The sequence below is a fragment of the Zalophus californianus genome, chromosome 8 (assembly GCF_009762305.2).
Source record: "Zalophus californianus isolate mZalCal1 chromosome 8, mZalCal1.pri.v2, whole genome shotgun sequence".
Classification (NCBI taxonomy): Eukaryota; Metazoa; Chordata; class Mammalia; order Carnivora; family Otariidae; genus Zalophus; species Zalophus californianus.
The window spans coordinates 2,238,521-2,482,313 of NC_045602.1; the positions used below are offsets into that span (position 1 = coordinate 2,238,521).

General features: G+C 50.0%; 2 protein-coding genes across 11 annotated transcripts; one reads left to right on the plus strand and one right to left on the minus strand.

Annotated features, from left to right (window-relative positions):
• Positions 1-5,901: 5,901 nt before the first annotated feature.
• On the minus strand, positions 5,902-136,851 carry EIPR1 (EARP complex and GARP complex interacting protein 1). Of its 8 annotated transcripts, none has more exons than XM_027623495.1 (9): positions 136,632-136,851; positions 125,536-125,619; positions 113,340-113,472; positions 47,877-48,033; positions 25,288-25,387; positions 13,166-13,302; positions 10,336-10,503; positions 8,611-8,778; positions 5,902-6,464 (listed from the first exon to the last, which is right to left on the minus strand). In XM_027623495.1, the coding sequence occupies exons 4-9, from the start codon at positions 47,990-47,992 to the stop codon at positions 6,290-6,292; spliced, it is 864 nt and encodes a 287-aa protein (XP_027479296.1). In that variant the 5' UTR covers positions 47,993-48,033; positions 113,340-113,472; positions 125,536-125,619; positions 136,632-136,851; the 3' UTR covers positions 5,902-6,289. The 8 variants fall into 8 exon arrangements, with proteins under 8 accessions (XP_027479296.1, XP_027479292.1, XP_027479297.1 ...); XM_027623491.2 differs by lacking the exon at positions 136,632-136,851 and adding an exon at positions 136,476-136,625; XM_027623496.2 differs by lacking the exon at positions 136,632-136,851 and adding an exon at positions 135,913-136,356.
• Positions 136,852-139,092: 2,241 nt separating this feature from the next.
• TRAPPC12 (trafficking protein particle complex 12) lies at positions 139,093-235,715 on the plus strand. Of its 3 annotated transcripts, XM_027620885.2 has the most exons (13): positions 139,122-139,234; positions 139,567-139,716; positions 147,351-148,559; positions 158,128-158,244; positions 176,416-176,529; positions 177,096-177,234; positions 205,317-205,429; positions 217,561-217,633; positions 220,311-220,384; positions 224,965-225,063; positions 231,199-231,299; positions 231,937-232,024; positions 232,216-235,715. In XM_027620885.2, the coding sequence occupies exons 3-13, from the start codon at positions 147,357-147,359 to the stop codon at positions 232,456-232,458; spliced, it is 2,364 nt and encodes a 787-aa protein (XP_027476686.1). In that variant the 5' UTR covers positions 139,122-139,234; positions 139,567-139,716; positions 147,351-147,356; the 3' UTR covers positions 232,459-235,715. The 3 variants fall into 3 exon arrangements, with proteins under 3 accessions (XP_027476684.1, XP_027476686.1, XP_027476685.1); XM_027620883.2 differs by lacking the exon at positions 139,567-139,716 and having other exon boundaries at positions 139,093-139,234; XM_027620884.2 differs by lacking the exons at positions 139,122-139,234; positions 139,567-139,716 and adding an exon at positions 139,259-139,519.
• The last annotated feature ends 8,078 nt before the right edge of the window (positions 235,716-243,793 follow it).

Consider the following 243,793-nt stretch of genomic DNA (forward strand, 5'->3'; position numbering starts at 1 on the left):
CCCCAGCCTCTCGGCTCAAAGGCAGTCTGTGCCCTTCGTGGACCGGCCCTCATCTCAGGACTCGGGAGTTTTGAGGAGACCAGAGACGCTTCCTACCTCTCACCCTCCCTCCTGGGTGGGGCTGACACTCCTGCTCAGAGCCCCCATGACTCCCAGCTCCACACAGCCCGCGGTGTGCGCGGCCCCAAGGCTCCTGTGTGTGCTGTGCCCCTGTCACTCTCATCTGGAGGACTGACATCCGCAGCTCCAGGAAACCTGTGTGTGTGTGGGCAGGGTGCTGCACAGTGTGCACACCCTGTGTGACAGCAGGGCCCCCGCCCGTGGCTGAGCCCAGGCCCAGGGGCCCAAAGGAAGGTGGACCAGGGCCCCCATGGTGGGTGCTCGCAGCCCCCAGGCAAACACACAAGGACCCCACACGTTGGAGATGGAATCCAGGTCTGAGCCGAGGGAGAACTCTAGGACTGAGCTCAGCCTATCGGGGCTATGTGACAGGCACCCCGAACAAGATTTGGAGGCGGGTCTGGGTCCCGCCGGGGATGCCCACATGGCGGGATGGTAGCTGCCATGAGGCCTTGGAGGCGGCAGCGCTGCCAACCCCCGCCCTGCACCTGTGGGATGGGGTGTCTCTGCTTGCTGGGCCGAGTGCAGGGGCCCCAGCAGGTACACTTGAGAAAATGCTTTCCAGTCCGCAAAGGGGCAAGAGCGCAGGAAGGGGCTGCTGCACCTCCTTCCAGCCAACGTGATACATCCACCAGGGCGGTGAGCAGCAGGAAACGGGCGCCATTGCCCACACCACCTGCCCACCCACAGCCTGCCAGGAGGGGTGCCCCCTGCCCTGGCCCATGTGCCCTCCCCTGCCCTCCCCACCCCCACCCCGCATCTGCAGAGCAGCCCCCTTAAGACAACCAGCACTGGCTTCTTCGGCTACAACCGTTTTCACGTCTCTGTTTGCTTGCTAGCCTCCCTGGGACGTAGCCACTGCAGACACTCTCCCGACAGGAGCGTCATGCTCCCCTCACCAGGTGTCCGGTACAGCCTGGGTAGCCGCCGTGGCCCCAGCCCAGCCCTTGCATGTGCCCACGTGCCGCTGGAGGCAGGGGCTGCACCCCCGCTGGGCCCCTCATCTCCGTCCCCGGCGCTGGGCCGCACACCACAGCCCCTCAGCACAAGCATGCAGGATTGGAACGACAAGGCTGCAACAGCCTGCCGTGGTATCACGACTCTTTCAACACACGCTGGGCAGAGGCGTGTGAGAAGGGGCATGGGGAGCCCAGCTTCCCTGCGCTGCCGGTACTGCTGGGAGGGCTTAGGGGCTGCTGGCGGCTGGGAGCGCCAAGCCAAGAAATGTGGATCCAACCCGCACGTCTATGAGCCTGGGGGAGCAGCGAGCCCGCCCAGCACCCAAGCATGGGCAGGGGAGCCCGACATCGGCAGGAACAGGGCACCTGGCGCCCTCCTGAGAAGGCTTCAAGGAGCCACGCGGGCCTGACTCTGTGGTCGGTCAGGGAAGTCTCCAGAGGAGGGGACCTTGGAGCCGGTTTTCTGAGAATGAGCAGCATTGTGCCAGGTGGAGGAGGAAAAGCATGTCCGAAGAAGAGGCCATGTAGCCTGACAGCGGCCTGAAGCAGACAGGGGCCAGCAGTGTTCACTCAGAGTGCGCCTTACTGCAGAGACGTGGGACGTGGCTGGACAGGCAGACTGGGCTCAGAGCGCGGGGACGGATGGTCAGTGGATGGACTGCCCGACTGACTGGACAGCCGCTAAGTGCGGTCACACACGGGGCAGCATTTCAGATCAGCCTGCGGGCCGTGTACCTGGGAAACCGCCAGACTCTGTGAACACTAATGCATCACAGTCCTCTCGCCTTTCCTGGGACCACGAGGTGCAGAGCAGTGGCACCGCACAGGGTCGGGGACGAGCTGGGAGCCCCCTCCGAGTTCTGGTGTTACAGAAGAGGACAGCACGGAAGCTAAAGAGGCACATGTCCACCCGGGACTGGAGTGAATGGAATCTGCCTCGACTCGTAGGTACTGCTTTCTCTCTGCACAGCGGCACCATGCCCGAGAACCCGCTCCGTCTCTGCACGGTGGCACCATGCCCGAGAACCCACTCCGTCTCTGCAACGGGCCCAGCTGTGGCTCCAGCACCTGAAAGTAAGTAGGACCTTGCATTTATTTCACGAATTTCATGAAAACTCAGGTTGTATCCTAAGTGGTATTTCAGGTATCCATCCATGTATCCACCAAGTACTTGATCTTGAGACAGACGATCAGCTTTGGGGCATTGACTGGTATTCTCCCCAGAGACGACTATGGCTGAGCCCATTCCAGACTCGGCAGCTCATGTACACCAGCAACCCCCACTGTGCCAGGCTGATGTGCTCTGCCCCCGAGTGCCCAGGTGACACCTGATGGCGGACGGGTCCCCTCCTAAACCCTTGCTTCCCTTGGCTTCCAGAACACCCCACGCACCAGGTCACTCTTACCTCCCCCCTGAGCCCCTGCTCTCTCCCCTGCAGGCCCCTGCCCCCACGGCTTCATGCTGGGGCTCAGCCCTGATCTTCCCAGCACTGACACCGTGGTGCTCAGCCTGGGGCTGCCCATGCCTCCTCTCCCCATGCACCCAGCCCTCTCCCTGGAGCTCAGCTCAAATATCCAAATATACTGGTTGATGTGGCCACTGGGCTGTCTCACAGGCATCTCAAACTCACAGCCCAAACCCGGCTGCTCACCTCCCTGATCCCCCACCCTGCAACCATCCTAGTCACTCTGACCAAGAGCTGGGCCCTCCCCGTTCCTCTCCTTGCCTCCTACCTACTTCTCATCTGTCAGCAGATTCCACAGCCTCACCTGCAGACCCATCCCCAAACCACCCACCTCCAGCATCTCCGCTGTCCGCCGGCCTCTCAGCAGCTCTCAGCTGCTGCCACCTGCATGTCCGCAGTGCACCTGCAGCAAGGAGCCCAGGTGCAGAGAGAGGCAGCCCGAGGACAACCGACGTGGCCGTGAGCCTTTTCACTCATTCCTCCCCCAGCGCCCACTGCTGGACGCAGTGTGGCTTTCCAGTTCTGGCTGAAGAACTTCACACAGTGGAGCATCTCTTGTCGTTTTAGGTAAACAAAGGCTTGTTTCTTCGCATCCCAACAGCCCCCCCCCCCCGGTGATTTTGTGGGGGCAGCAAGGACAGCAGCAGCCACTGGGGGATACAGAATCTGAGACTGGGGAAGGGGCCCTTCCTCTCTGACGGACCAGAGGGTGTGGTCCCTGGCAGGGTCACTGGCTGCAGCCATGTCCTGCCGCCACGGGCCCGGGCCTGGAGGGGTGCAGCAGAGCAGGGGAAGCAAAGCCCCAGTCCGATGGCTATGGCACTGAGGAGGGGAGCACCAGTGGCCCGGACAGCACTGAGGAGTCAGAGAAGGAAGAGCCCGTGAAAGCATCCATCAGGTGGTTTCGGAAATCCCTGGTGACAGACACCGAGACTGATGCCACCGGACAGTCCAGAAAGCGCCCCACACGCGTGGGGCCAGCTGACCTCAGACACGGAGCAAAGCAAGTCAGTGCAGGAAGTCTCCTAACAGAGGGGCCCAAAGACTCGGAGATCTCTGCGGGACAAAAACCTGCAAGCAGAACCTCACACCTTATTTAAAAGAATCAGATCCAAATGTAAAATGTAAAACCAGGAAACTTTCAGAAGAAAAGGAAGGGTGAGCTGGACCTCAACCAAACGCAAAGCCTGGGCTCTGCAGGAGACGCAGCAAAGAGAACAGAAAGATAAAAGCTGGGAGGAGGTGCCTGCCCATCACGTGCCAGACAAGGGACTTGCCCTCGGAGCACAGGAGAGCTCTCAATCTCTAGTCCTTAAGCACACAATAATTAATGGTCAATTTAACTAAAAAAAGTGGGCTAGGGGTGCATCCGACTCTCCATGTCGGCCCGGGTCATGATCTCAGGGTTGTGAGATCCAGTCCTGGGTCAGACTCTGTGCTGGGTGTGAAGCCGCCTGCTCGGGATTCTTTCTCCCTCCCTCTCCATCCCTCCCTCTCCCTCTCTAAAATAAATAAATAAAATCTTAAAAAAAAAAAAAAAAAGATTCTCTCTTCCTCCTCCTGCTCATGCACTCTGTCTCTCCCTCTCTAAAAGAAAAAAAAAAAAATGAGCTTCACCAAAAGGACATGCATATAGATGGTATGTACGCAATCATTCCTCAGCATTAGCCGCCCGGGAAGCACAAGTGAGAGCCACCGCCAGCCACTGCCACACACCTGGGAGAGGCCGCCGTTGCAGGGGCCGGTGGGCATGGTGGACAGAACAAGCAGCCCAGGCCCAGCAGCACACTTGCAAGTGGACGCTAAGGCAGGGGTCGGCACACTCTCTTGGGCAAGGTCAGAGGGTAAACATTCTCGGCTTGGCGACCACACAGACCCTGCTGCAGCTGCTGAGCTCCGCCACCGTGCAAAGCACCCAGGACCATACGTACATGAACGGGTGGCTGTGTGCCAATAAAACTTTATTGACAAAAGCAGGTGGTGGTGGGGATTTTGACTGCAGGTATAGTGTGCCAAGGCCTGCCTGGGAAAACGAAAATTGATGTTTACACAAACACCCAGATGCGAAGACTCACAGCGGCCCCGCTTGTGGCCACCCGCACTGGAGACAACACGCACAGCGATTGGAAGAATCAACAAATCGACGGGCACTGTGCTGAGTGAAAGTGCCCGCCACGGTCGCTTGCTCAGGACACCCTCTGAGAGACTGAGGCTGCCAGGGCTGGGCTGCGGGAGGGGAGGCCACCAAGGAGCAGCTGGGATTTGGGGGTGATGAACTGTTCCGTATGCAGACTGGGAATCTCTGCATGCGCTAAATTCAGACTGTCACCAAAGCAACAAACAGTAACAAAAGCAGAGGCAAAGCCTCCACCATGGTCCCAAGCCACCAGCCCCTGCCTCTGCTCCATGGCTTCTGTCCTCAGTCCTGGGCCGCCCGCTGCCCTCTCTCGCCACTCATCTTACCAGTCTTCTTGTGCTCCCGGTTGGGCCAGGCCCACCGCACCCCAGGGCCTTTGCATACACTCTCCCTTTGCTGCAGCTCTCCCACAGTCACCTTCTCAGACAGGCCCTTCGTTCAGGATCAGATCCCCCCATCCCGCTCCTGCTCCCCACAGCACTTCCTCAGCCCTGCTCTGTACTCCCCTGGCATCAGGCCCACATCTCTACTCCAACAGAACCGATACACAACCTACTGGCAGACAGGGCTTGCCCAGCAGCAGTGTAGACTCCAAGTGGGCACTGACCTGTGCCTTGCTCTCTGCCATGCCTGCGGCCTGGCACATGGGAGGCACGTGGTGAGTTCTCGGCAAACACATCTTCCTCCCTGCCCCAGGTCCACCTGTCCTCCCCTCCCCCCAGGCCCCCCTGTCCCCCCCCCAAACCCCACCTGTCCTCCTCTCCCCCTGGGCCCACAGAGGAAAACCAGGCAAGAGCCCACATGCCCTGTGCTCAGGATCACCAAGGAGTGGGGGTCAGTACCATGACATGGCATTTCACAAGTGCGAGTGTGCACTGACCGAGGGCACGCGTGCAGCTTCCAGGGACGAGGAGTCGCACCTCCCCTGCCATCAGCGTCATGTGAGCAGGACGCAGTACAGAGCAGCACCCGGGGGGCGCCCGAGGCCAACGGGAGACAGCTGGTCACTGTCACGGCCAGCCCCCAGGCCCGTCGCCCAGACGCCACGGTCCGCACACAGCCAGGTCAGGCCTGCACGCAGCCTGGGCCTGGATGCAGGGGTGCGGGGGCCCTTCCACCTGTCGGCCCTCCTTCTGGGCAGGGACAGAGACCATCACAGAGAGCAGGCGAGAAGGCCGCATGGGGTGGAGTTCTTGAAGGAACGAGCCAGGAGCCTGAGTAGCATGGCCTTAGTTATTTTATTTTATATTTAATCTCAAGAGAAAAATGAGTTAATATTATGGAAACAAAGTGGGGTTTTTTTGTTCTTTCTGTTTTTTTAATGAAACTCCCAAAACCCTGACAGAGACTGGGGAAAGCAAACAGTGGCCGTGCAGACAGCCACCTGCAGCAGGACGGCTCACGCCCCAGGGAGGACGACGTCCTCTCACCGGCGGGGGAGACTTCGGGCAGGGTCAGCGGCTGTTGGTGGGAGCTGCTCGTCACGCACAAGGGCTCCGGGGGCAGGCAGCGCCGGCTCTCCCAGACACGAGTCTATCTGGAGAACTAAGTGCCTCCCAGGAGCTGCACGTTTTCGAGAACCCGCCAAAAGACGGATCGGGACGGGGCTAGAGCAATATATGGTATTTCAGCGCCCGGGGCACCCTGTTGATGACGAGCCTCCCGTCGTAACTCAGGGAGGCGAAGAGCCAGGGGTCAGCGGAGGACCAGTCTGCGGCGTACACACTGTCCTCATGCTCCTCATAGGTCGCGATGACGCCATCCCGTGGGGGCTCCTGGCTCCTGCAAGGCACCAGAGACACGCGTGAGCCAGGCGGTGGGGCATCCTGCACGGGGCCGGCGGCCGGGGCCTCGCTCCCCTCATCTGCGAGACGGGAGGGCCGACAGCAGCCAGCCCTGGGTGGCAGACGCCCTCACACGGCCGGGAGGGGCGGAGCTCCTGCAGCGGCGTAGGACGGCCACGCTACCCCCGGGTGACACTTTGTCTTCTCTGGCTGGGGACCAGCAGGTGCCCGCGAGTCGGCCAGGGGCCCTGAGGTTCAGGGGGCGGTGACCGCAAACACCCATGAGGGCTGAAGAAAGGGTGACGAGAAGCAGAAAGGACTCTGGGGGCGGCCAGCGTGGCCCTGCCCTGCGCAGAGCTGTGGAGCTGGCCCGGGCCATGCAGGCCCCACTGGCTCGGCAGGAAAGGGCCCCTGGTCCTGGCCTCAGGCTTCACAGCGCGCTCCGCCAGGGCTCCCGTGTCACCTCCCTTCAAACTGAAGCGACCGTTCTCCTTCTCCAGGAACCCTGACCCGATGGCGCCACCCGTGTGACACCACGTGAGCCGGGAGAGCACAGAACTTGCCTGCCGACTGGGACAGGACATCATGCACCGTCCACTCTGAGTGGCCACACCCCAAGCCCACCCCAAGGGCATGGGCTCCTCTGGCACTTCTCTTCCCATTTCTACACTCCACGCTCCTAGACTCTCTGAGGACGCTCTTCTCCCCAACAAGACAGCCACCCTCTGGGTCCCACCCTGGCCTCCAGTGCTCTGGATCCATCCTCTTCCTGTGACGTGGACCCGCCATGCCCAACTGGGGCTCTGTTACCAACGCCGCATGAAAATCCTCTTGCGGATTCTCTTCTCCTGAGTTTGGTAAGTCACGTGCACAGAGCACGGGAGCAGGACTGTGGGGACACCAATGTCGATGTCGCTGCATCAGCCGGCCTTCCCACCCCGTGAGCCACACGGGCACCAGCTGTGCCCCCACGAGGCTGCATGCAGAGAGGCCGGTGAGGAGTGCCAAAGCCCAGGGCACCGCGGTCGGGAGGTCACTGCACCAAAACCACCAGGACCGTGTTTCCAAACTGTGCACCCACGTGCTTGAACAGAAAACAGACAGCTGTAGAAAAGGCCCCAGTACGGAGAGCTCTTCTCAAAGGTGAAGTTAGGCCGAGCTCAGGTACATGGAGGGAGAATTCAGACAGCAGGACAGTAAAGAACCTCAATCAGAAGGACAAGCCCTGCTGTACCGTTGGGCTTGACTGATCAAGTCAACTGGGGCTTATTCCAGACCGCCCTCCCTGGGATCCAGCAGCCGTGAGCCTCGGCATGCAGCTCCCCCACACGAGAAAAAGTCCACTCGAAACACAAGAAATGTCCCCTTTTAAAGTCCACGTCACTGACAGAAGACACAGGCTCTCCCGACTTCTTTCTCCTGCCCACAGAAGCTGCAACTGCACTCCGCTCACAGCTGGGGGCTCCGACGTGAGCCCTAGACTAGGGCGCCCCTGCTCTGCACTAACCAGGAGTGGGACCCCACTGTTCTTGGGGGCATGAGCCCTGGTTTGAAGAGCTAGCCCCTGAACAGATGCAATTAGGATTGGCGAATTTGCAACCAAGAGGCACGACTGTTGAGACGCCCCCAAGGTTTCCCATGTTCCCTACGGCACCTTAGGGCAAGAGGGCTGGGGAACGCCCATGTTTGGCTCTGACAGTGCTGGCCTGGAGTCTGCACCCCACCACAGTGAGGGCCACCGGCCAACGACTGGACCACACATCTCAAACCCAAGCCTGAGGAGAGGACACTGGTGACAATCTGCCGCCCACAGGGGCTAGCCAAGTCCTCATGACTACCCGAGCAAAGGTTTAAAGACTAGTCCTTAAAATCCCCTGTATGGCGCTTAGCAAGAAAGCAGACAGACATGGACCAGTCCGCGTTTCAGAACCCACACAAGATGGCATGAGCTGACCTAACCCGACTCCCAGGCCCATGTGGCGGGTGCCAGTGTCCTGCAGAACCATGAGCCCCAAGCCGGCAGTGGCAGAGGCTGCCCCGACCACACACCCGGATGCTCCTGACGTGAGCCGCCTTGACTGCAGGGGGAGGGTGGGGGTCCGGGAGAAAGGAGCCCCCACACCACCGAGAGCGTGCGCCCTTACTTCTCCTCTGGACGGCGCTCCTCCTGGTCACTCAGGTCATCGTCGTCCACCAGGTGGCCGAAGGGCTCGGAGGAGATGGACACCATGTTGGACAGGATGACCCTGCTGTCACTGCTGCCCGTGAGGACAAGCTGGTCGTGCGAGTGGTTGTACCGGATGCTCCACACCCTGGGAGGCAAGCAGGCAGTTCTAGCTCTACTCGGACCTTCCTGGACGGGGTAACAGCGGGGTCGCTGGGCCGTGGATTGCAGACTGCATGGTCTGACGTGAGGAGTTCCCAGCAGAGGGCCGGGCTTACTGCGTGTCTCCCTACAACCTTCTCCTATGTCCCGGCCAGCAGAGACGAGGCCAAATGGAAGCGCAAACCTCGGAGGGAAAGGAGGGCTTGCTGCTCACCCTGCCAGCCAGGCTTCCTACGTCCTAATGGCAACAACTGCACAACAACTACTACAAAGGACAGATTACAGATGACCTGGCAATGGAGCCAAACCCCAGGGCAAGGTCCACGAGCAGCGGCCACGGGGCCCAGGGCACACACTCGCAGGGAGCTCAGTGAGCCGAGCGGAGTGCCGGCAGCCCGCACACAGGGTCGGGGATGACAGAAGCCATCACAGCAACTTCCGGAATCTGGCAAAACTGTACTCTAGCATGCCAGGTTTTTAAATGTCCTGATTGCAACCTCTACCTCCAAAACCAATAATATGTTATATGCTAATTAACTGAATTTAAATTTAAAAAAAAAAGAAAAAATAAATAAATGTCCTGACTGCAGAAACATGCCTTCTAGTAAGTAATTCAAAGAATTTAGGAACACAGACCAGAAAAAGTCAACTCTCCTGGAATGTGCCCACCCTGGCCTAAGCAAGGACTCCTGGCAGTAGTTTCTAGACGTTTCTTCCACATACACACACACACACAAGCTTTTGCTGCACATATGCTACCACGAAGAGGTGCACACCCATGTGCAAACATGCACACATCCTCACAAGCACACGTGCACACAAGCAATCACACACACAGGCGTGCACATACCTTCACGAGCACACAGGCACACAATCACACACACACGTGTGCACACACCCTCACGAGCATACCGGCACACAATCACATACTAGCGTGCACACCAGCACACAATCACACACACACGCGTGCACTTACACATACAAATAGACACATGCCTCACTGGAATAGAATTAGCTTATACCAGGCACAGTGGTCTGGAATGGATCTCTCACCTACTTTAGCACTAAATACCTGGCATGCAGTAACCACTAAATAATGTTTCCGGAGCGACAACTGCTCTTGGGCACTGTCCACCCCACACACAGAGCTAGTCTCCTCCTCACCCACAGCACCATCCCCACTGCATGGGCATCACAGACAGACCTAACCCATCCTTATTGATGGGCATTAGGGCAGTTTCCCGCTCCCCAACACGGCAAACAATGCCGCGTGAACATCTGTGCACACTGTTTTTGCATATCTGAACCAGCACTATTTCAGGAGAACACAGAATGCAATGTTTTTCTTCTTTTCCTATGTTTATAAATCACAAACATTCGGATTTGGAATTAAGTGTTTCTTTAGGAAAAATAAAACCGGGTTGATTGAATGATTCACAGCAGCACAAACTAAGCTGGTTTGTGCCTTTCCAAATGGGAAAAGAATTAGCAAAATAAATTACAAACCCCCCTCCCCTGACCCAGCATGCAGAGAAGTCAGTACCAGTGGGAGTGCTCCTCCAGGGTCTTCACAGGCTCAGTGACATTTCGGGTGTCCCAGAACTTCACCTTGCAGTCGTCCCCACAGCTGGCTAGGTAGTACTGCTTGTTGGGGTTGAAGTCCAGGTCCCGCACCAGCTGCCCGTGGGCGTTCTCTATGCAGTATATCTGGCTGGGGAGAAAGTGAGGGGAGCACAAGAGAAGGGAGCGGGTCATGATGACTCCATGCTGCAGACTGACCCCGTCTCCTGTTCCCCATCGAGTGCCAGCCTTGGGGGACCACTCAGCCCGCCACGGCCATGCAAGCTGGGGCTCCCCCGTGCGATGGGACAGCTCGGGTGCTAAGGGGCGGTGATGCTCCCCTCAGGACCTCTCCCAGGGGGGCCCAGGCCGAGGCTTCTCTGGGAGCACATCTGTGATCCCGCAGCTGTGGAGGCGATGCTGGCTCCTAACTGTCCCAAACATGACCTGGCCCCTCGGGAAGAGAGCAAGTCAGCAGGACTGTGACAGCATGAGGAGTGGGGCCAAGGCAGGAGAGCTGACCCAGCTCCAGAAGGACACCGAGAGAGAAAAGCAAACGGTCTGCAGCAGGCTGGGAGGACAATGCTGGTGGAGTCGGAAGACACAGACGGAGGGAGGGAAGAGAAAACCAGAAAAGCAATACAAACCATGAAGGGGACAGTGTGTGTCACTGGGCTGGGCTGTCCTTCATCCTTCTCAGCACCTCGCAGTGCCAACACAACTCCGCCATGGCTCAGTGCAACACGGAGACGCAGGGTGGTTTTACGATCAGTCACTCAGCTGTTTAGGGGGTGTGTGCTCATAAACACACGTGCACACACACACGGATGCACACATCTGCACACACACGTGCACACGAGGCACATGTACACACATCACACATGTGCACACACAGACGCGCGCACAGCCCTAGCTGAACCCTTGACCTCCACTGCTCCGAGCGACTCCTCAAAAGGTGTGAAATTAGAACGTTCGGTCAATTACGTCCTTCTAATGTCAGAAACCCAGAGGAGCAGGTCATCCAGTGAGGCTGGACAATGGCTGGAACCAGAAGTCCCGCGCCCGGTCAGGGAGGCAAGGCCGCTGCTGCTCTGTGCATTTCCTCCCCCGGGTGTGACTCAGCCTCCCCTACAAGCACTCCCTCTCCCTAGGCTTCCTGGCTGCCGTGCGCACAGTGAGCCAGCAATGGCCCAGCTGCCTGTAATCACCCTACGCATCTGACAATCATGCCGAGTGCACGTTCCTCCACCCTCGAGGTGAGTAAACTCACTCCCTTCCATCGTCTCCCATGCTGGCCTTCCTCACCCTAAAGCACTTTATATCTTGAAATGGTGTTTATATCCTGTGCTTTTCCAATATCCTTACCTTTTCCTAAAAGAAGACACCCCAAGCTGGAAGGAAGACCTTCCAAGTGAAATGGGCAACTGTACAGAACTAAAGCCCTGGCAGGTCGTGGGGCGCTGGGCGGATAGTCACACGCGCACAGAGCATCAGCCAAGGGTGTTCTGCGTTCTCTGGGGGCAGTGATTTCAACACAAAAGCACAACACGTTCCAGAACCAACATTAAAAGCACCCTGGCTAAATAAAAACCAAAGCTATTTGCAAAAGGAGAAATAACAGTCAGCAAGGAATCATCCGGGGGAAAGAATCAGGCAAAGGAAGGTGCCGCCACATAGAGGCACGCCTGCTGTCTTTGTGTGGGGGCTGTAACGTCCTGTCTTGAGATACTGAAATTCCTCACATCCTTTAAAGAACAATGCAAACACAGGGAAAGATGGCCCCGGGACTCGCAGAAACGGCTCTCCGGCGGCACATTCCTCGGGCTCGGCGCCCCCTGCTCCCAGCTTCGGGCAGCAAAACCACACACCCCTCGTGCAGACACACACACCCTGAGGAAGTGGCAACTGATTAATTTATTAGCCGCTGAGTTTTCAGAGGGGCCGCAGACCTAAATTTAAAGTTGTGCCCCCCCTTGAAGGCAGCAGACATTACTTGGTGACGTCCGTCTCTGTAGCTCGGTGATAAATTACGGCATGCTGAGGGGTAAACTGTATCTTAAGAGCGATTGCACGGCTCCCGTTGCCATGGCAACAGATGTGCACACCATCACTCCTTTGCCTATCAAACCACACCTGGAACAGAAAAATCGCTCTTATTTGTTCCATTAGAAGAGCTGGCTGCTGAGCATAATGACTTACAGGACAAACTGCGCTTCCCCAAGAGGGGCGGATCTTAAAGGCCCAGAAACTGTCACAGACAAGTCCACAAACTTCACGTGGGGCTGCACCTGCCCACCTGGGCTCGCCAATCCCAGCGACCGAGAGTCCGGCGGTCCCCCTCTCCTGGGTGAGGTGTTTTGAAACCCACTCCTGATTCTCACTACGAACGGCCAGCACTCACTCAAGGGGCAGCCACACGGAGCAGTAAACAAGCCAGTGAGGAATGCTGTCCCCCCACCACGGGGCCGCGGGCTCAAGCCGGGGCAGAGAAACAAAACGCGATGCATGCCTTCCTGCAGAAAAACGAGGTGAAGACAGACAAGCCAGGTGCCCCAGGTACCTCTGAGTCGGAACCGCCCCTCTTGCACAGAGAGGGGCGCCTCTGTGGGGTCCGGACCGCCCATGGAGAGGGGTGCGTCTGGGGGGTGGGAACCGCCCATGGAGAGGGGCGCCTTTGCGGTGTCCGGACCGCCCATGGAGAGGGGCGCCTTTGCGGGGTCGGGCCCGCGCGCTCGCGGACGGAGAGGAACGCCTCTGCGGGGCCGGGACCACCCGTGGAGAGTGGCGCGTCTGCGGTCTCGGCCGTCACTGACCTCATGCTCCGCGTGTCCCACCCTCGGACAGTCGTGTCGCTCGCGGTGGCCACCTGGGTGCCAGCGTGGTGAGGACTCCAACGACCGGAGGTGAACTTCAGCTGCCCCTTCCCTTCCAGGGAGGCCGAACTGGCCAGCTGCAAATTTGATGGGGTTTCAAGGGAAGAAGAAAAACACAGTAATGTGAACCTTTTTTCTGAAAACTTAAGAGGACATCCTGTATTCACAGGATATTATTGAAAATAATTACTGAAAATAATTAAGAAGCTCTGTCTTTGTTTCCTTCCCTTAAAAGGCAAAACTATTTGAACCTTATTTGGAAAAAAACTCTAAAACTGAGCACAGCAAAAAATAGAAAGCGTATTAATAGGCCCTGTATGAAACAGGACTTGCTAGGCTGTGCCTGGATCATCAGCTCCAACCTGAGGGCAGCACCATCCAACACCTCAAGCACCTGGCTTTGCCCCAAGGCACACATGGGGCAGGGGGGTGCATGCGCCTCCCACTCGCGGTGCCAGGACAAATGCTGGTCTCAGGACCCACACCTCCCACTCGCGGTGCCCAGACAGATGCTGGTCTCAGCACCCACGCCTCCCACTCGCGGTGCCCGGACAGATGCTGGTATCAGGACCCACGCCTCCCACTCGCAGGCCTCCAGCTCCTTTCCCTGGAGGTTTGGCCAAGACCTTGTGAGACCCACTGGAGCTGTCTCTGGACCAGCACTTCCACATCCTGAGAGACGAGGGGCTCCTGGCCGTTGAGTGGGGAGAAGAGCTTCCTGCCACGCATGTCCCTGCCCACACGCCCACGGGCCCACGTGGCACTTGATGCACAAAGACGTATCACACTGGCCACATTGTTCTTGTGATCGGGGGTTGACTCTGCCCACACGGTGACTTCTAAAGGCAGGGAGAGCTCTGTGCCACCCATCCCCTGGGGGCATCACCTCATTCATGTTACCTTGAACACCAGCCTCATTCTTCAGAGGAGCCCTGGGCGGGGCCTGTGCGCATCCCCTGTGACTGCCCTGGGTTCTGCGGCCATCTCAGTACTGTATCGGGGCCCCTGCAGCGAGGGTCAGGGTGAGCCCCCAGACTCAAAACGAACAGGTCTGGGGTGGCCCTATAGAGTCTGTCGGCAGTGCAAGGGGATTCAAGGAGACACCTGGGGGAGAGCACCCGTTTCCTCTCCGGGGAGACTGTCCCAGCTAAGAAACGTGATGGAGGACACATCTATAAGATCGCCTTCTCCAAGCGACCCCCTCATTCTAGGAAGCCCTGCAGCGATGGCCACTCACCCGGAACACACTCCCCTGCCCCACCCAGGAGGCACTTCCCCCTTCTCTACAAGGTTTCCTGGCTCGACTTGTCCCAGAAAATCTTTCTCCAAAAAAACACCATTTTCCTGTCTTACTGACGTGGCCTACCATGCAGGGAGGCCGGGGTGTGCCGAGGATGCAGAAAGTCAGAAATGGAAGGCACAGAGGCCGGAGACAGAGGCAGAGGCGAGACACACAACATGGCGGGAGAACAGAGGGCCTTCCCAGGCTGAGCTCAGCATGAAAGCCGCCAGTGCCCGTGAACGCCAGGCCGACACGGGTGCCATGAGATCCTGGCGGGCCACAGAGAGCCACCGTGGGCAGCAGCGTGGGACAGACTGGAGGACAGGGCCGGAGACCAGTTCTGTGGTGGCAAGAAGAGCTGAGGTCAGGCAAGTGGTCACGGGGCAGAGTGGCCGGGGGAATAGAAAAAGGGGCTGCTGAGAGGGCCAGTGGTGCAACGGATAACGCGTCTGACTACGGATCAGAAAAGGGGGCTGCTGGTGAGCCAGGACCCCACAGGCTCTCAGGGCAATGTCAGGAACCATGTGCACTGGGGACTCAGACAACAGGGCCCCCACACCTCACTCATGCACCTGTCCATACCCACTCAAAGTTTCTCTGGCACCCTCTGGACCAGCATCCTCACAGCCCCCAGGCAGGGACAGGGGCACCCAGAGCACCTGACGCCCCACAAACAGACACCCACAGAAGACCAAGCTGACCCTGAGACTCATCACGAAATTCCCAGGGAGGGATGTGGCCTGACTCAGCCTGTCAAGATCCAGCAGGACCAGTCGGCAGCAGCCAACGGGGTGGGGTGACAAGCAACACGCAGACTGCGCAGTAACCGCGCCGGTAGCAACACTGTGCTGATGAAGGATGCGGCTCTGCCCTCTCTTCCTCTCCAGCTATCTCAGCGACCCGGGCACTGGGGCCCGTGGAGAGTGCGAGGCATACGGGTCTGTGGCAGGTGTTCCCACACGGAGCCCACATGGGACCCACCATGCCAGAGCCACCACCACCAAGCCATGGAGGAAAGAGAACTGCCAGCAGGTAATTCATGATAGGAACCCAGACCCTGAGCTACACAAGGATGGTGAGCAAGTGCATCGGGCAGGAGGCGAAGACAAACTGTCCCAAGAGCAGCGACGAGCATGCTTTCCGGAGAAGCAACATGACCTCAGATGCTAAAAACAGCTCTAAAATGTATGTTAGAAACGCGCGGTGAGCTCATGCTTGGCCCTGACTGTTCTAACTCGTTTTAACCTCCACATACACAGTATCAGCTAAGATATGTTTTCATAATCTCCCGTTATGGAAAAAAATTAAGTCAAACTTCCTACAGGTGCAATTTCAGTTTTACGAAGATGGAATTAAGATCAGGGAATATGAAAGGGTTGGATATATTTTCTAACTAATCAGCACTCAGTGCCCTAATTAATCTTCTATTAAAGAAATAGATTCATCAAAACTCTTCAGAAAGATAAAAACATAAGGTCGCACCTTCAGAAGACAGGTCAGGTACGCTTGACAGAGCGCCTTCTCCGCAAGGCCGGCGAGGAACCAGCAGGGAGGACCGGTGAGCCTCGTCACCAAGCTCTCAGCGTCTGTGTCACTCCGGGCCGCACCAGGACTCCCTGGAGACAAGCACTGTCTGCTTCCGGAGCCCACACTGCAGAACCAGGCTCCCGGACGCCAGCTTATGGAAGCAAGTTCCTAACCACTGACCGTCGACCAACCAGCAAGCAGTCGTGCAGCCATGAGCGGCTCCAGCCACACTGAGTACAGCGGAGGGGGAAGCTGGCGGAGGGTCAGTGCCCGGCCCACATCACACCCACCTGCTGCGAGGTGAGCACGCCCCACAAGAGGCAGGGCTCAACTCTGCTGGCAACACCACCTGGTCATCAGCTACTGCGTGGTCCTGTCCCAGCAGAATCGCTGCAGGCACATGAGATACATACTAACAGACCCATTTCACAGATGAGGACACCAAGGCCAGAGATTTAGTAACTGCAAATCAATAGCAGCCAACCTGTGGCGAGGCCACGATAAGAGATAACAAGGGAGGTCCAGACGCACCAGAGAAAACAGAGCTGGTCCGGCTGGAGCAGCCAGAGAAAGGGATCGTGAGGTTTTGGGACCCAGGATGGCCTCTGGTGCTGCACAGAACGTGAATCAGCATTAGACAGCAGTGAGGGATTCCTGCGTAAATGAGGCAGAAATGGGAAACATAACCCCACCGGACTGGGGGTGGTGCTGGGTGTCAGACAGGAAAAACGAGGTGGAGGAGGCAGAGCCCGTGGAAGGTCAACCCAGCAGCACAAGGGCAGGAGGTAGGACAGCCCGTGGCGGGCAGGCAGCTCCCAGGTCCTCACGGCCTACAGGACCCCCTCCCCTGGGTGTCGGGCATCAAACAGCAGAGCCCTCTGTGCTGCGGGCTGTCCTGTGATTACATTATCTGAGGTTCTCCAGCCTCACTGGCTTCGGTGAAGCTGGCTGCCACGCTCAGAGGCCCACGTGCAGGGAAGCGAGGACCCCAAGGCCTCAGGCCAACCACGTCCTGCCACAACCTCATCTGGAGCTTGGGGCAACCCCCTCCCCAGGCGAGTCCTCAGATAAGACCCAGCTGCCGACACCTGCACCACAGTCACATGAGAGACCTGCGGGGCTCCAGGCTTCCAGGTCCCTGACGTCCTCACAGACACCGCCCTGACATGTGGGGGCCAGGGGAAGCAGCCACCTCTGTGGTCCCCTGTTAGAGAGAGATGGATAAGAGACCCAAGTGCCAACCAGGGGAGAGGGGAGACCGCGAGTGAATCTCAACAGCTCCACGACGGGCAAGTCGAGCCCCCTAACTTCACAGCCAGGAAATCTAAGACCCAGAGAGGGTGGGCGACTCACCCTGGGTCACACAGCTGGTGGGGCAGGAACAGGACCTGCCTCCTGCTTCGACCCCTGGGCTCACTCTGGGGCATGATCTGCCCAGGCAATGGAGACTCCATACCCCAGTCCCCTTAATGACACCCCGAAGGAGACCTCGCCATCAGCGTCGGGAGGCTGCTCAGGGCAGCCAGCACGTTGTATGCTCTACCATTACCCAGTAGTGTGCCTTGGTTCCCTGGCGACATGGAGACAGAGCTCAGCAAGAACTCCAGAGTGCACAGCACACAGTGAGCTGGTTTCAACGTTAAAGAGAACTAGTCAGTGCTTCCCACCCCAGAAGGAACGATTAAAGCCACCCCACGAACTTCTCTTCAGAGATGTAACTAACACCAGGACACAGACAAAGGAACACAACTCTAATCAACAAAATGCGGCCTCACACTGTTGTGAGCAGCGCACGTGGCCGTAAGGTTTCCAAAGAAAAAAGCGGTACTCCCTGCAGCCAAGGCCCAGAGCTGATGAGGTGCCAGACTTGCCCGAAGATAATGGAGGAGGAGCTGAGAAATCTAAGTGCCGCTTCTCACCTCCTCGGAAGGAGAGCAGCAAGGCGAAGCCGTAGCAGATCGTGGCTTTCAGAGCATAAGAGATACGAAGCATCCCAAAGAAGCAAATCCCGCCGATGTGCCCGAGTTCCCAGACCGCCGGGCAGGGGCTGTGTGCTTCCATGACAGCCATGACCACTGCCCAAGCCCCTCTGCTCCCGGTCAGGCTCTGAACTGCCACAGGCTCTGCCGCAAGCCCCTTCCCACCCCCAGGAATGTGGGAATGTCCTTCGCCTCTCTCACGCTGGAAATTCCAGCCCCAGCTTTGAACATGAACCCCCTCAGCTGGAGCCCCAGCTCTGCTGCCAAGTGACCGGACACGTGACCTAGCTCGTTTGAGCCTGGCTTCTCTCCTATAACTCACCCAGGAGATGGAGCTATTCAAGAGCCCACCCCACAGGGCCATGAAAATTAAGTGCTACCCTGAAGACCACAAACAACACCCAGAGCTCTGGCCTGTCTTTAGGGGTGGATGGAAGGCACAGGCTGCTGTTGTCTCCTGGGGCACAGAGCGAGGCATCAGAAATGACGGAGCAGTGTGGGAGCAGACTCAGCAGGAGAGCCCCGGCCCGCTGCTGCCCTCGGGGGTGGAAGGAAAAGGGGAGGAAGAGCAAACTGATGGGGAATGGGGATGGCCAGCACACACCTGCCGAGGTGTGTGGACAGGGGCCTGCAGAAGGCACCTGCCGAGGTGTGTGTGGACAGGGGCCTGCAGAAGGCACCTGCCGAGGTGTGTGGACAGGGGCCTGCAGAAGGCACCTGCCGAGGTGTGTGTGGACAGGGGCCTGCAGAAGGCACCTGCCGAGGTGTGTGTGGACAGGGGCCTGCAGAAGGCACCTGCCGAGGTGTGTGTGGACAGGGGCCTGCAGAAGGCACCTGCCGAGGTGTGTGTGGACAGGGGCCTGCAGAAGGCACCTGCCGAGGTGTGTGTGGACAGGGGCCTGCAGAAGGCACCTGCCGAGGTGTGTGTGGACAGGGGCCTGCAGAAGGCACCTGCCGAGGTGTGTGTGGACAGGGGCCTGCAGAAGGCACCTGCCGAGGTGTGTGTGGACAGGGGCCTGCAGAAGGCACCTGCCGAGGTGTGTGTGGACAGGGGCCTGCAGAAGGCACCTGCCGAGGTGTGTGTGGACAGGGGCCTGCAGAAGGCACCTGCCGAGGTGTGTGTGGACAGGGGCCTGCAGAAGGCACCTGCCGAGGTGTGTGTGGACAGGGGCCTGCAGAAGGCACCTGCCGAGGTGTGTGTGGACAGGGGCCTGCAGAAGGCACCTGCCGAGGTGTGTGTGGACAGGGGCCTGCAGAAGGCACCTGCCGAGGTGTGTGTGGACAGGGGCCTGCAGAAGGCACCTGCCGAGGTGTGTGTGGACAGGGGCCTGCAGAAGGCACCTGCCGAGGTGTGTGTGGACAGGGGCCTGCAGAAGGCACCTGCCGAGGTGTGTGTGAACAGGGGCCTGCAGAAGGCACCTGCCGAGGTGTGTGTGGACAGGGGCCTGCAGAAGGCAGGGGTGGGTCCTGCCACCGCCCCCCCCATCCCAAGCTGTCCCAGGTCACAGGAGTGGATGTCCCCGGCTCCTGAGCGTAGCTGCAGACCCCGGCAGGCCTCGCAGCTCCCACACCCCACCAGGGACTCTGTTCCCCAGCCTCCTAGAGCTGGCCTCCTGGAAGCCAGAGCCTTCCTGTCTTCAGAAAATGCACACCGGGCATTAGGTACCAGCACTGGGGAGGGGATTTGAGGTTGTTTTATTTTTAGCTTATTTCAAACAGACTCTATTTGTAGGAAGAACAGAACTAAAAGGGCTTTTCCCCCTTTGCTGCACCAAAACCTAAGCTCTCTTTGCAGAGGAAAAGGTGTATCCCGCACCCATAGCTGCGGGCTTGACCTCGGCTCCATGTGCGAAACAGGAAAGGTCGTGAGTGCAGACTCAAATTTTCTCACCAAGATGGACGAGAATATAGCAGATAGTTCTGTCATATGCCAATTAGACGCTGGGGATCCGTTGGAGGGAGAGATATAATCACAGTTGATTAGCGAGGGAGACATCTTTCATGAAGAATAACACAGGCTTAAAAACCTGGAAGCGCTGTCGTGATGACACGTGTCTTCCTGTGTCGAGCGTGACCCTTTACCTACTGGCTCTGAGGGATGATTTGATTAGGAAGTGCACACAGACTGCTCCTGGGTACCTCGGTTTCTCTCCTCGGTACCTCTGGCCTTTGCACCCGGCTCCCGCCGGCCTGACCCTCACCCCTCGCCCAGCCCTCTCTTCGTGCGCCCTCCCTCCCTCCCTCCGTCAGTCCACCCTTCCACTCCCGTCTTCCTCCGCCCGCCCGCCCGCCATCCGTCCACCTGGCACGTGCAGGCCGCTTGCCACGCACCAGGCACTGTGGGGCAGGCCGCCCCCACGGGACGTCCACTGTGACACTGTCCTACTTTATAGATGTGGAAACCGGTCCCCACTTCCCAGACAAGGACACGGAGGCTTAGACAGGCCACGACGCTTGCCCAAGGTCACCTGGGAGTGAGTGGCAGGAACGGGACCAGATGTTGCAGCTCGGAAGGCTGCCTGGGCTCTCGCCATGGAGCCACGGCCTTCAGCGTCTCGCTGCGACGCCTCGCGCCCACCGCTGCCCCCTCACCTCAGCCGCCGGCCTACACCTGTCCCAGACCATCACGGCAATGCCTGCAAACTGGAACGGACTCGTCTCTAACTGTGGACGCTCACTCTGGGAGGCGAAGCCCAGGAAGGCCGAGGCTGTGTCCCCGCAGTCAGAGTCTGGGCCCACGTACATGACAGCACGCATCTGCTCCCCACAGCAGCTCCTGTGTTCCCTTCAACACACTTGGTTTATCAGACGAATTATTCATTCCATCATCCACCCTTACTAGAAAGTCTTTTGAGAGCTAGGGAAGAAGCGCTTGCCAGACACCAACGCCCAGGCTGATTTGTATTTGATGCCTTTTTCCAAGAGCTGATGGAAGACTAAAGGATCCTAGTTGTGTCTCCGATATTTATAAAATCAGAAGCTATGTGTACAGCTATTATGCAACATTAAGATATGGAACCTGGGAAACTCCTCACTCCATGTTTTCTTGAAGATCACGGCTTTTTTGACGACCACCCTAACGCACCAACTCCAGCAGCTGCTGTCTGAAATGCGTGGTTGACGTCCGCGATGCAGACAGCACTCAAATACTCTGCCATGCCTTTTTATGAGGCTCACCAAAAAACCAGCTTTCAGAGTTCTAGCCTGTTTTCCATGGACCAGTTTCACGATGCTTGGAGTTTGCTCCAAATAAATGTTGACTGTTCCAACGCTCACATCCACCCTCACAGACCAGATGTGACTGTGGCCACTGAAGACAGGCAAGCACCGAGGCTCGGGCCAGCAAGGCACAGCGCAAGTGTGCCGGGGCCGCGACAAGCCCTCCATGGGGCAGAGGGACAGGGTCAGAAGTGCAGTCCCGAATCTGTCCCTCAAACCATGCCACCTCTAGGACATCCCCTGGCTCCCTGGGCCTTACTTTTTCTCAACCGTCAAGTGAGGGAGTTGAATTCTGTGACCCTGAGGTCTGTGTCTTCACATGGACTGCTTTAAAATCAGTGTCTTTCTTAAACGTGGCCTGCTGTAAAATCAGTGGGGGACAAAGATCTGTCAACACACCATATGAGCCCTGTTACAACTGCGAAGGCACACTGTGGGTGTCTGGGGACCTCGCGGGCCCTCCTGCCATGTCCTCAATGCTGGCTGTCCGCACTTGCTGAGTGACCACATGCGCACGGGACGTGCTCCACATGCACCAGGCATCCGGGTGTTCAACTTCCTCTGTCCTCACACAGGGAAAGAGCCGCCAGGGCAGCAGAGACCCCGGACGTCAGACGAGGTAAGGGAGGACAACCCCCATCTGGCAGGCCCATCGAGGGCAGCAAGCGTCCCCTCTGGCGGGAATGCTGACCGTGGGGAGGCTGTGTGCGTGTGAGTCTCGGGGAAGCCTGTTCCCTTCTTTCAACTTTGTTGTGAACCAGGTAAAACCACTCTAAAAAATGAAGTCTATTAAAAAAAAAAAAAAAGATGAAAACCTTTCCTCTGCAAGAGGCCCCGCTGCGAAGATGGGACAGAGAGCAGGGGGCCACAGTGCGGGAAGGCCCTCCGCGTGGCACAGAGCAGCCACGTCCACCCACGCCCGTCTGTGGAGACCCAGCCCGCTGCCCCGGGGGCTGGACACAAGGTCCCTGCGTGGGCCACGTCACCAGAGGGCAGATTTGGGTGAGCCCCCTGCGACACTCCCACCAGCACCGGACCGGGCTTCCGTTCCCCTCGGGGCCATAGCTGGAGAAAAGTGGACCGGGCGTGAGGCGCGGTCATGGTGTGGCAGGCGACAGACAGGCTCCCAGGAGGAAGGGACACATGGGGACCCAGCCTGCTTGTCCTGCTGGCAGCCCCGCTTCTGCCCAGCACTCTCTGCCCCCATGAACAAACGCATGTTTTGTATTTCCAGGCACAGCAGACGTGGACCAAGCTGCTCCGAATGATTTTCCTGCCACCACTAGCTCCCCCCACTGAAGTGCAGTTGGTCCCTGCTGTAGGTTTTAAGCCTCACATTAGAACATTTCTGCAAGAACACTATGTCCTTGAAGCCCATTCTCTCCGTTCCGAGAGGCGTTCCTGAATGTCACTGCCTTCGGGCCCTGTACTGCCAGGCAGGGGATGCCCCAGGTTCATCCTCGGGAAGCCCCCAGGCTGACACGTGGCCAGAGGAAGAGGAGAGCCAACTCTCAAGGCACCGGCTTCCTTTTGCTCTGCACCTGGAAAGCTATTTATCTCCACAGCTCCTGAGAGCTGCCAGGTCCCAGAGATGGATGAGCACACTCCAAAACAGGGAGGCTTCCCCTCTGCCTTCATCGGGGCCGGGACCCCACGCAACCTCCCCCTGCAGACCTCCCCTGGGCTCTGCTAATGATTATAAATGGCAAAGAACCTCCGATTTAATTGCAAAAGGTAATGATGCAGTGAGCATAAGATTAGATTCACCACAGAAGGCAATATCCTCCAACAATAAAAAAAAAAAAAAAAAAAAAACAGAGGCGCTGGGTGTGAAGATGGCCGGAATCGATAGGAAGGTTTTGGTATTAAATACCACGGCAGAGGGTCGCAAAGTGGTATTGACAGAAGTGCTGACGGCAGATAAAAACGAAGGAGAGAAAACTAAATTGGTCTCTGCAGAAAATAAGTTACAGATTAATCACCCTACCATAAAATCATTCTGAGATGGCCGAGGGTCTGGAGAGGCGCCCCCGTCTGCTTCCAGGATGGGCTGTGGGACGCGGCACATGCACAGAGGGCTCGCCTCCTCTCCAGCCTCTCCCGCCAGCAGGGCGCGGCACGGCCCAGCGCTCCGGGGCCCACAGCTCCCCCAGCATCTACGTGACCTGCACGACAGCAGGAAAGTACTCCGCCCTTCCCATGTCTGGTCTTTGGCTACACGGGAGCACCCTCGAGATGCGAGTGGGAGGGAGAGACAAGAGAGGGCTTGCCGCTGACCCAGCCTCCGACTCCGCAGCCGGCCCCTGGGAGGGCACGCACCATCTCCCCCCAGACCCACAGCCCCCAGGGAGCAGCCCCAGGCACCGGGTTACCCTCAAGTTTCCTGTTCCACTCCAAAATCTGGGTGAAATTTGCATTCTACTCTATGATATAGAAATATGTCCTTTTAAAAATTAAAAGTGATTTTTTTCCCTTAAATATTACTTAGACGCTACAAAGACAGACCAGCTCTTAACTTCACACTGAAGGCTATGAGACTCCCTTCTGACCACACAGAATTTTAAAACTTCAACATGGCACTTCATATTCTAAAAAGTCTGACTTCGACGCCACGTACTGATGATGATCAATCACTATTTATGCCATCTCTACTGCCTAGCCAAGAAAGGATTTATCAATACCATAATGTACCATGAGGGAAAAGGGCTAAAGACACGTCATAGGAACAAAGAAACGTAAGAAGGGCCACCACTACAGAAATCTGTCCCACACATGCTGCTCCCGTCCTCCTGCTACGCGCGGCCACATGGTGCCCTCGGTAGCAGTGACACCATAAGCTCTGTCAAGTCTCTAGATTTTTCTCTCTAAGGTTGTTACTTTGATGTAAACAAATGCGATGAAATCAACACAATATAAAAGTCACATCTTAGGGGCGCCTGGGTGGCTCAGTCGTTAAGCGTCTGCCTTCGGCTCAGGTCATGATCCCAGGGTCCTGGGATCGAGCCCCGCATGGGGCTCCCTGCTCAGCGGGGAGCCTGCTTCTCCCTCTCCCACTCCCCCTGCTTGTGTTCCCTCTCTCTCAAATAAATAAATAAAATCTTTTAAAAAATAAAATAAAAAAATAAAAGTCACATTTAAAAGCGGAAATTTTAAGGAATCAAACATGAAATATACTAATCAGTGAAATATTTACTCTGGAAGGACAAAGTATTTGAGGCAATGACTATTTGAAAGCAAAACCGGTTCCCAAGAAAGTCAGTGCTAAACACCGAACAGTGTGAAGATGTGCAGCCCCGTGGGAGCTGTGAGGACCCAGCCACTGCTGTCCTCAGAAACGGAACCCTGAGGGTGACATGTGGGTGGCTGCGGCTCAGGCAGAGAGGTACTCTGTGCTGCCCAGCGGGCCCACGATCACACGCACAGGGTCTGAGGACTGTGACTGCAGAAAGGTGCACACATTCGAGTGAGGGGAAGGTCAGCTGACAGGCCACCGTGGGGGGGAGGGTCATGGGTCATGGTGGGGGTTACAGGCCACAGGGGTTCACAGGTCACGGGGGGATCACAGGCCACCAGGGGTCATAGGCCATGGGGGTGAGGGGTCACGGACCACTGTCATTTTTACAACTCACACAGAAATTCGAAAGAAGCTCATCAGCACCATGAAATTATTATTTTATGACTGCTCGTACCTAAAAGGCGATTTTAACCAGACTTTGAAAAATCTGTTCATTGGAAAGACAATATACTTGAAACAAGAGAATATATATCGGGATATCCCACAGCCTCTTTTGGACAAATTATGGCCAAAGGGTGGGCTTTTGTCAACCTTTGGTTCTGTGTGCTGTCTGCACGGCACATAGGCCCGAACCCCAGGAAGCTTTCACCCGAAGAGCCAGTCATGCAATTCTCCGACTGATGATTCTGCCTGTTCGTTAAGTATTTCATAATTAATGTCAAAATTCTAAGTGTATACAAACCAAGAAGTATATTCTGAATTCAGCCAAAAGGTCCAATTAAAAAACACAAAAAATGAAAACTGTAAGCGTGTCACTCACCACAGCCTGGCCAGAGCTCTCCTGCAGGTCCCACAGCAGGATGTGGTTGTCCGCCAGTGAGATGACCTTCTTCCCGTCCCCCGTGGGCTCCCACGTGACACTGCAAGGAACAGAAGGACCCCCATATGAGTAGGGACGCGGAAGTCCCTGATGTCTCTGCGGCTGAGGCTGTTGCGCATGTCCCTCACGGGCAGCAAGGCCCACCCTAGCACACGGTGACCGCCGGCAGCGTGTACACGTGTGGCACTGCGTCCTCTCCTGCCCAACGTCCGGGTCCTCCCGGCTCAGCTGAGGGCAGGTGGCCGGGAGCTTAGCAGGCCAGGCTGTCGGGGCACTCGGGGTGGGGAGGGCGGCCTGCGACGGGCCCGGCCCACTCATGCTCCCTCCCTGGCCCTCACTGCCTCTCTGACGGTCACTTTCTCTCCCGCCACGTGAGCATACCGTGGGAAGGCAGCCGTCTGTAAGCCAGGAAGAGGGCTCTGGCCAGAACGCCACCATGCTGAGCCCCGACCTCCAGCCCCCAGAACCGGGACAAATAAGGTCTGTTGTTTCAGACCCCAGCCGGCGGTGCTCTCTGGTGGCCACCCGAGCCGACCCGTCTTCCTGAGGACTGAGGAGCGGAGAGCTGACCAACTGCACCAAGCGAACAGGACGCGGCCTGCTGGGGGCCGGGTCTCAAGGAGGCCCAGCACGGACACTGCCATTTGGGGCAGAATGCCCACATCCCTCGTAGCCCAAGGCCTGACGGCAATGGGAGGGCGTCCGCGTCTGCCCTGCCTGTGACATCAGGTCACTCTGTCACGGGCCAGCCGATCCGAAGCCCAGTTTCCTGTGACCTGCAGCCAAAGCCACCGCATCTGATTCAATGCCTATCTGATAACTAGTGGCAGACCACAAATCTCATCAGCTCTGTGGGAAGAGGCTACGGAGAGCAGAAGGTTTCAGTTTGTTTCTGTCTTCGCTGATGAATTCCCAATGTGCTGTGAGGAGAGTCCCTCTCACGTCCTGTAACTGGGAGGGAATGCAGACATCAGCAAAGACCCTGCTGCTGGTCCTCCTGACAGCACCTGGCACTGACTGACGGCGCCCCGCCCTCACACCACCTTCCCAAGACTGCCCTGGAGCGGGTAGTACTTGTAATCACAACATTAATACCCTCCAAAACCACAGCTTCTTTCTCCTTCATAGCTTAAACAAACATACACAAGGTTCACAGCACTATGACCACAGGTGTACCGCTCCTCCATTACATGGAGCTTAGTGCATCTTTTCTGAAAAATGCACAAGATCCAGTACATAAATCTAAAACCCAGTAGCTGGAAGAGAGAGCAAGAAACCCGGTTCTGAAATCTGCTGCTCCTGTTTTGTTAAGATACTGGCTAATCCTAACTTTGAAGACAGCTCTTTACAGCAAGATGATCAAACTTCTCCTGGTGGCCGTTTCCACGGGTAAACTATGCAGAGTTCACACAACGGACAGTGAGGCCAAGAGGAAATGCAAACCAGGAAGGGAGAAGGGCAGCTCACAGGCCTGTCCTGGGGCAGAACGACGCACTGACCTGTGCTCGACCTTCCCCGGCTTAGCTCAGCGGCTGTAACAAATCACCACAGACCGGGCTGCCTCAACAACACACATTTATTCCACACACTCTGCTGGAGGCTGGACACCCAAGATCAGGGGCTAGCGTGGCGGGGTTCTGCTGAGGGGCCTCCCAGCTCGCAGAAGGCTGCCTGCCCCCGTGTCCTCAACACAGCAGCGGGGGAGAGGGAGCCCACGTGCCTCTCTTTCCAGGGCACTGCTCCCATGGTGAGAGCTCCACCCTCAGGCCCTCACTGCCCCCCAGAGGTCCCACCTCCTCACACAAACACACTGGACATCAGCGTTGCAACGTATGAATTTGTGGGCACAAGAAAGTGCAGTCCGTAGCACCATGTATTAGGAGCAGTACGTTTAGGACGCCACAAGGGGCTCCTGAGCAGATCTCGCTCATGACTTACATGTCCCAGCACACACCACACACGCACGCGGAGGTCAGGACAAGGGGAAGCTGCACAGCCATGGGGGTGACCACAGCGACGACGCCTGCCCAATCCGGGGTTTGCAAGACCACAGTCTGAAAGGGGATGACACACATATGTGGACTTTTTAACAGAAACTCCAGAAATCCAGAGATTCCCAGGTGACTCACAAATCACGGGGCAAGAATTAGCCAATTTGATGCCAAAGACTGACTACCTATTTGCCTGTGGTTTCTCCGGCCAGGCTGAAGGCTTCTGGACAGCAGACCCAGTTTGTTAGAGTTCGTTCATACTCCCCGCAGGGAGCAGCAGCGTCGGAGGCACACAGCACACGATGGATGCTTGCTCATGATTCCGAGGGAGAGTGAAGAACCCAGGTAAGCACAGAGATGCCGCGTACAAAAATGAGACCATTTCCAAGTACATTCAGCAAACTGCTAGCACATGAGGGCCGGGAACACAGCCAACAGCCCCCAAATGAGAAAAAGCTATAAAGGCATCTGAACAATCAAAATCCCTCCACTGAAGCTCATGTGCTTATTTTATGTTTTAAATTACAGTGTCCCTTGAGTCCTTACTCAGACCTCCCCTTCCCCTTCCGTCTGCCCACTGTTCTAGCATGGTCGGTGATGGTGGCCAAGGCTACAGAACAAACGCGTGGGCCCTGCGAGAGCGGGCTGTCTGAAGCAGAAATATGGGGAACAGGGCAAGCTGTAAAAACTGATACCCACAACAGAAGGGAGGGTGGAGGGAGGCAGGGAGGGGGCAGGGGAGGAGGGAAGAAGGAGGGGGAGGGGGAGGGGGAGGGGGAGGAGGGAGGGAGGGGAAAGTCGTGTGGAAACTAAGTCACAGGCTTGTTCTAGAGCCCAGATCCGACAGGACGCGGTGAGGAGGCGAGGTGGCAGGCCGCGGAGAAGGTCCTTCCTCCAGATGCAGCCGCGGCACTTACAGCCCTCCTGCGGCCTAGAGTGGTCACCTTGGTCTGGCTCTGCCCCGGGGCTGCAAGGGGAGGCGTGCAGAGCGAGGAGAACGTCCTGCGGAAAGCCGTGGTCTCCACAACCACGCAGCACGGGCCGAGGGGCCCGTCTGTGGGAGTCAGCTTACGTGTGTCAGCAATCTCAGCAGAGCAAACAACCAAATGAATTTCAAGTAGCCACAGAAGTGACTTTTCCTATCTAAAAAGGAAAAATATATAATAATTCAAAATGATGTTTAAAAAAGGCTTAAAGTATACAGGAGGGGGATGACGGCTTGTGTTAGGAAACAGTCTGCCCTCGTGTTCTTACAGGTGGAGGGTTTAAGAAAACCTTCATTTCTTTGGGAACAAAGCTCTTGCCACTTCTGAAGGTCACAGTGAGTATGATCGAGAACAGCAGCAAAGAACACAGGACATGGGGGAAATGAGGTTCAGAGGAGGCGCCCCACCTGAGCTGGGGGGCAGGCCCATGTTGTCTTGCAGACAGAAACCCCAGACCTGGGCTGGGGGTGCGTGGCGGACTTATTCCTGCCAGAGCTCTATGAAACCCACTGCCCAGTAAAGGCCTGCTGAACTTCTAGAAACACAGCTACAGGTGGTTCTATAGCTTCCAAGGAGTAAGGGCAAGTCCCTACACCACCGTGGCTCCGCAGCGCCCCTGTCCCGCCCGTCTCTCGGCAGAGGTGAACTCACGAGAGTCTGAACACAGACCCGAGGCTGCAGGAGGTTCCCCTGCCAGAACCAGGACCCAAGCTGGAAAGAGCAAGTCACTTCAATAAAACAAACTGGTGGCAGATTAGGACAAAGACAGGCCGGCTTCTGGAGGCAGGAGGGGCTCGGATGAAACACCACTTCTTCCGGGGAGCTGGTCTGACCCCTGGAGGCTGCTTGGACTGCCCTTTGTCCTGAAGCCAGAGCAAGCCCCTGGGCATTCATGTCCACTTCCCGGCGAGACAACAAATTCTGCACAAGCCCAGGCTTACCTGGCGGTATGTGCCAAGCGCCCAGCCCAGACTCTGACCTTCGCAGGAGAGGCACTTAATAAAGAGGTGTTGGAAGAAAAGAGGGAACAAAGAATTAATTACACTTCCTCTCAGCCTGTGTCCAGTGCACCTTATAATGCATGAAAGGTAAAATTGGAAAAAGATTCTATTTATCAAGTACACTCAGTGAAGATTGGTCCATCTTGGAGCCCGTTTGAGAGGGTTTGCTATTTAGTCTCGGAAGGACCTCGTCAGGAAGAGGTGTTGCTTGTTCACTGACTCTGTCGTGTTGGAGACACAATAAGCAGAGCAAGCGGAGGAGCCCCACGGTCTCCCTCTCGGACCCACACTCTCCCCGCCCCTCCCACGCACCCTCCCGGTGGTGAACTGCGGGGCACCGCTCCTGGCCGATCAAACCAAAACTGAAATGCCCAGCCTGCCCCCACAGCCCCATGCCAAACCCCATGGGCATCTCTGCCCATGTGTCCATGCCACCCTAATCTCCAAATGTACCAAACAGTATACGCTGCACCCCCATTCTTCTCTAACCCCCGGGTTACAACTCTCCCATGAGCAAAATCTTGGGAGTAATTTTTTTACAACTCTCCTTCCCGAATTCCACATAAAAAAGCAATAAAGTGTGTTAAATTTTATTTGTAATGTCTGACTTCTTGCTTTTACACAAATCTGACCCAGTTTGCCTTTTGCTTCATGAAAATCTTATAGCTCTTGCCTGGAAATGCTATCTCCCTGGCTCCTACTTTCCCTACTAACTCTGCAAAATCACCTGAGGACATGGCCCACCAACAGCCCATGTTTAGTCCAATCTCTGGGCCTGTATTTGGCTTCCCAGCATCAAACTACGGAAACATGACAAGGTCTTGTTCTCACAGAAACACCATCCTGGGGCGCCTGGGTGGCTCAGTAGGTTAAGTGACTGCCTTCTGCTCAGGTCATGATCCTGGGGTCCTGGGATCGAGTCCCGCATCAGGCTCCCTGTGCAGTGGGGAGTCTGCTTCTCCCCCTCCCCCTGCTCATGTTCTCCCTCTTGCTCACTCTCTCTCTCTTTCAAATAAATAAATAAAATCTGGAAGGAAGGAAGGCAGGCAGGCCATCCAGTTTTAGCTCAAGTACCACCATGAATAGAAGATTGGCATCAGCAAAGCTGTACCAGTGACATTTCAAGCACCTGTCACATGCTGAGTTTACATAGAATATTTTTTAGATTTCGGTTCTGAGCTCCTATCTGTCTAACCAGACCATTTCTTTTTTTTTTGTTTTTTTTATTTTATTATGTTATGTTAATCACCATACATTACACCATTAGTTTTTGATGTAATGTTCCATGATTCATTGTTTGTGCATAACACCCAGTGCTCCATGCAGAACGTGCCCTCCTTAATACCCATCACCAGGCTAACCCATCCCCCCACCCCCCTCCCCTCTAGAACCCTCAGTTTGTTTTTCAGAGTCCATCATCTCTCATGGTTCGTCTCCCCCTCCAACTTACTCCCCTTCATTCTTCCCCTCCTGCTAACTTCTTTTTTTTCTTAATATATATTGCATTATTTGTTTCAGAAGTACAGATCTGTGATTCAACAGTCTTGCACAATTCACAGCACTCACCATAGCACATACCCTCCCCAATGTCTATCACCCAGCCACCCCATCCCTCCCACCCCCCACCACTCCAGCAACCCTCAGTTTGTTTCCTGAGATGAAGAATTCCTCATATCAGTGAAGTCATATGATATATGTCTTTCTCTGATTGACTTATTTCACTCACCATAACACCCTCCAGTTCCATCCATGTCATTCCAGCCCGTTTCTAACCACAGTGGTGGAAGGATCTAGGCCCTGCAGACATGGTCACATGACCCACTAAGACAGTCTGCCATGCACAGGACAGGGAAGCATCAACACAACACGAAATCCATCAGCAGCTCCCACCAAGGCCATTCCGCCCACAAAGACTCCACCAGAATGCCTCCTACCACACAGTCCTCCAACTAAGCAAGTGTGGCATCTCCCTAATATAATGCCCCCCCCCCGAAGTCAGTGCAACAGGCCTGCTAAGTCGAGACCCCAGCCTCAGACGCCCTCTATCCTTACCGGCTACGGTACTAGGAGCCTCTTGACCTATCAGAATCTCTATCTTCATCTGGAAGATGGACATGCCTCCTCTGGGGGCTGCCATAAGGGTTACACGACTTACTCAGGAATTCTAGCAAACCTGAGCCCCTCAATCAGGGCTGCAATCCTCTAGTGGCAGAAGGCTCGGGACAGGGTGAAGTGGCACGCATGCCCTAGCACATTTTCAGGGTAAAGACCATTCTGTGAAACTTTCATTATGGTGCATATATATGTATGGGGGAGGAGGGAGTCTGATGTAAAATTACCTCTTTCTCATTTTGAAATTTGGAGAATGCTGCTTCAGACCACTAACACTGGTCTTAATTTTTACTAATTTCAAGCACCTTGAGTAGAATTTCCTCTGAAGTGCATGGCCTTCTTTTTAACTTTCCAGGAGTGCACCAAATACACAGCCTGGCCGAGATGACCCATTCCATGCCCATCCGGCACTGTAGCATGTTCCCATGCCTCTGGGGACAGAGCTGGCACCCCTGAAAGGGCCCTACATCACTGATCTTTATTGGGTTTGCTTTTATGACAGTGGAGTCTGCAATCCTGGCTACTGCACATGTCCTCCCATCACCTGCTTCACACTCCCTTTTAACTGAGCTTGAGCAGCGTACGCACTGACTAACAAGTTTAATATTGAACATTCCTATTGGGTACGGAAACTCTCTCCCCTGAAGAAAATACATGAAGCCATACCCCTGCCTTCCTGAACTCCTGATTTAAGCTGTACTATTTTATATTCTAATTTAAAATCAGCTATGCTCATTAAAAATGTTTAAACTTTGCAGAAGTGAAAGTCTCTTTTATTGCTGCCCAGTGGAAATAACTCCCATCAATAGGGGACGTGTAGCATCCAGGTCTTTGCTATACACAGGCTGATGTGGATAATATGACCTCGGATGTCACTTACAGAAATGCAAACACATTGACACCTTACTGTGTAATGTGTTGCTTTACTTGCAACATGTCCCAGGTAACTTTCCATGTCAAATAAATGTAATTCTTGCCAAAGGCCACACAAAATTCTGTTGTACGGATACCTGCAATTTTTCATCTCTTTGAGCTTTGATTTCCTCATCTGTCCAGTGGGGATAATAGTAGTGTGCGGACGTTATAGGTTTGTGAAGACAAACAAGCCAATATTCAGAACAGCCTGCACAAAGTAGGTGTTCAATGAACCTCGATATGATCGGATGCAGTTAGATCTATGCTTCTTAAACTGGACATGGTGCTACTCTCCAGAGATTTTTGGGAAAGGGTGGAGGGGCATTTCTGGTTTTCCCAAAGACTGGGAGGGAAGAGATACAGGGGTGCCCCATGACCCATAACACGCAAACAGCCTTCAACAGCAAAGACTGTCCCACCCCCAATGCCAACAATGTCAAATGCTCCCTTGGAAACACCATAAAACCCTACTTTGAAATTTGGCTGGAATATTAAAATTACCACCTTTACATGCACCAAAAGAATTCCATCAAGATTTATTTTAAGAAAAAAATCTTCAGAAGAGGTTAGAAACTGAAATCCTTGCCTATTTTGAAAGGCAACAGAGCTCGAGCCTGTTTCGCTGTCCTGCCCACTTCATACCCAGTAGCCTAGGTCCTGAGTCACCCACATCACTTCTGTGGCACCTGGGTTTTCCTCTGATGATCTTCTGTCCAAAAGTCAGCATCATGCCATTTCCCCTTGGGGGTCCGAGAACATTCTGGAGCTCCCAGAGTTACTGTCACATCACCAGAAATTTGACTCAAGAGCTCCAGGACCAGACCCCCACGGAGGCGGCTTCTTGTCCTGTACTGTTTTTACGGTGAATACACAAAGTGGGAAGGCTGCTCCACATCTCCATTCCCTCACTCTCCACATCCTGGCCCCTGGTGAGTGTGCCCTGGAGGACAGCGCAGGCTCCCATGCCGCCCAGAAAATATCCATGTGGGGCCTGGCTGCTTCAGCCTGCCTCCAACCCTAGGGCAGCCTGTGTTCTGGGCGCCAGGCACTGCCCCCCAGGGGCACGCTGGGGGGCGGCGGGAGGGGAAGCCCATCAATGACCGCGGACAACCCAGAGGAGGGACAGGAATTCAAAGTAAACTGGTCGGGAAACGATGAGGGTGAGTGAGAGAGATGCCAACCTGTTCCAAAGCTTGTTCCACTAGTTCTGGATCTCAGTCTCTCTCACACACGCACACACATGCCGCGCACATGCACACGGGAAACACGTGCACAACCCCCCACATCCCTTATACGTGCACACCCCAGATGTGAACACACATCCCATACATGCGCACACACCCTGCACACGCGCGCGCACACACACGTACACCCCGCAAATGCACACTCAGACCACACACACACTGCACACATGCACACACACCACACATACACATACACCCCCCACACTCACACACACACTGCGCACACACACTCCCACACATATACTCTCACACATGCCGCACACACACACACACACACCCCACACACTCCCACGCATATACTCTCACACACGCCGCACACATACACACATACACCCCCCCCACACACACTCTGCACACACACACTCCCACGCATATACTCTCACACACGCCGCACACATACACACATTCACCCCACACACACTCCCACGCATATACTCTCACACACGCCCACACATACACACATACACCCCCACACACACACACTCTGCACACACACACACTCCCACACATATACTCCCACACACACACCACACACACACACACATCAGGTGAGCTGGAGCTCAGGCCTTTACTTGGAGTGTAACACAAGCTACACCTGTGCGCAGAGCCTTTCTGCTCAGCAGCCTCAGTGTTAGGAGGAAGATACAGCCACACTGAAGAATTTTGTTCTGCACAGAAGAAATCCCTCATCTGGAGCGTTGACTCTGAATATCTACAGGACATGCATTGAGGTATGCCTTTGACATTTGCCATTTACTTCTGAGAGGATTTAAATTTGTAATCTCTGAAACACATGACGTGAAAAAGAAAGGGGACAAATCTGCCTTTCACGTGCTGCAAAGTTAATCTCACCATAGGTGTTTGATGACCCAGAGATTCCCAAAGCAGAGCAGGGAAGGAAAGAATAGGAACTTTGGAAAACTTCTACGAACCGGAAACTCGCTAGGAAGAGGGCTAGATGGAGGACAAAGCCGCCAACTGTGCTGGGAGGCGTGGGCCGGCACGCGGGAGGTGTGAGGGCACGGGCGCCACCGGAGGAGAGTGTACAGGTGCTCGGAGAGGAAAGGACAGTGATCGCACCAGCACCACTTCCCAGAGGGGGACACCTTCCCGCTTCCCAGTGCCGCCATGCAGCCTCACTTCCCGCCACAGAGCTGGGAGACATGGCCTGCAAACAGGAGCGGGGACCGGCATCATGCCCTGCTCAGCACATGCGCCTTCCGATCCTGCCATCACAGGTGAGTGGGGGCCGGCTCACTATGAAGAACTGTAAGAAAAATAACCATCAGACAGGAAACAGGACTAGATGATCTGCAAGTAAAAACAGAAAACCTAAGTTCACTTTCTTGGCCACGAAGGGGGTGACGAGATGCCCCGACTCGCCGAGGGCCACACGGGCTTGCTGCTGGTGCCCCCTTCACTACCGCTCCCCCAAGCTCCTCCACCCGCAGCCCTCCTGCATTTGCCTCTTGTCCTCTGCAGCGTCCATCCAAGTAAGCGCTTCAGTGACAACAAAGTCTTGCTGCACCTCTCCGGGGCGGCGAAACTCCCAACACGCAGACAGAGCTCTCAGACCCCTCCCCAGGAACAGGATGTCCAAGGTATTTCCATGAAACAACAGCAAGCAGATGCTCCCACCGCTCGCGGCCGAGCCGAGCCGCTGGGGGGCCGGCTCCCGCCCCTCGTATTTCGTGATCTGTCCTGGGTGATGTAGCAGAAAATACCTGTTGTTGGTGTATGGGGAGCAATCCCCAAAATCATCAGCGTTTGTGCCTAATGACACACACTGTGGGATAACTGGAGCACACAAAGTGCAATAAAGAGAAATTCCATTTTATCATCGATCATCACCATGAAACTGGGGCCATAAACATAAGAAAATAACGTAGAATTTCTGCCATACTTGCTACTCCAAACTAAGACGTTTATTTCTCTGTTCATAAAATCATCCATTTTTCTGCTTTATCACACTGCCAGTGAATTTGAGAGGACATAAAATTACATTAACAAGTCAAGAACAAAGTAGCATATACCTAATATAAGTGTGCAATATCCCTTCATAATCACTGAGAGGAAAACACAAGAAAAGGGCTGTTTCTGTAAATAAACCCAAATAAAAAATCTAAACTTCTGTGAGGCAGTTAACAAGGACCATAATGGCAGGAATGATGGTTCTAATTTGGCAGGTTTCATGCTGATCAAACAAAATACATGCCTCTCTTCTTCAGATTAGTGACTCCAAATGAATGATTCACACTCTGGATTCTGGTACCTGGGGTGAGGACAGCTCAAAGGACACTAGAAATTCTTAAAACAACCTCAACATAAATTTATTAATTTAAATCCACAGCGTTTCCATGCCTCACCTATTCTCTGTGGCCGCTGGGGGTGGGAAGCGGGGTGCCATGAAAGGCTGGCCCCCCAGGACGTGGTATATACAAGGAAGCAACCCCACATGGCTGGAAGACAGACTTTAATCCACAAGGAACGGCCATGTAAAGACTCTCAGTTCCCACTGCATTAGACAACTCATCAGGTTCATTACTTTATGGAAAAGGATAAACCTTAAGAAGGAAACTTGTCTATTAAGTCATTGGTTACGAGTAAAATTTTGAAAAACGCTTTAAAACGATACAGTACATGAGTTCCCCAGCTTATGCATCTCTTTTCAAACAGAGATTTGGCAATCCGGCTAATTTCTTCCTGTTGGAAACCACTTTTCACGGGTGCTGCAGAGATCAGGGAAAGGAGAGTTCTGGAGTCAGACCACCAAGTCAAGAAGCACACTTCGCCCAGCTCTGTGGCCATATGGGTTCTTGGTGGCCGTGTACATGGGGACTTCCGGGGGCAGAGTTGCATCCGTGCACAGCCTGGCACCCTGGCGGGCAAGCCCGTGCCTCTGGCATGGGGTGATGTGGGTAGGAAGAGACTGCTTATTCTGACATCCCTCACCTGAAGAGACTTCAGGTTCATCAGCTAAATAATACGGTTTCAGTCAGACCCAGAGTGAAAGGCAAGAACAGGCTGGGCATGAGGGAGAGGGTATTTTTCTTCTCAGATGCTCCTCTTTCTTGTGGAGGCTTGTTAACAGCTGAAGTCAGTGCTCCGAGCTGTATGTGCCCGGCTCGACAGAAACAAGCACTCCGATGCTGAGGGCCCAGAAATGGAAAGGGGCCCATTACTGAGCGTAGACGCTGGAAAACACAAGCACTAATCCCCTAGCTCTGCACTGCTGAGAAGCCTCCCCCAGCGGAAATGCTCAAGGTCCGCACGCTCCACCTTGGGGTGGATGTGGGTGGACACACCGCCTGGCCCTCCCTGAGTACGGCTCTGTGCTAGATCACCACTATCCCCTCCTTCTGCCCCAAAGAGAGCCACGGGGCACAGCTGGGGCTCTGAGCACCCTCTGCGTAATGGATTCTTGCCAGCCCCAAAGGCCTACTTAACTCACCCCAGAGTTCACAGGTCCATCCCTCCAAGGCCACCCAACGCTGGCCCACAGGGGCCAGTGCCCCCATGACACATCTCCTCCCAGGACTGGGAGAGGAGCGCAAGCCGAACAGCACGGGGATGCTGCCCCCCAACTGGTGCTCAAGCAACAGCAAATCCAAACCCCCTGTGCCCTGGGTCTTCCCAGGAAGTTCAAAGTTAACTTTTAAATAAAAGTGCGTTTGGGGTGCCTGGGTGGCTCAGTCGGTTAAGCGTCTGCCTTCGGCTCAGGTCATGATCCCAGGGTCCTGACATGGAGTCCTGCGTCCATCGGGCTCCCTGCTCCGCTGGGCATCTGCTTCTCCCTCTGCCTCTCCCCACCTCTTATGCCCTTTTTCTCTCTTGTTCTCTATCTCAAACAAATAAACTCTTCAAATAAATAAATAAATAAATAAAAGTACATTTTGAAATAAAACTGTCTACCCAAATTCCAAATAGTGGTTTGGGTGTTTCCTCTTCTTATCGATCTACTTTTCTTTCTTCCTCCCCCATCCCATTTTTCAAACAGTAGAAAATGTTTAAAATTCTTATGCATGGAGTTAGTGCACTTTCAGGTTTGAACTTTTAAAATTATTCAAACCTCATGTAAACAATCACAATAGAACTAAATGCTACCTTCCTCTAAACTTGTCCCTTGGAAACACTGGTGCCTTCTGGGTACGTTCTGGGAGACACTGGCTGGTTTGTAAGAGGGTCGCATGAAACACACCGTGAACCACATATTCACAGAAATGGACTGAAACTGCAGAAAGGGTAAGAATTTATATCGTAATGTACGTAACTAGACTTGGTGCACTGCGTTTCAGACTTCTGCACAGTGAGCTTCTAGTGAGAGCTGCATCTGCACGTCGTGCTTTGCTTGTTTTTCACCACATCCCTAACACGGAATCTAAACAGCATCAGAGGGGGCGAGACAGTCCGGACACGGGACAACCATCCTCGGGGTACGGTGGACACTTGAACAAACTTGAGAGAAGAAGGCATCTTCATGTTGTCCCAGAATACCGTAAGACTGTTCTTTTCCTACACAGAAGAAGGGATGTGGGCCTCATTCTGGGCCTCTGTAAATGCTAAGGGACATTAGTAGTGAGCCAGGAACCAGAGAAGCAACTTATACCTCAGGACACCTAGGCTGGGTAAACCCAAAAAGCAAGGACACAAATCTTACGAACTCCGCAATCATAAAGCATGATCACTGAGAATTCACCATCACTATTGGCTGTAAAACTGTCATAAGATCTCTGAACTTCAAACACACTCTTATTTATCCTCAAAGACAGCTTCTGAATTTACTTTTTTCCACTGTTATATCACGTTGAACTAAAAAATAAATAGGGAAAGGGAGACGAGGCCGAATCCCTTCTTTTCCGGCCAAACTCCCTCAAGAATCAGCGGCCTCACACACACTGCTCTTCCTCTGCTTCCTCCCCCGTCTCAACACCGTGGTTCCCACCCCCCTCCTCCTCCTGAGAGGAGCGCGCACACCCACCGGGCTCAGCCTGCCTGGCGCTTCTGTGTGACACTCACCTCCACCTGCACTCGGCCAGAAGCTGGCTCCGGAAGTGGAGGTCAGCGAGCGGCAGCGCAGTGACGCTCCATCCCGTCTGCCCATCAGGACTCTGGGGGCTGCAGTCACTGCCACTCATCTCCTGGCCAACCCTGGAAAGCTCTGGTTGCTAAGTTGAGTGAGTTCTCCTTTAAAGGAGATTTCTTTTGTCCATGAACCCAGGTGACGGTATGACTACTCCAGATGCACCAACTTGGGAGATGGAGCACACCAAGAATACACCAGACTTTCTGCTGCTTTGACTTGGCTTCCACTCACAGGCAGGGAGCGTCAATCCTCGGCGAGGATGCTGAACTCCTCAGCAGCGGCGGTGGGTGGGGGGCTCTTCATGACCAAGAGGAGGTGGAGAAGCACAGAGTTACCTGTGTGGCTCATCGGCCCCCGAGCCAACAGCGATGACGTTGCAGGGCGGACGCCAGCTCACAAAAGCCCAGCAGGCCCACACACAGGAAAGCCTTCCCCACTTCCCCTTCGTCAGGGCTCCCAAAGACGCTGGTGCGAACAGGACAGGGGACAGTGTGGGACCTGACACCCAGAGGACGTGCTGGGTCTACAGTCACTTCACTGCTGACGTCCGGACTGTGTACACTGACGAAGGCCCCGAGCTGCCAGTCCAGTCCTGATTCATGGAAGAATAACTACATAGCACAGGGGGAGATGTGAAGAGCCCCCCCTTACCTACCTCTAGACAGTAAAAAAAGGGCCAACAACATGCATGGCACAGGGCTTCACTCTTTTAACTCATTTCTTTACCACAATAAGGTGGGTTTTTATTAACTTTACTTAGTTATGTAGGTCTCATCCCGCTCCAGAAAAATACAAGGCAGCTAACACACACAGCCTGAAATATAATGGGGCGAGATACCCTGAAGATGGGGAAAACATCACAATTTGGTAAAAGCATCCCTAAGGGTCTGGTCCAACTGCCCTGCACGCAGCCGGCTGTGGGCTGCACTGACCTCAGCCTGGGGGCACTTCCTCTGAGCGACAGGGAGAGTGGAAAAGGGCTAGGAGTTATTGTCTGACTCACTGAGAAAGAGGTGCATGCCACTCAGTGTGAGACACACAACAGCACCTAACAAGCGCAGAGCTGGAACACTCACCAGAGACCCCCACATAACCACCCCCTCACACAGGAGGGAAGGAAAAACATGCCCACGGGGACGGCGTCAAGTACCTACAGATCCGGAGGTCGTTGCTCCCACACTCACCACACGCTGACCGCAAGAGCAAACCACAGTGGAAGGAGAGAAAGTATGCGAGAAAAGAAGGTGGCTTTGTTATCTGCATATGAGGAATTCCCCTAGAAAGCATAATTTATTTATATTTGTCATCCATAAAGGACTAGTTGGAAGATGTGTGAACATTCTCAAAACTCATTTTGATGGAAATGGAAGGAAAACTTCCAAACTCATTTTATGAGACCACCATTACCTTGATCCCAAAACCAGACAAAGACCCCATCAAAAAGGAGAATTACAGACCAATATCCTTGATGAACATGGATGCAAAAATTCTCACCAAAATACTAGCCAATAGGATCCAACAGTACATTAAAAGGATTATTCACCATGACCAAGTGGGATTTATCCCTGGGCTGCAAGGCTGGTTCAACATCCGCAAATCAATCAACGTGATACTATAAATTAACAAAAGAAAGAACAAGAATTATAGGATCCTCTCAATAGATGCAGAAAAAGCATTTGACAAAGTACAGCATCCGTTCTTGATCAAACTCTTCAGAGTATAGGGATAGAGGGTACATACCTCAATATCATAAAAGCCGTCTATGAAAAACCTACAGCGAATATCATTCTCAATGGGGAAAAGCTGAGAGCTTTTCCCCTAAGGTCAGGAACGCGGCAGCGATGTCCACTATCACCACTGCTATTCAACATAGTATTAGAAGTCCTAGCCACAGCAATCAGACAACAAAAAGAAATCAAAGGCATCCAAATCGGCAAAGAGGAAGTCAAACTCTCACTCTTTGCAGATGATATGATACTGTATGTGGAAAACCCAAAAGACTCCACCCCAAAACTGCTAGAACTCATACAGGAATTCAGTCAAGTGGCAGGATATAAAATCAATGCACAGAAATCAGTGGCATTCCTATACACCAAGAACAAGACAGAAGAGAGACAAATCAAGGAGTCGATCCCATTCACAACTGCATCCAAAACCATAAGATACCTAGGAATAAATGTAAGCAAAGAGGCAAAGGATCTGTACTCAGAACACTATAAAATACTCATGAAAGAAACTGAAGAAGCCACAAAGAAATGGAAAAATGTTCCATGCTCATGGATTGGGAGAACAAACATTGTGAAGATGTCAATGCTACCTAGAGCAATCTACACATTCAATGCAATCCGCATCAAAATACCATCCACTTTTTTCAAAGAAATGGAACAAAAAATCCTAAAATTTGTATGGAACCAGAAGAGACCCTGAATAGCCAGAGTAACATTGAAAAAGAAAAGCAAAGCTGGCGGCATCACAATTCCGGACTTCCAGCTCTATTACAAAGCTGTCATCATCAAGACAGTATGGTACTGGCACAAAAACAGACACATAGATCAATGGAACAGAATCGAGAGCCCAGAAATGGACCCTCAACTCTATGGTCAACTCATCTTTGACAAAGCAGCAAAGAATGTCCAATGGAAAAAAGACAGTCTTTTCAACAAATGGTGTTGGGAAAATTGGACAGCCACATGCAGAAGAATGAAACTGGACCATTTCCTTATACCACACACAAAAATAGACTCCAAATGGTTGAAAGACCTAAATGTGAGACAGGAGTCCATCAAAATCCTAAAGGAGAACACAGGCAGCAACCTCTTCGACCTCAGCCGCAGCAACTTCTTCCTAGAAACATCGCCAAAAGTAAGGGAAGCAAGGGCAAAAATGAACTATTGGGATTTCATCAAGATAAAAAGCTTTTGCACAGCAAAAGAAGTGGTCCACAAAACCAAAAGACAACTGACAGAATGGGAGAAAATATTTGCAAATGACATATCAGATAAAGGGCTAGTATCCAAAATCTATAAAGAACTTATCAAACTCAACCCCCATAGAACAAATAATCCAATCAAGAAATGGGCAGAAGACATCAACAGACATTTTTCCAAAGAAAACATCCAAATGGCCAACAGATACATGAAAAAGTGCTCCACATCGCTCGGCATCAGGGAAATCCAAATCAAAACCTCAATGAGATACCACCTCACACCCGTCAGAATGGCTAAAATTAACAAGTCAGGGAACGACAGATGTTGGCGGGGATGTGGAGAAAGGGGAACCCTCCTACACTGTCGGTGGGAATGCAAGCTGGTGCAACCCCTCTGGAAAACAGTATGGAGGTTCCTCAAACAGTTGAAAATAGAGCTACCATATGATCCAGCAATTGCACTCCTGGGTATTTACCACAAAGATACAAATGTAGGGATCCGAAGGGGTACGTGCACCCCGATGTTTATAGCGGCAATGTCCACAATAACCAAACTGTGGAAAGAGCCAAGATGCCCATCGACAGATGAATGGATAAAGAAGAGGTGGTATATATACACAATGGAATATTATGCAGCCATCAAAAGGAATGAGATCTTGCCATTTGCAACGACGTGGATGGAACTGGAGGGTGTTATGCTGAGTGAAATAAGTCAATCAGAGAAAGACATGTATCATATGACCTCACTGATATGAGGAATTCTTAATCTCAGGAAACAAACTGAGGGTTGCTGGAGTGGTGGGGGGTGGGAGGGATGGGGTGGCTGGGTGATAGGCATTGGGAAGGGTACGTGCTATGGTGAGCGCTGTGAATTGTGCAAGACTGTTGAATCACAGATCTGTACTTCTGAACAAATAATGCAACATATGGTAAGAAAAAAGAAAAAGAAGAAGATAGCAGGAGAGGAAGAATGAAGGGGAGTAAGTCGGAGGGGGAGACGAACCATGAGAGATGATGGACTCCGAAAAACAAACTGAGGGTTCTAGAGGGCAGGGCGTGGGGGGATGGGTTAGCCTGGTGATGGGTATTAAAGAGGGCACATCCTGCGTGGAGCACTGGGTGTTATGCACAAACAATGAATCATGGAACACTACATCAAAAACTAATGATGTAATGTATGGTGATTAACATAACAATAAAAAATAAAAAAAAAAACTCATTCTGATGAAGACGTATTTATACTCCCAGCAATAAAAACAACTTTCAAATCACAGTGTGAGGACCACAAGTTGGCTCCTTTTGTTCATTCATTCAGCAGGGAGGCAGTTCTGGGCAGTGTGTGGTGTCCTGGGGTTGGCCTGCCTGGCTCTGAATCCCAAAAACTGCACTGAGTGGGAAAGGCTGGATGCAGTCACCTTCTCTGCCATGGTCCCTACTTAGAGGGTCATGTGGGCAGGAGGCAGCGCCTGAGGACCTCAGAAGAGCTCAGGGTCCGGGGTCCCTCACACAGAAGAGCGCTGTGGCTGGCGCTGTCCTCGGTGTTGAGGACGCACCTGCTGCTGGACAAGGCCCCTGCCCCCAGGAGGTTCAGGGATGCGGGCGTGAATGCACATGGCAGAGTGCCAGGCGTGGCCATGCCTTTACATGAGATAAAGCTGGGTGCAAGGACAGGAAGATGTGGGTGGGGGTGGAAGAGTGGTTCTTTTAGAGAGGCCCTCTCCGAAGAGGGGTTACTGAACCAGGAGGACAACTCGTTAATCCACACCAGAAGCTACGGGGTGGCCCCTCTAGGCTCAACTTGGGATCTGCAGCCCCGCAATGTGGATCTGAGAAATTAGGAAGAGAATGGATTGTTGGCTTGTTTGTATCATGTATCCTAACAAGTATGGAGGTGCCACACTTCCACAAAGATCCTGCCAGGAAGCCAAGATAACAACTGTGAAGCATTTCCTCCGTTTCAGGAATCTTCATTTGCAATTGAGAGAAAGGGTTGACTTTCCAGCAAGCTACGCAGCCCCGGGGCAGGTGAGCACAAGACACAGGGCGTGCTGCCCCCCAGGCCAGCATTCCATCTACCTCCATGGGTGGGAGCTCGAACCAAACACGCTCAGTCACAAGGCCTTCTAGAATCTTCAATGGCAGGTGGGCCTGCCGGGCACCGCACACCGCTGCGTGTTAGAGGGCTGGGATGGGGGTGTGGGGCCACCTCCGCTGGGGCCCAGCTGCTCCAGAGCAAAGAGAAGCTGAGTGACCCTGAGGACAGGAGCCCACACAGCGCCCCATGGGGCGCAGCAACAACCCTGCAGACTGTGCATTGTGTGCTGTTCCAAGAAGCTCCCTTACGGCCAGCAGCGGGGCCGATGCCCAGGACGTGTCCAGGAGGCCCTCTCCTGGGACTGCTTCAGCCCCAACTTATAAACCAAAAACGAAAGCAAGCAAACAAAACTACCAGTTGCCTCATGTTTGACCCCAAACAGCACCTTCACATTCATGTATTCACCAGACTTAAATTTCCAAAAGCCAAATTCCCTATCAGATAATAAGACGTCACTAAAGGGAGAGCCTGGGTGGCTCAGTTGTTGAACGTCTGCCTTCGGCTCAGGTCATGACCCCGGGGTCCTGGGATCAAGTCCCGCGTCAGGCTCCGTGCTCCGCGGGAAGCCTGCTTCTCCCTCTCCCACTCCCCCGCTTGTGTTCCCTCTCTCACTCTCTCTCTCTGTCAAATAAATAAATAAAATCTTTAAAAAAAAAAAAAAAGACACAGAAAAACCATGCATGACAACCCCAAAGGGCAGTGAGGATGCAGAGACTGGGCCTCACGTGTTGCTCCAGCAGTTTGTACAGGTACCCCACAAACTGCACTCAAGGGCATTCGGCTGAGAGAGATGGAAACCTATGTTCATGTGAGCACCTGTCCATTCCTGTTCAGAGCAGCTTCCTCAGGATGTGCAAACCCCAGTGGAAACCCAGCTGTCCTTCACAGGTGAATGGTCACAGAAGCCACGGTCCCATGGACTACCACTCAGAATAAAGGGGCGGGGCCACTGACAGACACAGGTGACAACAGGAAGGACCCCCAGGGAATCACAGTGCGTGCACAAAGCCATGATCAAAGCTTCCAGAGTGGACGATTCCATTCACAGAACCTTCTCAAAATGACAAGTCTACAGAAGGAGCACAGACTGGTGCTTGCCAGGGATTAAGGATGGCACGTGGGGAGCAGTGGACTAAGGCCATAAACAGGAAGCAGGAGGGCTCCCGATTCTGTATGTTGACTACGGTGCCGGCTGCACCAAGAGACACACGTGATGATACGGCAGAGGACTCAGTGCGCACACGCTGTGGGTGCTATCAACACCCCATCCCCAGGGCTGACTGTGCAGAGGGATTATGCAATGTCACCACCAGGGGAGATGGGAGGACGAGCACACGGGATCTGTCTGTATTGTTCCCACAGCTGCAGGGGGTCACAGCCACTTCGAGGCAAAAAGGTCAACAAACACATAAAGTGACATAAGTGATAACAAAAGGAATTCAAGAGACGCTTGGAACTACGGCAGCAAATTCAGAAGAGGGCAACCTTCCAACGTGAATTTGAGGAAGACCATTTCTCTGGATGTGCTTATGTATCAACAATTACTTCCCAAGAAGTTCTCCTTTCATAGGGGTGTAATTATAGACGGTGTGATCATGGGGTGTGATTACAGGAGTGTGATCACAGGGGTGCAATCACAGAGGTGTGACCACGGGGCTTGATCAAAGGGGTGATCACAGGGGTATAATCACAGGGGTGTGATTGCTGAGGGGGTGCGATCACGGGGGTGTCATCATGGGGGGTGCGCTCATGGGGTTGTGATCACGGGGTATGATCATGGGGATGCAATGACAGGAGTGTGATCACTGGGGGTGATCACGGGGGTGCGCTCATGGGGGTGCAATCACAGGGCTGTGATCATGGAGGGGTGTGACCACAGGGATCTGCTATGGGGGGTACAATCATGGGGGTGCGATCACGAGGGTGTGATCACGGGGATGGGTCCCATCAGGGGGATGCAATCACGGGAGTGTGATCACGGCGAGGGGTGTGCAAACACGGGGATGTGATCACGGGGGTGTGATCACAGGGATGCGATACAGGGGTGAGATCAAGGGGGCGTGGTCATGGTGGTGTGATCACCAGTGGTGTGAGTACTGGAGGTATGATGATAGGAATATGATCAGTGGTGTGACCCTGGGCGTGCAATCATGGGTGTGATCATAGGGGTGTAATCACAGTGGTGCAATCACAGAGCGTGTGATCACCAGGGGTGTGATGATAGGACTGTGATCATGGGTGTGATCACCGGGAGTGTGATGACAGGACTGTGATCATGGGTGTGATCCCCAGGGGTGTGATGACAGGACTGTGATCATGGGTGTGATCCCCAGGGGTGTGATGACAGGACTGTGATCATGGGTGTGATCCCCAGGGGTGTGATGATAGGACTGTGATCATGGGTGTGATCACCGGGAGTGTGATGATAGGGTTGTGATCATGGGTGTGATCACCGGGAGTGTGATGACAGGACTGTGATCATGGGGGCGTGACCCAGACTGAACATTTCACTGACGTTCATTCTCTGACAAGCACACGTAGACAGAGGTGACCACTCCTCCGATGGAACACTGGATGCAGCGTCTGAACCCAGGTGGGAGTTGGGGAAGTGGACCAGCAGCCCCTCCCCTGCTTCTCCGAGCTCAGCCCATCTGTGCGCTCGCTAAAGGCACTGATGCCATCTGATCTCCCCAAAGTCGCTGCCGGCCTGCACTGTGTCTTCCCCGCTCCCCCCATGCCAGTCTATCTCCTGGCACTCACGTACATACCGCACTCATGTGCACACGTGTGCGTCTGTCTGCACACATTCCAGACTCACTCTGCACTCCCGCAACCCCTCATGAGATGCAGGGCTCCTGTGCATCTCCTTTTCCTGCAGACGGGGTCTGACACCTCCGTGTGGAGAACAGCAGCCTGGCACCCGTGAAAACACACCACCCGCAAACAAGCGCACAAAGGCCTCCCAGAGCCACAAACGGCACCGACCCCCAGCTCTGCTCCCTTTGCCGCTCCAAGACCCGCTGCTGCCACGGAAACTGCATTGGTCCCAGCTCCACATGTCAGCTCCTAAGCAAATCCCTCTTCAATTCCACTAGTAAAAATTAATGACTCTTTCCTCGGGGGACCCACGGCACGGAGTTCCTAATGATTGCAGTGCATGCCACAGCCTGCCCTGTGTCACTCAAGATGTTTACACTGGGGGTCTCCCCTGGGAGATCACACATGATTCCTTGAGGCCAGGTCCCTAACCCATCAGATTGGCATCCCTGGAGTCTGGCAGGTGCGTGCAGCAGGTGCTTAATAAATACGTGTTGGATTAAACTTATTTAATTGGTATATTTGGCCCAAACAGAAGTGGGTATACAGAGGATAGAGCTCTTTCTCACACATGCACACTTGTGTGCACACACAGAAGTGTTACTACACTAAGTAAAACAATAATTACCGTTGTAAACACCCATACCAACATTATGTTCCCACAGCCCCTTCTAGAAAGGACAGCCTTTTGAATGTGCCAAGGCTTCAGTGCTCTGAGGAGGCTCCCACCCGGTATGGAGGTGAGTACTGCCAAGCCTCGGCCACAACACATGGGCAGCGATGGGCCAGGCAGCCCTGATGGGCGCTGGTGGCATCTCCACCCCCTGGCACTGCACATGACATACGGAGGAGACAGATGCAAGGATAAAGACGTGGAGGGCTCGGGGTACCACCCGGTGTGCACACAGCGCATCCTTACTCAGTCTACGGAAGAAGAAGTTACAAGCCTTCAGCCTAAAGTAAGAAATCAATTAATTTACACTTAAGATTGCTGAATGGAAGTGTATTTACAAAGTTAAAAAGCAACAGGACACTTAAGTGCTCTCCAGCACCTAACTTCACCCTCATCCTGGCAGGGACCTGGCAGCACAGATTTAGATGGAAAGGACACCTGCACACAGGCTCCTTCACGACGTATGCAACGGAGTTTCCATAATGTACCTAATCTGGAGAAGAACTGAGACTGAGAAACAGGAAAGGAAGGCGGGGGGGGGGGGGGTAAAGCTAGCCATCTATACCATCTTTTCACAAGAAAGCAGGGTTCTGAGTGTGAGCTGCGGCCCCAGGAACAGGAGTGTGCACACAGGCGCGGTCGAGCCTCCAGGCTCGCTGTGGCGTCTGAAACATGCAGAGCCCTACCAGGCCGTGCTGCCGTGGGCCGTGTCGTCCAGGTGACAGAGCAGCTCCAGGCTGTGCGCGGTGCTTGATGAATCGTCAGGGGACTCGTGGCTGCCCGGCTCCAGCTCCTTCGGCATCCTCCACACGGCTGCACACGTCAGGACTTTGCTGTCTGAAGCTGAGCAACAGAGGGTAATGTCAACAGTGTGGTATGTGGCCACAATCCAGACAGCACAGCACATCCACCCAGGCGCAGAGGCAGGGCACACCCACTCTTTAAAATATCTAGCACCGCGGGCCGCCGAGAGCCAGCAGAGCGAGGGGCACTGACCCGGAGCTCGCAAGAACAGGTACGGCTTCCCCACCAGCAGCCGCCTAACCCCTGCCTCCTGTGGTACAAGCATCACTCTGTTTCAGAAGAAAATTTAATTTTCCTCAAAATCGATTTCCTTCCGTCCTTCCTCAACAGTTCTTCAAAACAGGGAGCAAAATGAGGGGGTGGATGTGCTGCAGACACAAACACCATGAGTGCAGCTCGGGGCAAAGGTGGACCCAAGGGCAGGAGGGCCCCGCCCACAGGTACTCAGCACCCGGGGAGGGCGCCGCCAGGAGTGTGTGGGATCCCCCCTCCCCCGCCCGATGGGCACACGCGCTATCCTGCCGCCCCTGGCTCTCCAGACAGACAGCAGCCCAGTGCCCGAAGGCGCGGCACGGACACAGCGTCTCCCACAGACAACGGTGGCTGGTCACCACCCATCTCAGAGTCCCAACGCTTGATTTTCAAGATGCTCCCAGATTCTGTATTTGCAGAGCACCTTCAAATGCCACCGTGTGGATAAGAAAACTAAGCTTAAAAAAAAAGAAACCAAAAAACTAAGCTTAGGTAAGAAAGACCAGGGATACCTGTCTTCAGGGAACGTGCCAGGAGCCAGGTCACTGCCCCTCTACACAATGTTTCAGTAAGACAAAAAGAGAAATAAAACAAAAAAAATCAGATTTAACATTATGTGATAAAAACTTAATCATGAATTCCTAAACACAAATCCTTTCAAACGTGATTTCCATTTAGTTCCAAGCTGTGTATGTGCTACACTTTCTCTTCTAAAGGCTTTTAGTACATGATGGTGAAACAAGGAACAGGTTTCAACACTAAATCACAGCTGACATTGCGTGAGGACCATAAAGGAAATGCAGAACAAGGGAGAACGCTGCACATTTCCCATGTGACGTGAGAACATGAGAGGGCCACATCCACACCGGGAAGTGTCCCACTTTTCAGCTCTGTGGCCCTTCCATCCAAACACCAGCTGAGCAGCCAAGCAATCATCAGTGTACACGACGGGCAGATGCCTGGCTTCATAGGCCATCTGATTACCATCATCACCCATGATCAGAGGAGGGGTGGGGGGCAGGCTTTCCACCGGGGCTCGTGGATCCCACTCTCACAGGCTGCTGGCCAAGCCATATGTATGTACTTCATTAGCCTTCCCGTTTCACTGAGGAAAATGCAGCATGACCTGGCTTTTCTACACAAGAAACTAATTTTCCTGTGGAACCTTCCAGGCCCCCGGTGTTTCTGCAGCCTGTGAGGCCTCAGTGTCACTCCTAAAATACGAGAATATCCACCTGAAAAGAGGGCTGGCAACACAGAGGCAGAAAGAAGAAATGAAGGCTGAAACATCCTCCCTGTACAGGCACAGATGATATGTGTCTCCCTAAATGACACAAAAAAGAACTACCTAATCTGAATAGGAATGGAGCTACCCAGTGTGAGAACTAAGTGCAGCTTCTCTGCAAGGGGAGGTACATACAGCTTGTCTATGGGAGAACGGGCTGGTGGCAGAGTCCCTACAGAACAAACTCCTTCTCTGGGGAACTCTGTTCAGGAAAGTAAGTTTTTCCCTGTAACTTCTTCCTCACGCAGCAAACATAGCAGTTGGGGGTGAGATATTAAATGCTTTCACCTTGAGAACAGTAATTAGACAAGAATGCTTTGCATTGCCGCTTCCAGTTAACACTATAACTAGAGATCCTGACTACTTCGTGTGGTGAGGAAAAAGTAAAGGTGTAAGAATGGGAGAAGAAGAAATTAAAACACCACTACTTGTTAATGACAATGTATGTAGAAAACTTAAGACAATCTATACCGTTAGAAACAAAACAGGGAATTTAGCAAAATCGCTGAACACCAAGGTGATATATAAAAACTAATTGGGTATCTGTTAGATAAGCAAGAAAAATCTAGAAAATTTTAAAAAACATTAATAGTCACATTAAAAAATCAAGTATCCAGGGCACCTGGGTGGCTCAGTCAGTTGAGCGACTGCCTTCGGCTCAGGTCATGATCCTGGAGTCCCAGGATCAAGTTCTGCATTGGGCTCCCTTCTCAGTGGGGAGTCTGCTTCTCCCTCTGACCCTCCCCCCTCTCATGCTCTCTCTCTCACTCTCAAGTAAATAAATAAAATCTTTTAAAAAAATCAAGTATCCAATAAATCTTAAACTAAAGAAGTGCAAGACCTGTACATGGCAGAATGAAGACCACTACTGAGAGAAAGTAAAGGCCTATACATGGAGGAGTATACCATGTTCATAGACAGCTTCACTGCTGTAAAGGGTCCATGAATTTTTTTTTTTAAGATTTTATTTATTTAGGGCGCCTGGGTGGCTCAGTTGGTTAAGCGACTGCCTTCGGCTCAGGTCATGATCCTGGAGTCCCGGGATCGAGTCCCACATCGGGCTTCCTGCTCGGCAGGGAGTCTGCTTCTCCCTCTGACCCTCTTCCCTCTCGTGCTTTCTATCTCTCATTCTCTCTCTCTCTCTCTCAAATAAATAAATAAAATCTTTAAAAAAAAAAAAAAAGATTTTATTTATTTATTTGACAGAGAGAGAGACAGCAAGAGAGGGAACACAAGCAGGGGGAGTGGAGAGGGAGAAGCAGGCTTCCCACCAAGCAGAGAGCCCAGTGTGGGACTCGATCCCAGGACCCTGGGATCATGACCTGAGCCAAAGGCAGATGCTTAACGACTGAGCCACCCAGGCGTCCCATGGGTCCATGAATCTTAATTAAATTTCCAAAAGGCTTTTTGGGTAGAAGCCAACAACCCACTTCTAAAGTTCTAAAATTTACATGGAAATGTGAACCGCCCACATAGTCAACAAAACAGTCATGAAGAAGAACAAAACTGGCTGATTTACAAATCTGTAATTAATTTGGTACTGGATCACAGATAAATAGACCAGAGAAAGAAAATGCAATGTAGAAACAGATCTTACAAGGATGGTCAGCTGACTTATAACAAAAATGCCACTGCACTGAAGTCGACAAAGGATGGTCTTTTCAGTAAAAGATGCTGCATCAATTGTATATTCATGTGAAAAATGAACTTGTATCCTATCTCACAACATACCCAGAAATCAATTCCAAACAGACTGAAGATTAAAATGTAAAAGACAAAATAATACAAATATTTTCTATAATACATACTAGAATATCCTCGCAACCTTGGGATAAGCAAAGATTTCTTAAACAGGGCAGAATAAAACACTAATCATAACAGAAAAGACTGGTAACATAGACCACGTTAAAATTAAGAATGTCTAACTACCAAAAGACACTGAATTTCACAAAATTAAAAACTTGGAAAGACACCATGGAAAAAAATGAAACAAGGCGCGCCTGGGTGTCTCAGTCAGTTAAGTGTCTGCCTTCAGCTCAGGTCATGATCTTAGGGTCCTGGGATGGAGCCCCAGGGCAGGCTCCCTGCTCAGCGGGAGTCTGCTTGTCCGAGACTCTCCCTCTGCTGCTCCCCCTGCTCATTCTCTCTCTCTCTCAAAATAAATAAAATCTTTTTTAAAAAAGAAAAAATAATAAAGCAAAACTGGAATATTCCAATACATATATCTGACAAAGGGCTTATATCCAGAATATATAAAGAACTCTTACAACTTAATAACACAAATAACCCAATTTTTAAAAATGGCAGAAACTGAATCAGACACTTCATAAAAGAAAACATGAATGGTCAGTAATCACCAAAAAGGATGCTCAAGATCAATGGTAACTGGAGAAAGGCAAAATAAAACCAAAATGAGATGTACTACATACCTACTGGAATGGCTAAAATTTAATTTTAAAAGATCAACAATACCAAGTATTGGCAAAGATGTAGAACAATGGGTCTCTTGCAGATTGCTGGACATAGTGTAACACAGTATATTTTGGAAAACGTTTTGGCAGTTGAGCATTCACTTACCAGATAACCCAGTGATTCCTCTCTTAGGAGAGGTTGTCACAAAGTGTGACTTACTGATAACGAGCTTTGTGACCACTCCTGATTTCGGCAGCTAAACCTGGCCCCACAGCAACAGCGGCCTGGAGATGGTATGTGACTGCCAGAAGTCAGGGGTAGCAATTATCATAACGACCAACAAGGCAGCATGCCAGGCACGGAAGGCCAACTGGCCAAGTTGTGGCAACAGATAACAAGAGACAGCATTCCTAGGAGCAAAACAGATGGTCCCTCAACAGAACACTGCCTACCTAATACATGCATGCATATATACATACATACCAATTCAAAGGAAACAGGAATGGATGAGCAGGAGGCTAAGGGAAGTCACCCTATTAAAAGTCATGACCCCTCACCCAACTCTGGTCTGAGAAGATTTCAGACCTAAAAGCCACTGACAGAAAACATGACCAGATCCCCAGGAATTAGGAACCTGTAACACCAGGGCAAGTGTCTACAGTGATGATTAGCCCAGTGTGCACCCAAGAAGACCTACTGCCCCTTAGTTGGTGGTCATACACTGGGCAAAGGGTAATACCCAACAGTTCAAGGCCTACTGAACACAGGGTCTGAGACCTAAAGTGTCCTGTCCGTTAGTAAGGTAGGGACATTAGGGGGCCAGGTAATAAATAAAATCCTAGACAAAGCCTGGTCACAATAGATCTTGTGGGTCTGCAGATCCAGCCAGTGCTCATCTCCATGGTCCATGAGTGTAAAATGGGGCTGACACTGATGCCCCATCCCATCATAAGCAGTGGAGACGTGTGTCTACATTAAGGATCAAGGGCATGGAAGGGCCTTGTTGAATTGGCCATCTGGCCTCTGCACAAAGTCAGTGGGTCCTGGGGAGGGTCTGTGGGCTACTCTAAGCTCAAAAGAGCAGGCACGCTGCTCACAGCTGGAGTGCCAGACCTAAGTCTCTGTTAGAGTAACTCCACCAGCCTCAGGTATGTGACATGTGGACACTGCCCTCCAAATGCCTTTTTTCCTATCCCAATGAAGACAGAGGACTGCAAACCGTCCACAGATCTATGAGAGGAAAACTGCATGTGGTTTTGCTGCAGAGCTGTTAGTGCTCTGGCTTGCTATCATAATATGCTCTAGAGGCATCTGACACCCTGCAGAACCTTGCCTTGAGCCAGGACAGCGATGGCATCACACTGCGTGCAGCAGACCCCAGCAAGTGGGTGGGAGATACCCCACGGAGATTCAGGACCTGGCAACCTGGTGAGGTTTGAGGTCCAGTATTCTGCAGAAGCTGCATCCTACACCCACAAAGGAAGAGGCACAATGCCTGAGGACCTCTTTATCCTAGAGCCGACATGCCCTGCATCTAGGGACACCAGGCCAGCCCAGATGCTTGGCAACATGGCAGGCTGCCGGCTGAGTGGGAATAAGGGCCAAAGGGCTCAGCAGCAGGTCAAGCTGAAGATACATGATTTGGAGGATGTGCTGGTGTGGCAGGTGTCAGTGATAGAGAGGGTACAGCAGGGGCTTCCTGGGAAGAATCTTAGGGTTCCAGAGAATCACATGCATTTTAAAACACTGCTGTGGCCATGCTTCTGGGCCCTGACAGGTGGACCAGGGGACACCAAGGGATCAAGTGTCACTCATTCCAGAGCCCCATCATACCCACCAGGACACAGTTAGCCCCACAAGGCACAGGACAACTCCATAGACCGTGGACTCCTGCTATGTGGTTCTATGTCCCCAACACAAGAACACACAGTCCTGGGGAATGTGTACTTCTACATGATACTGTGTCCCTAACACGAGAACCCACGGCCCTGGGAACCAGGAACAAGAGCAGGGCTGAGTCCACTTGCTCTTCCCCCAGGACCCACAGGCCCCTTGTGTTTCCTGTGCCCCTAACTCTGGGCTGCACAGGGTCAAAGGTCCTAATTCCCATGGTGGGGGGGGGGGGTGCACTTTTCAGGGAACATAGCAGGGATTCCCTCAAGCTACAAGTGACAATGGCCAACATGCCACTGAGATTTTGTGGGTGTTGTTAGGTCGCAATAAGCAGACTTATAAAACCATCTAGCCTCTGGCTATAATCATCTGGGTCTGTGCTTCCACTTAGTAATGAGAAGACAAAGTTGAGTCAGATACAGACGCTGCCCACAAGGACGCCAAACATGATTGAAGGGTGAAATAATATAAGGACAAGATCAGCAAATGCCTTAAGAGAGATCCAGGTGAAGCGCTGCAGGGAAGAGACTGCCTTCCCACGGGGAGGGGATTATTTAGCTGCAGCCCCAAAGGGGACTGGGGCACGTGGAAATTGATACAAGGCTTTCCACAGGTAGGATTAAGGACCCAGTGGCTTTGGAGGATAGAGAAGGCCAAGAGCTCAATTTGGGACATGGTAAAACGAAGGAAAGCCACGGGAAATGAGGCTTGACGCCGTACTGGGATGGACCAGGAAGGGTCCTGAGGACTAGCTGAGGGCTGTGGAGGGTCTGCTCCACAGATAACAGGGTGGAAGGTGACAACTCTGAGTGAGGACACGGTGCCTGGCAGGGAGAGGACACATTCCATCAATGCAAAAGCACCAGGCCCAGCGCCGTGCTGGAGAGCAGACGATCTGGCGTCAGTGTGTAAGAGAGGCCAAATCAGGAAAGAGGCTTGCAGCCAGGACACGGGTCAGGAGCATTACACACTGGCAAGACAGGGTCATGGCCACAAAACCCCCAGGCAGACAGCGGGAAAAGATGACCCTCAGTCTCCGTTCTAGAAGCCCTGGATGCGCACTCCTGCTGTGCGGCTCCCACGCTGGCCGGAAGGCACACAGCCTCCAGAACTGCCATGGCCCAGCACGGGGTCCACAAGGCACAGAGACGCTAAGGGCACAGCGCTTTCAGACCCTGTTCCATTTGCACCGTGCACGGGGCCTGAGGAAATGGTGAGTGAAGGCTCTCCAGGGTGGGCAAACGAGGGAGCTGCCGAACACAACTGGGGACGTGCCATGGGGCGGGGAGGCCAGGGTGGCTCCGACCAGGCAGGTCACACCTGCATAAATAAACAGTGACGGGAATGACAACTTGTCGGCAGCACACAAGTCCATGTAAGACAAAAAGAAAACTGCACTAGGTATGCTTGCAAATTGCAGAGAACCGTACATTTTTCTGAAAATTGGTGAATAAAAGGAAAAAAGTGAGGAAATTTCTAGCATATGGAAAATTTATCTGGATTTTCTGAAAGATTATAAAGTTTTGTTATCAGAACTTACTATGAAAATTTGATGGGTCCAAAGTGAATCCAAAGTTCCTTATTGAGAAACGTAACCCCTAGAAATCACCCTGAGAAAGACCAGAAAGTGACATCGTGTGTACTCTGGGCACCCACCAACATCACCCACCCTAGAAATGCGCAAAGCTGCAAAATCTGCTGCATGAAGAGTGCGCTTTAGGTCCAAGGAACACGGTAGGCATTATCAGAAACTCTCCAAATCCTCAGAAGCAGATGAAATTGAAGGTAAACAGTACTGAGTAAGAAATGCTGGAGTTTGCCCATCGAGACATGCAAATTGGTTCTGAAACTCGGAGGATTTCCATATCTGCATGAGTCTCAACAGAGCATTCAACGCAAATCCAGCAGCTATCAAAGAAACTAAGGTGCTTTTAAGAAGGAAACCCCGATCGTTAGAAGGAAATGCTGTAATAACCAGCAAGGCATTCCACTTTCCTGTCTATGTCTGAGTGCATCCTGAAGGGAGGTCCTGTAGTGCCCGGATCACTTGTAATGACCTCGAGCCCCGGGAGCCCCGGGAGGGCAGGCCCGCCATCTGCAAGAAAGCAAGCTCACGGTGCAAACCACGGAGAACTCAGCCACGTGAGCGAGAAGGGAAGGCCCACGCCACGCGCAAGGAACCTCGCTCCTCCGTTCTGTGAACCAGGAGACTGGGGCCCATGAAGTTAACCGGCTGCCCCACGCTCTCGTGGGTCATCAGTGCCAGAGTCAGACAGGAAACGCGGTGGCCTGACTCGTCAACAGTCCATGGCTTCAGAAGAGAAAATACCACATTGTGTCCTGAAGGCCAACTGGAGGCCACTGTCTGTTTTTCACATGGAGCACGCAAGCTGAAGGCACTTAATGAGATAAAAAGATAATCGGGGCCAATGAATGGAAGAGGCCCGCCTGAGCCTGCCAACTGTGCCCGCGGAGTGTGCTGCCCACTGTAAGGGATTACTGAGTCCAGGCTTAGAGGAATTCAAAGGAGATTAGGGCCTTTGTAAGCCTGAATAGCTGCTCCAGCCAGCTCAGCTAAAGGGCTAACAGTGCGCAGGCTGGGGATATAATCTGATCCCCAGCCGGATGGGGAGGAGGCTTCGGCCGGGCACTGGGAGCAGGATGCAGTGGGCGCATTCGAAATCCGAGGGCTATTTTTAGAGTTCAACCATCTCTGCGTCTGGCACAGGCTGAGAAGAATGAAGAGCAATCCAGCTCCACTAAGCAGTCACCTGGGACAGGGAGAGCTTGGAGCTGTGCCTAAAAAATGCCTTTCTACCTTGGCCTTCACATGCTTTAGGGCACGCCATGTATAAATCATAGACCCCGGTGCACAGGAGGGCAGACTGACGACGGAGCAGGGTCTGGCCTGTTCCTCGTCTCCCAGCACCGGTGTGACAGCTCCTACACCCCGAGGAGCTCTGAGCTCCCTGACCACAAGGACACGGATGGGTCGGGGAGGGGGACTGGCCGTGACCTCCAGAGACAAGGCAGGCACAGGAACCAAGGGCCGATCAGAGCATGTTAGCCCAGGCGGCTCTCTGGCAGTGGGTAAAGGGAAAAGAGACCCAGTCAGGCGCCCCAGTACCCCCTGATCTATGTAACTGGCATGACTTGGCCCTGGGCAGAAACCCGCCTTCAGTCACCAGTGAAGAGCCCCCACCTCCCATGCAGGGCTTAACCTAGGACAGGTTCGCAGACCCATAGCCCCTGCTCTTAGGGGGACCCAGGCCCCCTTGAGGAAGGACCCTATAACACTGCTGCAGAATAGACAAGGTTTTCCTCCAACCCTTCCCTAGGTGTAGGACGGTAGCACCACGGGAAAGGGACGGAAGGCTCCAGACCTGCGAGAGCCCATGATGAGCCCACAACCAGCCCACCATGGACTTGTGGCCCCAATCCGCCTCAAAAAGGGCTGGTGGACCAACCTGCAGCAATCACCAGATTCCCGAACGTATCAAGGGAAAGGGCAGGTAGGGGCGGGCAGGATCCCACCTACAGCAGAGCCAATAATGATGGGAAGCACGAAGGAAGCCCCCGGAAGTCCCCTTCCCTCTCAGAATGGTCACCAAAGGCAACTCTGCAACACCAGTGGGAATGCAGAGCTTGGATCACCATCAAAGTCTTGAAAGATGCTAGCATGCTGATTTTTATCAGATCCCACGGAGTTCCTGCTTGGGCCTGTGCAGCAGGCAGAAGTTCTTGGAGAACGACAGTGGATCATGACAAACTTCATCAGTGACACCAAGTGCTGCCATCTGACGTGCTGGTGCCAGGGACGCACAACAACGCAGCCCCTGGCTTCTGAGACATGGATCAGGGGAGAACATTTTCTCCCAGAACCAGTTTGGAGGGGTCGCCAGCAGACAGGTCCATCAGCAGCCGGGACAACAGTTCCTGCCCTGGCAAGCCCACATCGGCGCTCACAGCTCCCCACCAGAACCTCATCCAGAGTGGGCACACCTTGCCCCAAATCCAGCCCCCACCCCCACCCTGCCCATTTCTATAAGGCCAGGAGCTAAGGATGGTGTGCACTTCAAAGGAGACATGACAGGAAAGGGCAGTCTATGACAGCAGGACTGACTGGCCCACAAAGCCCGCAATCCTTGCGCCCTGGCCCTTCCTGGCTCAGAGCATGCTCACATGTGCCCTTCACACCCTGCTCTGTGATAAACCACGGGGCTCCACTGCAATGGGGTCCCGTGAGCGGTGTGCGGTGAGGGTGTCCAGGGAGCTCAGCCCCCGAACGGGCCCCAGACCCTTGTCTCTCTACAACCCTGCTGCCTCAGCCTGGCAACAACCTTCCTGTGGCGCTGACACAGAACTGGTGCTGAGGCTTCCTGCCCGCACAGCTCGGTGTGTGAGACCTCACGCCCAGGCTGGCATTCTGGTTCCCTCCACAGGCCGCTGCATGGCCCCTCTGCACCCTGCCCACAGCCCCAGGGGTCTCATTCCCTCCACACCCCAGGGTACACCACGCCCTGCTGTGACTGCTGTGACCACCTGACACCAAGGGTGGCCTACTGCCTGCCCAGGACTGCCCCCTGCTGTCCAGCCACGTGCCCAGGACTGCACCCCACTGTCCAGCCACGTGCACCCCCACCGTCCAGTGGCATGCGCCCCCCTTCCCCTACTGCCCTCCCCTGCTGTCCTGCCACGTGCGCCCCCTCCCCTGCCATCCAGCGGCATGTACCACCCCCCCAACGTCTGGCCATGTGCGCCCCCCTTCCCCTACCCCCTCCCGCCATCTGGCCTTAGCACCCCACCTTCCCTGGACGTCCAGCGGCGTGCACCCCCTCCCCTGCCGTCCAGCAGCATGTGCCCCCACTCATGTCCAGCGGTGTGCACCCAGCCCCTCCCCTGATGTCCCGTAGCCTGAGCCATGCCTTCTCCAGCACGGTCTGCACCCACTCCCTCCACTTTCCCTCCTTGGGTCCCCGACTGAGTCCTAGGTGCCAGAGCAAGTCACCTTACACCAGGTATGAGTCAGTCCTTCTACCACAGTTACTCATTCCTCATATCTAACTTCCCTGTTTGCCCTGCTAGCTGGTTTCCCCCTCATGACCCAGATGGCACCCGGTGAGCTCACCCAAACGCTGTGTCGCAGGGAGAGTGAAAGGCAGGTGCACAGGGTGGGGAGAAAGGCTGTGGAACACTCCAGTGCCACCGCCTAAGGGACATTCCCAAGTGTCCAGCCGTCTGGGCCACGTTGCAGTGTCTTCACCACTAGGAGGCCCAACTTTTGGTGGCCCTCTTCAACCTGGGAGGCAATAGATGACATGCTGACTGTGGCGCTCTAACCCAACGACCTGTCCGGCTGACACCTACGTGGAGCTTGAACCAAGAGGCATTCTGCTGGAGGTCCAGGCACGGGGCCCCGCTGGTGCTTGCAGTTTCCAGGCCAAACAAGACCGTAGTATAGAGCCTCCGGTGAGCCCCATGGCAGGGTCCCAGGCCAGACCTAGAATCCTGTGGCCAAGCAGTGCCTGCTTACACGTGGCATCACTCTGCTGTCAGGAAACGGCTCCTGGCTGACTCCTGGACCCTGGTGGGCAGGACTGGACCCTGATCGTGGGAGGCAGATACTGTGCGCCGAGTCCTGCACATCACAGCATGCGTGTCATCTGATCCACCACGCCATCAGGGGGGAGGGCAGACACATCCAACATCAAGTGGGAATTCTGTGCATTCCAAACAAAACTGGGCCCAAGCAGGTCCTGAAAGCAGAGCAGGTTCCTAATCCGGTGGTTGCACTGGCTCTGCTCTGGGGATAATCCTCTGATCGCAAGGGAGGAACACCTGCCCTGAGCTTACAGACAGCCCTGCCCAGACACGGCACCAACAGGAGGTACCCCGTGCAGCAGTATCTGAAAGGAGAGCATACGCCCGCTGGTCCACGCTGCCCAGGTGTGCGGATGGTCAGAGATACAATTGCATCAGCGTCTGGATGGTGGCTTCCATCGTGGCTCCGAGATCAGGCTTGGCAAGAAGACAGCAAAAGCAAAGCAAGGAAGTCTGGACTTCTGAGAGTGGTGGACTGCTGAGAAGCAGCAGAGTGTGAGTGCACCTTCCCCACATGAACACTCGCCATGGCATCTCAACTACGAGGGACCTGCTGCACAAATGCCGGCCATTCCCCCATGCCCAAGCTGCTAGGTTCCTAGAACACCACCACATGCGGGTGCGAGCTGCTCAGGGGAGAAGATCCGTGTCACACCAGCAGCCCCGTTTGGCCTGAACTCCCCATCTGCTGTATGAAATGCCCTCTTTCTGAAACACCTGGTGTGGTCTCTTGATCCTGACGGATAAACTCACCCCGATATCTCTAAGGACGGTGGTATCATTCACTGACGAGTAGTAGAGAAAGAACAGAGTTTTGGATTGTGCTGCTCCTGAGATGCCCAGGAGAGATCTCGGTAACAGGGCCACAATGAGGTCTGATGTCTATATGTGAAGCCCAGGAAAGAAGTGAAGGGTTTAAGATTATTTTTCTCATGGGGACACCAGGGTGGCTCAGTTGGTTAAGCGTCTAACTCTTGCTTTCAGCTCATGCCATAATCTCAGGGTTGTGAGATCGAGCCCCGCATCGGGCTCCACACTCAGCAGGGAATCTGCTTGAGGTTCTCTCTCTCCCTCTGCCCCTCTCACTGTTTGTGCACACTCTCTCTCAAATAAATAAATAAATCTTTTTTCAAAAAGATTATTTTTCTCTTCCACTATGTTTTTCAACAGTTTCTTTCATTTATCAAATTCATAGATTCTGGGACTTCTGATTCTAACAATACGGCTAATTAAGCATCTTGAAAAAAATTATGTTTCTATAAAACATTTATCTCTATTTTTAAATGCACAGTTGTGCTTTCAGGAAAACAAAGCAATATGATCAGAAGCAAAAACTAAAGCCGTTGTTGAAGCCAGAAATGTAAGCTACGGCTGCCCTTTCCGTATTGGTCTCCACTGGGAATCTACAGACCACACAGTGAACGGGAAATAGGCATGAGGCCCACAAAAGGTAGAGCATCGGGACTGGAACCCTTACAAAAGTCTAGACTCCCAAAGGGCCACTTTCTCAGTAAAAGAATGAGCTGATACAGAGACACATCAAGAGCACGTGTTTGTCTCAGCCATGGCTCGGAGCAGACAGCAGTCTACCCGGGAACCTGTATCCTGCTCTGGTCCTCACAGAAGTCTGCGTTTGAATTTACACTGCTGGTACCCTGGACCGGGAAATCCTTGGCCAAGAATTTAACTAGAAGTTCTAGTCGTTGGCAGCCCCAGGCATTTTCCAGAGGAGGCAAACTCTCCAGAAGAATGCACCCCCAGGCCAGGCCCTCAGGATTCCTACAGCTTTGGAGCAGCCTAGTAAGGGGCTTGTCCTAAAACAGGGTGAAATTCACACTGACTGCAGTGCCTCTGAGTGAGAGCCGGCCAGAAGAAGGAACCCCAGAGTGAGAATGCCGATGACTTCAGACATGAGAATCTTTAAATTACCCAAAGAAATGAAAGCTGGAATAAAAAATGATCAAGCCAAAAAAACCACCAAAATTTACCAGGAATGTTTTTAAAAAGAACAAAATAAAATGCCTAGAAATAAAATTTATAACTGTTGAAATAAACATCTCAGTTGGCAATTTTATAGCAGATTAGAAACAACTGGAAGAATTAAGCACTGGGAACGAAGGTGCGAAGGAAGTGCCAGAGGGCGGCAGACAGGTACAGACACGGAGACGTGCCGGGGCATGGAGTCCTGCCCCCGGCCCCGGGGCACAGGGGGAGGCAGAGGCTGTGGGAGAGCTCGGGGGCCGGTCCACACACCCAGAAGGATTCTGTGGTCAGACAGCTTACCAGTGTCTGAGTGCTTTCTTCGATGTATTGAGACTGAAACTGGATATTGCAGATGACATTTTATGGGAATAATTTATGTGAGAAGAGGGTGAGACAGAAGCGGAAGACTCAGCTCAGGGACAATGCCTGGATCCCACGTCGGGGACGGACTCATGAAAACGGTAAGAAGTGAGGGGCGGCTAGAACGTGTAACGAGCACTGTGCACTCACTATGTGCCGATCTCCAAAGTGCTTCCCGAGTACTAACTTGTTTATCCGCCTCAGAGCCTTAAAATGCAGGGACACGGGCGCCTGGGTGGCTCAGTTGGTTAAGCGACTGCCTTCGGCTCAGGTCATGATCCTGGAGTCCCGGGATCGAGTCCCGCATCGGGCTCCCTGCTCGGCGGGGAGTCTGCTTCTCCCTCTGACCCTCTCCCCTCTCGTGCTCTCTATCTCTCATTCTCTCTCTCTCAAATAAATAAATAAAATCTTTAAAAAAAAAAAAAAACGCAGGGACACCCCCACTAACCCAGGCATTTTTATGGTTTCCCCTCTTTTATTTTGTTTTAAACATTTTATTTATTTATTTGAAAGAGAGAGAGAGCATGAGCAGGGGGAGGGGCAGAGGACATCTCAAGCAGACTCCACACTCAGCGCAGAGCCTGATGCAGGGCTCGATCCCACAACCCTGAGATCATGACCTGAGCTGAAACCAGGAGGTGGACAGTCAACCGACTGAGGCATCCAGGCACCCCTGGTTTCCCTTCTTTTTAATCAAGTGACCAAAGTGCATGGGATGGGTAAGGTCCTCCCTGGTGGTCAGAGAAGACACATCACCTGGATCGTGGTATGCGCAGGGTCACCTGGATCGGCAGGCCCTGACCCACGTCTGCACCCGCCTTCTACTGGCTGTGCAACCTTGGAGAAGTAACTCACCTTCCTGCGGGCTGGCACCTCTGTAACCTCAGGGACTGTGGCGAGGAAGCCAGGCGGTTGAAGGAAAGCACGTTTAAAGGGTCGGCTCGGACACAGACAGCAGCACCTCCTCTCTCATTCTGCGTCTGAAAGCAAGTGTCTGAGGCTCCCGACAGGACAGGCCCACCAGGGGGGTGGAGCCACGTAGCACAGACAGGTGAGGTCTCCGTGAACGCCCCTCATCCCAGAGCGCAGCCCAGCACCCTGCCCAGCACCCTGCCCTCCTAGGAGCTCCTGGCATTGTCCTCCCTCACGCTTCCTGAGCATCCCCAGATCATGTGCAAGTGTAGCAGGACTTCCCCCAGCCCCACCACCGTGTCCCCCAGGCCCTGCAGACCCACGTCCTTGGACCCATGGCCCCATGCTGCCCCTGGGCACCAGGGCTGCCGCTCAGAGCCTCATCCAAGGGTCGGCTTCTCAGCAGCTGCCGCAAGGAACACGCCTCCACCCCACACCAGCCCCCAGCGAGGCTGCCCACAGCCATCCCTCCATCCACAGCCCTGCCTAGCAGGACACTTGGCACCAGCACCCTGGCAGGACATAGTCAGGCCCAGCCTACCCTCTCCATCCTGCTCGCCACGCCCGCAGCTAGGCCAGGGCTGCCTCTCTAGGGGGCGCTGGGCTCTGTCCCGGACCTGGGTCATCATCTGGCTACCAGAGAGGTCTGCTCGCCTCAGGAACCCAACTACAGAGACCCGGCTCTCTCCAGCGACTGAGCCCTCGGAAGCTGTGGCTCCACGCCTGTGCCAGTGCCCTGAGGGCTGCCAGGAGGGGGTGCCTGCACAGCACGACCCCAGCCTCACCCCCCGCCTGATGGCCTCATGGCCAACCCCGCGGAGCACCCCGGTGCCTCCAGGAGAACTCTGCGCTGATAGTGCGTTAACTTGCAGTCCACGTGCAGCCACTCATTTCTCAGGACTACAAAAAGGCAACATGACACTTGCTTGGCATCCCAGTGTTTGCTTTCTGGACAGGGACCATCCACATTCCTATTAAAACGGAGAACGCGGTGATTCATCAGCATTAGCTAGAGCAAAAATGGCATGCAGCACCTTCAGCGATGGGTTTCTGAAATCACCATTATAAACTATGCTGGCACCCACTCATGTCAGAAATTAATTAGTACCCCCAAAACACCTTCATACCTTCATTCTTTGATAATGCAATGATTTGCTGATTGATGTGTTTAGTTTTCTACTACATGCCCCAAGCTAAAGCATCAAAAGCTCCCTCCTAAAAATACCAGTGCACACAGCTTCTACATAGAAATACTTAGCGTGTTCAGTAAGTGCTGGGGATGAGTGGGAAGAGTCTAAACGTGTGGAGTGCGCAGGGGGCGGCTCCGAGCCACGGCCTCGGTGCAGCGTGACTGCAGACGGGCGCCAGGGTCCGCTCTCCGGCTCTGAGAGGACCGAGGAGGCGGAAAGTGGAGCATATTCATGACACCCCCATGAAATACGGGGTGCTGCGCGGTAGAGGGAGGGCAGGGAGGACGCAGCGGCCGCAGATCTGCGGACGACGGGCACACACAGCCAACATGACCACAACGGCCGCGCCGTATGCACGCGGCACGGGGACTCCAGAGCTGCCCCACCACACGCCCCGCGGTCTCCTGTCACCGCGCTCCGGGTCCTGGGATCAAAGCGGTGGCAGGACCGGCTCACTGGGGGTCCTAGAGCCACCGTCTGCTAGGAGCTTGCCGTGAGGAGGGGGACAAAGCACAGGGCATCCTGGCTCATGCTCCTCTAGGAGTTACCCTCAAACAGGAAAGGCAAGTGTTGTGCTTCACTCTTCTCTTGGGGCAGCCGGGGAGGGTAACGAGGGAGAATTCGGCCATAATTCCAGTACTTTCTCTTCCCACGTTGTCCCCGGCAAACACTTGGCTACCACGGCATTTGCACAGGCCCTCCTCCCCCACCCCAGGTGTGCCATGGGCCTTTATCACCCACGTCAACCTTGTGTACGGACAAGCAGACACCCCTGCTGCCCACAGGCCGGACAGCCCACCTGCTCCTGTCTCCCCTCCCTGCGCTGCACCAGTTAAGGTCATCCTGCTGCGTGGCTAGGACGAGGAGTCACCAGGCCACCGATGGACGGACACCATCTCCTCACCCATCTGTCCTTATTCACCTGTGGTCGGCTCCCCCGCTGGAATCTGAGCTGCAGGACGGTGGGGCCGTGGCTGTCTGACTCACTGCACCTGCCTGGTAGGCTGGAAAGGTCAGCAGATGCTTGCTGGGGAAGTCAGCTTGCTTTTCCAAGTCAGGGCAAATGTCCCATCTGACTTTACTATTAGCAAGCAAGCCCTTTGGGAAGACCACCTAGCATGGCTCCTTGAATACAACATGGGCTCAGCAGGGTGACTGGATGTGCCTCCTCCAGCCCCTGAGATGAATGCAGCTCAGCTCTGCGCCCAGGGCCAGAGTGCTAAGGTCGCGTGCTCCCTGCTGCCTGCAAGGGCCCTTCTGGCTTCCAGGTCACTGCAGCCCCACTGGGTGCCCCCAAGTCATTCCTAGGAGCCACCTGCATGGTGGGCACTGCCCCCTTTCCTTGGCCCCTTCTTCCTGGTTCATGCACATTCTGTCACTTTTCTCCTGCTCCAGGTGCTGCACACAGCTGTGGGGCTGCTTCCTGCACAAGGAACCCAGCAGAGGGACAGGCAAAGTGTCCCTGCATGTGCCCCTCCACCAGGACACAAACACGCCCCCCACGCAGCAACCCTATGCTGGCCCCAGGACGGGGATCCTCTCCTGTGTGTGTGCATCTGACTCCTCATCTGCAATAGTGGTTGGCTTACAATAATTAGTACAAAAATCCACCCAACTTGAAAACTCGGGAAAGTACATTTGTCTACTGTCCCACAAGTGCCCTCCAGTTGGCGGTGGGCCTGCCCCTGCTCCTGACGTCCTGTCAGCCAGGAGGCCAGGGGGTGTCTACAGACATCACCAGCCCCGGTGGCCGGCCTTGAGGGGTAAGGAGAGGGTAAAGAGCAACTCTAAGAAAAGGAAATCATGAAGCACGAAACAGACTCGCAACTGGTCCCCAGCAAAGTATCTTCTTTATGAAAAAGAAAAATAAAACAAAATGACAACAAAAGGCAAATGGAAGGGAGCAGTTTGAGTGACAAGAAAAAAAATGAGGAAGAGTTCAGAAATCGAGTCCTCTGCTCCAAACAGTCGCTGTGACCCAACCGATACGCACCTACTGTGCGTGCTGTCGACCTCAGGGAGCGTGACCTCATGTGCCTCAAGGACATTCTCATTAGGCGGCCAATTCAAGAACAGAACCTGATTTCATGAAGTCACAACGCTCAGTGCGAAAGGATTCCTATTTTCACCTGTCCGACCGCCCAAATTAAAACCCAATTCCAAAACAAATTACCCTAATTTCCCATATCTTTTCAAAAGTAATTGTGATTACTTCAAAATCCTACAGATGGGCCAGAAAAAGAGAAAAAATAGAAACAGCAAATGCTTTTTACAGAAAAGAAAGATTAAAACCAAAGCCTGTATGAAATGTGCAGAGCCCCCGAATTAAACACCAGAGGATCTTGTACTAATTAAATTCAGTCAGTGTCAGATGGAAAGGCCAAATTCAAACACCAGAATGCTTTCTCAGGTGAAGTGCTTGAAAATGGGAATTTTGTCTTCAAGACTGCAAAAGAGGTGACCGGTGAGGACAGGGGGTCCAGCATCCTTTGAAGCAGGAAATCCCAGAGAAGTCAACTAAGTCAGTTCATGGAAATTCGTGCTCAGGTGAGCCCGCACTGGCCTGGTGTGAGCACTAGAGGCCCCGCACCCACACCGAGAGCCCCCTCTCCACAGAGCCCTCCCGCAGTCCCAGGCCCGCCCTGCAGCAGCTCTGGCCCAGCCCAGCCCAGGACATGGTGACAGCTTCTCCTGGCCACACACCCTTTCACCCTGGGCAAAGCAAGGGAACCCATTCTCTGCGCCTTTTGTCTGGAGCAAACATGAAACCCCTGACAGGCTGGAAATGGCTGAGCATTCCTTCCCTCCCACTCACCTTGCACACACCTACACACACCCTGAACTGTGGTCCCTGACTATTTAGTCCCCTGGTTCATTCCCTCGTGTTTAACCTTGAAACCCGGTTGCAAATGCTCCGACATCAGAGCCTACAGACGGTGGCGGGCACAGCGCCGGCTCCTGGTGGGTGTGCGCTTTGATGGGCTTGGGGGCAGAGCCAGCTGGCTGTGAGACGCCGTTGCCCGGGGAACGGCCACTGAAGTGTGTGCTCGAGTGGGCACGGAGGCTCTCTGCAGCCGCCGTGGCCGCTGCTGTGCGCGGGGAAGCCCAGCTGGTGCCCATTAATGCTCTTGGTGCGGCAGGGACGAGGAGCCAGTTCCAGAAGCCTGACTCTTTCCACTGACAAATAAGCTTATCTCACTGCCTCCCTAATGAACGTACCCGCTGCACCCACCCTAACAAAACGCGGAGCGTACAGAGAAGCATCTCAAGGATGTGCCCTAATTAAACAATACTGGTCGGCTAAACACGAGGGCACAGCCCTGCAGCCCGCGGGATGACCTGCCCTTTTACCTATCGTAAACTCCTCTTTCCTCTCTTTATTTCACTTAAAATGGTTTAAAACGCAGGAAGAGGGTGGCAGTGAATTCTGAATGCAGAGGTAAAAGATGCATTTTAAACATCTATTTGATCACCAATCTTTCTAAAATGCATAAGGCAACTGTTTTTGAAAATCTGGATCTCCCCGTGAAATGCAAAAAACCCAAGTTCCTTGGGGGGCTTAACGATATTTTCCGTACTTACACACTTTTCCTCTGACACTCTCCGAGTGCTCAGGTGTCTACAAATACCGGAGGGGTCTCAGGGTGGTCAAAGTGGGCAGCCTTCTTCACACGATGGCCTGCTGCAGGCTCAGGACAGGGTGCCCGGCACACGGCTGGGGTCGCTCAATCAATGTGTGCTCAGCACATCCCAAAGTAACACCGTCTGCTACACACCTGACCCCGCCGGCCAGCCGACACACAGCCATGGAACGGTTCTCCACGCAAAACTAAAGGATCCTGCGGCGGGGGGCTGGAAGACCCGAGTTTGAAGCCTAGGTCCAACTTAGTTGCTCTGTGACCCTGGGGAAGGGTTTTCCCATCAATGGCATGGGAAAGACATCTCCTCCACGGAGCCCCACCTCTGCCTGCACCTCCCCCACGGCTTTCTGGTTTCTTGGTCTTCCCTCCTGAGTCAGTGGCCAGCTTTAGTACTGCTCATGGGGATATGGTTTTCCTGCCTTCGAGCAGGCTCTGTGGCTGGGGAGCCGCAGGACTCACTGGCTAGGGTGTTGTAAGAGTGATGCATGTCACCTCTGGAGGGGAGCCCCTCCTGAGCTCCAGCCCCCTACTGCAGCTGACACCCTAGGGGGTGGCTTCCCTTGGCCCAGGCAGCAGGCTGTGGAGACAAAAGCAGGACCCAGCCAACCTGCAGGTACATGCAGTCTGAGGACAGCGGGCTGCAGGAGAGGGAGACAGAGGGGCACAGGAGGGCAGGGGCACATGCAACTTAGCCATGAAGAGACCAAGGCACCGGCAAGGCCACCCTAGAAACCCAGTGTGTCTTCCTGGGTGGGGGAACTTCTCCAGAAGAAAAGCTCAGACAAGAGCAAAAGATGTGTATGTACAGATTTCCAGTACAGCTTTGTTTATAAGAGCAAAGTATCAAAAATAAATGTCCGCCAAAGAATCGGTCAAATGCACAGGGACTCTTCATACCACCACCGAAAGCAACCCTGGAAAAGACAACCTCCCATCCAGTTCACCAGCGGTGGTCCCCCTAGGTGGGCATGTCCGTGGCCCCAGGCTGCCGGCCTCCCATCCACTGCACATGTGGTGCCAAACCCCAGCCCAGAAGACCAGGAGAGGGGGTGCAGGAGCAGGCTCCAACCACACCCTGGGCAAGCCTTGGAGTGTGGAGTTCGGGCGGACAGGGGCCAGACGACAGAACCAAAGCCCCCGACACCAGATGGCAGAAGCAGAGTGCCCTCTACCCGCCGACCTTTGCCAGCAAACACCACCCTCAGCCTCCGCCTCAGTCAGGACTCAGGGCCCCCTTGTGCCTGGCCTCAGGGACTCGGTGCTTCAACTTCACCCTTGAGAACTGCTCCAAATGAGCTGCAAGGGTTCTGAGTTCCAAAGGAGAAAGGCCGCTGCTGACCACTCGGGGACAGGTCTGCGGTGCAGGGAAGGCCCAGCTTCTGCTACTACGCAGAAGCCAAGCCACAGCCACGGCTCTAAGAGGCCAGCACTCTTGCTTCTCTCGCTGGGATCCCAGGGTGGCAGCGTGAGGAAGCCGACAGCCATGCGAGAGGCCACATGTGCATGTTCTAGCTACTGCCGCGCAAGCCTTCCCCGCCAACAGCCAGCCTCAACCACGGGAGGAATGAGCCTTCTGAGGACCCCAGCTCCATCCTTCCAGTCCTACCAGCTGCGCCCAGGCATTAGGGAGCAGAGAGGAGCCAATCCTGCTGTGCCCTGCCTGATTCCTGACCCCGGAACCCACGAACTGCATAAAGGATTGCTTTTACTCAACAAAGTCAACCTATTCACAAGGCCAAGGGTGTCTTACAAGCCACCGTTAGGATACCCACACGCACGCTGCTGATACTGGAAGCGCTTCACCGTGACCTGGTTGCCATTAGCCTCCAGTTGGCAGATGCTACATTTCAGAAAGCCCAGGAGAGGCACACTGAAGGAGCAGGGCCATCCAGGAGGCTATCCTGCCTACTCTGTCCCAGAGACATGGGGAGACCTGGGGGGAAGGACACTCTGGTGCTCGGATCTGGAGATGCAAGGGGCAGTCAAGCTCCCGGCGGGCATGCGCCTCTGAGACGGACTGTGTCGTCACCTCAGTGACTTGGGAAGCAGTTCTGTAAGCACACATAAAAGGTGGTACGGCCAAGGGCTAGACTCCCTCGTGACTCACAGAGCACCCTGCAGAGCACAGGCACCAGAACCGCACTGACCACACACCAACAGAACCCCCAGCTACTTTCGTGTCCGTCTGCCTGGCAGCCCCGCAGCTAGGTCCGCGATCCCCCGTGCAGATGGAGGAGTCAAAGCTCAGAGGGCAGCAGCCTGCCCGCAGGCACACCAGCAGTGAGGAGCAGATCCAACCCAGACCTGACCCCAAAACCAAGTTCATGACACCAGGCTCCACTGCCTCCGCTCGGGGCCTGCTCAAGAGCAGGGTGTGGGCACACAGGCCACCGAGGGAGGACGCACTGACCTGCTTCCAGCGAATGTACGCTCTGTGTGGGCAGGGGGTCTCGGTAACGCACCTCCTGTTCTGCCAGCATCGAGACACTTGCCCGGCATACAGCATGTGCCCAATGGGATTGGCTGGGTGGAGGGACAGACGGACACCAACGGACACATGCTCTGGCACCCATCCAGCATGGGATCCACGCTCACTGAGTACCTACCTTCCATCAGGCCCTCCACCTTCCGAAGGGGAAGACGACGCTGAGGGGGCCCCCCCTGCAGGGACCCGAGCGGGGAAGGCGAGCGGGGAGGGCCTGAAGGACTTCCAGCCCTCCCCCATGACCCTGCTCGCCCCAGCTCTATCTTAACCTGCCCCTCCCCTGATGCTCTGCTGCACTCTCTGCATGCCCACACCACTCCTGAGTCTCTTCTTTTTCTTTTCACCGAGAACCGTGCCTGTGAAGTGACCTGGACATGTTGTTGTGTGTGTAGTCACAGACAAGTGTGCGTGAACTCCTAGCAGACTGCTCAGCCGCCATTCCGAGCAAGGCTTTCTGGCAAGAGTGTGAGTCTCCTCTCGAATCCCCAGGCTGGTACGTGTTTGATATGGATTGAGAATCCAGGATAATGAATGCAGACAGTGAGGAGTTGGCGCCCGGGGCGGGGGGAGGCAGCAGAGAGGGGCAGGCCACACGTGACCCTGAAACACTGCTTTTATTTCTGTCTGCCAGTTCCACCCACGGAGAGTGAGGGATGTGATTTTTCAACTTCTACTTCTGCTGACTGGGGACAGAGATCCTCTAAAACACAGATCACTATCTCATTGAAAAACAAAAATTGATCTAACCACTGGACTTTAAGCATCATTTGGGGTCCATTTACTAGTTTCAGAAATTTCATTTAAATTACCTAACTCCTTGGAAAGTTACCACAGGAGAGACAAACATGACTATCAGGTGCCAAATGTCATAGCTAAGGAAGGTTCTTCCGTGATTTGGTCTGCCCGGGGCTTCGGAAAGTTCTTTTGCTCCGTGCCTGGCAGCATCAAGCAAACAGCAGCATCAGTGATGGAGGAATACTACCAGTAAGAAACAGAGAGAATGCACCATCACAAAGCCAGGCCACCACGCGCTCCTGGGAAGAACAGATGCGGGATGGAATCTGTTGCTAAGCAACAGGGCCTGCTGCCCACCCCCCCCACTCCCTGGGCCCTCAGGTGTCTGCGGATGGACCTGTCAGCCAGGGATGGCAGCCACTTGACTCAAGTGCAAATGTGCAGATCCCAGTGGACAAAACCGACCTTGCAACTGTCTCCAAGCCAAGCTGCCGCCCCAAGAGCATGACCAGACTGCAGCATCGTGAGGGCACACATTCACCTCTGTGCCCGACCTCTGCAAACAGATGCGTCGTATGCAAAACACGGAACTAGGGACGATGTGCCTTACTGACAGTCTGCGGGGAGGGGGCTTTCTCAACGAGACTCTGGTCCACGGTCAGTGCTTCCCAGGAGGAGGCTGGGAGGGGCTCCCAGCTGATACTCACAGCCAGAAGTGTCCGTGGTGGCCCCGCCCTCAGGGGAATGTGTCCTCGGCCGCACCACCCTCCCGCCTGCCAGGGCGCGGGCACTTTCCCATTATCTCCTCTGATTACAAGGCAGTGCTTCAAATCCGTGGCTCTCACGCAGCGCCCGGCTTTCTGGAGTCTAATGGCCCACTCTGCTGTCCTCCTTCGCAACACAACTGCTCCATTAGTGTCCCCACCAGCTCTGAACCAGGGAGGCAAGGGACATGCGCATGCCCTGGCAGACCTCCCAATTCTTCCTCACCCGTGACCCCCCCCCCCCGCCCTTCTCAGTGACCCCTCTGTCACTATATTCTTCTATGTGGGTTTTCTTCCAAATTACAGCTCTACAACAAAGAATGCCAGCCTTACAGAGCTCTCTCTCTCTATGCAGACGGGGGCGGGTGACAGGACCCAGAGACCCCAACTGCCTCGCAGCCAACAGCAGGAACTGACAGTGGGGTCAAACAACAGCAAGGCTGGCCAGTCCCACGTGACCCAAGTCCTCCCCTCACCTGCCGGGGGCACTCCTCCTGCTCCCCACTCTGCACTGGCTCCCTCCAGGCCAACCCAGCCCTCTTCTCTGTCCTGTCCCGAGGCGAGCCCCTCAGCCCCGCAGCCCCGGTGGCGCTTCCTGCCCTGAGCCAGGCTCCTGTCACCCCACTGGCCCAGAGGTAGGACGAGCAGTTCACATCTGTGTGTCCCTTCCGCATCCCATCTCTGGAGAGAGCACCACACCTGTGACGCTCCTCACCTGAGTGGACATTCACACGTGCCCAGAGTCCTGCCTGCCCTTGTGGACGCCCCCACCACAGATCCGCGGCCCTGCACCACTCTGCTCTGCCCCCAGCCTGCCTCTCATCTCCCGCCTTCCCCCGAGTGCTTGCTCCCTCCCTGACCCCATGGCACCCATCACCTGCCCCGCAGGCCTCGTTGGCTTCATCTGTGGGCTGGTCCCACCCCACAGGTTGACAAGCCTTTGTTCCATGTGCTCCCACAAGCCTCCGCAGCAACACCCTGGGCAGAAGTAAACTCCACGAGCCCCTGCAATGGACGAACAGATGCACCACCCTCCCCTGTCCACAGCCACACTCGCTACCTCCTGGGGACCAGCGCCCACAGGCCCCTCCAGGATCCAGGCCAACCTCCTGCCTCACACACGAGCCTGGCTCCTTTTGCTCACGGGGCTCTGGCCAGCCCGGCCTCCTTGCTGTCTGCCACCCGAACTCGAACTCGCCTCACACAGCCCAGGCCAGGCCTCACATCAGCTCCTCCTCCTGGGAGGCGATTCCCCTGGACGGTAGCACAGTGCACACACGTGCACACACATACCCTCGCTCGGGCACACACAGCAGATACACACACCCCCACTCGTAGCAGGCGATGCACACCCATCCCCAGACACAAGCAACTCAGGACACACTTTCTCACACACACACTTGGGGCATGCACACACCCTCATCATGTGCACACACTCTCATACACCTGGCACGTGTACACATGCTGCTCTTGCACATACACTTTCTCAATCACACTCAGGTGCGGCACATGCGCAACTCTTATACACGGTGCACACCCTCACACACAGTGAGGGCACACAACTCGTACATACAGGGTGTGCGTGCAAACACCCACACACACTCACTCAGTGCATACGCACACCCACACACTTGCACACACTCTCACAGCATGTGCACACACACTCACAGCATGTGCACACACACGTGGCACGTGCGCTCTCACAGCATGTGCACATTCACACATGTGGCACGTGCACACACCCATACAGCATGTGCATACTCACGTGGCACGAGCACACCCTCACAGCATGTGCACACTCACACTGGGTGCACAGTCACAGCACATGCACACACACACACACACACACACAGCGTGTGCATACTCACACTGTGTGCACACACCCCCAGCATGTGCACACTCACACTGGGTGCACACACTCACAGCACGTGCACACACAGCATGTGCACACACTCAGCATGTGCACACTCACACGGGGTGCACACAGTCATAGCACGTGCGCGCACACACAGCATGTGCACACACCCTCACAGCGTGTGCACACTCACACTGGGTGCACACACAGCACACGCACACACACACGTGGCATGTGCACACACATGCTCTCACTCACATTCCTGTTGTCTCCTCTCCAGGCATATTCCAATTTCACTTCGTCAAACAAGTCAACCCCAATCTATCAAGACCCTGCCCTTGCTCTCTATGCCTTTAACCTGCTTTAGTTTGTCCTCATAACACTTTCTCTACCAGAAACCAAATTTACATTTATGCCTTCGAATGCAGCCCCACAAGGGCACCCGTCTGGTTCACTGCTGTACCCCCAGGTCCACAATGGAGCCTGGCGCGCTGTAAATGTTCAGTGACAGATGCCGAATGAGTAATTATGACATGTCATATAAGGAACACAAAAGACTGTAAGAGATGCAAAATACTTTTTTAAATGCAAAAGGATACAAAATCATGATCCCTTTTTAAAGGTGCTATTTTACCACTAAGATGTGAAGGGAGGTTGGGTACAGAGGGTTATAATTTGGGGAATCAAATGTTCCCAGGAACCAAGTCAAGAGAACATCTTTTCCACTAAGAGTTGGCCACAGCAATCAACCATGGCTTACACTTACTTAGGAATGCTTCCTAAAGGTTATTATTCCCAATTCTGTCTTTGGGCTGAATTTAAGGTGACCCAGGGCTCCCCAGGGATGAAAGTGATGGGGGCTGGGGACAAAGCAGGACAGGGGAAGGGGGAAATGGGAAGAGGAAGACAGAAAGTCCTCAAAAGGCAGGGGCAGGCATGTGTGGGACTCAGAGCAGAAGTCCCTCCAGTGGGAGCGAGCAGATCTGGACGGGGAGAGGCATAGTGAACAGGGGTCGTCAATCATTTGAGGTCCTCCTCTGATCGGCCAGACCAACTGCCATCAAATCACACGTGTTAGCAGGTATAGAAGTGCTTCTGTTTCTGCCTGAACAAAGCAGGAAGGACACAGAGAAAACCTATCGAGTGTCCTATCATGTCTCCTAGTGCTACAGGCAGGCCAGAGAGAGCAGGTGAACTTCTCCACACTCCAGGAGCCAACCCTCTGTTTGCTCATCAGGAAGGGGAACAGGTTTAAACTTCAGTTTCTGCCTAAGTTCCTGAGAGATTCTCCAGTTCTGACATCGATGAGGATACCTGGTCGACCTGAAACCAGCAGAACGCACCTCCGGCCACGTCTGAATGTGAGCCCCCACCTGGGCAGCAGCCCTCATCTGGACATGAAGCCCCCCACCCCAACCTGAGCACCAGCCTCCACCTGGATGGGAGCTCCCCTACCTGAGCACCAGCCCCCACTTGAGTGCCAGTGCCCACAGCAGTGGGGAAAGGCTATAGGGGTGAGGAGACACTGCTCAGAGCTGAATCACAGTCACACCCAGTATTACACAGTCACTTGGAGGTCAAGAATTCAATTTTTTTGTAATTAGGATTCACATCGATGCAAAATGGGATGCCATCTTATGTGAATAGTACACAGTTCATTACATACCTGAATGCCTTCTCTGTATCAAATTCTGCTACTAAATATTCCGCATTGAATATTTATAACTTATAACCTATCTGCTTTCAGAAAGAATCTAGGAAAGATGGCTGTTTGCTAAATGCATTATGATGTAGATCAAAATTATATTATAAAAAATAAGCTATGTCATATTTTTAAAACTAGTCTTATCTAAATACCTGCTAAGACAATCGTTTTAAAAGTAATCAGCACACATCATGTCCAGTAGGTAAAGTATTTAAAATGGATATGGGCTAACACTGAGGGAATGAATGTAAGGAGCTGAACCAGGCACTCTCCAAACCTTCTCTCATTCAATGGACACAACAGCTCTGCGGCGGACTAGGCTTCCATATCACACGGCATCATTTATAAACAGCAGAACCAATGTTTCTGAGTGTCAGCCATGCTCTGGACCTTCCTGCACAGAGTACGGCTGGGTATCACACAGAGGCCCGCAATGTGGCGCAGGTAGCGAGCGGCAGTCACGACACGGGTGGAACTCTGCCGGACTCCAAAGCCTGTCCGCACCCTTGTCTCAGGGCCGTCACAGGGACACCATCCTCGGTCCCCACTGCTGGACAACACGGTGTCCTCGGGCCCATTGTGTCCTGCTCTCTGAAGAGGCTCTTAAGTCAACAGTGTCAGTTCTGACCACCTGCTAAAATCACTCCAGGAGGGTCTAAAACTCCTAAGGCCAGGGCCTTATTGGGAAAGATGGAACTCAAGGTGAGGCCCAGGGATGGGGAACTTCTACAAGGAGCGCCAGTGCAGGTCACGTGCCTAATACGTTCCAGACACCTTGTGTCCACCGCGACGTGATGGTGACCACCACGCTCCGGTTCACCGCTGGCCCGAGATGTGTCTCTCATGCACGAATCTCTTTAATCCCCTAACCATCTTCCCAAGTACGTACTATGACTCCCCTTTAACAAATGGTGACCAGAGGCCTCAGAGAACCTAAGAACTGCCCCGAGGTCACAAAGACTCACGGAGAGCGGGGACTCGCAGCCAGGGGCATCTGATTCTAACGTCTGCGTACCTGCACTTCCTCTCACACCACCCAGCTCCTCAGATGGACAGATAAGGACCTCCCAAAACAGCCTTCAGCTGCGTGCCCACAGCCTGCGCGAGAGGACACTAGCAGGTGGGAGACTACGAGAGCACCTCTCTCCTCATTGTGAGGCGCTGTGGCCCGAACGCACCTGGATGTTGGTGCCCCCGACTAACGTGGGAGACCCTAAGCCCCAGGGGGCAGTGCGAGGAGGTGGGGCATTTGGGAGCAAAGGGCCGCACTCTCACGATGGGGTTAGAGCCTGTGCAGAGGACGGCCTAGGTGCTCCCCAGCCCTTCACCATCGCAGCACAGCCACCTGTGAACCAGGACGCGGCCCTCGCCAGACACTCAGTGGGCCTTGATTTGGACTCCAACCCCCAGAACTTCGAGAAACACACGTCTGCTGTTTGTGGACCCCCGGTCCCTGGTATTTTGTTACAGTGGTCCCAACGGGTTGGGACAAAGATTTGACTCTTACCAAAATAATAAAATATGAGGCAGAGATGGGTAGGATGTTTTATCAAAAACACTAAAACTATATATAAACCTTTGTGGCTCGGTCTAAAAAAAAACTGCCATTAGTTGGGAAACAAAGTGGGACTCACTTTTTCATGTTAAATAAAGCACTCTAAAGCAACAGCATAAACCCCTCAGTTCACACACAGGCCTCCAGGCCAACAGACCCGCTCGGGGCCGTGCGAGCGTTCCCAAGTCCTCAGTGTTCTTCCGTCCCTCATTCCCTCCCAGGCCGTCCTGGAGACACCGTCGGTGGGCACGATCTCCAGGCGGCTGGCACGACCTGCCCGAGGGCTCTGGCTAAGGGCACTCACCGTTAGCTTCAGCCCCAAGACCATTTGGCAGAGCGCGATAAAGGGCGCAGCGAAGGGCGCGGTGGCCTGGGTCATTGGGGCCCTTGGGAGGACCTCTGCCAGGCCTGCTGAAAGGGGCCCTGGCTTCTCGTCCCATGGCAAGGCTGCATGCTCCGGGAGCTGCTGGCACCTGCCGTGCGGTTAGGGTTAGAGATCCGTGTGGGCTCGGGGAAAGGAAGCAGACCAACAGCCTGCCAGAAAGCCTGGTGGGCCAGGAACCGTGTGCACCTCAACTGCATACTGCACTGGGCGCTTCCCACACCCCGCACCCACCGTGGTGACCTGCCAGGGACACACCCTCCTAGAGTGCTCCAGGCAAACCCATCCACCCAAAGGAGAATTGGTTGTCATTTACAGCAGTGATCAAGTCCTCCTCAGCCTCATTATGGGCAACTTTGATTCTGCCCAGAAGCCATCATTTTGATGTCTTAAGATCTGCTTTAGTGTGGTGTGAAGCTAACAGAACCACACAGGCCACTCAATAAGATGCAACATCTCCGAATTTAATTCAGTGAAACAGTGGCTGTTGGAACATCACAGACTCCAGCGCTTGAACAAATACCAACCTTAATAATTCTTTGATGATATCCAGCGCAACTGATGTTTTCACTTCTCCACTTTAAAAATTTAATAAACAGGGGTGCCTGAGTGGCTTAGTCGGTTGAGCGTCCGACTTGATTTCGGCTCAGGTCATGATCTCAGGGTCCTGTGTCTGGCTCGCCACTCAGCAGGGAGTCTGCTTCTCCCTCGCTCTCTGCCCCCCCCACTCCCTCTCTCTCTCTCTCTCTAAGTCTTTTTTTTTAAGATTTTATGTATTTTTTAAGATTTTATGTATTTATTTATTTGAGAGAAGAGAGAGAGAGCATGAGTGGGGAGAGAGGGAGAAGCAGACTCCCCGAGGGGCAGTGAGCCCGACACAGGGCTCCAACCCAGGACCCTGAGATCATGACCTGAGCTGAAGGCAGACGCTTCACCAACTGAGCCACCCGGGTGCCCCTAAATAAAATCTTTTTATATTTAGTAATTACATATAATGAACAGTAAACAAATACTTTTAAAAGTAAAAATGAATTTTATTGTATAATAATGATTTTTTTCCACGGGTCTAGCACCAACCACAGAAATTATTTTAACCATGTGACTGCTTTCAGCCAGCTCAGGTGACCGTGACATAGGTTTGTCCAAGACCTTGATTTGATCCTGCACTCCTCCCCCTGCACACTCGCACCCTCCATCCCGCCCATCCTCCCCCTGCACACGCGCACCCTCGTCCCGCCCATCCTCCCCCTGCACACTCGCACCCTCGTCCCGCCCATCCTCCCCCTGCACACTTGCACCCTCGTCCCGCCCATCCTCCCCCTGCACACGCGCACCCTCGTCCCGCCCATCCTCGCCCTGCACACGCGCACCCTCGTCCCGCCCATCCTCCCCCTGCACACGCGCACCCTCCATCCCGCCCATCCTCCCCCTGCACACGCGCACCCTCGTCCCGCCCATCCTCCCCCTGCACACGCGCACCCTCGTCCCGCCCATCCTCGCCCTGCACACGCGCACCCTCGTCCCGCCCATCCTCCCCCTGCACACGCGCACCCTCCATCCTGCCCATCCTCCCCCTGCACACTCGCACCCTCGTCCCGCCCATCCTCCCCCTGCACACTCGCACCCTCGTCCCGCCCATCCTCCCCCTGCACACGCGCACCCTCGTCCCGCCCATCCTCCCCCTGCACACGCGCACCCTCGTCCCGCCCATCCTCCCCCTGCACACGCGCACCCTCGTCCCGCCCATCCTCCCCCTGCACACGCGCACCCTCCATCCCGCCCGTTCTGGCCACCCTCCCTTTGCATGGGCCCCAGGGCCTTGACCCTTCTCCCATCTCAGCTGTCTGGGTTGGAGCCCTCACAGCCTCTGATTTCCCCTCTTAGGGGGCTTCTCATCTGGGAGCCAACTTTCTCTTACCTCAGACGAAGGCTCAGACCCCAGCACCAGCTGTGGGCAGCCGGTGGCAGTGAGAACACCTCTCTCTCACGCACTCCCGTGTGGTGGTGCAACACCGCTCTTCGCCCATGATCCTGGACATGAGGCACTGGGGGGGGCTCTACTCGTCCCTGTGGCTCCAGCGTCTGGGCCGCTGTGGCCCATGCTGGGAGCTCATCATGCATGTGTGATCGTAAAGGAAAGACCGAGAGAGTCAGCGCGAAGAAACACCGCACCGGACGCGTGGCCAGAACAGGGAAAGTGAATAGAGGTGGGACGGTGACGGCGGAGGAGGCGTTTGAAAAGGCGAGGATGTGCAGAGAGCCGCTGGCCTGAGAGCCAGGTGCACTGAGCTGCAGGCCCTAGACCCACAGCCGAGCAGGGGCACCGAGGGCCACACAGCCCCCCTCTCCTCGTCTGCAAGTGCGGAGATCTCCGTGTATCTGTATCACGCCTCACAGAGATGGGAGTGCAGTACAGAGCCCAGGAAACAGTAAGTGTCTAACAAACAATAAAGGGAAGGATCTACAGTAACTGGCTACTGAAGTCTCTTCTATGTCGGGCAGTCCCCTGTTGTGTGGTGAGTTGAGTTTTGGGCTTTTCAGTACTGAGCTACTGGATCAACCTCCCAGTCCAGCTTCATGCACGAGGAAGCACCAGACTTCCTCCCACATCTTAGTCGGACAGCAAGCTTCTCCCATGAAGGGCCAGACAGTAAATATTTTTGGCTTTGTGGGCCATGTGGTCCCTGTCGCAATGACTCAAATCTGTCATTTCAGCATGAAAACAGCCATGACACTACGTGAGTGTGGCTGTGTGGCAATAAAACTTTATTGACAAAACCGGGCAGTGGGCCACATTTAGCCCATTAGCTGTGTGGTTGGCTGTGGTCCTGGACTATGAATTAGTTTTGGTTTATTTTTAAGTAGATCCAGAGCAAACCCTTCATGTATTTGCTCTTTCACTGAGTTCAACAAACATTTTCTCAGTGCTTACTATGTGCCAGGCCCTTTTGAACGAATGGGGCAGAGTGGTGGGCGACGTAACCTCATCGGCCATTTGAGATGGCAGTGACTCAGGGATAAGTTTCTAGTGTCTCGCTCTATTTGTTGTCCATTCCTCTCATCCCCTAACAGATGCTGTTGGCAGAGATCGGCAGCAGCTCTGGTCTTAGCCATTTCATAGATCAGGGTTTCCTGCAATGTGAGAACATGGGTCTGTGGCTTTAACCAAAACAAAGCTTGGAAATCACTGGTCTGGAGTAGGTGTCACCATTTTACGGATGGCTGGGTGTTTGGCACGGAATCCAGTCTTGCTGACATCAGATTATAGCTACTGCTTCCCCTGGATGGATCCATCAGGCCTATCGCCATGTCACAGATTAACATTAACCTGAAGGGACTTGGGGCTCCCAAGGTCACCCTGGTACTACCCTTGAAACCACAGTCTTCACGGTGTTTGCAAACTGGTTCTGGAATGACAATCCTCCCCCCACTGATGGCCAAAGGCCACGACAAGCACATTGCCAAGTCCTCCACATAACGCTGCAGACTTCTGGATCTGCTCCATCGGGAGCACACTCAGATGTCCCAGTGGCTTGACACAGAGACTGCGTGATGGGGCCACCATGCCGGGATGCTCTCTCTCCCCTACAAACACCCTTCATCCCGCACGGTGACATGGACGGCCCCTGCCCTCTCCCACCAAGGGCATCCCGAGGTCCCTGTGAATGTGTCATGTGCGAAGCAGCGCACTGCTTCGGGGCAGCTTCATTTACAGCCAGGCCTGTCCTCACAGACAAAATCTTCGAGACCGGTGTACCTCGCTCCCCGCTCTGCTGCGCCCCAGCTCTGCCCTCTAGAGTCAGGAGGAGAAAGCCAATCCTCTTGTGAACAGCCTTTCCCTGCAGTGAAACCCACCTTGGCACCACCAGCACCACCACACCTCCCAGCACTGGTGAGGTCCAGACAAACCGATGTCTCAAGGATGGGCTTTCACTGTTCAAGAATGGGATGGCGGGCTGAGTGTGTGCAACCGCCTGGGCCGGAGTCTGGATGCCTGGGCAAGCCCAGGCGGCCGCACTGCACTCGCGTTGGCGCCTTCCCCAGGTTAGGGTCATGGAGTCTTACTGGGTTTGAAAGGACCCTGAATCTTCTCTCTGTGAGCCGCACAAACCTGCCGCCTTCCCGTGTGGCACACAGTCCTGAGCTGGCTCTGGATGGACCGCACTCCAACTATTCTGGGAACCGAAAGCTGCAGACAGATGTGATCTGACCAGGTATTTCCTGTGGTATGTGCAGCTCCTCTTCTCAGAGTGGGGCCCTATGATATGTTAGCTTTCCTTTTAACGGGCAGCTCCTAGGGGCACCCGGGTGGCTCAGTCGTTAAGTGTCTGCCTTCGGCTCAGGTCATGATCTCAGGGTCCTGGGACTGAGCCCCACATCGGGCTCCCTGCTCGTTGGGGAGTCTGCTTCTCCCCTTCCCTCCCCTCCCCAGCTCGTGCTCTCTCTCTCTCATTAAATAAATAAATAAAATCTTAAAAAAAAAAAAAGGGCAGATCCTATTGCTGACTTTTACCATACAGCCAGCTAAAACTACCTTTTTTGTCTGTGCTTACAATTTCAGAAATGAAAATACTCCCCCCAGCCACCCCCCCCACGGGGTGCACCCATGTGTGCGGAAGAGCTCCTCCCTGACGGTGTCTATGAAATTTTAATGTCGCTAAGACACCATTCAAGCAGTACTGCTCACGTGGACGAGCTGCTGCGTTCTGCTCAGCGCCGGCTTCTAGAACAAAGAGAACCTGGGCCCCCACCACAGCCCCAGCACTGTTGGTGATGAGCCCGGCCACCCTCAAACAGGCAGCGCAAGATCAGAGGCCACGGCCTCCACAGCGCCCTTCCTCGGACACCCTTCAACTCACCAGCACTGGAAATATGCAGCGCGGTAGAGTGCAGACATCCGTGCAGGCGAATGTGGCCGGGCCCCTATGTGAACAGCTGGAACCTCGTGAAACTGTCATTTTTTTTTTAGGTCAAAACCATCAAATTTCATAAAGTTCCCCCGAATACCGGGGGAATCTCATGCAAGACTCCTCACCTCTCTGTTTCACTCTGCGAAACAAATGTCCTGGATGATGCTAAAGTAGTTTACAAATGTTAAAATTCCCAAATTCCATCTGGTCTGTTCAAAAGACCACTATCCCTGCGATGCGTGCATTCTTTCTCTGCACCCAGATGGTGGGTGATGCGTGAGAGGGACCGCCTGCCTGAAGGCTGTCCTGCCAGAGACGCCTCCCTTCCCTTCCCGCCACCCGCTTTGGCCAACGGGTCCCCACGGCGGGGCACTTGCCCATGCACTCCCTCAGGCATGCGTACCAGTGTTTCAGCACCGGTTCCTACAGACACACGCCTGGGCGTCGGCGATGGTCTAGGACTGTCCTCCCCTCAGACCCTCCAATGTGTGTGTGTTTTAACTACTTCCCACAGAAGGAGTTCAAATGCACTTTGTATGTCGGCCTAAATACCTTATGGCAGCCATCCTTGCCAATACCAATTTCCATGAAAAATAAATCAGCGAGAAACAAAAACAAGAAGCTATATATCATCCATTTCTTTCGGGACTAAGGCAGAAAGCCCCAATCACGTAAACATCTGACCATCAACAGTATATTTGTAAACCAGTTGTCATCCAGAGCACATTTTCTATAAAAATATGTATGTTGTGGGTTGCAAACAGTGAAAGAGTGAACAAAGCCTATAAACCCCAAAATGCAGTGGCAGTTCCTACAGACTCATCCCGGAACATTCCTCTATATATCCTTCATTTTAAGATCTTGTTCTTCAGGGCACACCTGAGTTTTCAAAAACAGTCAAAACTCTCAGAATCCAGCCTGACAAACGAGACAGGTAACCACACAGGACAGAGTAATGAGGAGCTAGAAACTATTTTATCAAGTCAGGAAAAAGATTTTCTTAGATAGCAATGAAGCTGACTCCTAGAGACATTCCCAAATGGGGTTCCGAAATGTTCTGAGCGCGGCGGTGTCCTGGGACAAGCAGAGGCCAGCGCCCACTGGGAGCATGGGATCTACTCTCTCTGTTTAAGATGATACAACTTTAAAGCACCCTGTGGGATTAGCGAGCTCCCAGCGAGATTAGAGGAGGGCGTGGGAGACAGGCTTCTTCCTCAACAAGCACAGGGGCGGGCGTTCTGCCCCAAGGAGAACTGCCCAAGAGGACGGCCCCTCGGATGTCGAACGTCAGGGACCCTCCTAGGGCAGGCTGCTCAGTCAGAGGACACACTTATTCCTTCCAGCTGAGCCGACAGTACGTGGCCCACATACTGCGCCACCCATAATTACCCGGCAACTCACGACAGCCAGTGCTATCCAAAGCAACTTTGGGGGAAGTATTTCTGGTCTAATAACATTGCATTGATGATTCAAATCTCTTACTTTCAACTCAAAGACTGACCAAATGTAAGCTTGGAGCGACAAAATGAGGTGGCTGGATAAAAATAAACTTACAAGTGACAAAGTATGATTAATCACCTTCGAAATCTCTGGATACTCAAATTCACCATTTAAAACATCTTGGGCGTTGGATGTGACAGATGTTTCCATTAGGAACACAAGGGAATAAAAACAAGCGCAGAAGCCCCCCTCTGAACCCCTTGCTCTGACCCGGGGTGAAGAGACCAGGAGGGGAGCAATACACCAATGAGGCTTGCACAGGACCACCTCGGAGGCTCAGAGGGAGGAGACACTGCCACACGCATTAAAGCAGAACCCGAGAGGACTTCTGAATAGGCCTCCTGAATCTACACAGGCTGCAGCAAAATCCCCCGAGTAGAATCCCCACCTAGAATATCCTCACAGTGACTGCAGGCGGAGTCTAGGTTCAGCCACCAGAAAACGTCTTGGACACAGTAAAGCGAACTTACCTGAACTCAACTGCTCTAAGCTTGACCAGGCTGGCCAACGCATCTGGTGACAGCAGCCCAACACTTAAGTCTTGGCAGAAAGCTCTGGATAACAGTCTGTGACACCTCCAGAAGCAAATGGAAAGCTCACTTTAAGGCAGAGGAAACAATTAAAATTACAATTTGGGAATTTTTTCCTTGGTTATTTCTAGAAGGATCGCTGTTCAAGTCCCTCACAGAAAAGAAACTATAGGCACACCTTGTTTTAATATGGCTCACTTTATTGTAGACACTGTGTTTTGTACAGATTGGAGGCCCTTGGACACCCTGAGTCCAGCACGTCTGTCGGCACCATTGGTCCCACAGCATCTGCTCACGTCGTGTCTCTGCGTCACATTTTGGTGATTCTTGCAACATTTCAAACTCTTTCATTATTATATTTGTTACAGCAATCTCTGACCAGTGATTACAACTCACTGAGAGCTCACGTGGTGGTCAGTTTTTAGCAGTAAAGTGTTTTCAAATCAAGGTATGCACTTTTTTTAGACATGATGCTACTGCACACTTAACAGACCATGCTGGGAAACCAAACAAGTCATCCAGCCCGCTCTACTGAGATACTTTCCTGGAGTGGTCTAGAAGGGAACCCGCAAGGCCTCCAAGGTTCCCAACAAATCACAAGCCCCCCCCCCGTCAGAGACCTGTACCTTTGTCAGGCTACCTCACTCCTCCTCCCGCTAGTTTTCCTGTCTTGTCCCTCGACCTTTTCTCGTGTGTCTTCTCACTGCACTGACCCCCTGTAGCAGGCCGACCCTAAATGAGCTGCTGAATGATGACACACTCTAGATAGGACGGTGACAACAATGAGACACACCTGTAAGCGGGAGGTCTGTGCCTTGTCCAAGTGTCAGGAGAGCTCAGGGCGTCCCCTGGGCCCTTGAGGATTCATTAAACCTCTGACTTCCCGCCCCCAGAACACTTGCCACGGGACAGTCACTCTGGGTGGATATCAGTTCAGTGTCTACCCTCCCCACCCAACTGTGAGCTTCAGGAAGGTCAGGGTTGACCTCTGGACAGAAGCAGGGGTCTGGCACAGAGCAGACAAGTACTCAGTACTGCGGGAGGAGCAGGCGGGGAACACTCAGTGCCATGGGAGGAGCGAGAGGACAAGAGCAGGCCTGCCCGGCACTGAGGCCGACGGGCAGGGAGCGCCTGGGTGGCCCGGCACCGAGGCCGACGGGCAGGGAGCGCCTGGGTGGCCCGGCACCGAGGCCGACGGGCAGGGAGCGCCTGGGTGGCCCGGCACCGAGGCCGACGGGCAGGGAGCGCCTGGGTGGCCGTGGACAAGGATGGGAGCTGGCTGTGCCTCACTGCCTCACCGGTAGAAGCAGGGCTGTAACTGGACCCAGCCCGCCATGTGCGCACTTGGTCCGTGTCAGGCCACCACTAGCACTGCCACTTTATGTAAAGACCCCTAGTTTGGGGTCTCCAACAGCCCCGTCTAGGGTGTACCCATCGGACGTCAGGTGCAACCCACAAAAGCTGCCTCTGCGGATGAAAAGAGAGATCATCTGACAGTTCAGGGAAAGGAGGGGGATGTCAGTCATGCTGGAGAACCAAGCAAGGGTGGAGCATCGCGGGAGGGACTCTGGGAACCACACGAAGGCACTGTCCTGACAGGAAAACTCTGTGGCCCCCACCCAGGACCCAGAAGGCCAGCTCCACAGCTGCCGCTGCTCCCTTAGGCTACTGGTGTGTTCCTGGTGTGCCAGAAGCTTGCGACGACCTGGAAATCACCTGCAGCACTGCCACCGTGACCCCCGACACCCCAAAGCCATCTGCCGACACTCATACTGGCAATGGTGGGAGCCCCTGCTGTCTGGGGTGGCCACCTCTGATCAGCAACACACGGTCATATGCGGGGTCCTTGTCACAGGGACACTGCACATTTGATTTCTTATTTCCATAATGGGAAATGGGGGTAATAACCTAGGAATTTCTCCAAAATATAAGAAGGCTATTCAAAAGATGATGAGCAGCCACAAAAAAGTCAGATGTCCACAATGTGACTTCTGAGTGTTTCCCCCAGGGCACGATGAAAACAATGTGAAACATGATTAATATCGCGGCCTCAGAATCCCAGAGAAGCTTCGCCCTCTGCTGGCTCAGTGTGCTGTTCCATCATGTGATCTGACAATAGCTTTTATTCTATTTCAAAATAGTACGACTTTAGCCAAAACAGAAACACAGCTATAATAAATAAAAACAACTATAAGACCCAAATAAATAGTTTTTACTTATTTTTAAATGGAAGATTTTAAAAATCTTATACAATTACATAGGATTAAACGGAGATTAATTATCATAAAACCCCATCAATCAAATCTGTGATTCATAACAAAGCAAAAATAAACTACTGGGACTACACCAAAATAAAAAGCTTTTACACAGCAGAGAAAACCATCAACAAAACAAAAAGGCAACCTGATGAATGGGAGAAGATAGTTGCAAACAATACATCTGATAAGGGGTTAATACCCCAAATATACAAAGAATTTCTGCAACGCAACACCAAAAAACAAATAATCCAATTAAAAATAGGCTGAGGACCTGAATAGACATTTTTCCAAAGAAGACACACAGATGGCCAACAGACACATGAAAAGATGCTCAACATCACTCATCATCAGGGAAATGCAAATCAAAAACCACCATGAGCTGTCACCTCACACCTGTCAGAATGGCTAGAATCAAAAAGTCAAGAAACAACAGGTGTCGGTGAGGATGCGGAGAAAAAGAAGCCCTCATGCACTGTTGGTGGGAATGCAAACTGGTGCAGCCACTCTGGAAAACAGTATGGAGGTCCTTGAAAAGTTAAAAATAGAGCTACCCTATGACCCAGCAATTGCACTACTAGGTATTTACCCGAAGAAGACAGAAACACTAATTTGAAGGGATACATGCATCCTGTTTATGGCAGCATCATCTACAGTAGCCAAGATATGGAAGCAACCCAAGTGTCCACTGACTGATGGACGGATAAAGAAGATGTGGCATATATGTACAATGGAATATTACTCAGCCATCAGAAATGAATGAGATCTTGCCATTTGCAACACTAGAAGGCTCTAGAAGGTATTATGCTAAGTGAAATAAATCAGTCAGAGAAAGACAAATACCATACGATTTTACTCATATGTGGAATCTAAAAAAACAAAACAAATGAACAAACAAACAAAAAGCAGAAACGGACCCATAAAGACAGAGAACAAACTGATGGTTGCCGGAGGGGAGAGGGAGGGCAAAACGGGTGACAGGGAGTGGGAGGTACAGGCCTCCGGTGAGGGGATAAATAAGTCAGGGGGATGCACAGGGGACACAGCCAATGCTACTGTAACCGTGTCGTGTGGGGATGGGTGGGGACCACACTCGCGACGATCACGGCACAACGTAGAGTTGTCAAATCATCATGTTGTACACCTGAGACTATTGCAACATTGTGTGTCAACTGTACTCAAATTTTTAAAAATGGTTTTTAAAAAGTGTGATTCACAAAAACCCTAAGCTGTCTAAAATGAAGGGTTCTGAAATGCCATTGTTTCCCTGGGCCATAACTCTGTAACCCCGACATACGGGAGCGTACCCAGTCCCCACGCAGGTAAGGTGGGGGTAAGGTAAGGTAAGGTGGGGGTAAGGTAAGGTAAGGTAAGGACGTGACCCAAATGGGTGACGGAACACCCCAGGGCATGAGGACAGGTGGCACTGCAGGTGGAGCAAGGCTGGCCGCAGAGAAGAGCCGCCGTGCTCCTCAGCATCGCCGGCCCCACCAGCCCAAGCTAAGTGATGCTAATGTCTGTGATTCGAATTTCCATTCCCATCCTGTCCCCCATCACCTCAGTAACGGGGGCCCCAGGCTCAGGCCCAGCAGCTCCCAGGGAGGGGAATGGACAAGGGGAAGGAGAAGACACCAGACGGACAGCTAACGTGGCGATCTGTCCTCTGGCCTGTCACCGCCAACAACACCAACACTGTCTTTCCCACTACCAGGCTGAAAACAATCCATTAGTTCTGACCCATGTCTCTCCTGTATTTCAGGATCCAGACAGTCTTCTAAGTGTCTGCCACCCACATCCTGTAAACCCCATTCCCTCCCCCAGAGGCACCAAGAATGAAGCACACCCGAACGTACCGCAAGGGCCCCGAAAACCGTCAGTGGGACCACAGAGCATGGAAGTAAGACAAGACCCACTCCCTAAACCTGGACAGGGTGAGTGCCTCCTGGAACAAGACCCAAAAATTCCCAAGTGCCAGGAAAGTCAGCATCTGAGTGAGAAAAGGCAATCAGGAGACACCAACACCAAGATGAATCAATGCTGGCATTATTTGACAGGGTTTTAAAGCAGCCATTATAGAAATGCCACAATGGGCAACCAATACTCAAAACCAATATAAAAACACAACAAAAAAGAAAACCTCACCAGTGGGACAGAAGATATAAAAAAGAACCAAATGGAAATCTTATAATTGAAAAATACAGGAACCAAAATTTAAAAACTCAAGTGGATGGATTCAAGAGCAGAATGAATATGATAGAGAAAAGAATCCATGAATTTTGGGGCGCCTGGGTGGCTCAGTTGGTTAAGCGACTGCCTTCGGCTCAGGTCATGGTCCTGGAGTCCCGGGATCGAGTCCCACATCGGGCTCCCTGCTCAGCAGGGAGTCTGCTTCTCCCTCGGACCCTCCCCCATCTCGTGCTCTCTCTCTCTATTTCATTCTCTCTCTCAAATAAATAAATAAAATCTTTAAAAAAAAAAAAGAATCCATGAATTTGAAGACAGAACAACAGCAAATACCCAACTCAAACACCAGAGAGAAAATAGACTAAAACAACAAACAGACTCTCAGAAACCTGCGGGACAAGAGCAGATGAGCCAACATTCACACCCAGGAGGTCTCAGGGCAGGTCAGGGAGAGCAGGGCCAGAAAATATTTGAAGAAACACTAGCTGGAAACTTCCCAGATTCGGTGAAACACACAACATCCAGATTCAAGAAACTGAGAAAATCCCAAACAGGGCAGCCCCAAAGAAAGCTATCCTAAGGCACATAGTAATTAGCCGTGTGGAAACAGAAGACAAGGAATGAGTGGGCGCATCAAAGATGATGGATCCCTACAGGACCACCAACGTCAGTGATGGCAGATCTCCCATTGGGGGACACGGCGGCCACAGGAAGTGGCACAAGGTTGTCCAAATGCCAGAAGGAATAAACTGTCAATGGTGAATTCTGTGTTCGGTGAAAATACCCTTCAGGAAGAAGGGGGAAATGAAGACATTCTCAGAAGGAAAACCAAGGGAATTTGCCACCAGCAAACCTGGCCTCACAGGATGGCCAGAGAACATCTCCCATTTTGGAAAGGAAATTAGACAAGAACAGGTACAAATCAGTGTAACAGACTATCCATCTCCTCATGATTCTTAAATCATGAAAAACCATAACCCAGCACTGAGGAGAGCCAGCATGAGGACACAGGGGAAGACAGCCGTCCACAGGCCAAGGAGAGAGGCCTCCAAGGACACCAACCCTGCAACAGCCTGGCCTGGGGCTTCTAGCCTCCAGAACGGTGGGGAAATTAATTCCTATCATTTAAGCAGGAGAAAAAAAATATATATACACACGTATATACATATATATAAAAATATATATACACACGTATATATACATATGTATATAAAACACCACATCTCATAATCAATGAATATAGAGAAAACACTTCAGATAATTGTATCTTAAAAGTGGAAAGAGCAAAGGGACCTAATTACTAAAATGTCCTATACATCTTTCAAAGTAGACTTAATAAGTTATATATGTAGATTCTAATATCTAGAGCAAATACTAAAAAAACTTGCAAAGCAGTATATTCAAAAACACTGTAAATAAATCAAAATGAAATTTCACAAAATGTTCACGTAACCCGGAGAAGGCAAGAAAAGAGAAACAAGAGCAATGATCAACGAGGAGAACAAACAAGATGGTGGACTTCATACCTGACATACCAATAATTTAAGTGTAAATGATCTAAGTAGGTCAATTAAAAGACAAAGATGGGCAGAGTGAACAAAACAAAAAATACACACACATACAACCCAAGTATATACCGTTTACAAAACAACTCCACCTCCAAAGCATGGTCCAGAGCATCGGGCCGAAAAGAGGCAGAGAAGAGCTCACGCATGGCCACTGCCTGCCCAGGACCAGGGACAGGCCCCCAAAGGACAGACACCTCCTTCTGGGGTGAGGATTTAACTCACTGGTCCACCTCTCCTTGCTCTTCTCACAACACCTGTGCTACTTATTAACAAGAGGGGAATCGTGATGGAAGCAGGAACGCAAACCGGGAGGGCCAAGAAAGACACAGCAACGCAGGTAAAAGCTTAGTTGCGGACACATCTTTGGAAGAGTCTGCTCCCTTGAACTGGACTTAATAGGTGTGGCTGCAAGTCCTCATGACTGCAGCTTGCACAGAGGTCAGGGAAGCTCCCTGTGATGCTTTAAACTGGAATATTCCATCCTTAGCACAGCCCCTCTGGGGACAGGAGGAGCCAGCTACCACCCCGTATCCACTGCGGGCAGGTGTCAAGCAGCACATCAACACATTCTGTCAGAGAGCAGAGATGAGGAGTGATTTAGATATTAGGAGTGCATGCTTAGTACAGAACTAAGGTCAGGAAACAGTGTTTCAGGGGTCACTGAAGACCGAACACAGCAAATAGGTGTTTGCTGTGTCTTCTTCCCTAGAACCTAAACAACATAAATGGTTTCCAAAGAATAGGATATTTAAGATACTGTAAAAATCTTCCCTTTTAATGTTTTTGTTAGAAAAGAAATATCAGGGGCACCTGGGTGGCTCAGTTGGTGAAGTGTCTGCCCTTGGTTCAGGTCATGATCCCAGGGTCCTGGGATCGAGCCCCGCACTGGGCTCCCTGCTCCGTGGGGAGCCTGTCTCTCCCTCTCCCGCTGCCCCCCCCCGCTCCTGCTTGCTCTCTCTCTCAAATAAATAAAGTCCTTAAAAAGAAAAAAGAAATACCAGTAACTCCTCAAAGGCTTTTAAAAGTCTTGATAATTTAAAAACAGAAAGTTAATCTGAACTTTACAGTAAGTTTGTGTTGTACTACATGTAACATACAAGATCTTTAGGGCACGGTTGTACTTGGGTATGATGTCTCTTGTATCTCACACATATTTAAAGATTATTTTTACCTATTAAATTTTGGTACACTACTAAATTTTGTATGATTCCTTCCCCCCAAAGTATCAAATTTTTTTCGAATAAACAAATCAGTCTAAGTTTTCCATACATTAGGAGAAATAATCGCTGGGGGGAAAATGGTAGATTTCTCTTGGAAATTTGATTCTGTTATGTAATCTATGAGATCCTGAGCAAATGAATTTCTCTGAACCTCTATTTCCTTTTCTGTAAAATGGGGTATATGAAGATGTCTACACTCAGATTACCAGAAATATCACATTGAAGTAGCCTGACAAGTGTTTTGAAAATTGCAAAGCAGCACACGGATCTAACCAGGTCACCATCTGTGTGCAGACAGAAGTGTCTCCAGCACTAGAAGAGTCCGGACCTCACATGCTTCAGTAGCTGAGAGACCAGGAACAAAATAGGATTTTACTCTCTTTGGTCTTAGGTTTTACGCCAGCAAATTAATCTGATTTTCAAAAAATACATATAGGATTTTCAAAAACACTAATTATGGGGGCGCCTCAGTGGCTCAGTCGGTTAGGGATCCGACTCTTGATCTAAGCTCAGGTCTTGATATCAGGGTCATGAGTTCAGGCCCTGCGTTGGGCTCCATGCTGGGCATAGAATCTACTTAAAAAAAGCCACTAATTATTAATTCCTTATCTTTGAGCAATTCTTCCCTATGCACAGTTTGCTAATTCTTTAGATGAATTATCTGGGCTTTGTAACTTGTATAGATTTTTACAAAGAGCTTATACGGGTTTGGAAATCTATATAGATCTTATCCTGATGCCATTCCAGCCAAGACTAGCTCCCGTAAACAGTCAAGGTGTCTGTTATAAATAAGATATTAAAGCAAGATTCTTCACAGAGTCTTCCTTCAAAATCAAATGGAAAATTCACAGAGACCCCAAATTCCTGAATTCATCAACTTCATGTGAAAGTGACTTGACAATCCTGATGTAGGTCAGTACCCAAAGGCATAAGAGTTACTGAATGTGGCAAACTCCATACCTTCAACAATTTGGGTAAATTGGAAAGCATTTGTTTTCACATTTTAAAGAACATTTTAAAAAATTAATTATAAACAATGTTTTTTTCTTTTGGGGAGGGTAATTACAAACAAATCCCACAAGGCAAGGACTTGGTCCTGTCCACACTCAGAACACACAGGAGGCAGCCAAGTATTTCGGACCCAGAAGCGAACTGACGTTCTCCAAGAACAGTCTGCATCTCTTTCTCCCATGCATTTAATTCAACAGATGGTGAGACTTGGGGGTTGGGGGGAGCCTCCCACCAACCCGTTTAACCATCTCCACTTAGAAGGAACACAGGCAGGCACGCCAGGGGATCTGCGGAAACGCAGGGCTGGAGAGGGATTGAAGAACCCAGGCCCCGTCCCCCGACAGTCACAGGAGCCTGGGCCCTCAGCGTCTGCTGCACACCTGCAAGGACAGACCGGATCGGGGTCCCTGTGTCTCTGGCCAACAGACTGACGACAGACAGGCAGCTGCAACTCATCACCTGCTGCTCTCAGTGGCTGGCCCACACACAGCACCCCTCCCTCCCTAGACAGCTGGAGACGGGCTCTCTCCAGTCGGCCCCTGGCCGCCACAAAATGAACTGAGGCCCCCTCTCTCTGTGGCAGAGAGATGGCGTCCCAGGTGTGCCCTGGTCTCACCCCAGCAGCCACACCCCAGTCAGCGAAGGCCAGGTTTGCGTGGATGTCTGTGTGGCTGTGGAGTTTACTGGACAAGCAAACCCCTGCTCTGGCCATGTCCTTGCTAAGGAGAAGACACTTACTCCCAAAGTGTGCAGTTCAATTTTTGGACCCAATTACAGGACTTCACAGTGATCTTCTTAAAAATGCTCTAGGAGAGGCGCCTGGGTGGCTCAGTCATTAAGCGTCTGCCTTCGGCTCAGGTCATGATCCCAGAGTCCTGGGATCGAGCCCCGCATCGGGCTCCCTGCTCGGCGGGAAGCCTGCTTCTCCCTCTCCCACTCCCCCTGCTTGTGTTCCCTCTTTCGCTGGGTCTCTCTGTGTCAAATAAATAAGTAAATAAAATCTTTAAAAATAATCCTCTATGATATTCCAAGTCCAGTTTTCTAAGATCCTTCCAAAAGCTAACTTCTGCCATTCGGTGCTTGTCCATCCTTTTCAGTGTACGTTTCTAACGCACTCCCAACCTTCTAGCTTTGTCCCAGCATACAGGGGAAGCCCCAGGAAAGGGCCATGACAACCCAGTGCAGACACCAGACAAACACCTGGATAAGACAAAGCACAGCCATGCTGCACAGCCGCCTCCCGTCCAAGGGCAGACAGCACCACTCAGGGAATCCAGTTCCACCGTTCACGAGACCTGCCGCACAGCAGACACTGCTCCCAGCCCCTCTGCAGTCACCTTGTGTGACCTTCACATGTGTGGGAGGAGAATGCCAAGCGCACGTTCTACAGATGAGGCCTGTGGTGGGGTGGGGGAGCCGGCCCCATTACACAGAACCAAGTTTCCACAAGCTTGACTCCAAAAGTGCGCCCCATGCACTGCTCAACCCCCTCGGGGTGCCCGCAGGTCCTTCCAGACGGGATGACGGAGTGCTGTGCTCTGGGGAAAGGCACCCCCCAACCCCTCTGACTCCTGTCGGGGCCTGGGCCATCACTCTCTTCCTGCTCTGCTGGTTACGGGGTGGTGTTCTCTGCTCTACTGACCACGGTCCCCCTGAAGGCCGGACCCACACCTCGTTTGTCCGCAGGTCCTCAATGGCCAGAACCATGCCCTTGACAGGAGGCCCTTGAAAGCTGCCGGCAGAAGGAACAGAGGAACGAGGAGGGTCTCGGCGGGCTGAGGGGAAACCCTGGCTCTGCATCCTCTCTCCGGTCTCCCTGCCCAAGAGACCGTGCTCGCGGGGATGACCTGACAGCTGACCCAGCCAGGGCGCCTAGGGAGGCAGCTCCCGTGGGCTAGATGAGGGACTGAGGCCTGTTTTCCTGCTGAGTCTTCCAGAGCAACTCCTTGCAAGGACCCCGCCTAGTGACTCCCAGGAGAGGCTCTCTAATGGTGACCTGTCGAGTGCCCAGGACAGTTGGGGGAAAACGTCCGAGGAGCAGTAGGATCTCCTGTTCACCTCTATTCTCACGATCTCGTGCCTTACCTGCCACGCCCCTGGTCTCCCCAGAGCCGGGGAGGCATCATAAAGGTGCGGAGTCTTGTGGGTTTTGTTTCTGCCTACATACTCAGACCCAACAATATGTGCTCTACCTAAAGTCCAGGTAGAGTGAGGGATGGATCGTTCTGGAACGAAGGATGACTCAGAAACCTGCATCTTCATTTTCAGGTTTTCAAAACAACTTTCTTGTTCTTACACATGGTTCTATCTTTCCCACAACCCTGCCACACAAGACTACACTGCTTCCTTTTGGATTCAGCCCAAAACCTTTAACTCTGACTTACCAAACCTCTGGGGGTAACAGTGGCTGCCCCTGGCAGGGAAACTGGGGGCTAGGTGGCTAGGGGTAGAGGGTAGGTTTCAGTTTAGCTACACAGCCTCCTTTGCTGTTAGAATTGTTAAGCAGGTACACAATCACCTTTACAAAAATCTGTTTTTGTGCAAACCAAAAATAAGATAAAATCTAGACATCGGGCCTCTCAAGGGCCCTTCCAGGGTGAAAGCCTGGGCAGCCCACGCACGACTAGAGCTAGGTCAGAGCAGCGTCTCAAGCCTGGAGGGGCCCGCACCCACAAGGTCAGCAACATCTACCGAGGTCTGACGCCTCCAGCAGGGCTGTCCCAGGAGCACAGGAGACAAGCACTCTGACCTCCAACTCCAGGTCAGAGCGACAGGCAGTGAGAGGCGCAGAGGATATGGTGCCCGTGAGAAGCAGCAGCCCAGCCTCGAGATGCGGCTCCCTGGAAGGCCGCCCAACTGAGCCGGTAGAAGGGCCTAGGAGACCCACCATTCCCTGTGCTCTGCGTAGAGCAGCGCTGGTGATTTCAGCCAAATCTCTGGTGTCCCGGGCTTCAGAAAGTTCTCAATAGTTAGAGCTGCTTCACCTGCCCCGCTCTGCCTCGCTGACAGCCACATCCTCTTGACTGCACAGCGTCACTCCCGAGTGGATGGCACCTAAGCCTTCTGTCTGGGGCGTGCCCTCCAACAAGGGCTGCCAGACTGAAAAGTAAAAATAGTTTGCACGGGACATAAGTACGCTAAAAATTATTCCTTATGTGTCTGAAATTCAAGTTTACTGGGGTGTCCCGTGTTTTCTCCGTCAGCCCTACTTCTGCTGAACACTCTCATGTCGTACCACAAATCTGTAAGAGGCAAACATTAGCTATCTGCCCGGTGGGCCCTGCGACCCAGTGAGGCCGGGTGAGTCTCTCATTCAGAGTGCCCAGTGCCAGAGCTGGTGTGAGGCCCAGCCACAGCGGTCGTCCAGTGTCCACTGGGGGGGGGGGGGGTGCTACAGACCCCTGTGGGATGAGACCCCCGTGATAGGCAGACGTTTGCAGGAAGAAGGTCTAAGGTGGAGAAATGAGCATGAAAAGCAGCAGTAGAACGGCAGAAGTGGGTGGGAACCTGGCTGTGTCTGGAGCCCTAGGATGGGGAGCCCACACTGGGAGCAGGCACAGAAAGACGACGTGGGGGGAGTGCACAGAAGACGAAGCACGCAGGGCAGGCATTTCCCACAGGAGTCATGTCACCCCAGCCCTGTACTCCCAGTTTCACAGAGGCAGGCTGAGCCTTGGGGAGGGTCTGTCCGTGCTCAAGGCCACGGAGCCAGTCACCGTCAGGGCCAGCACAGGAGTCCAGCGCCTACACAGGGAAACCCTACAGGTTGCTGAGAAACACTGCTGAGAACCCAGATCTGTGCTTGAGGGGAAACAGTTGTAGGAGTGAAATCATAACCGTTGAGATGAGAAAGGAAGGCCCAGCTGGGCCTGGGGAGAAGGGAAAGGAAGGAAGTGAGCTCCGACGGGAGTGGGGAAGGAGGAAGGAGGGGGTGGGGCCAGGAGCCACTGGGTGTGCCACAGCCCCCCCCCCCCCGCCCCAACGGCCGCCTCCCACTCCCACTCCCACTCCCAACCCAGCGACAGCTCAGGCTATACCCAAACTGAGCCACTGGAGCCCAGGAAGGCTCCCCTGGCCAGAGAGGGCTCTGCTCACCCTCACTGCACAGCGGAGCCGGGCAGGGCCACCTGTGAGCAGCAGGACTCGGGAGTGCAGGGCCAACGCACCAGCCATATTTCACGCGGCCCTGCTGCTCTGTCAGCTCCTCAGTGTTCTAATTTCCCGAGAACTCCGTGCTGGCATGATCTACAGTCTTCCTGACATTTCACCTTCCTCTGCTGAACACCACATCCCAGCCCTGACATGGGATGCTCTCCCCCCGACACGGGGACGCAAGATTGACTCCGGCTGCCGGGGACACCAGCAGCCACTCACCCGCCCCTCCACGGGGTCACAAGAGAAGCCCAGCAGGTCACTACTTATATAGAAGACTTCAAAAATATCGTAAGTTACCAACCCTGTGCCACATCTTTTTGCCTTTATTCTCCATCTTGGGTTTACACGTCTAATTTTTTTTATTTTTAAAGACCATCTTTTGGTCTTTCTGTCTTCCTGAAATTATACCAGCATATTGAGAAGGTTTTTCTCATTTTCGTAGTACTTGCACTTTTTTTTTAGACTATTTTCGCATAATTTTATGTCTGGTGAGCCACAGGACCACAGAATGACAAGAATGACATGGACAGGCAGGGGGGAAACAGCAGCAGGGTAATCTCCCTGGGCCCTGGGCATCCCCTCCCATTCATCAGTGATCTTCGGAAAATACAGGTCTGATCTCAAAACCCCCTGGCCCTGGGCATGGATGCCTCACTCCAACCTGCCCTTTGAGAGGCTGTTTGCCAGGCCCTGCTCCGAAAAAGGGGGACTAACACCAACCTGGGCCTGAGATGCCCCCTGCCTGGGAAGTCCTGCTCTCTAGAGGCCCAGAGCACAAGTGTGGTCACCACCCCCAGGCCGGCTCTTCAGCTGCTGCTTGCAGGCCTGGGCTGCACTGGCTATGTGACTCCCACCACCTTGCACCTGCCCCAGGACCTCCAACAAAGCAGGCTATGCAGAACAGAGCAGCTAGCCCCCGCTCCGTGCCATGCCCATGGCCACGCCCCCTGCCAAACTGTCCCCAGGCCAAGTCTCCTCTGCCACACCCCTGACCACGCGTCCCTAGTCACAGCCCAGTCTCAACAGTGAGTACTCAAAAGGCCTCAGCGAAAAAGGCCTCCAAGGTCTCACCTGTAGTCAAAAACACAAAAGCAAAGCGTGTGCCACCTCACAGGTGAACGGCGTCATGAAACACCAGGAACGTATTAAGTGATGACAAGCAGGTTACCTAACATTTGGTCTGAGAACCTAATCAAGATGGAAGCCCCTCCCCAAACCTCTTGCATAAGTAAATGAATCAATCAATCAAAAAATCCATGGCTGTTATGGGCTAAGTTGTGTCCAACAAAATTCACATGGCGAAGCCCTGACCCCCAAAACCTCAGAAGGTGACTGTATTTGGAGACACAGCCTTTAAGTTAAATGAGGCCGTCTGGGGGGCTCTAATCCAACAGCTGATGTCCTCACAGCAAGAGATGAAGACACAGAGGGAGGACCAAGTAAGGACACCGGGAGGAGGTGGCCAACTGCAAGCCAGAGACAGGTCTCACAGAAGCCAAGCCTGCTCACCCCCTGTCTCAGACGTCCAGCCTCCAGAGCTGGGAGAGAGAATGTTTCTGTTGTCTGAGCCCCCCAGTCTGTGGCACCTGTCACGGTGACCCACGGAGACTAAGACAACAGCGAGTCACCTTTGTGCAAGATGCACAGCACCTCAGACAAGCAGCATCTCATGGCCGGATCCCGGCCTCACCAGGCCGCTGCTGACAGCTCCCTCAGTGCACCCCCAAACCTGCTGCTGCCACGATGGGGGGAGGGGCAGAGCACACAGCATTAGCCTGGGGAAGAACAGAGCAAATAGCCTATCCGGGGTGGCAGGAGGGATTTGGCACTGGGGTTTTTACAGTGTTACTGGAAAAATGCATTCAAATTGAGCTTTGTCTAAGCACCCCCTCGTGGCTTGAAACCTGGAGGAAGGACATAAAGGAAGTGCACTGATAAATGACAGAACATTAAGCTGTGAGGAGGTGTCCAGTGGGGTGCTCTGGGGATCAAGCCTTATTTAACATCTTCATTAGTGATCTGGAAGGAGCAGTAAACAGCACATTAATTAAATTTCCAGATGATACTAAATTTGGAGGTGCTACAGAAAGTCAATGAGGACAGAAATACGATACAGATGGGATCCAAGGAGGTTAGTCAGGAGTGGAGACAATACAGGATAAAATCTAAAAAAAAAAGCAGCAGCAGCAGCTAATTAAAAACATGCCCTGTATTCCGGAATTGTCTAACTTCTGCAAGATGACTGTATAAGAACAATGCAGGCATCCCTTGTCACCTGAGCTCTCCCCACTCAGACCCTCGCCGTCCAAAACCAGGAGCCAAAGGGACTCGGCCATGCTCAGAGAGTGCCTGGGAATCAGAATTCCCCTGATCTGCTGTTCAAAACTCAGAAGCCAAAACAGATTCTGGTAACACGGCACACGTCAACCCCCAGACGTGCATCCAAACCCAGGCTGTACCGATAAACACCCCTGAGGACATCTGCGGCTCCTACATCCGCACTTGGAAGGACAGGAAGTCTGGTGCAGTGTGCTTACAACACAATCATGGGGCCCTGTGCCTACAGGAGTAATGTCAAGGAAAGGCAGGTACTGGGACTAACCCAAGCAACAAAATATTTGGGTCTATAAAATATATCTCTAAAGAGAAAAAGGGGGCCTGTGCTTAAGATCTTTAATCTCATTGGCCTCACAACTCCAACATTTGACCGTCCTTACAAACATCACCCAAAAGTGGTGACTATTATAATTCTATCCTTCGTGACAAACACCAGTAAGAAGAAAACATTTTTATAACTGGGATATTTACAAAATTCTTCCCCCAGAAACAACAACCTTAAAGCCTAATAACCTGTAGGTCAGGTGCTCCGGAACCAAGGTGCACAGATTCAAATCCCAACCCCACTACTATCTAGTGCTGCTAAGCCTGGCAAATCACTGTAACAAATTCCTTACTGGGAATATGCAAATAATAACAGAAGATTAAACTAGATAATCTGCTGCACTCCATGTTCACTGCAGCATTACTTCCAACAGCCAAGACACGGAAACAACCTAAGTGTCCACCGTTGGATGAATGGATAAAGAAATTATATTTAAAGAAAGAAATATATATACATACACAATATACAATGAAATAGGATTCCACCATAAAAAGCAGGAAATCTTGCCATCTGTCACAACATGCATGGACCTGCAGGGCATTATAATAAATGAAATGAGTCAGATGGAGAAAAACAAATACTATATGATCTCACTTATATGTGGAATCTTAAGAAAAAAAAAGGGCTCATAGACACACAACAGATTGGTGGCTGCTAGAGGCAGGCAAGGGAAGGGGTACAGAACTGGGTGGATGTGGTCAAAAGGTAGATGCTTCCAGTTACAGGATAAATAACTCCTGGGGACGGAACACACAGCCCGGTGGCTTCAGTCAACAATACTCTAGTGTATATTTGCAAGCTGCTAAGAGAGTAGATTTTGAAAGTTCTCATCATAAGAAAAAAAAAAAAGCATGTGTGTAAGTACGTGTGGTAACAGGTGTTAACCAGACTTACGGTGCTGATCTTTTCACGATATATACACCCAAATACTGAATCATTCTCTTGTGAGCTTTAATACAATGTTACATGTCAATTCTATTTCAAAAAAATGGGGAAAATTTTTTAAAATAAACTTACAAACTTGATAATCCATGTAATGCACTTAGCCAGGGGCCTGGTACCTAAGCACAAAGTGATAAATATCATCTCCATCATCGTCACCCTCACGTCCCCTCCTGTGTACACAGGGACGGTGACGAAGGCCACAGTAACCAATGGCCATGCACACACCCCGCCAACAAAGGAGGTGCGCCTGACACGAGCCTGAGGGCGCCTCCCGCTCCCCCGACAGGCTCCTCACACTCTCCACGCACTCCACACGCACAGCACACACCGTACACACACTGCGCACACTCCACATCACAGCACACACCGTACACACAATGCGCACACTCCACGTCACAGCACACACACTGCGCACACTCCACATCACAGCACACACAGCACACACTGCGCACACTCCACATCGCAGCACACACAGCACACACTGCACACACTCCACATCACAGCACACACACTACACACTGCGCACACTCCACATCACAGCACACACACTACACACTGCGCACACTCCACATCACAGCACACACAGCACACACTGCGCACACTCCACATCACAGCACACACACTATACACTGCACACACTCTACATCACAGCACACACACTACACACGCACACACTCCACATCACAGCACACACACTACACACTGCACACACTCCACACGCACAGCACACATACTACACACCACATACTCCACATCACAGCACACACTACACATGCACACACTCCACATCACAGCACACACAGCACACACTGCGCACACTCCACATCACAGCACTCACACTACACACTGCACACACTCCACACGCACAGCACTCACACTACACACTCCACATCACAGCACACACTGTACACACACTGCGCACACTCCACAACACAGCACACAGTACACACACTGTACACACTCCACATCACAGCACACACTACACACTGCGCACACTCCACATCACAGCACACACACTACACAATGCGCACACTCCACATCACAGCACTCACACTACACACTGCGCACACTCCACATCACAGCACACACACTACACAATGCGCACACTCCACATCACAGCACTCACACTACACACTGCACACACTCCACATCACAGCACACACACTACACACTGCACATACTCCACATCACAGCACACACACTACACACTGCACACACTCCACATCACAGCACACACACTACACACTGCACATACTCCACATCACAGCACACACACTACACACTCCACATCACAGCACACACACTACACACTGCGCACACTCCACATCACAGCACTCACACTACACACTGCACACACTCCACATCACAGCACACACACTACACACTGCACATACTCCACATCACAGCACACACACTACACACTCCACATCACAGAACACACACTACACACTGCGCACACTCCACATCACAGCACTCACACTACACACTGCACACACTCCACACGCACAGCACTCACACTACACACTCCACATCACAGCACACACTGTACACACACTGCGCACACTCCACAACACAGCACACACAGTACACACACTGTACACACTCCACATCACAGCACACACTACACACTGCGCACACTCCACATCACAGCACACACACTACACAATGCGCACACTCCACATCACAGCACTCACAGTACACACTGCACACACTCCACATCACAGCACACACAGTACACACTCTGCGCACACTCCACATCACAGCACACACACTACACAATGCGCACACTCCACATCACAGCACACACAGTACACACTCTGCGCACACTCCACATCACAGCACACACACTACACAATGCGCACACTCCACATCACAGCACACACAGTACACACTGTGCACACTCCACATCACAGCACACACAGTACACACTGCGCACACTCAACATCACAGCATACACAGTACACACTGCACACACTCCACATCACAGCACACACAGTACACACTCTGCGCACACAGAGCACACACACTCCACACACCCCAACACACATTCAGCCCATACACTAACCACGCATCCTCAACATACATTCATGCACAACTCCTCACACAGCACACACAGAGCAGTTACCCTCAGTACAGATAGCACACACAGGGAATGCACACCCACACACACAGCACACACACTCAACTGCAGGCCCATCTGGGCTTCCGCCTCCAGAATGAAATCATCCTCAGCTAACACGTTGGTTAGCACACAGCTATTCCAGCACAGAGGTCCATCAAGTCTATTCTCGTTAGTCACTGAAAAATAGGAGCCTCCAAACGTTTAAGGGTTAAAATAGAACGGAGAACGTTTTCATTTCAAAACATACTTTACTTGGTATGGCGTGAAATGAAAGGCGGGCACTGGCACCGTCAGGGTGCTTTCCGTAAAATACCTGAATGGAAGGGGGGCTCTGCCCGAAGCCCGCTGTCGTAACAACTGAGACACCCCGCACCTCCCCGGCCCTGACAGGCTCCCTGGAGGAACTCCGCAGGGACAGCTGTCTTGTGACAACTCTCTGCTTCTTTCTTTTCTGTGTCTCGGCACCAGGATCATGAAAAGACCTAATTCTCACCTGTCCTAACTGAGCACATGTACCCCCAGAAAAAGGAAGTGTTCCATCTCTCCCTATCTGTGCAGAGGATACAAAGTCAGTTTTCACCAGAGACAGACAGCCAGTGTGCTTCAGAAATGACACGATTTGTGGAACAAAGCGCCTCCCTGGCTCCGCTCTTCAGCCGGCACACCGCCTGCCGATGGTCCCGGGGGCTGTGATTCTTCCCCAGCCTCTCATGCGCCCCGTCCTTGGAGGAGTCTCAGCCATTTATCTCAGAATTATGGTCTCACACAGAGAGGCCTTAAAAGAATTCCTTTCCAAGGAAACTCTACTTCCTCCCTTAGCTTATTTTCATAAAAGAACCACTTAAACTCAAAAATGCAATTTTCTAATTTGATGCAGAGATAAATGGGAAATTGCAGCTTTAAACAGAAACCACAGTATTCTGGTCCACTGTTACCAGAAAGCCCCAGGCTGGAAGCTCTGGGGAGCCCCAGGCATCGTCCAGTGCAGCCCCTCATTCCACGCAACGTGAAAAGTGACAGACCTCGAGCCAGGCAGGCTCAGAACATCACCTGCCAGGTTCCCGTCAAAGGCAGTGAGCCCCTGGGAACCTAAGGAACAGAAGCTACTCTCAATTTACTTCCCGGGGTGAGAACCTCAACCAAGCGCCACTGAGTCACTTGGGTCATATTCTGTAGAGTCCTCATACGAGCCCAAAGGATACTCGCTCCTCTTAAAAAGTAAGTGTTGTCACAGGCAGTTATCAGCGTATCCATAACCCGAGGAACAGAAGTCCTAAGACCTGACCGCAGAGCAGTACATGCAGGGCGAGGCCTGGGCTGGGATTCCTCGCGCCCCCCAGCCCCACCCCACTGCTCTCCATGCCGCCCTGGGCTCAGGACTGGCACAGAGGTCAGGCTGTGCACACACGGGAAGGATCTGGACTCGGTTTTGAAGCTGCACTAACTGAATAGGCTTCTGTGAACACTGTCTCTGCATCTGCCCTGTGGAACATGGTTCTACTGCCTGGTACCCAGTCTCTCATCTCTCTGTCCTCAACTTTCAGTGCTATGTCTGAAGCACTACAGAAAGTCAATCAATCAACCAATCACAATAATTTTAAAATGTGGAAGGTGAACAAATAAATGTCTAAAGCTGAAAACTCATACTAAATTGATTTGTGACCTCGGGATGAACTAGGAGGATCTAAACAGCCCTACTGTGCATTGAACTCCATCTTAAAAGACAGGCTGTCTGGAACAGTGAGGGGTACCACCTGGAACCAGAATCCAGGGCCCAAAAGAAGTAACACCCAGGAAGTGATCCACATCCCAGCCACCATTACTGTAGCGGCTGCTCATGATAAAGGGACAGTTTGGCCATGATGATTTTCACTAGTTTAAACACAAGTCCTCCGTGTTGCCGACCAAATCTGTAAATTTAAAGTGGCAAACATCATTAACACGTAGGAACAATAAATCCCACATAACCTCTGGCTCTTTCTGGGAATTCAGAAACTGGCAGATAAGCTAAATTACACCACGGTTCCTTTCTATGTTTAAATAAAAAAAAAACCTGGCCACTGAAGACCACAAATAATCTTTCAGAAGGACACAATCCATTCACTGCAAGGATCCCATATGGACATGCCGGGAAGCCCAGAACGGAAAGTGCTCAGGCTAAGAAACACCGCCAGGTCAGCCCAGTGGGGAATGGGGTCAGATCTCTGAGCACTCTCTGGTGGGGCACCAGAGGTGATGTAGGAAGCACGTCAGACTCAAGGGTGGGAAAGCACCCCAAGGGCCCCAGCTTCTCAGGAAGCCCACGGCAGAGCCAACGTCTGCGGGGCACCTGGGCTCTTCCCTGTTTCCCCTCAAGCACCATGCCCAGCATTGTCCTCGGGCTGCATTCTCTCCTTCGTCCCAGGGACATGACAGTGAGCAAGGCTCACTGCACTCAAGCCTTCGTGAAATGGAATGGGTCTCTGACCAAAGCACTTTCTCCCCGTGATGTGGTATGCTTAAGTCCGTCCTTCCAGGCAGGACAGCTGTGGTGCGAGGGCCTGGGATCTACAGTGACAAGTCCGCAGGCCTTCAGAGTACAGCCTCTGGGTGGCGGCATCCCCCCTCGTCTACCACGGTCAGTCAGGGGACCTGCGTGAGCCTGTTTTCTCATCTGGGACGTGGAGATACAGGGACAGAATGCACCTGTTGCTGGGGGTTAGAAACCACCCGGTAAAGAGCTCAGAGCAGTGCTCAGCGCAGAGAAAGTGCCAAGTATTAAAACACAAGAAGTGTAAGCCTGAACACTCTCCCCAGATCTGGGGTCAAGGCATACATGTTTCTTACACGTTTGTGTAAGAAAAATAGATTAACGGCACCAGGGCTAAAACAAGGATGACAGAACAATGTGAAGAAATGACATAATGTAAACATAATCACAAATACGATCCTCAAGGCAGTTCATGCACATGGTCTTCCTGTGAATTCCAGCAGCTCTGTGTAGTTGAGGCAGGCATAACTCTTCGCATTTTATAGATAAGAAAATGGAGCCACACACATTAAGCAGCTTGCTGGTGACACATGGTGACATGGGGACCGGACACAGATAAGCATCTTGAATCACTGTTCTCGGGGCCATTTCCAGCTTCACCACGTCTGTAACATGCAGCCCACCCAAAACAGAAACATCATTTCAAAGTGTTTACACTGAGTCTTCGAGTATTTCAAATATTCTCCAGGCTGGAATTCCAGGCCACAAACATATGGATCCAACATCTTCACCCAGCTGTCCGAAACCTCTCAAGAATTCCTTCCTTGGATTATAACCAAAGCTCGGAGCAGGCAGGCAGCAACTCTCGCTAACTCATTAAGTCCTGCTTGCCCACAGTGACCCTCATCCCCCACGCGGTCTGTCCATGCATTCATTCATGCTGCAGACAGTCTGAGTGCAGACTTTCCCTGTCACTCTACAGGAACTACTGCTCTCCAAAGCACCATGTGACCTCTCCCTGCTCTCATTTACGAGGGCCTCTTACGTCCCCTGGGCCTGGAAAGAACCTCCATCAGACTCTTGTTGGGAAGGCCAGGAGATCGCTCAGGTTCACTGCAGTCAGGCCATTGGACCCCAGACTCAGGGCAGACTCCAGAAGGGGCCCAAGTGGCTGCCAGCCACCACATCCTGTGTCCTCCTGAGGTGAGCATGGGTGTGAGGGTCCCTGACTCTCAGAAGACCAATGTTGAGGCTCCTCGGTTTAGAAGCCGCATGACTTACAGGTGCCAACTACTACAACGACTGGGTCCCACAAGCACAGGACCAGCTGCAAAAACCACCACCTGCAGGGAGGCCCAAAGGGCCCTTCAGGGGGTTACAGAGCCAGAATCCTCCACCAGATGCAATGGCCAGGCACAAGTCGTTATTTTTTACCAGAAGCAATATTAGCAACATTGACTAGTAACACATTTGAATACTGCCCTGATCTAGGTCCCACATAAACAGAGACGGAAATACAACCAAAGATGAAACTCTCCTGCAGACCGGCCGTGCTCCCTGCTGCATCCAAGGGCCTCGAGGGCCTCGAGTTCTCTCTGGCAGCCTGGGGGTCAGGGAACTGAGCTCTGAACTTGCCAGGGTAGGAACACCCATCTACCAGGGGCACCTTGGTAAGATACCACCGATGAACCCGATCCTGCCATGTGCTTTGCAAGCAAGCTCTTCATGGCTGTGACGGTATTTAGAAAAATATCTGAGAAATACAAGAAAGCTTTTAAAAACAGCATCAGGCTAGGACACAGCCAACCAGGACCCAGGAGGGGAGGGTGGTGGGAAGGACCAGAGTGAGGAGGGCACAGAGGACACTGGTGCCCCCTGCTGCCCAAGAAGGGGCCACAAGGGAGCAGTCAGCAACCACACACACACGCAGACGCACACACACACACACACACACCCCCCACAGACACACACACACACGCAGACGCACACCCCCCCACACACACACACCCCACAGACACCCCCCCACACACACACACCAGACACACACACACCCCACAGACACACACACACACACGCACACGCACACCCCACAGACACACACACACACACACCCCAGACACCCACACACACACACACCCCACACACACGCACACACCCCAGACACACACACACACCCCACAGACACACACACACACACAGACACACACACACCCCCCACAGACACACACACGCAGACGCACACACACACACCCCCCACAGACACACACACACACCCCACAGACACACACACACACACACGCAGACGCACACCCCCCCCACACACACACCCCACAGACACACACACACCCCACAGACACACACACACCCCCCACAGACACACACACACAAACGCAGACGCACACCCCCCCACACACACACCCCACAGACACACACACACGCAGACGCACACCCCCCACAGACACACACACACACCCCACAGACACCCACACACCCACACACACACACACACACCCCACAGACACACACACATGCACACACACACACACACACACCCCACACACACACCCCACAGACACCCACACACGCAGACGCACACGCAGGTACACGACAGACACGCACAATAGACATGACACACATGCAGGCACACACAACAGACACAGTGGTGCAAGCAAACACACAAAAACAGACACACACTCATTGGGAAAAAAAGGAAATCAAAGTGGCAAAGTCACAATGTTTTAAAACAGCCTACCTACTGAGTTTATCTGAAGCATATACCTTTTCTCAAGGAATCTCAGAACACCTGCGTGAGCACAGGAGCCTGAATACAGGAATCAGGAGGCACACGAGGGCCGAGGCCCTACCAGAAGCACCTGGTGAAGGGGCGCCAGGCGCGGAGCGGGGGGGCTGCACACCTGCAGCTGCGCAGGCAGGAAGCGCTGTGAGGAATATGCGCCCCGATGTCCCTGCGTGATGGCCATGTTGCCAGACCGCAGCGGCATGGCCTCCCAGGGCAGCGTCAGGCCAAGGGCTGAGGCTTTCCTCGTGGGGAGGACGTGCAGGCCCGCCTCCCGAGGGGACCCCTCGCTGGTCACCACCCGTGTTCCACACCCAGCCAGCCACATGCTCAGCTGCTCTGCAGACTCCCGGCCGTGCCAGGCCCCGGAGCACAGCTGAAACAGCCTCCGCCCTCCCACACGCCCTCACCTGGCTTCTGTGGAGATGCATTTGTCTTGTAAAATTATCAGAAAGAAAATCTAGAGTCTGGTTTGTTTTTTTTTTAATCTTCATCCATGCAGAAAAAGTTCCAGAAGAGTCCACTGTTGGTACAACTCTGCCCCCACCACCCAGACTCGGAGGCTCTCATAATCATCTCAGGTGATGGCGAAAATCACATCCATAGCAGCCACAGATCCCTATCCATAGACTGGGACAATCTGCATCTGTCACCTGCGCCTTGCATGACAGAGATGTAAGCTAGCACACACGCGTGCAGAGTCTGTCGGAAAGAGAGTCTGCACGTTTAGGTTACATTAACCTGCTGCCAATTCACAAGAAGCTTCTGCCCGCACGTGGTAGCTGCTTCGATTGTACAAGGGGAACCGAATACTGCTGTTCACCATGCCTCCTGAGTAGAACAATAAAAGCTACAGAGGGAGGTCTTCATTTGCAGTTTTAAAAATGAGTTGTGAGTTGGGATGCCTGGGTGGCTGAGTGTCCAACTCTTGGTTTCGGCTCAGGTCATGACATCAGGGTCGTGGGATCAAGCCCCACATCGGGCTCTGTGCTCAGCAGGGAGTCTGCTTTTCCCTCTCCCTTTGCCCCTCCACCGTCCCGCACGCGCACACACATGCGCACGCTCTCAAATAAATAAATAAATAAATCTTTTTTAAAAAATGAATTGTAAGTTAATCGAATCTCCACATTTATTTACAAGGCCATCGTGATGTCCCAGGGTGTGTGGGTGTGTGGGTGTGTGGGTGTGTGTGTGTGTGTGTGTGTGGGTGTGTGTGTGTGTGTGTAGGCATAAGAGTTCTACCACAGTGCAGACTTCCACCAAGTTCTAGAGCTTTTTTTGCATGCTGCAATATATGGATATGATTTAGACACAGTTGTTCACAACAAACATGAATTCTAAGATTTCTCAAGAAGAGGACACCACTCAAAGTGGATTCTACGTCTCAGCTTGGCGCAGAAGCCCACTTCTCCATGGTTCCCTCCTCCTGTCCCCCAATAATATCCACAGAGCAGAGTGTCAAGACACACACAAAGGGGGACACGGAGAACAGGCTTAAGCAAGGACAATTCCCTGCTAGACGCAGGCCCCTCCTACAGGTTCCGGGAGGTTGGCGTTGGGACCTGCTCCACCTCTACCCACCGGCCCTCCTTCCCACACGCTGCCCCTGGCAGACCCCTCCACTGGGGGCACGACTCAGGGCATGAGACACATGGCTCTCAATTGCAGGAGGCTACCACTGTCCAAACTATCATGCACATCAGCGGAAACAAGAAGTGCAGACTGCAGCAGAGCGGGAACACATGCGTGAGGTGCAGCACGGCAGCAAGGCACAGGTGTGTCTGTGCGGCGCTCACAAACACGAGCCGGATGAACGCGACGGGAAGTATGTGCTTACAGCCTCACACGGCCCTCAACCAGCCCAGGCACTAAGAAGAGGAAAACCCCATTCGACATAAACACTGCTGGAAGATAAAGGGCAAGGTGCACTTCTGGTCCTCAGGAAAGACCCGCCGTAACAATGGTGATGCCTAAGCCCCAGAGTAACGTCTGTGATGCTCTGGGTCTAACCCACATCTAACGTCCTGCAGGGCAGAAGCCTCACGACTGATGGGGAGCTCAGTGCAAAGCACGGACCCCAAGTGTCCGTGTGCAAACATGTGCAGTCGCCCCACAGCCTTCTGAGTGAACAAAGTCTGCACGGCGAGCACAAATCCTTACTCCAAGGTCTTCCCAAGGTGTCTGGGCCAGAGCAGTCTGGGCCCTACTCCCAGGAGTGTGACTTGCACAGATGACCTGGTGCGTATCAGATGTGAACCAGGAAGAGCTCTGGAGGGCGAGGGGGGCGTGGGGGGTGAGAGGAGCGAGGAGGGCAAGGGGGACGCAGGGCGGGAGCCGCGCGCTGAGGCAGCTGGGTAGCTCCCTCCTGACGCGGGAAGACAGACCGCATTCCCGGCATCGCTCCATGCCAGAGACACAGTGCCAGTGCCAGTGTGCCAGTGTCCTGCCTGTGACAAGGAAAAGCTGAGCTCCTACGACTTCGCCATGAACGCCATGACACAACTGTCTTTGTTCTTGGAGATGACACACGAGACAAGCACGTCACAGAAGGGCTGACCGCCATCAAAAATGGGTGGCAAGGTGAGTGGCAGGCTTCTGGAGACCCTGACAGGAAACCATGAAGCAGGGTGGCCTGACAAAGTGCTCCACCTGAGCCTGTAGACAACCAGGGCAAGACCAAAACTAACCTGTTGGCTTCGACCCACGGCTGCTCACAGCCCCCAGGAGCCGAGCACAGTGTCCAGCTGACAACCAGCAAGCTCCCACCTATGCCCAGGACCCAGCGCTGCCAGGATCCTGCTAGGCCGTGTGGCCTCACAACCACAGGGACTGTGGCGGAGGACGATGTGCCGTGTTCGTGGCACTTTCCCACGCAGTGAACCCGGTGCCAAGGTGGGCTTTGGTCCGAGGTAGTGGGTGCTGGCTGTGAGAATCTTGAATAGCAGGGCAGACTGCCCTGAGCAGCCTGTCAGAAGACAGGGGCACACAGAGGATGATGCCTGAGAAGGCTCAGAGGGAGGGGAATGTTCTGGGAACAGGAGGGAGGGTCCTTGTTAGGAGGTGGCAGAGGGCTAGCAAAGCGAGGCAGCAGGCTGTGTGCAGACAGCCCCGGGCAGAAAGCAAGGCGGCCTGCCCTGTGTCTGGCTACTGATGGTAGAAGGTGAGAGAAGGTACCGTGGGAGGCCACAGTAAGCACAGAGGAACCCGCACTCAATGGCTCTGAGGTGCCCAGTGTCCCCAGCAGGCAACAGCTGCTAAAACTCAGAGACTCTGCTGTTGGGAAAGCACTCCAGAGAAAAGGGCTCGGGTGGGCCACTCAACGTTTGCTCAAACCTCAGGAGGATCAACAGGCCAGAGTGCGGTGACAGGAAGGATCCGTCCAGGAGGCTGGAGGGTCAGTCAGAGGGTGGACGCAGACGTGAGGGCCTTCTGCCTCCCCAGCAGGAGCCAAGGCAGACAAGAGACCATTTCAGGAAGACCTATGGGTCCGGCTTCGTCTATGAACTGCAGACCCCACTTCACGAGACCCTGCCAGCCTGGACCAGACGCAGAGGGCTACGCGGCCCCCACGTGCCTGCAAGGGTGGTCCCCGGCCGCTCCATGAAGGACAGAAGGCCGGAGGGCAGGGCCAAGAGCCTGCAGGGCAGAGACGGATCCGGGGCACCAGGCCGAAGCCCACTCCAAGCCCTCCAGCAGCATCTGTCTTTAGGAATGGTCACGCCTCCTTTGACCTCCCATTCCCCCCGTGTGAACGTATGTCACCAGCTGTTACCCCACTCCTGTCCTAGCCCTGCGTGACGGGCAGGTGCTTCACAGCCTTCATGGGTCAGCAGACGGAGAGGAACGTGCCGCAGGCACTGACCCCAAGGCAGATTATACCCAGAAGCTAGATGCACACCTGCACCTGACCAAGGCCGGTGCCTGCACCCCCGAGCTGGTGCCACGGTGGCCAGGTACCTGGAGATGACAACTGTGCTCTGCACACAGGAGGGTTGGAGCCCCTGGGGAAGCAGGGGCTGCTCACACACCAGGGGCCCGTGACGGCCACTCCTAGTGTGACACCTTTTTGCAACCTGCTCCCATGAGTGTGCGGGCAAGACCAATGGCCTGCTTCTAACTGACAGGATAGAGTAAAGGTGGTGGGAGGTCACTCCTGTGATTCTGCTGTGCTCTACAGCAAAGCCAAAGGTACCTGGGAGGTAAAATTAAGGTCAGCTGGTCTTAAGCAAAAGGGAAATTGGTCAGAACAGCTGGAAAGTCACTTTTCTAGAAGAGAGCACTTCTACTTTCAGGCTCCCATGCACCGAGGGCGGAGGCCGCAGTAGCAGAAATACCAGGGTGGTGGGGAGACAGTGGACCCACAGGCAGGTGCAGGGACAGCTGGCCTTACATGCAACATGGAATGGCATCGGGCTGACAAAGGAAGGAGACGTAAAACCCCGAACAGCAAGGGTGCCGGGGCGCGTGTGTAAGTGTCAAGTCTGTTATATCCCAAATACGCTACGGGAAGATTTCAGGGGGCAGCGCCGCCTGTCACAGTCGGCTGGACGTAATGACCTCGGTCTGAGACACAGGCACAAGGAAGACACAGCGGCCTCTGCCCGAGAAGCCCCCCGACACAGTGCCGACGGGGGGAGGAGGGAAAGCCCGGATGGGCTCCCAGGGAGGCTGTTCTCAGCGAGCGCAATAGCGCCAGTCAAAGCAACGAACAGGACATACAGAACATAAGGGGATCAGGGGCAAAAGAACCTTCAGAAAACAACTTTGCTGCCCCAAAGAAAGGAAGTGTTAAAAACACAAAGGTAGGGGCGCCTGGGAGGCTCAGTTGGTAAAGCATCCGCCTTTCATCAGCTCAGGTCATGATCTCAGGGTCCCGGGATCGAGTCCCGCATCGGGCTCCCTGCTCAGCAAGGCGTCTGCTTCTCCCTCTGCCTCTGCCCCTGCCCCCTGCTTGTTCTCTCTCTCTCTCTCTCAAATAAATAAAATCTTTAAAGAAAAAATTACCACAAAGGTAGATGTGAAATTAAATAGAAAGACACTTGGGGAGACTCCCTGGGGAGCAGAGCGTCCCCGCACAGGTTCCTGTACGCAGTGTGCCCAGGGCCCCAGGCTGGCAACCGCAGAAGACAGCCACACACACTAGCATCCTGAGGCTGGGCCGGAAGGGGACAGGACACTGAATGCGGGGCCCGTGTACGGACGCCGCAGAAGGCCCACCAGCCAACCGGGCTGATACCGAAGGAAACGCTTCAGAAGGCCCACCAGCCAACCGGGCATGCTGATACCGAAGGAAACGCTTCGGAAGGCCCACCAGCCAACCGGGCTGATACCGAAGGAAACGCTTCAGAAGGCCCACCAGCCAACCGGGCATGCTGATACCGAAGGAAACATTTCAGAAGACCCCCTAGCCAACCAGCATGCTGATACCGAAGGGAACACTTAAGAGACTACACAGCACAAAAGAGACTATTCTGCTTACAGAGAAAGATGGAACCGGGGGTTTTCCCCAAAGCCAGAATTTGAACACCACTTACGGACAAGGACAGAGAAAGGAGAATGGAGGAAGATGCGTGGCCAGCTGGGCGTCAGACATCTGGGTTGACACAAACGTCAAAGGCCCCAGAGACTTCAGAGCCAAAGAGCACATGGGGCAGAGGAACTTTAGGAGCATGGACCCCCCACGTACACATGCACACATATACACAAATCAGCTACCCTCCCAAGGAGCACAGTGAACTAATGTGGGCGGACCCCTGCATCTGTCACTTGAGACCCTCCAGCACATCACTCTCCTGCCCCAGGGGGTCAATGTGCCTGGAACAATGACTCCAGCCTCCGGTCTCAGACTGCAGCTCATCAACTGTGACAAGCGTCTGCCTACAGTATCACAACTTCTCTGTGAGTGCAGCACCTGTACCCACCATCAACCCCTGTAAGTCATGCACCGGTCCATTAACAACGTAAGACCAATCTTGCAGGTGCGCATCAACACCTGCCAATACTCACGTTTATTGTAGCACGTGGCCAGCACACCTCTGTCGGCAGGACTGGTACTAATGTGCCAGATCTCACCCACTTGATGTAGGAGGACATTTTTATTTATAATGTTATTTTCATCATCAAAATCTATGATGTGGATCTACAAATACAAAAAAAGAGCACATCAGGACTTCATTTCCCATGTACCTTAATTAAACACAGTGATCACAAACAATAATCAAAAGCATCTTTAACATCTTTAATTAACTGTTATTGTTACCACACTAATACCATACACTTCTGTGAGTTCACCTCCCTGTGTTCTTCTCAAAAGACAGGTCTGAAATCCCCACAGAGTATTTTTAAGTTTGCAAGCTATGTAACACTGCCCCCACTAAAGAAACAGGACAGCCAAAGCTCTGTCCCCAGGTGGCCCCAGCAGGCCATGGCTGGCCTTAGGGCTAGGGGTTCACAAGGGTTGCGCAAATGAGCCTAGCGCCTCTGCAAGCTGCCCGTGGCTGTGCGACACACGGAGCCACTGCCCAGCCAGAACCAGGGCCACCCACACAGTGCTCACGCCAGACGGGGCATAACTCAGCTCGTGCACCGGCAGTGACAGAGGTGGGAAGGGGTGAGAAAGCATCACACATGAACACATCTTAAACATCTTTCCAGAAAGGAGTCCGACAGCTGCCAATGCTTACAATTGCACAATATACAAATGTAATAGTATTATATTTTAGCCACGAAAAATTAAATATGCTCCCGCCATGCCTTTCTGGACAATCTTGTACAGGAATAAAATGATTTTCACATTCACACTTTTATCAGCACCCAAGTCAATGAGAAAAATAAAACATTTGTTTTAAAAATAAATTTATACTAAGAAAATATTCACGGATCTTCACGAAGATCTATATCCAGGAATGTTCACTGCAGCATTATCACAATGAGAAATTAGAAGCCAGCTTAATGTCTGGCAATAGGGAATTGTTCAAATAAATTGTAGTATTTGACTGTAACGTAATACTACAGAGCCATTCAATATGCTATAAAGGACTCTTTAGTGCCAGGGGAGAGGGTCCATAACATATATTTAAGGGGAAAAGAATGAACAGAGCTGTGTGAGGGCTGTGTGAGGGGTTTGTGTAAAAAGCAAGCACGCCTAAACCAGGAAAGGGCCAGGAGGTACACAGTTACCCACAGACGGTGGGATTGTGGCAGGTTTTCCTTTACTTCTTTGTGGTTTCTTGTATTTTTCACATTTTGTGTGTGATTAATATGCATCACTTTGCAATCAGAACATTAAATGCTGTTTTAAAAAATGTTTCCATGACACCCAAAAGCCTCTACACTCAGCACTTGGTTCAGAGAGTCTTGTTCTAGTCTTTACTGCTTCCTCCTATGCCCAGTTTTGATGGAAAAATAACCTCCAGTCCCCATGAGGGGTAGCTCTGGACTCAGAATTCAAATCCCACATTGACACCACAAGCCCGTGTGACCCTGCGCCTCAGTTTCCCACGTGCGCATTGAAGATGAAGGATCGCAAGAAACCAAATGCAGGCATGCCTGGATCACCATGGTAAAGCCAGCACATTCATTCCTTCCCCCTCTCCTCTGGAGGAAGAGATGAAAAATCATTCCTGCTATTTTTATTTTTAAAACTGCTTTCAGGGGCGCCTGGGTGGCTCAGTTGGTTAAGCGTCTGCCTTTGGCTCAGGTCATGATCCCAGGGTCCTGAGATTGAGCCTCAAGTCAGGCTCTGCATCGGGCTCCTCACTCAGCAGGGAGTCTGCTTCTCCCTCTGCCCCTCCCCCCATGCACTCTCTCTCTCTCTCTCCCTCTCTCTCAAATAAATAAAATTTTTTATAAATAAACAAATAAGTAAACAGAACTGTTTTCAGCAAGTTGCTCCCAGCACTTAGCCCAATGCAGTTTCCAGACTGGGTTCAAAGTCACAAGTCACGTGTCCTAGAGCAGGGGTGACTACTGTACTTTTTCCTTTCCACACATGAGGGAATTTTACCTTTAACTACTTTCTCCCTCCGTGGCCATGTTCCACATTAAAAAGCTATTAATAATAAGCAGTACTTACTAAAGTTAAAAACATGCTACCCTACGACCCCGTAGCCCACTGCTGAGTCTAGAGCCAACTGACACCAAGACAAAAGACGCGCACAACAGAGCCCACAGCAGCTCCACGGGTGATCGCCAACAACGGCGCACAGCCCAGGGGTCCATCTACCGTACAAAAGGAGGGAAACTGCGGTATATTCCTAACATGGGCTGCAGGGGTGGCAGGTGACGGTGGTGGCGGTCCCGGGGCCATGGGGTGGGGGTGGGGGTGTGCATGAGCATGTAAAACGCACTAGGCTGTCTACTTCAGACACACAGAATGTGTGTACATCATACCTTACACATAAGTCCACCTGAGTGAGTATAAGCCCAAAATTAAAAAGCGAAAAAAATTCATTCTTTATTGTATCCAATGACTTAAACATTTAAAAATAAGAATTCTGTGACGTCAATTGAATAGTGACAACGCACACTGGGAAGGCTGTGGTAAAATCACTACACCTTGTACATCGGAATCACTCGTTCAAAAGATGTATTACAGGGCACCTGGGTGGCTCCGTCGGTTAAGCGACTGCCTTTGGCTCAGGTCATGATCCCGGGGTCCTGGGATCGAGCCCCGCATCGGGCTCCCTGCTCCGCAGGAAGCCTGCTTCTCCCTCTCCCACTCCCCCTGCTTGTGTTCCCTCTCTCGCTCTGTCTCTCTCTGTCAAATAAATAAATAAAATCTTTAAAAAAAAAGATGTATTACAATATGTAAATAGGAACTATATAAATGTTGAAATTGAAATAATTGGATTTCTTAAAACCTGTCCCAGAGAATAAATGAACAACAAAAAAATTACGGAACATTATATAGTTCTAAAAATCATGAAAAACACGGGGCCTCTGGGTGGCTCAGTCGGTTAAATGTCTGACTCTTGGTTTTGGCTCAGGTCATGATCTCGGCGTCATGGGATCCAGTCCCGCATTTGGCGCCACTCATTGGGGCGTCTGCTCCTCCTTCTCCCTCTGCCCCTCTCCCCACACCCTCCTGTGTGTGCACACACCCGCACACATGCTCCCTCTCTCTCAAATAAATAAATAAAATCTTTTTAAAAATCATGATAAAGAGCAATTATAAATACCAAAAATGTTATGAAAGCACTAAATTTTATAAGCAGAATATAAAATGGCATGCAATTATATAAAAGTCACATGTGAACACAGACTACAAGGCAATATACAAAATCGGGAATAATTTTTGTGTTGTTAGGGTAAAGAGGAAATTTTTTTCTTTCTTCTTTTCTTTATTATTTGAGACATTTCCTACTTATCTGGAAATCCATTAAGACTGAAAACATGAATGAATGCACTTAAATGTACTATTTTTCTGTTCCCGAATCTATCCCTCTGCAATGCACTCAAGCACTAGGAGCCCCACAGCTGACAACACCAGAGTTCTGGCATCAGAATTCCTGTTTGCTGGATCAGTTGCCCCCCGCCCCCGAAGAAAGCCTCCCCCATCCCCTGCACCAACTCCCAGTGCCCTGCACGCTGACCTCTTCCCCCTGGCCCAGGACCTGTGGCTGCCGGGCTCTCCTGCCTAGCCCCTTCTCCCCCTGCTCCAGGCTGCTCTCATCTGGGGAAGGGTCTTCCTTCTGAGCACCTCGCCAGGACACCCTTTTCTCCCGTGGGAGGACATAAAACACATGCTGTCCACAGGCTCCAACACCTGACCCAAAGTTCCTCTAGGCTCCTTTCTGCACTTCCAGGCACATGGACACAGCAGGAAGGAGGGACACGTCTAAGACCCCCCCCAACAAGTCCACCTCTCCTAATCTGACACGCTCTCACGCTACTACAGCCCTTAACCTTCATCTTCAAGCTTGACAATCCTGAGATTTTTCCACATATCCTCACTTACAGTGGGTTCCTAGGCAGGCCCACAGGATATGTCGTCGTGAAATGTTTTAATCTGGGTATGTTCAGAAAGGATTGTAAGACATCACCACCAGAAACAAAGAGATCAGAGTAACAATGGCTAACATGTAAAATGGGCCAGGCCCTATGCTATTTGACATACATTATCTCCATTAATCCTTAAAAGAGACATATGTAATCATTAGGCATAATCTACAGGTGGAGGAACCCAGGCTTAGAGAGTTGACGTAGTATGTCTCACGCAGTTAGAAACAGGATTCCAAAGCATGTGCCCTGAACCCCCAAGCCACCTGGGGCACAAAGAGGCTCCCCGTGTTCCCCTGGGTTTGCACTGCAGCCTGTGAGCAAAAATCAGCTCCTGACTACAAAGAAGGAGACTGTTATCTCAAACTGTCTGTTCTCAGGGCACCAACAGCTCCCCAGCTTACACGGACGTACAAAGAAATATCCTGTGGAGTACATATATGCAGTTACAGGGCAGTTATGAAAACAATTTGAAGAAAACACTACAACTAGTGAGTGCAAAAGATTATAGGGGCACAAAAAAAAAGACCAATTAATATTGGTTAAGAGGGTTGGGCAGACATGTGGTTGTCTGGGTAGTGCTTAATCGTTACTTTAAATTCTTCATGCCAGGGACACCTGGGTGGCTCAAATGGTCAAGCATCTGCCTTCAGCTCAGGTCTTGATCCCAGGGTCCTGGGATCGAGCCCCATATCAGGCTCCTCACTCAGCGGGGAGCCTGCTTCTCCCTCTGCCGCTGCCCCTCCCCCTGCTTGTGCTCTCTCTGTCTCTGACAAATAAATAAAATCTTTTAAAAAAATAAATTCTTCATGCCGTATCTGAGTTTTTAAAATGTTTTAACAGCTTATAATGATCAAACTCATATATTCTGAATTACCATTATTAAATATTTCAAAGTTGGATTTACTAGTGCTGGGCTAAGGGCACAGATGACTCTATAAAAAGTTAGGAGTAAGAGTCATAAAATTCAAAGATGTTAACAAACTCTTACAAATTAAAAAAAAAGGAAAATAAAAAATATGGATAAAACGAGAAATAAAAAATTAAAAGCTCCCTTCTTAGGGAAAGTTAAGGATCCGGTGGCTTGGCCTTGGGCGCGTCTTCCTGCCAGGGGCCCGTGAGCCAGCAGACCCCATGCCACACTGCCCACCACAAAAAGTGAATAGGCCCCTCCCAGCAGTTCCTTATGAAGAACACAGCACAGCCGCTGGCTAGACCTGGAGAGGGCAAGTCCTCCTGCTGGTCTCACACCTCCGGCGCGCTCTCCTCCTAGCTCAAGTCAATATGGAAAGCTCCGTTTCAGCTGCAGTCCCTTTCGCTTCAGGGGGACACAAAGGATGCACGGTGATCCGGGACCGGGGGGACCTGCGTCCAATTTGATTCTGCCACTTCCCAGCTGGTCTACCCTGCACCAGTCACTCACTCTTTCTGGGTTCTTCCTTCAGCATTAAGTATACTTAGGAAAATGGATTCCTAGGATTTCTTTATTCTACCTGAAACATATCGTGATCCTTCAGCTAAGACTTGAAATGCTAAGTGAAAGTTATTTTCAAACATATGTTTCCCAGTGCTTATGATGCCCACACGGCTACCATTTACCTGTCTGTATTAACACTCCTTCCTGAAGCAAATAAGCCCCAGTATATGAACATCCTTTGTCCATGAAGCCAAACTATGCTTGGCAGCCAGAAAAAAGAAAGAAAGCAAAAAAGACCCGCATTCCACACCCTCTTGGTGCCCAGTGAGGGCCTTTCCTGGCAAAGCAGTGTCTCCATCCATGTGGGCAGCTATAACAAACACCAGAGACGGGGTGGATTATAGACAAAAGGAATGTAGTTTTCACAGATCTGGGGGCTGGAAGTCCGAGCTCAGGGTGCCACGGTGCGGTTGGGTCTGGTGAGAGCCATCCTCCTGGGTCAGACAACCACCCTCTCCCCATGTCCTCACGTGGCAGAAGGAGTAAGGTCGCTGCGAGTCAATCCCATTCAAAACGGCTTCACTGGCATGACCTAAGCACCTTCCAAAGGCCATACCCCCTCATACCATCACCTGGGGGGTTAGGTTCCAACCTATGAATCCAGGGGGAAATAAACACTCAGACCTTAACAATGGACAGGATGGAGGTCCTTCAGAGTATCTGCTCCAGGGTTGGGGAAAAAGCTGGAACCAAAACAGGTCACTAGAATACCCCCAGCTGTCTCTTTATCTTCACACTTTTAGATATAAATCCAACAACTAAAAAGATATAAAGTAGAATTCTATGTTTTAAAAAGAAATTCTGAGGTATAATCAATACTTGGAAGGGGGGTTGGGAGGGGGAAGTGGAAGGAGGGGTGAGGGAGGAAAGGGGGTTCAGCTTCAGTTCGGGGGGCGGGGGCTGCTGAGAGTCTCGATGTCTAACAAAGGCCCAGGCGATTCTCAGGGTAGCCAATGACAGAGCTTGCAGACAGACACGGCTGATGAACAAAGCTATCCGTTATCAAAATACAAATACAGAAAAATGGAGCTAACAAATTAAAAACAAAAGTTAAAAAGGAAAAGATCGATCCACAGGAAGCAGCCACTGTGTGTCACTCCCTTCAGGGGTCTGCCTTTCCACTGACCATGCTGGGAGAGGACAAGTCTGCGTCCCCTGCCACCCTGGCACTCATCCCCCAGCCACAGAAGAAATAGGAAGTTAGCAATAGGCAAAGGAACTCTTTGGGAAAAGCACACTGCAGAGGCAAATAAACCCCTTCAACCTGGAATCCCTTGTTTTGAGTCTCTGCCTAAAGTCCCCCACTGGACAGCCAGTGAGCACACAGCCCCCACGGAAGGAACCCCACCTTCTCCACCTAACCATGAAGGGGAGCCCAGAAAGATGAGAGACTCCACACACTCATCCTGCTCCCAACACGGAGCCCTGTGCAGACTAAGGGCAGAAAGTAAAGCGGTTCATCTGACAAAAAAAAAAGGCCAGCAACTGTGACAGCTCCAAAAATTTTCAGAAAACAGCACAGCTGAATTAATTAGAACTGGTTCAGGGACTGGCACTTTCTAGGGAATTAATGACTGCCCAGGAGCAGATGGCCTGAGGCAAAGCCAGGGGCCATTAACCCTCACCAGCCAGCCAGCCAGCCAGCCGGCCAGCCAGCCAGCGTGAGGCATGGGAGCAGGGCCACAAGGCCAGGGCACCCTGGCCTGGGTGGGGCGGCCTGATCTGGGGATGGCTCCCATCACTAGCACCGTCTGTGTGGGTGTCTGCGGGGAAGCATGCAGGATGCCTTTAGGACACAGACCCCAACCACCCCGTGCTACAGGTGGAAGCGGGAGGGGAGGGCGGTGAGGAGAGCAGCTGTGTTTCTGCCCTATTCCAGCTCAATCACCTGCGAAAAACCTCACAACTGCTTAGGACCAAACCCCTACCTGCTTAGAAATGGGATCAACACCTGTCCACTGAGGCCGCAGGTGTGGGAATCGCCCCCACCTGGCCCTGAGCGGCACCCCGCTTCCCCATCCTGCAGGCATGTGCCTCTCTGAGCCGCAGTCAACGGGCAGGGGCACAGGACCCACCTTCCTGGCCTGTCCCAGCACCTGGCTGTGCCCGCGGGGAGCACGCAGTCGAGTGGGTGCTGCAGGCACGGCTGCCAGCACCCTACACAGACCTGCTGTTCAATGTGGAGGCACAGAGCCGGGAATCCCCATCCTCACAGCTGCTCAAAGACCCCTGGAGCCCAGGTCACCCTCACCGTCAGCAAACAAGCAGGGAGGGGCTGCAGGGAGGAGCTACAGGATTCAGGGTGTGTGGGAGCCAGTTTTCACCACTTACAAATGCACTCCATAACCGTGTTCTAATGAGAACATCGGCAGACGGGATGCCTGGCTGGCTCAGTCGGATGAGCTTCCAACTCTTGGCTTGGGCTCAGGTCACGATCTGAGGGTCGTGGGATCGAGTCCCCGATGGGTTCCATATTCAGTGGGGAGTCTGCTGAAGATTCTCTCTCTCCCTCTGCCCCTCCCTCCTGATGCGGGCTCTCTCTCTCTCAAATAATCTTTAAAATTAATAATAATAACATCAGTGGGAAACAGGAACAACCGTACTGCTTCTGGAGGGCAGTGGGCATGGCGAATCCTCTGGGGGCATCCTCTTGGCGCCGCCTGGCTGGCAGCGAGCCGCTGCACACACACATCCCGCATGGGAGAGAACATGCTGCATGGGAGGGGAGCCAGGCCCATCACACAAGACAGAAACATACATTGCATAGCGGAGGCACGTGCACGGGACGTGTGAGCTCGGCATGTGTGAGGGGAACACACGGGTTGGGTGTGCAAGGGCGCAAGCTCAGGCTCTGGCCCTCCCTCTCACTGCCTCTCAGAACCGTGACTGCCCACGGCCCACGTCTGCCGCACCAACTCACTGAGCACACAGCTCGGAGCACAAACCCCACACCACGCCATGGGAGGGTGCCACTAACACACAACATCCGCATTTGTTGGATGAGTGCACGCATGCACACACTCCCAATAATGTCACTCCCAACAGCTTTCCCAGAAACAGGGACTCTTTGATACCTATCATGCGGAGTCACCCACGAGAGGCCGCTGCAGGCGAGGTGTGGAACCAGGAGACTAGCAGACTCACCCCCACCCTTTGATTCGGCCATGGCTGCAGCCTTCCCCAGTGGTGGGACAAGAAAGCTCTGAAAGGAAGGGGACAGCAGGTGGCACCGGGGTCTGTAAGCACAGCACCCAAGCAGCCATCATATACTGGACTTTCAGGACAGGTTCCCAGACAGCTACATCCTTGATGCCATAAAATTTAAGTTAAATATATACCTTCTCTGTGCCCTACTGGAAAACTGGGTTTCTAAGCCTGACTCTTCTTTTATTGTTATGTTACTCACCATACATTACATCATTCGTTTTTGATGTAGTGTTCCATGATTCATTGTTTGTGCATAACACCCGGTGCTCCACGCAGAACGTGCCCTCTTTAATACCCATCACCAGGCTAACCCATCCCCCCACCCCCCTCCCCTCTAGAACCCTCAGTTTGTTTTTCAGAGTCCATCCTCTCTCATGGTTCTTCTCCCCCTCCAGTTCCCCCCCTCCATTCTTCCCCTCCTGCTATCTTTTTTTTTTCTTAACATATATTTCATTATTTGTTTCAGAAGTACAGGTCTGTGATTCAACAGTCTTGCACAATTCACAGAGCTCACCATAGCACATACCCACCCCAATGTCTATCACCCAGCCACCCCATCCCTCCCACCCCCCACCACTCCAGCAACCCTCAGTTTGTTTCCTGAGATTAAGAATTCCTCATATCAGTGAGGTCATGTGATACGTGTCTTTCTCTGATTGACTTATTTCACTCAGCATAACACCCTCCAGTTCCATCCACGTCGTTGCAAACGGCAAGATCTCATTCCTTTTGATGGCTGCATAATATTCCATTGTGTATATATATCACATCTTCTTTATCCATTCATCTGTCGATGGACGTCTTGGCTCATTCCACAGTTTGGCTATTGTGGACATTGCCGCTATAAACATCGGGGTGCACATACCCCTTCGGATCCCTACATTTGTATCTTTGGGGTAAATACCCAGTAGTGCAATTGCTGGATCGTAGGGTAGCTCTATTTTCAACTGTTTGAGGAACCTCCATACTGTTTTCCAGAGTGGTTGCACCAGCTTGCATTCCCACCGACAGTGTAGGAGGGTTCCCCTTTCTCCACATCCCCGCCAACATCTGTCATTTCCTACTTGTTAATTTTAGCCATTCTGACTGGTGTGAGGTGGTATCTCATTGATGTAAGACTGATTCTTAAGGACAAAAGTCATTCATTTCACTAGGTACAAGGACGCATGGCTGTATTCTGGAAACCAGGACTGTCTGTCACGAAACTACATTGATGCAACAGGACATACAGAGCCGTAATCGGCAGTGCGCTGCAGGACGCTGACCTCACAACCCGGGGAGTCCCAACTCCCTGCACAGTGCTCCCCATGGAGCCTGCAGAGACCTTGCTCCAACAGGATTTAAAGAGGATTAAAGCACGTCAGGTCATCTGGGGCTGCTCCTCTCTTGGGGTCACAACCAAGTCTGACTTGTGGATGCCCTCATTGCCTCATCTGGCCTTTAATTCACTGAGCATCCCTCATGACATCATAATTTCTTCCCTAATCTCAGAGTTAAAAACTGATACCTCCACCAAAAAGTTCCAGGGGACAGCCTCAGGACTGAGCGGAACCGAAAAACAGGCGGATGAGGTAAGGCGCTTCGACACCTGCAGACAGGGCCCCGCGGAACCCCCTGACACCTGTCCTGTGACGGCTTCTGCGGTCGGTGGTCGGCCCCACACGGAAGGAAGCCACAAGTCTGCCTTCAGACTCCTGCCCAGTGCCACTCCTGCTACACCACAGCATCTCCACGTGGGCGCCCCCCCACACACGCAACCCCGTGAGGCACCCCGTCGGGCGCCCCCCTCTCTCACCCACACAGCAGCCCCCACAGAGCACAGGCTCCTCTTCCCCGCAAGATGCCCACTGGAAACCATTTAATAAATCCTTCTTACCTGACATTCTGCCAAAAGGAAAATGACACACACACGTTCAGAAAAGTGAAAATTAGGAAAACAATCTACCTCACAAATGCTCACATCACCCAAAGGTGACCGTGGCTCAAATTTTGAGGCCTTGTGACCTGTTTCCGCCTAGTCTTTGCCACACATAAGATTCAAGTCTGTACTTTATCCTCTGCTGTCCTAATCAAGGCATAACTGATGTAATGTTCTATCAGCTGCACTTATACACCCAGTGACTCAATGTCTGTAGTTACTGAAAACTTATCTGCTTTTTTAACACTACTGGGATCACACAGTACATACAATTTTAACATTTCACTGAATCATCTAACGACTCTTAAATTATGACACTGATGAGTTTATAACTTAACAAGCAGTCAGTGACAACCACTCCACCATGAGGAACCAGGTTCAACCGGGTCCAGTTGTGAATGTGCCACCATAGATAGTGGCTCCATCCAACCTGACATGGCACAGCTGATTGCTGCTGTTTCACAATTACTCGTACCATTACAATAATATTCCTTATATATAAAGGTCTTCCTAGGGGCTCCTGGGTGGCTCAGTTGTTGGGTGTTTGCCTTCGGCTCAGGTCATGGTCCCAGGGTCCTGGGATTGAGCCCCACATCGGCTCCCTGCTCAGCAGGAAGCCTGCTTCTTCCTCTCCCACTCCCCCTGCTTTGTTCCCTCTCTCGCTGTCTCCCTCTGTCAAATAAGTAAATAAAATCTTTTTTAAAATAAATAAATAAATAAAGGTTTTCCTATGTTTTGGGTATAGGAAGTAAAGGTTAAATAATACAAACATTTATTTATAAAGCTCTACATATAGGTCACCAAATCAGTTGCCAAAATGACCACATCAATTTAAAATCTCTCATAACAGGAGAGAGGCAATGTCACTACACCACACCCAGCACCAAAGACTCTTCCACATCTGTTTTAAAGCCACTCCCCCTGTGGGACAGTGGTAACTGGGCAGAGGGCCTGGTCCAGGGCACATGGCCTTTTGCACATTTCCCCCAGGATCCAAGACAGTACACATCTTCACAACATCCTCAGCACCTGTGAGGCACATCGAGCAGATGGCTTTATTGCTATCTTGGTGATGAGGAACATGAAGTCCAGTAAGGTTAATCCATTCGGTCAAGATCATACGTTTGTGTCAAGCCACGAACTGAGTACTGGTCTATGAATAGCCAACATTCTCTCTATGAGAGTGGCCAAAACAGACCCTCCTGGAGCGCGTGGCAGTGAAAGCCTGGAGCTCAACGGGATTATGGCTTCATCCAGGCTCAGCTGGAAAGAATGCTGTAAGCACTTAGAGTGGTCATTCACCACCCCAGGTAGAAACAGTGGTGCCGACCACGTCCCCTGGATAGCTTCTCAATCACTTACACAGCAAACCCTACATAACCACAAACTAAAACTATGACATTGATCCTACACAGAGTAAGTTTAAATTATTGAATTCAATTATTACATACAGTTGGATATTTAAATCCCAATGAAAGTTTTATTTTGTTTGTGTGGCATTAATTTTCTCAAATGTTGCTTGAAAAATGAAGAGCAAAATGGTTATAAAACTAAGAATAGACTTAGTAATTAACATATATACATTTGTCAAAAATAGTTACCTGATTATCATATTTAAGAGACTGCGTCCCAACCAAAAACCGAATGGCATCTGTTTCTGCAGTCTGAGGTGTTAGAGCACGTGCCTGCCGGAGGGAAGGAAAATGCACACACATTTAAGATGTTAGATTTAACAGAGATTATAAGGCAGTTACCTCCTCTGCTGCTGCTGGAGTATCAATTAGTACAAAGTAGCCACTAGGCAACTTAGAAACGTGTATGCAAAGCCTTCATCTTTTGTATACTTTGTGACACCACAATTCCATTCAAATGTGTATATGGGCACGAAAAATAAGCAATAAAGATGTAAGTGGTATTTTTAATAAAACCATAATTTTCAACAGAAATAGACTGATGGAACAAAATCATCTTTCAACAGTACAGCAGAAAATGGTTCCCACAATGGCAGAGCAGGTGGCTTAAACCAAGTCTCTGGCAGAGGGCAACTGCACAAACTAAACAAAATACTCTGAATTTGTTTCAAGGCCTCCTTTAAGGAGTTACCACAGCAATGAAGGAATGCCAAGATCTTGGAAAGGGAGGGAAGCTTAGAGAGGCAAGCCTGACCTCTGGCCCCCTTTCGGCTGGAGGCATCTGTCAGTCTGGAAAGTGTGGTTAGCGGCTGACACTGAGGAACGCTTCTGACAAGCTCATGGACTGAGGGTACAAACACGGAGTGCAGGGCCCACCATAGAGAAGGGGCCAGCAAAGCACTAACACTCAGGGTTGGGATCCCACAGGGCACAGGGCAGGAGTGAGGGTGAACTAGAAGGTGAACCGGCACAGACTAACGCTCCGGGTCACCTTAGTCCATGACTGGATTTTAAGTGAACTGAGCAGGCTGATGCTCCTGGGCTGGCCAGACACCTGCCAGAAGTAACAGTAAATCCTCTGGAGGAAGACAAAGACCTCCAAAGTTTCTACAGTTTTTCTTACAATGTCAAACACTCAATCAAAAATAACTAGACATACAACAAGTCAAAATCATATGATCAAAAGCCAAACAATAAACAACAGAAAGGGACCCGCTGAGCATTCAGATGATCAGGTTCTCTGGGAAACAAGCTGTCAATCATCAAGCTTTGTGCACAGACTTGCTGGGAACACTCTTGGGAATGACATCATGGAGGAAGCAGGAGTGAAGGCGTCAAGGAAGCAGGAATGTGCAGAGGACACAGAGGAACCGCAGTGCCCACAGGGAAGCCAGAGCTGGGATGGTCCCTCAGAGTGGAGCCATCATGGCCAGGCCCATCTACTGCCCAGCCCCCAACCCCATCAATCAGGCATTGGAAGCAGGCTGTCCCTGGAGAGGGGTGTGACTTAGGGCAACACGGCTCCGTTCAGCTGAGGGCACGTTCTGGGATTATGGGTGGCTGACAGCTCTCAGTGCATCCTGCTTTAGAGTTTGCCCTCTCCCTCTGCCCCTTTCCTCACTCATGTGTGCTCTCTCTTGCTCTCTCTCTCAAATAAATAAATAAATAATCTAAAAAAAATAAATAAAACGGGGTTAGAGAAACAGTAGAGCAGTTGTCCTAACCATTCAGTCTGCCTGGTTTTGATTTGGTTTCCACGACTGGGGCGAACAACAAGACCTTTTCAGCGTCCACTGCCAAAAGGTTTGGAGATGACAATTTCATGTCATGCTCTCAGAAAACGCAACCATAGCCCCTATGTCCCAACCCCTCCTCACAAAGGGTTGCTGGCACAAAAACATCAACTACCGGAATACATTTCAGTAACAGCAGGAAAATACATGTCCAGAACAGTATTTACATTATTAGGCATCTGGAGGAAAAAATCCATTCTAGCCAATATGCCTACAACCTGTTCAACAAAACTAGACTGGAGTCAGACCTCTTCACAAAACTGATGAGTTCGAGTCTATATATCTTCTGCCAAAAATGTGCATACATACAAGCAGAATTTTGCACATAATACCAGCAAACTCACAGATCCCCTGCATCCTATTTAATTGGAACACCACTTGGTTAGAGAAAAATGACTGGTGAGGAAGCATCCACGCCATTGCAGAGATAAACCCCCAGCTGCTCAGAAGGCAGCACCCAGGTCAACAGGGGGATGCAGGACGGGTTCCACCTTCCAACAAGGACACTAAGACTCAAATGGAGGTACATGTCATCATCCCAGACAGAAAAAGCCTGACAGTCCCCAAAAACAGGGCCCCGTAGAGGACTCATCTGAGAGGAAATGATTATTTTCCATGAAAAGACTTGTCTGTGCTTCGAGTCAGCAATTGGGAGCTGACTACACAACCCCTGCACGGTGACCACGCATGGAAGTCACCACAGAGGGTAAGACACTAGCCCTGCCCTCAGGAAACAGACTTGCAGGAGACATTGGACAAGACCCAAACAGAGCAGGTGGGAAATGACTATGTATCAGCCCCTGGCCCAGACCGCACAGCAGCAAATTAACATTTACCAAAACGCACCCATGAGCTCAACTTCAGGCAGAAGACAGGATTAAATGCCATCGCTGGAAAACAGAAGAACACCAGAAAGAAGTATGTTGTGTTAGTGGCCATGAGACTGAACAAAAGGGCAGCTCAGCGCTGCAGAGGCTGCTGAGTGCCCTCACAAACCAGCATTCAACCTGCTTCATCCTGAAGCAATTTACAGAGCCCAGAACTGCACCCCTGGGCAGGACTATCGGTAAGCATGCAAGGAAAAGAAGTCGAAGAGATCATGTGTTTCAGAGACGAAAGCTACCACAGTTTTAGAAAAGTACTACAAGTTTGACACCATGCATTCTGTCACACACGGTAAGCCACTTCTTTTTTAAAACACTGAATAGGAGGGGCACCTGGGTGGCACAGTTGGTTAAATGTCCAACTCTCTGTTTCAGCTCAGGTCAAGATCTCAGGGTCATAACATCGAGCCCCGTGTCAGGCTCTGCACTCAGCTCGGAGTCTGCTCAAGATTCTCTCTCCTTCTCCCGCTACCCCTCTCCCTGCTTGCACACGCATGCACTCTCTCTAAAATGAGTAAATAAAAATAAAAAACTGAAGAGAATTATTCTTACAAAAGAATCTAAACTGCATCTTTAAAAATTACAGTGAAATCTCAAAAACACTGAATCTAAGATCTTTTTAGTACTTTATTGGGTAAAATTATAATAATAACTTAACTCTGGCCATTTGGGTGATGGATGTGTATCCATAATTCTGGTCCTGTGATGAAGTGAATGATCAAACGACCTTCCTAAGTCTAGTCATAATGATGATTTTGAGGTGTTCCAATGACCTCATTGTTACAAGATCAAATTTTAGGGTATAATAGATCATAAAACATCCCCATGTATTTTACCGTGGTTCATCTTCATAATACAATGAAGGAGACCCAAAGTCAAGATGGATAATATTATCTCTACTTAGAAGATAAAGACACTGAGGACCAGAGAGGTTAAGTGACTCAGTCATGGTCACAAAGCTCCTAGAGGAAGAACCACCCAGACTCCCAGCCTTGAGTCTGGTTCTCTTTCTGTTATGGTGATGCAGGGACCCAGGAACACAGGTAAGATATTTATACACGGGACTGTAGGCAGAGCACAGGTCACTTTATTATCATTCCATGCCCTGTTCTCAAAAGAAGGGCCATGGCACTTTCCTGACACAGCTGTCTTTCCACCCACCTCATTGTTTAGTGAGCCAACCCAAGACAAGGCAACTGGAGATGCTGAGAAGCCTGGCTCTCACCGGAAGCACTCTGAAAGTTCCACTCCATGACAAGAGGCACAAATCCCAGACCTCCCAGTACTTGCCAAGTACTAAGCATTCCCTTGGGAAATTCAAAACTGTCTTCATGTGCTTATTAGTCCAAGCAAGTAAATGCTCCCTCTGGTGAACGTCCAGCCCGGTTCCTCATCAGAACTTCCCCCACCATGTGCCGCGCCCCAGGCAAGTTTAAGGTGACACCGGAAGGCAAGGAGGTGGAACACGACTTGTGCTTAAGCAGCAGAGACCAGGGTGGGTTGAACCTTCTATGGTAAGCGGTCTCCCCCCAGAAACAGCCTCTTTACTGAGAGCTGCCCCAGATCGCTAAGATGACAAACCAGGAAGCTAGTACCACCCGATGCCCTTCCTCACACAGCAGATCGCCTCCTCAGCGTTCTGGCAGATCACTTTACAAACACAAAAGAAAGAGTGAAAAGAAGGTAAAGCCCCAACTTCTTCACTCTGTGCTAGCTAAGTACCTACTTCTCTCCATCTCCCACACCCAAAATCACAGAGGTCCAGAGTGTATAAGAGAAACACCAAACCTCTTGAGCTACTCACGGATAATTGTGGCAACAACACTGCTCCTGGGGACATGCTCACTGGCGCGTTCACTCACACACTCACTCCTGTAAGTGCAAAGGCTGACCATTCAGCTCTGCCAAGGGGCTGCCACCTGCCCCTCGCCCACTCTGCTTTGCACTGCCAGATCCTCTGGAGGCCCCAGTGCAACCCAGCCTGATCTTACAGCGAAGAACTCGCCTCACACCTGAGCAGCAACACAGAAGCCACTGGCTGGCCTCCTGGAGACGTCGCCACATGCCCTCCCGCCCAGAGATGGGGCACCCTTGCCCTCCTGCCCAGAGAAGGGGCGCCCCTGCTGCCCGCCTGCAGCACACAACATTGGGCAGCCCTCTCTCTTCTCTGTCCCTCTCCTCTTCTCTGGCTTCTTCCCCTTAACTAGGAAAATCAAGTCGCATGTCCCCTTGTCCTTTGAAAATATCTCACCTTGACTCATTTGCTTCTCAAGCTGCTGCCAGACCTCCATTCTTCCATTTGCTGCCAAGCTTAATGGGGGCATAGACAGGGGAGCCTTCCTCGACCCTGCCCAGTTCTTCCCCTTCTGCTGAGCTGGCCTCACTGCAGCCACCCCGCAGCACTGCCCTCCCTGTGGCCTCCGGCGTCACAGCCATCAGACGCCCCTGACATGAGACCCCTCTGTCCCTTGGCCCCCGAGGACCCAGTCCGTCACCACCCAGTCCCCCTGTTCACGCTGTGGCTTTGCGCCCACGGTTCCATCCCGACGCTCCCGGGCCACACTTCCTTCCTAGCAAGCCCCCTTTCCCACAAGCATCATCACTGTAACCAGGCTGGTGACCGCGCACCCACTAACCAGGTCCGTGGCTAACAGCTCCTGATCCCACCTCGTGCCGACCAGGCCAACCACACGGGAACCCCTAACCCCACATCCCACCCTCCCTAGCTCCTCTCCAACCATACCGCCACCCCTCCCCACTCCTTGCTTGAGCAGCGTTGTCACAACCTCTTACCCAACCTTCCTGACATGAGTCTTCTTATTCCCGTTCACCCTCCACTTCCCACTCAAGTCAAATCGGGCCCTCAGGTTTTCGAGCAGTAGGCTAAAGTCTTCATTTTGCTCTTCCAAACCCTAGGGAATCACACAAAAGTAAGAACGAGAATAAAAAGCAGAAACAGACTGTCTTCAATGAAACTCAGAAACATCTATAATCCAAACACCTGCCATAAGAAGAAAGACTTGAAGGTAGAGGTCAGAGCTGAGAGGGGGGTTGAAGAGAGCGGGCGCTGGCGACCCCCCCCCCCCCGCCACAAAGACACAGCAGGCACCGCGGGGATGGGACGGCATGACAGGTGCACAGCTGGTGGCAAGAGTCAGAGCAGGCCAAGCAGACTGGGCATCCTGTCTGGAAGCACTGTGGCCCCACAGAGTGGAAGGGTGCCGCACTGTGGGCAGCCGGCCTGGGCCATCGTCTTTGCCCGGGGATGAGTGAGGGCTGCAGATTCGCTCACAAACCAAAGCCTGCGCTGCAGGAATTCCCGCCAGTCTGGGGCCCGAGCCGGGCCCAAGTCCGCGTACACAGCCTACCGCAGCTGGACTGGAAGGCTCGCCCACGAGACACCAGGATCAGAGGAGCTCAGGAGCCCTGCGAGGGCACCACCAGGAGGGACAGCGAGGCAGAACAGCGGGAAAAGACCTCAGAAGACACACACGCGCTGACCACATGCTGCCACAGAAGAGCCAAAGCTCATACCAGCACACGTCTATAAAACCTAACAGAGCAGTCACCTCTTCAAAAATGAGAGAAAAAGAGAACAGAAAAGTAAAAGGTGAAAAATATCAAGACACAGCTTGGAGAAGATAAGGCATGACAACCGCAGGCGAAGCCTGGGCTCAAAGAGCTCACCGAGGGAAACACAGAGCCACTGCAGGAAGGACACAGGACGGACCCCCACTCACAGCAGGGGTATGGGCAGGGCTAAGAAAGACCCCAACAAGTTTCAGGTAATAAAAGACATTGAGTTCAAACCGTAAGATACCCAGAAAACAGTAAAATCAAGAAGTCAGTGTTCAGAAGAAAATTCATGGTCTAAATGCTTACATTAAGAAAAAAGAATGACAGCAAACAAATTAGGCATGCAACTGAGGAGTCTTGGAAGAACACCTAAGGCTGTTCTGGATTCTGCTCTCCACACGGGCCTCCAGGAGGGAGGGCTGCTGGGTTGGTGTTTGATTCCTTCTCTGCCCTGTTCTAGGGCAGAGAGTAATGCCTGGCACACTGTAGACCAAAAGTACTTGTCGACCAAATAAATGAATGAATTTCCTAGGAAAATACAAACGACCAAACGTAACCTCAAAAGAAAGGAAGAAATCAGAACAGCTAGTGACCACAGATCCAAAAGCCAGTGTCGGGAGAGTGCCCGAGGCTCAGGAACGGGCAAAGTGGACAGACTCAAGCCACTTCAGTGGGGCAGAGTGGTCCCTCGGCATGTCTGCTGAAGGACCAGTGGCCCTCGCAACCAGAGAAGGCCTTCTTTTTTTTTTTTTTTAAGATTTATTTATTTATTTGAGACAGAGAAAGGGGCAGAGAGAGAGAGAGAATCTCAAGCAGACTCCTACTTAGCGCGAAGTCCGACATGGGGCCCTATCCCACAGCCCCGAGATCATGACCTAAACCGAAACCAAGTCAGACACACAACCAGCTGAGCCACCCAGGTGCCCCAAGAGGGTCTTCTTAATGCCAAAAGTTTCAAAGAAATAAGCGTGAAGGAGAGAAATAGTCTTATTTGTAGAGACTTTTGAAATAGTCATAAAGAACTACAGTTCTGTTAACTGAGAACTTCAGATTAAACTCAAACTGGGAAGGCTGATTTCTCCTGCCCAGTACACTGAGAGTGTGTGTGAAGGCATCTGAAGTCTCATTTACACTATTTCAAATTCAAACAATGCTGGAGAAACAGCCGTAACAAAAATTACAATCATAATTAGAATAATGTATACAATATTCAAATATGCAACAAACCTATAGAATGTAACTATAAGATGGCTTTGTGCTAAAAATGTGTCACTGTTAAAATGCGGTGTCTTTGTGCTTAGTTTGGGAGCAGTCAATCCACCTACCACCTGACCACGGTTACTGGACGTCCTGTAAAATAACTCACCCCCCTTTCAGAAAAGAGCCCTAAAATCCAGCCCAGAAGGGGCAGTATATTCCTTGTCTTATTAATGTAAATAGACTCCAGTAATCATCCTGCAAACAAGTATGGTGGGAACAGCACAGCGGGCTGGGACCGTCTAGCCCAGTAACACAAACAATGGACAAGAGAATGCAAGACAGGGAACTGGGGCGCCCAGAGGGCAAACAGCAGCTGTACCGGCACATGGCTAGCAAGCGCACCACTCACCAGGAAATTCGGGATATGCATACACAAAAATAAGGTGTTAAACTTAAAATTCTGGGTGCCTGGGTGGCTCAGTCAGTCAAGCCTTTGGCTCAGGTAATGACCCCTGGGATCGAGCCCCACATTGGGCTCCCTGTTTCAGCAGGGACCCTGCTTCTCCCTCTGCTGCTCCCCCCGCTTGTGCACTGGTTCTCTCTCTCTCTGAAAAATAAATTTAAAAAATACAATCTTTATGAACAAGTGGTAAAGAGAAAAAAGTTCTAAGTTGAATGTGGCTGTTGTCCGGGAAACAGATAATATGGAAAAGGCGTGTTTAGGGTCTGCAGTTCTTAATCAGATTTTCAGCAATCTGACTTCTTAAAAGACTAGTAAGAATTACTTGGATTTTCTTTTTAATTTTAAATATACAAAAATAAAAAAAACTAAAACACAAGTCAAAAGTTGCTTCCTATGAGCTAAAAGATGTCAATCACATAATGCCATAATGTCCCATAAACACAAACGTGCTCAGCACTTTTATTTTAAGGACCCCTGTATGGTGCTCTTCTGCCTTTTATTTGACATAGAAGGACCTCATTTTACCCTCGAGCCTCATTACCTCAGTCAATGGACAACAATCAGATCCCCATCTTCTTTTATTTTTTTTAAGGATTTTATTTATTAAGAGAGAGAGAGAGATAGAGCATGCGTGCGCGCGCGCACACGCACACACACACACACACACACACACACACACACACAAAGCGGGGGGGAGGGGCAGAGGGAGAGGGAGAAGCAGAGTCCCCACTGAGTGAGGAGCCCAATGCAGGGCTCGATCCCAGGACCCTAAGATCGTGACCTGAGCCGAACGCAGATGCTTAACTGACTGAGTGACCCAGGCACCTCCAGATCCCCATCTTCGAAAGTAAAGTGTTCTCCACAGTGATTTGAATGTCACTGACAACCAAACCTCCACTGTGACTTCCAGTTCTTTTTATGTTTACCGTAGTAACAGTTCTTCAGATTCAAGAATGTCATGGCCCAGAAGCTGTCCAAAATAAAGAAGCATAAAAATCTGCTACTTCTTTTAAGATAAAGGAGAAATTCAGATAAAACATTTGATGCCCAAGGCAAGGATCCACTCCTTGATATTAATCCCAGGAAATAACATTTGTTATCTCAAAGACCCAACACTGAAGATCAAAACCTCTGTTATTTCTCAAGGAGATTTCTTAAGCAAATGAAGAAGTGATTCGGTACACTGGAGTCAGATGTACACTTTAGGAAGTATGAGGTCAGGGACCCTCAATCTCCCCACAGGCTCCCTCTGCATGTGGCCACACACCCACCTTTTCCAGGAGAAAGCAGTGCAACTTTGTACTTAAGGGGCTTTGAAGTTCGCTTGGGTTTAAAGCCTCTCTAGGTTAGAATCCCAAGTCTGGCTAGGTGGGCGTGGCCCACAGAACAGCATCTACAAGTAGGACCGAGAGAGAAGTGAAACACAGGCAGTCTACAGCAGGGTAACCCCCACAAGAACGCTCTCAAAAGCAGCTAGTTAAGGCTCAATCTTGGGTAATGGAGCCCAAGGTCAAACACTGTAACATAGCTCATTCCTCACAGGACACTTGGATACTGCCTCGTATGGATTTATCTGTAAGAATTTTGTCTTATGATAATAATTAGAACATTTCATGAATGCTTATTATGTGTCAGGCAATGTTCTAAGTGCTTGAATTAAATGTATTAACTCATTTAATTTTCCTAACAGCCACAGGGGATCCAGGCTCATTTTCCCATTTTATTGGCAAGGAAACTGAAGCCGAAGGTTACACAGCTAGTAAGGGCTGGAACCAGGATTTAAAGATTTTATTTATTTACTTATTTATTTATTAGAGAGAAAGAGAGCACAAGCAATCAGGGGCAAGGGAAGAGGGAAAGGGAGATGGCGAGAGAAAATCTCCAGCAGACTCCCCGCTGAGCAGGGAGCCCAAGGCAGGGAACGATCTCACAACCCTGAGATCACGACCTGAGCCGAAATCAAGAGTTGGGCGCTCAACCAACTGAGCCACCGAGACGCCCCTGGAGCCAGGATTTAAACTTCAGGAGTTGTGGTGGTGTCCAGGCTTTTAGCAAGTAACGCTGCAGCTTCTCTCAATGTGAGCTTCTTGAAACCAAAATCATTTCTATTTTTTAGGGGTTTTTTTAAGATTTTTATTTACTTGTTTGAGAGAGAGGAGAGAGAGAGCATGAGCGGTGGGGAGCAGCAGAGGGAGGGGGAGAAGCAGACTCTGCTGAGCAGGGAGCCGGACACAGGGCTCGATCCCAGGACCCTGAGATCAGGACCTGAGCCCAAGGCAGACACTTAACCGACTGGGCTACCCAGGTGCCCCCATAATTTATATTTTTAACACACATTTGGGGCACACAATTATGTTATCAGGTACTTCATAAGGCAGTGAACTGTGTTTTGGGTCCCTCTATCTGTCCTTAAGTGCCTTAAGGTTCCCGAAAGCCATCCGAAGAGTTAAACCGATACAGGGCTCTGTTAGGACCTGCACAGTGCGACCTACCTGCCCTTCCGGCTCCCCCGGACCCCTCTCCCCGTCACTTCGCCCCGCTATCCGTAGACCTCCCGGCGGCCCTGCTAACCGCGTGTGCATTCCCGCCCCACGGCTCGCACGGCGGGTGCGGGCCCCCGGCACTTCACAGCCCTGGGCTGCGCGCCTACCACGTGATGGCCCCGGGGAACAGGCACCGCAGAGCACCGGGCGAAGAGAAGTACGACACGAGCGGTAAAGAGGTGAAATCCGAGCAGAGTCTGTGGGCCATTCACAGGACTGCGCCAGTGCGAATGATTTCAAAGCTTGGATCCAGTTGCCACGGTCACGTGGGACGTCAGAATTCGGGGCGACTGGGGCAGGGCACCAGGGCACTTTCCGTTTCTCTTCCCAACGCTGACGTCCCGACCGCACGCCCGTCCCCCGCACCCCAGAAAGCCCGCCGGCGCGGTGCGGGCCTCCACGAAGGGCACGCCGCACGCACACAGCAGCCCCCAGCGACCCCCAGGGCTGTCGGGAGAGGCGGCGGCGGGGACCCCCAGCGCGGGCGTCGCGGGCGCCGGCGCTACGCCCACCCTGCGTGCTGCAGGACCGGGGCCTTCCCGCATAACCAAGTCCCTTAGAGGCGCCCCCCGCAGCCCCGCCTCCCGGTCCTCAGCTGCGCAGCGGGGCTGGGGACGCGCCGGCCTCGCTCTGCGAACCGCGCGGCGCCGGGGGCCCTCCTGGGACGCACCTGGAACTCCAGCCCGTAGATCACCGGAGCGTCGTCCTCCATGCTGCGGCCACTCACACGCCTAAGGCCTGTCCCTAGAGCGGACGCGCCTCCCGGTCAGCACCCATTCATTCCCTCCCGCCCAGGAGGCCCGAACCCGGAGTCTTTTAGGCCCACCTCGGCTCCCGTAGGCCTTCCTTCCTGTATTTTCCGGGCGCGTCATCAATGCGCTCCTCGCCGGCTGCCAATGGATGTGGCTCCGGGCTCGTGCGCATGCTCACTTGACTGCATACGGGTTCTCGCCCCTCCGGGCCGCAGGAGGAGAACCCGGCCGGGAGGGGCCTGGCCCGGCGCCAAATCTGCAGGGGCGGAGGAGGGGCTGGGCGGAGGAGGGGCTGGGCGGTGGGGCCTGGACTGCGGGGGCCGGTGGGCGGGCGTCACTCAGACGTCACCCACTTGGAGCCCTCCCTGCTCCGTTATCCCAGAGACAATCCCTCACCCGGATCTGTGACGTGTGGCTTGTTATGGTTAGTGCTTAGCGGGGCGCAGGGACCGACGCTCTACAGGCGCTGTCTTGAAGTTCTTCGCCCTAACCCTGCGCCTGAGGTACCGTGCTTCCATTTTAAGAGATGAGAGGCTGCAAAATTGACGAACAGTTAAGCGCACCGAGGTCATAAGTTGGGGAGCCAGGATGTGTGCCTGGTCTGTGGACTACCGGGGCACTACCCGGGACCCCTAAGGTCAGGGGCCACGCTCATCCAGGCGGCAGGCAGCCAACACTACGGGGGGGAGGGCACGGGGGGGGGGCAGAAGCAGTACCAGTGCTGCGCCAGGGAGTGATGCCTGGCATCACACCTATGGCAGCATCTGACCAGCCTTGGGCTCTGAATGGGAACCTGCTGGGAAGACCCTGGGTTCCCTGGAGACGTCCAGGGATGGTGGTGGAGGACACTACTTAGCACCCCCTGACTGTGCTGGCCTTGACCATGTCCTTAACAGACAGAAAGGAAACTGCATGGAATCCCAAAATGCCATAGCAAACCCCCTTCACTAAGCTCGGTTCCTCTGCTTTCCAAGACCACACACCTCTACAACTGTGTGATTATTTAACTTTTCTCTCAACCCTTAATCCATCTTCATGACAAAATCAAGCCCTGGAACAGGTATATGAAAAGATGCCCAACATCTCTGATCAACAGGGAAATGCAAATCAAAACCGCAATGAGATACCACCTCACACCTGTAAGGATTGCTGGTATCAAAAAGTCAAAAGACAGAAAGCGTTGGCAGGCAGTGGAGAAAAGGGAACCCTTATACGCTGTTGGTGGGCATGTAAGCTGGTGCAGCCACTGTGGAAAACAGTATGGAGCTTCCTCAAAAAGTGGAAAATGGAAGTACCATATGTTCCAGCAATCCCGCTTCCGGGAGTCAAAGGAAATAAAGTCACCATGTCAAAGAGACATCTGCACACTCGTGTTCATTGCAGCCTATTCACAGCAACCAAGACATGGAAACAACGTAAGTGTCCATAGACAGATGAATGGAGAAACAAAACGTGGCACACATGGGTGCCCCCCCCCCACACACACACAGAATGGAATGTTATTTAGCCTTAAGAAGGAAATCCTGTCATTTTTTAAAAGGATGAATCTGGAGGACATTCTGTTAAGTGAAATAAGCCAAACACAGAAAGACAAATATTGCATGGGTACACCTACATGGGAAATACGGAAAAAAAAAAACTTTCAACTCATTGTAGAAATAGAGTGGTGCTTACCGGAGGCTGAGGGGTAAGGGGAAAGGAGAGAGTGATCAAAGGATCCAACTTTTCAATTACAATGCAAATGAGTCCTGGAGACCTGATGTACAGAAAGGTGACTACAGTTAGTAAGATACCCTATACTTGAATCTGTTGAGAGTAGATGTCAAGGCTTTTCATCACTCACCCCCAAAAAAAGGTAACAGATTGGGATGATGGATGTGTTAATTTGATCACCTGTGGTACTCATTTCACAATGTGTACATGTGTCAAGACATTACATTGTACACATTGAATATAGACTATATTGTCAAAAATAAAAAAACCTGGGGCGCCTGGGTGGCTCAGTAGTAAGCGTCTGCCTTCGGCTCAGGTCAAGATCCCAGGGTCCTGGGATCGAGCCCCACATCGGGCTCCCTGCTCCGCGGGAAGCCTGCTTCTCCCTCTCCCACTCCCCCTGCTTGTGTTCCCTCTCTCGCTGGGTCTCTTTCTCTCTGTCAAATAAATAAATAAAATCTTTTAAAAATAAGTAAATAATTAATTAAAAATTTTAATCACTTATGAAAAGAAGACAAATGGTTTTTCTCCGTTGTATCCTAATGCCTAGTGCCCTGCCAGGCACAGTTAATATTCAACAGATATCCCTCAAATGAATAAAGAGCCCTCAGTGATTCCAGTAAAAAAATCAAGGAAGCAGAGGCGCAGACTGAGCGTCCTATTCACTGTCTCCGATTGCCCGAGATTAAGCCGTGGAGCTAAGAGAAAGCAGTGTCCCCTCCCCGCCCACCATAGCACCTTGGTGAGTAGGCCCCGCCCACCGCAGCACGAACCGGAAATGGCTGGGAGGCCGTCCCCGCGCTAGGCCTGCGCAAAAGCAGCACGAACGGAGAGCGCGCGCAGGCGTAAAAGCCGGGGGAGGGGCCGGCCCCAGGCGCTCCTTCCGGTCCTCCTCCGCTCTCTCCCCGGACTCTGGTCGCGGCAGCGGGTGACCGCTTCCCCAACCCCAGGGGGCAGGGGGCAGGTGAGACTCGGGGCCTGGACTGTGGGGAGGGGGTCAGGTCGTCCCTGACCGCAGCCTCGCCGGCCCTGACCCCGGCCGCTCGGGAAGCTCCTCCCCGGGAGGTGGACCCCTTCGGTGGCCTGTCGCCGCCCCCCCGCGGGGAGGAAGGGTCTCTTCATCGGGGTCTCCTGCCGGAGCTCCCTTCCGGGGTGTCCTGTCCCGGTGCCCGCCTGTGGGGCCCCTCCGCGGGCTCTGCTCCGTGACGTCTCGTCCTGGGAGGTCTCCAGGTCCCCGCTGTGGCACTCGGTGAGCAGCTCGGCCTGAGCAGGCCCCTTGACTTCTCTTCTTGTTAGCTTGCTCTTCCGTAGACAGACGGGACCTGCCCGACCAAACTCAGCATTGGGAGGGTACCTGCGGCGGTTTGTGTGGGCGCGTAGACGCCGCTCTTACGCCACGTCCTGATTCCTTCCAGAGCCGCATTCGGGACGGAACTGATCGATAGAGTGCGTATACTGCGAAGACTGAAAACATTTGTTTTATTTATTTATTTTTAAGATTTTATTTATTTATTTGACAGAGAGAGACCCAGCGAGAGAGGGAACACAAGCAGAGGGAGCGGGAGAGGGAGAAGCAGGCTTCCCGCGGCGCAGGGAGCCGGACGCGGGGCTCGATCCCAGGACCCCGGGATCATGACCTGAGCCGAAGGCAGTCGCTTAACCAACTGAGCCACCCAGGCGGCCCAGAAAGCATTTATTTTAAAAGAAGCACAGGGCTCAGAGATATATTCTGAAATGCATGTGTGTGTTTCTCACACTTGACCACAGAAGTTTAACCAGGCGGAACTTGGACTACAGTTTCCCCCTTCTCGTGGCTGCTGGAAGATATGGTGTCTTTGCGTCCAAATGCTCTCCTCCTGGCTTCCTTTCATGAATTCAGGATGGTACCCGGTGACAGCCCCTGAGCCTGGCCCACTGTGGTGGGATGGGAGAGGGGGAGGGGAATGCAATTAGGGTAATTTGGTGGCAGTGTCTTTCACTCGTCCTCACAGTCTGATTTCCAGCAGCATGTTAGCACTGTGCTGCTTTATTAAAATTATAGTTTACTGTGCTAATGTATATGTAGCTCATTACAGTTTAGAAGTGCCTTGTGCATCAGTTACTCTTTATTCCTTATGACCCCAATTTACAGACTGAGGAAAGCAAAACTAAGAAATTAAGTCATTTTTCAAAGATTGCTTAGTAGTGAAGCTAAGACTCAGCAGTTTTTAGAGCTTGTGTTCAGTGCTCCTTCTGACTCACGTCTGCTGCTCTGGATGGTGATCTGTCCTAGCAGCCTTACAGGGAGAGCAAAGGCAGAAAAATCTGTGTTGAAATCAGATATTGACAGTATGCCTTTGGCCAAATCATCTGGTTTTCTCTGCAGCATAATGGAGGTAATAATGGTACTCTATAAGTTGGTCCTGAGGATTAAATAAGATAACACATGTAAAATGCTTGATCTGCAGTGGGTGTTCTTTACATGGGGGCTTTTGTAAGTATATGCTAATTAGATTTCCACTACATGGCATATATTTTCATGGAAATAGGGTTTACATTATCGCAGTCTGGTAAAAGACTTATAATTCCAGCATCATGTCCAGAAAGGGAACCTGAACTACTGTAGTTTTGTTCTTAGTGAGTTGTTCTTAATGAAACTTCAGTTCTTAAATAATCACTTAAAAGTTAGTACTTAAAAAAAAAAAAAAGTAAGGTGGGGCACCTGGGGGCTCAGTCGGTGAAGCATCTGCCTTCGGCTCAGGTCATGATCTAGGGGTCCTGGGATCGAGCCCCGTATCGGGCTCCTTGCTCAGCAGGGAGTCTGCTTCTCCCTCTCCCTCTGCCTCTCCCCCCTATTCGTTCTATTTCTTCTCTCAAAAAAGTAAATAAAAATCTTTAAGAAAATATAAACGAGCTTTGGTTTCAAGAAGGTTACAGTGAGAGAAGCAGCAGCGTTAGTTGCTAAAAGCCTGGACACCACCACAACTTCTGAAGTTTAAATCCTGGCTCTAGGGGCGTCTCAGTGGCTCAGTTGGTTGAGAGTCCAACTCTTGATTTCAGCTCAGGTCATGATCTCAGGGTTGTAGGATCAAGCCCCGAATAGGGCTCCACACTGGTCCTGGTGCCTGCTTGAGATTCTCTCTCTCCTTCTCCCCCTGCTCCCCCCACCCTGCTCATGCATGAGCTCCCTCTCTCTCTCAAAAAAAAAAAAAAGGCATTAATTAAGGGCATCGTGCAAAGCACTCACCTGAACAAAAAGTCCACTTTGCTAGCATTTTAATGCTAACGTAAGCTAAAATCATGTCTATGATTTAATAAAATTATTAAGCCAATAATAGAAATAATGAATTATGTTACACAGAAAAAAACAAATACATCTGCTGTTCCATTTTTTAATTATGAAATACAAAGACCACATGTAACATTCGTGGAAGACATAAAGATCAAGTGCAAACCTGACCCAGTCTTCTGCCCACCAGAATAGAAATGGACAGTTGCCAATGGCTTGTTCATGTGTCCCTCCCTGATCAAACCTCTTGCCATCACCTCCAGCCCCCTCCCCAAAGGAATGGGTATTATAATCACCTTGCTTTTGCACTTGTATTCTTAAAACAATATATTGTTTAATTTATGTGTTTTTGAACCTTATACAGAAAATTATGCTGCTTATTTTTCTACTCATTCTTTGTGCAAAATTAGGTATGTGAGGTTCAAACATTGATGCACTAGATATAGCATGGTTCATTCATTTTACATTTAATGTTCCATTTTTAATATGCTATTTATTTATTATTGTGTCTACGGGCAGTACTTGTTTCCAGATTTTTTTTTTTTTAATCTTTGGAAGGAGGCGGGTATTTTGTTTGGAGTTGCTGTTGATAAGCATTCATGGTCATAGCTTATGCTACCATGTGAGGAGTTCCTCTGTGATACATAGGTCATAGAACCATTTACTGTCTTCATCAAAACTCTTGAGAGCGAAAAGACATACTTAGTTTTAACCATAGCCGTGGTTATGAATGGAAGCGTCCTGGAAAAATGAAGATGGATGGCTATTGAGTGACAGGATTCATGCTTGTGAAATGCGTATCCCGTTCAGCCTGTTTGGATCTCTGGCCTATTTTTCTGTTGGGTCATTTATTGTCCTATTGAGTTATAGGAATTTTTTATATATTCTTGATACTAATTAAGAAGTCTGACCATACCAAGTGTAGGTAAATGTGATTTACAAGAATACTTTCACACTGCTACTATGTGTGTAAATGGGTACAAACACTTAGGAAGGCAATTTGACATCCAGCAAAGATGAAGAGATATATTTTTTATGAACCAACATACACATAACATTTGATAACTAACATCTTGAAGAAATTTGCACATAAACACCAGGAGACATGTATGAGAATATTCATAATGGCACTGTCTGTACTATCAGAAACCTAAAAACACCTCAGATGTTCATCGGTGATAGAATAGAGCATATGTTGGGGTGCCTGGGTGACTCATTCGGTTAAGCGGCTGCCTTCAGCTCAGAAGCAGGCTCCCCATTCAGTGGAGAGCCTGCTTCTCCCTCTCCTTCTGCCTGCCTCTCTGCCTTCTTGTGCTCTCTATCTCTCTGTCAAATAAATAAATAAAATCTTAAAAAAAAAAAAGAATAGATCATATGTTGTGACAGCATCACACAACAGGGCACTCTCAACAGCAAAGATGAATGAATCCCAGCCTCACGCTACTAATAAAGTTGAATCTCAAGGTTAAGTGTAGAGAGGGGAAATTAAGTCAAAAACTGAAAAATCTAAGTAACGTGTTAAGGAAGTAAGCATGTGGAAGATTAAAGAAAAATAAGAGTATGGCAAATTTCAGAATATTACCACTAAAGGGGAGGGAAGTAAATATTAGAGTGTCTCAACCGTATGTTATAAATATTGTTTGTATCCACTCAAAATTCGTTAAAAGTTTTTTATAGAAATGCACCTTTAGGAGAGAAAGGGAAAAGTTACAAGAAAAGAACCTCTAAGTTCTCCTACTGAGAGAAAAAAATTTGTACCTGAGCTATCCCTTTCTGTCCAGAATATCTCCATCACCCCTATGCCATTTTTCTATTTGCCTCATGTATGTGTGTTGGCTACCTAGCTTTCTCTCTGTGTCACTCCCTACAACATGGGAGTACTGAGTTACCCTGGGATCTAAGACACAGTAGTATGCTGTGAGTTGCAGAGCATTTCAAAACAGCCCTTTGGCAGTGGTTTTTAATAAATACGTAGTTTCTATTCAGAAATTAGGATTGGGGTGCCTGGGTGGCTCAGTTGGTTGAGCATCTGCCTTTGGCTTAGGTCGTGATCCCAGGGTCCTGGGATCGAGTCCCGCATCGGGCTCCCTGCTCAGTGGAGAGCCTGCTTGTCCCTCTCCCTCTGCCCTTCCCCCAAAGAAATTAGGATTAACAATATTTTTACTCTGGATTAGACAGCACCTTTTTAGACTTTATCACTAGGAAACATTGATTTCCTAATTTAGATTGGATTAGAAACAAGGTTTCTAAAGAGAAAACATAGTTACTAACAAGCATTGACTTGCAAGAATGTTGATGTTTACCTAGCTTTCTTCCTTTCAGAAGATTGTTACTTTAAAAACATTTTAGATAAATTGGTAAATACAATTGCTGCCTTGGAGTTTTATCCTTTGCCTACCTGCTCTGCAGAAAAGTTACATTTCTACTCTCAATAAATAAGTTTCCCCAAAGCTCTCTAGGAGCTGTCATTTCTAAAAATTTGTCTATGTCCTAGACAATTTTTTTTCTAAAAAATCATAGTTTCAATCTGTGTTTCTTGCTGTAAGTATCCAGTCCACATCATGAGTGGGTCTTGTAGAGTGATTAGCTGTCTCTTATTCCAATGAATTGTGGGAAGTAGCTCATTGTTATCTAGACAGTCTTTCCTATGGTGCCCCCATTTTAGTCTGTCTCTGTATCTAATACATACAAATTAACCTTGACTGGCAGTTATTTTTGCTTATTTTAAGAGTAGAACTTTCTCTACTCTTCCCTGTATATAAAGAGAACACTGATTTTGCCAGTTCTGATATTCTTTACCTTTTCCTGTAATTGTATCGGACCTTTTCTTATATCCTGCATTATTCTACAATTAACCATTAGTGTAGTATTGGGGTTTCTGGAGTTAAAATCTGAACTGTTTTTATTCTGAGAGGGGCTCAGAGCCAAGTTAACCCAGCTGTAGTTACTGGCATCTCCCAGGTAGGCAGGCACTGTGCTGGGGCTGGGTTAGTCAGGAGGGACCAAACTCCATTCCTGGCAGTGTCGGGAGTCAGACTGAGCCACCCAAGCGCCTCTACCAGTGATTTTATTATTTTCTTTTAAAGATTTTATTTTTAAGTAATCTCTATCTACACCCAATGTGGGGCTCGAACTCACAACCCCAAGATCAAGAGTCATGTGCTCTACCGACTGAGCCAGCCAGGTGCCCCACTACCAGTGATGTTGCTGAGTCCCATCGCTGCTCTGATTCTCAGCGTCCCCTTCTGTGTATTAGGGCATTGATGGTGTTGCATTCAGCTGCTGTCCAGGTGAAAGGAAGTCATGCTTGCTGTTCCCATGGTCTTCCTGCCCAGCCTCTCCTGCAGAGAGGACCCAGGGGACAGCCCCGCATGTGACGGCATGTCCATTCTTTGATGTTCTCCAGGCAACCTCTCCTCTGCCTTGCTGTGAAACGTTACCAGAAAAGGGCTTTTTGTTCCTTTTTCATTTCATTTTTGACTCCTTTATAGCTAATCAGGTGAATATGTAACAAATGGGGAATTAGTAACTGACTATGCTGGACAAGAAACTTCTCCAAAATGTGTACCTTTGATTATCTACTTTGATCTTGTTTTTGGAGCTCAAGGTGGCCAGGCTGCAAAAAGGAAGGACGCCTAATTTGGAATACTGTGGAAGTGTTACCAAAGAAGTACTCTTACCTAGAGATCAGCTAGGTATAGTTTTTAAAGGTCAAGCAGGCATTTTTTTTTCTAGAGAAACCCTCATCTTAATTGGACTTTGTTCACTCTAAGAATAGAACTATATACAGTAACTTTTGCTAAAAAAGTTCTTCAAGAAAAGGAGCACATTTTCTTTAGAGTTCAAACTCCTTGTTTCATTCTGTGGCCTCTACCATCCAGTGTCCCAACCCAGCGTTTCAGCTTTAACCGGCCCTGGTTTCTCTGCTTACTAGCGGCACGGCTTTGAGCGAGCTTGACCTCCCTGAGCATCAGCTTCCTCATCTGCAAGATGAAGAAAATGATAGTGGTTGTATCACAGGGTGGTTCTGAGGATCAAGTAAGAACATACACATACAACCCTTAGAACAGTACCGAGGACAGAATTCGCACCAGTAATTTGTCTGGTTCGCTGTCATTAGCTCCAGTGGTCAGCCTGCCTCAATGAGGCTGCCTCTGTCTTGGTACAGTTTTTCTTTCTCATGCTCAATGCAGGCAGACAGTGTCCCAGGGAGAATGGGGAGATTGTTACAGGTTGGAGTGTCTTGGCTTCATGGAAGAGGGGTCTACAACTGGGTCATAATAGAGGTTTTTTTGTTGTTGTTGCTGTTGTTGTTTTAGTTTGCTTTCAAAATCTCATTCTTTATTATTACCGACTTACTGCACATTGCCCCAAACCCACTATAGCACTTCTCATGGGAAAATGTCACAGGCACGATCCATTCAAGTTTCCCGAACTTTTATAACCAAAACCTGACACGTGGACCCACATAGGTGCACACTACAATAATATGACTTTCTCTAGAAATGCAACCCAAGGAGACTCAGCCATCGTCCCTAATAGTATAAATCCGCAAGAACTGAATTAAGATTGTTGGCTAGGCTGGTAGGCAGGGGCCAGGCAATAGGGCCTTTGTGTTTTCTTGGCTTCTCGCCTACTCTGCCTGCTAAGAACAAGTAGGGTTTAAAAGGCTGGAGACCTGACCCCCATTAGGAAGGCTAGTATCAGAACAGGAAGTAACAAGTATCATCAAGAACGTGGAGAAATTGAAATCTTTGTGTATTCTTGCAGGAAATGTAAAATGGTGCAACTACTATGGAAAAGTTTGTTGGTTGCTCAAGTAATTAAAAATAGAATTGTCATATGATTCAGCAGTCCTACTTCTGGGTATATACCCAAAGGAATTAAAAGCAAGGACTCAAAGAGATATTTGTACATGCATGTTCATGGCAGCAGTCAGTGGCTGAAGCATGGAAGCAAGCCAAGTGTTCATCGTGGATGAAGGTGGAAGCAAAATGTGGTATGGAGATACAATGGAATATTAGTCAACCTGAAAAAATAAGGAAATTCTGACATACTACAACATAGGTGAACCTTGAGGGCATTAAGCTAAGTGGAATAAGCCAGTCACAAAAGGGCAAATACTGTGGTGTCCCACTTATGTGAAGTACCTAGAGTAGTCACATTCACGGAGTCATAAAGTAGAAGGCCGTTATCAGGGACTGGCATTGGGGGACAGGGGGTGCTGGGGAGTCATTGTTTAATGGGTACAGTGTTTCAGTTTTGCAAAATGAGAAGAGTTCTGGAGATTGGTGGTGGTGATGGTTGCACAATGATATGAATGCACTGAATACCCCTTCATTGTGAAGTCAAAAATGGTTAAGATGGTAAATGATCAAGATGGTTATGTTATGTGTCTTTTACCATGATCAATCAATTGATAGATGGCTGGAGAAATGGAGTCTTTTGAGTTTTGAACCACGTGAATATACAACTGTTAAACATTTTTTAGTAGGAGTTGTGGTAGGCTTACTGCAAGCTTGTGAGCAGAAGGTTCAGAGATTGCCCATATCCCCTCCACCTCCCTCACCAAGCAGTACATGTTTTGCAGTCAGTGAAGCTGCGTTGACACATCATTATCACACAAAGTCCATAGTCCGCATTAGGGTTCACTCTTGGTGTTGTGCCTTCCATGAGTTTGGGCAAATGTGTAATGACATGTATCCACCATTTGTTTTTAAGTTTGAAAACAGTTTTAAAAGGAAGGTAAAATCAGCTCAACAATAACAGATAGAAAGCTGATGAGGTTGGTTCATATCTGTCTTTGCATCAGGGGACCATGGAGAACACTAATGGCGCCAAGCAGAGCGTGATTGAGGGCTCGAGTCCGGCCGAGGGGCAGACCCGGAGCACCACTCCGCAGGGAGAGCAGGGACAGCTGCTTTATCACGAGGAAACCATTGACCTCGGTGGAGACGAGTTTGGGTCTGAAGAGAATGAGACTATATCGGAAGATTCTAATAATTTCGTAGATAAGCTTAATGAGCACCTGATGGAGAGCGTCCTCATTTCTGACTCTCCTAATAATAGCGAAGATGACACAGGTGACCTTGGCTGTTTGCAGGATGTTGTGGAGCCTGCAGAAGGCAACGCTGGTCCCACACTGGAAAGTCTCGGGGACGAAGGAGCAGTGGACACCCTGAGCAAGGACAGTGAAAGTGATGGAGAGGATGCATCTAAAGATATCTCTGACACAACCCCCGACCCAGACCACAACCACCAAGTCAAAGGTGTGCCCGCCTTGGGAGAGGAGGGTGCAAAGGACCCTGGCCCAGGGGACGGGAGCACTCATCCGGAGGGGCCGGGGTGCGCCCCACCTCTGAGACAGTCCCCTCCCAATGAGGAGCCCGTCCCAGTGTGCACCATCTTCAGCCAGTCGCTTCCCGCCCGCTCCCAGCCGCCCTTGCTCCTGCGGGATGGCTTCGAGTCCCAGATGGTGAAGTCTCCGAGCTTCAGTGGTGCGAGCGAAACGGTGGCCAAGACCCCTCCCCAGGCTGTGCAGCCAAGCCCTAGCCTGAGTAAATTTTTTGGTGATCCTGCCAACACTAATTCCTTGGCCTCGGACTTCTTTGATTCATTCACGACTTCCACTTTCATCTCCGTCAGTAACCCGCATGCAGGTTCTTCAGCTCCAGAAAAACTGTCTTCACTCTCCACTCCAGGGGGAGAAAGGTCCCCAGGTGCCGCTGAGCCTTCTCACTCCCCAGGGATCGAAAAGTCAAAAGCGGGTGTTTCCCCAGCTTCTGTAGAAATCCCTCAGTCTCCAAAACCGTTTTCACAGATCCAGGCTGTGTTTGCGGGGAGTGAGGACCCCTTTGCCACAGCCCTGAGCATGAGCGAGATGGATCGCAGAAGTGATGCCTGGCTCCCCGGGGAGGGGACCAGGGACGTCCTGATTTCAGTAGCCACCCAACAGTACAGCACAGTGTTCGTGGACAAGGAGAGCCTCACCATGCCGGGCCTCAAGTTTGACAACATCCAGGTGGGTGCAGGACATCTTCAGGGGGGCGTTTGTGGCTGGATTCCTCAGCGGCCACTTCTAGTTCCTTCTCATCTCTTTCTGCTTTCCCTCTCTCTCCCTCACCCCCCTTATATGGATGTGTGTGTATGTGCGTGCGCGCGCACATACACACACATAAATACCTTTCAGGGATTGAAAAGTCCTCATTTTTTAGCAATTCCTAAAATCCTCATTTGGAGAGTCTGTGTTATATCACTAGTTAATTTGGAACTCTGTTGATTTCCCTAATGTAATGTATTTAAGGCACTAGTCAAAGTCTTAGAAGTAAATGCCAGCAAGGTAGATAGTTACATCATAATTCTCTGACGTAGCTGTGAACTTCAGGTGCTCAGGTTGTTTGTGACATTTAAGCTTCAGCAAATGATAAGTTCCCCATTCCTTTTTTTTTAAAGTCTGGGGAGTATATTTGTTTAGCATATAACATGCTTGATGTGGAAAGAGTTTTATAGACTCATTAAGAAAAATGTGGATGGCCCCACGAAGTAACAAATCACAAAAATATTTCAATGTTCTATATAATAGTGACAGAAAAGTTAAATCTAGCAATCAAAGATGATAAGGTTAGCTCCATTTTCTGTTATCTAATTAGGCATTTTGTTCATGATTATTCCATGTTTGCTAGAGTGTGGGAAAATGGCCTGACTCAGGCAGCCCTGATGGGACCATAAGTCAGTACAAACATTTTTAAGTAAAGTTTTTAAATCAGCATCCAAATGTGCATATTATTTGGTCCAGAAATCCCAGTCTTAGGAATTTTTTTATAAGGAAATAATGTCACTGGTATACAAATACCCAGCTTTTGGGATGCCCATCACAGTGTGGTTTGTTACTGCAAAGCATCTGAAACGATCCAGAAGCCCATTATCAAGAGGCTGGTTGAATACGTTTGACTCATCTGTACAATGGATTATTAACGTAGGCATTAAAAATGATGATACAGGGATGCCTGGGTGGCTCAGTTGGTGAAGCATCTGCCTTCAGCTGGGGTCATGATCTCAAGGTCCTGCGATCGAGCCCCACATCGGGCTCCCGGGCTTCCTGTTCAGTGGGCGATCTGCTTCTCCCTCTCCCTCTGCCCTTCCCCACCCCCTGCTCGTGCACGCTGTCTCGTGCTGTCTCTCTCAAATAATAAAATCTTTTTTAAAAAATTAAATATAAATATTAAAAAATGATATAGCAGAATTTTTCACGAGGTCCATATTTTGTTAAATTTGAAAAACTGGATACAAGATGGCATGCGGCATGCATAGTATGGTGAGAATGTTTATAAATACGTGTAACACGTACCTATAAGGTGAGCACATCGGATGCCAGTGGCAGGTGATTGCCCAGGTTGCCGCCCAGCCCCGTGCATGGGGGGCACCGGTCTGGCCCAGGTGGCTGGCCTTGTGTCCTGCATGTGTCTGCCCTCCTGTCTTCAGCAGCCCTTTCGGGAAGCATGTGCCCGCTCCTGCACACACATGGCTGGTTGGAAAGCCCAGTGCGTGGGATGTGTGTTGTCGTGGCATTGGTAAACTGCTGAGCCCTGGGAGAGGGGCCACATTGGGGACCTAGAAATGCAAGCCCATAGGTTTTGACACTTAGCATGGCAGTGTTGACAGCATATTCAGGTACCAAACGCACATTTATTGTGTGTATACTGTTTACCAGGCATTGTGAGAGGCTTCCTTCTCCACTGTCTCAAGCAGAATATACTGAACATAAACTTACTTTTGTGGGATCTTTTTAATGAATTCCGGGTATGGACTCTGAGTTCAGGGGGTACTTGGACATGCAGAATTTGGTTTAGGTATTCACAGATTTCCTTCCCCACCCTTCCCTCGCCCTGTCTACATCCACTCTACCCACAGAGGGGAGGGAGGGGAGGGCTTTGCTGTCCCATGTTTCTTCCCTCCCTGCTTCTGGGGGACTGTGTGCTCGGCCACCATGTTCCTGCAGCCTCCGTGCGACTGGCCTTTTAGCACTTCCTTTCCACACTCTCTGTTTGCAGTTTGCTTCCCCCCCATTGTAATTCAGGGGAAAATTGAAGGTTGCCATGGAAATGACTTCGTCCAGGGGTTCTAGGGTACATTTGGAGATGTGTAGTGGTGCTTCAGTCTGGCTGCCAGAGGTCTAGGGTGAGCACATGACATTTCATGGATGGGGCCAAGCATGCTTTTAAATAGCCTGTGGGCTGGTCAGTGCCAGACCAGACATACTGTGCTGCCCAAAATGTCAGTCCTCCTTGAGTCAGGAAACACAAGCCCTGAAGTTCAGTGCTGATTTCCCCTAGATTGAATCAGGTACAGAGGCCCTGTCATAGGTCCTCCCTAACTCTACAGCTTCCATGATGTACCTCCCCAGTTCCACACAGCTGCCCGTGAGAAAGTCAGGACACAAGTCAGCAAGGGTTAGGGAGCTCCCGCTGCCTGGGCAGCGCGCAGGGAGCCGACCAGGCACAGCCTTCCTTCTTTTCATTTCCTTTAAGTCCTCCGGTAATGTCTTCAGTACCTCTTGCAATCCACAGTGGTTATTTGGGGAACCTTGTGATAGATTGAAATTTGAACCAAGAATGGTTCCCAGAATACCTTTGACTCTCCCACATGACAGGTGTGCTGGATGTGCATTTACCTGTGTCTCTTCATCTGTATATTATCATTCCCAAGACAAAAGAAAATGCACGGTTAACCTTGAACCGACATGCTGTGTTTATTTGCCAGAAGACTTAAGATTGGTTTCTTTATTAATTTTCTGGACACACCAAGCTTTTGAAACCATTTCTTGGATTTACTTATTAATAAGCTCCCCGTTGTCACTGTTACTACGACAGAGTTGTTCATTCTCAATCAGCTTTCTGAAACATGATTTTCTTCCAAATTGCTCGCCTCATTAAAAATTACCTTCCTGGAGGATAAAACTTGAAAAGATTTTAATTTCTCTCTGAAATGACGTCAGTGGCACTCTCAGCTAAGTTAGAAACTGAAAGGTGAACGTGTAACACCTCTTTCCACTCCAGTGGCATCAGAAGGACACAGACATTTTCAGCTCGTTATGGTTGTACGTGGCCTCTGTCCTCAAAGGAGTAAATGGAAAGTTTGTGGGGAAATGATAGTTCAGAACTTTTCAGAACCAGTAAGGAATGAAAGTGGAGAATTGTTTGCGTGGTGCTTGTTCACTAAAGAGAGAGAAAGGGAAAAGGGGAATAAATAGAAGCCGCAGAACCTCAGTGGTGAGGGTGACAGGGTGGTGAAGGTGACAGTGACGGGGTTGGGCCCCTCTGGCGGGCATCAGAATTCCCCGGCCCGTGCTGGCGGCACGGGAAACCTGGCACGCACACCTGGAGACTAGAGCCTTCCGCCACCCCTTTCTCATTCTCTTTCCCTGCTTTTGCCTTCCCTCTCACCCTTCCTGCGACTTCGATTTCACCGGAATCCCCTCAGGGAAGCCCACAGGGTCCCTGTGGAAACCCCGGGTCAGGAGGCTGCAGGAAGCCAAGGGCCCCCCTGTTCCTGCAGCTCCACCAGCTACACATGTTCTCAGCTTTCATTAATCCGCAAAAATCATTTATGTATCTCCATTTTTAAAGGTTTTTTTTTTCTGGATATGCGATATGTTTACATAAAATTCCAGGTTAACAGGTGTTTTTTTTTTCCATTCAACATTTTAAAGATGCCCTTCCATCATGTTCTGGATGTGAAGTTTATAATAATTTTTAAAATTTTATTTATTTGAGAGAGAGTGAGCACAAGCAGAGGGAGGGTCAGAGGGAGAAGCAGACTCCCCACTCAGCAGGGAGCCTGATGCAGGACTCGATCCCAGGACCCTGAGATCATGACCTGAGCCGAAGGCAGACGCTTAAGCGACTGAGCCACCCAGGCGTCCTATAATAATTTTTATCTTCACTCTTCTATACCTAATGTACATGTTTTCCTCTGGTTACTTTTAAGATTTTATCACTGGTTTTCAGCTGTTTGATCCTGATACGCATTCACGTGGTTTTCTTTTCTGTTTATCTTGCTTGGGATTTGTTGACCTTACTGGGATGTGTTTTCCCAGTTGGGAATATTCTAGTCCTTACCTCTTCAAATAGCTTTTCAGATTTCCCTCCCTCCTTTCTACTTCTGGGACTCAATTCCACACATTACTCGATTTTGCCAGAGGTCATTAAGGATCTGTGTTTGTTTTTCAGTTTTATTTCTCTTTGTGCTTCCCTTTGAAATTCCTGCAGTCATGTCCTGAAGTCCGTAAGTCTTTCCTTCTGTGCTTTTTAGTTTGCAGCTGATGCTTTTTGGTGAATTTTTCATATTTTTTGTCTCCAGAATTTGCATTTGCTTCTTTTTTATCTTTTTCTTTATTCAGTGTGTTGAAGTTTGGTTCAGATCCTCACGGACATTTATAACAGCTGTCTGAAGGTTCCTCTCCGGGTAGTCCATCATCTCCATAATCTCTGGATTTGTTTGTATTTATTTCTTCTCTTGGTTGTGGGTCTCATGTGCTGGCTTTGTCCCATGTCTCGTCATTTTTGGTTAGAGGATGGACATTGTGGGTTTCATGTGTTTGGAAGTCTGTATTGTGTTGTCTTCAAAAAGACTTGCACTCCGTTCTGGTCGGCAGGTATGTTATTATATGCAGATTGACTTGATCTTTTTCAGGTTTGTTTTTAAGTTTCTTAGGGTGAGTTTAGAGTAGCTTTTCCTCGTGGGTGACCTTTCTGACATCTGTCGAAAGCCTCAGTGTTCAACAAGAGTGCTCCACACAGTTGGCATAACTTGACATCTTTCAGCCTGTGTGAGCTCTGAGAATTGCTCAGCTCCCTTGTCATTTCATCCCGCCTTCTAGGGCATCACCGTGTGCACGGACTGCTTGGTGTCCAGCAGTAGACTTAGGCTTCTGTGCAGAGTTCCCTCATTTTCAGTGCTCCTTCTTGCCAGTTCCAGCCACCTCAGCCTCTCGGATTCCTAACTTTGCCTCCTCACCTCAGCAAGTTCACCACGCCCTGCTTGGGACTCCTCTTCACACTGTGCTCCAAATGTGCTTTTGAATTCAGGAGCTCAAGTCATCTTTCCCGTTCTCTCAGATCCCAGCCCTCTTCTGTGTCTGAAAACAATTGCTTCATCCCTTTCCTCACTTGAGGACAGTCCAGTCCTGGTTACTTGTAAGAAGTCCCTGCTGCTTTTGCTCACCACACTCGTGAACGGTTCCTGAGCTAAGTTTGCTGAACTGAGTTGAAGCGTGAGAGTGAGCCCGGAAGACGGGGAGAGGCCAGTTCAGGCCATTCTGTGACAGCCCCCCACTGCTTTCCTTGTTGAAGCATTCTCTCAAATTCTGATTTGTTTGGGGCCTCACAAGAAAAAAAAGTTTAGATTTGGTTTTGTTTTTACAACTTTAGGGAAATAGAGTTCACATGCAATACAGTTCACACATTCAACTTACAATTCACTGGTTTTTAGCATTTTTTTAAAAGATTTTATTTATTTGACAGAGAGAGAGAAAGAGCGAGAGAGGGAACACGAGTGGGGGAGTGGGAGAGGGAGAAGCAGGCTCCCCGCCCAGCAGGGAGCCCGATGCGGGGCTCGATCCCAGGACCCTGGGATCATGACCTGAACCGAAGGCAGACGTTCAGTGACTGAGCCACCCAGGCGCCCCTGGTTTTTAGCATTTTGGCAGAATTGTGCAACCATCACCACAGTCAATTTTTAGAACATTTTGTCTCCCCAAAAGAAGCCAAACCCCCGCCCCCTTCCCCAGCTCCAGGCAAGCACCGATCTCTCTGTCTCTGTGGATTCTCCTGTTCTAGACATCTCATACAAATGCAGTCATACCATCTGTGGTCTTGTGTGAGACTGGCTTCTGTTACTTAGGATAATGTTTTCAAGAGCCGTCCATTTTGTAACATGTATCATCCCTACATCATTACTTGTTATTGTCAAATAATACTCCAGTTTGTGAATATTCCACATTTTATCCATTCATCCCTTGATGGACATTTCATTTGTTTCCGTTTTTTGGCTGTTGTGAATCCACTTTTTGGCTGTTGTGAATGATGCTGCTTATGAACATTCATGAACAAGTTTTTGTGTGGTCACATTTCCATTTCTCTTGGAGAGAAATGTTCCAGGTACTCGGCGTACCTCCGAGTGGAACTGTTGGGTTACGTAGCAACTCCGGGGTTCATTTTTTTAAGATTATTTATTTGAGAGAGAGAGCATGTGTGCACACACGCGTGCACAGGCGAGGGGCCGAGGGAGAGAATCTCAGGCAGATTCCCCAATGAGTATGGAGCCTGATGGAGGGCTCGATCTCAGGACCCTGAGATCACAACCTGAGCCGAAACCAAGAGTCAGACACTTAACCAGCTGAGCCACCCAGGCCCCCCTGGGGTTCACGTTTTGAGGAATGTCCAAACTGTCTTCCAGATGGCTGCACCATTTTATATTCCACCAGTTTGGGGTTCTGCCTTATTTTTGTTTCTTTGATGTTTGTTCAGGAGGTTTTGCTTACACTGGGAGAGAGCAAACACAAGCAAGAGGATCGCATGCTCCCGGAGCTTCTCCATTGGAGCCATGGCAGAAAGCTCCCTGTGTGTTGGGTCAGGTGCAGGGCCCACTGTCTCTTCAGACCACTGCCCCATGACCACTGTGTCTTCAGGTTTCCTAGACAGTAAAGCCTGCATGCTGTGAATCAGCTGCTCTGGTTTCCTTTTTGTCTTTGTCCATTAAAATCGAGAAGGGACTACTGAACTGTCCCCACACTGAAGGAGGGGTGGCAGCCCATGGCCATCTGTGAGCTGAGATCAGCCACTGGTTCTTGCATAAACACCTCTGACGGGGGTGGTGGGGCGGGGGGGAACAACAGGCATCCGCCCCATTGCCTGCCTAAGTCCTGGCTCGTTCCCATGCTATCTCCCCGCATTTCCTGCTCTGGCCTTGGATGCACTAGTCCCTCACTGAAGAGTTTGCTGATTTGGAGGTGTCCAAGGGTTCCAGGCGGGTCCCGTCCCAGGGGCAGCAACATAGCTCTGAGAAAAATCCCACAGCGGGGCAAGTTTGCTCCCCTCTCCCCGATGACCACAGGAGGCTGTGCAGTCAGGTGCCATGGCCCCTGGGCCATAGTTCCCTCCAGCTCAGTGACACCACAGGAGTAGGCTCATGGGAAGACATTTTGTCCCATCCCTGGGCTTTCATAGGTGAGATGTTTGTTAGTCCTACAAGTACTCATGTCTCAGGAACTTCCTGTGCTAACGAAAATGTTAACCAGCGGAGATTTTTAAGGGCAAAAGATGTTTGCAGTGCGGTCTAATTACCAGAGAATGTTGCAGGGATGGAGGAAGTAAATGGGCCCCCCCCTGCGGCATGCAGATGTGCTCCTGCCCTTTCCTGGCTCAGCTCCTCCCACCCAGGTCAAGCCCTTGTCTAATAGGAGTTGCATTCCTGCAAAGCTTTATGGAGCCATATGGCAGAGCTCTTCTTATTCTGCCCTTTAATTGTCCCTCCTAGACCAGTTAGCCCCTTCTGTGGCTCCAGCATTTGAAGCATTTCACCCCACATTCTGAAAGCAAAAAATCATAAAACTGCTGCTTCTAGATTTTTGCTAGGGAGGTGTGGCTTGGCCTCTTGGAGCACGGGGCTCAGTGCCCAAGGCCGGAACCAGACTCGCGACATGGAACCCCCCCCCGCCAAAGCCGCCTCTCCCCCTTTACCCGTGGAAGGGCAGCCGCAGACCCCTGCAGCATCTTTTCTGCCTCTCCTGCACGCGTCGTCCACAGACTGGTGCTTTTTAAGTGTCACCATTCTGGGCAACCACGAAAGATTCACCTTGCATGCTTATGCCAAGGGTAGGAAAACAATAGGAAGGGGTGGGGGCGCTTGTGGAGTCCGCAGGGAACACGTCCACACTGCTCTCCTCTCCGTCCTCAGTCGCCATGGGCTCTCAGTGGCCCTGCACGGCTAGCACTAAGCGGCCTGCAGCTGGAAGCCGGGGTTTTACTCCCCGAGATGAGAGGGTTCTTATTCCCGAGCACCCAAGCGGTGGCATTTCTCCCTGGCCGTTCCAGCCGCTGATAGTCCTTCCGCTCCTGGCCTGGCCAGAGCGCCTTGTCCTCTGCCCCTCGCGCTTCCATCTTCCCCTCATGTTTGGTTCCTCTTCTTTTTTATTTATTTATGTTTTTATCTAGGCGTAAGTGATACACACTGTATTAAGTTCAGGTGTGTAACATGATTCAGTATTTGCAGCTATTGCAAAATGGTCACCACGATAGGTCTTGTTAACATCCCTCACCTTACATATTACAGAATTATTTTTCTCGTGATAAAAACTTTAAAGATATATTCTCTTAGCAACTTCCAAATATGCGCCGCAACATTATTAACTGTAGTTGCCGTGCAGTTTATTCATCCCCAGGACTTCTTTCTTTTATAACTGAAAGTTTGCCTCTTTTGACCACCTTTCCCATTTGGCCCATCCCCCATTCCCCACCCCTGCCTCTGGCAATCACCAGTGTGTTCTCGTATCTTTGAGTTTGGATTTTTTTGGTTTTCATTTTTTTAAGATTCCACATAGAAGTGAGATCATAGGGGATTTGTCTTTCTCTGACTTACTCATTTAGCATAATGCCCTCAAGGTCCATCCATGTTGAAACAAATGACAAGATTTCATGCTCTTCCTACAACTGATCCCATTCCGTGGTGTGTGGACACCTCGTCGCCTTTATCCGTTCATCTGTCCACGGACACATGGCTCGTTCCCAAGTGCTGACTGTGAACATGGGGATGCAGACATCTTTTCAAGTTAGTGTCCTTATGTCCTTCAGATAAATACCCAGAAGTGGCACTGCGGGGTCATAGGCTGGTTCTGCTTCTGACTCTCTGAGGAACGTCCATGCTGTCCCGCAGTGGCTGCGCCATCCTCTGTTCCCAGCAGCTGTGGGCCAGGGACCCTTTCATCCATCCACAGCCTCACCAGCCGCCTTCCCTTGGGAGCTTCGGATTCCACTTTTCCATCTTTGCGCCCTGTCCACAGGGGCGTCAAACCTAAGGAGTCGGGCTGTGAGGCCCAAGTTCCCCATGCAGAGGCCATGTGGGCACTTTCCTGGCCCCCAGCACAACTCCTGTGTGCGGAGGGCCTGGCTGAGCCCCTGGCAGAGGACCTGCTCAGGAGGGCGCTCTTCTCTTGTCTGCGGGCTGAAGGACGGCAGTGCCAGATCCCAGAGGCTTTCCCAGAGACGCAGGCAACCTGGTGGATTGTTGGGGCCCACGCTGCAGCCCCCATCCGGCCCTTGGTCCCGAACCCCACTCCTGTTTCGGCGTGCCTCTCATGTAAGCCTGGTTCAGGTGGTGGTGATTTACCCCTTCTAAAAGAAAGAGCAGTTCTAAAATACACATTAAAGGTGGTGATGCTCAAGCATCTGGGTGATTGAAGTTTTACTGTACTGTAACGACGTTTTAACCTCCAAACACCAATGGAGAAAAAAGAAATTTATTTACGGGTTCTGGTTAGCTGAGTTTAATTAACATTTTATTATCTTGACATATTTTTCTTACATTTCTTCAAGGGGGATGCAGTTAAAGACCTGATGCTTCGCTTCCTGGGTGAGAGAGCCGCGGCGAAGAGACAGGTCTTAAATGCTGAGTCCGTAGAGCAGACTTTTGTTGGGTTGAAACAGCTAATCGTAAGTAATGATGTATTTGATTTCAGTATTGTTGTTTTTATAAGGCCTGACTTTCTTTGTAGTATTTTCCTTAGAGTTAATTACTTTGAATGTATTATCTAAAGCCCTTGCATATAAATAAAATTTTGTTGAATTAGATACCAGTCCTGTGCAGAAAAAGCGTCATATTAACATACTTTTAATTTTAAGGCCAAATAGTTAAAAAGCCATTATTTTAAATGATTGCATTATTTGAAGCAGAATATACTTTGATTAAATATGCTTCATCAAATACAATAACTAAAGATAAGTAATTTTTATTTTTATGTTCTTTTTGAAATACTCTGTTTACTTGGTATAAAGGGTTTATTATTGAATGGGTGGGTTCACTAAAAATGCACACAAAAATCGTTGTTCATTACTAGGAGTAAGTGTGACTATACGGGCAGAGATGCAGTCCCAAATATTAATGGGAAACTATCTGAACTGAAGTCATGTCAACATGAACAGGTAGGTGTTTCTGGCGGTCATTGAACCCCGGGAAACTGTACGCCCCCCACAATTGCGTTTTTCCTTGGTACCTTTTATCATATTTACAGAAGTATGTGTCCTCAAAGAGGTAAATAAGAATCATATGTTTAGTTGGTTAGCAAATATTTTATACATAAAGCAATTAAAGTTTAGGGGCACCTGGGTGCCTCAGTCAACTGAGCAGTCAATTCAGCTCAGGTCATGATCTCAGGGTCGTGGGATCGAGCCCTGTGTTGGGCTCCAGGCTCAGCATGGAGTCTGCTTCTCCCTCTCCCTCTGCTCCACCCCGTGCTTTCTCGAGCTCTCTAAAATAAATAGATCTTTTTTTAAAAAAAAGCAATCAGGGGTGCCTGGGTGACTCCATCGTTAAGCGTCTGCCTTCAGCTCAGGTCATGATCCCAGGGTCCTGGGATTGAGCCCCAAGTCAGGCCCTCTGCTCAGCGGGAAGTCTGCTTCTCCCTCTCCCACTCCCCCTGCTTGTGTTCCTTCTCTCACTGTCTGCTATCTCTCTCTCTCTCTCTCTCTCTCTCTCTCTGTCAAATAAATAAATAAAATCTTTAAAAAAAAATTTTTAAAAAGCAATTAAAGTTTAATTTTTTAGTAAATATAAATCAAATGCTTCATTGGGTTTCTTTTATTGAAGTGATTCTGGAATTATTGCTCTGACTAAGAAGCTTTGGGAAGGAAACATACGGAAATAGTCTGGCTTTTTGTTTGTTTGTTTTTTAAGATTTTTCTTTTTTAAGCTATCTGCACACCCAATGTGGAACTCAAACGCCCAACCGGAGATCAAGAGTTGAATGCTCTGGTGACTGAGCCAGCCAGGGCATCCCAGAAATAGTCTGTTTTTTTGTGGGTTTTTGTTTTGTTTTGCTTTGTTTTTACTGTTGAGCACCCTCTCGGGAAGCAGTCTTTATTTGCATTTTAAGAGAGTGAGCACATAGATGAAAAACGCTGCAACCAATTGACACAACACGCAGTCCCTTTTTTTTTAATTTAATTTTATTATGTTATGTTAGTCACCATACAGTACATCATTAGTTTTTGATGTCGTGTTCCATGATTCATTGTTTGCGTTTAACACCCAGTGCTCCATGCAGAACGTGCCCTCTTTAATACCCATCACCAGGCTAACCCATCCCCCCACCCCCTCCCCTCTAGAACCCGCAGTTTGTTTTTCAGAATCCATAGTCTCTCAGGGTTCATCTCCTCCTCCGATTTTCCCCACTTCATTTTTCCCTTCCTGCTATCTTCTTCTTCTTCTTTTTTAACATATAATGTATTACTTGTTTCAGAGGTACAGATCTGTGATTCAACAGTCTTGCACAATTCACAGCTCTCGCCATAGCACATACCCTCCCCAATGTCTATCACCCAGCCACCCCATCCCTCCCACCCCCCACCACTCCAGCAACACTCAGTTTGTTTCCTGAGATTAAGAATTCCTCATATCAGTGAGGTCATATGATACATGTCTTTCTCTGACTGACTTACTTCGCTCAGCATAACACCCTCCAGTTCCATCCACGTCGTTGCAAATGGCAAGATCTCATTCCATTTGATGGCTGCATAATATTCCATTGTATATATATATACCACACCTTCTTTATGATTCATTTGTCAATGGACATCTTGGCTCTTTCCACAGTTTGGCTATTGTGGACATTGCTGCTATAAACTTCGGGGTGCACGTACCCCTTTGGATCCCTGCATTTGTATTTTGGGGTAAATACCCAGTAGTGCAATTGCTGGGTCTTATGGTAGCTCTATTTTCACATCATTAGTTTTTGATGTAGTGTTCCATGATTCATTGTTTGCATATAACACCCAGTGCTCCATTCAATACGTGCCCTCCTTAATACCCATCACCGGGCAAACCCATCCCCTCCACCCCCCTGCCCTCTAAAACCCTCAGTATGTTTCTCAGAGTCCATCATCTCTCATTGTTCGTCTCCCACTCCGATTTCCCCCGCTTCATTTTTCCCTTCCTACTACCTTTTTTTTTCTTTTTAACGTATAATGTATTATTTGTTTCAGAGGTACAGGTCTATGATTCATCAGTCTTACACAATTCACAGCGCTCACCATAGCACATACCCTCCCCAGTGTCCATCACCCAGCCACCCCATCCCTCCCACCCCCCTCCACTCCGGCAACCCTCAGTTTGTTTCCTGAGATTAAGAGTCTCTTATGGTTTGTCTCCCTCTCTGGTTTCATCTTGTTTCATTTTTTTCCTCCCTTCCCTTATGGTCCTCTGTCTTGTTTCTCAAATTCCTCATATCAGTGAGATCATATGATACTTGTCCTTCTGTGATTGACTTATTGCGCTTAGCATAATACCCTCTAGTTCCATCGACATCGTTGCACATGGCAAGATTTCAGGGGTTTTTGATAGCTGCACAGTATTCCATTGTATATATATATACCACATCGTCTTTATCCATTCATCTGTTGATGGACATCTTGGCTCTTTCCATAGTTTGGCTATTGTGGACATTGCTGCTATAAACATTAGGGTGCACATACCCCTTTGGATCACTACATATGTATCTTTGGGGTAAATACCCAGTAGTGCAATTGCTGGGTTGTAGGGTAGCTCTATTCTCAACTTTTTGAGAACCCTCCATACTGTTTTCCACGGTGGCTGCCCCAGCTTGCATTCCCACCAACAGTATCGGAGGGTTTCCTTTTCTCCACATCCCCACCAATATCTGTCATTTCCTGAATTGTTAATTTTAGCCATTCTGACTGGTGTGAGGTGGTATCTCATTTGAGGTTTTGATTGGGATTTCCCTAATGCCAAGTGATGTTGAGCACTTTTTCATGGGTCTGTTGACTTTTTGGGTATCTTCTTTGCAGAAATGTCTGTTCATGTCTTCTGCCCATTTCTTGATTGGATTATTTGTTCTTTGGGTGTTGAGTTTAAGAAGTTCTTTATAGATTTTGGATACTAAGCCATTTATCTGATATGTCATTTGCAAATATCTTCTCCCATTCTGTCGGTTACCTTTTGGTTTTGTTGACTGTTTCCTTTGCTGTGCAGAAGCTTTTTATCTTGATGAAGTCCCAATACTTCATTTTCGCCTTTGTTTCTCTTGCCTTTGGAGATGTGTCTAGCCAGAAGTTGCTGTGGCTGAGGTCACAAAGAGTGCTGCCTGTGTTTTCCTCGAGGATTTGGACAGATTCCTGTCTCACATTGAGGTCTTTCATACATTTTGAGTCTATTTTTGTGTGTGGTGTAAGGAAATGGTCCAGTTTCATTCTTCTGCATGTGGCTGTCCAGTTTTCCCAACACCATTTGTTAAAGAGACAGTCTTTTTTCCATTGAACATTCTTTCCTGCTTTGTTGAAGATGAGTTGACCATAGAGTTGAGGGTCCATTTCTGAGCTCTCTGTTCTGTTCCATTGATCTATGTGTCTGTTTTTGTGCCAGTACCATACTGTCTTGATGATGACAGCTTTGTAGTAGAGCTGGAAGTCTGGAATTGTGATGCCACCAGCTTTGCTTGTCTTTTTCAACATTCGGGGTCTTTTCTGGTTCCATACAAATTTAGGATTATTTGTTCCATTTCTTTGAAAAAAGTGGATGGTATTTTGATAGGGATTGCATAAATGTGTAGATTGCTCTAGGAAGCATTGACATCTTCACAATATTTGTTCTTCCAATGAGCATGAAACGTTTTGCATTTCTTTGTGTCGTCCTCAATTTCTTTCATGAGTATTTTATAGTTTTCTGAGTAGAGATCCTTTGCCTCTTTGGTTAGATTTATTCCTAGGTATCTTATGGTTTTGGGTGCAATTGTAAATGGGATCGACTCCTTAATTTCTCCTTCTGTCTTGTTGTTGGTATACAGGAATGCCACTGATTTCTGTGCGTTGATTTTATATCCTGCCCCTTTACTGAATTCCTCAATGAGTTCTAGCAGTTTTGGGGTGGAGTCTTTTGGGTTTTCCACATAAAGCATCATATCATCTGCAAAGAGTGAGAGTTTGACTTCTTCTTTGCCAATTCGGATGCCTTTTATTTCTCTCTGTTGTCTGATTCCTGTGGCTAGGACTTCTAATACTATGTTGAAGAGCAGTGGTGATAGTGGACATCCCTGCCGCGTTCCTGACCTTAAGGGACAAGCTCTCAGTTTTTCCCCATTGAGAATGATATTCGCTGTGGGTTTTTCATAGATGGCTTTTATGATATTGAGGTATGTACCCTCTATCCCTACACGCTTAAGAGTTTTAATCAAGAAAGGATTCTGTACTTTGTCAAATGCTTTTCCTCATCTATTGAGAGGATCATATGATTCTTGTACTTTCTTTTATTAATGTATTGTATCACATGGATTGATTTGTGGATGTTGAACCATCCCTTGCAGCCCAGGAATAAATCCCCCTTGGTCGTGGTGAATAATCCTTTTAATGTACTCTTGGATCCTATTGGCTAGTATTTTGGTAAGAATTTTTGCATCCATGTTCATCAGGAATATTGGTCTGTAATTCTTTTTGATGGGGTCTTTGTCTGGTTTTGGGATCAAGGTAATGCTGGCCTCATAAAATGAGTTTGGAAGTTTTCCTTCCATTTCTATTTTTTGGAACAGTTTCAGGAGAATAGGTATTAATTCTTCTTGAAATGTTTGGTAGAATTCCCCTGGGAAGCCATCTGGCCCTGGCCTCTTGTTTGTTGGGAGATTTTTGATGACTGCTTCAATTTCCTTAGTGCTTATAGGTCTGTTCAGGTTTTCTATTTCTTCCTGGTTCAGTTTTGGTAGTTGATACATCTCTAGGAATGCACCCATTTCTTCCAGGTTATCTAATTGGCTGGCACTTAGTTGCTCATAATATGTTCTTATAATTGTTTGTATTTCTTTGGTGTTGGTTGTGATCTCTCCTCTTTCATTCATGATTTTATTTATTTGGGTCGTTTTTCTTTTTGATAAGTGTCGCCAGGGGTTTATCAATCTTATTAATTCTTTCAAAGAACCAGCTCCTAGTTTCATTGACCTGTTCTGCTGTTCTTTTGGTTTCTATTTTCATTGATTTCTGCTCTCATCTTTATTATTTCTCTTCTGCTGGGTTTGGGCTTTATTTGCTGTTCTTTCTCCAGCTCCTTTAGGTGTAGGGTTAGGTTGTGTATTTGAGACCTTTCTTATTTCTTGAGAAAGGCTTGTATTGCTATATACTTCCCTCTTAGGACCTCCTTTGTTGCATCCCAAAGATTTTAAACAGTTGTGTTTTCATTTTCATTGGTTTCCATGAATTTTTCTAATTCTTCTTTAATTTCCTGGTTGACCCATTCATTCTTTAGCAGGATGCTCTTTAGCCTCCATGTATTTGAGTTCTTTCCGACTTTCCTCTTGTGATTGAGTTCTAGTTTCAAAGCATTGTGGTCTGAAAATATGCAGGGAATGATCCCAGTCTTTTGGTACCAGTTGAGACCTGATTTGTGACCTAGGATGTGATCTATTCTGGAGAATGTTCCATGGGCACTAGAGAAGAATGTGTATTCTGTTGCTTTGGGCTGGAACGTTCTGAATATATCTGTGAAGTCCATTTGGTCCAGTGTGTCATTTAAAGCCTTTATTTCCTTGTTGATCTTTTGCTTAGATGATCTGTTCATTTCAGTGAGGGAGGGTGTTAAAGTTCCCTACTGTTATTGTATTGTTGTCTATGTGTTTCTTTGAATTTGTTATTAATTGGCTTATATAACTGGCTGCTCCCATGTTAGGGGCATAGATATTTACAACTGTTAGATCTTCTTGTTGGATAGACCCTTTAAGTAGGATATAATGTCCTTCCTCATCTCTTACTAGAGTCTTTGTTTTAAAATCTAATTTGTCTGATAGAAGGATTGCCACCCCTGCTTTCTTTTGGTGTCCATTAGCATGGTAAATTGTTTTCCACCCCCTCACTTTCAATCTGAGGGTGTCTTTAGGTCTAAAATGAGTCTCTTGCAGGCAGCATATGGATGGGTCTTGTTTTTTAATCCATTCTGATATCCTGTATCTTTTGATTGGGGCATTGAGCCCATTTACATTCAGGGTAACTATTGAAAGATAGGAATTTAGTACCATTGTATTGCCTGTAAGTTGACTGTTACTGTATATTGTCTCTGTTCCTTTCTGGTCTATGTTACTTTTAGGCTCTCTCTTTGCTTAGAGGACCCGTTTCAATATTTCTTGTCAGGCTGGTTTGGTGTTTGCAAATTCTTTGTTTTTGTTTGTCCTGGAAGCTTTTTATCTCTCCTTCTATTTTCAATGACAGCCTGGCTGGATATAGTATTCTTGGCTGCATATTTTTCTCGTTTAGTGCTCTGAAGATATCATGCCAGTCCTTTCTGGCCTCCAGGTCTCTGTGGATAGGTCTTTTGGCAATCTAATGTTTCTACCGTTGTAGGTTACATATCTCTTCTCCCAAGCTGCTTTCAAGATTTTCTCTTTGTCTCTGAGACTCGTAAGTTTTACTATTAGATGTCGCGGTGTTGACCTAGTTTTATTGATTTTGAGGGAGGTTCTCTGTGCCTCCTGGATTTTGATGCCTGTTTCCTTCCCCAAATTAGGGAAGTTCTCTGCTATAATTTGCTCCAATATACCTTCTGCCCCTCTCTCTTTCTTCTTCTTCTGGGATCCCAATTATTCTAATGTTGTTTCGTCTTACCGTATCGCTTATCTCTCGAATTCTGCCCTTGTGATCCAGTAGTTATTTATCTCTCTTTTTCTCAGCTTCTTTATTCTCCATCATTTGTTCTTCTAATTCTCTCTTCTGTCTCATTTATCCTAGCAGTTGGAGCCTCCATTTTTTATTGCACCTCATTAATAGCCCTTTTGATTTCGACTTGGTTAGATTTTAATTCTTTTATTTCTCCAGAAAGGGTTTCTCTAATAACTTCCATGCTTTTTGAAGCCCAGCTAGTATCTTTATAATCGTTATTCTGAACTCTAGTTCAAACATCTTACTAATGTTTGTATTGATTAGGTCCCTGGCTGTCAGTCCTGCCTCTTGTTCTTTTTTTTGAGGTGAGTTTTTCCGTCTTGTCATTTTGTCCAGAGAAGAATAGATGAATGAGAGAACAAAATGCTAAAAGGGTAAACAACGACCCCAGAAAAATATACACTTCCAGAAAGTGGTCACTTTTCTGTTCATGGAGTTGCTGCTATTCTTTGCTTCGATCTCCTGTTGAGTTTGTAGGTGTTCAGATTGGTTTGATACCTATCTAGCTGAATTCCTGGGACCAAACAAAATTTAGGTCCCTACTCCTCCGCCATCTTGCTCCTCCCTATCGCTCAGTCCCTTTTTAACGCGATAGTCTTGTTTCTAAAAGCAATGGGAGGTTGCCTGGGTGGCTCAGTTGTTAAGCGTCTGCCTTTGGCTCAGGTCATGATCCCGGGGTCCTGGAATCAAGTCCCACATCAGGCTCCCTGCTCGGCGGGAGGCTTGCTTCTCCCTCTCCCATTCCCCCTGCTTGTGTTCCTGCTCTCATTATCTCTCTCTGTCAAATAAATTAATAAAATATTTAAAAAAATAAATAAAAGCGATGGGAAGCAACTAGTTTTTAAATATCCGTATACTTTATCGTTAATGAAGTGATAAGTCTTAAGAGGTGAGCATTTCCATGGACCTGTGACGCTCGTCACATGAGTAGGCTCGTACGTTGTCGGGAGGGTTCTTGTCATTGCCTTGGTTTGACCTTGAAGCGGCTGCTGTGATATGTCATCAGGAGGGTAGCCTGCACTGGAGGGTCACTTTGTAGTGACCAGTTGATTTTTATTTTTTTAAGTAAACTCTGCTCCACATGTTGGGCTCGAACTCAGGACTCCAAGATCAAGGGTCGCACAGTCTTTCAACTGAGCCACCCAGGCACCCCTGTAATAACCAGTTTAAAAAGTACACACAAAGCCACACACAGTCCCTGTAACTAATTTGTTCCACAGGTAATCTTTTTACCTTCTTTGATTATTCGTAGTGTTAATAAATACATACTGTGGTTTGGAGTTTTTTTCGTACATTGAAAATACATAACGCCAGGAGAGATTTTATTAGAGTCCTGACAAGGAGACCTATTTAAGGTGGAAAATGTATTTATTAAAATATTACCTTGCCCTGGTATTTTAATTATGTCCTAAAATAATTCCTGTCCTCTTTAAGATTAGGAAACAGTTTTGAAATGTATTTTCCTAAGTAATGTCAGCACATTCTAGTTTGTAATTTACAGGGAAATGAATGTCACAGCCTGTGGAGAAGGACATTTTAATCACTTTAATGGTATCATATATAGAGTTAATGATTCCTTTTGAGTCGTAGATGGGGAAAAGTTATATACATACTCTTGGTTACTTGAGTGACTTTTATTGGACTATTTTTCTCATCTTTTGGAAGTCGTTGAATGCCTGTGTTCAGTTTTTCAAATAGTTGTATCTTATTTTCTAGTGTAAAAAAAAGTAACATTTATTTAAGTTTAGATCTTTTCCCCATCCCAAACTAACTTTATTATCAGAGTTCTACATGCCATTTACAGTAATTATGAGATTTTCATAAGATTTTTCTCTACAGAGCTTAAAGTTTTACAGGGTATGCTTTATATTGTATTTATAAAAATAATTTCTTCACCAAATACTTCTGACATCTAATATCAAAATGGTGCATGATCACATGGAAGGGGAGTAGAAGGTGGGAAACAATGGGATAAAAATAGCAAAAAGCACTCTGAGAAAATATATAATTATAATTTCAAATAGGCAGCATGTAATCAACAGCTCTGGCTCACAGGTTGCTGAGGTGAGGGCCCACTGTTCTGAAGGAAGGGACTACCAGCCGTTAGAACTCAACACTGTGTTGGGTCGTCCTGGCCTGTCCTTTAAAGAGTCTCCTTCGTCCCCTCCCTCAGACCTCCTCCCTGGCTCACCAGTCCCACGGCCCAGAGCTGTGCAGGATACCGGAGGGAGGGGCAGGTACAGGCCAGCCCTGTCTCCCCCAGCCCGTTTCTGTTAACAGAGAGGCCCCGGCCCTGCTAGGTCCGTGTCACCACTCGGGCAAGTCCGAAGAACAAAAAAGAACATCAGAAAGCTGAAGGCCGTGCCCTTCGCAGGCTGGAGAAATAAACCGCGGGCACACACACCCGCCCGCATGCGCACGCTTGGCGTGCATGAACAGGGAAATGTCCCCAGGCCTTCTGCATGAAGCTCGTGCAGGGGCAGACCCCAAGGAAGAGTGACACTTGCATGGGAACCACGTACCTGCCATGGTAGCCGGTTGGGGGCCAAAGGCGGATCGGGGAAATGGCAAGGGCATAGGGTTCCCAGTGGGACAGGACGGCCCGCGGCGCGTACTCACGCCGAAGGAGCGACGTTACAGGTCACTAGGGAAGAACTAATCAACGGTGGTGGAGAATTAAGGGGATCTTCAAGTGGGAAGAGTTAAAAAAAAAATCTCTATCTCTTAGCACACACAAAAATAAATACCAAGTAAATTAAAACAAAATTTTTTAAATTCCAGAAAATAGAATAAACTCTTAATGACTCAAGGTAAAAAAGCATTTCTTAAACCTTTCAGGGAGAAATGAACAAATTTGACTACTTTAAAACTTGAAACTTGTATTCAACAAAAATACTATAAACACCATTAAAAAGTGAGCCATAGGGGCATCTGGGTGGCTCAGTCAATAGAGCGTCTGCCTTCGGCTCGGGTCATGATCTCAAAGTCCTGGAATCAATTACAGGATCTAGCTCCCTGCTCAGCGGGGAGTCTGCTTCTCCTTCTGCGCCTCCCCCTGCTCATGCTCGCTCTCCCTCTCTCTGAATAAATAAATAAAATCTTTTTTTTTAAAGCGAGCATTAATACACATTAATACCTTCCAACAATGAGTAAGAAACAAAAGAGCCCAATAGAAAAATAGGCCAATGATATGAAGAGGTCATTCACAGAAACCAAATAGCCCACAAACATGGAAACAGTGCTTATCCTCAGTGGGAGTGACAGAAATGTAAATAAAACAACAGTGTGGTGCATTTCAGCCACATGAACATGGTAGCCCAGGTGTCCTGGGAGAGCGAGCTGAGCCGGACTACCTTCTCTGCACCACCTGCCACCCAGCATTTCCACCTCCAGTCCCATACGTTAGAACAACTCTCGTACCAGTGGGTGCATGAAAGGACATGCTCAAGAATGTTTGTTGCTGTATTGTTTGTATTAGCCAAAAATTTTATTGGAAAACCTTAGCATTGAGCAAGAAAAAGAAAGTTATGTTACACAGTTAAATCCTTTGAACAGTTGAAATACATGCAGGAGAGTCACATTCATCAGTATCTGTAAATTTCCAAAACAGGTTGAGCAATCAGAGCAACCTGCAAGGGCTGTTACAATGTACCAACTTGTGTTAATGCTAGAAAACAGCCTGCAGCTTGGCAATCCAGGGGAGCCCAGAAAACCTAGTTATTTTTGGCAGCAAGATCTGACCTGTCCGGGCTCATCTGGTGCCTGCCCGCCCTCCCTGCCCTGCTCCCCTGCTCTCCAGGGAAGAATGAGCAGGGAGAGCTCCCTCCAGGCGGGGCATCCTCCTGTGGCCTCAGCTCTCCTTCAGACCAGTCACCTCCTGCCTGGGTGGCCCTCTGTTCCTTAGCCCTAGATGTGTCTCCATCCCTTCGAGGTCGTCCTGGCCTTGCCCACACCTGTGCAGATAGCCCCTCTCCAAACTCTTCAGGAACCTCTGGGAGCCATCAGGGGCCTCCCATTGCTGCCAGGCTCCTGGTGGATAAGGTAGTTGTGGGCTTTGTTGACCCGACTTGGTGTGAACAAAAATATTCCTGTCTGGAAATATTTTTGTTTTGGTTTTGTTTTTTTAAGATTATTTATTTATTTGAGGCACCTGGGTGGCTCAGTCGTTAAGCGTCTGCCTTCGGCTCAGGTCATGATCCCAGGGTCCTGGGATCGAGCCCCACATCGGGCTCCCTGCTCCGTGCGAAGCCTGCTTCTCCCTCTCCCCCTCCCCCTGCTTGTGTTCCCTCTCTCACTGTCTCTCTCTCTCTGTCAAATAAATAAATAAAATCTTTTAAAAAATTATTTATTTGAGGGGGTGGGAAGCAGGAGCAGGGGTGGGAAGCAGGAGCAGGGGTGGGGAGGGGGTGGGGAGCAGGGAGCCCGACGGCGGGGCTCAATCCCAGGACCCTGAGATCACGACCTGAGCCGAAGGCACACGCTCAGCCAGCTGAGCCACTCAGGTGCCCCTGGAAATCTTTTTGAAATATCAAAGTAAACTTGAATATACACAAAGAAATACTTTGTATTCTCTTATCAGGGAAAAAAAATTACTTGGGAAATGTGAATGGTAAATGGTAAACTTGTCTAACAACTTCTTTGTGTTCTTCCCCCCTTTTTTTTTCTTTTTAAATTGTGATATGAGGAAAATCTTAGACTATCATGTATGACTCTAAAACCAGAAGATAATCCAAATCTAACTTAGTCTTTAAAGGAGTCATGCTGAGTCACCGCTGGTCCCGAACCCCAGTGAGCCTATAGCATAGGTTCGGGTCCCTTCTGGCCCTTTCCTGTCTCCCAGGCTCCTTGTTCTCAAACAGGTGCCAAGAAGGGCAGGGAGGCGCCCGCATCCCACATCCCCTGCCCCATGCTGTTAAATCGTCTTGAGGAATTAGGTCATTCTGACTCCTGGAAAATTGGCTGTCAGGTTAGTGTAAGGTTGTTGAAATGTTTCATGTCGTTTATAGACCATCAGTATTCATCAGAAGGTGGGCTAGCCCAGTACTGAGCCGCTCAGGAGTGGCATCTGTCCACGTCCATCTTCTGTACTCACTTACCTGTGGGAGAATCATGTGGGGAGAAGCGATAAGAGGAACATAAACATTCTGCTTCCTCTTCACAGTTAGGAAAGGAGCCACTTTTTAAAAGATTTCCATTTACTGAAAAATGAATAATTAAGATGATAGGTTTGGGCTTCATTTTTAATAGTTGTGATCCAGTTTGGGATATAGAAAACATATCTTAATATATGAAATCATAGCAAGAGCTGAGGCTTTTTATATGATACATTTTATTATTTTTTATCATTTATGGAGCACTTCAAATTCACAGAGTACTTGCAAATAGTTTTAGTACACATTTAAATGTTTTATTAGTGGTGGTTATCTGTACATAATAGACATAAAATAAGATAGGAGTCTTTACTGTAATAAATGTTTCAAAAATATATAAATATCCATAATCAGATTTTCTCATTTATATATTTTTGCACGCACACAGATTCTGGGTGTCTTTGAGGTCTGTCAAAGAGATCACACTGGAGCTCACTGGGGGTGGTACCGTGTCAAGCAGCTCCTTCTACTACAGCTAAACCCCCCCCCAACCCAGGGCAGAACCTCTTTCCTCATGCTTTAGCAGCCATACTTCATAACTTATACTGACATACTTGATTTTTTTAAAAAAATATTTCAACAAGCATTAATTTGGTTCCTGCATGAAGCGCTGTTCACGGTTATCGATGGCATATGGGTGTCCCCTTTGTGTGGGATGGAGGTAGATGGACACACCATCCATTTCTAGATGGCCACGACATGGTGGCCTCGTCTGCAAGTGCGTCATGCCCCTTGGTGCAGCCTGTCCTGTCATTCACAAACCCCTCTTCCCTCCTTTTACAAATAGCATTGTTCTTAATTCAGAAAAATTGTATAACCACCATCTGTTAACATTTTAGTGTCTCTGTGTGTATATAGTATGTCTGCATGTGAATATGAATACATATGTATTTGTACATATACTAGACAAAACTTCATATTATACCTGTTTATGATTTTGTATCTTTTTAACATATCTTAAGCATTGCTGATATTAAAGTGTCCGATTTACAAATATTTTTATTGCATAATCTGATACTATTATAAATAACCTTGGGATGGGCCACCTTGTACAGAAGTCTTTTCTACATATGTGGTTGTTTCTTTAGCACCAATGCTGAGAGAACAATCAGCAGGTCAGACTATGGGCAGCTGTGAGGCTACTAACGTATTATTTTTCAGAAGGGCTACACCTGTGTACATTTACCAGCAGTATGCAGACACCCTTGCTTTAGTGTCTCCTTGTAGGCCCTGACTTATATCTTCTTTAAAAATTATTCTCTCTCATTTCTTAGGCTAACAATTGCATTTGCTGCTATTTTTTTTTTTTTGGCTAATAAAAATCAATCACTAATAGTGATCACAGTTATCATTTCCATCTCTTTCGTTATTAGTGTTGGGTTTTTTATGACTTTTTTGTAGTTCTGTGAATTTACTATTTCACCATTTTTTGAACACATGTACATGGTAGGTACAATGCTGAAGAAGTACTTTTAGAAGTTAAAAAGCATGCCCTCGACAAGGCCATGGCCCCTGGAGCTCACCCAGAGGGAGACAGGACCCTGCCACAGTTAACATTAATGTGGAACAGCAGGTTGTCCTTGACGCCCGTGTAGAACGGATGAGACAGACTGTACCTCAGAGTGTTTCTTAACCCTTTCCTCATCGTCAGTCCCCCGAGAAGCTTTTTTCAACCTTGTTTCCTAATTGCTCACCTCCCTCAGCCCCAGATGAAGTAAAATACTAAGGAATAAGATTTTGTTGGGTAGGGTTAATCTTTGGAGGGCCATTAATCATTGTTATCCAAGAACCAAATTCCATCCCCTTGGGGGGCTGTAGCCCCCCAGGAATGTGTGTGCCAGAAAATTAAGAGGAGGAGAGCTCCCCGTGGGCAGGAGAGGTGTCGCGAAGCTCGGGTCTGAGCCAGGTCATAGGGTGGTCATCTTTGCAGCCCTTCCTAGCTGGAGGAGAGCAGGATGGACAGGTGGAACAGGTGTGAGCACGGACTGCTGACTAGGGGAAGAGGTCATGAGGGGGGGAGTGGCTCCAGCTTCCCCACAGAGTGTACCCTCATTTCCACCTTCAGGGTGGCCAGCTGACGTCACAAGGGCGTGACTGAGGCCTGGGTAAGTCACAGGGGTCACATGGGCAGTTGTAGCTAAAGGGGGTCTGCCTGCTTGTCTTCTCTCCCAACCTTTACCCTCACCCGGTGACGTCGAGTCCACACAGGTGGCCTGGCCGGGTCACTGAGCCTGCTGCAGAAGTCCCGCATCCAAGCTTAGTGCTCATCATGACACTAAACACCACCGCCTGCTTCCCAGGGACCTTCTAGGCTTCTCTGGCTCCCAGTACCTTTTTAGACTGTCTTTGCTTCTTTCAAACCCCCACCCCGACCCCCACTCCTGGCTGGAGTTGGAGGAGTGGCCCCCCGCCCCAGCTTAGAGCAGACCTGGGGGCCGTTGGACAGAAGCGCCCTCCCCCGATGCCAGAATCCTTGCCTGACTCCTGGAGCCTTGTGCTATTGATGGTCCTTTCTTTCTAACGTGCAGTCAGCATTTCTCCGAGGTCCTCTCTTGCTTTCTCTCGCACGGGAGCATTTGGTTCAAAGCAGACACAGAAGAAGCACCTGTTCTCTCCCCGCTCACCACCACCACCATTAGCCCGGTGACGCAGACCTCACAGGGTCACCCGGCTCACTGCTCCCCTCCTCATTTTCCACCTGTTTCATTCCGTCTGACTTCCCATGCCATCTCCCCATCAGACCAGCTCTCAGCTGCCCATGATTCTGGTGTCCCTGTGCCTGCCGCCTCGGCGGCCCTGAGCACTGTCCCCTCCCTGCTCTGCACACCCTCCCCTGCACACTCGGCCCTCCCCCTCCCCAGCCACCCATGTTGTACATCCTCAGGGTCTGACCCCCATCTGACCCACACCCTCCTTATGCAGAGTACCCCACATTGCCCCAGGCACACCTCTCTCCCAAATGTCAGACCCACACACACGGCAGTAGCTGCTTTTTCTTTTCCTCTTGAATGTCTCAAAGGCCCCTCAAATTCAGCCTTGGGGAATCAAATTGCAGCTTCCGAGCTCTGACCCTTTCCAGCCTTCCCTGTCTCCGAGACCCGCACCACCGCTGCTGCCCCCCGGCTGCGTGTCAGACTCTCAGATCCATCCTGCAGCCTTGCTCCGCATGCTCTCCCCATATCAGATTGTCACCCGGCCTTGTCCCTCTGCCGTGTCTGCACCCTCCCCCCGCCACAGGTACAGGTGGCCTGCAACCATGCTTTTCAAGCTTGGCATGGAAGGGACAGGTGCTTTCCTTTAACTGTTCAATCTTTAGCAGACTGAAACTTCTGTAAAATTCAATCTAAATTAACATATGAAAAACATGTACACGTCCACTTTTTATCATTATTGCATTTGACATCAAACACCCTGTCAAGTTGCTGTAGACATTTCTGTTTCTTACCCTTTCTCGTTGAGGGCCCATCATAAGCCACTGACGGGACGTTGTCCACGGTCTCCCCGGATGTGGTGCTGGCCAGGTCTGGGGCGGCTCAGTCTCCCCGGAAGTGATGCTGGCCAGGCCTAGGGTGGCTCATTGGGCTCAGGGCCACTCAGTCTCGGGGCAGCTGCTTAGTTCTGCAGTGACTGCCCACCTCCCTCGTGGACCACAGAACCAGCTACAGACATGTGAAGGAGGCTGGGCTCCAGAACTGTGTGTAGACATGCGCTGGGCAAATCCAGCCTGTGGACCACACAAAGACCACCAGTGCCAGGCCTGGACGACTGCTTGCTGACACCTGCTCAGCCCCTCGGGTTCATGCTTCCTCCTCACAGGGAGGGGCCTGATGTTTCTAGAATGTGAGCAGGACACATTGCCCATCCTCTTGGAAGCCTGCAGAGGCTGGCCTGGCCTTCCCTGCCCCTTGTCCACACCTGCACTGCCCACCCCTACTGGCCTTTGTCCTCACTGCATCCCCGCGGCCCACGAACCAGGCCTTCGCCCAACAGAGCTCCCCTCCTGCCCTCCTCACTGGGTCTCTTACCCATCCTCAGCTGGAGTCATTTCCTGGGAAGACCACCCTGAGCTCTCCGCTCAGATCTCCTGCCACCAGCAGGGAAGGCCAGCATGTGTGACATAGGCAGTTGGGAAAACAATAATTAATTGCCCCTGCATACAGGATCTGCTTAGACATATACATAGAATTGGTTCAAACTTGGCAGAATAACTTTTCCTCTTACTTTTTCACGTTTGCAATTCAAGAATATACCTAGCCACACTTAGGATGATTCTCCAGAAGTCAGAGCACCTACCTTGGCCCGTGCCCCGAGGGATTCCCCTCGCGGGGCCTGCAGGGCTGCTGTCAGGAGAAGCTGTGAATCAGTCCCCGCTCACAGGCCCCTCCGCAGCAAGGCCCACGCTCTCTGGGTCCTCACCCCAACTTAGGATCCGCCTAGCAGGTGCAGGGTGCCGACGTGAGCAGTGCGTGCCTGAGTTAGTACCTGAGAGAGGTGGGCGGCGTGCTCCCGTGTCTGTTAAATAGGACCATGCCGTTCCCTTGCCCAACCCTCTGTGGCTCCCCAGCCCCTCAGAAGGAGTCCGGATCTCTCGTGGCCTGCGGCCTTCCTTGCTGACACCCACCCTCACGCCTGCCCTCTCACTGCCACGTGCCGGCCACCTGACTGAGTGCCGTTCCTCTGAGGCACCTCCGGACTCTCTCAGGCAGCTCCCCTTCAGCCCGGCGGGTCCTGCCCCTTCTCAACCCCACTGTTCCTCCTTCATGTCTGGCTCCAGCAGCTTTCCATTCCCTGAGGCTAAGTCTGGCCACCAGGTGATGTGCTCCCATGGTTTCTTGCTCAGAAAGCACGGTGAGCACACACGAAATTATTTTACTCATCTTGGGAAAATACGTTGTTTCATATCTGCCTTCCTTGCTAGATTGTGAGATGAGTGCATGCAAGGATGTGTGTTCATCCACCACTTTGCCCCAAGAGCCTGACGTGGTCTGCCATTTGTTGGCCACACACGTGAACGGGTGCATCTGCAGCATGCAGAGGGTGTTACTGCCCGGTGTGGTGAGGAGATGGGCAGCGAGCATCTACTTCTCGCTTCTTAGAAGGCTGCAGCTTTCTCTCTGAGGACGTTTTCCCATGCGTTTCCCCGGTGGCCCTCCTGTCTGTTGCATCAGGGCAAAGGATAAACAGAGCATGTCCAGCTTGATCAGCCGGCGTCCGGGTCAGCTGTCTGTTTTCATGTTGGTAAAACAGGATTATGTGAAGCATGCAAAACCACTTATTTTATTGTCACACGCAGCTCTTACAGATACCAAGAAATACATCCGGCACATAGCATAAAATTAAGTTATTGATTTTAAATTTATGAAAATTACAAAATAAAGTTATTTGGCTGAAAAAGGAAAGCAATCTCGGGGGTAGGGGAGCTTTCCAATAAGAGCTGACGGAATGAGCACTGGGTATTTATATACAACTGATGAATCACTGACCTCTACCTCAAACTAGTAGTATACTACATGTTAATTAATTGAATTTAAATGAAATAAAATAAATTTTAAAAAGGAATTCTCCTCCCTGTGTTCTGTCAGTTGTTAAATTTTTGTGTTTTTTGGATTTGCTCGTCTCAAGCTGCATCTCCCGCTTGGCACCCTTCTTGCCCAGTTACACGCAGCCGTCGACCAGTGCGCCGTCAGTACCAGCAGCTGTCTGGCCTGGCCGTCATTCACCAGAAGGGGCTGGCGCTGGGCCCAGCGCGGCAGGCACTGCGCGTAGGAGTGGCTGTGCTTTCGGTGACGCGTCCTGCTGTGTCTTACAGAGCTGCAAAAACTGGAGGGCAGCGGTTGACCTGTGCGGGCGCCTTCTCACGGCCCACGGCCAAGGCTACGGCAAGAGCGGGCTGCCCACCAGCCACACGGCAGACTCCTTACAGGTACAGCCCCTTTGGTTGGTCATAATGTGGGGACAGGGAAGGGACATGACCTTTCATGCCACTAAGAAGAACGTGAGAACAAAAAATAGATTTTCTTAGCCCAAATTTAACGTCAACATGAGTTTACTCTAGTCTTCCTTTCCAGATCCCCTCTCTGCCTCTGCACCCAGAGGGCCCTCTGGTCCCTCAGAGCTGACTGCTCACCCACATTACACTCTCCTCTCTGTGCCTCCCCTCTGCCTCCTCCCGTGGCGATTCCGTACCCTTCAGTGCCCGCCCCAGACGTGGCTCTGTCCGCACCGAGCCCTGCCATCCCTGCTCTCCATTCTCCTCAACAAGGATTGGCAGATTAAGCCAAATCAGACAAAATCATTTACATTGTTTTCATTAAGCTCGAGAGTCATTTTTATAAACGTGTATTTAGGCAAATGCGCTAAGAAACCGAGTGTAGGCTTTGTTTTAATACACTGGAAATCAAGCTCTGCTACCAAATTAATAGGAAGTAGGAATTTCTGAACTTGACATTCGTAGGTACTCTAATGTTTCAATTGTATTTTGTGTTTTAGCTTTGGTTTGTGAGGCTGGCACTGCTGGTGAAGCTGGGCCTTTTCCAGAATGCCGAGATGGAGTTTGAGCCCTTTGGAAATCTGGACCAGCCCGATCTCTATTACGAGTACTACCCTCATGTATACCCTGGGCGAAGGGGTAAGGCAGTGCTGGTCATATTTATGCCTTTGCATGTATTTTGCTTTGCTTTGCTTCATACAGAATAAGCATCCTCAGTTTTCCTAATGTGTCCAGTCTGGAAAAATCAAGTGAGTAGCCTAGCAGTGAGCCCTGACTTACAGAATGACCTCACTCAGTTTTCTAAACACGCTTCCCCGGACATCCCCACTGCACAGCCGTTCACTCTCTGACAACCCTGTCCCAGGCATCTGCTGGGGGACAGCAGTAAGGCTTGGTATTAGACCTGGTGGTGGTGTTTATCCAGACTTCTTGACTGTGCTGCCGTGTAAACAATCTTACGTCATGACCTACTGCAAATACACACAGGGAAAAGACAAAACATTCTTGCAACAATACTTCATGCCATTGTCTCCTGGTTTCTATCCTGATTTAATTTACTTAAAAATCTGGTTGCAGTCCCCCAGCGGGTTCCAGCCATCATTTGGAAGACTCTGGGCTACAGCATGGGGTAGCTGTCAGCAAAAAATAAGGATTGGGGAAGGGAGAGCACAGAGGACAGAGAGCCTTCCAGGGCACGAGCAGCCTTGAGGGGAGGCAAACGTTTCTTGGTGGAGAACCTTGTAGATCTGTTGGAACCCATCCCATGTTCCTGTTGAGCGTAAGACAGTTTCGGGAGGACTTCTGCCGAGAGGCAGCAGAGGCGGTGTTACTGAAGGCCCGGCCTCCACCATCTGGCTTCCGGGTAAGTCCTGCCCTCCACTTAGTCATGTGGGGCCTGGGCAAGTGATCCGGCGTCTCTGTGTCCCAGCATCCTTACCAGGACAGCACAGCTGATTCTTTTTAGGGTGTTGTGAAGCTCAAGCGAGGTCTTACGTGCAGGTTGCTGGGAACAGTGGCTAGCACATAGTGAAGACGGTGTTGGCTGTTTGCCGTATTCTGTTCTTAATTTGTCAGGAACACGCTGTAGATCACTGCCATCCTTTGTAAGATTGGCTGGTCAGCATTCATGGGATGTAACCACGGAGTGAAAAAGGAAAGTTCTGGTTGTCAGGAAACACAGAATCAGAGTCAGGGAGAAAAAAGAGTAACAGCGCCAGACAGTACAAAGGCCCGGTTACTAATAAAGATCATGATGGCCTAGAATTGTCAAAAACTTACATCAGCATCTCACTTGGTTAACATGAGTAGTAGATAAACACATGAACTGAGAAGACAGAATTAAAACACATTTCTCAGCTTCTTTTTGTGTTGTTTTTCCTAATACACAGATCCTGTTTCTGTGGAGGGGACACAGGGAAGGAGCAAGCTTTCTCCTTCATCGGGTTTACCGTCCACATGGGGTGAGACAGGAGCCAGACCGCGTGACCGAGTTTGCCCAGACTTGGAGGAGGTTTCTAGCACAGCGTACTTTCATACCTTTTAGCCTCACTGGTGTTATTAGTCCTGTTTCTTCCTTCTGACTAAGGGAAATTACCCCTCATAGAAGAGAAATGGATGGAAAAGGTGGGTTTCAGTACCTAAAGCCGGGCAGAAATCAGACCGGTTGGCTCGACGGAGTGGAGATGAAGCAGCCAGGCTGAGTGGACTCAGAGTCAGGGAAGGAGACAGCAGGCCCTCCTCCCGAACTTGTAAAACTGCTTCCCAGCCTGTGGCCTGTCGGGCCTGGGGCCGGGGCAGACGGAATCCGGGAGCCGCCGGGAGCAGCGTTCGGGAGGACACCCCTGGCCCCTGGTGCTGCCCCAGGTGGAAGAAGTGGATCGGGGGCCCCCCGCGTGTGCTGCCCCGGCCGCAGGAGCCATGTCTGCCGTAGGCCCCGGCCAGGTCTCCAAGCGCGTCTCCTCCCACGCTCCAGCCCCAGGAAGCCCCCAGGGGTGGTGGGCTCCGTTCGGCAGAACCCGGCTGTGGGTGAGCCCCACATCCTCCTGTGCGCTAGAAATTCAGACCACGGTGTTCGGAGGGTGCAGCCTTCTCCTGGTCGCTCAGGGGATACTTCTCTAGCTTGCAAATGAACCGTGTCCTTTTTCATCTACACATTCCAGCCATTTGAGCTCCCTTCCTTTTACCTGAAAGGTGATGAGCAGACTTCCACCCCAGAAGGAGCTGAGTCTCTGCAGCCACTTCTGATAGCTCTGATGGAAAGGTGCCCAAGGAGGGGTTAAGGGCAGTGCCCAAGGGGGATGTTTGGGCATATTTCTGCTTGATAAATTACGCCCGGTGGTTTGGTAATCGAGACAGGACAGGACAGGGGCGCCCGGGGGGCTCAGTCGTTGGGCGTCTGCCTCCGGCTCAGGTCATGGTCCCGGGGTCCTGGGATCGGGCCCCACGTCGGGCTCCCTGCTCCGCGGGAAGCCTGCTTCCCCCTCTGCCTGCCGCTCCCCCTGCTTGTTCTCTCTCTCTCCCATGCTCTCTCTCTGGCAAATAAATAAATAAAATCTTTAAAAAAAAGGGGGGGGGGCAGGACAGGATATTCTCATACTTCGGAGAAGGAACAGCTGTGTTTCTCTTCAGCGTAAAACAAAATGTTTCTTCCCACCCCACCTGATTGCAGCCGGAGTGCGGCCACCAGCCCCAGCCCTGTTGGATGATCATGCTGCTCGGCAGGAGGCTGCCCCCTACAGCTGTGGGGTCGGCGGCTGGTGTCCACAGGTGTCTCATCTACAGCGGACAGAACTTAAACTTGGGTACACAGGCCGATCTCTTAGTAGCTCCGAACTGCTGGATTCCCTAAAGCACACAGCTTCACAAATGCTCCGATTTCTGTTCCTATTGAGGTCCATGAGAATTGTAGATTCAGAATGTGCATCCATCACCTGCTTCTGCATTTACCATGGGCATTTAACAAGAGAGAGATGAGAAGGCAGGTAGTTCCTGTGGTGGCCAGTGCTGCTCCAGCCCTTCCGTCTGTGAGCACAGGACCAGCTGGTGTGCCCTGTTTGGTGACACTTCCTGTGTCCTAGAGTCCAGGGACTCTGCCTCTTCACCCAGCTTTCAAAAGCACGCCTTGGTGGAGCTGGTACCAAGCTTTCTGTAAAATGAGGCATGAGATTTCAGGGTCAAGTGCAGCACTCCCTGTCATCCTTAGCCTCAGTTTTGAGGACATATTTTCCCAAAGATGTGCAGACAAGAAAGCACGCTTCTGATTCCACCTGAAATTAAATTGCCCTGGGATATGGATAAAGAGAAGATAGTAGCCATGCATCATTAAGCAGCTAATTTAAATTGTGAAGTAGACATAAATCATAACGTACATTTCAGCTAAAATGTGTTAACATTCATCCACAGTGATATGCTGAATGTTTACTAATTTTTCTTCTCATTTTGTGATGTAACAAGCATAAGTGTAAGATTTTGATTCATTCATTTCATTTTAGCCTGTAGTATATAAGCAAAGAAAGTCATTAAGATGTGCTTTAAAGAGGAGGCTGTAACAGTATAAACAAATAACTTTTATGAATGAGCTTTAATATATTTTATTTAAATATCGGGCATAATTTTTACCCATTCAGAATATCATAGCAAAACATCTAATGAATCATGAGTAAAAATCATGAAGTGCTTTGTTTTGTTTTTTAAATTTTCATCCAAGAAAGGAAGAGTACTGTGGTCTGATACATGTCTAGCAATTTCATAGTTAATTTCTGCCTGTCTCAAGGGTGAAGTGTGTATGTTTCCAGAAACTTAGCACCCTCTTTTAATCGGTTTGAATTCTCCCCCCTGCTTGAAAGAAAGAACAGCAGTGAGCCTTGAGCCCGCCCCAGGCTCAACCCTGTCCCTGGGTCTCTGTCCTCCGCTCCTCCCTCCCTTGGGAGGCCATCCGTCAGTCCCTGTCCCTCAGGGCCCCAGAGGTTGGCTTAGGAGCTGCTTGCATCAGACCCTTGCTTAGACTTCCGACAGTGGGGTGAGAAGCGTTCAGAGCTCAGACTCCGTGTTGAGCAGCAGAGTGGTGGATTGTGAGCAGATTTGACACCTTAGGTCACACTTGGCTACCAAGCCCTCCCTGTCTTTGTCACCGGGTGCAGGAAACTCCAAAGATGAGTGCTGGTGGTGAGGGTAGAAGATGTCAAAACAAGAAGGAAAATTGAGCTCCATGGTAACACCATGTGGCCTCTGTGTCCAGGGCAGAGAAAAAGATAAGCGTGTCATAAGTTTCTTTCTTTCTTGTAGCACTCTGATTTTGAGACCGAAGTCCCCTACCTGTGAGTTCTAACTCTGTCCAGTAGGGTCCTCTCTAAACTCCTCGGGACGCCATCACTGCTTCACGGGAACCGAACGCCCTCGGGAACGGGGATTGGTTTGTGCGGTTGGGCCTGTTGGGGGTTTCTGTGTCGCTCACTTCCTGTTCGCCCCGATTTTCAGGCTCTTCTGTCCCTGCGTTTCCCAGTTTGGACATGCCCCCTGCTTGAGTCCTCTTTACTCTTCACTCGACCCAAATTGACTATTTATTTTAATTAAACATCTTTTAAACACAAGAAAGAATTTTATTAAACGCTCAGTAAATATTAACATTTTTCTACATTTACTTCAGCCATTTTTGCAATAAGCTCAAGTACACGTTACCAACGTGGCCTTTCAGGCACCCCGGTTCCGTCCCCTCCCAGAGGGTCACCCCCAAGCGTGTGTCATGTGTGCTTGCAGGTCGCGTTTTCACACTTCCGCTGCACGCACATGCGTACTCACAGACACATGGAAGTGTCTGGTGCACGCGTTCTTGCGTTTCTCTAAGGCCCACATTCAAAGTGCCACTGCCTGGCTGCATGGCGTTTGTATTTTCAATTTTATTTTTTTAAGATTTCATTTATTTTTTTTTAATATTTTCTTTTTTTTAAAGATTTTATTTATTTTTTTAATTAATTTATTTATTTTTTTTAAAGATTTTATTTATTTATTTGGGAGAGAGAGAATGAGAGCACGAGAGAGAAGAGGGTCAGAGGGAGAAGCAGACTCCCCGCTGAGCAGGGAGCCCGATGTGGGACTCGATCCCGGGACTCCAGGATCATGACCTGAGCCGAAGGCAGTCGCTTAACCAACTGAGCCACCCAGGCGCCCGAGATTAAGAATGTTTTTGTTTTTGTTTGTCTTTAATGTTGACAACTCTAGAATGACTGTTGAGTGTTAGGGCTTTAGCACACCTGTCCAAACAGTACACACTGTTTTCCTCTTGGAGGTCATTCTTCATATGCCTGTAATGGGCTTCTCTTTTTAAATTGCTTTTAATTAAATTATATTTATTTTGTAATTGTTAATTCTAGAACAAATTGCTTTTCCCTTTAAAGGGTTTGTATTCATGAGACTTGTAGACAGGGGTTGTATCTGCGGATAATATAACTAGATCATTCATTGTGTCTTTTCATTAACGTCTTGCATTGGTGTGGCATGTCTGTTACAATTGATGAACCAGTATCAATACGTGATTATTGACAACTGTTGATGGTTTACATTTGGGCTCATGCTTTGTGCCACACATATTCATTGTGTTTTTATCCTCACAAACAATGAAATGTGCATTCCTGACATCGGTCGTGTATCCATCCATTAGATTCGGCCTCTTGTGGGATAGTGAGATTGTCCAGAATCCCAGCACCACCTTTTTAATGTGCTGTTTGGAATTCTCTCTTGTTCAAAAGAAAGAGCCATGATGAAAGTGGATGGGTAAAACTTACACCAGAGCTTTGGGTTTTCAAAGTACTTCTCAGCATTAAAGAGTTCACTCGACTTTCCCTGCATCTGGAGGAAAACCTTGAAGCCGAAGATGGGAAAGTCTGTTCTGATGCTCCTCAGTGTGGTGTTTACGAAATTCAGTGATTCCTGTAACGCTGAGCCCAGGTGCGCTGAGTGGAAGTTATTAGAGTTCCTCGTGGTACTGTCATGAAGTCGTATTTCAGGACTTCATCCGCACAGATTACCAAGTCAGACTAAAATTGATGAGGCAAACACTTGAATTGGACGCTAAACCTCTGTACCCTTCCTTCATCCATCCACTCCTCCAGAAGTAAAAGTAAATTGTCACTGGTCTCTCGTCCTTTTCTGCCTTCCCTCCAGAATCGTGGAATTCACATTTCTGGTTCCCAATCAAAATTCGGAAACTTTTTCCAACACATAACCGTACGTAATAGCTCGGAATTAATTGTTAAGCCTGTTTCAAATGGCTTGTTTTCTGTGACAAAATTAATTCACCTCTTGGAGTTCACATCTTCTGCTTAGGTTACATTTCCAGTTTATGCCAGAGGTCTTGAGCATTTATCATTTGAAGCATATTTTCCTCATTCTGAGCAAGCTGTTGTTAATTTTACTGCTTTTCACTTGCTCACAGTTTTAATGAACTTTGGCATTTCCAGTCTTTTCCTAGAAGAAATCCTTATAGATATGAAAGTGTTCCATTTGGGGTTCCACTGCTACCGTTAGAACACTCCTGAACCTGTCTTACAGAAGAGCCACCACAGTGACGGACCGGATCACACACAGCCCTCCCAGACTCCCGTGGAGGTGGTGTGGTCCATGCCTCGTGCACTAGACCAGCACTGAATTTCCCGTTTACCTAATAAATCACCTGGGATATTTTTGGATATGCTTAGTATGGTTGTGGGGCTTTTTTAATTTAAAATGCAGTGTTGGGGGCACCTGAGTGGCTCAGTCGGTGAAGCGTCTGCCTTCTGCTCAGGTCATGATCTCAGGGTCCTGGGATCGAGCCCCACATCAGGCTCCCTGCTCGGCGGGGAGCCTGCTTCTCCCTCTGCCTGCCCCCCCCCCACTTGTGTGCTCACAAGCTGGCTCTCTGTCTCTCAAGTAACTAAATAATCTTTTAATAAAATGCAGAATTGAAGATGCAGGCAGTTTTGTTGAGGATTGTTTTTACGGCAAAGGTGAAGGGCACCATGTTCTCTGTCAGACATAGCCATCCAATGACCCGTGTCCCGATAACCGAGCAGTGAAAGGAGAGACGCCAGTGATGTGGCTCCTCCTCAGGCTGTTGGAGAATCGAGAACAACGTGAGACCAGCAGAGCAGAGGGAGATGTCGAGGGAAACACGTGCAGAGCAGTAATCCCCTGCACAGGGCCCTGCACAACTTGGAAGTGAGACAGAAATGCCCAGGCAAAGGTCCTCTGAACGTGTGCTGTTAATGCAGGGCAGAGGGCCCACGCAGACCCTTTAGGTGCTCTCTGCTGCACGTCCACATGGGTGGGCCTCACGGCAGGGTGGCCATGTCCCAGGACACCTGTTCTGTCCCAAGAGGACGCTGTCCACCCAGCACGCAAGGCAGATGAGCAGTGGGAGGTCAGACCGTCTGAGTTGTGCTGCTGAAGGAAAGGGCACACCCCACCACAGAGAAGCTGAAGTTTCTCCACTTGTCTGTGTCTTTTTTCTCTGCCCAGCACAGAGGCCTGCTTCATTTCTGATTCCTCTCTGCTGCTGTACCAGCAGTGGGGGCTCCCTGCATGGCAGGGGACAATCAGAAATGAATTTTGTAGCAGTATTTTCATTTAATGTTTTCTAAATGATTAATGAGAATGCTTCCACCAACCTAGAGTTAGGCAGGTCAGGACTGTACATGGGACTCTTCCAGAAAAACAGATCCACTGGGAATGATTTGTCCTTACAGATTTTGACTAGCCCTATGTTGCAAGGCACACCCTCCCTGCAGGAGGGAGGCCTCGGGCTAGTGGGAAAGCCATGCACGTTTCAGCTCGCTCAGCACTGCTCAGCCTGGAGGGTCACGCGGGGTCCCAGCATCAGACACGGGAGGCTGCGTCTGGCCAGACTAAGAGAATCAGGTAACGGTGCTTTTGTGTGCCTTTCCTTAAAACAAGCAAAACTAAGTCTATAGCGTTGTTAGGGAAGGCCTGAGCCGTCACTGCAGTTGTCTGCAGTTTATTGAAGACACGGCGTGGTTTCCTTGGGGACAGTGGTCACCCCCCCACCACCACCAGCTTGTGTGTCCAGGCCTGGCCTTGCACTGGGCACCTCAGCCCCCTAAGAAAACGTTTGTGACCTTCAGTGAGCATGCTCAAGCTGGACCGGGTCTCCAATGTTTCGTGTTTTGTCTCTATGAACAGTGTATTTTTTTTCTAGCAAGGGGCATTTTTTTTCTTTCTGAATTTTTCCATTTTTCTCTTTCCCTGGAGGCTGGGAGGTGTGTGCTTTCCTCTTGATTTTTAAAACAATGCAAGGGGTACCAAGAGAGAAGAGGAAAAAGGCTTTTTCCTTCTTTGATCCTAGCTTCCAGATCTCTCTAAGAAAGTCGCAGGTAGAGACAGCGTGCTCATTAAGGAAGCCACACACGGGCTCTTTTTCACCCACCTGCTTTCTGTTCTCAGCTGTCAGGTTGAGTCCAAGCTCCCAGATTGACATCACAGGGAGCCACATTGAGTGTCGCCTGCATCCACGCCGCCCAGGGCTCTCTGTTGGCAGTGTGGTGCCCATGCTGTGAGGGGCTCGGGATTGGCAGGTGCAGACGAGCAGGGACAGGGAGGTCCTCAGACTGTGCCCAGAGGGAGGCTGATGCGAGGGAGTGATACTGCCAGCAGGAGGGGACAGCAGCGCCTTCCCTGCCACAGAACCCCAAGCGCGTCCTGACTGCACGGGAGAAGCAGTGGATGGAGGAACAGATGGCCCAGTGGCAGCGAGAGATCCGCACGTTCCATGGGCTTGTTCCCTCTCACTGTAACATCAGGGCGAGGGAGCACAAGTTAATAGTTCTAAAATAACGTGCTACATTTTTTATATAAAAGAATTTTTGCTTCACTGTATTAGTTTTGTGATTTTATTCATGTCCCCACGTTCAAGGAAGACATGGGTGAATTTTGTTTTTTCCCCTCTTGAAAAGGCGCTGTGGGAGCTGCTTTATGCGGGCGAGACTGAAGGGAGCCTAGAAACCCCACATAGGGGGCAGGAGGAGTGTGGACTGCGGGTCAGCCCTGCATGGTTTCTGCACTCTCCCATCCCCTAGCCCCGGTTCTTCTCTGAATGCCTGTATTTGCTCTAGAAAGAGCAGGCGATAACGAGGAAACAGCACGTAACTAAGGAGGGAGACTTCCATCGTGCGATTCATGATGGCTATTTTAATACTGGCTGCCAGCTTTGATTTGACTCTAACGAATGAGGCCATGCATGTGGAGGTACATTTAGACAAATACAAATCGCGCTTGATAGCCATGGGGCTAGTACACTTTAAACTCACGCAGGGAGGTAAAGGTTCGGAGCAGGGCTTTTCCAGCTTTCCTGTGTACTCAGGCCCCCGGGGCCTTGGCGGAGGCGGGTTCTGGCGTGGTAGGTCCACGCGGGGCCCCAGTCTGCAGCTGGGGGAAGGACCACTCTCAGAACTGGGGTTCTTAGTAGCTTTGAGCCCACCTTGTGTGTCTGATTGCTTTCCGAAATCTGTTGATATCTTCCTCCACCTGCCTGCATATCTTTATGCAATTAATTAAAATAATTTTAATTTACTTCCATCTCTTTTAGCTAAAAGTAAATATTTCATTTGAAGCTGTGAACTTTGCAGCTAGTCATACCAAAAAATTACATTTTTATAACATTCATCAAACTACAGACCACTTTTCTGTGTTTTAACTATGAACAGACCGCATGCTTTACCAGTGGGACTCCACAAGTTCATGTGCAAAGTAGTCGGTACTTAAAAAGTATTTTCCATAGGATTCAATCTATACCTAGTTAGGCCCTTAGGTCAGCCCACAAAAGCCTGTTTGACCGTTACATACATCTTGAATAGAGTACTAATATTACTCTTTTGCCTATAACTGGCTACCATACTTAGTATTTCTAAGAAAAAAATATTTTTTTCATTCCGATTTGAGATTCCCCAGAACACGGTCTTTTTTTTTTTCCTAAAGAAATGGATCTAATTTTTTTTCATGTGGCCTTCTACATACCCCAAGAGTGCTTATTCAAAATTACATTTTCCTTTTCAATAATTTGGGGATACTGTCTTTGTTGTACATTAAATTCTGAGTGCAGTTGAGCTTGTCTTTTTTTTTAATTAATCTTTATTTTTAGGATTCTTTCAGGTTTAGTACAGAGAGTTCCATATACCCCCTCTTTTGCACACAGTTCTTATTAATATGGTGTATTATGGTTAACATCTTGCATTTGCGTAGGACATTTGTTACAATAGATTGATACATTGTTATTAAAAATCCATCCTTTAGAACTCACTTCTGGTGTTGTACATTCTTTGACTTTGGACAAATGGATAATGAAGTTTATCTACTGTTAGGGTGTCCCACAGAATAGTTTCACTGCCCTTAACATCCTCTGTCTTTTGCCTGCTTGTCCTTCCTCCCCGCTAGCCCCAGGAAACCACGGATCTTTTGACTGGTTTCATAGATTTGCCTCTAACAGATTGTCTTATTTGTTGGAATCATATAATATGCAGCCTTTTCAGGCTGGCTTCTACGTAACCATGTGCATTTAGGGTTCCTCCAGGCCTTTCTGTGGTTTGGTAGCACATTTCTTTTTAGTACTGAAAAGTATTCACTTGTCTGGATGTACCACAATTTATTCATTCACCTATCAAAAGACATCTTGGCTGCTTCTGGTTTTTGGCAGTGACGAATAAAGTTGCGTTCTTGTGACAATTCGGGAGGAGGAAAAGATGGTGGAGGAGTAGGGGACCCTATTCCAACTAGTCCCCTGAATTGAGCTGGATGTCTACCAGACCACTCTGAACACCCAAGAAATCAGCCTGAGATGTAAGAAGATATATCTGGATCTCTACAAACAGAATATCACAAGCAGTTGGTTTCGAGGTATGAAGCGGGGAGCCGTGATTCCGCAGGCACAAATCTGAAGATAAATGGAAAGTGGAGGGAGCCATGGGGATCCTGCACCACCGGTGAGCAATGGCCTCCCACGCTGGGGACAGGGCACAGACTCGCAGACTGGTAGTGACAGGGAAAGGACTTTAGGGCAGCCCCCCAGACTGAAACCTGGAGCAGCGGGGCCGTGCCTGCGAACTGTGGGTGGCTGGTGGTTTTAGAAGCACAAAGGGCAGAAATGAGCCCCAACCTGGCAGTGAGGACTGGGAGCCCTCTGAGGGGCACACAACCCAGGATGCTGCAGTTTATAGCAGCACAGACAGAAACAGAGATACTGTGGCATGGAGAGCTCACTGAAGAACAGACTGCGATCTCTCCACTCTGAGGTAGAGGGTTGGAAACAATCTCTTCTGCTCTAACTCTAGGAAGAGACGCAGAAAGCCACCAGAGAACAAAAGCCCCAAATAAACGGTTTTCACTGAGCCTGTCCCCCGCCCCATACAGGGGGCAAGGCAACTCTGCCCAAAAAGGGTTGCCTGAGTAACCATGTGGCAGGCCCCTCCCCCAGAAGACAGGCCAGGAGAACAAGAGGCCGACAACCCTAAGGTCCCTATAGAACAGGTGCATCTTGCTTGGGTTATGGTCAATAATTTGGACTCTGTACATTCCCTCAACCACCCCTCAACAGAATGAATAGGAGGAGGAACCCCCATAATAGGAAAGACTCGAGACTTGAGTCTCAGGAAATCGATTAATGGCAACATAGAGTCTTGAAGGGCAGAAATGAAAGCTGAACTGGCAGAATTTAGAAATGCTATCAGTAAGATCCAATCTAATCTAGATAATCTAACAGCTAGGGTAAGTGGGGCAGAAGAATAAATTAGTGATCTAGAAGACCAATTGATAGAAAAGAAGGGAAAAGAGGAGACCAGGGAGAAAAAACTCAAAATCCATGAAACCAGAATCAGAGAATAAGTGACACCATGAAACGTTCCAGTGTCAGAATTCTTGGGATCCCTGAGGGGGTGGAGAGAGAGAGAGAGAGAGGACTAGAAGATATATTTGAGCAAATCATAGCTGAGAACTTCCCTAATCTGGGGAATGAAACAAACATTCGTATCCTAGAGGCAGAGAGGACCCCTCCCAAGATCAAGGAACACAGGCCAACACCCAGGCATGTAATAGTAAAACTCACAAATCTTAGAACCAAGGAAACCATCTTAAGGGCAGTTAGGGGGAAAAGATTCCTACGTACAGAGGGAGGAACATCAGAATAACATCAGACCTATCCACAGAGACCTAGCAAGCCAGAAAGGACTGGTAAGACATATTCAGGGTACTAACTAAGAAGAACATGCAGCCAAGAATACTTTATACGGCAAGGCTGTCATTTAGAATGGATGGAGAGATGCAGAGCTTCCAAGACCAGCAGAAACTGAAAGAATATGCGACCACTAAGCTGGCCCTGCAAGAAAATTAAAGGCGGTTCTATAAAAGGAGAAAGACCCCAAGAGTGATACAGAACAGAAATTTACAATCTATAGAAACAAGGACTTCGCAGGCAGTGTGATGACAATAAATTCATATCTTTCAATAATCATTGTCAACGTGAACCGCCTAAATACTCTCATAAAACGGCAAAGGGTTGCAGAATGAATAAAAAGACAGGACCCATCCATATGCTGTCCACAAGAGACTCATTTTGAACCTAAAGATACCTCAAAAGAAAGCTGGGGTAGCAATTCTTTTATCAGACAAATTAGATTTTAAGCTAAAGACTGTACTTAGAGACACAGAGGACACTATATCATTCTTAAAGGGTCTATCCAACAAGAAGATCTCACAATTGTAAATATCTACACCCCCAACATGAGAGCAGCCAACTATTAACCAAAATAAAGAGTAATACTGATAATAATACATTAATTGTAGGAGACCTCAATACTCCACTCTCAGCAATAGACAGATCATCTAAGCAGAAAATCAACAAAGAAGCCAGAGCTTTGAATGACACTGGACCAGATGGACTTCATAGATATGCACAGAACATTCCACCCTAAAACAACAGAATACTCATTCTTCTCAAGCACACATGGAACCTTCTCCAGGTTAGACCACATACTGTGTCACAAATCAGGTCTCAACCGATACCAAAAGATTGAGATTATTCCCTGCCTATTCTCAGACCACAATGCTTTAAAACTGGAACTCAATCACAAGAAAAAATTTGGAAGAAATTCAAACACATGGAAGCTAAAGACCATTCTGCTCAAGAATGTTTGGGTCAACTAGGAAATCAAAGACCTTAAACAATTCATGGAAACTAATGAGAATGAAAACACATTGGTCCAAAACCTATGAGATACTGCAAAGGCGGTCCTAAGGGGGAAATACATAGCCATCCAAGCCTCACTCAAAAAAATAGAAAAATCCCGAATTCACCAACTTTACACCTTAAAGAACTAGAGGGAAACCAACAAATGATGCCCAAGCCACACGTTAGAAGACAAATAATTAAAATTAGAGAAGAGATCAATAAATTAGAAACCAGAAACACAGTGGATCAGATCAAGGAAACTAGAAGCTGGTTCTTTGAAAGAATAAGATTGATAAACCACTGGCCAGAATTATCCAAAAGAAAAGAGGACCCAAATTAATAAAATTATGAATGAAAGGGGAGAGATCACAACTAACACTAAGGAAATAGAAACAATTATTAGAAATTATTTTCAACTATATACCAATAAATTAAGGAACCTGGAAGAAATGGACGCCTTCTTGGAAACCTATAAACTGCCAAGACTGAAACAGGAAGAAATTGACAACCTGAATAGGCCAATAACCAGTAACGAGATTGAAGCAGTGATCAAAAACCTCCCAAAATCCAAGAGTCCAGGGCCTGATGGATTTCCTGGGGAATTCTACCAAACATTCAAAGAAGAAATAACACCTACTCTCCTGAACCTGTTTCAAAAAATAGAAACAGAAGGAAAGCTTCCAGACTCATTCGCTGAGGCCAGCATTACCTCAATCCCCAATCCAGACAAAGACCCCATCAAAAAGAATTTCAGACCAATATCGTGTTGAATATAGATGCTAAAATTCTCAACAAAATCCTAGCTAATAGGATCCAATGATACATTCAAAGGATCATCCACCACGGCCAAGTGGGATTTATCCCCGGGATGCAAGGGTGGTTCAACATTTGCAAGTCAATCAGTATGATAGAACACATTAATAAGAGGAGAGAGAAGAGCCATATGGTCCTCTCAATTTATGCAGAAAAAGCATTTGACAAAATACAGCATCCTTTCCTGATAAAAACTCTTCAGAGTATAGGGATACAGGGAACATTCCTCAAGTTCATAAAATCCATCTATGAAAAACCCACAGCAAATATCATCCTTAATGGGGAAAAGCCTTTCCCATAAGATCAGGAGCACATCAAGGATGCCACTCTCACCACTATTGTTCAACATAGTACTAGAAGTCCTAGCAGCAGCAATCAGACAACAGAAAGCAATAAAAGGTATTCAAATTGGCAAAGAAGTCAAACTCTCTCTTTGCAGATGACATGATACTTTATGTGGAAAATCCAAAAGACTCCACCCCCAAATTACTAGAACTCATACAGCAATTCAGTAATGCGGCAGGATACAAATGCCATGCACAGAAATCATTGATTTCTTATACACTAACAATGCAACTGTAGAAAGAGAAATTAGAGAAACGATTCCATTTAAAATAGCACCAAACACCATAAGATACCTCGGAATAAACCTAACCAAATAGGTAAAGGAACTATACTCTAGGAACTACAGAATACTCATGAAAGAAATTGAAGAAGACAAAAAAAGAAAAAAAGAGAAAAACATTCCATGCGCATGGATCGGAAGAATAAACATTGTTAAAATGTCTATTCTGCCCAGAGTAAACTATACCTTCAATGCCATCCCCATCAAAATTTCAATGACATTTTTCAAAGTGCTGGAACAAACAATCCTAAAATTTGTATGGAATCAGAAAAGACCCCAAATCTCCAAGGAAATGTTGAAAAAGAAAAACAAAGCTGGGGCATCACATTGCCCGATTTCAAGCTATATTACAAAGCAATGATCACCAAGACAGCATGGTACTGGCACAAAAACAGACATATAGACCAATGGAACAGAATAGAGAGCGCAGATGTGGACCCTCAACTCTATGGTCAAATAATCTTTGACAAAGCAGGAAAAAATATGCAATGGAAAAAAGACAGTCTCTTTAAAAAATGGTGCTGGGAAAATTGGACAGCTATATATAGAAGAATGAAACTTGACCATTCTCTAACACCATACACAAAGATAAACTCAAAATGGATGAAAGACCTCAATGTGAGACAGGAATCCATCAAAATCCTAGCAGAAAACATAGGCAGTAACCTCTTTGCATCGGCCACAGCAGCTTTTATTTAAATTTTTTATTGTTATGTTAATCACCATACATTATATCATTAGCTTTTGATGTAGTGTTCCATAATTCATTGTTTGTGCATAACACCCAGTGCTCCACGCAGAACGGGCCCTCTTCAATACCCATCACCAGGCTAACCCATCCCCCCACCCCCACCCCCTCTAGAACCCTCAGTTTGTTTTTCAAAATCCATCGTCTCTAATGGTTCGTCTCCCCCTCCGATTTACTCCCCTTCATTCTTCCCCTCCTGCTATCTTCTTCTTTTTTTCTTAACATATATTCCATTATTTGTTTCAGAGGTACAGATCAGTGATTCAACAGTCTTGCACAATTCACAGTGCTCACCATAGCACGTACCCTCCCCAATGACTATCACCCAGCCACCCCATCCCTCCCACACCCCCACCACTCCAACAACACTAAGTTTGTTTCCCGAGATTAAGAATTCCTCATATCAGTGAGGTCATATGATACATGTCTTTCTCTGATTGACTTATTTCACTCAGCATAACACCCTCCAGTTCTATCCACATTGTTGCGAATGGCAAGCTCTCATTCCTTTTAATGGCTGCATCATATTCCATTGTGTATATATATCACATCTTCTTTATCCATTCATCTGTCGATGGACATCTTGGCTCTTCCCACAGTTTGGCTACTGTGGACATTGCTGCTATAAACATCGGGGTGCACGTACCCCTTCGGATCCCTCCATTTGTATCTTTGTGGTAAATACCCAGTAGTGCAATTGCTGGATCGAATGGTAGCTCTAATTTCAACTGTTTGAGGAACCTCCATACTGTTTTCCAGAGGGGTTGCACCAGCTTGCATTCCCACCAACAGTGTAGGAGGGTTCCCCTTTCTCCGCATCCCCGCCAACATCTGTCGTTCCCTGACTTGTTAACTTTAGCCATTCTGACTGGTGTGAGGTGGTATCTCATTGAGGTTTTGATTTAGATTTCCCTAATGCCAAGCGATGTTGAGCACTTTTTCATGTGTCTGTTGCCCGTTTGGATGTCTTCTTTGGAAAAATGTCTGTTCTTGTCTTCTGCCCATTTCTTGATTGGATTATTTGTTCTTTGGGTGTTGAGTTTGGTAAGTTCTTTAGAGATTTTGGATACTAGCCCTTTATCTGATATGTCATTTACAAATCTTTTCTCCCATTCTGTTGGTTGTCTTTTGGTTTTGTGGACTGTTTCTTTTGCTATGCAAAAGCTTTTTATCTTGATGAAATCCCAATAGTTCATTTTTGCCCTGGCTTCCCTTGCCTTTGGCGATGTTTCTAGGAAAAGGTTGCTGCGGCTGAGGTCGAAGAGGTTGCTGCCTGTGTTCTCCTTTAGGATGTTCATGGACTCCTGTCTCACATTTAGGTCTTTCAACCATTTGGAGTCTATTTTTGTGTGTGGTGTAAGGACATGGTCCAGTTTCATTCTTCTGCATGTGGCTGCCCAATGTTCCCAACACCATTTGTTGAAGAGACTGTCTTTTTCCATTGGACATTCTTTCCTGCTTTGTCCAAGATGAGTTGACCATAGAATTGAGGGTCCATTTCTGAGCTCTCCATTCTGTTCCATTGATCTATCTGTCTGTTTTTGTGCCAGTACCATATACTGTCTTGATGATGACAGCTTTGTAATAGAGCTAGAAGTCCGGAATTGTGATGCTGCCAGCTTTTCTTTTCTATTTTAACATTCCTCTGGCTATTCCGGGTCTCTTCTGGTTCCATACAAATTTTAGGATTCTTTGTTCCATTTCTTTGAAAAAAGTGGTTGGTATTTTGATGGGGATTGCATTGAATGTGTAGATTGCTCTAGGTAGCACTGACATCTTCACAATGTTTCTTCTTCCAATCCATGAGCATGGAGCGTTTTTCCATTTCTTTGAGTCTCCCTCAATTTCTTTCATGAGTATTTTATACTTTTCTGAGTACAGATCCTTTGCCTCTTTGCTTACATTTATTCCTAGGTATCTTATGGTTTTGGGTGCAATTGTAAATGGGATCGACTCCTTAATTTGTCTCTCTTCTGTCTGGTTGTTGGTGTATAGAAATGCCACTGATCTCTGTGCATTGATTTTATATCCTGCCACTTTCCTGAATTCCTGAATGAGTTCTAGCAGTTTTGGGGTGGAGTCTTTTGGGTTTTCCACATACAGTATCATATCATCTGCAAAGAGTGAGAGTTTGACTTCCTCTTTGCCAGTTTGGATGCCTTTGATTTCTTTTTGTTGATTGCTGTGGCTAGGACTTCTAATACTATGTTGAATAGCAGTGGTGATACTGGACATCCCTGCTGCGTTCCTGACCTTAGGGGTAAAGCTCTCAGCTTTTCCCCATTGAGAATGATATTCGCTGTAGGTTTTTCATAGATGGCTTTTATAATATTGAGGAATGTACCCTCTATCCCTATATTCTGAAGAGTTTTGATCAAGAAAGGATGCTGTACTTTGTCAAATGCTTTTTCTGCATCTATTGAGAGGATCATATGATTCTTGTTCTTTCTTTTGTTAATGTATTGTATCACATGGATTGATTTGCGGATGTTGAACCAACCTTGCAGCCCAGGGATAAATCCCCCTTGGTCATGGTGAATAATCCTTTTAATGTACTGTTGGATCCTATTGGCTAGTATTTTGGTGAGAATTTTTGCATCCATGTTCATCAAGGATATTGGTCTGTAATTCTCCTTTTGGATGGGGTCTTTGTCTGGTTTTGGGATCAAGGTAATGGTGCCTCATAAAACGAGTTTGGGTTTTCCTTCTGTTTCTATTTTTTGGAACAGTTTCAGGAGAATAGGTATTAATTCTTCTTTAAATGTTTCGTAGAATTCCCCTGGGAAGCCAATTGGTCCTGGGCTTTTGTTTGTTGGGAGATTTTTGATGACTGCTTCAATTTCCTTAGTGGTTATAGGTCTGTTCAGGTTTTCTATTTCTTCCTGGTTCAATTTTGGTAGTTGATACATCTCCAGGAATGCATCCTTTTCTTCCAGGTTATCTGATTTGCTGGCATATAGTTCCTCATAATATGTTCTTATAATTGTTTGTATGTCTTTGGTGTTGGTTGTGATCTCTCCTCTTTCATTCATGATTTTGTTGATTTGGGCATTTCTCATTTCTTTTTGATAAGTCTGGCCAGGGGTTTATCAATCTTGTTAATTCTTTCAAAGAACCAGCTCCTAGTTTTGTTGATCTGCTCTGCTGTTCTTTTGGTTTCTATTTCATTGATTTCTGCTCTGATCTTTATTATTTCTCTTCTCCTGCTGGGTTTAGGCTTCATTTGCTGTTTTTTTCTCTAGCTCCTTTAGGTGTAGGGTTAGGTTGTGTATTTGAGACCTTTCTTGTTTCTTAAGAAAGGCTTGTATTGGTATATACTTTCCTCTTAGGACTGCCTTTGCTGTATCCCAAAGATTTTGAACAGTTGTGTTTTCCTTTGCATTGGTTTCCATGAATTTTTTTAATTCTTCTTTTATTTCCTGGCTGACCCATTCATTCTTTAGTAGGATGCTCTTTAGCCTCCATGTATTTGAGTTCTTTCCGACTTTCCTCTTGTGATTGAGTTCTAGTTTCAAAACATTGTGGTCTGAAAATATGCAGGGAATAATCCCAATCTTTTGGTAGCAGTTGAGACCTGATTTGTGACCTGGATGTGATCTTTCTGGAGAATGTTCCATGGGCACTAGAGAAGAATGTGTATTCCTTTGCTTTGGGACGGAATGTTCTGAATATGTCTATGAAGTCCATTTGGTCCAGTGTGTCATTTAAAGTCTTTATTTCCTTGTTGATCTTTTGCTTAGATGATCTGTCCATTTCAGTGAGGGGGTGTTAAAGTTCCCCACTATTATTGTATTGTTGTCAAAGTGTTTCTTTGCTTTTATTATTAATTGGCTTTTATAATTGGCTGCTCCCATGTTAGGGGCATAGATATTTACAATTGTTAGATCTTCTTGTTGGATAGACCCTTAAAGTAGGATATAGTGTCCTTCCTCATCTCTTATTACAGTCTTTGTTTTAAAAATCTAATTTGTCTGATAGAAGGATTGCCACCCCAGCTTTCTTTTGGTGTCCATTAGCACGGTAAATGGTTTTCCACCCCTTCACTCTCAATGTGGGGGTGCCTTTGGGTCTAAGATGAGTCTCTTGCCGAGAGCATATTGATGGGTCTTGTTTTTTAATCCCCAATCTGATAGCCTGTGTCTTTTGATTGGGGCATTGAGCCCATTTACGTTCAGGGTAACTATTGAAAGATATGAATTCAGTGCCATTGTATTGCCTGTAAGGTGACTGTTACTGTATATTGTCTGTGTTCCTTTCTGGTCTATGCTGCTTTTAGGCTCTCTCTTTGCTTAGAGGACCCCTTTCAATATTTCTTGTAGGGCTGGTTACATGTTTGCAAATTCCTTTAGATTTTGTTTGTCCTGGAAGCTTTTTATCTCTCCTTCAATTTTCAATGACAGCCTAGCTGGATATACTATTCTTGGCCGCATATTTTTCTCGTTTAGTGCTCTGAAGATATCATGCCAGTCCTTTTTGGCCTCCAGGTCTCTGTGGATAGGTCTTTTGGCAATCTAATGTTTCTACCTTTATAGGTTAAAAATCTCTTCTCCCAGGCTGCTTTCAAGATTTTCTCTTTGTCTCTGAGACTCGTAAGTTTTACTATTAGATGTTGGGTGTTGACCTATGATTTTGAGAGGGGTTCTCTGTGCCTCCTGGATTTTGATGCCTGTTTCGTTCCCCACATTAGGGAAGTTCTCTGCTATAATTTGCTCTAATATACGTTCTGCCCATCTCTCTCTTTCTTCTTCTTCTGGGATCCCAATTATTCTCATGTTGTTTCGTGTTATGGTATGGCTTATCTCTCAGATTCTGCCCTCGTGATCCAGTAGTTGTTTATCTCTCTTTTTCTCAGCTTCTTTATTTTCCATCATTTGGTCTTCTATATCGCTGGTTCTCTCTTCTGCCTCATTTATCCTAGTAGTTAGTGCCCCCGTTTTTGATTTCACCTCATTAATAGCCTTTTTGATTTCGATTTGGTTAGATTTTAGTTCTTTCATTTCTCCAGGAAGGGTGTCTCTAATAACTTCCATGCTTTTTTCAAGCCCAGCTAGTATCTTCAAAATCATGATTCTGAACTCTAGGTCCAAAATCGTACTAATGTCCATATTGAGTAGGTCCCTGCAGATGGTACTACCTCTTGTTCTTTTTGCTGAGGTGATTTCTTTCGTCTTGTTATCTTGTCCAGAGCAAAATGGATGAATGAGAGAACAAAATGCTAACAGGTTAACAACATCCCCAGAAAATATACTCTAAACAAATCAGAAAAGACCTGAAACCAGGGGGAAAGAAAGGGAAAGAAATAAAAAAGAGAAAAAAAAAAAGAGAAAGAAAAAGATAAAAACAACAAAACAAAAAAAAAACAAAATATGATCAAATATGATCAGGCTATTGCATAGATCAGTGCCACACACTAGATTTTGGGTGTATTTTGATGTGTTAGAAGATAGTGCCTCCTAAAATTGTAAAGAAAGAAAGACATATATGTACAAAATAAGGGTTGATACAGTGAAGGGATGGAAGATGACGGTAAAGATGAAAATTATAAAAGATTTTATAAAAAGAACTGATAAGTTGTTTGAAAAAAGAAAGAAGAAGATTTAAAAAAAAAAGAGAATGTGATCAGGCAGGAGACCAGAACAAAGCCATACAGTAGAGATTTAGGGTATATTTTGGTCTGTTAGAAGAAACTATCTCACAATTTTAAAGAGAGAACAACTTATATATATATGCTAAAAATAAGGGTAACTACTATGAAAGGATAGAATATGACTCTAAAAATGAAAAATAAAAAAAATTTTTTTAAAGTGATTGATGTTGGTTGAAAAAGGGAAAAAGTAAAATTCAAAAAAAAACCAGTTAAAATTAACTTTGAAAAACTAATGAATCATGGTAAAAAAGCCATGAATTCTATGTGCAGTATTCCCCTAGCGCTGGAGTTCTCCCATTCTCATTGATCCTTAAACTTGGTCTTGGCTGGCTGTTTGTGCTGATCTTCTGGGAGAGGGGCCTGTTGCTGTGGTTCCCAAATGTCTTTGCCGGAGGCGGAATTGCCCCGCCCTCGTGAGTCCGGGCTAAGCAAGCTGCTCGGGTTTGCTCTCGGGAGCTTTTGTTCCCTGCAAGCTCTCGGTGCAGCTTTGGAGGATGAGAGTGAAAATGGTGTCCTCCCAATCTCCGCCTGGAGGAGCCGAGAACTCGGGGCCCCGCTCCTCAGTGCGCCCCCAGAAAAAAGCAGTCACTTCCGTCTCCCCGGTCTCCGGATGCACTCCGTGCTCACCCGGCCTGTGACCGAGCGTTTCTATCTCTGGCACCCGACCCCGTGTTGAGTCTCCAAACCCAGCAGATCCCTGCGGTGTGCTCCCTCGCTGCTCCTCCCGGGGGAGGAAGGGGAGTCTCCCCGGCTCTGCCGCTTGTGGGGTCCCTGCTGGAGGAGCAGTGGCCCGACTGGCCCGCAGATCAGTTTGTGGTCACCCTGAGCTGAGAGCCCGCGCCTCGGCTCCGTCTCTGCAGCCGGCTTCCCTGCTCCGATCCCTGGGAGCCCTGCCGCACTCAGGCACCCCCGGTCTTTCTGTGACCCCGAGGGTCCTGAGACCCCACTGTCCCGCGAGGGTTCCACCCCCCGCTTAGCCACTGGAGCGACGTCCCTCCGCGGAGCCGAATTCTAAAAGGTCCGATTTTGTGCTCCGCGGCTCTAGCACTTGCCAGAAGCGGCACAGGCCCCCTCCCCCGCCGTCTATCCTCCCGAATATCGCCTCGGATTCACTTCTCCGCACGTCCTACCTTCCAGTAAGTGGTCGCTTCTCTGTTCACAGAGTTGTTGCTACTCTCCTCTTCGGTCTCCTGTTGAGTTCGTAGGTGTTCAGAATGGTTTGATCCCCATTCAGCTGAATTCCTGAGACCAGACGAAATCCAGGTCTCCTACTCCTCTGCCATCTTGCTATGCCTCCCCGGCCACAGCAGCTTCTTTCAAGATACATCTCCAAAGGCTAGTGAAACAAAAGCAAATGAACTTTTGGGACTTCATTTGGCTAAAAAGCTTCTGCACAGCAAAGGAAACGGTCAGCAGTACAAAGAGGCAACCCACAGAATGGGAGAAGATATCTGCAAATGACACTACAGACGTGGGCTGATTTCCAAGATCTATAGAGAACTTATCAAACTCAGCACCCAAAAAACAAATAATCAAGTCACAAAATGGGCAGAAGACATGAACAGACACTTCTCCAAAGAAGACATACAAATGGCTAACAGACACATGAAAAAATGTTCATCATCATTAGCCACCAGGGAAATTCAAATCGAAACATTGAGATACCACCTTACACCAGTTGGAATGGCAAAAATGGACAAAGCAAGAAACAACAAATGTTGGAGAGGTTGTAGAGAAAGGGGAGCCCTCTTACACTGTTGGGGGGAATGCAAGTTGGTACAGCCACTTTGGAAAACAGTGTGGAGGTTCCTCAAAAAATTAAAAATAGAGGGCGCCTGCGGTGGCTCAGATGGTTAAGCATCTGCTTTCAGCTCAGGTTATGATCCTGGGGTCCTGGGATCGAGTCCTGCATCGGGCTGCAGGGAGCCTGCTTCTCTCTGCCTCCGCATCTCTCTCTCTCTCTCTCCCTGTCTCTCATGAATAAATAAGATCTTTTTAAAAAAAAAAATTAAAAATAGAGCTACTCTATGACCCAGCAATTGCACTCCTGGGTATTTACCCCAAAGACACAGATGTAGTGAAAGAAGGGCCATATGCACCCCAATGTTCATAGCAGCAATGTCCACAATAACCAAACTGTGGAAAGAGCCGAGATGCCCTTCAACAGATGAATCAATAAAGAAGATGTGGTCCGTATAGACAATGGAATATTACTCAGCCATCAGAAAGGATGAATACCCAACTTTTACATCCACAATGGATGGGACTGGAGGAGATTATGCTAAGTGAAATAAGTCAAGCAGAGAAAGTCAATTATCATATGGGTTCACTCTTTTGTGGAACATAAGGAATAGCAGGGAGGGCATTAGGAGAAAGAAGGGAAAAATGAAGGGAGGGAAATCAGAGGGGGAGATGAACCATGAGAGACTATGGACTCCGAGAAACAATCTGAGGGTTTTAGCAGGGAGGGGGGTGGAGAGATGGGTTAGCCAGGTGATGGGTATTAAGGAGAGCACGTACTGCATGGAGCACTGGGTGTTATATGAAAACAATGAATCGTGGAGCAGTGCATCAAAAACTAATGATGTACTGTATGGTGACTAACATAACAATAAAATTAAATTTAAAAAAAAATTACAATTCTACTATGAAAAAAAAGTTGCGTTCTTGTCCCAGGTTTTGTGTGGATATAAATTCTGAAGTTACTTGGGTAAATACCTAGGAGCACTACTCCTGGACTATATGGTAAGCCTGTGTTTAGTTTTGTAAGTAATTGCCAGGCCGTCTTCCAGAGCAGTTGTACCATTTTGCATTTTCACCATCAATGAATGAAGAGTTCTTGTTGCTCCACATCTTCGTCAGCATTTGGTGTTGTCAACTTTCTGGATTTTAACCATTCAGATGGGTGTCTAGCGATACTATTGCATTATTGTTTTAATTTGCAGTTTGCAGCTCCCTAATGACAAATGTGTGATGGGGAGCATTTTCCATGCTTTTTTGTCATCTGTATACCTTTGTTGAGGTACCTGTTCAGATCTGATGTCCACTTACTGAGTTTTGTTATTGTTGATTTTTAAGAGTTCTTTGTATATTTTGGATACAAATCCCTTATCAGATGTGCGTTTTGCTGATATTTTCTCCCAGTCTTTGGCTTGTCTTCTTGTATTCTTGACATCATCTTTCACAGAGCAGTTTTTAATGAGTCCATTTTTCTCTTTTATGGATCATGTTTTCACTTTTGTATCTGAAAAGTTATCACCAAACCCAGGTCACTTAGATTTTCTCCTATGTTCTGTTCTAGACATTTCACGGTTTTGCATTTTACATTTAGGTCTATTACCCATATTGAGTTAACTTTTATGAAGGATGGAAGGTCTGTGTTGAGATTGATTTTTTTTTCTCCCCCTCACATAGATGTCTGGTTGTCCCACAATCATTTGCTGAAGGGATTGCTCTTTCTCCATTGACTTGCCTTTACTCCTCTGTCAAAGATCAGTTGACTGTATTTATGAGGCCTATTTCTGGGCTTTCTGTTCTCTTCCATGCATGTATTTCTTCTATTTTTTGCTAGTGTCACAGTCTTTGTTACAGTAGTTTTCTAGTAAGTCATAAAGTTGGATGGTGTGTATTCTCCAACTTTGCTCTTCTCTTCAGTGTTGGGTTGGATATTTATGATCTTTTGCCTCTACACATACACCTGAGAATCAGTGTGTCCACGTCCACAAAAATAACATGGGTGTTTGATTGTGATTGCTTTGAATGTGCAAAAAAGTTGTGAGAATGGACACGTTGGCAGTCTGGAGTCTTCCTGTCTGTTCACATGGAGCATCTTTCCATTTATTCACATCTTTTTTGATTTCTTTCACCAGAGCCTTATAGTTTTCCTCATGTAGATCTTGTACGTATTTTGCTAGATTTATATCTTACTATTTCATTTATGTTGGTGTTAATATAAATAGTATTGTGGTTTTTGGTTTTTTTTTTTTAACGAAGTATTTCTTCTCTCTCTTTTTTTAAGAGTTTATTTATTTGAGAGAGACAGAGAGAATGCACGAGCAGGGGGTAGGAGCAGAGGGAGAGGGAGAAGCAGGCTCCCGCCAAGCAGGGAGCCTGACACATGGGTGGATAGCAGGTCCCTGAGATCATGACCTGAGCAGACATTTAACTGACTGAGCCACCCAGGCACCCCAATGGTGTTGTTTTTAATTTCAAATTTCAGTTGTTCGTTGCTGGTGTAAATCAAACCAGTTGACTTACAGATTAACCTCTCGTATCCTGTTCCTTTAGTTGCTTATTTCTTAAAGAAGATTTTTTTTGGTGTTTTTGTTTTTGTTTTTGTTTTTGTCGGTTCTTTGGGATTTTCTGCATAGATGATTTTATCATCTGCAAAGACAGTTTTATTTCTTCCTTTCTAATCTCTACACCTTTTTCGTTTTTCTTCTTTTTTGTCTTATTGCATTAATTTGGACTTCTTGTATCATGTGCAATAGGAGAACATCCTTTCCTTATTCAAGATCTTACGGGGAAAACATCCAGTTTCTCATCATTAAGACTGTTATTAGCTGTAGGTTTCTGTAGATGTTCCTTATCAAGTGGAGGAAGTTCTCTGTTCCTTTGCTGAGAGTTTTTATCATGAATGGTGTTATATTTTGTCAAATGTGTTTTCCACATCTGTTGGTACACCATGTGACTTTTCTTGTTTAGCCTCTTTGATGTGGTCAGGGTTACACTGATTTCTGAGTGTTAGACCAGCTTTTCATACCTGGAATAAATCCCGTTTGGTCATGGTGTATAATTCTCTTTATACACCTTTGGGTTTGATTTGCTAATTTTTTGTTGGATTCAGTTTAGTTGGATTTGATTTGCTAATTTGTTGAGGATGTTTGTGTCAGCATTCCTGAGCCATACTGGTCTATAGTTTTTGATCCTGTAACGTCTTTGTCTAGTTTTGGTATTAGGGTACTGTTAGCCTCATCAAATAAATTAGGAAGTATCCCCTCTGCATCTATGTCCTGGAAGAGATTGTAGAGAATTGGTATCATTTCTTCCTTAAATGTTTGGTAAAGTTTACTGGTGCATCTGGGCCTGGTGCTTTCTGTTTTGAAAGGTTATTATTTCTTGACTTAATTTTTAAGTAGATATTAACCTGTTCAGATTATCTCTTCCTCTTTGTGTGATTTTTACTAAATGTGTCTTTCAAGGAATTGGTCCATTTCATCTAGCTTATAAAATTTGTGGACAGTGTTTCATAGTATTCCTTTATTATCCTCTTAATGTCCATGTAATCAGTAGTGATGACCCCTCTTTTATTTCTAATATTAATAATTCATGTTTTCTCTTTTATTTCTTTGTTAGCCTGGCTAGAGGTTTATCAATTTTACTAATTTTGTTTAAAAACCAACTTTGAATTTTGTTGGTTTTTCTCTGTTGATTTCCTGTTTTCAATGTCATTGATTTCTGCTTTAATTTCTATTTTCTTTTTCTTCTATATTGCCTGCCTTTCCCTAGTATTCTAAGGTGGAAGCTTAGGTGGTTGATTTTCTTTCTTTTCAAATATATTCATCTAATACTGTAAAATTCCCTCTTAGCACTGCTTTTGCAGCATCTCACAAATTTTGATAAGTTGTACTTTCATTCTCATTTAGCTCCAAATGATTTTGATGTCCTTTTAAATTCAGAAACTTTCTCTGGTGCATGGGCATTTGCCAGTATATACAGCAGATAACTCCCTGCCACCTTGTCGTATAGTCAGCTCATGTGTAAATTGGGTTTGGGACGTGCAGAAGGTTTCTTTCTGGGCTTATCATACAGAACTTACAGAGTTCTAGAGATATTCTCTCTCAGTCATCCATCCTCTTTAGACATAGGAATTATTTAGTGTTCTAAAAAAAAAACAAAAACAAAAAACATTTTCCAAAAAAAATCAAACATTTAAAATTCAGTAATTGTCATCTTTCTTTTCTCTGGACTTATAATCCCCATAGAACCTACTTTTTGTGGCATTCCTTATTTATGACTTCCTTATAGGTCCTTTTTCTGTCTTTATTAAAGACCATAGAGCACCCTACCATTTCAAGGTACGAAGAAGCTCAGTTGAGAAGCCATCTTAGTATGGCGCATGGCAGACTCTCCCTGATGATTAATGGTCAGGCGGGTGGGCAGACTGAGGCACAGAGAAGCCGAGTCACTTGCAGGTGTCATATAGCTTGTTTTCTAACCATCTTCCAAACTGTATTCTGGATCCAGACATTGACGCCTCCAGTCTGTTTTGAAAAGCCCCTCTTCTGACTCTTTGGGATTGCACTGTGTTGTCATGTTCATATTCATTATCTCATATGTGACCAGCACAGGCTATCTGATAGTTTTGATGGTTTTTATGTACTGCATATATATACTATATGTCAAATTCCATGACATCAATAAAAACATTCCCTTATTCTGAGAGATGATGTAGCCACATTCATACACTGTATATAAGTTCATTTCATGTGCAGTCCTTCAGAGGGCTGCCCTTATTCCCCCTCAGCACACTGATGGAGTGTTCCCTGGGGGTCAGGCCTGGAGGGCAGAGTTTTCAAGTCTAGCTCCCTTGCCTGCTGCTGGGGCACCTCTGAGAGAGAGTCTTTGCTCCAGAGCCACACACACACCCCACACGTGCACACACACACGTGCACACGCACTTGCACATCACTGAATCAGGCTAGGCTCCATCCTCAGGATCTGGACCTGAAACGCACCTTCACTCACTTTCCTTCCCTGGTCCTGCAACCCCCACATCCTTACGTGCTTTCAGAGCCTCCTTTAAGGTTCTCTTTCTAGGGACCCCAACCTAAGCAACCTTCTACTTGAGCTTGTCATACCAAAAAAATATTTTAAAAATCCATGAGTGTTCTGTGGTTTCTTTTATTGGAAGAGGAAGCAGTCCCTAGTTAAAGCACAGTTCTGGAAACAGTGGTGATATCCACCTTTCTCCTTTGATAATTTTCTAGAACATACGTACATACGGCTTTACCGAGAAACCCAACACATATTTATCATTGACACCACTGCATACTTTACCAAGAAATGAAGGTATTCTGTCATCCCGTCTGCTGGGACATTGGCAGTTCCCTCTTTCGGGTGTGTGAAGTCTGAAAGCTTGCTGAGTGATAGCTAACTAACTCAACTTTGACTTTGATTCTAGGCTCCATGGTCCCCTTTTCAATGCGGATCTTACACGCGGAGCTTCAGCAATACCTGGGCAATCCACAGGAGTCCCTGGACAGACTGCACAAAGTGAAGGCCATCTGCAGCAAGGTAATGATGGCTCCGTGGTGAGCTCTTCGGTACTCCTCCCCTCCCAACGGAGAGCACACCCCGGAGGGAGCGTACCACATTACTTCCTCCCAACCCACCCAACAACCACCACTACCACTTCCCCCAGAAAGGGTGACCCAATTCATCATGACCACAGTTTTCTTTGTTCTTGCTAAAATTGTTTTGGGGGCAGTGGATGTTTTTTGGCAAAACTTGGGGCCTGGAATCCTTCTTCCTTAGTTTTTGTTGTTGTTGAGAAATAATTAACATACAATATTGTATCTGTTTCAGGAGTACACATAGTGTTTCAGCATCTGTATACATTAGGAAGTCGTCACAAATAAGTCTGGTTACCACTTGTCACTGTAGAAAGTTGCAACAGTATTATTGGCTGTATTCCCCATGCTGTCCGTTACATCCACGTGTTTTATTTACTGCCCACCCGGACGGTTTGCCGCTCTTAATCCCCTTCACCAATTTCATCCATCACCCCCACTCTGGCAACCGTCAGGTTTGTTCTCTGTGTCTGAGTCTGTTTCTGTTTTGTTCATTTCATTGTTTAGATTTCACATGTAGGTGAAGTCTTACAAGTCATACAGTATTTGTCTTTGACTTACTTCACTTAGCATAATAGCCTGTAGAGCCATCCACGTTGTCGCAAATGGCAAGATTTCACTCTTTTTACGGCAGTGTAATGTTCCATTGTATATATACACACCACATCTTTTTTATCCAGTTGTCCACTGATGGACATTTAGGTTGCTTCCATATCTTGACTCTTGTAAATCATCCTGTAATGAACATAGAGGGGCATATGTCTTTTTGAATTCATGTTTTCATTTTCCTCAGATAAATACCCAGAAGTAAACTTGCTGGGTTGTACAGTAATTTTATTTTTAATTTTTTGAAGAACCTCCATATTGTTTTCCAGAACAGCTGCACCAACTTATATTCCCTCCAGCGATGCACAGGGCTCCCCTTTCTCCACGCCCTCACCAACACTTGTTATTTCTTGTCTTTGATACTAGCCATTCTGAGAGGTGTGAGATAATACCTTGTTGTGGTTTTGATTTGCATTTCCACGATGGTTAGTGATGTTGAGCCTCTTGTCATGTGCCCACTGGCCATCTGTATATCTTCTTTAGAAAACTGTCTATTCAGGCCCTCTACCCGGTTGGGGTTTTTATACTGACTTTTCTGAGCTCTTTATATATTTTGGATATCAGATATGTCATTTGCAAATATCTTCTCCTATTCAGTAGGTTTCCTTTTCATTTTGTTGCTGATTTCCTTTGCTGTGGAAAAGCATTTTAGTCTGATACAGTCCCATTTGTTTATTTTTGCTTTTTGTTGTTGTTCTTGCCTGAGGACACAGAGCCAAAAAAATATCACTAAAACCATTGTCAGAGAGCTTACTGCCTATGTTTTATTCTAGGAGTTTTAATGGTTTCAGGTTTTATATTTAAGTCTTTATCCATTTTGAATTAATTTCTCTGTCTGGGATAAGAAAGTAGCCGGTTTCATTCGTTTGCATGCGGCGTCCAGTTTTCCTGACGTTTATTGAAGACACTGTCTTTTCCCCATTGCATATGGTTGTGTCCTTTGTCATAAATTAATGAACCATAGAAGAATGGGTTTATTTCTCAGCTCTCTATTGCATTGATCTATGTGTCTGTTTTTGTGCCAGTACCATACTGTTTTGGTTTGATAGCTTGTAGTCCCTGATTTGTTCTGTTCTTTGTTCTTTCTCAGGATTGCTTCGGCTATTCGGGGTCTTTTGTGGTTCCGTACAAACTGTATGGTTGTTTGTTCTAGCTCTGTGAGAAATGCCGTTATGTTTGGATAGGGATTGCATTTTGACAGTACTCTTAGGGTCCTCAGCACAGAATATCTTCCCATTTATTTGCATCATCTTCAGTTTCTTTCATCACTGTCTTCCAGTTCTCTGAGTATAAGGCTTTTACCTTCTTGGCTAAATTTACTCCTATTTTGGGTGCCTGGGTGGCTCAGTTGGTTAAGCGACTGCCTTCAGCTCAGGTCATGATCCTGGAGTCCCGGGATCGAGTCCCACATCGGGCTCCCTGCTCAGTGAGGAGTCTGCTTCTCCCTCTGACCTTCCTCCTTCTCATGCTCTCTCTCTACCATTCTCTTTCTCTCTCAATAAATAAATAAAAATCTTTTAAAAAAATAAAAATAAATAAATTTACTCCTATTTTATTCTTTTTGATGGAGTTATAAATGGGATTATTTTCTTAATTTCTCTTTCTGATAGTCTGTTATTATTGTATACAAATGTAACACATTTCTGTATATTGATTTTGTATCCTGCAACTTTAATTAATTCATTTATTGGGTCTAATAGTTTTGGGGTGATGCTTTAGGGTTTTCTGTATACAGTATCATCTGTACTTCCTTTCTAATTTGGATGCCTTTTATTTCTTGTCTGATTGCTGCACCTGGGACTTCCAATAATAGGTTGAATAAAAGTGGCAAGAGTGGGCATCTTTAATTTGTTCCTGCTCTTAGAGGAAATGCTTTCAATCTTTTAGTATTGATTATGTTAGCCATGGGCTTGTTATATATGGCCTTCATCATGTTGAGGTATATTCCCTCTATATCCACTTCATTGAGAGTTTTTATCATAAATGGACATTGTGTCAGATGCTTTTTCTGCATCTATAGGAATATCGTAGGATTTTCATTCTTCATTTTGTTAATGTGGTGTATCACATTGATTGATTTGGGGATATTGAACCATCCTTGCATCCCTGGACTATATCTCACTTGATCATGGTGTGTGATCCTTTTATTGTATAGCTGAATTCAGTTTGCTAATACTTTGTTGAGGAATTTGGCATCTGTGTTCATCAGGGATGTTGGCCTGAGATTTTCTTTATTTTTTATTTTTTTCCTAGTGTCTTTGTCTGATTTTGGTATCAGGATAATTCTGGCCTCGTAGAATGAGCTTGGAAGCTTTCCTTCCTCTTCAATTTTATGGAATTGCTTGAGAAGGACAGGTGTTAACTCTTTTTAAAATGTTTGGTAAAATGCACTTGTGAAGCCATCTGATCCTAGACTTTTGTTTGTTGGGAGTTTTTTGATTACTGATTCAATTTCATTACTAGTAATTGGTCTAGTATTTCTTCCTTATTCAGTCTTGGAGGAGTATATGTTTTAGGAATTTATCCACTTCATCTAGGTTGTCTAGTTTGCTGGCATGTGACTCTTCTTTAGTATTATTGGTAGATTAAAAGGGAAATACTCTGCTGTGTAAAAATCATATGCTTTAAATGTGGCAGACTATTCTCACATCCTGCAAATACTACAAGCACCTGCCTCACGTCTTATAGAGGCACTGGAACAATATTTAAAGAGATAATGGTTTAAAATGTTCCAGAATCAAAGCAAATTCTACTGTATAATGACAATGGTCATTCATAATACTGACTCCAAAGGCAGATAAGGTTCAGTAGTGCTTTCTGAATTGTTCTTGATTGGGAAATAACAGTTATATGGAAGGCACCAAGATGCATCAACAAAAGATCAAATCATTCCATTTAGTGATATTTGGAGGAAATATGGAATCTATAGAGTCTCCCTATCGCCAGGCTGTGGGCACCCTCGCCTCTCAGACCTCTCGTTCTTAGGATGGAAGTGGAGTGCCTTTCCTGCCTGCCTCGTGGCGCTGCTGGGTGGGTTGGGTGACGCCGTGTCTGTGGAGGGCTTTCCAAACTGACAACAAGCGGTGAGGTTGGGAGCAGCACATTAGCACTCTTTTTAAATGAGATTAGATTCGTCCAGCTCGTCCTTTCTATTTCCAGTTACTCCTGATGAGAGTTCTGTGGAGGTTTCCCAGGATGGCAGTGTCCTCGGGACTCGTAGCAGGGAGGTACGTGGGCTCCTCCCTGCACAGAGTGCATCTCATTTAAGCACGAGCAGGCGTCCTGGGCACCTTACACCCTCCAGCTTTGTACCAGCTCCTGGTTTCTAGAACTTCAGAAACAAATGGAAAACCTATTTTCTTTCTTACACACTGATGAGTTGATGAGGAAATTGTGTAAGCCAACATTTTTTTAGATTCTAACACTTTTTTCCTTGAACCCTGGAACCCAGGTAAGGTAGAATTATATTCAGAAATAAGAAGCACATAACTTGTTACTGAGAAATGTGAAGTCAGTGATTTTTTACACTGTACACAGATAATCTGCCTCCATATGTACCTGAGAGGAAATGCCTAGTGTTACAGGGACTTGAGGGTTGGAGAGAGACAGGAGTTCTGCAGGTCAGTTTTCTGGTGCTGAGGCCTCCTGTATCTTCAGTATCGAGCTCCGTAGCTCAGGAGGCAGGGTCACGGTGGGAGGTGAGGGTGGGTCTTCAACCACCACGGCTCTAGGCTACTCGTACTCCTTCTACTGAACACATGGTGTTCACCAGGAACCAGCCTCTGGTCCTGAGCATTTTTCAAATATTAGCTCATTTAATCCTTATACAAACCCTATAACTAGGGGTTCTGTTACGCCAGTTTACAGCTGAGTGAACTGAGGCACAGAGAGGCTGACTAACTTGCTTGTGATCACGTGATTTGACCCAGGTTGTCTGGCTCTGGGGTCCGTGCTCCAGATCACACACCTGCCCAACGTCTCTGCTCCGTCCAGCAGGAGCACGTCTTACTGTGTCTGAAGTGCCCTCTCGCACAGGCCGATCCTGGAGTTGGGGTCATGCCTGTGCTCTGTTGCACCAGCTCCCTCCTCAGACGCTGGTGGCCAGGTAATGACAGCTGACTGCTCGGCGTGGGCAGGAGAGGGAAACCAGGTCTCACACCATCACACCACGGGTGCATCTCTCTTAGGCTGACACAGCTTGGAGGGAGACAAGACAGAAATAGTGTAGGGACCCCTTGCCAGTGCGTGTGTGTGACGTGAGTCTCCCTGGTGCCACCTGCTTCTCACCATGTGAACACCCCACTACACGTCACAGACCCACGGCCTCTCGTATGGTGTGACCCGGATGAAGCCCGTCCTCCTGGTGCTTCACTGATGACACGGCAGGTGGTTCTCATTCTAGAAGAAAGACAAGCAGTCGGTCCTGGAAGAGAGAGTGTGTTGGTCTCTGGCCAAAAGGGTGTTCATGGCTAATTTCAACGTGTAATTTCCATGTGTTCCTTTACGGGCCAGCTTAAAGCCTGGCCCTGCCTCTGAAGAGCGGTAACCCCGTGGGCCATGACTGGTTGGTGCCAAAGAGAGAAGGGGAGAGACAGCACGATGGTGCCTGCAGTCCCCTCAGGTCCCCCCACCATCACCCCAGCAGATAAGCACCGTCCTTGAGCTTCCTCTCCCATCCTCTGGGCAGCCACGTGGCTCCCCTGAAGGCATCACTTCCCTTCCCAAGCTGGCTCCACGCAGAAGCGAGGCTGCTTCCAGCTGGACTTCGCCCCCCCGGGGCACTTTGGAGCCTGGAAAGGTTTGTCTTTTTCTTTTCTTTTGGAAGACTACGCCTTTATTTTTTTTTTTTAATTCAGTTTAGTTAACATATAGTGTATTATTAGTTGTAGAGGTAGAGTCCAGTGATTGCATCAGTTGCATACAGCACTGTTCCATATGATGTGGAATTTAAGAGAGGTTTGTGTTGGACCCCACTGTGGGTCAGGACGGCGCTATCTGGGCTTGTTCATCTGGCAGATGTGTCTGAGCACCTGCCATGCACAGAGGGGAGCACAGTATGCCGTGTCCTCTGCGAGCGTCCTGGGCGAGTGCTTGTCTCACCCCGTCGTGTTCTGTTCGATCCGCTCATCAGTACATTATGGTCATGCAGAATTAAATGGCAGGAAGTCTGTGTTCATGCTGAAACTTACTTACTCAAGACATACAAAATCTAAAAATAGGAAAAGCCCGCACAGTACTCTTGGGACAGCATGGACTTGGTGGGGTAAAGTTAGCGCCGTGGCTGGATTACTTGCATGCAGGTCTGCTCTTGGCACAGCCCGTGGTCCTTGGCTTTCCCCTCACAAATGAGAGGTCAGAGGTTAGACCACAGGACTCGGAGGTTCCACCCAACACCAGCAAGCTGGTTTTTTGAGTCCATCACAACAAATTAGAAACCCAAGGAAAGATTTAAACTGGAGGCTGTTGGCCAACATGGTTCCCTGCATGCTCTGTGTTCTTTCCTGGGCCATTCAGCCCCCCTCGCCCCGGGTGTGCCAGAGGTCGAACATCCACAGTGACCATGATGATCGTGGGGTTGCCACCAACACGCGAGCAGCGCTCACACCAGAACAGATGCTGTGTGGCGTGTCTTACACTCATTACGTCCCTTAATGCTCACAGTAACTCTCAAGGTGATGGCGTCCCCATTGTACAGATGTGGAGGCTGAGCCTCACAGGACTAAGTCACCAGGCTGTGACAGTGAGCTGGCAGAGGACCCTGGACTAGAACATGTCACCCGGTTCCAGAAACCTGGTCCCTGCTCCTCCATGGAGTCAAACTACAGCCTCTTCTGCTCCCCCAAAGTGCAGTGTGTTCCCTGACACCCTGGGAATGTGGCCCTCCAGAAATCGCCATCGTGTGGTGACCCCTGCTGGCCTCGCTCTGCCAGAACTTGGTCCCCGTGGGCCCAGGGAGCAGAGGGCTCTTCATTGGTGAGGAGTGTAAACCACAAAGTAGCGTCTCCTCCGGTGATGTCCTCCACCTGCCCCCTCCCTCAGCCTGCACCCCTGTCCCCAGCCCCCTGCCTGACCCGGGTCGGTCGTGTTCAGCTCTGGGGCACGGGCTCAGCGCAGCCCTCTCACACATGGCTTGGCCCAGTGTGTCTGGCTGTGGGCCTGGAGCCGGGCCACCCCCAGGCCACCCCCTCGCATCTTCAGCACAGACTGGGACAGGCAGGAGGTCAGAGCCGGGACTGCGTGTAGTGGCCTCGGACTGATCAGGAGCCTTGACGCTGGTCTAAGATGCTTTCCTCAAGGACAGTCTACAAAACCAGAGTCCTCATTTCTGCGAAGAAAGCAGAGTAATTCAGTTCACGCTCCCCGAAGAGTTCTCTATCCTGTGTGTTTTCAGTGCTTGTCTAGTGTCTGTGGTTGGTCTTCAAGGTCGTTTTTCCAGGCTGGAGGTCAGCAGTGGCTGTAGAGTGAAATGCCTGGGAAGGGGTGAATGTAGACACCAGGGCCGTGTGGGGTCATCCCTTGGGAAGAAAGTCAGCGGGGACAGCGCAGGCTGCTTAGAACACAGTGCCGTTTGTGCCGGCAGCACCCTCAGGGCCGTGCCGTCTGCCCGCTGCCGCGAGCAGGCTCAGGCCCAGCCTGGATTTCCCAAACGAGAACAGACAGCCTTCCGTGGCAGCTGCAGTGAGCAGTGGGAGGCGCCCAGGAGCAGCTGGGGGTAGATGAGGAGGAACCGCCTGCCGCCCATGGCTCAGCCCAGTTGGGCCAGCGTCCTCTCTGCAGTTCGGAGCTCTGTCACCCACCTTCTTGGGGGACAGCTGAGATACAGGTCTCCCCTTGATTCCACTCTGTGCCACCTTAACCACAGGAGGGCACTGGACCTGGGGTGTCCCGGAGAGGCCAGGCCCCGGGGCGTCCTGGAGAGGCCGGACCTGGGGTGTCCCGGAGAGGCCAGGCCCCGGGGTGTCCCGGAGAGACCGGACCTGGGGTGTCCCGGAGAGACCGGACCTGGGGTGTCCCGGAGAGGCCAGGCCCCGGGGTGTCCCGGAGAGGCCGGACCTGGGGCGTCCCGGAGAGGCCGGACCTGGGGCGTCCCGGAGAGACCGGACCTGGGGCGTCCCGGAGAGGCCGGGCCCTGGGGCGTCCCGGAGAGACCGGACCTGGGGCGTCCCGGAGAGGCCAGGCCCCGGGGTGTCCCGGAGAGGCCGGACCTGGGGCGTCCCGGAGAGGCCGGACCTGGGGCGTCCCGGAGAGGCCAGGCCCCGGGGCGTCCTGGAGAGACCGGACCTGGGGCGTCCTGGAGAGACCGGACCTGGGGCATCAAGGCTTTGCTATGGTTTCTCAGTGGTTATCTTGGTCCCGCAGCCGTAACGTGGAAAATATGTAGGACCTAGTACAAATTTTCGAAGCCAGCTTGCAGAATTATAGTTGCAGCATGGCCTCAGTGAAGTGAATCATGTCCACTGAAGGGAAATTGCAGCATCTTGTTAGCTGTGTGGGTGACAGGAACATAGGCCATTGTGTTCTTTTGTGTTTTCTCAGTCTTATGTTAGCACGTATTAATTTTATAATGAGGCATTTTTCTACTGAATAAAGCTACATGAGCCTGCAGGGAAAAGGGAGGTACAGGTAAGCCGGTGGTGCAGCTGGTTACCGGACGGCAGGCCAGAGGCGGGTCTGGCTCCCTGTAAGCAGGGCAGTGCGTGGTCCTCGGCGGCCGTAAGCCAGTCATGGCCCGGAGGAGGCAGGCTTTCCCTAACATGGAAGACTCCCCAGAGGTTGGTTATAGACTCTCTGCACCCACCCAGTGAGCCTGAGATTAGGTCGTGGTTGTGAATCCAGCCACGGGCCCAGCTTCATCATAAAGTCACTTGTGATCTTTACCAAGTGGTCCGGGGCACTGGTTTTGCTGTAAGGTAGTAAATGTTTGCTTCAGTGTAATTGTACCAACGAAGAGTGACGTCTACCTCTATTTAAACAAATCTGCCGTGATCCCAGGGCATGGAAATACTGACATTTCTAGCCCTGCTTGCGTAAGTAGATCCAGTCCATAAATAATGATGCCGGAGTAGCTTGAGCTGTGAGCTGCTGATACGGACACATGGGGTGTGGTTTTGAGTTCAGCTCCGTCCCTCCCACAATCCAGGTGAGCCCGGCAGAGGGTACCGTGTAAGAGAGGTGCTAGTTTAGAGGACCCCCCCCCCAGCGGAAGAAGCCAAGGGGAAGACACGTGTTTGTGCATTCTGGAAAGGGGGGGTGGATGTGGTTTGTTCTCTACTGAGGAGTGCTAGTAAGGCAGAGGGGAGCGCTTTGTTTCCAGGAAGGGTTAATATCTTTTAGTTAAGAACGCAGCCAAGAACAGCCATTGTCAGCCCCTGCCGGCCAGCTTCTCGGGGAAGTGCCCGAGGAGGCTGGCCATCAGCATGCCAACAGCATCTGGCCGCTGCCAGGCCTCACCTGACCCAGATGGCGCCAGTGGCCCCCTCTCCTGCCGCTCCAGCAGAGAGCAAACTGATTGTGGCTAATCAGATAAGGTGGGAGTGATTGACAAGTGGAGAGGTGATTGAGAGATTGAAGACGGCCCCTGCGTCCTGGCTCAGGGCGGTGTCCCTGCCCTTTGCCGTTCGTGCTCAGGCTCCCGGGGCTGTGCGTGCTCAGAGCGCACAAGCAGGAGATGGCCGGAGCGTCCCTGTTGTTGGGGATCAGGACGGGAGAGGCTTAGGCTCCTGGCCCCATGCGTGTTCAGAGTGTACACTCACAGGAGCCCACAAGTGTCCCTGGCATTGGGGTTTTGCAAGATTTGTCTTAACTCATGGTGGAAATTCACACCTTTAGAAACTTCAGATTGCATCACTGCACATCTTAGGACGTGGACTTGGGAATGTGAGCCGTTCCCTCAACAGCTGCAACATATCATGAAATCTGATGCACCGGAAGTGAGCCACAAGTCCCCAGAAGTTAGCAAACGATCCAGCCCCGACTCATGCATGATAGCCCAGCAGAAAGCGGGCCTTGGTGGAATGAGGAGGTCTGGAATTCTGCATTCCCCGCTGGTGTATCTTGGCATTGTGTAGTCTCTCCTGTGATGTGCACGGGAAGAGAACATTCTTTCAAGGTGTGAAGCCCCGAAGGACGCTGTCTGTCCACAGGCAGTGGTTGGGAGGGGCTGGAGTCAGGCAGATGGGAATGCTTTCCAGGGGCAACTCTGGCTCTTCCTGGCAGAGTGACTGGCGCTCGTAAGCCCTGAGCTCCTCACCTGTAGATGTGGGGTGTCACCAGCTGCCTCAGGGCTGTGTGCAGGTTAGATCGGGGTGTGGACAAGCGACTTGGCATGGTGCCTGGTCCATGCAAGTGTTTAATATTCCTCGAGTGGCTTGAAGCGGCTCCAAGAAACCTCTTTTCACTTTGGAAAGCCTCTTTTCCAAAAGCTCCCCTAGGAGACAGCGGTGGGCATGGGTAGGTCCCAGGACTTTCTAGGGAAATCTGTGCCCCTCTAGGGCAGACGTGCTCTCACTTTAGTCTAGACTCAAGTAGGTTGTTGGTCTTTGGGTCCTTGAATTAGGGCCAGCCGCCAGTTGTCTGTACACAGGATGCTTCATGCATAAAACCCATTCCCCAGAACTACCCCATGCCACCTGCAGCCCGTGACAGCTCACAAAAGGGAGAGGTACAAGGCTCCTTCCCCAGAGCTTTCCCACACACTGTGGTCCCCAGGCCATCGGTCCCCAGAGTGGTGAAGCTCACCAAAGTGCAGGGTTTGGGGTCACACCATAAGCATAAAAATCAGAACCTGAAGTTTAAAATACCAGATGCCAAGGTCATATGTATGCTCCAGGGTCCATGAACTTAGAGGATTTCTGGAGGAGTGTAAATGGGGTGCACCTTGTGGACCAGGCTGGTGCATCCTGTCTTGCTCGTTGTGGGGGGCAGACCCAGGAGTGCTTGCCAGCGTCCAACCTGGACGTGGGCCTCGGTCACTTTGTCAGGGACGGAAGGGATGGGGAAGGGAAATGGGAACTTACCACAGTTGCAGACTAGACAGTTCAGGCTTTGGCTGCCCGTGTTTGCATCAGTTTCCTTCACAGAACTAACGTTCTGGAGGTGAGCGCACTGTGACTGTATGAAGTCTGCATATCGGCATCAGAGGGGTGGGGGCTCCCACTTTCTTTCCTGGGACATTTCTCCTCTTCTGTTCCTGCCCCAGAGTAGCCTGCCGCTTCCCCTGCCGGCTCTCCCCCCACCTCCCTCCCGAGTCACTGGTCCAGTCCCGGGACTCCTGGCGTCCTGTGATTCAGCCCAGGCTGCAGATAAGTAGCCCCGGAGGTGGGTCCTCGGCAGCCCACAGAGATGCCATGGTGTGAGGCCAACCTGTGACCTTGCCCCCACGGTGCCTACGGCCTGCCTCTGCTTAGACACCCACTCCTCCCCCTGCGTCCTACCCAGTGACCAGGAGGACGCCATGCCACCTGCTCTTCTTCAGCAGTTCTTGCCGCTTCTCCTTTCCCATCCACTCTCCATTCCAGCCGAGGTTAGTTAAATCAGTAGCACTGTCAAGACTTCCTTTCCTGGCCCCAGTTTGTTTTCATGATCTTTTATCAGAAGACACATTAGCTGAAAAATGTCATTTGACCCAGTTTAGACCCCACTAGATAACCTCTGCGGTTCCGGCTTTGACCCCAGCGTGTCAGGAGTCAGCGAGAGACTCCTGCAGGTGCAGAGAGGCCCCGCTCACCCTCCTTGCTGTGTCCACGCAAAGCCAGTTCTTCATCGGGGTGGGTCATTGAGGGAGATGTTAACTGGCAGGACAATCTGATGAACAAAAGGATTTTTCCCAAAACCACATGCCCTGAAGGCGGTAATGACAGAGCTGTGATACAGTCTTTCTTCAATTAACACTTTTTCTCCCCAGCAAAGTCTTTACTCTCCAGGCTTTGCTACCCTCATCCTGCCACTCAAAAAACACACTCTCTGCCCAGATTCCAGTGGTAACAGCCTTTTTTCTTTTCAAGAAAAGCCAAACCACAAAAGAAGCAACCCAAAGTTATGACCCAAACCGTGGAAGCCATATAAAGTGACAGGTGCTCAGAAAGTATTTGATACATTTAAAAAGGCCACACCCGTCCTGGTGCCCTGGAGGAATGAGACTGATCTTTCCATAGAAGTGAATAATCATCCTTTCATGTAACATACTTGATGCTTTTCTTAAAAAGAGAAAAAAGCTACCCTATGGCTGATGTCTCAGAGAGCTTTATGAGCATCATAAACCCAACCTCCACCATCCGCTAGGGAGCGGCTTCCCCCCGCTATGCCTCCCTGGTGGTGAATGGCAGTATTTAAAATGTGTCCGTGTGAAACATTCCTTGACAAATTGGTTTTCAGACAGAGAAATCTGCTCCTCCTAGGACATATTATGACAAAGTCTAGAAGCAAATTCATTTTTTATGATTTTGTTGTTCTTATTTGGAATCACTGCAGATCCTAACAAATTTGGAGCAAGGCTTAGCTGAAGACGGAAGCATGAGCAGCATCACACAGGAGAACAGACAAGGTCAGTGGCCAGACTTTTCCATTAATTACCGAGAGTTGTCAGAAGATTCGGCCCCAAAGGTTTTCTTGTGTCTCATCCTTTGCATTGGTCCTTGCATGCATTCATATGCTTGTTCCTGTTTTGGGAAGCCAAGCACCAGGCCTGGCACTTTTGATACATGAAGAGCAAATGTAGATGTGAGGGCTGCCCACAGGCAGCACCGTTGGGTGCAGAGGACCTGCCTACACCCAGTAATCCAGAAACCAGTGTGGCTTCCACGCTAGGCAGGTGCTGGGACAGAGAGGAGCCCAGGCCTTCCTGGGAGGGGCGTCCTTGGGAGGGGGGTGCTGCCCACCAGGTCTGCAGCCTTGACGGGGAGCATGAGGCCCTGTCGTCCTGCAGAGGAGAGGAAGAGGGCCCTGTACACAGCCGATGAGGCCAGGCTGACAAATCCAGTCTTGACACTGAGCACTGGGCTGCTGGGAGCCGATTACATTTGGAGATCATGCTGGCCACAACTTCTTGAGAACATGAGGGATGAACTTCTAATTATGCTTCAAAACCCAACTCAAACGGCACCCCCCTGAGAAGCCCCTCACCTACCGCTCCTTCCTCAGGGCCTGTCCTTCCCCTTCCCCAGAGCATCGGTCCTGCTCTCTCTCACCTCCAGGGCCAGTTTCCACCTCCGTGTGCCTGACTCAGAGCAGGCTCTGCACACCACTGACCAGCATATGCATTACTCTGGCAAGTGGTGGGCCTCTTCTGAAACTGCCCGGGGAAGAACGATGGGCCGAAAGCAGGCGAGGTGGCCTGGGGAGGGGAACACTGCAGGTGGAGAGCCGTGCTGGTGCCCCCAGGGGTATGGTGAGCCTGGCCACACGCAGGAGCATGAGAAGGGAGAACAGCGTGGGCAGGAGCTGTTTGCCTTTGGGGCCAACAGCCCTGGGCCACATTTGTGCTTTAAATATAGTGTCCTTTGAGAAATCCCAAAGGACAGCCAGGTGTGTAGGGGAGAGTGTGTGTGTGTGTGTGTGTGTGTGTGTGTGCGTGTGCGCGCACATCCTTCCCAGCAGTGTGTGCATGTACGAGTGTGTGTACGTGCGTGTGTACATGCACACATCCTTCCCAGCAGTGTGTACATGTACGTGTGTGTACGTGTGCACACATCCTTCCCAGCAGTGTGCGTGTATGTGTGTGTTTGTGCGTGTGTACGTGTGCACACATCCTTTCCAGCAGTGTGTGCATGTACGTGTGTGTATATGTGTGCACACATCCTTCCCAGCAGTGTGTACCTGCGTGTGTGTGTACGTGCATGTGTACGGGCACACACATCCTTCCCAGCAGTGTGTGCATGTGTACATGCGTGTGTACGTGTGCACACATCCTTCCCAGCAGTGTGTGTGTGTACGTGCGTGCACACGTCCTTCCCAGCAGTGTAGCTGCAGGCCGGTTAGCAAGGAGAGAGGTCTCTCACCCTCCGACTTCCTGTTCTCTGGTATTGTCTGCACGTGGTCACTTTTCCCCAGTGAGGGCCTGTTTTAGGGGAATTCGCAGGTAGTTACTAGATCTCAGAAAGCAGTTCCTAGAGAGCTAAAGGTCATAACAGATAAACAGATTTCAAGTGAATGGGGAAGAATTAGCTCTTGAAAGAAGTCTGTGGAGATAAATTGCGGTTCACTGAGACAGCCCATATTTTATGTTCATTAACAGATACTGTTCAGAATTTTTCTTTTCACAAAGATGATGTTGTAAGCAGCTAACGTATTTTTAATTGGTGAAAGAAGTGAGTTAAGTTCTTAATTCTGGCAATTAAGTTTCTGGTGTTCTGAAGTAGTCCAAGAATAAGCATAATTTCTAGGCAGTTGTTACCCCGCAGTTGGCCATCGGTCCTGGCAGCAGCCGGATGGTCAGATTCGGGGTGAGGCAGGCTCCCTGGAGTATGGTCATTCAAGTGCGCCCCCAGCCCTCAGCCGAACCATCTGACCGGGCCAGTGTGCCCCCGCCGCCTGCCTCCCCACCCCCGCCCTCCTCCCCCTCCCCCTTCCCCCCACTCCCCCTCCCTCCCGGGCCATGTGTGTGACCACACGCCAGCACTGGGCAGACAGCCCGTGGGGAGCTGGCTGTGGTTCTGCATCATTGCCGACCTCCCTCCCACGGGAGAGTGCTCCTGAGCTTTTGGGCAGCACTTCTGTGCCCTCCCCACACTGATGCTCACAGAGTCTGGAAGGCAGGGTGGTAGTTAGAGTTTCCATCTGAGAGGTTCTGCAGTGGGGCCTGGAGAAGGCCGGTCCCAGGGCGCAGAGCTCGGTGTGCAGACACCCTGGTGGGCCAGCCATCTGCCAGCCCTGCAGCCGGGGGCTTGCGGCTGGACTGCGCCCCCAGGCGGCTGGACTGCGCCACCTCCCACAGGTCACCTGGAAAGGGGTCCAGTGTCTGGACAGTGGCCCGACCGCAGGCAGACCCCTGTGTTCATTCTCTGTGAGCATGGCCCTGGCCGGGCTGTGTGGTCTCCTGTCGGCCCTGAAGCTGACCCGTTAGCCTCCTGTTCTTGCTGTGTCCCTTCTGCGTCCAGCCTTCTCCCCAAGCCAAGAGCGCTGGCCTGATGCCCCGTGCTCAGCAGCCGCGGTGACAAGACCACGGCCGAGGGCCAGGACGTGCCTCCAACGCGCACACGCTCACCGCGGCCCTTCTCTTGCAGCCTCCGTTCAGCTGTGGCGCTCCCGCCTGGGCCGGGTGCTGTGCTCCATGGCAAACTGCCTGCTCCTGATGAAGGTACGCCCGCTCCGGAAGGGGGTGTGAGCAGAAGCTGCGCGGGGCGGCTGGGACCCTGATGAGGAAGTGCCCCGCGGTGAGCAGGAGGCTTAGCGCAAGCAGAGAGCTCAGTAACACACTCCTGGACGACGTTAGTTCATACTGAAAGGAATCTCAGCAGAATATAGTTTACCTTGTCAAGTTTGACTGTTCAGACATGGGTCTCAGTGATTTAATTAGAATCATCGTCCTCCTCCCTATACCCACCCCCCGTATGGTTTTCTCTGGATTCCATCCCAGAAAGGTCCCCGTGGAAGGGGGGTGTTTTCCCTTGTCCCGACCAGACATGCTGGTGGATGCCTGTGGCATCTGGAGCCGGGCTTCCCCACGAGACCTGTGTCCCGGGGACGGCGCCCCCCACCCCATGGAGCCTCCGCCCCCCAGGAGGCAGCCCACACATCCAGGAGGCTGAACTCCACGTTGCTCCTTTGTTTCCCCCTGTTCTCAGCTCCTCCCTCCTCTGGGACCCTGCACACAGCTGCCTGGCCCAGCTGGGGCCTGGGGCAGGCCGACCCGCACCCCGCTGGTGGCCCGGCCGCACCTGCGGCAGTGCCCAAGGTCATTCCTGAGCTTGATCTTCAGCAAAGCAGAGCAGGCGGTTTGGCGCGGGGGGTGAGTGCCATGGCTGGCCCCGGCGCGACTGCCGTGTTACGCCCCCGCCCTGTGTGGGAGGCTTGGGCCCTGGGCGCCGCGCGGAGGGCTTGGCTGCGGGCGTGCATTCCCAGCACAGCCCTGCGCCCACTCGGTCAGGGAGAGGACAGGTGCTCTGAACCAGCTTTAGAGCAGCCTGCCCTGGGTGCGCAGGTGGCCCCTGTAGGGGTGGGACACGAGGGCGCAGACGGTGACCCTGCAGAGCCCCAGGCGCCGGCTCTGAAGAGGCTCAGAGCTGTCTTTGAAGTCCCTCCAGCTCTGACATTCACGCAGCACCCCTCAGCACACAGGGTGAAGGAGCTCAGAGCGTTCTCCCTGCTGTGTGCGCAGCCGGTGTTTCTGACCAGGTGGCTGCCCGAGTGCTGACATCCCTCGTGGTCTCGCCCCCGGTGTGTGTGTGTGTGGGCAGGAGGGAGTATGTTCCCTCAGTGAGCAGGTCCCTCCCGGGAGCTGGGGCCCTGCCCCCTCTGCCCCTGTAAACAGGCCATTCTCCCCAACTCTGGAGCCCCACGCTCCAGCCTCCCGCCCTGGGGCCACTGCAGCTGCACGGGAAGCCCACGGCTTGTACCAAGAAAGAGCAGATTGTTCACAGGACTGACGTTTCATTAATCATGGGGCTAAGACTCCCCAGGAGGGAAGTTACCTGTTCCACTGGTAGATTTTTATTTGCATCGCTCAGACACATTAATAGAAGATCATGGGATAAGTGCTTTTGTTGGTGTACTGTGGTGGTAACAGTACCATCAAGCACCCCACGTAAGTATTCCGCCTACGTCGTCAGGACCCAAGACAGAGCCTGCTACTGTTTCAAAAGTACTTTATGATGAATGCAGTTTAATTGGAATTTTCCACTAACCTTCCATTTTCGTGAGTTATAAAGGGAACATTGTGCGGTGGAAGCCTGAGTAAGCACCTGCGTGCACATTCTCTGGCCACGTGGGGCTGTGCTGCTCGTGGCCGACAGCGAGTTTTATCATCAGCCACTCAGTTCTTGTCGGTAACGTGTCTGTTACAGTGAAATAAATATTAACTTTTTTATGACAAGAAATCCCCTCGTACGTTTCAGCCCCAAATACCTGTAGGATGTGCCGTCAGGCCCGGGGACAGGTGTGCCGTGGCTGGGGAGATTTGCCCAGTCCCACATTTTGAATGCCACTCCCTTTCCTTAGACCCGTGGTAGTGCTGGGGCACCACGCCAGCTGACCAGAACCTACTGCCTCACTGTGCCGCAGGGACCCCCTCTCCCGGCCCCACGTAGGCATCAGCTGAGGGACCACGCAGCCACGTAAACCAGCTTCTTCCACTTCAGTCATCCACACAAACCCTCTCTGGCTGCAAACGGTTGTAAATCCAGTTTCGCGGCCATCCAACCAGCGTAGCTCTAGAGGGAGAAGGGTGAGCACTGAGCTGGAATAGGCCTGTCCTGTAAGCAGCGCACTCATGGCCTTTCCCGGAGCCAGTCTGTGCGGTCTGCAGTGGGGTGAACTCTCAAAAGAGCTCATTTGAGGGGCGCCTGGGGGGCTCAGACGGTTGAGCATCTGCCTTCGGCTCAGGTCATGACCGCAGGGTCCTGGGATCGAGTCCCGAGTCCGGCTCCCTGCTCCGCGGGAGGCCTGCTTCTCCCTCTGCCCTCCTCGTGCTCTCTCTCTCTTTCTCTCAAATAAATAAAAATTTAAAAATGTAAAAAAAAAAAGCTCATTTGAGCCATTTTCCTTTTAAGAGACAGTATTCCCTCCACTTCCAGCAAATAAACCATGTCAAGCAATGATAATTTCGGGAAGCTCTGTAGCACGCTCCCGCTCTGCTTCATTTGCCAAGAGGCTCCGCAAAACATTCCAGAGCTCGTCCCCGAGGCCGCAGGCACTCCCGGGCCATCTCCCATCCAGGCCCTGCAGGAGCAGGCCCCGCTAGCGCAGCTGGCCTGGTGGCGGTCCCTCCGCCTCCGTGGTCTGACCTCCTGCCGGGAAGCCAGCTTTCCCACGCGCGTCCCACGCCTGTGGATCTGCCCTGGTTTATTCTCCCAGGAGTGTCGCGTTTGCACAGATCCACGGCAGAATAACTCCATCAGGGATCATTGCTTGGTTTCTGAAAGCTGTCCTTTCATATCAGATTATCTTCAGAAACACTGACTCCTGGCCTCAGGCGCTGAAACAGAGCTGTGAGGGGGTGACACTGGCTTCCGTGGGCTTGCACGTCCGTGGAAGTGGGCATGTCACCACCCTCCACATCCTGGCTCTGGCTGTCCATGGCGCCGGCCGGAGTGAGTGACACCCGAGCCAAGATTTGGGGCACACGTCTCAGTGACACTCGAGCGCTAACAGGAAGATCAGACCTGCCTTTTGTTCACTGGAAAGCGGCAGTAAGGGGCAGGTGTTGATTTACAGTGGGTGACTTACCCCCGGAGCTCATGGGGGCACCCCGTGCACACTCAGCTGGGGCCTCAGCCACCTCGGGGCCCTGCACCAGCCACCAAGCAGTGGGAGGCACTTGCCTCCCCCACGAGAGGTGCCCCTCAGCACACACTTGCTCACACGAGCTCACGCTTATGCACACGTGTACCCACTTGCTCTCACACTCGTGCTTCCCTGCCCTCACACTTGCACCCGTGCCCACACGTCTCCCACACTGACACACTCGTGCGTGTTCACACACGTGTGCGTGCACACACAACCCTCAAACAAGCACAGCCCTGCCGTGGGCGGCAGTGATAGCATGAAGCCGTGGGGAGGGACAGGCATGTGCTGTCAGGTTCCTTGTGAGCACTGCATCTTGAATAAAATTTGTCTTAACGAGCTTCCCTGGAAGGTGCCAGACTGGAGAGAGTTGTTTCATTCTTCTCCTGCGAAACTGGAATTTTACTTGTCACCTGTCTTTCTGTAGACCATTCCAATTAGCACACTAGTAACTCCAGCCCCAATTTGGATCAGACTGAAAAAGTGGAAGAATAAAGTGCTTGTGGGGGTGACCAAGTGCGTCTGCTGCCGTCTGTCTTGTGGCCGTGTGCTGTGATGCGGGGAAAACACACCACCCGCCACCGAGCCTGCCCAGTGAACGTCACAGTGATCACTGCTGTTCCGGAGAGCCGGGGTTTGTGGGGGGCCTGACACAAGCCAAGGGCCGTGTCCCCGGCGACTCTGCCAGGTGACTTAGTCGTACCTGAGAGAGGTGATCGGTTCCACCTCTTACTTGTGGATGGACAGGGTTTACATGACTCAGCATCGGCCGCGCACCCCCCCCATGGGCCGGCACTGGAGGGGGGCGGCAGGGGAGTGCAGAGATGGCCGGGCCACTCCCACGGGGCGGCGTGGAGGGTGCGCCGACGACCCAGAGAGGCTGGCGAAGGCCGCTCAGTGTCACGCACACAGCTCTGACACGGCCGGAGTCGCGGGCGCCACATTCCAGCGCGGCCGCATCTTATGCCTGCTCTCAGCGACAGTGTTTGGTGCGGTGTCTTGTGTGTTCTCGTGTAAGGAATTTCCCTCACTTTCTAGCATAGAAAACATGTAAGAGATGCTGTTAATAAATTTGGTTTATGGAATTGGCAGATAGTGACAAGACGAAGTTCACCAATTTAATGATTTTACAGGAAAGAGAGAGTGCAGGTGAATTCCTGTTGCCATGTAGGTGGAAGCAGGAAGAGGGAGAGGAAGGTGTTTCCTGACTCTGGTTTCGAACAAAACTCGGAACCCTGGTGTGCCCTGTTGTCATGCCAGCCTGCACGCCCCTCGTGGGCCCGGCTTCCAGCGCCGGGTTTCCTGCTTCCGCCCAGCTCACGTATTCACGTGCCCTCTCTCCATGTGCAGATCTGCAGGTACTTGAGCTGCTAACTTCGCAAACCTGAGAGTGATCTTTTTAACTCTAAGATGTTCTTCCGGTGGTTCTTCCCATAGGACTATGTGCTGGCTGTGGATGCTTATCACTCGGTTATCCAGTATTACCCAGAGCAGGAGCTACAGCTGCTCAGTGGCATCGGCCGGATTTTCCTTCAGGTACATGCCACACCAGGCACGCGAGCTACGGCGGACGGTCCCTGCCTGGGTGGCTTGGGACTCAGCGTTCATTCTGTAGATAAGAAATAGCACAGAGCGGCGCCTGGGGGGCTTAGTCGGTGAAGCGTCTGCCTTCGGCTCAGGTCATGATCCCAGGGTCCTGGGATCGAGCCCCACGTCTGGCTCCCTGCAGGGAGCCTGCCTCTCCCTCTTCCCTAACCCCTGCTAGTGCTCTCTCAAATAAAATCTTAAAAAAGAAAAAGCTCAAAAAAATGTTTTGCATCAAATGTTAAAGGTTTAGTTCTTTACAGTAGTTCTGGTTTGACTGTATTAAGTCCCACTGGCTTTGACGGGATCAGGAAGCCAAATTGCTAAATGTGAGTTTCCATAGATTTTCATTGGTGAAGCTTTGAAACAGATCACTTTAGAAATCATCCTGTTGCACTTGGAAGAGCGTTGATAAAGCCATGCAGAATCTTATTTGAACTTGGCTGATAACAGAGTCCCTTGCTGCTGTTTTGCTGAAAAGAGTGCACAAAGTCCAGAATGAAGTAGCCCCAATGGGGCAGAGGGTGAGGGACAACAGCCTCTTGCCAAGAACAGCGCCGAGGCCGGGAGCATCTTCCTGGACCATTTGGCGATGGAGGGATGTGTGCCCCTCCTCACGTCTGTCTCTCCCAGGACGGCCGTCCCACCTTTGCGGGCTGAGCCTAAGGGCCTCTGCCCCCGGCCCACCCTCCATCTGTAGGGCTTCTGCCATAACGCCCCCAAGCTGGGGCTGGGGAAAGGAGGGGGGGCAAAGGACGGCCCCTGATCGTCGGAGAAGGGCCAGACGTCTCTGGAGAACCCATCACCCTGCGTGGGCGCCGTGCAAAGCCATTCTGCCATGGGGATTACCAGTCATTTTACAGATTAGCAAACGGAGGCTTCCCTGTGGTTGAGTGAGCTGCCCGAGGCCCAAGACATAAGCGAACCAGGAAGAATCTGAACACGGGCTCCCTGAGCCCAGAGCTCAGGTTCTCTTCACTGAAGGGTGGCCCTGTCCTCCCACACCCCCCGTCGTCCACACCCTGCACACACACAGCCATGCACGCACACTCCCACACCCCCAGTCCACACACATCCATGTGCACACTCCCACACCCCCCAGTCCGCACACATCCATGCGCACACACTCCCACACCCCCAGTCCGCACACATCCATGCACACACACTCCTACACCCTGTCGTCCACACCCTGCACACACACAGCCATGCACGCACACTCCCACACCCCCAGTCCGCACACATCCATGCACGCACACTCCTACACCCCCAGTCCGCACACATCCGTGCACACACACTCCTACACCCCGTCGTCCACACCCTGCACACACACACACACACATGCACACACTCCTACACCCCGTCATCCACACCCTGCACACACACACACATGCACACACACATCCATGCGCACACACTCCTACACCCCAAGTTCACACACACATGCACAGTCCCCTCCTCCATACCACACGCTTGCGTCTCCTTCTCCTCCCGCTCCTAGCCCATACTGTTCATGGAAAGCAGATGAGACCTGCACTGGGTCCAAGGACAGCCTGACATTGAGGGCCAGCTGTGGTCTCTGAGTCCCTCCTGGGGCACTCAGGGGCCTCCGTTGTGGGGCTCTCAAGGGCGGCCTTCCCTGACCGACAGCGTGGATGTTGAGGAGGCTGGAAGACTGGGTTTCTGTCTGTTCTCGTGCCCCGCTAGCACATAAGCCATATCTTCTCCGTGTGCCATGGATGCTCATGATTGTCCTGTGAGGTCATTGTGCAGACTGAGCAAGACAAGCCACATAGAGAACACAGTGCTGTGCCTGGAATCCAGTAGGACAAACCCAGAAACGTCATTTCTGAGTCTCAGTTTACACAGCTGGAGGAATATATGCTGGACGTCCATTTAAGAACCCTGACGCATGAAGTAGTCTCGGGCGGGAGCCGTGGATCCAACAGTCCTGAGGTCCGCGTCAGGCTGGGACTCTGTGAGCATTTCCCTGGACATGTTTCTGGCCTCAGGTCGTTGAGAGAAGTGTCTGGACACAGAATCTTGGAGAGAAAGGCACTAACTTCCAGAGCTTTGTTTGACGTCCCACCTGGTTTGGGGACGGTGGCAAACACCACGAGGGAAGCTCATGGTGTTCCTTGTTCTCGGAGCTGAGGGAGGTGACGCCTGGTCAGGAATTCCCTCCAAACGGAGACGGGGAAACGGGGGACGAAGGACTCACTGAATCCCAGGCAAGTGACCAGGAGACCTAAGCGCTCGGGAACTCTTTCTCAAAACACCTTTCACTGACACTTGGACTGTTGCCCGACCACAAACTGTCTGAATTCTGCATTTCTGTAAAGGAAATTAAAACTGTGGTACTTCCCCTTACAACACACCTCCGCCAGAGCTTCTGGAAGGAAAGTGCGGGGAGTTGCCAGGCTGTCAGCAGTCAGGGCTGTCCCTGTCAGCTCCACTTCAGGACAGCCAGCAGGCTTCCTTGGGTGTTTAATGGGTGCTGGGTGTGGTTTGCTTTGGTTGGACAGAAACTAGAGTTCTGTGTTGGGTCCCAGTATGACTTGGAAATTTGTGAATGTGATGGTCCCTGTCATGTTACCAGTCCCAACCCCAACAAGTGACTTGGGGCCTGGCTTATTGTACTGAAACATGGTGTGTGTGTATGTGTTTCAAGCTTTCTTTAAGAATTTTTACATATTTATTGAGTTTTTTAATTCCAGTGTAGTTCACATGCAGTGTTATGCTAGTCTCAGGTGTACAACGTGTGATTCAGCACCTCCGTACCTCACCCGCTGCTCCTCACAACAGGTGCGCTCAGCCCCAGTCACCTGTTTCCCCTCCCCCCCCCCCCCCCCCCCCCCCGCCGCTGGTCACCATCCTGTGCTCCCTGTAGTTAACCGTCGTTTCTCGGTTTGTCTCTCTCTCTTTTTTTTCCCCTTTGCTCCTTTGTTTCTTAAATTCCAAGTATGAGTGAAATTATATAGTACGTACTTTTCTGATTTCACTTAGCATTATACTGTCTAGCTCCATCCATGTCATTGCAAATGACAAGGTTTCATTCTTTTTTATGGTTGAATAATACTCCGTTGTCTATATATACACACCACATCTTTAACCATTCATCAGTCGATGGGCACGATTGTAAATAGTGCTGCTATAAACATAAGGGTGTGTGTTTCCCTTTGAATTAGTGTTTTCATTTTCTTTGGGTAAATACCTAGTAGTGGAATTAATGGGTCGTATGGTAGCTCTGTTTTTAATTTTTGAGGACCCTCCATCCTGTTTTCCACAGTGGCTGCACCAGTTTGCATTCCCACCAACAGCTCATGAGGGATCCCCTTTCTCCACATCCTGTTGTTTCTTGTGTTGTTGATTTTAGCCATTCTGACAGGTGTGAGGTGATAGCTCACGGTGGTTTTGATTTGTATTTCCCTGATGGCGAGTGATGTTGAGCATCTTCCCATGTGTCTTTTTGGCCATCTGTGTGTCTTCTTTGGAGAAATGTCTGCTCATGCCTTCTGCCCATTTTTTAATTGGATTATTTGGTTTTTGGGTGTTGTATTCTGTAAGTTCTTTATATATTTTGGATACTAACCCTTTATCAGATATGTCATTTGCAAATATCTTCTCCCATTCAGTAGGTTATCTTTCAGTTTTGATTGTTTCCTTCACTGTGCAAAAGTTTTTTATTTTGATGTAGTTCCACTGGTTTATTTTTGCTTTTGCTTCCCTTGCCTCAGGAGACATTTCTAGAAAAACGTTGCTACGGCTGATGTCACAGCGGTTATAGTCTGTGCTCTCTTCTAGTATTTTATGGTTTCAGGTCTCACATTTAGGTCTTTAAATCATTTTAAGTTTATTTTTGTGTATGGTGTCAGAAAGCGGTCCAGTTTCATTCTTTTGCATGGAGCTGTCCAGTTTTCCCAACACCATTTTTTGAAGAGACTGTCTTTTCCCCATTGTATATTCTTGCTTCCTTTGTTGAAGATTTATTGACCATATAATTGTGGGTTTATTTCTGGGTTTTCTATTTTGTTTCATTGATCTATGTGTCTATTTTTGTGCCAATACCATACTGTTTTGATCACTACAGCTTTGCAATATAACTTAAAGTCTGGAATTGTGATGCCTCCAGCTTTGCTTTTCTTTTTCAAGATTGCTTTGGCTATTCGCGGTCTTTTGTGGTTCTATACAAATTTTAGAATTGTTTGTTCTAACACTGGGGAAAATGCTATTGGTATTATGATAGGGATTGCATTAAATCTGTAGATTGCTCTAATATAGACATTTTAACAATATATGTTCTTCCAATCCCTGAGCATTGAATGTCTTTCCATTTCTTTGTGTCTTCAATTTCTTTCATCAGTGTTTTCTAGTTTTCGGAGTACAGATCTTTTACCTCTTTGGTTAGGTTTATTCCTAGGTATTTTATTATTTTGGGTGCAGTTGTAAATGAGATTCCTTGATTTCTCTTTCTGCTGCTTCGTTATCAGTGTGTAGGAATGCGATAGATTTCTATACACTGATTTTATACCCTGTGACCTTACTGAATTTGTCAGTTCTAGTAGCTTTTTGGTGGTCTCTGGGTTTTCTGTATATAGTGTCATGTCATCTGCAAATAGCGAAAGTTTGGCTTCTTCCTTACCAATTTTGATGCCTTTTATTTCTTTTTCTTGTCTGATTGCTGAGGCAAGGACTTCCAGTATTATGTTGAATAAAAGTGCTGAGTAGACATCCCTGTCTTGTTCCTGACATTAGGGGAAAAGCTCTCAGTTTTTCCCCCTTGAGGATGATGTTATGTTTTTTTCATACATGCCCTTTATTATGTTGAGGGATGTTCCCTCTAAATCTACATTGTTGAGGGTTTTTATTATGAATGGATGTTGTACTTTGTCAAATACTTTTTCTGCATCTATTGAAATGATCACATGGTTTTTATCCTTTCTCTTATTGATGTAATGTATCACATTGATTTGCAAATAGTGAACCACCCTTGCAGCCCAGGGATAAATCCCATTTGATTGTGGTAAATTATTTTTTTAATGTATTGTTGGATTGGGCTTGCTAATATTTTATTGAGGACTTTTACATCTATGTTCATCAGGGATATTGGTCTATAGTTCTCTTTTTCTGTGGTGTCTTTATCTGGTTTTGGTATCAGGGTAATGCTGGCCTCACAGAATGAATTTGGAAGTTTTCCTTCCTTTTCTGTTCTTTGGAAGAGTTTGAAAAGAATAGGTATTATTAACTCTTCTTTATACGTTTCGTAGAATTCCCCTGTGAAGCCATCTAGTCCTGGACTTTTTGTTGGGAGATTTTGGTTAGTGATTAAATTTCATTGCAGGAAATTGGATTGTTCAAAATTTCTATTTCTTCCTGTTTCAGTTTTAGTAGTTTGTGTTTCTAGGAATCCACCCATTTTTCTCAGTTGTCCAATTTGTTATAATTTTTCACAATATTCTGTTATAATTCTATTTCTCTGTTGGCTATTTCTCCTCTCTCATTTGTGATTTTGAGTCTTTTTTTTCCATGAGTCTGGCTAGAGGTTTATCAATTTTGTTGATCTCTCCATAGAACCAGCTCCTGGGTTCATTGATCTCTTTTATTGTGGGGTTTTTTTTAAAGATTTTATTTATTTGACAGAGAGAGACACAGTGAGAGAGGGAACACAAGCAGGGGGAGCGGGAGAGGGAGAAGCAGGCTTCCCGTGGAGCAGGGAGCCAGATGCGGGGCTCGATCCCAGGACCCTGGGATCACAACCTGAGCCAAAGGCAGACATTTAACAACTGAGCCACCCAGGCGCCCCTGAAAGTTATCCTTTATTGTTTTGCTTAATGACGGATTCCTTTCAAAAGGTACAAATTAAAAACTAAAACTTAATAAGGCATGTAATTCAGTTCATTCCTGACCTATGGGTGTTAACCTTCCCCTGTGTCCTAAATGGCATTCACTTTTACAAGAAATAATGATTAGTGATGTTACCGGAGGTTCCCCACCTGGTGCAAACATGTCTTCTGAGCTGACCCATCATGAAACTGTGTGTGTGGATGTACACTTGCTAATTTTGTTACCTAAGTAACTTTGTCAAAGCAGATTGGAGACATCAAAACAGCTGAGAAGTATTTTCAAGACGTGGAGAAAGTAACCCAGAAACTGGATGGACTGCAAGGCAAGATAATGGTTTTAATGAACAGGTAAACCTCTTTAAAAAAGACGATTTTCTCAAATCTCCCAAGATTCTATGTAGTAAAGCCCTCTAGGGACGGTGTTCCTGCCCCACGTCCAGACCTGACACACAAGTCGTCACCACCCGACGCACCCACTGGTGTCTCCTTGAACTTAGGCACCTTTCAGTCTCAACAGACTTTAAAATGTTTTCCCCTTGTTTTTCAAAGTACTGTTTATATTGCCCATTTTCAACATAAATTTGCATAAATGTTTATTCTTTCTAGCCCCCCCAGCTGCTTCAATGCCCATGTTTTCATGTCTGTAGGAGTCACACACACAGTGTGGAGCTGGGTGGAGGTGGAGGTTTACGAAGATGGAGCCTGGGCCGGGAGCAGAGCTCACACTGCTGCAGAAAGTAACGAGCACGCAGGTGTCCGTTCTTATAGCAGGCAGTCACTTCAGTCAGAGGTCGTAACTTCACCTATAACAAGAGTTAATTTGCCAGCCGGGCACACGATGTGGCTCCTGCAGCTGCAGCGTCCATCCTTCCCGCCCACCCCCAGCACCAGGCTGCTCAGAACCATGCCCAGGAGATGCGGCACGCTCCTGTCTGTGCCGTTAAACCCCTCTTCCTGCTTCACTGCTCTGTCCTTTATGTTCCAGAGCGTTCCTTCACCTCGGTCAGAATAACTTTGCAGAAGCCCACAGATTCTTCACAGAAATCCTCAGGATTGACCCAACAAATGCCGTGGTAAGGCCCCCACAAGAGCTGGGGGCTGACATCGGGGGCCTGTCCAGCGTCCATGGGCACCCATCCCAGTGGGTGGGCAGGTTCCCGGCAGGGCCGGCCTCGGCTGCCCACCTCCCGCCCCCCCCCCCCCCCCCCCCGCGAGCAGACACATGGCCGCCGGGTCCAGTCCCATGCCTGTGTCCTCCCCCCAGGCCAACAACAATGCCGCCGTGTGTCTGCTCTACCTGGGCAAACTCAAGGACTCCCTCCGGCAGCTGGAGGCCATGGTCCAGCAGGACCCCAAGCACTACCTGCACGAGAGCGTGCTCTTCAACCTGACCACCATGTATGAGCTGGAGTCTTCTCGCAGCATGCAGAAGAAGCAGTCCCTGCTCGAGGCAGTCGCCGGCAAGGAGGGGGACAGCTTCAACACCCAGTGCCTCAAGCTTGCATAGGACACTCACTCCCTGGAGCGCCCAGGGCCTCTGAATGGTGGACACAGGAGCTAAGAGATGAACACGACCGACAAAGTCAATAAAATCTTCCACGAGTGCCGGGGAGCGGTCTTCTTCATCCGGAGCCATGCAGAGGCCCAGACTGTCCGGCGGTTTGTCGGACTCCAGCAGGCCCCGTGCCCACAGCTCTGCCGGGGGTTAGGAGTCCAGGGGGCCGAACATGTGCTGCGGGTGGCGGGCGCGGGCAGCAGTGGCTCAGGGGCAGCCCTGGGTCCCTTTTGTTTATTCTTGGAAGCTGAGTTGCTTCATCTCATAACTCTGAATATCCTCAGAGAAAAGCTGAAAAACCAACTCTTCTCATTCTGTAGATCTCCAGTACATGTGGGCATAAAGGCAGAGAAACACCAAACAGACCGCCATGCACCTTCTCTCTCCTTCGCTCCTCTCACATCCCAGACCTAAACACATCACTTGTATTCATCCAATTCCTTTTCAGCTGATGCTGGACAGGCCTGGCGATGGGGGAAAGAACCCGCCGTATTTCTTCTGTGGTTTGTACAACCAAGGGAGACCACTGAACGTGCACAAGCAGGTGGGCTAGGAGGTATTTTTGAACCAAGCACATGTCGATTTAGGTGTTCCTTCATCCTGTATGCTGGGACACTTGCTTTAGTATTACAGGGTAGAGGGGAGGAGTTTTCTCCTCCACCCTGCTAGGTTCTTTGGGTGTTCTAATAAGCAAACTGATGTAAGACAGGTTACAGGAGAAAAGTTTAATCACGTACGCAAGAGAAACCCATAAGAATAGGAGACCCAAGCCAGGCAACTGAGGCTTCTGTGCCATCCTGAGCTAAGGAAGGAGCTAGGGGCCTGGGGCTTCAGCGGGAGAAGAGGGGGATTCACAGAACTTTGCCCCACTGTAACAGATAAGCCATTCAGATAAAAGTTTATAGCTGGGAACAGCTCCCTCTGAGCAAAGCCCCCATCCAAACCCTTCTAAGTAGTTGAGGGAGAAGTAAACGTTTTTCTTAAACCTGCATCCTGATTGTCTTCAGCTCAAACTAATCCACTTGCCAAAGTCACATACTTGGGGGGCACATACCCTCCCCCGCCTCAGTCCTGCCTTTGACATCCCCGGGAAACTCCGCAGTCCAGAAAGTGAGCTGGTAGACTGCTCTGGCTCACCGACCTCGTCTCTTAGCGCTGGGAATAGGTCGGGTCCATTAAGCAGCTGGGTCTCCGTTTGGGAGGCACCTATGCAAGGGGGCTCCCAGGTGAGGCCTGGGTGTGAGGGACCAGGCGCTCGACGTGGGGGCAGAAGGAAGTGGAGCGGAGTCACTGCCGTGTCCCAGTGTCCGAGCTCCAGAGCTGGGGGCGTCTTCAGACGAAGTAAAGCCAAGGTAGCGGGAACTGGATGGCTGGTAAGCTTGCTGAGTGGCCCCCACGGGGGCTGGGGCGGTTTCTCCAGAGTGTATGTCAGGGCGTCCAGCTCCAGCTCACACGGCTGCAGGAAAAGGGCAGTTTTAGTTCTCAACAACTCCCCAGTGAGAAGGGGAAACATCAGTTTGGAGAGTTGCAGCCAAATATAGGAAGAAAACAGAAGAATTTGGACCTAGTCCAGTTTACAGGTAGAAAACAAAACCTCACAGCCCAGGAGCAGCACTAGACTCTGCTGTCCACGAAGGCATATTACTGAAACATAAGGTCTCTGCAGCCACCCGACATCCATCAAAGCAACCAGAGCAAGACTAAGTCTGCTTTCCAATTGAGTCTAGTTTCAGTAACCCGGCCTGGTTATTTATAGAAGTGCAGAGTAACAGTGCTCACCGTATAGGCTCTATTAAGTCTGCTTTGCTGGAACTTTCCATAAAGAGTCTTGGATGAACCTCAAAAGCCTCTCCAGGCTAAGAAGCCACACCAAGGACCTGCTGTCAGACTTTGCCTGCAATACATACAGATTTAGGTGAATTCCTCTCCTCTCAAAGTCCCCAAAATACCCTGAGGTTCTTCGGCCTGCCAGGAAGTGCTCACCAGGCCAGGCTGCCGGGAACCCTGTAAGCAAGGGGCAGGCTGATGTTCCCCCAGGATCTTTATTGGCTCCATAAGGCCGGCCTTAGTTCCTGAAAGCTGATCATCTCAGAGTCTTTACAGCGCTCTCAGATACCACAGTCTAGGTCAAAGCCTGGCAACGTAATCAACATCCCCAGTCGTGTCCTGTTGCAAGAACAGATTCTTAGTGCCCTCGTGCACGTATATTGCCACTAAAATGAGAATACTAAGTTGGCAAATTCTGGAGATAATCAGAGAAAAATGGTTTCATCTTCATTCACAAGGGTGTATCTTAAATTGTTGATACCTTCAAAGGTTTCCTTAAATCTGGAAAAACGAAAGAACAGGCAATGTTTGAAAGCAGAAGTCATGGAATTATAGTTTTAAGTTCATGCAGTTCCTTTAGTTCTAGAAAGTCTTACCCAGCTCACTTTCCCGACTGTAAGACTCTCGGAAGCCCGTCCTGGCCAGTCTTCTCCTTGACTCTCCCTGAAGGAGAGGTGCCTCTGCAGGAAGAGGCCGCGCCGAGCGTCACAGTAAAGCAACTGGTCTGTAACCGACAAGGCTTAGGCTGCCCCTTGTTAAAGATCTGAGGAGAGTTCGTGATTATGGAACTGACAAAGCTAGCTGCTTATTTTTGTATGTTTTAAGATAACTGAAATTATCACCAACATCATCCAGGACATACTAGGTTTCTAGGAATTCCACGTAATTTGTAGAACATTTATATTAATATTTGCCCCTACAGTGCAACCTAAGGTTTATCATCACGTATTTGACATGCTTTCCATATAACTTTACACATCAAATAAGCCTACTTAATGTAACATCGTTCTTTGTATAAGCGAGAGCAAATCTCGTGAGATGGTCCAGGAACCCCCTGGAAATTCTCAAAACTTAGTTCGAGGTCAAGGAAAGCCTTATTTAGAATTTGATTTGGGGAAGTTGGTCGAAAATATCAACATGTTTGGACACTTGACTGAAGAGGGTCACAGATGGCTGTCAACTGTACTTTGGTTGATTTGGTCAAAGGGCCAGAAACCGAAGAGCTGGTGTAAGGTACAGAGCCTTGGCTTCCTGGCACATTATTTAAAAGGTAAAGAAACTTTCACAGTCTCTTGTCAACAGCAAACCTGAAGATGATTTCATTTTAAGAGTAAAAACCAGTTTTGTACCACTTTTGATATTAAAACTAAATTTTAACCTTAGCCAGCTTGACCACACATTAAAATTTCTCTTCAAAGATTCCTTTTCCAGGGATGCCTGGGTGGCTCAGTCGGTTAAGCATCTGCCTTTGGCTCAGGTCATGATCCCAGGGTCCTGGGATAGAGCCCCTCAGCGGGGAGTCTGCTTCTCCCTCTGCCCGCCAGTCCTGCGTGTGCACGTACGCTGACAAATAAATCTTAAATTAAAAAAAAAAAAGCCTTTTCCACAAACCTGCAGCTTTCTTTGTCCTCAACAAAAGTGCATCTTCACTCCTCAGACCTCCTTTTACCGAAAATCACACGTCTCTTGCATACAGAACGTTTTCCTTATTATTTCTAGTAGCTTCAATCACAATTTTTTAAGCCTGAGACATTTCTAGGGAATGCCAACAAGCAATTGTAAACTGTCACATTAGTATTCTCTAGATTATAAAACAACGCCAATTTGCCAATTCCTAGAGACCTAGGCTTCCTGTTAGTACAGTTTGGTTCCATGTGGCACAAAAAACGTGTTTGCTAATAGACCCAAATAGCTTTAAAAGCTCCTCTCTAAAAGGAAGCCAAAAGTAGATAAACCCTATCCCCCTTCCCCCTCTGACGAGAAGCCTCTCCCTACAGTTTGCATTTCAAAGCACTGCTCTGAGGTCCCGGAGAAGCTGGGGGTAGAAAATCTGCATCACAAAGGCACAAAGAAAGTCTCCAGAACTCTCTGGATGGAGTTCAGAGGCTTATTCACCTGTTCTCGCAGGTCCCCGGTGCTCACTGTTGAAAGGTTTCCCTTTGCTGTTCGGAAGGGCAGACCAGGTCCGTCCCAGCGTCCGCCTCTTACCGGATCTGTGAACACGGGGCGGGGGGGGGGGGGGGGGGGGGGGGTCAGGATCGGTAAAGACAGATGGGGGAGGAACTGCTTCTAGAGCCACACTTCTGGTTTTGAAGAGATTTGCAAGACCGTTGTTTCCAAATCCCGGGAGAACAGGGTTGCAGCCTGAATGTCACCAGGCCGATCCACACACCCAACGAAGTGACCTCCGGCTTGCTTCTTGCCCTCTGGGGACACAGTTTTATTTTAGCTTGGGGGAAAGACCTGCACAAAATTAAGTAAAAAAATAATCCTGTCAGGCTCTGAATATCAGCTATGGTCAAAAGTTCAGTCACACCAGGGGTCTCCCCTCTTATTTTCTGCCTTTTTATCTACTGATCGCAGGAGCTCATCCATTTGAGGATTTTGTGTTTAGGACGTTCTTCTGTGGCCTTTGACCTTTGAAGAGCATCCCCAGCAGTCTCTGGGGACAGGCCTTGGGGACAGAAGGGTGCAGCAGGAGATGGTCCGACGTTTTAGGGACCTCTTGTGAAGAGCTAACGAGAAATTAAAGCTAATCGCTTCTCGGCCTTTTGGCTAAGATCAAGTGGACAAATTAAAACTACAACAGTTCTTTCAACAAAGCGATTTTGGAATTAAGTTTTTTGGAGGCTTCTGCATACTAATTAAAATAGGCATCCCACTCTGATTTGGAAACCCTTGCTTTTAAGTGTACTGCTTACATAATCTCTGGCGTTCCTCCTGAAGGCCTTCCACCTTCACCACCCTGGTTGTGATGCCCCCGAGGGCTGGCTGCAGGCTGGTGGCACCCTGGCTGCACGGGGTTAGCCCACACTTCTGCCGACCCGTACGTAGCCACAAAGGGGACGCACCCTCCTACACTTGTGTCTGGCCACAGTTTGGAGCCCCCAACCTGACCAATCCCGGTTCTCAGGACACGAAACAAGCTTAGAATTCACCATTTCTGCGGCTACCCACGGCTTCCGGGATCACAGTTCTGGAATACACGTTAAGCAGGGAGGCTGGAAGGCTGGGTGAGTAACTCTTCAGATTTTAAGGAGGGGAATTTACATTGGATGTCATTTTTTTTTTTTTAAAGATTTTATGTATTTGACAGAGAGCGAGCGAGAGCAGGAACACAAGCAGGGGCAGTGGGAGAAGGAGGCAGACGCCCCGCTGAGCAGGGAGCCCGACGCGGGGCTCAATCCCAGGACCCTGGCACCATGACCTGAGCCGAAGGCAGATGCCCAACGACTGAGCCACCCAGGCGCCCTGGATGTCAAGTTTATTTTTGTTGTGATATCTGCTCTTTCACTTAGTTAAGGGAGTCCCTAATGCTGGCCATTATACTTTTTATCCACTTTGTAGTTTGGTCTTTTCCAGAGATACCAGTGAGGCAGTTGTTTGGGATGAGTGCTCTCTAAAAACATTTTTCTTTCAAACAGAGCCAATTCAGAGGATCCGTCATCAGGCCCTTCAGAGTAGGATGTAGGTTGACATCAGTAGTGGAAAGGCTTTATGAGGTGAAGAGCAGAGGCACCTGGAGAATGCAGAAGGGGCAGCCCTCACAGCCCGGAGAGCTCACTCCCGGAGTTAGCCTCAAAACCAAGACTTGATGGTCACAAGTGATCAGACTGAGGTAACCAGTGTGTCCAGTTTCCCAAGAGAACATGAGGTGCCTCCAGTGACCCACTAACCTCGGACACCAGGCGGTGCTCCTGGAATGGGGCTTTCCCAGCACCAACAAGACAATGACGGTGGTGAGGACAAAAGCCCTTGATGACAAACTCCTGGGAGCTGGCGTGGCCACAGTGCTGCCGGTGGTTTAGGGTCTCAGGTCCCCAGTCAGTTCAGCCGGCCACCAGCTGCACCCGAGTAAGTGGACCATCTGGCCCAGGGAGAACATGCTCGCTGGTCACAAAGTCGGGCAGTCAGGACATAAAGCAACATGCAAGGAAAACGTCCATGAGAAAAATAAAAAGTTAACAGCTTCAGCCGAGCTTTGGGTCTCTTGGAGCCAGACTGACGCCTAAGAGAAACAGGTCTCTGGGTTGGGGACTGTGTGGTGTTTCACAGCATACCTCACTGTACAGAAATTTTCTTAAGGTCGGTGGGTGACCTGGTGTCAATCTAACCCGTTACATGACCAACTTACCTGAACGTGGAGCCCACGAATTCAGTGGCAAACACTCCCACAGCCGGTAAATGATCCTCCCGTGCCCGCCAGCTTCTCAGCTGTGGCTTTCAAGAGCCCCCTTGGCAAGACATCTACACATTAATCCCGAGCAATTTATGTCCAAACAGAGCCAGTCTGTGGGGCTGGGTCACACAGCCTGTGCCCGTGTTCTGCTCTATGGCAATTCTGCTTTAGGACAAAAAACAATAAAGAAAAACTGACCATCTCTGGGAGGAAAAGGATCAACAGAAACCAAGAGTACTCATAACAAACTTTAACAAATCATTACATCCAAGAAACTAGTTCTACAAATATTTGCTCCTGCTAGTCTGAGTTTATGAAAGGAAGGACTGTCCATTCTCCCTTCCATGAGACCCTTGCACGCAGAGATTGGAACACTAGCATGGTGAAAATCGTTACCTGATGGTAGGCAGCACTTATCGGAGACCCAGGAGCTCAGCTGCAGCAGCCGCAGAGGGAGGAATGTCCTCCCGGTGAAGATGCTGCCCACTGCACCAGCTGCAGGGGAGGAGACTTTTCTCCTCCACCTGCAAGGTTCCTTGGCCTAATAATCTAACTGACGTATCAAACAGGTTAACAGAAAAGTTTGATTGGGTAGGTATGGGGGGCCCCATAAGAACATGAGCCCCAAGGACAAGCCAGGCAGTTGAGACTTCTGCTCCATCCTGAGCTAAAGAAGGGGATAGGAGCATTCACAGGAAGATAGGTCGTGCAGGTAAAAGTTTATAGCTGGTAACCACTCCGAGTGAGGCCCCTTATCCAAACTCTTCTAGGTAGTTGAGAGGTTAAGAATTTTTCTTGCATCCGCTGTGTCGATTGCCTTCAGCTCAAACTAATCCACACGTGAAAGTGACATCTTTTGGGGTCATGTATTCTGCTCTGCAGTAATCTCGCTTTTAAAGAAAATCTAAAGTACCTGAGAACTTCCTCACTAAAGAACTTCTGGCAAGGGTCCTTTAAAGATGTAGCTCTTCTAGGGGCACCCGGCTGGGCCAGTCCCTGTAGAGCATGTGACTCAATCTCAAGGTCAGGAGTTCGAGCCCCGTGTTGAGCACAGAGAGGACTTAAAAACCTAGCTCTTCTAATACATTTTAAAATATAATCCATTTTAGGGGCGACTAGGTGGCCCAGTCATTAAGCGTCTGCCTTCGGCTCTGGTCATGATCCCAGGGTCCTGGGATCGAGCCCCGCATCGGGCTCCCTGCTCCGCGGGAGACCTGCTTCTCCCTCTCCCACTCCCCCTGCTTGTGTTCCCTCTTTCACTGTGTCTCTCTGTCAAATAAATAAATCTTTAAAATATATATATATATAATCCATTTTAAAGACCTGGATGGCTCAGTCAGTTTGGCATCTGCCTTCAGCTCAGGTCATGATCCCAGCGTCCTGGGATCGAGTCCTGCATCCAGCTCCCTGCTCGGCGGGGAGTCTGCATCTCCCTCTGCTCCTCCCCCTACTTGTGCTGTCAAATAAAATCTTAAAAAAAATAAAGACCATGATATAAACATTTATTGCATAAAGCAAAACTATTTCTATTCATTTTTGTAATAAAGCAGAAACATGCAAATATAGCATCTACAGGCAGACAGTCTCGGCATACTTGTTGAAACATAGATTATATGTTTAAAAGAGAGAGAGCCAGAAGGACTATGATACTAAGGAGGTTTGAAAAAATTTTTCTCTTCCAGGAGAAAAATAAAAACTGGTGAGGTCATTTGAATTCCTTCACCTTGAGGGTTTTCCTTCAAATCCGGCAGCTCTGGGGAGGTGAGAGGGCCCATCCCTCCAGCCTGGGACAACAGCACGAGGGTCCCTGTGGGGGTCTGTCCATGGACTGCGAGCCTGTCAGCCCCAGGTCACTTGTGCATGGGGCAGGTGGTACTGCACAGACTCCTGCAGGACAAAGCCAAGGGAGTCCGGGAAAGGACCAAAGTTTCCCCAAGAAATTGGTATCTGCACCTTCAAATTCACCCTCCCTCCCCAACCCTGTTCGCATGACCACCTCCAGGTAGGAGGACACCAGGGCAGCTTGCAAGCCGCACTCAGCCCCGTGGGCTGGGGCTCCTGGTGTTTGCAGGGCACCTGGGCGGCCACCTCGCTCCTTCAAGGTGGGAGCAGCAAACTGCTGCCCGGTCTGGGGTAACTGGTGTGATTGATCTAGTTCACATGCACTTTTCCTTCATCTTAAAATTTAAAAAAATAACCGCATCCCTAGAATCTATCCCAGAGCTAAACACAGTGACCCACTAACCGAGTGCGCCCTGCTCCGCTGGAACCTGAGGACTTGAGGGGACACAGACCCAGACAAACACCAACACCGTTCCATCAGGCACAGTGGGGACACAAACTCGTCGTCCTGGCAGCTGGCTGCCCCGTGGCCCATGTGTGCAGGCGTCCAGTGGTGGGGGGAGGTGCGGCGTCCACTGCTGCGGGGGGCAGGGGACAGCTCCTCCCAGTCACTAGGAGAGGAGGGGGCTCCGCACAGCTCCACACCACCAGTACCAAATCCCCCACTTTTCCTCCTCCCGCGGTCCCAAGCCCCATCAGCAGGCGCCGGGATGTCGCCCTCGGATCTGGGGAAGGCTCCTGCCCAGCACCTCTCTCCTTCCAGGGTGGCCCACGCTCCGCACGCCCCCGACCAGCCAGTCTCGTGGGCAGAGAGAAGAATCTTGGATCTAACAGCCTCACACAGACCGTCCTCACTCGGGAGTCCTCGGCTGCCTGCAGCTCTCAGCCACTGGGGCTCCGCCATTGGGTCCCTCTGCCACCCCCAGCAGGCAGGGCGCCCCCGGTCCTCACCCCGCTTTTGCTTTCCTTCCGGGACCTTTCCGCTGCCCCGGCGGGCAGCTCTGGGAGCCTACTCCGGGGCTCCCAGAAGGCCCCCCACCCCGAGGCGGCCAAGTTCCCCCCCATGATCCCGACACTTCCCGCGGAAGACACTCTGCCCACGCTCAAGGGAATTCTAAGTACGGAGACCGCTGAGTGGGCATCGCTCTCCGGGACACGTAGCTACGACAGAGCCCTTTGCAAAGACTTGCACGTTAGGGGCGCCTGGGTGGCTCAGTCATTAGGCGTCTGCCTTTGGCTCAGGTCCTGATCCCAGGGTCCTGGGATCGAGCCCCGCATCGGGCGCCCTGCTCGGCAGGAAGCCTGCTTCTCCCTCTCCCACTCCCCCTGCTTGTGTTCCTGCTCTTGCTATGTCTCTCTCTCTGTCAAATAAATCAAATCTTTAAAAAAAAAAAAAAAAAAAAAGACTTGCATGTTAAAAAGCCAGCAGATCAGCTTTCTTAACCATTATTATAATCACAGACAATAAAATCGTCACCTGCCCCTCAGGAGCAGTTAGGTTTCCTCTTCCTCCTCCCCTGGGTCATTAAAGGAAAAGCAACTGGACTAGCAGTAATGAAGTTTAGCATGCAAATTTGGTGAGCCATTAAATAGCAGGTGTCAACACCTGCCACTGACAAGGACAACACGAAACCACGCCTCTGCCCTGGGGATGGGTCACTCTGCTGGGCTGACTCCTTCCAGGTCCCATGCGGCCACCTCCACGAAGTCCTACTGGGTCCCCCTGGAAAGAAGGGACAAGCCACACTCTGAACACCCCTCCCCCCCCCACGGCCTCCCATGCTCACACCACTAGAAGCAGCTCACGAGGCTGGCAGGCTGGCTTGGCTCACTGGCGTTCCAGAAGAGAAGCTGGCACACTTTCTGGGAAGGACCAGATAGTAAATGTGTCAGGCTTTGTGGCCAAGGGCCAGCTCTAGCACAAACTCGGCTTCGGTCTGTCTTTGTTTTCAAACCTTTTAAAGACTCTAAAAGCCATCTTAAGCTTGCAGGACATCCAGAAACAGGTTATGGTCCATAATTGACCAAAGGGCTGTAATTTGCAGACCCGTGTTCTAGAACACCACCAGGCACGTAGCACACGCCCCCAAGATGGTTTTTGCATGAATGTCAAATCCTCTTCAGTCTGACAACAAAGGGATTGAGGGTGTGAGGTCCACACACCGTGAACCATGTAGCCTTGTTAAGCAACTAGGATTTTGAGCCTCAGTTTCCCTTTTTCTTAGGGGATTACAGGGATTTGGTTACAACTTCATCAGCCTTCTGTTCCTCACCCTCCCCAACCTTCTGTTCCCACAAGGCAGACAAAGTGTGTCCCTCACCCCCCGGCCCTCCACTGGTCCCCATCCCCCAATGAGGCTGCCCCCCCCCCGCCCTTGAACAAGGGTCCGAAGTTCAGGGAGGTCTGTCCCGACCACTGCCGCACCACGTCTCCACCGCGTTCCAGCCACCCTGGCCTGCAGCCAAGGGAGGCAGCCGGTCCTGCTGCAGGCCCTTTGCACCTGCTGCTTCCCACACCTGGAAAGCTGTTCCTCCAGTGTCAGACTGAATGATATCCCCCAAAATTCATAGGTTGATCCCATCATCCCCAGTGGGGCATTATTTGGAGATGGACCCTTAAAGAAGTAATTACAGTTAAATGAGGTCACAAGGGTGGGGCCCTGACCCAACAGGGCTGATGTCCTTACAAGGGACACCAGGAATGCATGCACAGAGGCCACGTGAAGACAAGAAGGGGGAGACTGCAGGAGAGACCAGCCCAGCGGCACCTTGATCTCAGACTTCCAGCCCCCAGCACCATGGGAGGGGCAGTCTCTGGGGCTGAAGGGTTTGGTACGGTGGCCTGAACCGGGAGAGTCCGCCCGCCAGCTAACCCGGCAAGAGCAGAACCCCTCCTCAGAGCAGGAGCCCAGACGGCTGCTCTGGAGGAGGAATGGGCAGGAGTCCACAGTTGGATTATAGTAAAGAATAGGGGGATGTACTTCTAATTACCACATATACCTAAGAGGGGTTTAAACAAGATCAGCCTGTTAAAGTTTTAATGACCTGGAAAAACACAGAGTAAAAGAGATGTTTATATAAACAATGTTCATATTAAAAGACTGAGAATACTGTATGTTTTGTAATAGTTATGGGTAGACTGGGCATAAGGCCATTTTTACCTTCCCTTCTAGATCTCTGAACTTCAAAATTTTCCACCAAATGAGTGTATTTGCTTTC

What these genes read in the sequence shown, in the direction of transcription:
- EIPR1 (XM_027623490.1), bottom strand. Translation starts at nt 135,844, where the DNA reads ATGCACACGCGGTTAGCAGGGCCGCCGGGAGGTCTACGGATAGCGGGG. An exon ending in GCCCACGGCAGCACGGCCTG is followed by an intron (nt 25,388 to 47,876) that starts GTAGGGCTCTGC and finishes TGTTCCTTGCAG; the next exon opens with TGTCACGTGGGAGCCCACGG. An exon ending in AGAGCTCTGGCCAGGCTGTG is followed by an intron (nt 13,303 to 25,287) that starts GTGAGTGACACG and finishes TCAAATTTGCAG; the next exon opens with CTGGCCAGTTCGGCCTCCCT.
- TRAPPC12 (XM_027620883.2), top strand. Translation starts at nt 147,357, where the DNA reads ATGGAGAACACTAATGGCGCCAAGCAGAGCGTGATTGAGGGCTCGAGT. An exon ending in TGAAGGCCATCTGCAGCAAG is followed by an intron (nt 205,430 to 217,560) that starts GTAATGATGGCT and finishes GAATCACTGCAG; the next exon opens with ATCCTAACAAATTTGGAGCA. An exon ending in CACACAGGAGAACAGACAAG is followed by an intron (nt 217,634 to 220,310) that starts GTCAGTGGCCAG and finishes CTTCTCTTGCAG; the next exon opens with CCTCCGTTCAGCTGTGGCGC.